General features: G+C 38.5%; 23 protein-coding genes, 5 long non-coding RNA genes, 2 other non-coding genes and 2 pseudogenes across 47 annotated transcripts; 15 read left to right on the top strand and 17 right to left on the bottom strand.

Moving 5' to 3' along the window:
• Positions 1-6,669: 6,669 nt before the first annotated feature.
• LOC114826927 (cellulose synthase-like protein H1) lies at positions 6,670-11,730 on the bottom strand. 2 transcript variants are annotated; one of them, XM_029107869.2, is made up of 9 exons: positions 11,315-11,730; positions 10,896-11,229; positions 10,520-10,645; positions 9,102-9,218; positions 8,812-9,024; positions 8,545-8,680; positions 8,294-8,463; positions 7,752-8,102; positions 6,670-7,506 (listed from the first exon to the last, which is right to left on the bottom strand). In XM_029107869.2, the coding sequence occupies exons 1-9, from the start codon at positions 11,569-11,571 to the stop codon at positions 6,961-6,963; spliced, it is 2,250 nt and encodes a 749-aa protein (XP_028963702.1). In that variant the 5' UTR covers positions 11,572-11,730; the 3' UTR covers positions 6,670-6,960. The 2 variants fall into 2 exon arrangements, with proteins under 2 accessions (XP_028963702.1, XP_028963703.1); XM_029107870.2 differs by having other exon boundaries at positions 8,551-8,680.
• An 8,685-nt stretch (positions 11,731-20,415) lies between these two features.
• Positions 20,416-22,276, bottom strand: LOC103404936 (putative pentatricopeptide repeat-containing protein At1g10330). Its single transcript, XM_008343895.4, has one exon. The coding sequence runs from the start codon at positions 22,081-22,083 to the stop codon at positions 20,647-20,649; it is 1,437 nt and encodes a 478-aa protein (XP_008342117.3). The 5' UTR covers positions 22,084-22,276; the 3' UTR covers positions 20,416-20,646.
• Positions 22,277-23,048: 772 nt separating this feature from the next.
• Positions 23,049-24,798, top strand: LOC103425942 (uncharacterized). The gene is made up of 2 exons (XM_029108710.2): positions 23,049-23,201; positions 24,652-24,798. The coding sequence occupies exons 1-2, from the start codon at positions 23,049-23,051 to the stop codon at positions 24,796-24,798; spliced, it is 300 nt and encodes a 99-aa protein (XP_028964543.2).
• LOC139187574 (uncharacterized) lies at positions 23,638-26,559 on the top strand. The gene is made up of 5 exons (XM_070805307.1): positions 23,638-23,748; positions 24,652-24,794; positions 24,897-25,029; positions 25,624-25,815; positions 26,162-26,559. The coding sequence occupies exons 4-5, from the start codon at positions 25,645-25,647 to the stop codon at positions 26,369-26,371; spliced, it is 381 nt and encodes a 126-aa protein (XP_070661408.1). The 5' UTR covers positions 23,638-23,748; positions 24,652-24,794; positions 24,897-25,029; positions 25,624-25,644; the 3' UTR covers positions 26,372-26,559.
• A 22,549-nt stretch (positions 26,560-49,108) lies between these two features.
• On the top strand, positions 49,109-49,867 carry LOC139198552 (uncharacterized). Its single transcript, XM_070827445.1, has 2 exons — positions 49,109-49,425; positions 49,561-49,867. Exons 1-2 carry the CDS (start codon positions 49,109-49,111, stop codon positions 49,865-49,867), a joined length of 624 nt encoding a protein of 207 aa, XP_070683546.1.
• A 25,832-nt stretch (positions 49,868-75,699) lies between these two features.
• LOC103442618 (probable WRKY transcription factor 31) lies at positions 75,700-78,912 on the top strand. The gene is made up of 5 exons (XM_017334154.3): positions 75,700-76,303; positions 76,859-76,957; positions 77,116-77,676; positions 77,778-77,891; positions 78,021-78,912. The coding sequence occupies exons 1-5, from the start codon at positions 75,863-75,865 to the stop codon at positions 78,681-78,683; spliced, it is 1,878 nt and encodes a 625-aa protein (XP_017189643.1). The 5' UTR covers positions 75,700-75,862; the 3' UTR covers positions 78,684-78,912.
• A 3,185-nt stretch (positions 78,913-82,097) lies between these two features.
• Positions 82,098-104,911, top strand: LOC103421679 (aspartic proteinase A1-like). 3 transcript variants are annotated; one of them, XM_029107986.2, is made up of 14 exons: positions 82,098-82,295; positions 82,650-83,018; positions 83,137-83,197; positions 83,420-83,514; positions 83,594-83,706; positions 83,863-84,031; positions 84,143-84,182; positions 84,297-84,361; positions 84,563-84,676; positions 84,860-84,924; positions 85,030-85,186; positions 85,262-85,381; positions 86,067-86,155; positions 86,250-86,555. In XM_029107986.2, exons 2-14 carry the CDS (start codon positions 82,659-82,661, stop codon positions 86,335-86,337), a joined length of 1,536 nt encoding a protein of 511 aa, XP_028963819.1. In that variant the 5' UTR covers positions 82,098-82,295; positions 82,650-82,658; the 3' UTR covers positions 86,338-86,555. The 3 variants fall into 3 exon arrangements, with proteins under 3 accessions (XP_028963819.1, XP_070661683.1, XP_070661682.1); XM_070805582.1 differs by lacking the exons at positions 86,067-86,155; positions 86,250-86,555 and adding an exon at positions 104,861-104,911 and having other exon boundaries at positions 82,113-82,295; positions 85,262-85,307; XM_070805581.1 differs by lacking the exon at positions 85,262-85,381 and having other exon boundaries at positions 82,113-82,295.
• Positions 98,489-99,931, bottom strand: LOC139188304 (uncharacterized). Its single transcript, XR_011571671.1, has 2 exons — positions 99,470-99,931; positions 98,489-98,811 (listed from the first exon to the last, which is right to left on the bottom strand). It is a non-coding gene; the product is annotated as an uncharacterized lncRNA (long non-coding RNA).
• LOC103411270 (uncharacterized) lies at positions 101,875-112,909 on the bottom strand. Its single transcript, XM_029107984.2, has 3 exons — positions 112,655-112,909; positions 103,013-103,316; positions 101,875-102,475 (listed from the first exon to the last, which is right to left on the bottom strand). The coding sequence occupies exons 2-3, from the start codon at positions 103,293-103,295 to the stop codon at positions 102,093-102,095; spliced, it is 666 nt and encodes a 221-aa protein (XP_028963817.1). The 5' UTR covers positions 103,296-103,316; positions 112,655-112,909; the 3' UTR covers positions 101,875-102,092.
• A 4,611-nt stretch (positions 112,910-117,520) lies between these two features.
• Positions 117,521-122,070, top strand: LOC114826950 (dihydrolipoyllysine-residue succinyltransferase component of 2-oxoglutarate dehydrogenase complex 1, mitochondrial-like). Its single transcript, XM_029107983.2, has 15 exons — positions 117,521-117,762; positions 118,014-118,075; positions 118,244-118,321; positions 118,502-118,562; positions 118,680-118,704; positions 119,241-119,311; positions 119,416-119,490; positions 119,689-119,744; positions 119,860-119,904; positions 120,041-120,319; positions 120,413-120,507; positions 120,866-120,956; positions 121,100-121,210; positions 121,345-121,539; positions 121,635-122,070. The coding sequence occupies exons 2-15, from the start codon at positions 118,040-118,042 to the stop codon at positions 121,824-121,826; spliced, it is 1,410 nt and encodes a 469-aa protein (XP_028963816.1). The 5' UTR covers positions 117,521-117,762; positions 118,014-118,039; the 3' UTR covers positions 121,827-122,070.
• Positions 122,071-125,410: 3,340 nt separating this feature from the next.
• LOC114827105 (glycine-rich cell wall structural protein 1-like) lies at positions 125,411-126,586 on the bottom strand. Its single transcript, XM_029108747.1, has one exon. It carries the CDS (start codon positions 126,584-126,586, stop codon positions 125,411-125,413), a length of 1,176 nt encoding a protein of 391 aa, XP_028964580.1.
• Positions 126,587-127,835: 1,249 nt separating this feature from the next.
• Positions 127,836-131,161, bottom strand: LOC114826949 (L-ascorbate oxidase homolog). The gene is made up of 8 exons (XM_029107982.2): positions 130,751-131,161; positions 130,561-130,670; positions 129,760-130,030; positions 129,491-129,593; positions 129,049-129,394; positions 128,565-128,930; positions 128,393-128,471; positions 127,836-128,299 (listed from the first exon to the last, which is right to left on the bottom strand). The coding sequence occupies exons 1-8, from the start codon at positions 130,889-130,891 to the stop codon at positions 128,087-128,089; spliced, it is 1,629 nt and encodes a 542-aa protein (XP_028963815.1). The 5' UTR covers positions 130,892-131,161; the 3' UTR covers positions 127,836-128,086.
• Positions 131,162-139,067: 7,906 nt separating this feature from the next.
• On the top strand, positions 139,068-140,678 carry LOC139198551 (intracellular protein transport protein USO1-like). The gene has a single exon (XM_070827444.1). The coding sequence runs from the start codon at positions 139,068-139,070 to the stop codon at positions 140,676-140,678; it is 1,611 nt and encodes a 536-aa protein (XP_070683545.1).
• Positions 140,679-141,753: 1,075 nt separating this feature from the next.
• On the bottom strand, positions 141,754-147,618 carry LOC139198550 (uncharacterized). The gene is made up of 4 exons (XM_070827443.1): positions 145,129-147,618; positions 143,851-145,077; positions 142,513-143,757; positions 141,754-142,080 (listed from the first exon to the last, which is right to left on the bottom strand). The coding sequence occupies exons 1-4, from the start codon at positions 147,616-147,618 to the stop codon at positions 141,754-141,756; spliced, it is 5,289 nt and encodes a 1,762-aa protein (XP_070683544.1).
• Positions 147,619-149,638: 2,020 nt separating this feature from the next.
• Positions 149,639-150,629, top strand: LOC103442615 (aquaporin SIP1-1-like). The gene has a single exon (XM_008349915.4). It carries the CDS (start codon positions 149,793-149,795, stop codon positions 150,513-150,515), a length of 723 nt encoding a protein of 240 aa, XP_008348137.2. The 5' UTR covers positions 149,639-149,792; the 3' UTR covers positions 150,516-150,629.
• A 1,185-nt stretch (positions 150,630-151,814) lies between these two features.
• Positions 151,815-154,234, bottom strand: LOC103411268 (uncharacterized). Its single transcript, XR_011571670.1, has 3 exons — positions 153,868-154,234; positions 152,547-153,075; positions 151,815-152,295 (listed from the first exon to the last, which is right to left on the bottom strand). It is a non-coding gene; the product is annotated as an uncharacterized lncRNA (long non-coding RNA).
• A 5,765-nt stretch (positions 154,235-159,999) lies between these two features.
• Positions 160,000-162,731, top strand: LOC114826948 (uncharacterized). Its single transcript, XR_003775976.2, has 2 exons — positions 160,000-160,414; positions 161,899-162,731. It is a non-coding gene; the product is annotated as an uncharacterized lncRNA (long non-coding RNA).
• A 5,600-nt stretch (positions 162,732-168,331) lies between these two features.
• LOC103411092 (BAG family molecular chaperone regulator 5, mitochondrial-like) lies at positions 168,332-171,292 on the bottom strand. Its single transcript, XM_029108746.2, has 2 exons — positions 171,266-171,292; positions 168,332-168,865 (listed from the first exon to the last, which is right to left on the bottom strand). Exons 1-2 carry the CDS (start codon positions 171,290-171,292, stop codon positions 168,332-168,334), a joined length of 561 nt encoding a protein of 186 aa, XP_028964579.2.
• Positions 171,293-173,190: 1,898 nt separating this feature from the next.
• Positions 173,191-175,082, top strand: LOC139187431 (probable membrane metalloprotease ARASP2, chloroplastic). Its single transcript, XM_070805051.1, has one exon. The coding sequence runs from the start codon at positions 173,230-173,232 to the stop codon at positions 174,763-174,765; it is 1,536 nt and encodes a 511-aa protein (XP_070661152.1). The 5' UTR covers positions 173,191-173,229; the 3' UTR covers positions 174,766-175,082.
• An 8,640-nt stretch (positions 175,083-183,722) lies between these two features.
• On the top strand, positions 183,723-187,496 carry LOC139188285 (transcription factor MYB101-like). Its single transcript, XM_070805545.1, has 3 exons — positions 183,723-184,221; positions 184,865-185,810; positions 187,177-187,496. Exons 1-3 carry the CDS (start codon positions 183,868-183,870, stop codon positions 187,356-187,358), a joined length of 1,482 nt encoding a protein of 493 aa, XP_070661646.1. The 5' UTR covers positions 183,723-183,867; the 3' UTR covers positions 187,359-187,496.
• A 3,033-nt stretch (positions 187,497-190,529) lies between these two features.
• On the bottom strand, positions 190,530-194,929 carry LOC103446245 (uncharacterized). Of its 10 annotated transcripts, XM_070805071.1 has the most exons (11): positions 194,469-194,879; positions 194,104-194,198; positions 193,668-193,764; positions 193,541-193,582; positions 193,334-193,441; positions 192,422-192,695; positions 191,954-192,192; positions 191,604-191,822; positions 191,391-191,489; positions 191,223-191,303; positions 190,530-191,121 (listed from the first exon to the last, which is right to left on the bottom strand). In XM_070805071.1, the coding sequence occupies exons 6-11, from the start codon at positions 192,693-192,695 to the stop codon at positions 190,645-190,647; spliced, it is 1,389 nt and encodes a 462-aa protein (XP_070661172.1). In that variant the 5' UTR covers positions 193,334-193,441; positions 193,541-193,582; positions 193,668-193,764; positions 194,104-194,198; positions 194,469-194,879; the 3' UTR covers positions 190,530-190,644. The 10 variants fall into 10 exon arrangements, with proteins under 10 accessions (XP_070661172.1, XP_070661169.1, XP_070661170.1 ...); XM_070805068.1 differs by lacking the exon at positions 193,668-193,764 and having other exon boundaries at positions 194,469-194,929; XM_070805069.1 differs by lacking the exon at positions 193,668-193,764 and having other exon boundaries at positions 192,422-192,700; positions 194,469-194,917.
• On the top strand, positions 193,471-193,882 carry LOC139188048 (uncharacterized). The gene is made up of 2 exons (XR_011571186.1): positions 193,471-193,607; positions 193,694-193,882. It is a non-coding gene; the product is annotated as an uncharacterized lncRNA (long non-coding RNA).
• Positions 194,930-204,867: 9,938 nt separating the features above from the next.
• Positions 204,868-208,466, bottom strand: LOC103442925 (2-alkenal reductase (NADP(+)-dependent)-like; annotated as a pseudogene).
• A 9,990-nt stretch (positions 208,467-218,456) lies between these two features.
• Positions 218,457-234,109, bottom strand: LOC103442924 (2-alkenal reductase (NADP(+)-dependent)-like). The gene is made up of 8 exons (XM_070827442.1): positions 233,809-234,109; positions 231,347-231,717; positions 230,703-230,886; positions 230,296-230,462; positions 225,846-225,932; positions 219,544-219,626; positions 219,317-219,443; positions 218,457-218,899 (listed from the first exon to the last, which is right to left on the bottom strand). The coding sequence occupies exons 1-8, from the start codon at positions 234,107-234,109 to the stop codon at positions 218,645-218,647; spliced, it is 1,575 nt and encodes a 524-aa protein (XP_070683543.1). The 3' UTR covers positions 218,457-218,644.
• A 5,607-nt stretch (positions 234,110-239,716) lies between these two features.
• TRNAN-GUU (transfer RNA asparagine (anticodon GUU)) lies at positions 239,717-239,790 on the bottom strand. The gene has a single exon. It is a non-coding gene; the product is annotated as a tRNA-Asn (tRNA).
• A 10,180-nt stretch (positions 239,791-249,970) lies between these two features.
• LOC139188102 (uncharacterized) lies at positions 249,971-250,517 on the top strand. Its single transcript, XR_011571281.1, has 2 exons — positions 249,971-250,161; positions 250,324-250,517. It is a non-coding gene; the product is annotated as an uncharacterized lncRNA (long non-coding RNA).
• MIR171F (microRNA MIR171f) lies at positions 250,012-250,113 on the top strand. The gene has a single exon (NR_129516.1). It is a non-coding gene; the product is annotated as a microRNA MIR171f (primary transcript).
• Positions 250,518-253,785: 3,268 nt separating the features above from the next.
• Positions 253,786-258,137, bottom strand: LOC103442612 (probable beta-1,3-galactosyltransferase 2). 4 transcript variants are annotated; one of them, XM_008381417.3, is made up of 11 exons: positions 257,554-258,137; positions 256,904-257,000; positions 256,703-256,776; positions 256,398-256,606; positions 256,231-256,294; positions 255,666-255,738; positions 255,430-255,550; positions 255,048-255,135; positions 254,812-254,937; positions 254,604-254,713; positions 253,786-254,376 (listed from the first exon to the last, which is right to left on the bottom strand). In XM_008381417.3, the coding sequence occupies exons 1-11, from the start codon at positions 257,664-257,666 to the stop codon at positions 254,225-254,227; spliced, it is 1,227 nt and encodes a 408-aa protein (XP_008379639.1). In that variant the 5' UTR covers positions 257,667-258,137; the 3' UTR covers positions 253,786-254,224. The 4 variants fall into 4 exon arrangements, with proteins under 4 accessions (XP_008379639.1, XP_070661647.1, XP_008379640.1 ...); XM_070805546.1 differs by having other exon boundaries at positions 254,830-254,937; positions 257,554-258,132; XM_008381418.3 differs by having other exon boundaries at positions 256,703-256,767; positions 257,554-258,132.
• Positions 258,138-264,490: 6,353 nt separating this feature from the next.
• On the top strand, positions 264,491-270,258 carry LOC103442609 (protein RRP6-like 3). Of its 2 annotated transcripts, none has more exons than XM_008381415.4 (12): positions 264,491-264,843; positions 264,931-265,193; positions 265,269-265,367; positions 265,518-265,601; positions 265,750-265,836; positions 266,144-266,264; positions 266,757-266,941; positions 267,492-267,530; positions 267,835-268,337; positions 268,417-268,915; positions 269,115-269,776; positions 269,988-270,258. In XM_008381415.4, exons 1-12 carry the CDS (start codon positions 264,609-264,611, stop codon positions 270,058-270,060), a joined length of 2,850 nt encoding a protein of 949 aa, XP_008379637.2. In that variant the 5' UTR covers positions 264,491-264,608; the 3' UTR covers positions 270,061-270,258. The 2 variants fall into 2 exon arrangements, with proteins under 2 accessions (XP_008379637.2, XP_008379638.2); XM_008381416.4 differs by having other exon boundaries at positions 269,959-270,258.
• Positions 270,259-270,496: 238 nt separating this feature from the next.
• LOC103442923 (signal recognition particle subunit SRP54 2 pseudogene) lies at positions 270,497-272,117 on the bottom strand (annotated as a pseudogene).
• A 495-nt stretch (positions 272,118-272,612) lies between these two features.
• LOC103442608 (NEDD8-activating enzyme E1 regulatory subunit AXR1) lies at positions 272,613-278,604 on the bottom strand. 2 transcript variants are annotated; one of them, XR_001790983.3, is made up of 15 exons: positions 278,394-278,604; positions 278,081-278,253; positions 277,821-277,984; positions 277,034-277,144; positions 276,582-276,661; positions 276,202-276,352; positions 276,007-276,100; positions 275,390-275,478; positions 274,709-274,782; positions 274,450-274,612; positions 273,870-273,955; positions 273,502-273,580; positions 273,238-273,418; positions 273,028-273,145; positions 272,613-272,940 (listed from the first exon to the last, which is right to left on the bottom strand). XR_001790983.3 is itself a non-coding variant. In XM_008381414.4 (15 exons), the coding sequence occupies exons 1-14, from the start codon at positions 278,522-278,524 to the stop codon at positions 273,062-273,064; spliced, it is 1,665 nt and encodes a 554-aa protein (XP_008379636.2). In that variant the 5' UTR covers positions 278,525-278,604; the 3' UTR covers positions 272,613-272,940; positions 273,028-273,061. The 2 variants fall into 2 exon arrangements, 1 of the variants encoding a protein (XP_008379636.2); XM_008381414.4 differs by having other exon boundaries at positions 273,502-273,585.
• A 2,391-nt stretch (positions 278,605-280,995) lies between these two features.
• LOC103442607 (uncharacterized) lies at positions 280,996-281,376 on the bottom strand. Its single transcript, XM_008381413.3, has one exon. It carries the CDS (start codon positions 281,374-281,376, stop codon positions 280,996-280,998), a length of 381 nt encoding a protein of 126 aa, XP_008379635.2.
• Between the last annotated feature and the right edge of the window lie 4,119 nt (positions 281,377-285,495).

The raw sequence follows: 285,495 nt of genomic DNA, 5'->3' as shown, positions 1-285,495 counted from the left end.
GTAACTTCTTCATTTCTTAACCAAATTGAGTGATTCAAAAGCCAAAATGTAGTTAGGAATGTGGAGAAGAGATTCATACCAAGTGAGGACCGAGTGGTGACCGGAGTTGCCCAAAAAATGGCCTGAAAGATGGCCAAACGACCACGATTTTGAAGTTTCCAGATTTCTGGAAAATGCCCCTCGAGTTATTTTTCGTGGTAAAACCTTCACCAAAGCCGTTTTAATTACTAACCAAGTAATGTAGACTATGAGGAAGGAAGATCAAAGGAGTCTCGAAGCTTACCTACGTCGGAAAATCCTTGAAAGTCACCGGAGTTCATCGGGGAAGTCAGCACCATGGTTGTCACGGTGGAGGGCCGTGCTTGGCTTGAGGTTCTTGAGGTCTCAAGCCCAGGTGATGGTGGTGATGGTTGTTGTGTGTGTATATGTGTGTTTTTAGAGAAGAGAGGGAAAGCTGTAGAGACAGAGTGCACAAAAGTGATAGGGAAGGGATAAAGAGAAAGTGAAAAGTGAGGGAGAGAGAGAGAAAGTGTTATAAAATAATAAAAGGGATAAGAAAATCCCAAAAGGTGAAGGGGGATATCGGGAATGGGGCGTGTTAAATTAGTATTAGAGCAGGGTTTGTTTCAAAGCATACTTAGGATCTTCGATTTCTGTAGTAGTGTGTCGGTCATGACATCATTTGGATGTCATAACTTCCGGAGTTGTTGTCCTTTGGCACAGTTGTGTAATCCTTATTAGGTTTTGAATAGTCGTATCCTATTGAAGAAGAAGAAAATTCATGTCGAGATTGTGCCTCATCAGTGATGAAATGGATTGTTGGACAACTTTCAACATCGGATCGATACTCTGCAACATGCATTCCCTGGAAATTGCGGGCAAAGTTGAATCTACATAGAAGTTTTTGGGAAACGAAAAAACCTAAGTGGTTTGAATTTGGAACATCTGAATTGGTGATGTCACTCTGCAACATGTGTTTCCCAAGAATGACGGGCAAAGTCATATCTCTTAGATACTACTCGAAACTTTAGAAGTGCATGTTGGAGAAAGCGAGTAAGCGCTAGACGTTTAGTAAGTGGTAGTTGGTGGGATCAAATCAATGTTCTCGGACTTATTCCCACTGAAGAAATTCTTGTGGATCTTTAGAACAAGTCCTTGGCGATTGTTCTATCGATTTCCTTCTTGCTTATTCCAACGACGAAGTCAAGTTCCCCAACCATTAACCGTTAGTTTCACACCAAATTCTTCAAGCATTGACTTCGTTTAAATTAGATAATTTCTTAGGTGACTCCTCGGTAGCAGACTCCATTCTCACCAATTTCCAAACAAAGTTGTGATTCTTATTGTGGTTATAGTTGGACTTGGATGATTAAGATGCAGTTTTATTTGGATAAATAGACTCCTTGAACTTCACCTGGGTTTGGTACTCGGCGGTAAACCCTAGCTCCTTGTCCACGTACTTTTCAGTAGAGGTGAACTTAGCCTCTTACTTGTAGCCCAACTGACCAGTGCTCTTGTCCACTAACAGTTCAGCCTTGTAATTTTCAATGTAATGGCTTGAGATTCCACCATATTCATCATTGTAGGAAGATCGAGCTTTGCTCTGAACTTCTTTAGACTCATTGAGCTTTGGTTTGCTCAAGGGTATCACTTTAAGGTAGACAATCATGCCATTACATGCATGCGCATGCTACTTTGTCTATTTCTTATTCGTCATTCAGTTGATTCAAAGGTTCTATGTTTAATTTTTGATCTTTGAAACAGCTCTCACAAAGTATTTTGAATTACGAAATGTCTTTGGCCTCGTCAAATCTTATTAATAGTTCTTAAGTAATATTGAGTTTAGACCTATTTTCTTTTTTGCTAAGAAACCAGTCAACCATATTGTGATGATTAACCAAAGAATCATAAACAGTGACTTCTATTTTTGCATACTGGATCATGCCAGAACATTACACTGAGGGTGTTAAAAAAAAAACATTTGTTCTCGGCATGGTTTTTGGTTCAAATCCCTATATCTTGTACTCTAGATTTAATGGACTTATTTTGACCCTCAAATTCCTTAGTGTTCTTCAGCCTTCTCGACATGGTTTCTCACTCAATCAGTGAGGAATTCACGATCGATCGATTCGGCGAAAATGTGAGCCCAATTCTTATCGATTCGAACATGAACGTTAGGAGCGTAATCTTCTCACAAGCTTACCATACTTATCAAGAAGAGTTTGATGAATGTTGTAGTGCATGTGGTCAGCCGATTACATCACTATCTTTACGCAAAATTGCATAGTCACCACTCATTAACCTGCTGCAATTCATAAACATCATATCGTACTCTAGTAGTTCTTTTCCAACAATATGTAAATGAGTTCATTTGCCCAAATTTTTGAAGGGTATCTTCCACCCAACCCTAATACATCTTTTATATACCTCTATTGAAACTAAATTCCATCTTGGGTTCTGAGTATGATATCCAAACAAATTATTTAGACCTTGGAAGACTACGATCCGACGTACGAGGCTTTCCCCTACCAGTGATATCGTGTTATTTTTCCTTTGATCAGACATCTATTGTAATAACACTTCTCGATCTTACCTTATGTTGTAATCTGATTTAGAATATGCTCTGAACATGTCATGCATCTTTGTGAATTTATTGTTGATAGTCGAATATTATTTTAAGTATATTAGTATTCGTATGAAATGTATATGTATGTTTCCACATGTTCTTAGAATTTGAATTCATAAATGGCTTGCGTCACCTTCGGGTGTCAACCAGCACGTGACCATCCTAGTGTTCAGAGAATATAAGGATTAGGGCCTGTCACGCACTTTTACAGCCTCAACCCATTTGCTTCCAAATGGATCATCTTTCAAAGTGTCATGTAACATTTGGGCAAACTGAACAAATGTGCACCTTCTTTTGATGCTTGAAACCAAGCAGTAGGCACATCGAATGAAGAATGATCTTTGGATTGTTGGCGTACATGTCGCAGTCCACGTTCAACATAAATGGAGCATTCCGGAGACCCTTGTCTATGTATATAAAACTAATTCAAAAAATTAGTCACTGGTTTAAAATCTTAGATTTTACACTAGCTAATTAAGCCTAAGTACAACAGTAATTTACAAATTTTACAAATGTATTTGAAAAGATAGATGGTAACATTTTCTTAGTCAAGCAAATAATTCTCATCAAAGCGTTTATAGCACCAGCTTTGTAATGATGTGCGTGAATTGGACGCTTCTTCCTGGCTACATAACCAAATGCACCAGACCATGAGAAATTCTCTTTTTGTTCTCCCATATCACCTGTACAAAAATTGATTCAAATAAATGATAGAAAGTTTATTTAGGTTTCACTAATTAAACCTTGAGGAATAGTTGTAGGATGTGAAATGTCGACCACAATATTAGTCGTCAACCAATTGTTTAGCATATATAATCAGAAAATTTGAATAAGAGCTGTTCTTGTCACTTCATAAAAGTCATCACACACACACACACACACACACACACACACAGGGAACTGTTATTAACACTCCAAAAATCTCATTCTACCCTCCTCACAAGTGTATTTTTCTTTCTAATTATAGAAAGTTTGGAGTGCCAAATGAGATTTTAGGAGTGCTAATAACAATTCCCTATATATATATATATATATATTTAACTGTACCAATGAAACTAAATTTAAATTTATTGTGAGGTTTTTTCTTGTAGTATGAATTAAAGAAAAAAAAAACCTTGATTATAGTGGGAAGGTTCCTGCTGTCTATGAGAGCAAAATCCAGTGTCACTAGAAAAATTAAGAGGAGCCAATTTTTGGACAGCATCTTCAATTTTTTGGTAGAGCTTTTTATACTGTTTGGGCCTAAAATAATATTATTGGGCCGAGCTTAGGATTATGCTTGGCCCAGTGTTCTTCGAGAAGTATTATGGGCTGTCGAGCTATCATTAGCCGTCCAATCAGGTCAGCCGAGTCTTATGGTGAGAGTGATTGATTTGGATAAGGACGAAGAAACCGAATCCTGGTACAACAAGGGGTTTCAGTGTTGGAGGTGTTGAGAGTATGGGAATGAATCTGATTCATTATAGAGCTTGGTTCATAAACCTATTGAAACTAGGATTGGCCGAATCCTAGTCATATTAGATTTGGGAGTTTTGGTCTGGGTACATCTCTGGTTCGGTCAGGAGTAGGTTCGCTACTATAAATAAAGAGTCGCATGCAATATTCAAACTCTCTCCAATTCAATACACAAACTGCTATGCGCAAACCCTCGCTCTACGTGAAACCTCTCAACAATCTTGAGATTCATATTTTCTTTTTCCGCCAACACATTTTCAGTTTGGATAAACAGCACTATGAAGGCAACCGACGACACCTTCAATTTGGATAAAGAGCATTGGAGCCGTAGAATCAGCTGACCGAGGAGCACGTTCAGTTTGAATAAACAGCACTACGACCCGACTAGTTATCTAACCAAGTCTTGGTCGAGAAGGATTTCGAATCCTTATTGGCAGAGGACATCTCATTAGCCTTCTCGGTGAAGTGAGATGCGACAGATTACTGGGCTCGGCACATTGAACGCTGAGTTGTTTTATGATTGGATATTCACAAGTAAGTTTTAGAATTCGGCATTCTGACGGCCGAACCACATTTACCATCAAGACATACATCTCATTTGAGTACTTATATCCGTATAATTTGGTGCCAGTTCGGCGTGCTTATACTCTTACGAATATAATCACCGTGACTGCACCCGGTGCCGACGATCTGTGAACTTCGCAAGACCAGTAACCTTGTCTTTAGGCTCTAGAACCCAAAGGCCGAGACGTGTTCCTTCCTCGGCCGCAGTCGCAAGATCAAGAAGTCAGCAATGCGCCCAACGCGACATCAACACATTTTACTCCCTGGCCGAGCTTGGCCGACGAGTTAGCACGCCCTGCACACAATCGAAAGACGTAATTAGCTTATTAATTACTCGACCTGTGCGCCACATAGGCTTGGTAGTTTTTAAGATCAACACATACTCATCCTACAAAATTAAAGATAGATACATCATACATATATACAGATTCAACTAAGCATATACGGCCAAATCCTACCTTCATTTTTTGTCCATTCTTTAAGGAGTCCTCATGGACTATAACTTGACAAAATGGGATTGTCAGAGAAGTATCTGAAATGTGCTCTAACTTGAACAAGGTACTCTTTGCAAAAGGGCACCCAACACTTAGCAAACGCCGAGGCTTCAATGAGAGAATAGAAAGTGAGAGGTGAACACCCATCATCTGATACATACCAAGCTAGCTTGTGAGTCGGATAATCAACGGCTAGAAGAGAGAACACTGTGTTCACAATAATGATGGTGGCTCCAGCTATGTCACAAACAGCTCTTCATTGGGAGTAGGGATGGGCAAATACCCATTGGTTATGGGTAACCGCGGTTACCCGCCCATTTAAATTAAACGGTTACGGTTATGGGTAACCGTTTAGATAAATAAACGGTTATGGGTATAACCGTTTACCTGCGAAATTTAAATGGGCGGTTATGGGTATTAACCACGGTTATAAATGGGTAACCGTTTACCCATTTATTTTATATATGTAAAACTAACACAAACTATATTCTCGATCCAATAATACTTAACACCCAATAAATTAGCAAGGAATTCATCGGTCATTCTCTCAATAACACTACTACAGGAATGATGATTCTCATCATCAAGGAATTGGCCAAATTAATTTAACTTCCTTGTGGGTAACCGTGAAATTGACATAAATGCTTTGATAGAAATGTCTTCTAAACAATTTTTGTAACCCAATAATACTTAGCAAATATTATATTTACCTTCATTGGTAACAAATAAAAATATCGTCCGTAAACTATTATTTCAATTATTGAAATGGTATAAGGACTTAAAAAATTAAAATATGGAAATGTATGATGAATGTACCTATAACGGTGTTAAATTGTCAAAAAAAAAATTATGACAATTTTTTTTTTAATTTTCAAGTTGTTAAAAAACATGTAGATGGGTGAAAAAAGCGTAATGGTAAAAAAAAAAGATAAACGGGTTAAAAAGGATTAATGGGTAAACGGGTATTAAAGGGTTACGGTTAAATGGGTATGCGGTTATGGGTATAGTTAACCATTTATAAACGGTTATGGGTATGGGTATAACCGTTTAGACAATTACCCAACGGGTAAACGGTTATGCGGGTATAAGCATAAACGGTTATGGGTAAATTAACCGCGGTTACCCGCCCGCATAACCATTGCCCATCCCTAATTGGGAGAGATTATTTTTTAAGGCCTCAAAGATTACTCGAGACTCTAAAATGGGTTATATCCACCACTTTTCCAGCCTCAAATAGAGCCACTCATTGAGAATGCTCTAAAAACACCAAAAACAAAGCATACACAACAAAATGAAAGAGTACTGCAAGAGGGGCTTGGGTCTATCCTTGTCCTCATGTGAAGAGGTTCTCTTTTGCAACATTTCACTACATGACAAATTCTTTATGGAATAGTGATTCAGTTTTTAAACACGTGGCAAACATTATTTGGTTTAGAGACGCCACTTAAATTATGAAATGGTTGCAAGAGAAAATATTTCTTCGTGTGGCTCCACCACTAGTCCCAAAGTTAATCACATGGGAATGCTTAATTATATAGTAAACCAGATAAGCATGTGATATCATATATCTTCTAAAGGATGTTTTACCAAGTTGAAAATATAGCATACACTCTACAGAATTAGATACTAAACCCAAGAAAATTTTGGTTTTCGATGGTGAGCGCTAGGGTAGTACTACCACCGTTTATGGTTCAGAAGCATGAGAGTTAGCAACAGTTTCCGCCAATGCGCACTTCAGCAGTTGTAAGCGGTTGATGAGATGTGAGACCCATTTGCATCAACGCCAGACAACTAGTCATAAGTGAGCTTAGGAGCATCACTCTAATTTCTACACAAGGTGTAGAACAGTAGCGTGAAACCAACAGACTTAGATATGGTGGATAGGGGAATTCCATACTTCCCAGTACCAAACAACCCTTTCAAAAATGGCCAGAGGCATAACACCAACCACACACTACTTATAACCTCCAAGGAGCCCGACCCTAGCTCATCTTGATCTTGCGGCCGCAGGCCCAAGAAAGCAGTAGCAAGCGCGGTTAACTGCACCAGCAAAATAGTTGTGGGAGGCACGAAAATTGGAGACTTGTCAAATGTGAATCTGCCAGCTTCAGTGTCTTCAGAGCCTTCATCACTTGAAGTAGATTGATCTTTTCTGGTAACTTCAAAGGCTGTCTCAGATATCCCTAAGAGTTTGAGTATGACACTAATAAATCCAAATAACCAAGCACTCATTACAGTTATTCTTCCCATTCTTTGGTTATTCCACCATGCTCGGATCGATAGACCGGTTTGAAGGTACTCCGATAAAGTGTAAATATGGTAAAGGACGAAGAGAGCTATGGGTATATAGTAGGTTGGTTCTTGGCCCTGCATTACACATTTAGAAATAAAGCGATTAGAAAGAGTAAAAACTCTTGAACAACGATGACTCTAATATCATCAAATTTGTTCACCAAATATTGTAGCAGTGTATATACATATTTTCTTGATATATGAACAATTGAAACATTGCCACCATTTTAGCAAAATAAATTGATAACAACCCGATTAGTAAATATTTTACTTGCATGAACAGTAAAATATTCAAGCGATGTGGTATATATATCACTCACCTTGGGTAAGAAATGTGTGTTGGTGATGATACTATAAGCTGGCAGAGCAGCATAACACAGCTCAGGAATACAACGTAGGCCCCAAGAAAGGACCCAGAAGTAACCCAAGAACATCCTAAATTGGAGATTTCCAAATAGAGTGCCAAATATGGGACAATTTTTACTAAGCAGGATTTCAAGCAAGCCTGTTGCCCATCTCTTCTGCTGGGTCATGGAATCAGGACCACCTGTAGGTGCACATCCTAGAAACGCCGGTGGGTCTGGTGTACAAAAAATAGAATTCCAACCTTTGTTATGGATTGAAAGGCCAGTAAGGATATCTTCTGTTGTTGATCCATACCTCCATCCCACCTTAGCAAGAAAAGGAATTAACAAAGAGAAAAACAAATATGCACAGATAGAGATTGAAAAATGAAATGAAACTCGGAATTGGAAGCGACGCTGCAATTAACCGTAGTAGTACCGACTCCTATCTGAACTTTTTAAATCTCAACTAATGTGACAAAATTTTATTGATACAAAACAATATTTCATCAATGTACCTTTATACCCCAATTGGTGCCATATTCGTACTCACATTCTCCAACTCGGTGTGCAGCCTTAACGGATTTCGAAGACATGTTTACACGTTCTGTATTCCCTTGCAAGGCATCACCAGCTGATTTGGTGAATTCTTCTGAAGTCCCAAAAGTTTTAAGCATTTCTACATTTCCTGCCAAAAAACAGTAAAACTAGGATCGATCATGCATTCATTGAGTTTACACATCAGGTTTAGACATTTAATTTGATTTACCACTACCAATATTAGGGTATCTTTCTCCGGTTTTGGTATCAGTAGGGGATAGACCATAGATAACTTTTCGTCTATGAACACATCCTGTTCCCGCATAAATAGGGCCTTGAATTCCTGCTATTCCATGCCCCACATACTACCATGCATGCATACATGGTAACAGTTATATTATTTAGTTAGCAAATGAAAATCATGTTTATTCTTCATATATAAGCTTTTGATTTATGAACCGTCATAAAATCTGACAAAATTGATTTTTGTGTGTACCTTCCACAAAACTACCATCTGATTCCCGAATGGATCATCCTTGAGTCCGTCATAGAAGATCTGTGGAAACTGAGCAAACGCATTTTTGGTTTCGTTCTCGGATCCGAGCAACGTACACATTGCATGCAACATAATGTTTGGGTTGTTGACAAACATATCGCAGTCTACGTTCAGCATGAAGGGCGCATTGGTCATTAACCCAGAGACTCTAGTCTACAATCAATATATTAGTAATCGATTAATTGATTAACTGGTTAAAATTAAATAATTATTAGATAAACTCATGATACCAAAACATTCATGGCCCCGGCTTTGGAATGATGGGGATGCTTTGGCCGTTTTTCTCTTGATATATAAATCAAATGTGGCGGTCCATCTGAAACATCTTCCTTGTTCTCCCATAGAACCTTCAAAATATAAAATCATCTAATCAATCAGTTTTCTACGCTATCTAATTAGTGTTTTAAAATGCACCCGAGCTCTTTTTCGGTTTTTCTTTTTTGTTTTTGGTTGCAAAGGGAATCAAGCCATCTTAATTCTAACTCATTTCACGACCCACCCTCGCAATTGCTTGTTTCAGATTAGTTTTAATTTGGCAAAGGAAAAATAGCTAGGAAATTCGGTCCATCGAAATTCTTACAGTACGACAAAACTGTAGTATACTGCAGGTGAAGGAGTCACGGGAGTGATACAGTTGTAAATGGTCCTAGCTAGGGTATCTTTGTCTAGTTCTTACCAAGGGCGGAGCTAGGATTTCGTCAAAGGTGGGCTGGCAAAAAACATTACCCTAAAACGATGTGATCAAAGTTTTTTTGTCTACAAAAAGTTACATTGATCAACTTGAAAATAAATTTTTTTAATTAATAAACCAAACAATCTATGACTTTCCATTAATTAATTTCCAGCCGACTTTATAAATAAAAGTAAAAGTAAAAAAAGTGGATCATTGACTCATGATATGATCCAATTGGAGTTTTGATCCTTCAAATAATAATTCATTAGTATTGATCCATAAACTTATCACAATGTAGAGCAATGATTCTTTTGTGTTACTCTGTTACAACTTTAGTCTCTTTTTCGTCCTTTAAAACCCTTTATTTGGACCAAAATTTTAACGATGTTGTTCAAATTAACTATTGCTCTAGTGTGATTAGTTCAAGAACTACTATTCACATATTTTAATTTAGATACCAAAACTCCACTTGGATCAAAATCTAAAAACCAGTACTCTTAACTCCTGTTTCAAAGGAAAATATATAAAATGCAATAAAAGACAATAGATATATCAAATTTATTACTTATGATGCACTACATATATATGATAATAGTGGAACTGGATGGGCTATATATGGTGACAATAGGCTAGAGTAACCTAATTGATGCGCTAATAACCTAACATGGTAGGGATTTTCATAAAACCTACCTAGGCTACAGCCACCATAGCCGTGGGTGTAGCTCCGCCGATGGTTCTTACATCATATAAATAGATATTTTTTGTGTCTGTCTCTGTATTTTTCTGGATAGATATAGTATGTATCACTATATATATATATATATATATATATATATATATATATATATATATTTCATAGTTCATATGCTTTATCTAACATACATTTTTCCAAAAACTGAAAAAGTTGCTTTGAAGAAAAGCCACAGCGCAGAGGATAAAGGAGCAGAAAGTTTCAGAACAATGAGCCGTATATACCTTGATAATTGTTGGGTGATTATTACGTTCTATATTTGAAAAAACTGCAAAGTCTTGGCTAACATCGAATGGAATAGATTTTCCCACCGCATCCTCAATTTTGCGGCTAAGCTGCTCGTACTCATCCTTCAGAACATGAATACAAACAAGTTCATTTGTCATCATCGAGTATATATACATACAATAGACAAAATAACAAAAATAATGTTCTCTTGCCAAACAGTCGAAAGTATAAAATGTTGCTATATATTGTGAATATGAACCACTGATCAAGTTAATTTATTGTTTTCCAGAATATGTGGTTTAGATTCACACAGTTGCAACATATGTAAGTATTTTTCTGGTAATATAAATCAAAATTGAAATTATTGGTCACCTTCAATAATGTCCATTCTTGCTTGAATTCACTCGAGTCATTGCTGGAAAATGTGGCATTATTATTTGAGAAGTATCTAAAAGGAGCTCTAACTTGAACATTGTATTTCTTGCAGAATGGAACCCAAAGCATGGCAAACTTTGATGCTTCCGAAAGCGAGTAGAAGGTGAGGGGAGAACAGCCATCATCAGATACATAGCAAGCTAGCTTGTTTGTTGGGTAGTCCACAGCCAACAGAGACAAAACAGTGTTTATGGTAATAATAGGTGGTTCCAACTTCGAGTCTGCAGTTGTCACAAACATGTCCACCGGAGGGAGTTCATGCTTAGAAACCCTAATTATCAACAAAACTACATTATCAACAAAAAGTTCCATAAATAATTAAGCGATACATAAAATGAGATGATGTGTATAGATACCGTTGTAAGAGGCGGTCAGGGTAGGTTTTATATTCGACAATGTTCCATTTGTTGCTTATGGTGATGACCCAATTTAAGGTGAATGAGAGTTCACACAGGAAAGCAATGAGCCAAGCGAAACCATGGTTGTTGAAAGAGAGAAGACGATGAACGAGGAGTGAAAGGAGGAGGAAGAGGATTATGAACTCAATGACTTTATGCAGAGTGTATCTAAGCTCTATTCTTTCGTGTAGAGGGAGTGAGTTTTGGTTAGCCATTGGAAAAACGTGAAGAAAATTTATGTGGCTTGGTTTATGCAAAGTGTAGAGAGGGTGGTCCAGCAGCCTGGCTCAATGTTAATTGGCAGGCATCTCTACATATTTATACTGGTGTAGCTAGTTGGTTTATGACTTCTGCGGGCTGCTTGTTTTCTGATTATGTGGCGTACGATTATTTTCTAATAATATTGTGTTGAAAGCATATCCACAGTTGATGTATATATCTTTATTTATTAATATTATATATTTTGTGTCTATGACATATCAGCTATGTTGCTTATTCAAATTAAAACACGTAAACAGTAATACCACCGAACCCTAAAAAACTGCTCGCGGTTGCGTGGCCGTGGTTATAAAATTTGTCACAAGGCCGCCATATATATTCATTCCAAGAGTTCTTATGGGAGTCCAATTTTTCAAGATAATTTCAAATACTTGATTTCTGTACGTCCTCGGTCTCCATTTCTTCATCTCTACCATATTACTTGATTTTTTGAACCAGATGACTTCTTATCTGATTCATTCTTTGAAGAGCTCAATTCAAAGAGCCAGATCCTCTTTGGATCTAAAAAATATGAGCCTAAGAATCAAATGCTCCGCATCGTTAAAATTTGATCAAACAGCTACAAACAAGAAGCCCCTCTAAAGTCATAATAATTATAGTCATTGGATTACATTTCAATGATCCAAATTATTTGATCCTTAGGATCAAATTTTTTAGATCCGGAGAGGATCTGGGTTTCAATTCAAATATGACCTTTTCTTTCATTGTAATTTTATTCAATATATTTATGTGTATATTATTACCTTCAAACTTTTGGGCAACCGGAGAACATGACGTAAGGACTGATGTATTTTTTTTTGTCGAAAACGTAAGGACTGATGTCTAACTCTTCCAATACGAAAAATCCAAGATTCAAAACCTTTACAGCACACGTCTTTCGTGTTGGTAGTGTGTGGATGGATTCTAAAGAATTCATCTTTTTGCTTCGCCATCAACTTTTAATAAGGAAAAATTAGTATTCGGTCTCTAGTTCATACTGTTCATTGACTAAGACCTTATTAGTTCTCAAATTTTGATTCAAGTCCCTAGCATTAATGTAATAATAAATTTACATGTTTATTATATAATTTTTTAATATAAAAATTAGTAATTAATTTAGGGTTTAATACTCACACCTCTATTAAACTTCTAATTAATTTTCAATTCAAACATTTCCAAAATAATAAAAAATTAAATTAAATTAAGTTTGTACCTATTAGTTTTTTTATATATATAAAAAGATTCTCAATTTTTTAATCTTAAATGTACCCATTCATATAATTTTTCAATTTTTTTAATCTTAAATGTACCCATTCTCAAATATATCAATTTGTTATATGTAAAATGTACCCTTTTTTTTAATATAAAATCCTTTCAAATTTTTTAATCCATATTTAAACTTATATGGGTACATTCTTTTTCGTTGATTTGAGAATGTAGCCATGTTTTGGTACAATAACTTTTTTTGTTAATTTTGGTTAATGTACCCATACATATATGTACACACACACACACAATATAATAGAGAGTATAATTTATATTTTATTATTTTTAATCCCATAAATTATGGGTTTTATTTAAAATCTCATTAATATAAACAATTACAAATTTCAATTTTTAATTTTTAATTTAAAGAATATAATAACTTACATTATTACATTAATGTCAGGAACCTCAATCAAAAACTAAAAACTAACAAGGTTTCAATCAAAGAATATTGATAGCTAGGGACCGCATCCTAAATAAAGTGTGACTCACAAGTCTCATATTTTATATTTTCTTTTTATTTTTATGAAAAAATTAGTATAAGATATTAACGTAATTTAATCATGATCTTTCAAATAAAAGAGGATAGAAGAAAAGAAGAAGAAGAAGAAGAAAAAAAAAAAAAAAAAAAAAAAAAAAGGCCTTCTCCAACGTTTACTCATGCGAAACTGACAAAATTTACCTCTCAAACAGTTGTCAATACAAATTAGTTCTTTCTTTGAAAGTAGGGACTACCAACTAGGACTAACAAAGGAGGTCCCACCTCTCCTTGTCAAGTGACAGATTGAGATTCTGTTTCATGAGAAGAGATCATCTCCTACCATGATTATCAGATCAAAGTGATTTGAACTTTTCAAATTTTATTCAACGATAAAAAATTATTACAACTTTTAAGAAATCAAATTAGATGAACTATTGGATAAATTTTGAAAAATCCAAATCATTTAATCTGGTAATCTTGTTGAACGAGATCCGGAAAGAACCTCTTCTCCTGTTTCATATTACACCAAAAGGGTGGAGACTGCAAAGTCATTTCTTCTAGAGTCGTTCAAAGGGACAGGTTACGGGAGTGGTCCGTTTCGTGCCAATGGCTCTAAGCAAGCAGGACCAACCATACATGTGTGTGTACATGTATATAAGGTTAATCTCATTTTACTATCATAAGATTTTTTTGTTTTTAACATTTAATACATGAAGGTTTTTTATCTAAAATGGTACATAAAGTCATAATTTTGGAACATTTTTATACATCCGTTAAGTTTATTGTTAAAATCAACCGTTAGGTGGTAACGTTGTGTTCACGTGGACAGTGACTAGGCACCACGTGTAATGAGGGCCCACATAAAAATTAAAAAATAAAATAATAAAATAAAAAAAAAAGTTTCTGGGCGGTTGCGACTCAAATCCCGAAACCCCGAAAGTGTCAGCTCCCAGAAACTGTCACTCACGAGTCCTCCCCCAAACCCACAGCCGCTGCCGACAACCAAGATCCAACAATTTTGCCACCCTCCAACAAAAACTTCAACATCCCACCAATCAAAACCGCCCCACCGAACTCGCAACTCAGTCAACCCTTAGGACGCGTAGCTCAGATCAGCGGTGCTCATGACCATGACCGTCGGAAATCACAGAGGAGCAATACTCAGATTCTTCACCCATTCGCAGCTTTCTTTGACTTCCGAGCCCAACGCATTGCTCAATTCTGAATTTATCACAACTCAATTCAACAAAATTGGAAATTGATTAAAAAAATGGAAATTGAAAGATGGAAGATGGAAATTGATTCAAAAGGTTAGTCTTTTATTATAGATGAACTCCACTTGATTGGCTGTCAGGGTTGTTCCATCTTGGAGGCAAATACAAGGGATCTTGGAGAATGGATATGGCTAGCTTTCATGGCCTTTTCAATTTTCCCCCTGCTGTGCCCGGTGCCCCTGGAATTACGCATTCTATTGAATTTTGATGTATATTTGCTTAATGAAACAATTACAAGATGAAACATATATATAGGGAAGAAAAAGATCATAAGCCTAATTTTGCCTAACTTACCTATCTTGCTTGACTAACCTAACTTGCCTAACTTTGAACAAGAAAGTTGACTAGCCTAATTTCACTAGTCATCCAACACCATTATTCCAACATGTTTATTTCATGCATTTTAACACTCCCCCTCAAGTTGGAGTGTGAATGTCGATGACACCCAACTTGCTAATTAAGACCTCAAATTGTGCCGAGCTTAGTGGTTTGGTGAACAAGTCTGCAGGTTGATTCGAGGTCCGTATGTAAGCTGTTTGCACCATTCCCATTTGAATCTTCTCACGTACTAGGTGACAGTCTATCTCTATATGCTTCGTTCGTTCATGAAACACTGGGTTCGAAGCAATGTGCATGGCAGCTTGATTATCACAAAACATTGTGACTGGTTGTGCATGATTTACTTGCAAGTCCTTCAAAATGTTTCTTAGCCATATAACTTCACAACAAGTAGTAGCCATAGAACGGTATTCTGCCTCTGCACTAGAACGAGATATTGTGCTTTGTTTCTTCGTTTTCCAAGATATCGGTGCTTGTCCAAGGAAGATACAATAACCGGTTATTGACCTTCTAGTGTCTTTACACCGAGCCCAATCAGCATCACAAAAGGCTTGTAATTGTAGTGAACCTGTAGAAGGCAAAAAAATTCCCTGTCCAGGAGATTGTTTGATGTACCTGAGAACCTTATGCACTGCTTCAAGGTGTGGTTGTCGTGGCTTGTCCATGAATTGGCTCAACATATTAACCACATAAGTCAGGTCAGGCCGCGTGATGGTTAAGTAAATCAGCCTCCCTACGAGTCGCCTGTATGAAGAAGGATCATGTAGGAGCGTCCCATCAGTTTGTGTAAGGGACAAGTTTGGTTCCATTGGTAATCGTGAGGGCTTCGCACCAAGGAACCCAGCATCTTCTAGTATCTCCAACGCATATTTGCGTTGGCACAAGGCAATCCCTTGTTTAGATCTTGCAACTTCTATCCCCAAAAAGTATTTGAGTTTTCCCAAATCCTTTAGTTTAAAATGTTGGGAAAGGAAGAGTTTAGTCTCTTCAATTTCTCTCAAATTGTTACCTGCAAGTATCACGTCATCAACATACACAAGTAATGCCATAAAACTGCCTTGACGGTTTCGGACGAATAATGAGTAATCTGACCATGATTGATGAAAACCAGCAGTCTTGAGAGCACTAGACAGCTTGATAAACCATTGTCTCGAGGCCTATTTTAAACCATAAATGGATTTGTGTAATTTGCATACTCGTGTCTCCCCCATTCGTCCGAACCTAGGAGGCAGGGACATATAAACCTCCTCGTATAAGTCACCAAGGCGTTGTTCACATCAAGTTGATGAAGATGCCAGCCTCGTATGGAGGCAATACTCAGGAGGACGCGGACGGTGGTGAGCTTGGCAACTGGAGCAAAAGTTTCCCGATAATCAAGCCCCTCAATTTGACTGTAGCCTTTAGCAACGAGACGAGCTTTGTAGCGTTCAACACTGCCGTCAGGTTTAAGCTTCACCTTATAGATCCATTTGCAACTGATGGGATGTTTGTGAGGTGGTAAGGGCACAAGAGTCCAAGTGCGATTGTCATGAAGGGCAACAATCTCTTTTTGCATGGCGTCACGCCATTTTGGATCCTGAACAGCTTGCGAAAAACTGGTGGGTTCTTTAATAATGGTGAGGGTGGTGAGAAAGGTTTGGTGAGTGGGGGATACATGGTCATAAGATAAATAACGAGATATGGGGTGAGATGTACCTGATGACTGGACCATGCTTGTGGAAGATGTGGGAGCAACACGGGAAGGGAGGGCCACCTCAACATGAAAGTCCTGCAAAAATGTGGAAGTTTTGGTCGGTCGAGTGCTACGACGGAGTGGAGGTGGTTGGTCTGGTGATGGAGTGGTTGGAGGTGGGGAAGAGTGTAGGGTATGTGAAGGTGTTGATAAGGTATCTGGTGGTGGAGTTGTAGTAGGTAAAGGAGATGAGAGTGGTGTGATGTCGGCAAGTGTGGGAGAGGTGATGTTTATTTCTTCGGGTGCAAGGCTTGAGTGCGACTCAATGGGAGAGGTCAAGTCAAACGTGATGGGTAAGGGTGTAATGTTTGATGGAGACGGGGCAGCGGAAGTGGTATGATTTTGGAATGGAAAATGATCTTAAAAAAAAACTACATCCCTAGAAACAAAAGTCTTATTGTGTTTTATATCAAACAATTTATAACCCTTTTGACCATAAGGATACCCAAGAAAAATGCATTGGATTGCACGGGGGTCGAATTTAGAGGGCCTTTGGGCGTGTGTAGAAGCAAAACATAAACTACCAAAAACCTTTAAATGGGAATAGGTAGGTGCTTTGTGAAACAGTTTTTCGTAAGGTGTTTTACCTTGGAGAAGTGGAGTGGGTGTTCTATTGATGAGGTAGGCTGAGGTTAAGATTGCATCCCCCCAAAAACGTTTTGGCAAACAAGCTTGAAAGAGCAAAGCCCGAGCAACATTGAGCAAATGCCGGTGTTTACGTTCGGCAACACCATTTTGTTGTGGTGTGTTGACACAACTAGATTGATGTATGATGCCTTTGAGAGCATAAAATTGCTCAAGCTTAAACTCAGGGCCATTGTCACTTCGTATGATTTGAACTCTGGTATTGAATTGAGTCTCAATCATTTGAATGAATCCGACTAAAATGTCTTTTGTGTCAGATTTATGTTTCATCAAATAAACCCAAGTGCTTCTAGTGTAGTCATCTACGATGGTAAGGAAATACTTGGCACCTGAAATAGAAGCAACTTGATAACCACCCCAAATATCAATATGCAATAATTCAAAACATGATTTGGTAGAAATAGAGCTCAAAGGAAAGGGTGATCTTGTTTGTTTGGCTAATGGGAAAATTAAACATTTTTCCAAATCACAAGCCTTATTGTTAAATAAAGGTAATAACGAAATGACTTTATGAGATGGGTGTCCTAGGCGTTGGTGCCAAAGCTTTGGTGAGACGGTTTGAATATTGTTGCATGTTCCTTTCTTTGATGGGTCGAGGTAGTAAAGTCCATCCCTTTCAGTTCCTGTCCCAATCATCTTCCCCGAGCGAAGGTCCTGAATGACACAAAATTGGGTGAAGAAAATGGTGACATATAAGGAATCATAGGCTAGTTTACTGATAGATATTAAATTCAACCTAAAGAATGGCACACATAGGACATTTTCAAGGATAAGATTATGAGAGAAAACAACTTGTCAAATGTGAGTGACTTTGGCAACGGAACCATTTGGCAGTTCAACTGTATGATTTTCAACAGCTCGTGAGTGTGTAAGGAGACTAGGACTGCAAACTATGTGATCCGTGGCACCACTGTCCAGGATCCAAATACTTTTGGTTCATTTACATGAAAAAGAGAAGGCTTTACCTGAAAGTTCTTCATGACTAGGAAGATTACTGACTTGATTGGCAAATGATGATTTGTTCTTGTTCAACATCTGAAGGATTTGCTTGCAGTCCTCCTGAGAGAACGGGAAATTAGGCACTGTCTCTTGCTTGTTACTTTGTGAAACTTGATTCCCCTTTGAAGAAAAGAGACGATTGGATTCGGTCTCTGTGGCTGCTTTCCGTTTTCGACAGAAATCGAAGGTGTGGCCTTTCCATCCGCAAAAAGTGCACTTGAGATGTGCACGACAATTTTTTGTGATGTGATTGGTTTTATTGCACTTTCCACATCGCATCTCCTTGTCTTCAGGTGTAGGTTCTCACGACAGATTCTTCACTGCAAAGACAGCAGTTTCTAGTTGTGTGCTTTTCCCATTGGAAACCTCTGCCTGGCGTTCATGTCGAAGGACCAACGCATATGCCTTGTTCACCGTAGGCAGTGGTTCGAGAAGAAGAGTATTGCTTCGAACCGTAGCATACGATTCGTTCAGTCCCATAAGGAACTTCATGGTTTTCTGAGTTTCAACATATGAGTTCATCTTATTCTTTGTTCCACAACTGCATGCTGGAATGGAACACAAAGTATCACGTTCATCCCATAAACTTTTAAGTTTAGTGAAGTAAGAACTTACACTCATATTGCTTTGGACGCAATCATGGATCTCGTTCTCAACATGGAACAGCTGAACTATATTCACATGTGAGAACCTTTCCTGCAGATCGGTCCACATTTGTCGAGCATCCTTGTAGTTGATGACACTCCCTGAAATCTCCTTTGACATGGAGCCTAGTAGCCATGTCTTGACCAAGTTGTTGCAGCGATTCCATTGCTATAGCTCCTCAAAATTATCCTCACTTGGTTTGTTGATCGTTCTATCAACAAAACCAAGTTTGTTCTTGACCGTTAAGGCCATACTTATGGATTGAACCCATGTGTTGTAGTTGTCTTCCACCAATGGTTGTGGTACGAGGATTGCACCAGGTTGATCCGAGTGGTGGAGATAAAGCGGGTGGTTGGGATTTTCCCATTTTGAATGAGAGGCCATGCCTAGAATGGTTGACCTCGTGGCTGCTTTAGAGCTGTGTTTTGTGTTTTTTCCCAGATCACAACTCTGATACCATATTGAATTTTGATGTATATTTGCTTAATGAAACAATTACAAGATGAAACATATATATAGGGAAGAAAAAGATCATAAGCCTAATTTTGCCTAACTTACCTATCTTGCTTGACTAACCTAACTTGCCTAACTTTGAACAAGAAAGTTGACTAACCTAATTTCACTAGTCATCCAACACCATTATTCCAACATGTTTATTTCATGCATTTTAACACATTCAGAGGGTGGATTTGGCTAACTTCGAAGCCAGGATGCAAGCAAGGGCAAAACCCACATACACTGCAATTGACGGCGATGAAATCCGCCAGGAGGATTATGAATTAGCGTATTTCGACGGTGAAGAAGAACTGAACGTTGGCTTGGAGGGTGAGGTCGAGTTCGGAGCTGGTGCAGAGGACGAGGTTGGTGAAATCTAGGGCTTGGAGCTTGCGGACGATGATGGAGCCAACGATGCCGTTGTTGCAGCGTGAAATGGTGAAAGAGAGAGAATACATGAAGGGCAGAGAGAGAGGGTAAGGAAGAGAGAGAATTAGTGGGTATACAACCCTGAAGTGTGTGCCGGTTGCAGAGGGAAGAAGGAAGGGAGTTGGGGGAGGTAGAAGACGGATGGTTTTTTTTTTTTTTTTTTTTTTGTTAAATATTGAAGTGGATCCATATTGACAAGTGACGCTAAGTTATTGTCTACGTGGACGCCATGCTATCAATTAACATAAGTTTTAACGGAAAACTTAACGAATGTATGAAACTGTCTCAAAATTAAAACTTGAGGTATGATTATGGGACAAAAAAAATTTAATGTACCAAATGTTGAAAATCACAACACTTCAAGGTATTAAACTAAGATTAACCTCTCTCTATATATATTTTTTCATTGCCCAAAAAAAAACTAATGAAAAGGGATTGAAAATTTTAAATTTTAATGATAAGGACAAAATAAAAAGTAAAGAGAATAGTACTATAATTGACTTTTTAGTGTAAAAATGTAATTTTTCGTTAAAATGAATAGTACCGAGAATTTTTTGTTACCTTTCCAAAAAAAAAACCATATATTTTTTTTTGCTAAAACCATATTGGAATCGCAAAGTAAAACCGTAAACTCCGAAAATCGGAATTTTTTCTACACAACTTTAAATGGCTAAGACACAAATATATAGCTAATTAGAAATTCAAGAAATTATCAGTTTCCCTAATTCTATTTTACTTCAATCATACTGTAGGCCGGAATTTTCAGAATTCCGGCATCCACCATTGTTTTCCTCACAGCTGCAGCAAGATCCCATCTCTCCTTCCCAGCATTAATGTTTGACAAAACCACGTATCGTCCACAGTGTTGTGGCTGCAACTCGAGAAGTTTCTCACCAACTTCATTTCCCAGCTCAGCAGTCCCATGAATCTTACAAGAACCTAAAAGAGCCCCCAATACAGAGGCATCAGGCTCGAAAGGCATGCTTTTAATAACTTCAGTTGCCTCCCAAAACAGCCCCGCTCTGCCCAAGAGGTCAACCACACACCCGTAGTGTTCCATTATCGGCTCAACCCCGAAATCATTTGTCATCGATCTAAACAATTCCAAACCAAACTTCACCAGTTTTCCACGAGCACATGCTGTAAGAACTGCGACAAATGTAACCTCATTAGGCTGCAACCTCTCCATCTTCATGTTTTCAAACAAGTCCAAAGCCTCCTTCTCTTTACCATTCAAAGAAAGTGCAGAAATCATCGCATTCCAAGTACAAACTTCTTTAACTACCACTTGCTGGTACATGTACCCAGCGCTGTTCAAACAGCCAGTCTTCCCGTAAAGATCCACCAATGCAGTCCCTAAAAACGCAGTCAATTCAATCCCATTTCTAATAACATGCCCATGTATTTGCTTCCCCCAATAAATAGATCCCCACCCACCCAAATTAGCACAGGAAGAAAGCACACTAACATAAGTAGCTTCATTTGGCTTCACAAAACAACCCATCACATTCTCATGATTCATCATTATCTGAAAAAATCGAATTCCCTCGCTAAAACACCCATTTCTCCCAAACCCGTTTATAACGCTTGTCCATGAAACCACGTCCCTTTCCGGCATGCTTTCAAATAGCAAAACAGCAGAACCCATATCCCCATTCCTCCCAAACCCATCAATCATCGCATTGCACGCAACCACACATGGTTCAGACATTTCCTCAAACACCTTACGCGCATCGCACAATTTACCAAGCTCGGCATAGAAGCTCACAAACGAGGTCTGTATAAAAGGGTCGCGCAAAACGCCGCGTTTTACGACTTGGGTATGAAGCGGAGAGCCCAGACGGGGCGATGAGGAGGAGGAAGAGGTGGCTGCGGCGGCTTTGATAAGCGGAGGGAATGTGTGGCTGTTGGGAGGGGCTTGGTGGGCAAGCATGTGGATGAAGAGAAGGAGGGTCTTGCGGGGTTGGCCGAAACCGAGATGGGCTCTGATCAAAGTGTTGTAGAGGAGGGTTGGCATCCATTTGGAAGCGGAGGGTTTAGGGTGTTGGTTGTGGAGGAGATGACCGTTGGTGAATAGGCGGGAATGGATCTGTTTGATTTGGTTAGGGTGCTTGAGGAAGCATTGGAGGAGTTGAAGTAGAGACTCGGGTGATGAGTGTGGCATAACACCAATTCATGTGTATCAAAAATTGTGCTTGCTATTTTATCATATTTGTTTTAAAACTAATTATAAAACTGTGTGAGAGGGAGAAAGGAAAGGTGAGAGAGAAACGCTCAGGCGTATGAGAATTGTGTCCTCACACTTTTAGTCTTATATCTTTATTTATGCAAATCATGATGAGTTTTCTTGCCTTAAAAGTAGTACGAAGTGCATGAATAATGATCACATTCCTAATTATTTATTCAATTCATAACAATTTTGATTGTCACAATTTTTCTTTTGTTTGCTAAACAAATTGCATAAGAGAGAATAGAACTTGGAATCTAAAGTGTATGACTAAATATAGTTAACACTAAAAGGTCCAAATCAAAATTGACATTCAAAAGAGACAGTAATTGCACTTGTTAATTTGAAAAGTCAATTCTAATTGGCGTGAATTGACAACCATTACCTTTGCTGCCAAAATTGACAACAACTTCAAATCATTTTCTAATTGATTATTAAATGGTTTTTATTGTTTATTATTATTTTTGTTCTAAAATGATTCATTATAATATAACAATAGTTTAATTTGATATATCGAATAGAAAGCAAAACATTAAAATATGTCAAAGTGTCGCATTCGTAGTCTTATCCAAATTTTATACTTAAAATTCAACATCTCCATTGAAAATTCTTTATCTTTTTTGTTTTCTTCCCTTGTTTTTATATTGAAAGCTGATGTACGATGACTATTTTAAAATGTCAATAACATCTCTCTTCAGCTCCCTTCCCTTTCCTCTTTTTCTTCGTTTGTCATGGGCCAAAAAAATTCTGCTCTTGGGTTAGTCAAATAATCAGCTCGGCCCAAATAACATTGCAAACGATGAAATGACCCCGTGAACGTGTTTTACGCCGTCCTTCCTCCGACAGTTAAGAATATTCCATCGATTAAAATATGCCACGGCATTTTCACTTAACGACCCAAAATGCTAACAACTCTCGCTGCTTCTGGTACTGGTAGTGGTCTGCGATCAGCAGCTTCCCGAGCCTTCTTCTTCTCCAAGGCCCTCCCAAACTCCACTGCCACTTCCTTCTCACCCATCCGGACTCTCTCCCCCTCCGCCCTTTCTCGCTTCTCAGTTCGCGCCATGGCCGCCAGCTCTGCTGCCCCCCTTCAACAAAATCCAAATCCAAAGAGACGACACCCTGAGTATCCGTTCTTTTGTACTCTTTCCATATTTTTTTACTGTTAAATTTCGTTGGACTTTGTGCACTTTTTTTATTTGACAATGGGAAATGCGGTAAAAAAAAAAATTGGATCCCATCCAGATTCATTTTGTGGAGATCCTCATATTTTAATCGTGTATCGTACGGTTAGAAATTATTTGATTTTTTTTATTTAAAATTAAACACAAATAGTATCTAACGAAAACTGACCGCACGATGCACGATGAACGATTAAGTCGTAGGAATTCCTAAAATCCTCACAAAGTGGATCCCTTTCCGGAAAAAAGCACCCCATCAACTATAGGTACTGGGTACAAACATTCGGATCAGGATTCTCTCTTGATTCTTAAAAACTGAGTTTGATGAGCAGGCAATCGTGACCGTTGAAATTTGATCCAACGGCTACAAACAGGGGGGTCAAGAGAGGATCTAATCCCAAACATTCCAAGTGCTTGATTGGTAAAAGAAAAACTCATCATCTATCCATATTTTATGCTTTAATTGATTCGTAGTTTTGAAATTTTTTTGGTGTCCTTCTTTTGTAACAAAGTCGGGTTTTTTTTCTTAATTATTGAGTTTGAAAGTGTTTTTATCTAAAATATAATGTAATGTTATCAAGACGTATGTGAAAATTCCTTACATATATGCATGTATTAGGGAGGAATCGAGATTGCTTTGTGTCAAATTTTCGGATATCTATGTGTTGGAGTAATTGAAACATATCCGTCTATCGGAATATGCGTTTTCCAGTGGATTTCTTTTTTATTATCTTGAATAAACAAACCTTATGCGCAGAGTTGGATTTAGGGGTGGTTTGGGAGTGAGGTGCTTAAAAAAAAGCACCCATGAAAAAAAGTTATGAGGGTTTTAGGTGTTTGGTAAACTGAAAAAAAAAAAGGGCTTATTTTGGAAGCTGCTGTGAGAATAAGCTGAAATCAAAGGAAAAAACTGAAGCTGCTATTTGTAGCTTTGGAAAACTAGCTTTTTTTCAAAGCACACGGAGCTACATTGCTCCTTTAATGAAAAGACCCACTATCAGACTGCTTTTTTTTTTTTTCCAAAAGCACTTTTACAAAAAAGTTTACCAAACACTCTCTGATTTATTTCACAGCCGCTTATTCTCACAGCGCAGCCGCTTATTCTCACAGCAGTTTTTTTTCAAAGCACATCAATACCAAACCAGCCCTTAGTCAAATTGGTTAGAAGAGCGTCCTGTTCAAGTTCGAATTTTCATTTTAGATTAGATTAATTTAGTGTCAACAATCTATTGAATAAAAAAAAAACGAACTTTATGCAAATGGTTGGAAGTAACTCTTACTGAACCTTATTTCTAATTTGTTCTTCTTTGATCATAATGACCAGACATTTGATGCATATGGTGTTGGCAATGATGGTGCTCCTGGGATTGCTGTGCTTCAAGAGTGGTGGGGTGTTGATTTTGAAATTAAGAACCATGCTGTCAAGATTTCTCAACTTGCTCCTGGATTCAAAGCACTTATCCCTGAGTAAATTCGCTGAGCTTACGTTAAGCCTTGCTAATATTGTGTGTGTTTGTTGATTTATTTGCTGCATCTCAATGCTAAGTATCTTCTTGCTTCTTTTTCTAGCTTGTATCGTGGGAAGGTTGGTTTAGACGTTGCAGAAGTGCAACATTTAATGTTTTAAGGTCTTGATTGGCAAGGCGCTGTAAAGGATATCCAAGCTTCTGTTAATTGGCTGAAAGCAAATGGCTCGAAGAAGGTGTGGCACGGTTTACTTCTAGACTTCTAGTTTAATTTTATCACAATTGTCTTAATATCTATGATTTGGGGCTGGTCTGGTCTGAGGGTGTATATGTGTTACGGAAATATGAAACAACGAAGATGGAAAATACATGTATACAAATTTTTTAAGCAATCACTTTCTATCGGTTAACAAACAACGAACATACATTACATAATCTCTCAGCTATGTCAATGATGGGTTGCCATTTTCGTATGATTTCTTTTAAGACATAACCTTAGTATGCGGTAAGTTTTATGCCTAGTTTGTACTGTAAGAGAAATCACCACAGAACAGTTGGGCCACTGTATTTCTCCTTGAACATTTAGGTAAAATTAGTCGGTACTAAATTTCAACTTGACCTTTCTGTTTCTACATATATAGAAACTGTTTTGACTCAATGCGGTTCTTACTAACATGCCATGATCCACAAAATATGGTAAGATTCTGCCATGTTTCTTAAATCAGTCCTCCATCGTGTGTGTAAAATTTATAGTGATATCAATCAGTTACGATATGAATTTTAGAAAGCAAACTCATTTGTTAAATTAACCTATTGTTTAATCAAAATAGGTGGGTGTTGCTGGATTTTGCATGGGTGGTGCTCTCTCAATTGCAAGTTCTGTTTTGCTCCCTGACGGTGATGCTGTTGTTGCGTTTTATAGAGTGCCGCCATCAGAGCTTGCAGACCCTGCTAAAGCTAAGGCTCCTGTTCAGGCTCATTTTGGAGAGCTTGATAGTTTCGTTGGCTTTTCAGATGTGACGGTACCGATTTTTTCTTATGCATCTTTTAGTCTTAATTATTTTAGTTACCTCCTAAAGCTTTTTGGAAGTTGTTTTTTCTGGGCTGAGTTGTTGACGCCTAATGGTTGTGAATTTGGGGCACGTGAGCATAGCATTGTATAGTTGAGACCGCAATAATCTTGGCCATTCATGTGCAATTGTATATGCCGTTGGCAATGCAGGCGTGTGCGCTCTTTATGCGCATAAGACGATTGTGCACCTGATTTGAGTGCTACGATGATTAAATTTCTGAATTACTTTGAGAAATATATCCTTAAACATACTAATGCAGAATTACTTATGTCGACATTTGGATCTTGATTTTCAGCCTGCCAAGTCTTTGGAGGAGAAGCTGAAAGCATCAGGAATCCCTTACGAGGTGCACATTTATCCCGGCAATGCCCATGCATTCATGAATAGGTCTCAAGAAGGTGCGAAGAGGAGGAAGGACATGGGATTGACTGATGAGGATGAAGCGTCATGTCAGTTGGCTTGGCCTCGCTTCCAGTCATGGATGTCTCGCTATTTGTCCGCTTAAGTTTTTGTTAGTGTAGTTTTATATATCTGACACTCCGACGTATGATGCTACTTTCCCGTTCCTACAATACGCAACAGGGTGTCCTATGCAGCCTTATGGACTATAGATAAGGTACCGTACTGGTACACTTGTAAGGTGTAACTACCTAACTTAATGGTTTGGCTCGCAATAATATTTGATCTTAGTGAGTTCTGGTGTCCTTAATGGTTTGGCTGGACTTATGGCCTTCACCATCACAGCTACCACCATCCAACCGCAGCCACCCATCACCATCATCACTACTACCTTCCCATGGCCATATCATCACCACCACCACGTTCTCATTGCATAACCGCTGACACCAACACATCACCACCTCTGCTATCGCCACATTGTCATGACCATTACACACATTGCCGCCGCCGCCTCTCCAACACCATCGATGCCGCCATCACCACTTCGACACCATCGATGCCACCACTATACCTCCACCTTCACCAGTGTTCCGATCCCACCATCAGCACCGACGCCACCACCATCACTAGCACGTGTCAACAACTCGTGTAGATTGATGAATATATATGTCCACATTAAACACGGTACAAAATATGTATACACTTTTAGGATTATCTAAATAACAAATTAAACAAATTTTAGAAAATCGAATTATGTGATTTTAATTTCCATAATTTTGGTGCTCTTAAAATTTCTCATATCCAATCGAAGGTAAATTTTGACTTCTTTCTGTTGTGTGGCACAACATGTATGTGACGGGGTAATGCGTGAGAAGTTGGAAAAATAAACGAAAAGTAGGGCAAAGGTTAGAAAAAAGCATGAGTGAGGTTTGAGCAAGTTGAGCAAAATGTTGAATGTTTGAATTATGGGAGAAGCAGACCCCTTAACTAATGCCTTGGACTCACTGCATACCAACAATCATATCTTAAACAAATGGAATGGAATGGACCACATCATCCATCCTTTTGTCACGAATGGATTTAACATGACTAATTGCAAAGGAAGATTTTCACGCTCCATTTTTAGTTTTTACACACTGTTTAATTTTGATCATTAGTCTCGTTTGATGTATTCAATCTAATAATTATAACTAAAGATGAATATGTGAGAAACTAAAAAGATGTGTGAAATTACTTCCCGTTATAATCTTTTGAAGAGAATGAGAGATGGTGATGGTCTTCACATGTTTCACGTGTCACCACTTGCATATGAATGTATTCACAAATACTTTCCTATGTCCAATAAGCACCATATAATACTGAAAAAATGAACCTTTTTAATATATGGATCTTGATAAAAAAAATCTACTTGAACCAATTAACTTGATTCCTAGCTATATGCAGATAAGAACCTAGACCTTCTTTAGGTCTTATCTTTATTTTTTATTTTTTTAGATAACCGTTTTGGCATTGCTAAACCCTAAACCCTAATTTAGGCATTCCAAGTTCCAACCCTAGCTTTTGGCTCTTTCAATGCCAGGTGTACAAATATTATGAAATACTTACTTTGGAGCTTAGAAGCTAAATGGGGGTGATAAACTCTTTATTTTCAATTAGTTTCAGGTGCTTAATGTCAAGCATACTTGGACATTTGTATCGTGTATAAAATTGACTAACTAAAAAAATTTGATCTTCAAATTATAATCTGACACATGAAAAAATGACCAACTAAAAAAATCACAAATAGATAAATTGTATTCTACACACTTGTTAAATTATAATTTATATGTAAGGAGTAATGACTGGTTACATATAAATCAAGTATTTTCCTTCATGGATCTAGCGTGTTAACAAGTCGTGAATGTGAGCTTGTGATGATGACCAACCAGTTGTCCAAGCCGGGAAATTATTGAGAAAATTAACACTTTTTTTATGCTGTGTCAAGAGCATTTATTTAATTTTATTTTACTAGGTAAGAATCGTGTGTTCTGGTTTTCGCAAAATTATTAACAAAATTAGTTGGATTTATGCCTAGCTAGTCATATATATAACCACAATTTCTTCGCCTTTCAACATCAAAATTAAACCTAAAAATATAATTTTTGTGTACAAATGCTTTGTCAACGACGGATCAAAATTTAACACCTTAATCAAATCTAAAACTTGTGAAATTTCTCATTGCGTGATGAGATGCAAATACAAGAGACTGTATCGCTTCTTAAACCCCCAAAGGATTTCTTCCAAAACCAGGTCATTCATAATAGGGTTGATTGCTTGTTTGTTCAAGCACACAAGTTCTAATCAATTTGAAGGGCAAGATTGATGAAAAAAATGGGGGGACAAGTTTGCTGTTACGTTGACAATAAATGATGGGCTACATAAAAAACTATTGACAATCTTATACTAATACGAAAGAAATGCACTCTCAGAGACTCAGAGATCAGCGGAGATCCATACATGATATTCATACATTAATACGTATAAAGAAAAGTATGCTTTGCGAATTGACTTTTTGTTCATATATATATATATATATATATATATATTAATTAAAGAAAAATATCCAGTCTTTAGTTACTAATTTTCATTGACTGAGATTTTATTAATTTTCAAATTTTGATTGAAGTCCCTATCAGAGCAACTCCAGTGTAGGAGCCCTCCCCCCAGGCCATTCGCTATTTAATCCACTCAGTGAACAGTAACTGCCCTTAATGAATAGTGCATTCCCCTGACAATTGCCTTTTGCATCTCCATCCCTGCACTGAATAGCCCTGGCAATTGGTAATAAAATATTATTATTATTTTATTTATAAAATATTATTATTATTTTATTTATAAATAATACATAATAATTTTATTTGTAATTTCAGATAAGATTTTTAATCGTTCTCATTGCGCCACTGTTTGGGCCCAAAATAATAGTTTGGGCCGAGTATAGAATCATTCTCGGCCCGGAAAGCCTTGCGATAAGAATACCATGGATCGTTCAAGTACGTGGGCCTCCAAACCTAGGTCGGCTAGGTCATAACGGAAGAAGTCGAGTCCTAGTGCAATAAGGAGTCTCGGCAGGACCCGGAAGTGAATCCGGTTCGGTTGAGGACTAGGTTCACAGTCCTAGTGAAAGTAGGACTGGTCGAATTGGTGCTGATCAGGAGAAGAAGACCTAGTCCGAGTAGGTTTTTACTCGACCTTGGGGGGAGCCATTGCTATAAATAAGAGAGGCTGCGCATCATTCAGGCCCCCTGCAAATCAATACAAAACTGCCTCGCGCAAACTCTCAACAACTTGAGATTTTTTTTCTTTCTTTTTCGCTGACACATCTTCCGTTGGCATCAACAGCACTGTGGAAGCAACCGGTGATATCTTAAGTCGGCATAGATAGCTCTGTCACCGTAGAATCAGCCGATCTCGCAGTATCTTCCGTTGGCATCAACATCACTACGGCGAGAACGGTTGATTACCTATCCAAGTCTCGGTCGAGGAGGATTTTCGGATCCTTATTGATTGAGGTCATTTCATTAGCCTTCTCGGCGAAGTGAGGTGTTATGGTATATCGAGCTCGGCGCTTTGCCCGCCGAGTTATTTTATGATTGGATATTCCCAAGTAGGATTTAGAGTTCGGCATTCGGACGGCCGAACCACGTTCACCATTAAAACTTATATTTGCTTTGAGTACTTGTGCCCTTACACTCTGGTGTCGATTTGGCGTGAGTTTACTCTGACGAATAACATGACTGTGACTGAATCCAACGACGACGACTCGTGAACTTCGTAAGAATAGTAACCTTGTCTTCAGGTTCGAGAGCTCCAGAGGTCGAGACGTGTTCCTTTCTCGGCCACAATCGCAAGACGCAGAAGTCAGTCGCGCACCCAACGCAACATCAACAAAATTTACTCCTCGGCCGAGCTCGGCCTACGAGTTGGCACGCCCCGCATTTACTAAAGGACGTAGTTAGCTTATAGATTACTCGGCTTGCGTGCCACGTAGGCTTGGTAGTTTCTAGGGTCAACATTTTGGCACGCCCAGTGGGACCCAGTGCTAGACTACGAAGTTCATGCCAATTGAAACACGATCGGTAAAAAAGAAAACAGCTATGGGAAAGTCGACAGCCGATCTACTAAATCAAAACGCAGGACACCATGTGCCACAAGCGCAGAATCCCATCAGCGCCGTGACACTTGAGTCCACGAGCGCAACTCGCCGAGAAAGGGAAGTTAATCTCGGCGGTCAGGTTCGCAGTCTTGAAATTCCCGACAGGAACACTTGCGTTCTCAATGAAGGAGTAATAGAAGATTGTGACGAAGATGGTGGCGAAGGATCCGATCCACCCACAAGGTCGTTTCTTCGAAAACGGCTTGACGAACAATCCCGGACAGTTGAACAGACATTGAGTCGAGGAATCGATAAGCTTCATGACGTGATACGCAATTCCAGTGAAGCACAAACCAGATTACTCGAGATACTAGTTAGTAAGGTCAGCGATGGTAGAATTTTCGATCTAGCCCAGCATTTGCCGCCGAGGAATAATCTGTTATCAAGTGCACCAGCCGAGCCAATTCCTGCTCGGCTCAGACCGCTTCAATTGGAAAGGGGATGAGGGTCGAATAGTAGGTCAGACGGATCCGACCAGAGAGCGGAAGTAACGCCCGTCGATATGACCGAAGTTCAACGGATGATCGATTCGGCCATGAAGAAAGGGCCGAAGTTCCCTAAGTTTATCCACTCGTATCCAGCTTACGTGGAACAGGTCGAATACCCTAGAGGTTTCAAGATCCCGGATTTTAGCCTTTTTGCCGGAGAATCATCCATATCCTCGTTAGAGCATGTAGCTCGTTTCACCGCACAGTGCGGAGACGTTAATAGTGACTTTCACAAGTTGTGACTTTTCAATTTTTCGTTGACCGGCTCAGCGTTCGCCTAGTATATTAACCTCCCACCGAACTCCGTCCAGAGTTGGGAAGAGTTGGTCGAGAAATTTCATAAGCAGTTTTATCGGCCGGGAATGGAAATGTCAGTATCCTCACTGGCAAGGATGGCTCAGACATCCGACGAGTCACCAATGGATTATCTTACTAGATTCAAATCAGCTAGGAATTGGTGCCGAGTACCTCTCCCCGAAGTTGAATTCGTCAGACTTGCTCTGAACGGTCTTGACGTCGAATACAAAAAGAAATTCTTGGGGGCAAACTTTCGGGATATGTACGAATTGGCCCAGCATGTCGAGCAGTATGATTATTTGCTCCGCGAAGAAAAGATTTCGAAAGCTCCATCTCGGGGGACGATTTACAATAATCCTACTGTCAGTTATGCATCGACCGAGGATGAATGTGTTAGTGTGGATGCAGCTGAGATAGTGATAGATAAGCCATACGTCTGCAAGGCACTGACTCAAGTTGATTCTAAGGAAGTCAAAACCCGCTCGGCTACTGAAGGAGCACTGAAACCGTCGAAAGTTTATACTTTTGATATAACAAAAGCCGATGCAATTTTTGATCAACTATTATCAGCAAGGATCATCAAACTTCGACCTGGGCACAACATTCCCAAGGCCGAAGAGCTTAAAGGGAAGATATATTGCAAATACCACAATTCAAGCAAACACACGACAAACAATTGTGTTGTGTTTCGAGACAACGTCCAAAGCTGGATTGATAATGGCAAACTGAAATTTCCAGAGAAGAAGATGGGTGTTGATACTAACCCGTTCCCCACGGCAACAGTAAATATGGTTGATGCATGCCTACCTAAAGACAAAGGGAAAGGGAAGGCCGAAGATGTTGCAACGCAACGCTTTCGGAATCAGAATTCTCGGCCACGTTTCATGGCCGATTTTCGTTCAAACAAACCGCCTACAGCTTTAACGGGACCCGCTATTGTCAAACCTATGATAGATTATACCACCGATGAAGACAGTGGGACAGCGGTTTTGTGCAGCAAATGTAGAGCCAAGGTCGGTAGTGAGCCAGAGGAGTAGCCCTCTTCGCTTATAACGGAACGACCTACGGCCGCAACCCAGCAGAAGGTTGCCGAAGTAGGCCAATATCAAGGGGTTTTTGATAGGCTCGGTCCCAAAGTGAGGATGGAAGAGGCACCTTCAGTCAGGCGGCGTCTTGATTTTAATGATTCATTTTACGACGAAGACTACTATAAACGTAATTCTAGCAGTTCGGAGTCATCGCGGAGCCAAAAAACTTTCAAACCTCCCAAACCTAGCGATCAACGTTGGTATACATATCATTCTTCGAAAGGCGTTTACATCGCACTGTCCAAATCCCAGAAACGCCGGCACCAAAGGATAGATTGCATGGCCCGCCGACAAGCGGCCCAAGAAACTTCAGCTCCTCAATGGCGGCCGAAAGACACAATTGTTACTGATGATGAACGACCACCTCCAGCTATTATGACAGAGTTGGTTCAAGGAAAACGGCTGGTCAACCGAGATATCGAAACCACGTTCGAAGAGGCTGATAAACGGATCAAACTTCTTCTTCGGCCGGGAGAGATGAAGGCACGCCTTGAGCATTTCAGGCAAGAGGCCGAAAGCAAATTAGCCCCGCCGGCTATACAAGAACCTTTGATTAAAATTCGACAGAATTTACACCCACCGTTCCTCGGGGAGGCTTTGGAGTACATGCGAGAATTCCATAAGAAACATTCGGCCAATGATCTGTATGGCTTGCCGAAGGCATGTCAGGATACAATTGATTTAGTCCTGATTTGTCCTGATGCCGAGCGAATCATTCAGAAGACTTCAGACCCAGGATTGAAAGCAAGATTCCAGCACATACGAGAAGCTCGTGTCCTTGGATTTGAAGTCGACCCATACACTGATATCGATGCAGCCGACCTTCCTTTCTCAATGGAGGACCTTCAGTATTTACGATACCACTTCGAAGTATTTTCGGCTGTTTCTCTCTTCGGCCTTACGACCGATGAAATAGCACGTGTTGCGCGATTGGATGCTTATCTCGACACCAGGGATGCCCGGATACACTACCAAGAGCAGGCTCGGATCTTGACCCCAAGCACACTGTCGACTTCAACCTCACCTGAGGCCATCACGCAGAACCAACCAGCTGCAGAAGCAACAACACAGGATCAAACCCTTGAAGAAGGAACAGAAGAATCTCTTTGTCCAACTCTGACAACAACGGAAGCTGTAGTCACCGACCAGACGAAAGATGAAGTTAATGAGGAGGATCCTAACCCGATGGGCCCATCCGTCTTGGATAACATGGAAATCAGTATGGTCCATGTGTTACCCGCTGCTTTTCAATCCAGCACAGCTCAGCCAAATTTTCTCGATGGTGATGTAGTCGCCGAGGAAGCCGGCCATGTTGATTTCGTATCCGTTGCTGAAGCTAACTCTATAACAAAAGATGACAATATCAAAGCAGCTTTGGCCGAATTATTTCCTCGTTCACCATTGGCCAACCTCCATCATTTAAAGCCATTGTATGTGACGGCCCATATCGAGGGATATCCAGTTTCTAAAGTTTTTGTCGATTGTGGAGCTACCGTCAATATCATGCCTATGAACATCATGAAAGCCTTACGTCGCTCTAATGACGAACTTATTCCGTCAGGAATCACAATGAGTAGTTTCGTCGGCGACAAATCCTAAACATATTGCCGGTCGCATTCACATGACCGTTTTTTTCGTGGTCGATTCTAAAACCGAGTATAATGCACTACTCGGTCGAGATTGGATTCACCAAACCAGCTGTATTCCTTCCTCATTATATCAAGTGCTCGTTTTTTGGGACAGAAAATCGGTCACTATTCACCCGGTCGATAGCCAACCCTTCGAAACCAACATGATCCAAGCACGGTACTATGATGACCACGTCGGCTATATTACTTTGCAAGGCTTCAATGATAAAGGACGGCCGACTCGGATTTCTGTTCAGAAAGCTATCGAGGTTGGCGCCGAGACTGTCCACCAGGATTCGACGAGACTCGGATTAGCTAACTTTCTCCCTGAAGCCGATGTCTGACGCCGAGTTCCTTGCCGAAGGAAATAATGGTCCTGTCTTATCCCTTGACAAAGTTCGAGCCGCCCCGGCCGAGCTCGAAGATCATCAGCCCCAAGTTAAGGACCCCCTGGAAGAGATTAATGTTGGGACGGCCGATGACCCACGGCCTTTGTTTATTAGTGCATTACTTCCCCAACAAATGAAGGACGAACTTCGTGCCTTGCTTACAGAGTTCAAAGATTGTTTTGCTTGGAGCTACCATGAAATGCCCGGCTTGGATCGCACTCTTGTCGAACATGAATTACGTATTAAGCCCGGATGCAAACCTTTCCGGCAACCACCTCGTCGATTCTCGACCGAAGTACAACTCGGCATCAAGGATGAACTGGTTTGACTTTTGAAAGCCGGGTTCATTCAGACAGCTCGATATGTGGAATGGTTGGCGAACATCGTTCCTGTCTTAAAGAAGAATGGTGCACTACGCATCTGCATTGATTTCAGAAATCTGAATCTGGCAACTCCCAAAGATGAGTATACAATACCGATTTCAGATCTATTAATCGATGCCGCGGCGAATCATGCGATCTTATCCTTTATGGATGGACACGCCGGGTACAACCAAATTTTCATTGCTGAAGCCGATGTGCACAAAACTGCTTTCCGCTGCCCGGGGGCACTCGGCACTTACGAATGGGTTGTTATGCCATTCGGCCTAAAAAATGCCGGCGCCACATACCAACGGGCGATGAATACCATATTTCATGACTTAATTGGAACCATCGTCGAAGTCTATATTGACGATGTTGTGATTAAATCCAAACAACGGCGAACTCATGTGGATGATCTCCGACAGGCTTTCCTTCGTATGCGCCAACACAATCTCAAAATGAATCCTGCCAAATGTGCATTCGGTATGTCGGCCGATAATTTTCTCGGTTTCCTGGTACATCACCGTGGGATTGAAGTGGACGAAAATAAAGCACGTGCAATCATCAGTGCTCCATCACCAACTACGAAGAAACAGCTGCAGTCCTTACTCGGCAAGATAAATTTTCTCCGTCGATTTATAGCTAACTCGGTAGGAAAAATGAAAGCGTTTTCCACACTTTTGAAACTTAAGGACTCGGATACATTTGTGTGGACAAGCGAGCATCAGGCGGCGTTTACACAAATGAAAGTCTCCCTCACAACACCACCTGTCCTTGTTCCACCTCGGCGCGGTAAACCCTTCAAACTATATATCTCGGCGGTCGAAGAGTCAATCGGCTGCCTCCTTGCCCAAGACAATGATGCCGGGCGAGAGCAGGCTATTTTTTACCTCAGCCGAAATCTTAATCCACCGGAGATCAATTATTCCACCGTGGAGAAGCTCTGTCTTGCCGTGTTCTTCGCCGCCTCCAAACTCCGGCATTACATGCTTCCGTCGGTCACACAAGTCATTGCCCAGACCGACGTTATCCGGTACATGCTTACCCGGCCAATCGTAAAAGGGAGAATTGGGAAGTGGACGATGGCGTTATCCGAATTTAGCCTACAATACGTGCCTCAGAAAGCTGTCAAAGGCCAAGCATTGGCCGATTTCCTGGCTCACCACCCTTCCCCCTATGGTTTTGGGGACACTGATGTCGAAATCGGCATGGTTGAAACACGCGACAACTATTGGACGATGTATTTTGACGGGTCCAGTACTTCATCCTCGGCCGGCGTTGGAGTTGTCATTCAATCTCCTAATCACGATCGTTGGTATTTTTCGCTTAAGTTGGATTTTGACTGCACCAATAATCAGGCCGAATATGAAGCCTTAATCATCGGCCTTGGCCTTCTTCATGACTTGCGGGCCACCCGTGCCCTCGTCCTCGGCGACTCTGAGCTTGTGATTAACCAACTTAATGGGTCTTTTCGCTGCATGAGTTGTACCCTGGCACCCTACCACATGGTTGCCAGCTATTTGGCCGAGTCCTTCGACGGTATTACGTTCGAACATGTTTCCCGGATCCATAATACCGACGCAGATGAGTTGGCTCAAATTGCCTCTGGTGCACAACTCCTGGGGGGCAAGCTAGGCCGAGAAATACCGGTGTTACGACAATTATACCCAGCCTTGGTCAACCAACAAATCCTCCGGCACGACGATGTAATACGCACTCGAGTCATGTCTTTACCTTTGTTGTTAGATCGACAAGATATTATTGAGGTTTGCACCGTCGAGGCAACACCAGATGATTGGAGAAAGCCCATTATGCAGTACCTTGACAATCCCAATGGAAAACATAGTCGCAAGACACGAGTCCACGCCACGAACTATGTCACGTACCAAAACGAGTTATACCGAAAAGGGGAGGATGGATTGTTACTGTTATGCCTCGGCCCCCAAGAGGGTGCTCGGGCGATCACGGAAGTCCATGAAGGGGTTTGCGGAGCTCATCAATCTGGACGAAAAATGCGATGGTTACTTCGACGGCACGGCTATTTTTGGCCGAGAATACTAAAGGATTGTATCGAGTTTGCACGAGGATGCGTGCAGTGCCAAATCCACGTGCCTATACAAAGGGTCCCGGCCGAATCACTACATTCGGTCATTAAGCCATGGCCGTTTAGGGGATGGGCCATGGACGTAATCGGTAAAATCACGCCATCTTCTGGAGCTGCTAAGCATGCATGGATAATAGTCGCAACTGATTACTTTACTAAGTGGGTCGAAGCAAAATCATATGCCGAGTTAACATCTAAAGAAGTTTGCGACTTCGTGGAGGAACACATTGTGACCCGATTTGGCGTACCGGAAACGATCATAACCGATAATGGAACAATCTTCACAGCCGAAAGGTTTAAAGAGTACACGGTAAATTTGAAAATTCGGTTGGAACAGTCCACACCGTATTATCCACAGGTGAACGGGCAGGCCGAAGCAAGTAATAAAGTGCTGATCGGCATCCTCGAAAAAATAATAAAAGAAAGACCCGACATGTGGCACTTGAAGTTGAATGAGGCATTATGGGCATATCGAACATCGCCCCGATCGGCGACTGCGACAACCCCGTATGCATTAACCTACGGACACGATGCAATGTTACCAGTCGAGTTAAGCATAAATTCGTTGCGATTAACTGAGCAAAGTAGTTTGTTTAGCGCCGAATATAATCAGTCCATGAGACAGGAATTAGAGGATTTGGAAGAAGCACGACTCGACGCTTATAACTTACTGGTGGCACAAAAACGGATTGCCGAGCGAGCCTATAATCAAAAGGTGCGTCAGAAAACATTCGGCGAGGGTAAATTGGTTTGGCAAACGGTGTTACCCGTAGGACTAAAAGATCCTAGGTTCGGCAAGTGGTCGCCAAATTGGGAAGGACCGTTCGTTATACATAAAGTATACGGAAAATGGGCGTATCATCTTAAAGACCGGACCGGTTTGGTTCACAGATTACCAATCAACGGGAAGTTTTTGAAAAAATACTACCCGGTCATGTGGGAAATGCGGGAATAGAAAACCATTTCATTAAGATTGATAAGCATATACAAAATGAGCAAGTCGGTCGGTTTACATTCAAGTACATTCAAGGGGAAGGGGGTAGAAGAGTGCTGAGTAGGGCCTTCAACTCCAACCACCGCACCTCGCCCATGATGACCTCGGCCTGCCGATTCTTCTTGTCCAGCTTCAACCGCTCGACCCGTTTTGTGGTCGCCGCATACTCGGTCAGGCAATCTTTTCCGCCCGACTCGAAGTCCTTAGCAAGATCGGAGGCAATGGCCGACCTACGTTTCGCTAGTTCTGCCATTTGACGGTCAAGCTCGGCCAATGCTTCTCCTTTTACCTTTAGGGTGTCGATTTTCGGACGGATAGTGTCTTGGACGGCCATGGCAGCTTGCAGGTCTTGTTCGGCCTTTAGAGCGGTCTGGAAGATACTAAATGTCTCCCGAACCCTCTCCAAGGCCGACGATGCCCGAACGATAGCATCTCCGCTCAGACGACCGTCAGCTCCGAGGTCGTTCAGACATGCGCCAAGCAGATCAAGACCATTGCGCTCGAGCACTTGCGACGCTGAAAACGACAAGACTTTTCGCAACTGAGACAGAGCGGTTGAATCGGCAGTTTCAGTCGTGGGGGCCGAAGGACCAGACCCGGTAATTGTGCTGGAGAGGAGGGCTTTGAATTCGACCTCCCACGAAGCCTGCACATACAAATTAGGTTAAGCTCAAAAGAAGTCATAACAAGGATAGCAAGAAAGTTACGTTTTTTTAACCTGCCGAGAGGAGACCTCGGCCATGTCTCCAGGATCGTTGCTCGAACCCAAAGAACTCAACGGCCGAGCCCAGTGTCTTAGATTGCTTCTTAGTTCACGCGGCCGATGGAGGTTATCTACATTCGATGGCCACTGAGGCGGCCAAGAAATATAGATAACGCCCTTCGACGCGTAGAATTTTCGGTGAAAAGAGTGTACAGGTACCTGACATTTAGTATGTTCCTCGTTTAGAATTCTAAAGCAGAAAAGTAATCAAGGAAAGACGGTAGAGGGTACTTACGAAGGCCGAAGTAACCTCCTGCGGAGGAATGTGGAAGCCCTGGTCTTGAGGATGAACGGGCGTTTCTGCTGTTGCCTCGGGTTCCTCGGCCGGTCGTTTGCCACGGTCGGCAGCGGAAGGGCCGACTGGGACAGCCGCTTCGGACGCAGGATGGACATCCTGGTCCTGTGGAGGAGCAGGCGTTTCGGTCGCCGCTACTGGTTCCTCGACCGGTCGTTTACCACGGTCGGCCATGGAAGGGCCGATTGAAACAGCCACCTTAGACCCAGGAAGAGGGTGACGGCGGGGATGAGGGCGACTCGCCACTGGAACTTCGTCACTCCCTTCGCTCTCTTCCAGAACGATGACCGAAGGCTTTGGAGGTGCGGGAGAAGTCTTCTCGGTCGCAGGGACTGCCCTTTCTAGGGCAGGCGTAGCCCCGATCGATGGAGCTACGACTGCTGCACCAACCTCAGAAACAGGCCGTACTTGGACTATTTTTGCGGTTGGAGTTGGCTGTTTCTCGACCTGGCCAACGGTGAGAGAAGGGGAAACACTGGGAGTCGTTGCCTCCGTAGTATGACTGGAAACGACGTGGATCTCCCGTGCTCTTTTCTTCACCAACTTTTTGACCCGCTTGGCAGGCCGAGGGAGCTCGACGGTCGGCTCGGCCTCTTGACGAGACCGTTTGCTCGGCAAGACAGGCCCAGCGGTTTTAGCCTTCTTCGAGGCGACCGATTTTTTCTTAGCTGCAGCTGCAGCGACCACTTCCACCTTTTTTAAGGACCGGCTACCTGAGGAAGCAAAAGCAAGTCAGCAAAGCAGATCAGTAGTTCAAAATTGAAAGAAAAAGGTAGAAATAAACCATTACCTTGGGTTTGGGGGGCAGAAGCCTTTTTAGGTCGACCACCGAAGAGTTTGGCGAGAACAGTTTCGACCGGGGCACCAAAGAACTGTTGGGTATATTCTTCCCACCAGGTACCGAAGGTATTAGTGCAAAGAGTTTCTGGAGTGGCCGGTCAAAGGCGGAATTTCTGGCACCGCTCTTGGAACTCCCTATTTGCGTCGCTGCATTCCTTCTCGGAAGAACCAGTTTCGCATCCACGGCTCAGGACGGACCGAGAGGAGAGAAGGGAGACCGAGCAACCTTGGAGGTAGCCAAGCTGCCGAGCAAGGAAGTTTGGGTGATACACTTCCCAACTCGCTCGGCGACCCTCACAGCCGAGAGGAAGGTCGCGGGCAAGCCCGAAGGACCCCCAGGATTGACGAAGGTCAGCCTCTTCGTCTGCGCCCCATGCTGATGTCGGAAGTCTAATCGACGAAGGGTATTCTCGACGATGACAGATCAAGAATTCGTCATCATAAAGGTCATCAAGAGCGAAAAAGTATCTGAACACTTCTTCAGCTTGGTGGGGAGGGGATTGGCCGAAGAGCCAGTTGGGGGCCGAGCGCTTCCTCGGGCGAAAAATCGGCCATCGTTGGCCGAAGAGGGGCAAAATAGACCTGCAACCAGAGCTGGAAAACCCAGAGGGGCCCATTCTGTTGCGGATCGATCTTGTCGAGAGTGACTTCGGCCAAGCAGCGTAAGAGATGTACGAGTATGGCCGGGTTGAGGGCCAAAGTGTGACCACTGGCTAAGGCTTCGGCCACTGGCATATTCTCGACCAGACATATGTTAGATTTGATACAACAAATAAATTTGTTGTACCAATAAAAGAGGAAAGCCTCGTGCTCCCCTTCTCGCAGAGCCTTCTCTCCTCGGCCGGCAAAATGGAGGTAGATGGTGTTGTAGTTGAAAAAGTTCTTGTGAAGCTTGTGGACCTCTTCCTTCAAGGGTGTTTGGCCATCACCGCTCAGCGTCTCAAGGGCCCGCTTGTCGAAGAGCACCTTCAAATTGAGGTTCGACGGGTACCTAGGGAGGGCAGCATCGACTGGAATTCCAGTTGGGGAAGTCCCCAAGATGGCAGTGAGGTCGAGGATGGTGGGGCCAATGGGGCCGAGAGGGAGAACCATGGTGTTAGTAGCCGAACACCAGAAACATGAGGCCGCCAGGAGAAGCTCCTTGTCCAGGATGATATCCATAGACGAAAGGCGAATGGCATTATAAATGCCTAGGGCTTTCCATTGCTCGCCGAAAAGCCTTTCCATTCGTACAACCCAGGTTGCCCAGGCTGCAATGGTCGAGGGCCAGGAGCCCTGAGGCCTCGCCACCTCCCACTTCGACCACTCAAATCCTTGCAGCAAGGATGACAGGCAGTGCTTCTGGAGAAGCCCGGTGATGGTTGGTGGCACCGCCGCCTTAAAGAGAGGACCCAAGATTTGGTGAGAGGTACTCATGTCACACTCCTTAGATGATTTTCTGGCATTGGTCGCACTCCTTAGAAAGCTTGGAGATAAAGGAGGCCATGGCGAATGGTTTGACAAGAAGAGAATTTCCTGGGTTTAAAGATTGAGGAACGAAGACTTGGGGAGAAGAAATATGTGCTGGAGAACAAGGGCAAGAAATTTCGGAGTGATTTTGGAAGCGTAAAGTATGAATAAGGGATTTCAATATTTATAGGATTTTTGGCAGGAAGGGCAATCGTTGAAAATTCAAAACAGAGGGCAAAATCGACCGAAGGAATTGTTGATCATGATGAACATTTGGGAAATGCAGTTGAGAATACCGAAGGTCTCAGGTTTTGGGGGCGCACGATTGCGTGTGACGGCGAAATTAATGGCGGAAGACGTTTCGACGCCTGCACAATGACAAGTGACTCACGGATTGAGGTAGTAGCTCGCGGATTGAGGTAGTGGTTAAGTTCAGCCATAAGATCATGATGGCATGACGGTTCAGGCAGCTGCACGCCTTAGACGACATTTTTGGGGATTGGCCGTGTTGGAAGACGCCACGTGGCGAGTTGGTTAGCAGGACCAAGATCGTGCAATCGTGCTCAATAAATGCACCTCGGAATTAGAGCACTAGGGTTCTGAGGATTACATTCGCTTCTTCAAGGCCGAACCTCGGCCAACGAATTCAGGCCGAGGACCTCAGAAGCGAGGGGGCAATGTTTGGGCCCAAAATAATAGTTTGGGCCGAGTATAGAATCATTCTCGGCCTGGAAAGCCTTGCGACAAGAATACCATGGATCGTTCAAGTACGTGGGCCTCCAAACCTAGGTCGGCTAGGTCATAACGGAAGAAGTCAAGTCCTAGTGCAATAAGGAGTCTCGGCAGGACCCGGAAGTGAATCCGGTTCGGTTGAGGACTAGGTTCACAGTCCCAGTGAAAGTAGGAATGGTCGAATCGGTGCTGATCAGGAGAAGAAGACCTAGTCCGAGTAGGTTTTTACTCGACCTTGGGGGGAGCCATTGCTATAAATAAGAGAGGCTGCGCATCATTAAGGCCCTCTGCAAATCAATACAAAACTGCCCCGCGCAAACTCTCAACAACTTGAGATTTTTTTCTTTCTTTTTCGCTGACACATCTTCCGTTGGCATCAACAGCACTGTGGAAGCAACCGGTGATATCTTAAGTTGGCATAGATAGCTTTGTCACCGTAGAATCAGCCGATCTCGCAGTATCTTCCGTTGGCATCAACAGCACTACGGCGAGTACGGTTGATTACCTATCCAAGTCTCGGTCGAGGAGGATTTCCGGATCCTTATTGATTGAGGTCATTTCATTAGCCTTCTCGGTGAAGTGATGTGTTACGGTATATCGAGCTCGGCGCTTTGCCCGCCGAGTTATTTTATGATTAGATATTCCCAAGTGGGATTTAGAGTTCAGCATTCGGACGGCCGAACCACGTTCACCATTAAAACTTATATTTGCTTTGAGTACTTGTGCCCTTACACTCTGGTGTCGATTCGGCGTGAGTTTACTCTGACGAATAACATCACTATGACTGAATCCGACGACGACGACTCGTGAACTTCGTAAGAATAGTAACCTTGTCTTCAGGCTCGAGAGCCCCAGAGGTCGAGACGTGTTCCTTTCTCGGCCACAATCGCAAGACGCAGAAGTCAGCCGCGCACCCAACGCAACATCAACAAATTTACTCCTCGGCCGAGCTCGGCCGACGAGTTGGCACGCCCCACATTCACCAAATGACGTAGTTAGCTTATAGATTACTCGGCCTGCGCGCCACGTAGGCTTGGTAGTTTCTAGGGTCAACAGCCACGTGTCATTATCCGAAAAGCCAATAGTAATAAATTTTTTGTATTTTTGTATTTATAAAATAATTCAAAAGAATTTTATTTGTTATTTCGGATAAGATTTTTAATCGTTCTCATTGCGCCACGTGTCATTATCCGCAAAGACAATTATTGGTGATGGATTTCCGATAAGATTTTTAATCGTTGTGTCAAGGCACATGTCATTATCTGAAAAGACAATTATTGGTGATGAATTTCTGATAAGATTTTTAACCAATCATGTCGTTCCACGTGTCATAATCTGATTACAATCTTTGAGGATAGATTTCCACCAGATTTTTAACGAATGACGGCATGCCACGTGGCATTATCTACAACCTAATCCTTTCTGAATCCTCCATTTAATCCACCATCCATCCTCATAAATCTCACACCAATTTTCTCAAGATCTCTATTATTATTCATAGTTTCTGCTTCCTTCTTCACCAAAATCCCTATCATTATTCATAGTTTTTGCTTCCTTCTTACAATGTTTTCTTCTTCTTCTTCAAAGATGATATGGGAAATCGATCAAGAAGAGGAATAATTGTTTAACCAATCAGAAGGAATGTTCAATGTTGGGGATTGGGCCCAAAATGAGATGGAAGAGGATGACGAGCGTAGACGAAGAGATGACGAATCAAGAATGGCAGAAGCCTCACAATCCCATCAAGTCGTCCAAGCTGTGGCTCATATCTGCAGGCCCAACCGTGCTGTAAACATTGATAGAAACAGGCAACGACGAGGTCATGAGCTCTTGGATGATTATTTTATCCGTAACAGTGCATTCCCTGATACATACTTCCGATGTCTTTTTAGAATGGAACGACATTTGTTTAACAGAATCATGGGCGCTGTTTGCAACCATGATTCTTACTTTGTGCAAAAGCCGGATGCTTTTGGTGCTATGGGTCTCCTGCCTGAGCAAAAAATTATTGTTGCCTTGCGGATACTTGCATATGGATCAGCTGCAGACTAAGTGGATGAGATAACGAGGATGGGAAAATCAACCATTCTTGAGTCCCTGATGAGGTTTTGTTCGACAATCGAATCTATCTACACCGCAGAGTACCTCCGGAGACCTACTCAGAGCAACTCCACCCATGGAGCCTTCCCCCTGGCAATCCACTATTGAATCCACCCTTTTGAACAGTAACTGCCTTAAATGAATAGTAACTGCCATTAATGAACAGTAATTGCCATTTGCATCTCCACCCTTGGAGCCCTCCCCCCAGGCAATAGGCAATAAAATATTAGTTTTTTTGTTTGTTTAAATAATACAAAATAAAATTATTTGTAATTTCGGATAAGATTTTTTAAATCGTTCTCGTTGCGCCACGTGTCATTTTATAAAAACAAACAATTATTTAGCGATGGATTTCGATAAGATTTTTATCCAATGTCATCGTGCCACGTGTTGTTATTTTTTGAAAATCTATGACGATAGATTTTGATCAGATTTTAACTCGTTCAAAATTGCGCCACATGTCATTATCCGAAAAGATAATTATTGGAAATCGATTTCGATAAGAATTTTATCCAATGTCATCGTGCCACGTGTCGTTATCTTTTGAGAATCTTTGACGATAGATTTTGATCAGATTTTAACTCGTTCAAAATTGCGCCACGTGTCATTATCCGAAAATATAAAATTATTGGAGATCGATTTCGATAAGATTTTTATCCAATACGATCGTGCCATGTGTCATTATCTTTTCAGAATCTTTGAGGATAGATTTTGATTAGATTTTTAACGAATGACGGCATGCCACGTGGCCTCATCTACAATCCGATCCTTTTCTAAATCGTCCATATAATCCACCATCCATTCTCACAAATCTCACACCAATTTTCTCAACATCTCTATCTCATTATTCATAATTTCTGCTTCTTCTTGACCATCCATCCTTACAATGTCTTCTTCTTCATCAAGGATGATGTGGGAAATCGATCAGCAAAAGGAGGAATTGTTTAACCAATCTGAAGGAATGTTCAACCTTCAGATAGCCGAAAATGAGATGGAAGAGGATGATGAGCGTAGAAGGAGAGATGATGAAACAAGAATGGCCAGAGCCTCACATTCCCGTCGAGTCATCCAGACTGTTGCTCAGATATGCAGGCCCAACCGTTCAAGAAACATTGATAGAAGCAGGCAACGACGGGGTGAAGAGCTGTTGGACGATTACTTTGTCCATAATAGTGCATTTCCTGATACGTACTTCAGACGCCGTTTTAGAATGGAACGACATTTGTTCAACAGAATCATGACTGATGTTTGCAACCATGATTCTTACTTTGTGCAAAAGAATGATGCTTGTGGTGTTATGGGTCTTCTGCCTGAGCTAAAAATCACTGCTGCGTTGCGGATGCTTGCGTATGGAGCATCTGCAGACCAAGTGGATGAGATAACGAGGATGGGGAAATCAACCATTCTTGAGGCCCTGATGAGGTTTTGTGGAGCAGTCGAATCTTTGTACACCGCAGAGTACCTCCGAAAACCTACTCACGTGGACTTGCAAAGGCTTCTGAAGAAGGGCGAGATGCGAGGTTTTCCTGGGATGATAGGAAGCATCGATTGTATGCACTGGACGTGGAAAAACTGTCCAAGTGCATGGCAAGGCGCATATGGGGACAGAAAATGATCAAAATCTATCATTTTGGAGACAGTGGCATCTTTTGATACATGGATATGGCACGCCTTTTTCGGGGTTCCGGGGGCTCAAAATGATCTCAACGTCCTTGCTCAATCCCCAGTGTTCAACGACGTCCTGCAAGGAAAGGCACCAAAAGTCACGTACGTCGTCAACAGACGTAGGTACGACGGGGCATACTACCTAGCTGACGGCATTTACCCACGGTGGGAAACATTTGTCAAAACAGTGCCACGCCCGCGAAGTGCAAAGGAAAAACACTTTGCAAGCTGTCAAGAGGGGTGCAGGAAGGATGTGGAGCGTTGTTTTGGTATCCTTCAAGCTCGTTGGGCGATCGTCAGGGGTGTTGCCAGAATGTTCGATGTAGAGTCACTTCGATCCATCATGATGACGTGCGTCATTCTTCACAACATGATTGTGGAAGATGAGTTTGATTATGATGCGGTTGATGAATATGAGCCAGAACCAGACACAATGAACAATTCAAGAACACGGATATATTGTACGCATGATGGCATCGAAGAACCCGTGCAACACGAGCCATTAGAAAGGGATGGACGTTACAATGAAAGGGTCATTCAACGATATACTGCATTTCAAAGGTCATCTATGCACAATGATCGGCAAATTGACTTGATAGAGCACCAGTGGGCATTGAAACAAGCTAAAGATACTTAAGTTTATTTAGTATGTTTGTTTGTATTTGGTGTGTTTATGTAATTTTATTTTGTGTGTTTTTTGTAGTGAGTTTTTTATTATTTCGTATGTTTATGTATTTTTATTTGGTGTGTTTTTTGTAGTGAGTTTTTTATTATTTCGTATGTTTATGTAATTTTAGTTGGTGTGTTTATGTAATTCCAATTGGTGAGTTTTATTTGGTGTGTTTTATAATTTCATTATACGTGAACAATTTGATGAATTAAAGATTCTATTATTAGGATAAATATATTACGAAATTAAATACATGTACTCTCACTTTAAATAAAGTACTAACTTCAATAAAATGGAAACAACATAAATAATAAATTACAACCCAAAGTGATTGGAAAACTATGGGCTCCGATTACAAAAGTACCCTATTCCTCACCACTTAACCAATCTGTGGTGCTAGGATCATCTTGTCTTGTTGTGCTAGGACCATCTTGTCTTGATCTCGCTTCTCTTGCACGCCTCCTTTGCACCACATCCGCTTTCTCCGACTGCAAAAAATATTTAGAATTTGGAGACATCCCTTCTAAATGCGTGTTCATAATATCACGATCTCGTTGTGCAATTCTTTCTTCTCTAAGCAACTCCCTTTCTTGCCTAAGTAGCTCTCTTTCCCTCTGTTCAGCTTGAAATGCTTGTTGAATAGCTGCAGCTTTTACCTCTTCGCTAGCCTTGTCAGCCTCATACTTCGCTAATTCCCGCGCCAACGTCAATTCACCTTGACGAGCAAGTTCTTGCATGTACTTTCCATAATCATTCTTGGAAACACTCCCTTTCCTCTTTGAAGCCTTCTTACCTAGAGGCCTAATTGGATAACGGGTCGACCCCGACGCTTGTTCAGGAATGGGCGTTTCAGGCACTTCTTCTCCATCTTCTTCATCCACATGGGAGCCATGATCGGGTGTAGAGTGTGGATGGGTGCTGTGTACAAAGGTGCTGTGTAGAGGGATGCTGTTCATGCATACTTCTGGACCAACAGGCACAACTTTGAATTTAGGACAATCTTTAACAATATTCCAACATTCCCACCGGGTGAATGATTTGTTTCTTGATTTGATTTTGGCACCATACCATGCTTGTGCTTGAAGTTGCTACAAATGAATAATATTGAAATTATTAGGTAACAAATAAATAATACAAACAAATGAATAATAATGAAATTATTAGGTAACAAATAAATAATACAAACAAATGAATAATAATGAAATTATTAGGTAACAAATAAATAATACAAACAAATAATAATAATGAAATTATTAGGTCACAAATAAATAATACAAACAAATAATAATAATGAAATTAGGTCACAAATAAATATTGCAAACAAATAATAATAATGAAATTATTAGGTAACAAATAAATAATACAAACAAATAATAATAATGAAATTATTAGGTCACAAATAAATAATACAAACAAATAATAATAATGAAATTAGGTCACAAATAAATATTGCAAACAAATAATAATAATGAAATTATTAGGTAACAAATAAATAATACAAACAAATAATAATAATGAAATTATTAGGTCACAAATAAATAATACAAACAAATAATAATAATGAAATTAGGTCACAAATAAATATTGCAAACAAATAAATAATACAAACAATTAGGTAACAAATAAATGAAACAACCAAATAATTATAATCAAATTAGGTAACAAAATTATAATACAAACAAATAATTATAATATATTCTTACCTCATCCGCATAATTTGCCCCACTTCGAACATTATTACTAGCTTGTGTCAAGGCATCTCTCCACGTACTAAAGGAATGGCTAAGTATTTTCCAACGACTGGATATCGATTCTTTGGTTCTTTTCCCACTCATTTGCTCAACAAATTTGGTATGAATTAAACTCCACATTTCTCGCAATTGCATCTCATTACCCGTAAGGGAATTATGAGTAACTTCAACCCAGCTAGTGCACAACGCAACATCTTCAAGAAGCGACCAATTCGAACCTGCATCAGTAGCCATTTTGTGGAAAAAATGTGGATTGAAACTTTGAGAGAAAGATAGGAATTTGATTGAAAGTAGTTGAGAAAATATGAAATTGTGGTGTAAGGTAGATGGAGAAGAAGTGGTATTTATAGAAAAGTAAAAACAATTTTTTACAATTTTTTTTCAGATTTTTTACAATTTTTTCGGATTTTTTACAATTTTTTTTTAAATTTTTATTCAAATAATTAATCTCTGCCGTTGGATTTAAAAATTTTGAATTCCAACACTCCAGATTGTGCCACATGTCACAACAGTAACTTTTCTTAATTTTAAAACTATTTTTTCTTTTTTTTTTAAATTTATAAAGCAGATTAATATCAACAGTTGATCTCAGATCGAACGGTTGATATAAAATCAGCTTTTTTTTTTTTTACCGTTGTAAATCGGATGGTTCTTATTAAAGAACCGTTGGGATCTAACGGCCCATGGGAAGCCACGTGGCTTCCCAACGGTAACTGACGCGCGGGCCATCCCCCTGAAATCATGTCGGGCGACGCGCCCCCACTCGCGAGTGAGGGGCACGCGCCTGACACAAAAAAAATAAAATAAAAGGCCGGACCCAGCCCTTGCGTCAGCGTGACGTCACACGAGCTCGGGGGCCAGGCCTGTCAACTTTCCACGGGCCTCCGACTCGGGCTCCCACCCTCACTCGGGCCCGTCCCCGCTGGAGCTGCACCCACCGGCCTGAGGGCCCTTTCTCCTCGCCTGTGGCCCGAGCAACCAGCATGGCTGGCGTTGCTCTCATATGGACTTGCAAAGGCTTCTGAAGTAATGCGAGATGCGAGGTTTTCCAGGGATGATTCGAAGCATTGATTGTATGCACTGGACTTGGAAAAACTGTCCAAGTGCATGGCAAGGCGCTTATGGGGACAGAAAAGGATCAAAAAGTATCATTTTGGATACGGTGGAATCTTTTGATACATGGATTTGGCACGCTTTTTTCGGGGTTCCGGGAGCTCAAAATGACCTCAACGTCCTTGCCAAATCCCTAATGTTCAACGATGTCTTGCAAGGAAAGGCACCAAAAGTCACGTATGAGGTCAACAGACATATGTACGACGGGCCATACTACCTAACTGATGGCATTTACCCAAGGTGGTCAACATTTGTCAAAATAGTGCCACGTCCGCGAAGTGCAAAGAAAAAACACTTTGCAAGATGTCAAGAGGGGTGCAGGAAGGATGTGGAGTGTTGTTTCGGTATCCTCTAAGCTCGCTGGGCGATCATCAGGGGTGCTGCCAGATTGTTTGATGTAGAGTCGATTCGATCCGTCATGATGACGTGCATCATTCTTCACAACATGATTGTGGAAGATGAGTACGATTATGAAGCCGTTGATGAATATGAGCCAGACATGATGAATAATGCAAGAACACGTATATATTGTGCTCATGACGCCACCGATGAGCCCGTGCAACACGAGCCATTAGAAAGGGATGGACGTTACAATGAAAGGATCATTCAACGATATACTGCACTTCGCCAAATTGACTTGATAGAGCACCAGTGGGAATTGAGGGGTGTTGAAGATACTTAAGTTCATTAGTGTTTGTTTTTATTTGGTGTGTTTATTTTTTTTTATGTGGTGTGTTTTTTTAGTTCATTTAGTGAGTTGAAATGTAATTTTATTTGGTGTTTGTTTTTATTTGGTGTGTTTTTTTGGTGTGTTGATGTTATTTTATTTGGTGTGTTTAAATGTGTTTTGAATAAAGTACTAAATTCAATAAATTGGAAACAACATAAAGTACTAAATTCAATAAATTACCAAATGAAATAAATATACTTTTAGTTTAAATAAAGTACTAATTTCAATAAATTAGAAACAACATAAAGTACTCTATTCAATGAATAAGAAATTACAACCCAAATTGATTGGAAAATTATGGGTTCGTGAATGGATAACCATCACCTAACCAATTTGTGGTGCTAGGATGATCTTCTCTTGTCGTGCTAGGATCATCTCCTCTTGCTCTCGCTTCTCTTGCACGCCTCCTTCGCACCACGTTCGCTTTCTCCGACTTCCAAAAATATTTAGAGTATGGAGACTTCCCTTCTAAAGGCTCCTTCATAATGTCACGATCTCGTTCAGCCATTCTTTATTCTCTTCTATGTTCCCTTTCTTGCCGAAGTAGTTCTCTTTCTCTCTCATCAGCTTCAAATTTTTTCTCAAAAGCTACAGCTTTTGCATCCTCTCTAGCCTTATCAGCCTCAAATTTAGCCATTTCCCGGGGCAAATTCAATTCACCAAGTTCTTCCATATACTTTGCATAATCATTCTTGGAAGCATTACCTTTTCTCTTTGAAGCCTTCTTACCTTGAGGCCTAATTAGAAAACGGGTCGACCCCGACATTTGTTCAACGGGGGGCGTTTCAGGCACTTCTTCATAATCATCTTCATCATGATCATGTGAGGCATGCTCGGGTGTAGAGTGTAGAGGGGTGCTGTTCATGAAAACTTCTGGACCGACATGCACAACTCTAAATTTAGGACAATCTTTGACAATATTCCAACATTCAAACCGGGTGAATGTTTTGTTTTTGCTTTTGGTTTTCACACCATACCAAGCTTGTGCTTGAAGTTCCTACACAATGCGGGAGAATAAATAATTATAATGAGAATATGTAACAAATTAAATAATACAAACAAATAATTATAATGAAAGTAGGTAACAAATAAATAATACAAACAAATAATTATAATGAAAGTAGCTAACAAATAATTATAATGAAAGTAGGTAACAAATAATACAAACAAATAAATATAATGAAAGTAGCTAACAAATAATTATAATGAAAGTAGGTAAACAAATAAATAATACAAACAAATAAATATAATGTGTTAATGCACAAAACCAGAGGTCTTGGAACAACGTAAATCTGACCGTGAATCTGCAAGAAATGTAAATAACACAAGATGTATTGTGGTTCACCCCAAGGTTTGGGCTACATCCACACTAATTATATTTATCTGAGAGTATTTGTGAGGGAGAGAGTGTCAGAGCTTTGCTCTAGATAGGAAAGACTTAAGGTTTGTCAGGGTGACGAGGCCCTAAATATGGTATAAGCAGTAGTCCCCCAAGTCTTCAGTCAAGAAAGTCTTTTGGCTGGAGACTTGAAATTCAGTCCATGTGTGGGCCGAAGTAACTAGATACTCTTTTGAACTGATGCTCGATATGAGGCAGTGCTCAATCTGAAATGACGTTCAACTAGAAGTAGCACACGCTGCGAGGCTGCTCGGCTTGTGGCTTATGCTTCATTGGTTGGCTCGGCTTGCGGCGTTTGAAGGTGAGGGAGTCCCTTTTATAGAATAAGGGCTCGCTCCTCCATACATGAATGATGGGCTATAGTTAATACTCTCTAATGATGGTGAGGGAGTCCCTTTTATAGAATAAGGGCTCGTTTCTCAATACATAAATGATGGGCTAGAGTTGATGCTCGCAGTGAGGGGGTTGCTCAGTAGGCGGCGATGCTCTCTAATGGTGGTGAGGGAGTCCCTTTTATAGAATAAGGGTTTGCTCCTCTATACATAAGTGATGGGTTAGGAGTGATGCTCGCCGCGAGGCGGTTGGTCAGCTGGCGGCGTTGCTCTCTAATGATGGTGAGGGAGTCCCTTTTATAAAATAAGGGCTCGCTCCTCAGTACATGAACAATGTGTGCTCTCTAATGAAAGTGAGGGAGTCCCTTTTATAGAATAAGGGATCGCTCCTCAGTACATAGATAATGGGCTAAGTCCCCCAAGTATTTTCATGAGGCCTAGTTGATGCCCAATATATGGTACATAATGTAGTCCCCCAAGTCTTCGATCAATAGAGTCTGTTGGCTGGAGACTTCAAATTGAATCCATGTATGGGCCGAAGTGGCGGTTGTTCGGATGTGGTATTTGCATACCCTGCACTGAAGCTTTCTAAGTGAAGTTTTGCAAGTAAACCTTTGAAGCTGGAGCTTTTTAAATGAAGCTTTTGAAGTTAGAGCTTTTGTAAATGAAGCTTTTGAAGCTAGAGCTCTGTAAATGAAGCTTTTGAAGCTAGAGCTTTTGTAAATGGAGCTTTTGAAGCTGGAGCTCTGTAAATGAAGCTTTTGAAGCTAGAGCTTTTGTAAATTGAGCTTTTGAAGCTGATTGACATGAGTGATGCTTATGAATGTTTATGTTGATTGACATGAGTGATGCTCATGGATGTTGACATGAGTGATGCTCATGAATGTTGACATGAGTGATGCTCATGAATGTTTATGTATGATTGATATGAGTAATGCTCATGAATGTTTATGTATGATTGACATGAGTAATGCTCATGTGCATGATTGACATGAGTAGTGTTCATGTATAACTTTGAAGTACTGGGTGTACTTTTGATCACCTGGTTGGTGGCATGAAGGGGAGTACGGGTTGTACATTTCATCACCTGGTTGGTGGCATGAATGGCTGGTTGCCAAATGATTTTAGAGTACAGGTTGTACATTTCATCACCTGGTTGGTGGTAATAGCGGTAGGTTGCCGAATAATTGTGGAGTACTGGGCGTACTTTTGATCACCTGGTTGGTGGTAATAGCGGCAAGTTGCGGAATAATTGTGGAGCACTGGGCATACTTTTGATCACCTGGTTGGGGATATTTTGGGCTTATGGGCCTCCGCCCTCTACACAACATTCCAGCCCATTTATTTTGGGCTTTGCCGTTTTTTTTTTCACACTCTGATGGGGTTTATACAGATGTCTCCGAAAGATACGAAAATTAAATTACATCATTCAAAAATAAGGAAAGTAAACCACATCATTCTGGTGGGGTGTTTATTCCTTGCTTTTGCAGTGCGGGTGTTTATTCCTTGCTTTTGTTTGTGTTTTTTCTGCTGCACTCTCTGTCTCTTCATCTGGCAGACAGAAGGAATCATAATAATAGGAAGATCTTTTGCTTTTCTTCTTTTCTCTCCACTGCGTCTCTGTCTTTTGCTTTTGTGCTGTAGCTCACTTGATTGTTTTTCTTTCTGCTTTATTCTTTTACTTTGCTTTGCTTTTGCTTTCCACTTCAATTATTATGTTGCTGGCTCTTGGTGGAGAAAATAGAGGCGGTGGAAAAGAAGTCAAAGTCTTGGAGCAATTGGTCCATTCTACCCCTTATGGCCTCGATGTCCCATCCGCACTCAATGGGCAGAGAAGGTGCAGATATAATAATGCTTCCCTAAAGAGCTAAGCGTGATATTTGTAGGGCTGGCAGTCTCCAAAGTGACGGGACTAGTGCATTGCAAGCATCAAGAGCTGCCTTTGTCACTTCCGCTACATCGGGATTTCTGCTACTGTACGTGAATGCAAGAGTGTCTTGGACAGTGAAGGTTTTGTTGTCAGCCCATGCAATGTAAGCTGCGGCGCCACCAGAAGGGATGGACCAACCAGAAACCAATACCCATCTGTTGCAACTCTGAGAAGCCCATTTCTTTACCCGTAAATCTCCTATCAATTAGGACAATAAACTTGTCATACATAGGGACCCAGAAAATAACATTGATGACGTCAAAAGTTGAGAGGAATGCTGGGGGAATGGTGAAAGAACCGATAGATTTGTCCATCAGCGTGCCTTGCTCAACAAACGTAGTCGACATTTGCACATAAACAGCTAAAAAGACAATTCTGGCGGGAGGGAATCAGATGAATCTTCAATTTTCTCCGATAAAAAATGCGCAGAAAGAGTAAGAATGGGAAGAAAGAAAGAAAACACCAAAAAAAAGTAAGAAGCCTGGTCTTCGGCGATTAAGACGTCGATGGTGACCTAGTTTTGCATCGTAGAGCCCTTTGCGTGTGTCGTCTCTGCTGAGGTGGCGAAGAATGAGAACTTGTCCCACTCTGTCGATTCCCAATAACTCTTCACTCTCTAGATATCCACCTTTGATCAATTTTCCTTCTTCAACTTGACCCTCACGTGATCCCATCTAAAGGGCGCATCTTCCCCTGCTGCCAGAGGAGAACTACTAGTGTGTTTCATCCTCAGGACTCACAGGTGATTCCAATCTTCTTAGTCCCTCAAGGCAGTTATCGCTCTAAATGAACCCAAGAACTTTCTCCACCGATTCTCTTGTTTCAAGGCGATTATCACTCTGGATGAACTTAAGAACTATAGCTCGCTCTCAACCCAACACCGTAGATGGGTACAAACGAAGCGGATCCAGAATCCGATGGTCCCGAGCGGGTAGACCGGTCCGCCGCATGATAGTGTGCTTGTCGGCCTCTACAACCTGGGCTTGCCCGTTGGACTTCAGAAGCAGCCATGGCCTCACGCAGAGCCCCTTCTTCCTCAGCCCGCCGACCACCGATACGCCGAGGTCGGGCATTGTGGGTCGGGTCTGGTCAGAGTCATCCTCAGATGGGGATGTGGGCGACTTGGATGGGTGATGATTGGGATGAGGGGTTCTCATCACTGCAGTTGGGAATTGGGATTTACAGGTCAACCTCTCCTGAATTCCTCTCTGCTTTATTAGAGCTGGGATGAGTTGTTGTGTTCCAAGTTTTGCTACAAAGAATTAAAGATGAAATCAGAGATGGTAGACAAGATTAATATCCCAGACTCAACTGGGGGAGACATTTTACAGTAAGCCCAAAATACGGGAAGGTCGCCGATGAGGTTGTTGTTGTAGAGGTCGATGACGGTGAGGTCGAGGGAGAGAGTGTTTGGTTTTTTGTGACTTGTGTGTAAGAGGATAATAGAGTGAGAGAGAAAAGTTACTGGGTTTCTGAGTTTTTGTGATTTTTGCAGATTCACAATGGTGAGGTTTGATGAAAAAAATGAAAGAGAACCGACATAGTTTTTTGTATCGTTTCCCACAGACGGCGCCAAATGTTGATGCACAAAACCGGAGGTCTTGGAACAACGTAAATCCGACCGTGAATCTGCAAGAAATGTAAATAACACAAGATGTATCGTGGTTCATCCCAATGTTTGGGCTACGTCCACACTAATTATATTTATCTGAGAGATTTGTGAGGGAGAGTGTCAGAGCTTTGCTCTAGATAAGAGAGACTTAGGGTTTGTGAGGGTGAGGAGGCCCTTTTATAGAATAAAGGTTCCTCCCCTAATTACATATTTGCCCATTCCTTTGTTACATAATTACATTTAAGTCCCCCGAATATTTATACTAGGTCTAAATACGAGGCCCTAAATATGGTATAAACATAATGAAAGTAGCTAACAAATAATACAAACAAATAAATAATATATTGTTACCTAATCCGCTAAATTTTCCCCACTTCGAAGATTACCACTAGCTTGTGCCAAGGCGTCTCTCCACGTACTAAACGATTGACTAAGTAATTTCCAACGACTGGACATCGATTCTTTAGTTCTTTGCCCACCCATTTTCTCAAGATAATTGGTATGAATAAGACTCCACATTTCTCGCAACTGCATCTCATTACCCGTAATCGAATCATGAGTAACTTGAACCCAACTAGTACACAACGCAACATCTTCAAGAAGCGTCCGATTCGTACCTGCTTGAGTAGTCATTTGTTGGAAAAAAAAATTGGATTGAAACTTTGAGAGAAAGATAGGAATGTGGTTGAAAGTAGTTGAGAAAATATGAAATTGTGGTGTAGGGTAGAAGATAATGAGAAGGTATTTATAGAAAAGTAAAATCAAAATTTTTTATAATTTTTCATAATTTTTTTTTCGGATTTTACATTTTTTTAAATTTTTATTCACCTAATTAATCTCTGCCGTTGGATTTAAAAAAATTTAAATTCCAACACTCCAGATTGTGCCACGTGTCACAACGGTAACATTTTAGATTTTTAAACAGTTTTTTTTTTAAATTTACAAAGCCTAATAACGTGGACCGTTGATCTTAAATCAAACAGATGAAATTAAATGAGATTTTTAAATGTTTTTTACCGTTGGAAATCCAACGGTCCATAAAATAAGACCGTTTCAATCGAACGGACATGGGGAAGCCACGTGGCTTCCCCAACGGTAACTTTTCTCAACTGATGTCGCGGGCCCCAGCCCTGTTTTTTTGTCGGATGACTCGCGCCCACGCTCGTGTGAAACTCACGCGCCTGATGCAGCCCTCGGGCTATCGGGTTGGCAATCCTCGACGGGCCTGCTCCTCAGGCCTCGCTTGTCGCTCGGGCTTCATAACGCTGGAGGTCATACCCCCAACAATTTGCTATTGTTTGGAGGCCTGGCCCCCTAGCAACCTCCCCCGCTGGATGTGCTCTCATTAATGTGATAATGAATGTACATGTTTATTACATATTTTTTTTAAATAAAAATTAGTAATGGATTTAAGATTTTAATAATCACACCTCTTTTATACTCCTAATTAATTTTCAATTCAAACATTTCCAAAATAAAAAAAATTAAATTAGAATAAGTTTGTACCCATTAGTTTTTTATAAAACAATTCTCAATTTTTTAATCTTAAATGTACTCATTCATATAATTTTCAATTTTTTTCAATCTTAAATGTACTTATTCTTAAATATACGAATTTGTTATATGTAAAATGTACCATTTTTTTCAATATAAAATGTACAAATTTTTCATATAAAATGTAACCAAATTTTTAATATAAAATCCATTCAATTTTTTTAATCCATTTTTAAACTTATAAGGGTACATTCTTTATTGTTGATTTGAGAATGTATCTATGTCAAGTTTAATCGAAGAAATTTACTAATGTTATTAAGTCTAATATCTTCTTTTTTTCTTCTATGTTTTGAAGAATGTACCCATGTTTTGGTACAATAATTGTTTTTTGTTAATTTTGATGAATGTACGCTTCCATTCCCCATTTCAATTTATTCACTTTCTTATAAGATTATGACAGTCCAATGGGAGGTGATCAACCATATGCTTAGCTTATAGCAGTTATAAACTTAACGGGAATTTTTTTTTTGGGGGGGGGGGTGTGGAATGAGGTATTAGGAGAGTCCAAGGGCTTTGCCCCACATCAAAAGGAATCTTGGTGGTGGAATGAGGAGGTACAAACAAAGGTGAAGGCTAAGAAGGAATGTTGTAAAGCCTTATACAAGGATAGGACCGATGAAAATGGTGAAAGGTATAGAAAAGCGAAGCAAGAGGCGAAGAAAGCTGTGAGAGAAGCTAAGTTAGCGGCTTATGACGATATGTATAAGCGACTAGATACCAAAGAAGGAGAGTTGGATATCTATAAACTAGCTAGAGCAAGGGAAAAGAAGACAAGGGACCTAAACCAAGTGAGGTGCATCAAGGATGAGGATGGAAAGGTTCTTGCTACAGAGAACGCGGTTAAAGACAGATGGAAATGTTATTTTTATAATCTTTTCAATAAAGGACATGAAAGGAGTGCTTCTTTAGGGGAGTTGAGTAACTCAGAAGAGTGTAGAAACTACTCTTTTTATCGTAGAATCCGGAAGGAAGAAGTGGTTGTAGCTTTGAAGAAGATGAAGCATAGAAAAGCAGTAGGCCCAGACGATATACCAATCGAAGTGTGGAAAGTTTTGGGAGACACAGGTATAACATGGCTCACTAACCTTTTCAATAGGATTTTGAAAACGAAGAAGATGCCAAATGAGTGGCGAACGAGCACTTTGGTGCCTATCTACAAGAATAAGGGCGATGTACAAAATTGCATGAACTATAGGGGTATTAAGCTAATGAGTCATACAATGAAGCTCTGGGAGAGAGTCATTGAGCATAGATTGAGGCAAGAGACACGGGTTTCGGACAACCAATTCGGGTTCATGCCAGGGCGCTCAACCATGGAGGCAATCTATCTCTTACGAAGATTGATGGAAAGATATAGAGATGGGAAAAAGGATTTACACATGGTCCCAAGAGACATTCTTTGGAGGATTTTAGAGAAGAAAGGAGTACGAGTAGCATATATCCAAGCTATACAGGATATGTATGAAGGAGCAAAGACTGCCGTAAGAACTCATGAAGGACAAACCGAAAGCTTTCCCATAACTGTAGGATTACATCAAGATTCATCCTTAAGTCCTTACCTTTTTGCGTTGGTAATGGATGAGTTAACAGGACATATTCAAGATGATATTCCTTGGTGTATGCTTTTCGCAGACGATATAGTGTTGATAGATGAAACTCAGGAAGGGGTAAATGCAAAGCTTAACCTTTGGAGAGAAGTGTTGGAATCTAAAGGTCTTCGTCTAAGCCGATCAAAGACAGAATATATGGAGTGCAAGTTCAGTGCAAATGGAGGCCAAAACGAGTTAGGGGTGAGGATCGGAGATCAAGAAATACCAAAGAGCGACCGTTTTCGTTACCTAGGATCTATCTTGCAAAAGAACGGAGAATTAGATGGAGATCTCAACCATAGAATACAAGCTGGATGGATGAAGTGGAAGAGTGCATCCGGCGTGTTGTGTGACCGCCGTATGCCACTGAAGCTCAAGGGAAAATTTTATAGGACGGCAATAAGGCCGGCGATGCTGTATGGCACAGAATGTTGGGCGGTGAAGCATCAACACGTACACAAAATGGGTGTAGCGGAGATGAGGATGCTTCGTTGGATGTGTGGGCACACGAGAAAGGATAAGATTAGGAATGAGGATATCCGGGGTAAAGTAGGAGTAGCCGAAATTGAAGGAAAGATGAGAGAAAATCGGTTACGGTGGTTTGGACATGTGCAAAGAAGGCCTACTGACGCTCCGATTAGAAGATGCAACTATGGGACAGAGGTTCAGGGCCGAAGGGGTAGAGGAAGACCTAGGAAAACTTTGGAAGAGACCCTAAGAAAAGACTTAGAGTACTTGGATCTAACGGAGGACATGACACAGGACAGAACATAATGGCGTTCTAAGATTCTACCCCTTATGGCCTCGATGTCCCATCCGCACTCGATGGCAGAGAAGGTGCAGATATAATAATGCTTCCCTAAAGAGCTAAGCGTGATATTTGTAGGGCTGGCAGTCTCCAAAGTGACGTGACTAGTGCATTGCAAGCATCAAGAGCTGCCTTTGTCACTTCCGCTACTTCGTGATTTCTGCTACTGTACGTGAATGCAAGAGTGTCTTGGACAGTGAAGGTTTTGTTGTCAGCCTATGTAATGTAAGCTGCGGCGCCACCAGAAGGGATGAACCAACCAGAAACCAATACCCATATGTTGCAACTCTGAGAAGCCCATTTCTTTACCCGTAAATCTCCTATCAATTAGGACAATAAACTTGTCATACATAGGGACCCAGAAAATAACATTGATGACGTCAAAAGTTGAGAGGAAGGCTGGGGGAATGGTGAAAGAACCGATAGATTTGTCCATCAGCGTGCCTTGCTCAACAAACGTAGTCGACATTTGCACATAAACAGCTAAAAAGACAATTCTGGCGGGAGGGAATCAGATGAATCTTCAATTTTCTCCGATAAAAAATGCGCAGAAAGAGTAAGAATGGGAAGAAAGAAAGAAAACACCAAAAAAAAGTAAGAAGCCTGGTTTTCGGCGATTAAGACGTCGATGGTGACCCAGTTTTGCATCGTAGAGCCCTTTGTGTGTGTCGTCTCTGCTGAAGTGGCGAAGAATGAGAACTTGTCCCACTCTGTCGATTCCCAATAACTCTTCACTCTCTAGATATCCACCTTTGATCAATTTTCCTTCTTCAACTTGACCCTCACGTGATCCCATCTAAAGGGCGCATCTTCCCCTGCTGCCAGAGGAGAACTACTAGTGTGTTTCATCCTCAGGACTCACAGGTGATTCTAATCTTCTTAGTCCCTCAAGGCAGTTATCGCTCTAGATGAACCCAAGAACTTTCTCCACCGATTCTCTTGTTTCAAGGCGATTATCACTCTGGATGAACTTAAGAACTATAGCTCGCTCTCAACCCAGCACCGTAGATAGGTACAAACGAAGCGGATCCAGAATCCGATGGTCCCGAGCGGGTAGACGGGTCCGCCGCATGATAGTGTGCTTGTCGGCCTCTACAACCTAGGCTTGCCCGTTGGACTTCAGAAGCAGCCATGGCCTCACGCAGAGCCCCTTCTTCCTCAGCCCGCTGGCCACCGACACGCCGAGGTCGGGCATTGTGGGTCGGGTCTGGTCAGAGTTATCCTCAGATGGGGATATGGGCGACTTGGATGGGTGATGATTGGGATGAGGGGTTCTCATCACTGCAGTTGGGAATTGGGATTTACAGGTCAACCTCTCCTGAATTCCTCTCTGCTTTGTTAGAGCTGGGATGAGTTGTTGTGTTCCAAGTTTTGCTACAAAGAATTAAAGATGAAATCAGAGATGGTAGACAAGATTAATATCCCAGACTCAACTGGGGGAGACATTTTACAGTAAGCCCAAAATACGGGAAGGTCGCCGATGAGGTTGTTGTTGTAGAGGTCGATGACGGTGAGGTCGAGGGAGAGAGTGTTTGGTTTTTTGTGACTTGTGTGTAAGAGGATAATAGAGTGAGAGAGAAAAGTTACTGGGTTTCTGAGTTTTTGTGATTTTTGCAGATTCACAATGGTGAGGTTTGATGAAAAAAATGAAAGAGAACCGACATAGTTTTTTGTATCGTTTCCCACAGACGGCGCCAAATGTTGATGCACAAAACCGGAGGTCTTGGAACAACGTAAATCCGACCGTGAATCTGCAAGAAATGTAAATAACACAAGATGTATCGTGGTTCATCCCAAGGTTTGGGCTACGTCCACACTGATTATATTTATCTGAGAGATTTGTGAGGGAGAGTGTCAGAGCTTTGCTCTAGATAAGAGAGACTTAGGGTTTGTGAGGGTGAGGAGGCCCTTTTATAGAATAAAGGTTCCTCCCCTAATTACATATTTGCCCATTCCTTTGTTACATAATTACATTTAAGTCCCCCGAATATTTATACTAGGTCTAAATACGAGGCCCTAAATATGGTATAAACATAATGAAAGTAGCTAACAAATAATACAAACAAATAAATAATATATTGTTACCTAATCCGCTAAATTTTCCCCACTTCGAAGATTACCACTAGCTTGTGCCAAGGCGTCTCTCCACGTACTAAACGATTGACTAAGTAATTTCCAACGACTGGACATCGATTCTTTAGTTCTTTGCCCACCCATTTTCTCAAGATAATTGGTATGAATAAGACTCCACATTTCTCGCAACTGCATCTCATTACCCGTAATCGAATCATGAGTAACTTGAACCCAACTAGTACACAACGCAACATCTTCAAGAAGCGTCCGATTCGTACCTGCTTGAGTAGTCATTTGTTGGAAAAAAAAATTGGATTGAAACTTTGAGAGAAAGATAGGAATGTGGTTGAAAGTAGTTGAGAAAATATGAAATTGTGGTGTAGGGTAGAAGATAATGAGAAGGTATTTATAGAAAAGTAAAATCAAAATTTTTTATAATTTTTCATAATTTTTTTTTCGGATTTTACATTTTTTTAAATTTTTATTCACCTAATTAATCTCTGCCGTTGGATTTAAAAAAATTTAAATTCCAACACTCCAGATTGTGCCACGTGTCACAACGGTAACATTTTAGATTTTTAAACAGTTTTTTTTTTAAATTTACAAAGCCTAATAACGTGGACCGTTGATCTTAAATCAAACAGATGAAATTAAATGAGATTTTTAAATGTTTTTTACCGTTGGAAATCCAACGGTCCATAAAATAAGACCGTTTCAATCGAACGGACATGGGGAAGCCACGTGGCTTCCCCAACGGTAACTTTTCTCAACTGATGTCGCGGGCCCCAGCCCTGTTTTTTTGTCGGATGACTCGCGCCCACGCTCGTGTGAAACTCACGCGCCTGATGCAGCCCTCGGGCTATCGGGTTGGCAATCCTCGACGGGCCTGCTCCTCAGGCCTCGCTTGTCGCTCGGGCTTCATAACGCTGGAGGTCATACCCCCAACAATTTGCTATTGTTTGGAGGCCTGGCCCCCTAGCAACCTCCCCCGCTGGATGTGCTCTCATTAATGTGATAATGAATGTACATGTTTATTACATATTTTTTTTAAATAAAAATTAGTAATGGATTTAAGATTTTAATAATCACACCTCTTTTATACTCCTAATTAATTTTCAATTCAAACATTTCCAAAATAAAAAAAATTAAATTAGAATAAGTTTGTACCCATTAGTTTTTTATAAAACAATTCTCAATTTTTTAATCTTAAATGTACTCATTCATATAATTTTCAATTTTTTTCAATCTTAAATGTACTTATTCTTAAATATACGAATTTGTTATATGTAAAATGTACCATTTTTTTCAATATAAAATGTACAAATTTTTCATATAAAATGTAACCAAATTTTTAATATAAAATCCATTCAATTTTTTTAATCCATTTTTAAACTTATAAGGGTACATTCTTTATTGTTGATTTGAGAATGTATCTATGTCAAGTTTAATCGAAGAAATTTACTAATGTTATTAAGTCTAATATCTTCTTTTTTTCTTCTATGTTTTGAAGAATGTACCCATGTTTTGGTACAATAATTGTTTTTTGTTAATTTTGATGAATGTACGCTTCCATTCCCCATTTCAATTTATTCACTTTCTTATAAGATTATGACAGTCCAATGGGAGGTGATCAACCATATGCTTAGCTTATAGCAGTTATAAACTTAACGGGAATTTTTTTTTTGGGGGGGGGGTGTGGAATGAGGTATTAGGAGAGTCCAAGGGCTTTGCCCCACATCAAAAGGAATCTTGGTGGTGGAATGAGGAGGTACAAACAAAGGTGAAGGCTAAGAAGGAATGTTGTAAAGCCTTATACAAGGATAGGACCGATGAAAATGGTGAAAGGTATAGAAAAGCGAAGCAAGAGGCGAAGAAAGCTGTGAGAGAAGCTAAGTTAGCGGCTTATGACGATATGTATAAGCGACTAGATACCAAAGAAGGAGAGTTGGATATCTATAAACTAGCTAGAGCAAGGGAAAAGAAGACAAGGGACCTAAACCAAGTGAGGTGCATCAAGGATGAGGATGGAAAGGTTCTTGCTACAGAGAACGCGGTTAAAGACAGATGGAAATGTTATTTTTATAATCTTTTCAATAAAGGACATGAAAGGAGTGCTTCTTTAGGGGAGTTGAGTAACTCAGAAGAGTGTAGAAACTACTCTTTTTATCGTAGAATCCGGAAGGAAGAAGTGGTTGTAGCTTTGAAGAAGATGAAGCATAGAAAAGCAGTAGGCCCAGACGATATACCAATCGAAGTGTGGAAAGTTTTGGGAGACACAGGTATAACATGGCTCACTAACCTTTTCAATAGGATTTTGAAAACGAAGAAGATGCCAAATGAGTGGCGAACGAGCACTTTGGTGCCTATCTACAAGAATAAGGGCGATGTACAAAATTGCATGAACTATAGGGGTATTAAGCTAATGAGTCATACAATGAAGCTCTGGGAGAGAGTCATTGAGCATAGATTGAGGCAAGAGACACGGGTTTCGGACAACCAATTCGGGTTCATGCCAGGGCGCTCAACCATGGAGGCAATCTATCTCTTACGAAGATTGATGGAAAGATATAGAGATGGGAAAAAGGATTTACACATGGTCCCAAGAGACATTCTTTGGAGGATTTTAGAGAAGAAAGGAGTACGAGTAGCATATATCCAAGCTATACAGGATATGTATGAAGGAGCAAAGACTGCCGTAAGAACTCATGAAGGACAAACCGAAAGCTTTCCCATAACTGTAGGATTACATCAAGATTCATCCTTAAGTCCTTACCTTTTTGCGTTGGTAATGGATGAGTTAACAGGACATATTCAAGATGATATTCCTTGGTGTATGCTTTTCGCAGACGATATAGTGTTGATAGATGAAACTCAGGAAGGGGTAAATGCAAAGCTTAACCTTTGGAGAGAAGTGTTGGAATCTAAAGGTCTTCGTCTAAGCCGATCAAAGACAGAATATATGGAGTGCAAGTTCAGTGCAAATGGAGGCCAAAACGAGTTAGGGGTGAGGATCGGAGATCAAGAAATACCAAAGAGCGACCGTTTTCGTTACCTAGGATCTATCTTGCAAAAGAACGGAGAATTAGATGGAGATCTCAACCATAGAATACAAGCTGGATGGATGAAGTGGAAGAGTGCATCCGGCGTGTTGTGTGACCGCCGTATGCCACTGAAGCTCAAGGGAAAATTTTATAGGACGGCAATAAGGCCGGCGATGCTGTATGGCACAGAATGTTGGGCGGTGAAGCATCAACACGTACACAAAATGGGTGTAGCGGAGATGAGGATGCTTCGTTGGATGTGTGGGCACACGAGAAAGGATAAGATTAGGAATGAGGATATCCGGGGTAAAGTAGGAGTAGCCGAAATTGAAGGAAAGATGAGAGAAAATCGGTTACGGTGGTTTGGACATGTGCAAAGAAGGCCTACTGACGCTCCGATTAGAAGATGCAACTATGGGACAGAGGTTCAGGGCCGAAGGGGTAGAGGAAGACCTAGGAAAACTTTGGAAGAGACCCTAAGAAAAGACTTAGAGTACTTGGATCTAACGGAGGACATGACACAGGACAGAACATAATGGCGTTCTAAGATTCTACCCCTTATGGCCTCGATGTCCCATCCGCACTCGATGGCAGAGAAGGTGCAGATATAATAATGCTTCCCTAAAGAGCTAAGCGTGATATTTGTAGGGCTGGCAGTCTCCAAAGTGACGTGACTAGTGCATTGCAAGCATCAAGAGCTGCCTTTGTCACTTCCGCTACTTCGTGATTTCTGCTACTGTACGTGAATGCAAGAGTGTCTTGGACAGTGAAGGTTTTGTTGTCAGCCTATGTAATGTAAGCTGCGGCGCCACCAGAAGGGATGAACCAACCAGAAACCAATACCCATATGTTGCAACTCTGAGAAGCCCATTTCTTTACCCGTAAATCTCCTATCAATTAGGACAATAAACTTGTCATACATAGGGACCCAGAAAATAACATTGATGACGTCAAAAGTTGAGAGGAAGGCTGGGGGAATGGTGAAAGAACCGATAGATTTGTCCATCAGCGTGCCTTGCTCAACAAACGTAGTCGACATTTGCACATAAACAGCTAAAAAGACAATTCTGGCGGGAGGGAATCAGATGAATCTTCAATTTTCTCCGATAAAAAATGCGCAGAAAGAGTAAGAATGGGAAGAAAGAAAGAAAACACCAAAAAAAAGTAAGAAGCCTGGTTTTCGGCGATTAAGACGTCGATGGTGACCCAGTTTTGCATCGTAGAGCCCTTTGTGTGTGTCGTCTCTGCTGAAGTGGCGAAGAATGAGAACTTGTCCCACTCTGTCGATTCCCAATAACTCTTCACTCTCTAGATATCCACCTTTGATCAATTTTCCTTCTTCAACTTGACCCTCACGTGATCCCATCTAAAGGGCGCATCTTCCCCTGCTGCCAGAGGAGAACTACTAGTGTGTTTCATCCTCAGGACTCACAGGTGATTCTAATCTTCTTAGTCCCTCAAGGCAGTTATCGCTCTAGATGAACCCAAGAACTTTCTCCACCGATTCTCTTGTTTCAAGGCGATTATCACTCTGGATGAACTTAAGAACTATAGCTCGCTCTCAACCCAGCACCGTAGATAGGTACAAACGAAGCGGATCCAGAATCCGATGGTCCCGAGCGGGTAGACGGGTCCGCCGCATGATAGTGTGCTTGTCGGCCTCTACAACCTAGGCTTGCCCGTTGGACTTCAGAAGCAGCCATGGCCTCACGCAGAGCCCCTTCTTCCTCAGCCCGCTGGCCACCGACACGCCGAGGTCGGGCATTGTGGGTCGGGTCTGGTCAGAGTTATCCTCAGATGGGGATATGGGCGACTTGGATGGGTGATGATTGGGATGAGGGGTTCTCATCACTGCAGTTGGGAATTGGGATTTACAGGTCAACCTCTCCTGAATTCCTCTCTGCTTTGTTAGAGCTGGGATGAGTTGTTGTGTTCCAAGTTTTGCTACAAAGAATTAAAGATGAAATCAGAGATGGTAGACAAGATTAATATCCCAGACTCAACTGGGGGAGACATTTTACAGTAAGCCCAAAATACGGGAAGGTCGCCGATGAGGTTGTTGTTGTAGAGGTCGATGACGGTGAGGTCGAGGGAGAGAGTGTTTGGTTTTTTGTGACTTGTGTGTAAGAGGATAATAGAGTGAGAGAGAAAAGTTACTGGGTTTCTGAGTTTTTGTGATTTTTGCAGATTCACAATGGTGAGGTTTGATGAAAAAAATGAAAGAGAACCGACATAGTTTTTTGTATCGTTTCCCACAGACGGCGCCAAATGTTGATGCACAAAACCGGAGGTCTTGGAACAACGTAAATCCGACCGTGAATCTGCAAGAAATGTAAATAACACAAGATGTATCGTGGTTCATCCCAAGGTTTGGGCTACGTCCACACTGATTATATTTATCTGAGAGATTTGTGAGGGAGAGTGTCAGAGCTTTGCTCTAGATAAGAGAGACTTAGGGTTTGTGAGGGTGAGGAGGCCCTTTTATAGAATAAAGGTTCCTCCCCTAATTACATATTTGCCCATTCCTTTGTTACATAATTACATTTAAGTCCCCCGAATATTTATACTAGGTCTAAATACGAGGCCCTAAATATGGTATAAACATAATGAAAGTAGCTAACAAATAATACAAACAAATAAATAATATATTGTTACCTAATCCGCTAAATTTTCCCCACTTCGAAGATTACCACTAGCTTGTGCCAAGGCGTCTCTCCACGTACTAAACGATTGACTAAGTAATTTCCAACGACTGGACATCGATTCTTTAGTTCTTTGCCCACCCATTTTCTCAAGATAATTGGTATGAATAAGACTCCACATTTCTCGCAACTGCATCTCATTACCCGTAATCGAATCATGAGTAACTTGAACCCAACTAGTACACAACGCAACATCTTCAAGAAGCGTCTGATTCGTACCTGCTTGAGTAGTCATTTGTTGGAAAAAAAAATTGGATTGAAACTTTGAGAGAAAGATAGGAATGTGGTTGAAAGTAGTTGAGAAAATATGAAATTGTGGTGTAGGGTAGAAGATAATGAGAAGGTATTTATAGAAAAGTAAAATCAAAATTTTTTATAATTTTTCATAATTTTTTTTTCGGATTTTTACATTTTTTTAAATTTTTATTCACCTAATTAATCTCTGCCGTTGGATTTAAAAAAATTTAAATTCCAACACTCCAGATTGTGCCACGTGTCACAACGGTAACATTTTAGATTTTTAAACAGTTTTTTTTTTAAATTTACAAAGCCTAATAACGTGGACCGTTGATCTTAAATCAAACAGATGAAATTAAATGAGATTTTTAAATGTTTTTTACCGTTGGAAATCCAACGGTCCATAAAATAAGACCGTTTCAATCGAACGGACATGGGGAAGCCACGTGGCTTCCCCAACGGTAACTTTTCTCAACTGATGTCGCGGGCCCCAGCCCTGTTTTTTTGTCGGATGACTCGCGCCCACGCTCGTGTGAAACTCACGCGCCTGATGCAGCCTTCGGGCTATCGGGTTGGCAATCCTTGACGGGCCTGCTCCTCGGGCCTCGCTTGTCGCTCGGGCTTCATAACGCTGGAGGTCATACCCCCAACAATTTGCTACTGTTTGGAGGCCTGGCCCCCGAGCAACCTCCCCCGCTGGATGTGCTCTCATTAATGTGATAATGAATGTACATGTTTATTACATATTTTTTTTAAATAAAAATTAGTAATGGATTTAAGATTTTAATAATCACACCTCTTTTATACTCCTAATTAATTTTCAATTCAAACATTTCCAAAATAAAAAAAATTAAATTAGAATAAGTTTGTACCCATTAGTTTTTTATAAAACAATTCTCAATTTTTTAATCTTAAATGTACTCATTCATATAATTTTCAATTTTTTTCAATCTTAAATGTACTTATTCTTAAATATACGAATTTGTTATATGTAAAATGTACCATTTTTTTCAATATAAAATGTACAAATTTTTCATATAAAATGTAACCAAATTTTTAATATAAAATCCATTCAATTTTTTTAATCCATTTTTAAACTTATAAGGGTACATTCTTTATTGTTGATTTGAGAATGTATCTATGTCAAGTTTAATCGAAGAAATTTACTAATGTTATTAAGTCTAATATCTTTTTTTTTTCTTCTATGTTTTGAAGAATGTACCCATGTTTTGGTACAATAATTGTTTTTTGTTAATTTTGATGAATGTACCCATATTTACGTACACACACACACACACAATATAATAGAGAGTATAATTTATATTTTATTATTTTTAATCCCACAAATTATGGGTTATATTTAAAATCTCATTAATATAAACAGAAACAACTTTCAATTTTTAATTTTTAATTTAAAATTTATAGTAACTTACACTATTACATTAATGTCATGGACTTTCGATCAATAACTAAAAACAAATAATGTTTCAATCAAAAAATATTGATAGTTAGGGACTGCATCCAAAATGTCCCTTAATTAAATTATAAGAAAGAAATTAAAGGAAGAATAAATAGTGTGTCAATTTAAGGCATTGTGCAGATAATTTAATTAACTTTCGAAGTTTTGGAAAATGAAAGCGATCGATGCTTAATAACTTGGCGGGCATAAAAGCATACACGTTGGTACCTCTTTTACAATAACAAATTAAATATATTCTCTAAGAAAATGAAATAATTTTATATTGTTTAATTTATTTAATATATGATATTTGATTTTGGCATATCCCACGCTGCAATTTTATAAGGGTTGTTTAATCTTTGTAAAGGTGGTAGTTGCAGGCATAACTCATTATCAGTCTAAGTCTTCTCTCCAGCAGCCCAGCTAACCCAATTGTTTATGACCTAATTTGTAATATAATGTTGCTAAATATTTTGTTTTTGTTTTATTTTCTGCGTGCTATATATGGTCTGCTAATGTTGAACAAATCCTGTCGGTAGTCAAATATGAAGATATCATAGAAGGAACGTTCATCAAATATTATTTATTGCAGTTTTAGATTCCTCACCATAATTTGTTTCTGCTTTGATTGTTTCTTAAACTCAAGTAGAAATGCACTGTGCAACGGTGGATCCAAACCTAGCATTAAGAAAGAACTTAGTAGTCTGAATACCTAACCCCAGGGTCTTGATCCTTTCTTTCCACTTCACATGGGAAGAGGATAAGACTAGAATAGTAGTTCGACGATCAAATCTTTTATGTGTAGTTTGTTTTGCCTAATTCTTTCATTCATGTTGTTTTCTTTCATTGTACAATTGATTTGATTATTCATCAAATAATATAATACTGATTCTCATAATATAAAATATAAAAGAAATTATGGTCATACCATATCTCATCAGCATGCAGTTATTTCATCAGTAGACATGGTTAATTATGTAGCTGGGATTTAAACTACCTAGAATTTTAACTAATCCAATCTCTTCCTAAATCCTACGAGCCGCAGTCACTGAATTAAGGCCTCTCTCATATGTCATCATTACTTCAATTAAATTCAGATGAAGTAGGTTTGGTTTATGCGATTCGATCGTCATTTTCTTAATTTAAAAGTACTTTGCCTTACCTTATTAACTCGACCTGTTATTTAATCCAGACTGATCAGTTGCTTGTTAATGGACTATAAAGTTTAAAGTTGAAGTAATCAAATTATGTTTAGGGTTTGTCCTGTGTAATTTAAATGGTATTGTGGAGTAGTGGTTGTAGGAGATATGCTGTGACATCAGCAATAGTTGAAACAGTTTAGAAAGACTGACTGTAAGAATATACATATATATATATATATATTATGTATATCTTTAATCCAGCACTAAATATGCATACATGGGATTTCAAATTATGTCCTATATTAAACGACCATCTGAAACAGCAAAAGTAGCTTTAAACAGAAGGTGACCAACAGGAGACAACAAACCAAGTAATTAAAAGCGCTTCTGATTGGCTTTTGGATTTTGAACACAGAAAGAAAAATGCACACAGTACATTAAAAAAGCAGTGGCATGAAGTACTTTTGAGAATCGCAGCAGCCTATAGTAGGGCAACATTGCAATCCACAGTCCACACTTCGGCTTTGTTTTTCAATTCCATAGTTACAATTGTATGTATGTCTCCACGCATTGGCATGCACGTTTTCTTCTATGGCCAGCTAGAATTGTAGCAGTAGTCAACATATATTGAATACGAAGAAAAAGAAAATGGCTTCCATAAGCAATGAGCTCATTTGACCACAAAAGAAAAGAAAGGAAAACGAATGAGCTCATTATACAATCCAGACGCACTTCTAAATTTTTTGGTCTAATGTTGCTACAAACACTTTTGGTTCTCTAAAAGCTTCATAACCATTCTTACAGCAATAAAAAACGAATCCTAATTAAACTCATTTGGAAACAACATTCAGTAGCGTGACTGATCGTGAGCTGCTTCTCTGCTGACTTTGCAAATACTAAAACATAACACAAGCAGGGACAACATTGTACTACTACTACTTTAGAGTGACTAGAAAGAACTCGATCAATTGAATACCGTTTTAGTCCTGTAATATTTGCACAAAATACAACTTTTGATCAAACTTTTTGAACCAGATCTATGATCTACAAAATCTTCATTAGCTCTCTTTGGACAGCTGCCGCTACCTTTTTTCATTGGACCCTATTTGGTTTTCAAACTAAATATAAATTCATATGTAAATTGCTAAAGTAGAACTTTAATTTCAAAGAAGAGCATGGTTTTTCTATTTTGGCCTTGTATGGGAGAAATTCTCTCATGTAGCCAGTGACACCGCATGTTAATTACTATCTAACAAAAGGGTAGTGTGAATTATTTGAATACATTATAACTGTCTATATTATTGGTGGTGTCACTGAGACAATACATTAGTACAAGAGAGTCTCTCTCAAGACTATATATATAAACATTTAGTTAAAAGGGAAATTATTACAAAGTCACATGAGTCACGCCCAACTAGTAATAAGTAGAGATAACATGGAGTTGAATTAATGAAGAGTGTATATAGGATGGGGCATGCAAATTGCAGCTGGTAGAGGAAAAGATGGACGACCCATTTGCTCTTGTTTTTACGACTTCACTTGCCCTTTCAAATAATGCGGCCCCTTCCATTGACTAGAACTGGAAATTTGGAAAGGCAATTGTAACATGCATCATGCAAGAGAGTGGAGAGCAGTAGGCGGACATTATCAATTTGATTTAGTAATTAAACACGTATGATGTTACCTTTTTAAGTTCATTGAAACACATAACAGAACGTTGTTGCACCATGTCTAATGTGTTGTATGGTAAAATATAAGAAAGAATTAATCATGCATTAGTGTTAATTACCTCTTAATCATATAAATATCAAAAGATGTCAAACTAGATTTTGTTTGTTCAAATGGGGTAGTTTGAAATACATGGAAAATGGTATTGTGGTAATATATCAACAAACTAGAGAAAATACCTCTTAATCATGAAAATTTCAAAAGATGGCAAACTAGATTTTGTTTGTTCAAATGGGGTAATTTGAAATTCACGGAAAATGGTATTGTAGTGTCTTCAGCAAACTAGCTAGAGAAAATAATGATTAGTTGGCTAATTAGTAATGTCACACTTTTTTCTAATTATTATAATCAATGAAAATAAAAAAAAATTTATTTTTCTACCTACTACCATATCTTTAACCATGGGCAGTGCCACTTAAGAATCATGATGATCTCAAACCCCTTCTACCCTCCAAGTTGTATATATACACACACACATATCGAATTTAAAATTTTGAATGCAAGAAATAATACTCTTTAAGTTCTTACCTAACTGAGCTACGAGCTTTTACCCTCCCTAATTCTCTCCCTTTTCTCATCAGATCTGCCTCTTCTTCCAAATGCAAGGCCATTGTCTTTAACTTGGTTTCCAATGGTTCTTTATCTCTTATCCCAAAGTTTGGACTTCCCTTTCTTGTAATTGTCGTCCCTAATTTTTTTTTTTAATGATCAATTGCATTTATATCCTTTAGATTAATTTAGAGTGATTTTGAAATGGGTTAGATATTTTTATGGGTCATTTTGATTCCGGTCCCTAATCAACTTAATTGTTAGACTGGAACCTTATTTGTTTAAATATTTTGATCGAGGTCCTTAACATTATTTAAGAGATTTAAGTCATGCATTTATGCATTTAATGTCCCACCAATTATGAAATTTAAACAAATTCAAATAATATTTTTAAAATATAATAAATACTTGAAAATAAATATTAGAATAATATTGTTCTTCACTAAATTATAGCAAAGAAAATAATGTACCCGCATAATTATTAACATATTTAAAAAAAAAACTACTGATATATTTTAAAACATAAAATAAATACATACAATTAGCACGGGTACATTTAGTAAAATTAAAAATAGGTACAAATAAATTAAAAAATATGGGTACAAATACAAATAAAACTTAAAAAATATGGGCACAAAAAGAAATTAATATATGGTCACAAATTAAAAGTGAAAAGAAAATTGGTACAAATTAAAAAAAAAGGTTGCAAATTAAAAATGGGTACAAAATAAAAATAAAAATATATGATAAAAAATTTAGCCATAAATATAAATATACCAAATGTAACATATTGCAAATTAAAAATGGGTACAAAATAAAAATAAAAATATATGATAAAAAATTTAGAAATAAAAACTATTTTATTATTGAAATAATTAATGATGTTTATTAATACCTAAGGACCTTAATAAAAATTTGAAAAGAAATAAGATTTTAATCAGTTGAGTAGCAAAAAGAATGATTTGATTTGATTGTTTGGTCCCTCGTTAATTGTCACATATTGCATCATTGCATCATTCTTAGTTGATTTGATTGTTTGGTCCCTCGTTAATCTAATGACTTGAAAAGCTTAGAACTCGTTCTTACTTGATGTGGAACCATATATTCTTGAACCATGCATCTTTATGAATCAAAACCGGTCATCATGGAGCTACGGTTTCTCCCAAATCAATATATGCTTAATATTGCAAACGACAACCAATCACACAATTTGATTTCAATGGTGTAAGTTGATTTCAATGGTGTAGGTGTATCTTCTACGTACAACCTAGAAACGAGTATCCCATAAGCCATTCATCAATTTACAAAGGAAACTAGAATCATATAGATGAAAAAGTATAAATTGATACGATTTTAAAAGTGTAATGAAAAAAAATTGAAACCTCTGATAATTTGTTTTCTTTTTCCTTTTAATTTTTCTTTGTTAGAGAGCCTTCTTTTCTAGTCTAATTTTCTAGAATTTACTACTTTATCACACGTATATACAAGTCAAATACACACTTGCGTATTCGACAAGGCAAAGATCTTATGCAATAATCTTCACTAATTTGATTTTCTGAAATCGTGTCCATGATTTTTACCACTTAAAACCATTATCATATTGTGTTTTTCAATAACCAAAAACAAGAACAAAACAAAGCCAAAGACTCAAGACTCCTGGACCATTATTTCCAATTTTTAAACTATTATTCCTGTTTTTATTTTTATCATTTTATTATTGGATCAAGTATCCACGGAATAAAACCAAAGGGTTAGGTCCATTTGAGCGGACGGAGTCAACCCGTCAACTTCACCCCGAATGAAGCCACGGTTCGGTGTCAAAACTCTGGTGGTCCAGCAGCCAGTCTGTAGCGTAACTTATGTAAAAACGAATTCTACATTATATGACTTCCGGTCAATTACCGTAATTTATTATCGTTTATATTATATTATTAAACAGAAATGCCGTGAGAATAATGAATCCGTTCAATTGAATTCGATATCCCACACTCGGTTCCGGACCAATCTCATATCAGAACCGTTGACTCAGCGCTTTCCACGAGCGAGAGACGCCGGGCCAGTCGCGGGCCAGTGGGGAGCCTGTGGAGTTTTGGAACGCGTCAATCTCTCTCCTCCATTCTTTGACATCAGAGCCAAATCGGACGGCTGTCCCAGCTCAGGACCGTCATGCATGTGGGGTCCAACTGCCTCCCTCCCTACACCGTACGTCAGTCTGTGAATCGCTACCTGGACTACCGGGCTATGATGTGAATAGGTAATATTATCATCGAGATTAAGAAAAGCTTTAGGTAAGACGACGATTGGCACATCTTAATCATTTTTATTTTTCAGCCGACATTTTTCCATTCCTAAAAATGTACTCCGATGAAGACAAAGGGTTCAGGTGGACATGATTTCTATTTGAGCAAGCTAGGGAGACCAACTATTAGATTAAATTTTGTAAATCATATAACGTGGTTGTTGATAATCGAATTATTATTTAAGTGTTGATTAACATGTTTATTTCTTATTAGTGACATATCACATGATTTACAAATTTGTTTTAAAAAATTGTTCTACATAAAGCATGACGTTTCACGAAAGTTCAAAATCAAAACTTTCCAATCAACTATAGTCTTTGGTATGGTGGTACCTATCTTCAATCAGTTGCAGAAAGTCTTCGTCACATGGAAGTAAGAGTGATATATGATTTATGACTGAAAATGCGATTTCAACTGTTATATAACAATAGCATAGATAACCTCAAAAGAAAAAAAAACAAAACAAAAAAACAACCTAAAGCGTGTACACTTTTGTTATTACTAATAATGACTTCATTTTCCATAATCAATCAAAACTTTCTAACCAACTAGTCTTTTGTATGGTGGTAATTTTGTCTTCAATCAGTTGTAGATAATCTTCGTCATATGGACATAAGAACGATATATATTTGTCATGAGTAAGATACTTAGTCGTGACTAACTCATTTTAATGGCATAGTTTTATTTTTTAATTTGCTAGATAAGTGTAAGAAATATCGGCATAAACATTGTTTTTTTTTTTTAACAAAAACTTTCCATGTCTCATTAGTATTTAATTTTTTTTGGTATGATGATTAATCCCAAAAGTCAAATATTGATAATGAACGAGCCTTTACTCATGTGACCATACATAAAGTGTATTTAGTCATCACTCATGTGATATTTAAAGCGATATCCAAGTAGCTAGTAATGCCTTAAATTTGAATCCCTTTTTTTCTCTTCTTAAAACCTTCCAATTGTAGCATCCCTATCTTATTACTTTCCCCAAACACAACTAAATTAAATTAAAATTAAGAGAAATACTAAGGAGACTTGCTCAAAGTGAGCTCTTCATGAACTCTTTATCATCTGATAGTTTAACGTTAATTTTAGTCCCAACATTTTAAAACATTGTACCAAAAACATAAAGTGATGGAGAATTTATGAAGAGTCTCACTCTTTAGAGAATCTCCTTAACATTTCTCTAAAATTAAAACCCTTCCCTTCCCTTCCCTTCTCCTCCTCATTTCTCTCCAAGTCCAAGTCCAAATCCAAAGTGCAAACACAAAAAATATTAAGAGTAAAAAGCCACACACCTCACCCCATCACACCACACATTCACTTCTAGTACTGCTATAGTCTCTCTCTCTCTCTCCCCCCATTGGGGAGGTCTTCTTCTAAAGTCCAACCCCCCCTTTTATTGCCGAGTCCGTTGCACTCTCTCCCCCTTCACTCACACATTCACTTCCACCTACACACAAACTCTCTCTCTCCACAATTTTTCTTAGGATTTATGGCCAAAGGAAGTGGACTCTCCATTGATTCAGATCCATTTTCCTTCTCTCTCCACCACCCTATAGTCCTCAACTCCTTCCAGGAAGACCAATATAACCACCACCTCCCACCACTCTTCACCACCAAAAAACAACTTCACCACCACCACTCATCACTCATGCTCATGGACAACTCGACCGCTATTCACCGCCGATCTCCTCCGCCCCCTCCTCCCACGACTATCCGGTTCGCAGTCAACCTCAACCGCTCCCACGACGACGATGTTCAGCACTCTCCTGACTCACCACCACCCTCCAACGAGCAACGCGAGGTCATCGACGAGCGGGACTTCTTTGCCGATAGCAAGAACCACCTCGATCACGAAAAGTCCGTCGGCTCCGACGACCCTGCCAATAAAATGGACTTACATGGCCCCACAGACATGGAATTCAACGTAAATGTAAGCGACCCTTTTCGCCATTTTGTTCTTGAGGCACGGATCCAGCCTACCCTAGGCATCTGCCCCTTTATCCTCCCTCAGTGCCTAATAACCTCAAAGTGTTTCTCCTTGCTTGTTTCTTAGTCCAAAATCTCCGATTAAACCTTAAAGTTTGACCTCTCGAAAGCTTGGTTGTCATATGAATCGCCTCAGTCGTGAAGCATGAAGAGCTGGGCTACCGAAGAGTGCATCGCACAGCGCATCTGCGTTTCTTGGCCACCGCAGTTTTGGTCCATGCCAATTACAAAAAATAAATAAATATATATTCGTAATATATAAAACTTGTATCATAGAACGAAGAGTACAACTGCACCCAATATCTTCTCTTAGCTCAACCCATTTTAAAATTCTAGGTCCGTGCATGCGAGTTTTTGTTCATTGTATTATTGATTTATAGTTATAGATTTTTTTTTCATTCTACTCCTGGTCATTTATAAAATTTGAACTCATAATCTCTTTCATGAGACGGATTTTTGCTGGTTTTAATTTTGTCTTTGTGTTTTTGTAACTTTGTAGACTGGTTTGAATCTTCTGCTTACAAACACTAGTACTGACCATTCAGTGGCGGAAGATGGTATTCCATCAAACATAGAGGATAAAAGAGCTAAAAGTGAGGTAAAGATGAAAATCTAACTGTTCTTTTTTTTCCTTATAAAGAAACTTCGACGGTACTAGAGATATTTTATTGAATTGTAAAATAACTTACACCTTGATCAATTTTGCTTTACATTTTTTGACCTGTGATTGAATTTTGGTTCTTCGGTTTTTCTCAGCTGGCTGTTCTTCAAGCTGAGCTCGAGCGGTTGAACGTGGAGAATCAACGGTTGAGGGGGATGCTTAATCAGGTGACCACCAATTACAATGCTCTTCAGGTGCATTTGCTGAATTTGACGCAAAGCCAGAAGGCTGATCAGAACAGTAGCGGTGCCGAAGGCCATCGAGTGGCGGTGGAAGAAAAGAAGCTTATGAATGGCAATGGATCATCACTAGTGGTGCCGAGGCAGTTCATCGATCTTGGGTTAGCTGCTAAAAATGGTGACGCTGATGAGCATTCACAGTCTTCGTCTGATGAACGAAGTCGTGGCGAACGGTCTGGATCGCTTGGAGATAATATGAAGGCTGCAGGGCACAGTGATGACCAAGGGATCGGTTTTGATCACGAAAAGAAGGATTTCGGGAGACGAATTGGGAGAGATGAGAGCCCAGATCAGCCGTCACAGAGTTGGAGGCCTAACAAAGTTCCGAGGCTCAGTTCTCCGAAAGAGGTTGATCAAACCGAGGCTACAATGAGGAAGGCTCGGGTCTCGGTTAGAGCTCGATCCGAGGCGCCTATGGTATGTGCTTTTGTACTGAATTGGAGTAGTATTATGAGTGACATTGAATATCTGTTCCAACATCCTTGTTGATTTGCTAAATTTGTTGGGTTTTGATGTAGATCACTGATGGATGTCAATGGCGAAAGTATGGGCAAAAGATGGCAAAAGGAAACCCTTGTCCTCGTGCTTATTATCGATGCACCATGGCTGCTGGTTGCCCGGTTCGAAAACAAGTAAGCTAAGCTCACTTATGGTAACTTTTCTCTTATTAGATATAGGACATGTTAACTTGTCAAACTGTGAATTAGGAACATACAATTTTAGTCGTTGTAGTAATTTGAACTACTATTATGATCAAACAGGTACAAAGATGTGCAGAAGATAGGACAATCCTAATCACTACATATGAAGGCAATCACAACCACCCATTGCCTCCGGCAGCAATGGCAATGGCATCGACTACATCATCCGCGGCGCGGATGTTGCTCTCGGGGGCTATGCCGAGTGCCGACAGCCTAATAGACTCAAACTTCCTCAGCAGGACAATCCTCCCATACTCCTCTAGCATGGCCACCATCTCCGCCTCAGCGCCATTCCCTACCGTTACATTGGACTTAACACAGTCACCGAACCCTTTACAACAATTCCAAAGGCCACCAGGCCAATTCAACATTCCATTCCCAAACCCTAATCAGAATTTCACCAGTGGCCCTGCCTCATTGCTGCCTCAAATTTTTAGTCAGGCGCTATACAACCAGTCTAAATTCTCTGGCCTCCACATGTCACAGGATACAGACCGTGCGGCCGTCCAATTAGGTCACCAATCGCAACCCGGGCAGCAGCAGGGCTCACTGGCCGATCTTACTGCCGCCACCGCTGCCATTGCAGCTGATCCAAACTTCACTGCAGCCCTAGCAGCTGCCATCACCTCTATCATTGGCAATGCTCATCCAAACAACAATGTTGCCAACCCAGCAACCAACTCAAACAACAACAATGCCAATGCCACCAAGCAACAGCAATAGCGATTGCAAAAATAAACTTAGCAATTCTAGTTTTTCAGGGAATTAAAGCATGCTTTATTATTATTAGTTTTCTGTTAGGATTAATTACTTTTGTTTTGGGATGGGAGAAAAAGAAAGTGAAAATATACATGTTTTTTTTTCTTTTATTTTTTTGGGTGGAGGGGATAAATTTACGATAGATATTATTTTCTTTGTCATTTGGAATAATATGTTATTATTTTCTTTGTCATTTGGAATAATATGTTCACATTGTATGTCAATACAAAGTAACATAAAAACGAAGAAAAAAACAAAGAAAGAGGAAAGGATGCAAATTGGTTCTTCCATGTTTGTATGCATACGGAAATGGAGAGATTGATGTTTTGGCACTCTCTCGTCTTATAATTATTTATGCCAATGTTCTATGTTTTCCGATTGACCAGTCAAAACCTAGAAAGAATCACAATTAGTCTGATGTCAGCTATCAGAAGACTTCAGATTCAATTTACATTTAAATAGAGAAACAAATTTTATTTTTAAAAAGTTTAATATCTAATTGTAGTGGCCCAACTTTATTATAAAATTTGTAAATCCGTGCGTAAAATGTTCATATAAATATCTTATCGTTTGTAAAAGAGACAAAACAAAGGTTAGAAGGAGAAGAACAAAGTGAGGATATTGGAAAATGACAATGGAAGGAAGAATAAGAGGGGATTTTATTCTATTTTTGTTGTTGGAGTTATGTGTATAAAAAGTGGAAGTCCTACCAAAACATTTCTCTCCGTGTGTGAGAGCTTTTTCTCTCCGTGAGTGAGAGCAGTAGCCCCGCTAAAACTTTTTCCTCTTGTCGCCGGCCCTAATTCTGATTAGGGTCGGTGGCAGCCCTTCCTCTTCCTATTTGCTTCCTCTTTCTTTTTTTTGGTGTGTTTCCCTGCTTTCCTTCCTTTTTGTTTTCTTTTTACACCCTGATTTTCACAGGTTTATCCTGCTGCCCTCAGATCTCCATCCATCCACATACATGTTCTTATTTTGGCTTCCACCGACTCCATCTCCGTTCCGCTCTGCAATCAATTTTAACCGCAAAGTGATGCGGTCTTCTGAGAAGGTGCATAGAGTTCCGGCGTTCTCACCGGCTCGGGTGGCAACACCACCTCCTTCTCTTTGTTGTCTGCCAGTTCTGGCAGTGTTGTTCGTGGTGATCCCATGGGCTTCTTTGGTTTCTCTTCATTTGTGGCTGCGTTTGGTGAGATGTTCTCTGTTGGAAGGCGAAATTCATCCTTTTTCCTTCTCTGAGGTGTGGGTTCCTAGCGAACGTTGGTGGTGGCGGTTCGTTATCGTCGTGGAGTGCAGTTCCTGTGCTTTTGGCGGTGTCTTTGGAAGGAAAGCTGCTAGGTTTAGCTTCTGTGTTTTGTTGTTTTGGGCTCAAAACTTTGTTTTGGGCTTTTGGGTTACTATTGAGATCCATTCTTTTGCTTGTGTGGTTATTGTATATGGGTCTCAATTTGTGTAATTAGTTGTGTTGTGTTAATAAAGTATCTTGTCCTCTTTCCAAAAAAAAAAAAAAAAAAAAAGTGGAAGTCAAGGGAAGGAGTCAACAAAACCGTCTCGGAGTTATGGGGTTAGTTTGACATGCAAGGAAAGTGAGGAAAGGTAAAGAGAGAGAGACTTTTTTGGTTTTTGTTTGTCACGTTCGGTGCTACCAACTCTTGCCATTTACCTATTTGGCAAAGCTTGTTCTTAAGCTTCACCCTATTGATGACAAGAAAATATACTGCAATCATAAAAGCAAAAATGGATTATTAGTTATACCATCTGATAGTGTATATAAAGGTTATCTCCAACCAAAGAGCTAAATATAGTCCCGTTTAGAATTATAACCCTGCAAGAAATTATTATTAAATAAATAATGTTAAGCCATACTTATATATCATCTTTAACCAAATAGGCTAAACATAGCTCTCTTAATAATTTATTAGTTTAAAGTTTATAGTTTAAATTTATTGATTAATTTAATAAAACTATCGGTGGACATTTTCAAATCTAACTGTTGAATTTGAATAAGTTATTGCATATGAGGAGTTGGCCCCCAAGAAACAGGCTAAGAGTAGGGCTACATTTGGCCAACCTGATGCCTTTTTGGCCAAATAATGGTTTGGTGGATTGCATAGAATTATAGCCCCAGCCCTCAGTTTGGAGATGATTTTTTGGCACATCAGGTCATTTTTTGGCTCTTGGGCTTTTAGCCCTCTCCATTGGAGATGGCCTAAGGTTAAAAAGACGCTTCAAGGTTAAAATTGGAGAAAAATAAAACCAACTATAAATTTATATGTTGTAAAATATAATGTGAATGTTGCACATACGAATGCATGAAGAAGAAAATCAACATGCAACCAAAAAGTGGGCTTTGGTGACGACAACAATTAAAAGCTTTACGTATAAAAGTGTTAGGGAGATGAAATAGTAAAAATAAATGATGACTTTTCACTCATGCCATTATTTCCTACGGGTGCAAGGCTTTCCTATTATAAAGGGACATATGTAATGTAAAGATCGTCCCATCTTTCTATCTACCTATCTCAGCAAACAATTTGTGCCAATTTTATTCTTTCTCTTACACAAGATCAAAAGTAGAAAGTGAATACCAATCTCCCTACCTTCTCTACTTGCATTAATTATCTGATACATTTACGAAAACAAACAATGTGACACATTGCTCCAATTCCACTCCGATCTCTAGCAAATGTTCTCTGTCTCACTTTTGCCTATTTATAACTGTAGTGTTTGTATGAGACTTCAACTTTTTTGGACTTAAAAGCCACCTATAAATTATGGCAGAATATCTAAAAGAAATAAAGTGTGAGAAAATCATTCTCTGTAGTTTGGTTCATGATGCTAGAGGAATACAATCACCAATTTTATTTGGTGATTTCATAAGCTTAACTAAGCACCTCAAGAGACCGTTGAACGGTATGCACTTACATGGGAGCTTCTTTATTTGTAGGGTGTGCAGTGATATTTTTCCTATAAAGGTATTAGGTACGAAATTGTAAGTAGCAAATTCGGTACCAACTTATTATGCACCTTTTAGTATAAATATATCGTTGTACAAAAAACAAGAAAGAATTTTCCATTGTTCTTTTGCATCCCTTAAACACTACTCTCTAAGTGTGACAAAATACCGCAACTAGTTGTGCATTTCTTGTATGTGCTATAACTACCAAGCTTTAACATAAATGCTCTCGCGCACATTATTTTTCACGAGCGATGCTTTGGAGAACACCACTCCCAGCCTTGATACCATATTGGGCCGCCCCAATACTTCATCAAAGTCCAGCAGGATGCTGACTTACTATTCTGGGCCTGTTTATGGGCCTGCGGATTGTGACATCACACAAACGGCGCCACTACCTAAGTTTCAAAACTAGACTGGTAGTTGCGGCCGAAGGTTAACTGCAATTTTCGGTTGGACCGAAAGCCGGCCAATCAAAATACGACACATCACGGTATGTATTGCGCGAAGCAGCGGAACCCGACCCTCTCTTCTCTGGTTCTTTTTACGTCCTCTGGCTTGGGTTTCCTTCTTGCTTCAGTTTTCATCTGATCATTCGCAGTTCGTCGTCGTACTAAAAAAATGTAAGTAATTTAATTTAATTATAATTATAATTTAATGCATCAAAATTAAGTTTCTGATAATTTTTTTTCAGAGCTTTAAGCTTTTGAATCGTTATTTTGGTACATGTTTTGGATTGTTTTCTTCTGATGTTTGCACCTGTATTGCTGATTGAGTTCTAGGGTTACTTAAAATCTGTTTGGTTCCTGAGAAAATATCAGGAAAGGTTAAAAAAATGGAAATGGAATGCAATTTTATGTTTTTTTTAGCGATCAAAGATAGACCATGTTTATGTTTTGTTAGAGCATTTGATTTTCACTACTTGCTTTAGTTAAAAGTGATTTTTGAGCAACAAATTTGCGCACTTTTTGTTGCAGTTGTCGAAAATGGGTACTGAATTTAGAGCTGGTTTGGTCACTTCCTTTCTGTTTCTGCTTCTTTCCCATGTGGTGATTTCCACACCCAATGATGGGTTGGTCAGAATTGGACTGAAAAAGATGAAAATAGATAAAACTTGTCATCTGAGTAGAAGAAGTAATGGAACGCCGGGAGGTACGATTAGGAAGTATCATTTACGCAGTAATCTTGGGGAGTCTGAGGACACTGATATCGTTGCGTTAAAGAACTATATGGATGCTCAGTATTTTGGTGAGATTGGTATTGGAACTCCTGCTCAGAAGTTCACTGTGATATTTGACACCGGAAGTTCTAATCTTTGGGTGCCCTCAGCAAAGTGTTATTTCTCGGTATAGCTCAGAAAGTCTTTTTTTTTCTTTTTTCGTTTTTGTAATTCCTTTTGTATTAGAAATGTTTAGTCAAATGAAGTTTTCTTACAAGTTGGTTGGCTTTCAAATTGAATTGCAGATTGCTTGCTATTTACATCCCAAGTATAAGTCTAGCCAGTCAAGTACATACACTAAGAATGGTACGCTTCCATTCCCCGTTTCAATTTATTCACTTTCTTATAAGATTATGACAGTCCAATGGGAGGTGATCAACCATATGCTTAGCTTATAGCAGTTTTAAACTTAACGGGAATTTTTTTTTTTGGGGGGGGGGGGGGTGTGGGAACTGACACTCTTTAAAGATTGATATAGAGACTGATTGTATGTTTTTTTCGTAAGCCGTGTTTCATATTCCAATGTAGGCAAATCTGCGGCAATCCAGTATGGCACTGGTGCAATTTCAGGTTTCTTCAGCCAGGACCATGTCCAAGTTGGCGATCTTGTTGTCCAGGATCAGGTTTGTTTTCTTGACAGAAAGTAGATTTGGTGATGTTTGGTGTTGTGGACTTTACCTTTGCTATTTTTGTTGGTTATAGGACTTTATTGAGGCAACCAAAGAGCCTGGCATCACGTTCGTGGCTGCTAAGTTTGATGGTATTCTTGGACTTGGTTTCCAAGAGATTTCAGTTGGAGATGCTGTTCCTGTCTGGTAATTCAGTGCCACTTAGTTCGTAAAAATCCCGAATCAGTCGATTCAATTTATAAATTAAAACTAACACTCCAAATTCTGTATTTTACTTGCCTCTCCACAGTTGTAAGTCCTCGTTGCTAATCTGTTTTTACTGTACATTTGCTATTATAACAGGTATAATTTGGTCAATCAAGGTCTTGTTAAAGAACCAGTTTTCTCATTTTGGTTAAATCGCAATACTGAAGGGGAAGAAGGGGGTGAGATTGTCTTTGGTGGGGTTGATTCTAGTCATTTCAAGGGTGAGCATACATATGTTCCCGTGACTCAAAAAGGCTACTGGCAGGTTCGCTATCCAAAATCTTTTCATCTTTTGCAGATTTTTCTACTTGATATATTATTCATATTCTTTCTTTCTTTTTGTTTCATACTTGCTTTTTGTTTCTGTTATTTGCAGTTTGATATGGGTGATGTCTTAATTGGTGGTGAATCATCTGGTACTGATCCGGAACTTGTTTTTGAAACCTGATTATGTCTAGAGTAGATGCTTCCTATGGCCTCGGCCAGCTTGCTTGTTACTGTATTTGAAAGATTGCCATGTCGCTTTCCAGGATATTGTGCAAGTGGTTGTTCAGCAATTGCGGATTCAGGAACCTCCCTATTGGCTGGGCCAACGGTATGCCATGTTGATACTCTTATTTCTTAGTACTCAGTTGCCAATATATCAAGAAGCACGGCACAAGACATACAGATCCAATGCTAAGGCATATCTGTTGCTTATAGGGATCCCAGTTCACCGTGATCTTATCATGCTTATATTCACATTTAGCACTTCTGATTAATGTTATTAACTTATTTTATAATCTTGCTTTTTCAGACTGTTATAACTCAAATCAATCATGCCATCGGAGCCTCTGGTGTTGTAAGCCAGGAATGTAAGATAGTGGTTGAACAGTATGGGAAAACCATTATAGAAATGTTGGTAGCCAAGGTATATAGATTTGAGTTTTACTTAATATTTCTATTGGTGCATTTTAATGAAACTTTCCTGTTCTTTAATCATTTTAATTGATATAAGTAGATAATATTGATTGGTCAGTTTCTCTTTGGTTCTACTTGCCTTAAAATCTCCTTGCAGTAAATTGAATTTTTCTTTTACTGGCATGTTTTATAGGCACAACCCCAAAAGATCTGCTCTCAAATTGGTTTCTGTACTTTTGACGGAACTCGTGGTGTGAGGTTAGATGCAGTTCAACCTATTTTCTGAAAGTTATGATAGAAAGGATGGTGGTAATAATGAGCCAATTAGGTCATCCTGGTTTTAATGTGCCTACGTCTTTACAGCACGGGGATTGAAAGTATGGTGGATCAGAAACAAGAAAAGAAATCTGATGGCGTGCATGATGCTACATGTGTTGCTTGTGAGATGGCAGTGGTGTGGATGCAGAATAAGCTAAGGAAAAATCAGACAGAGGAGCAGATCTTGGATTATGTCAACCAGGTAACTCAACTTCTCATATCATCTCTATGTGAAACGTCCCTTGCAGCATGCTCATTTTGGCATTTGCACTTGCAGCTCTGTGAACGACTTCCCAGTCCCAGTGGAGAATCAGTTGTAGAGTGTGATGCTCTATCTTCATTGCCCAGTGTCTCATTTACCATTGGTGGTAAAGTATTTGACCTTGCTCCAGAACAGGTATGGTGTCGTGACATTACCCTAAATCTTTTCATCTCGTTTGAGCACACGAGTAAACTACTTATCAACTTTATGTACATGCCCTATTGTGAAACGATCTCCAATTTTCCGTCTTTTTTGTACTTATTCTTGAAGCTTCCTGAATCTAATTTCTGGAAATCTAGTATTACACACGAGATTGTGTATTTTTGAGTCTCTACAATCCATATAGGCCCCAAGGATGACCTAAGCAGTTTTCGTAAGCTATTTTCCAATCTAACTTCATTAACCATGAAGCAGTTATACATATAGCTAGGTTGTCAGACTTAAACTTTTACCGGTTTCTGGTTATGCTTCCGAATAGTCTTAGAATTGATTTTATGCATGCAATATGTTGTTTTTGTGGAACTGCGTTAATACACTTACGAAAGACTTATCAACTTCGAGCTGTCATAGTGAGTTCTCTGCTGGAAACTATACTGTAGTACATTTTAGTATTAGTTACTTTTCGCATACATTTATTTTTTTTCGGTACAAAGGATACGATGAATGACATTTAATTATTGCCACAGTAGATATTATGGAAGTTGATAGATTATTATCATTGTTGATAAAACCAGTCTTCGCCCTTTTTGGCCGGTATTCAATTGTTCATTTCGTGTGTTATTTATCACCTAACTAATATCTTAATGTCTGTTGGTATCAGTACGTTCTCAAAGTTGGGGAGGGAGTCGCAGCTCAATGCATCAGCGGATTCATAGCTTTAGACGTCGCACCTCCTCGTGGACCACTGTGGTATTTATCTCTTTGAACTTTTACCTTCTTTCCAGCAATGTCACACAGAAATAGTTTGCAACTAAAAACAATGGTGTATATGCATGTGATGCAGGATTTTGGGAGACGTTTTCATGGGTCGGTATCACACCGTGTTCGACTACGGAAACTTGTCAGTTGGATTTGCAGAAGCAGCAGCTTAAGACGCAGGGCTGATTCTATATTTTCTGCCTGCCTACTTTTGTATATAATCTCTACTGACATCACAAAAAGTTAGATACAATGGAAGTTGTTTATGTGATGGATGATGGACACGATCCTTGGATAATCTTGCATCTGTGAATAAATCAAGACAAGATTTGCTAATTTCTGTACAAGAAAACTTGGTATTGCAATATATACTTGGGGTTGAAATTGACAATTTCGTTTTCTTTAATTTTTTTGCAATACCTAAATTTTATCAAGTGTCCGTTTACCCGAAAGAAAAAAAAAAAAAAAAAAAATTTATCGGATGTCCATGTTTCACACGGGGTGGCCTAAGAGTTGGGAACGAATTTTTGATCCGTATTATAAACGGCACTTCTTAGGTTCGATTCATGATGTTGGTGAATCACACGATAATGGCTAATGAGAATTGAAATGTCTCTATAAGTCTTTTCGGCTTATAAAAAAAATTAAATTGTTGTGGCGAAATCACCGGTTTTTATTAAAGAAAAAAAACTTTTGTCAAGCGTCACAATGACTCCAATGTGACATGAGTCATCTTCAGGCTTCAACCAATATTTGTACACGTGGCTAATTGCAAAACCATTTTATGAAAAGCTGATATCGTTTGTTTGAATTTTGAGCTCACAGATCAAGCAAAAAAAACCTTAGGAAACTTTAACGAAAAACTCTTAATATTGTTCATTTTAACGAAAAATCACATTTTTACAGTAAAAAAATCAATCCTGGTATTATTCACTGTACCCTTTATTTTGTCATTTTCGTTAAAACTCAAAGTTTTCAAATTATCTTCATTAGTTTTTCTAAAAACGTTTCCTTCCTCCACCTTCGATGTTGTTGCTGGTGGTATTCCAGCCCAAAATTGTGTGATTCACTTTGAAATATTACTAGCATATAACTCTACGTGATCGATTTGAAATATTGTCAATGTAGGTCTTAAGTGTATGCAAGTTTTTTTCTAGGAATCACGCTTGCATGCAGTAGCAGTGTTAATGATATACGTGGATAAAAATCATATGCAATTTTATCAATACTACGTTGATAGTTTTTCAAATCAATCAAACACTATTATATAAGAAAATCAAAATATTTAAGTGTCACATGATACTGCTCAATTGACTTGAGATACCGTCACATGATATTTTGAGTTTTACCTACAAATCACAATTATATGTTCTAGAAGCGTTAACGATATGATATCGCTTTCAATTTGGACTCGCCTAAGTACGTGGTTGAAGCAGAAAGAGACCCGATATTGGAAAGCACTTTTAGTCCTCAAAGTCTCTAACTAACAAACTACAAAGTGACATATAAACAAACTTGTTACGTGTGCCGAGTCATTTATGATTTCCATCTGTCCCATCACCCACACAGACAGATAGAACGAAAGCATTTCCTATAACGGCACGTCCAAGCAAGCAAATCCACTATCCATCTTTACTCATTGAAATGCCGGCTACAACAAACCCTAGCTATCATGCTTAACCAAAGCAAACCTTCAGTTAAATTTTCCAACAACCCTAACAACTCACAACATTGTAAAACTCAAATAATTTTAGATGAAGCACAAATTAGGTCAAGGTAAACTGATACCATGACTCGTAATCGAGATCTTGGCATTCTGGAATTGATAAAGACATCGACGTCCATGACTTGGCCTGAGGACTGAGGACTGATGGTGCTCTGAACAAATATGATGTCGTCATAACAGATGATTGTGAATTGAAATTCCTAAATTTTGGAACTTTGGGTATGGCATTACCCCCAAAATACTGATTAGCTCCATGCCATTTGCATGATTAGCTGCGTTTTTGTTACTTCAGCTCACCGGCCTCATGCTTTGCGTTTAAAACGAGCTAAGATAAGTGGGGCTGCGAACTTTATAAGCAAATATTTTTAGGGCAAATAATGGTACAAATCAAGTAGGACCAATGCAGCTCATAGGGTTTCAAGTTTTTGTTTCATCTTATTGCCAAATCAAAAGTGCAAAGCCTTTAATTCAGTACACCCTTTAATTGTTAGAAAAGCTAGCAAAGATGGCGAGCTCACACTCACAATCTTACATGAAACGGGGTAATTGTTAAGAGTATGAGTCTCACATTAGGGAAAGAATGAACTTTGCATGTGCTGATTATAAGTAATTGGACTGCTACTTATATTGTCAATTGATTTTATGGTGAAACCTCAACTTCTTTTATGGTTGCAAAGCAGATTGTCTCACATGTGAAGTCTAACGAGACGTGTTCCATGTCACCCGATTTGTGTTGTCCATATGTTAAACTTGAACATTCGTCACTCGTGAGGGGACGTGTTAAGAGTGCAAGTCCCACATTAAGAAAATAATGAACCTTGCATGTGCTTATAAGTAATTGAACTTCCCTTCATATAACCAATTTATTTTATAGCAAAACTCATATTCCTTGGGTAATCGTTATCATAATGTCTTAGTCTAATAATATGATAATGGTTATCATAATGTCTTAATGTAATAATGTAATAATATGAGAGTATTTGCAAGTTTCTCTTGACATTGTACTGTGCTATTGCACTGAAACACCATACATCCGAACTGCTTTATGCAAGTTGCTCTACAAAGTCACAACTATATAGTTTAATTTACAAGAAAAAGCATTCTGCAATTTGTTTATCCTCTGCCGCAAGGGAGATATAAGCCACCTATCATTAGTGTGCCGAGGACCACAGCCCACACCAACAACTCTTCTTTTTTGTACTTTTCATTTCAATTGCATCAAAGGCACGTAAACCTTGTCACTTCCACATATACAACACACATAAAACGTGCCCTTTAATAACCCTCAACACCTACGTGTTCCATTCCCTATGGTTCATTTTTAGCCTCCAATTGCACGAGTAACGAGTACTGAATGATGAGTTTTTCTTTCATTGAAAATGAACTAGAATCATATACGAAAATGTTATATTGTCATTGCTTCGTTGATTGGAAATTTGTGTCACACATTAGTTAATTCAATATCGAATTCAAATTATATTGTTCATATTCTTAGTCATGTTATAGTTTGAATCCAACTCTGAATATGTACAGCATATTTAGTCAACTCATGTTTAATTATGTAATTTAGTTTTAGCGAGTTTGTCATAATATTGTTCAACATTTGGTTGTGAATCTGTAACACACATTAGTTTAACACATTCTTAGTAATGTTGTTTAGTTTCAATCTACAACGTAAGTATTTTTCTTACAACATAACACTGGTAAGGAAACATTACTCTGGTTGTATATAAACATGACTTATGTATAGTTATCTTACAAGCCACGCATAAAATTTGAGAATTGTTGGTGGGGATACTCACTCTTGGTCCAACTAACTAAACAAGTTTTGGACAGAAATTAGATATTTAGATGGTGGTTAAGTATGTGTGTGAGTGAGACAACAAATAGAAGATTTTTAATTAGGTTTTTGTTGCCATTTTACTTTTATACTCCCAAAACAACTAACCTCACCTGCTTATTTACTGTGGATATTGTTTAGTCAATTGGGACTCACTTTGTTTTCCCCCTTCTTTTGCTTCTGAATTGATTCCTCTCTTTAACTCTTTTGCAAGTTCAAACCACCACCCCACTTTCTAGCTTTTATTGGTCCACCAAGTTTATCTACCATCTTGTGTTTTATTAATTAAAAGGTCGATCAAATATACTATATAATTTAATTTAATTTAACCACCGCAAGGTGGCTTAGTGGTTAGTGATGAATTTCAGGCTCGTATTTCACACAGTTCATCTTGAATTTAATTCCTAGCGCTAGTGAATCATACGATGGTAGTCATGGGAAGGCTGAAATGTCTCTATGAGTTTTTCCGACCTTCGAAAGGCTAGACTGCTTTGGCGAAACCACCAATTGGCCCCACTTTTAAAGAGAAAAACAAAAAAAATATAATACAATTTATAGATATTCATATATACATATTGAAAAATGCTAGGGAAATCATATTTTGTAGATCACACATGATGTGATTGCTAATGGTTGGATACCTTCTTTAATGATTTAAAAAATAAATATATATATATAAAAATAAAATAAAAAAAAATACCATCAGTGTACATCACACGATCTACAAAAATAATTTAAGAAGATCATATATCTAACATCACACATTCATATTTTTTTGGTTGGCATAATAATGTAGTGTGTACGTACGGTGGAAGTTAGAGATCGAAGGACGTTTAATATTTCAATTAATTTTAAAAAAAAAAGTTTAAGAGTAGATGAATTCACATGAGGTGTTTTTTTTGGTAAATGAAACATGAGGTTTGAGAAACAAATCGTAGCACATGCATTAATTAACCCTTCTATATGCTACGTGTGGTTTATTAGTGATTAATATAATTTAATGGTTTCATTCCCTTCATTATTTAATTATAATTAATGGTATGTACCTTCTAATTTACTACCAAGATTATTCTTTTAGTGCCTTGAATGACACTTTTCGTCTATGAATATAACTTCCTTTTATTATTGTTCTTTCTAGAAAGCATGAAAGTGCTTTATTTAGCATGGTAGAAATCATGTTCACACTCATGTCATGGTAGTTTCTTTTGTGGTGTGTAAGTTACATTTGTGAATCATCGTCTTTCCTCTTGGTGTGCCGAGTACACGGCACAGTAGATCAAGATTAATAACACAATTAATTGGAAATTTTAAAAAAATAAAAAATTTCATCCACTTGACTATTTTAGGGGTGATGCTATCCACATATCTATTTTTACCTCTCACACATCCCTTGTTAACTTTTACTCTTTAATTTTCTTCAATTTATTCAATTTATTCAATTCAACTATCAAAATTCGAAAAAGATGTATAGAAGATAAAAATGTTGAGTGACGGCATATCATCAATCATGATAATCCATCGACAAAGGGTCAATGCAACTTTAGATGGGGTATGTCAAACATCTGAAAAATAACTAGTGTCACAAAATTACAATATAAATTTGTGGCGAAAAATTAAGAGACATGTTAAGGAGGCTCTCTTAAAAGTGGAATTCTTTATGAATTATTTGTCATCTCATGTTTTGGAACAATGTTTTAGAACATCATTCATAGATGATCCTTGCAAAAACTTCGACAAATCCAAAACCATTAAGAAATTCATTTGTAGTGAAGAAAGTTGATAAATACGACTCTACAAAGAAATCTTAAACTCATCTTAATCCAACAGTCATATGGTTTCAAACTTGAGTGATTTTTGGTGGACATGCTCTTTGAGAAAAGAAAGATCTAAAAGATATACGGTTCGAATCGTTGAAATACATTACGAAGTGGATTGCACACAAAAAATGTCAAAAGTTATGTAAAAAAAGTAGTATCACATATCCATCCCTATATATTTTTTTTTAGTTAGTGAAGACAATTTAGACAAATTAGACAAATACATAGAATCTGAAGGCATTGTTTTAGATCAGGTAAGGCACATTCTTTGAATTTTGGATGTGCCAGTGATGACTATACAAATTTCAACAAAATATGGGGGTCAAGCATTATAATCTTAAGTCAATCAAATTATGTAGCTTCAATTGAGGAAAAATTTGGGTTATTGATTCCTTAACAGAAAAATTACGAATATTGCCTTTGCACAAATTCCACTAATCCAAGATATCTCGTTCTAAGCTGTGAATCTGTTTAATCGTGGCCAAAGGTAGGATACAATTCCCAACTAGCCATTTTCGAGTATGAAAGAGTAGACAACCATGGTTCACCACTAATTATTCATTTAAAAAAAAAAATCCAAGGTACCAAAAATCATTTTAAAAAGAAAAAGATTATGCAATGGTGGTAGAGTAAAAATTGGTCAATGCCCACATACAAAAAATAATTATTATCTTGTCTTAACCCTCCTTTTAATTATACCAAATTGGCATATTCCTTTTCTCAACAAAAGAAAGACTTCAAATTTGACAAAACTTGTATGTAGAGTGGCAAACCACATGCTTAAATTCAACGATATACCAAAACTAAAAATTGAGAAAGTGAGACTAAAATTCAACCCTGTTTTGGTGGTTCAACGCACCCCCTAACACCTTACCCAATTTTAATTTCACACATCCTTCCAAATTACAGAATCCCATCCCATTAGCATTATCCAATCCAAGCTAACTCTATCCAACCTCTCCCATCTCTTGCACCAAACCAAAACCAAATGTCTACCCCAATTTTCTGGTTCGCAGTTCCACGAGAGAAAGTTTTCAATGTGTTGGGAGCACAGCCAGCATACCAAGTATTATAATATAAGTGGTTTGATACTTGAAAAAAAAATTCTAACCATTTATATTATAACACATAGTGTACTGGACCGTATTTCCGACGTATTGAAAAATTTCTCGCAGTTGCACACTCTTAAACCCCATTGTTGACATGTGTCGGCATCTTGTTTTGCCAAATCACACCCGTATAGGAGACCAATGCCGTCAACCCCATCCAAATTTCGACACGTGGCCGACTTAAGTTAAGGGAATTGTCAACCCTAATGGCGGTAGAGAGAGTGAGAGAGAGACCCAACCAACCAATTAAACTAACCTTCTAAAATATGCCACCTTATATTTGCAAGTGAGTTGGTCCATATATAAAGGCAAAGGCAATAGGCATCTTAACCAACACAAAAGTTTTGTATTTTGTACATTCTATTCTTTGCTCATCACCAAATGGACTGGACAAGAGGCTGCACCATTGGCCAAGGCTCATCAGCCACCGTCTCCTTAGCCACTTCTCGCCACTCCGGCGACAAGTTTGCCGTCAAGTCCGCTGAGATGTCCCATTCCCAGTTCTTGCAAAGGGAGCAGAAAATTTTCTCTGTTTTGAGCAGTCCACATATAGTAAGCTACATGGGGCATGACATTACTAATGAGAACAACAAGCTCGTGTACAATCTTCTCATGGAGTACGTGCCCGGCGGCACGATCATCGATGCAATTCGCAGCCGCGGAGGCCAAGTTGACGAATCAATAATCAGAAACTACACGAGGGGCATGGTGAAAGGGCTAGACTACTTGCATTCACTTGGGTTGGTACATTGTGACATAAAAGGCAGGAACATCTTGGTTGGTGAAGACGGTCCAAAAATTGCAGATTTTGGATGTGCTAGGTGGGCTAATCCGGCAGCAGCTTCCGTTGCCACAATTGGCGGCACGCCAATGTTTATGGCGCCAGAGGTGGCACGCGGAGAAGAGCAGGGGTTCGCGTGCGACGTATGGGCTCTCGGGTGTACAATTATCGAAATGGCTACCGGAGGATCAGCGCCGTGGCCTAACGCAGCTGACCCAGTAACTGTTCTTTATCAAATTGCATACTCTAATGAGCTGCCTGAGATTCCAAGCTTCCTCTCAGATCAAGCAAAGCACTTTTTGGAAAGGTGCTTACGGAGGGACCCAACAGATCGTTGGACGGCTAGTCAGCTTCTAAAGCATTCATTTCTTGGGGAGGAAGAAGAAGAAAAAGTTTTAATTAATTTTTCTAGCAGTACAAAACAAGTTCAAGGATCCACTTCATTTTCTCCAACAAGTATTCTCGATCAAGATGTATGGAATTCTTTTGGGGAATCAGAGAATTCGGGCAGTCTTGATCAAAACCCGAGTTTCGAAAACTCCTCTGATGATCAGAGGATCAGACGGTTGTCATTGTTTTCAGGGGACCCCAAGTGGAGTTGGGATGATGAGACTTGGATCGCAGTTAGAGGGAATGATTGTGATGAAAGCAACAGCATCGAGGATGATGCTGAAGCTGTAGGTAGTGAGGAGGATTTGGATTTAAATTTCTCAGATTGCAATAATCTTAGTTGTAGAATTAATGTGGATATTTTAGAGGCCTGCAAAAATGGTAGGAGAAATAGTAGTAGTGTAGGTTGGAGCAATCTCCTTCTTGAGAGGGACAGACTCGACAGAGACAATTTGTTGCTTCCTTCAGTTTCAAGCTTTTGGTAATCATAAAAATCTTTATTTTTCTGTCTGTTCTTTTGTTTTACTGCTGTTACTTTTAGTCTGGATGGTGTTGAGTGAACATAATAAGCACAACAACCGCACAAAAGACTGTCTTTGTGCTGAAGAGCTCTGACAAGTTCATATTGTCACGCGATATTATCAGCCATTTCACATTATAACAATATCTTAAATATATGTTTGAGATTGCTTTTAGAAAGCGTACATAATTTATAACAGCTAAAAGCGTTTTTAAATGCGTTTGACATAAAAAGTTAAAAGTGTTTATGAGTTATATAAGCGTTTTCTGAAGAAGAACTTGTCGAATGCTTCTTTTGGAAGTAGTTAGATTCTTTTAAAAAATCAATGTGATCCAATTGAAAGTATTTTAAGTATAAGTGCCTATGAACAGAAGTGCTTCCTCCCAAAACAATCACAAATGCGACCTAAGACTATGAAATATCTTTCATGCATATATTATCCACTAACATGGTAAAACTCCCAAAACAGTGTGACAGTCCGATTGAAAAACTTCTTGTGCTGGTGGGCCAGTTTGGGTTAATACAATTCTTGGTAGAAAAGGTGTCTGCTCATCAGTTTCTTCATTTGGTAGGTAAAAGAAGGGTGCCAAATTGGGTGTCTACAGTTCCATTCTGCCAACTGCTGCTCAAGTTTGGTGTGGTTCCTCAAATGCAAGTGGCCTAGGAATTAAAATTTTCAGTCATTACTTACTGTTCTTGGCAACTGTCAGAAAATATGGGCTAGTTTGAGTTGGTATTTGGTAAGGCAGGAACCAACATTTAAAACTGGATCACCAGATTTCTGTTCCCTCTGTTGAAAATAAAAACCTACTGGCAAATTGGCAATCATAATCTTATCTCCTTCAAAGAATATGGAACACCATTTGGGTGGATATAGTCCTTCCAAGTGGAATTGGCCTAAAGTTTTGTTAGTAGCTGGAGAAAGGGTCTAAACAGTCAAGTGCAATCATAACTTTTCGAAATATTTCTCATACAACCGGCTCTTTTTCTCGAATTTTACTCTTAGCAACTCTCAGCCGAGGGCAAAATAATTGCAGGAAATTTTATTTAGACTCAGTTATTTTATCTCTATATCTTACTAGAAAATTTTCTCCACCAAACTTTCAAATTTGTCCTTAAATAATTAAGAATAAGAAAATAAAGGGATATAAACATTGGTGTTTCTATCTCTACATCGAGTGACCCAAAACCTAGCACACCACTACACCCTTCCATTATTTCGGCAAAACCAACCTAAGTGCCGGCAAAATAGTCCCTCGAGGCTGTCGATGAACGTTATATCCTTCCATTCTTTTAAATTTTTGAAATATATTAACACAACGTAAAAATTATAAATCTAACTAGCTTAAAAACCCTATTAAAATCGGAATCTCCTCTTCCTTCCTCAGTAGTAACCAAAGCAAGCTTGAAGATGGTAACCATAAGACCAATTTGTTTTCGTCACAACAATCAGTTTCTGATATTCATTTAAAATCATTTCATCAAAGTTTTAAATGATTGGATTTAGAATATATAACGATAGCCATCTTATTTGAATAATTGCCCGCATGTGACACGAAAAATACATGACGCAGACTTTATATTAGCAACAGTTATATCGAATTCGAAGTATATGTTGGGGATTACAGGTAAATTAACAAAAGTAAGAAGCCATGGCATCGATACAGAGATCTTCTAGTAATGTTCCACTGTAACGTTGCATCTCTCAACCGAGTAGAAAGTTGCAGCATCCACAAGCAACGTTTCGAACGTAGCGTATCCTCTCGCAAATCGAAACTTTCCGGTACCGGAGACCACCGAAACCTCCCTAACCGCCTCGAACTGCTTACTGATCCCTTGTATCTCTAATGTGCTGCCATTGTACTTCTTGTTTGTGAACACAATCGATATCAACACATGAGTGTTGAGTCCGTCCAGCCCGGATGTCACATACAAGCCTTGGCCTCGCCCGACTACGGCTGAGTTTAGATCCGGTGTTGCGGTTAACGGATCATCAGTCACGTAAACTGTTCCGAACTGAGTGAAGGTCCAAAGCTTGCCGGCAATACCTGCAACTGGGATTACTGTGCTATTCGGACCGGCAACGAAGTCATGGAAGAACACGGTCAGTTTGGTTTCTTTGAGCTGACTTCTTGTAGCACCGGCCGAAAAAGCGGCAAAGGTTAGAACCAAGGAAGAAAATATCGGTAATATCGGAAATATCGGTAGTCCGAAAATACGGAAATATCGATGGAAATATCGGTAAAATATCGATATCGATAAAAATTACATGGAAACCACGGAAATTGTAAGAAAAACTTGGAAATTTTTATTGAAACTTTGTAGGATGTTTATTTAGTCAATTATCTATTAGTTTATCACAAAAAATTGGAAAGAAATGCATTGCATGATGGATTTAACATTATCAAGTTGATTATATAGCGAGCTGACAAACATTGTGAGTGTAGAAAATATGTAGTAATTAATGAAAGAAGTCTAAACACACCATAATCATTTATATATAATGAATTAGTACAATATTTTACACTTTATACATTGCATGGTAAGATACATAAGTGACTTAGTACCACATAGAGTTCCTATGAGGTTCAAAATTTTCACTATCTTCATCATCTCTATGTGTATAGTGAGTGTATTGTGAAGAGTAGTTATCCAATTTAATGAATAATAATCCAATTTCATAATAATCCAATTTAATGAATAATAATCCAATTTCATAAAAAAATAATCTTAATATAAAACATGGTGATGAATAATAATCCAATTTGATAATAATCCAATTTAATGAATAATAATCCAATTTGATAATAAAAAAAGGCGATAACAAGCCAATTGGCAAAAATGATTTAAAAAATCTAAATTGTCTAACTGACCGACACTCTTATAGACTCATTATATCACTTTTATAGACTCATCTTACCCTTATAAATTCATTATTTTTCTTGAAATTGATTAGAATCATTAGAAAAACAATTTTTTGCATTTCCATATGCCTAACCAATAAATACAACTTCTACTATTTCCCTGAAATTATATATTTTCACTTTTTCCCTGAAATTGAGTCATTTATCCTAATCTAATCTAGACCCCCAGATTAATTTATATTTTCACTCTTTTTCTGAAATTATATAAATTGTGCAATTGAGTCCTTTATCCTAATCTAATCTGGACCCTTCATCTTGATTCTCACTCTTTGTCACGCTGCCACGTGGCAGCCCACTAACCCTCACCCTATCTCTCTCTCTTTTCCCGAGTCCCTCTCGGACCCCTCACTCTCTCAGAGTTCTCAACTCTATCTCTCTCTCGAACTCTCCCTCCCCTGAACTCTCCATCCCTCTCCTCATGAACTCTCACCCTCCTGAACTCTCCCTCCCTCTCCTCCGTCTCTGGGAAGCACGGCGACGCGCAGAGGAAGCTCGGCTTCCCCGATCGCACCCACACCCAGGCACACCCAAATCCGTCCACCCCGATGCCAGCGCAGCATCTCCACCACCCTCCCTCCCTCTCCTTCCATCTCCTCCGTCTCTGGGAAGCACGGCGACGCGCAGAGGAAGCTCGGCTTCCCCGATCGCACCCACACCCAGGCACACCCAAGTTTTCAGGTGAGATCCGACTAAACCCTATGTTGATTACCTCTTGCATGCGTGAAATCTGAAGTTTATATGTGAAATTGATGTTAAAAATCGTGTTTTTGCAAGGTTCCAAAAAATGTCGCGATATTTCCAAAATATCGCGATATTATCGATATTATCGATAATATCGCGATATTTTGACGAAAATCACACGGATACCTATTTAAATATCCATTCCCCGAAAAATCGATATTATCGGCGATATTTCGCCGATAATATCGATATTTAAATCTATGGTTAGAACTAATAGCAACTTTGCTATGAAGTTCAATGCCATTGGAGTAGGCTAGGAAGATGAAGGTGTGAGCTGATAAGAGAGGACACATGGCAAGTTTGTAGGTATATCTGCCATGTCAGAAAAGACAGCTGGGATTTGTTGAAGAGTGGTTATTTTAGATAAGATTTGGTTGGATTGGATCTGTTAAGATTTGGTTAGATTGGATAAAAGATTTTCTAGTCGTTAAGTCGGTTGGTGGCCTTTATATGTTAGCTTTCTGAAAAGACTTATTGTATCGAACCTTTACATTGAATGAATATTCATCCTTTGAGTGCACTACTCTCTCTCTCTCTGAGTTCTTCTTCCTTGCTTCATTTTTCCTGCTTTCTTGATCAAACTTTAGTAGATTTACAGTAGTTAATATGGTATCAAGAGCCAGCGATTCTTCTGTGGTGTCCGATTTTTTGATTGGTTTTCTGAGGCTCGTCGGTACTTTGGGTATCTGAAATTTCAGTCGGCGACAGCACTTTGGGCATCTGGAAGTTGAGTTGGTGCATTTGGATTTCTCGAATTGCCTTGCTCGGTTTCTCAATTCAGGTTATATGCTTCAATTCCCTGTAAGTGTATGATTTTTTTTTTTTAGTCTTTGAAGAAGTAGATTGTTTTGTTTTGAGGCACGAAGCCATCACGGTTTATTTGGGGCACAAAGCCATTACTGTGTGTTTGCGGCACGAAGCCATCTGCGATCAAGATTGTTTGTTTGGGCATGAAGCCATCTGAGAAATTTTTTTGTTGTTCTTGTATCTTTGAAAGTTGAAATTGTTCTTTTTCTACTTGTGCTCTTGCAATATGCATAGTTTGTGTAGCAATGGCGTCTAATACTGTTCGAATTGAAGGTCTTTTGGGTATGCTTACAATCAAGTTGATGTTAGAGTATGAGTGTGATTCATACGGTTTGGTAATAATCCTTATTGTCTCAGATTGCTATAGAAAAATCTTAATATGTTTATGAGAGTTAATTCGACTTTGGTTTGGATTGAAACTCTATGTCGATAAGCTTAAGAATAGAACTTGTACAAGGATTTTGTCTTGTATTCCTTGTAGGATTGTAATAGGGCAATCTATATTTAGTATAAAAACATAAGCCACTACTCTCACAAAACATACACTCAATATTGAACTAAGACCTATTGTTAGTTTGAGTACTTTTGGTTTTGCAAGAGGGGAGAAGGTGCACTGTTTAGAAGTTTGATTTGGCTTCTACTGTTTTTACGGTCTTACAATACAACCACCACATTACGGCATTCACCACAACAAGGATCAGACAATGGAGGAGTTGTTCTACCATCATGAGCATAATGAGCTTTTGAAGTCGGTCCAAGAATGGATAAAAGAAACGGCAGAGTCATGCTCAACCGTAGCGGTGCTAGTGGCCACTATGGATTTTGCGATCGCCTACGCTATCCTACGGGTTAGTTTGTTATTGTGTTTATCGAATTGTGATTTTAATACTTGTATAAATTTGTGGTTCATGAGCTTAATCTCTTAACTTATAAATTGGATAAGTTTAGTCTTACAGTTGAATGATAAGAATTTTTCGAAATGGGTTTATCAGTTCAAGTCTGTTATGAAAGGGTATAAGATGTTTGATCATTTTGATGGCACTACAGGTTGTCCTCCTAAATTTGTGATTAATACAGAGCATGGGGTTACTAGTGTAATTTTGTAAGATTAGGAGAGCGTTTCAGATTGAGACAGTTGGTATAGGCTTTGCATGATTAAACAAGATGGGCACATTTCTCAAGCCTCAAGGTTGACCTACAAATTATAATTACAAACCAAAGCATTTGCTACAAAAAAGAACATGAACTGCAGGTACATTGCATACATAGGCCTCATTTGGCAGCTCGGACTGTACTGATTATTTCAGTCGGATAGGATAATTTGTCATCGGATAGTACTGACTATTTAGTTGAGCGTACTAACTATTTAATCGGGCATTTGGTGCAGTACCAGATTAAAAACTCAATTCATCAAAGATTATCATGTTCATTTACTTCCTCAAAAGGAGATTGAAGAACATTTATGGCACTGAGGGTTCACAATTTAAAACTAGCAAGAGAGATGGAAAAAGAGCCAGCTTGATTTTGTTTTCAGCAACCCGACTAATTAATACTGACGATTTGGAGTGTATAAGTTATCCGGCGTACGTCGTATAAAATAAGCCGGACCGCATAAATAATCCGGTGCTAATACGGAATGGCACTAAATACCGGATAATATTAAATAGTACTATCCGGTGCGTTATCTGGCATGCCAAACACGCCCATATTATAACAAATGGACATAATATTCTAGTAGTGCTTTATTGTAACAAGGCACCGTAGTACATCGTATGAATTTGGAACGTCCAAAAAAACTGTTTCAAATGTAGCATATCCCCTAACAAATCAAAACTTTCTGGTACCTGAAACCACCGATAGTTCTCTAACCTCCTCAAATTGCTTACTAATTCCTTGTATCTCCAGAGTGCTGCCATTGTACTCCTTGTTTGTGAACACAATCGATATCAATACAAGGGCATTCCGTCCGTCCAATCCAGACGTCATAGTCAACCCTTGAGCCCTGCCAACGGAGGCTGAGTTTCTGTCCAAGTCTTCCGTTATTAGGTCATCAACGACGTAAATTGTGGCAAATTGGGTGTAGCTCCAAAGCTTGCCGGAAGACCTACAAGTGGAATGTCTCTTGCATTTGGACCGGCAGTGATGTCTTGAAGGTAGAGGGAGAGTTGGGTTTCTTTGGACTTGGGAGTGGCTCGAACTGGAAGTGGAAATGGAGCCATGGCTAGAACCATGACTAGTATTATGGATTGAGCACTGAGCTTTGGTATGAACTTTAATGCCATTGGTTGATGCATTGGAGCTAATTGAGAAACGAAGAACAAGCAATTTAGCTTTAGAAATAGCTTTGTGATCTTCAGTTTCATACGGTTAGGGTTTCAATTTATAATTTGAACAAAGGAGCAATTATTTAACTTCTCATTTGTATGCAAAATAATTTGTTTACAATATATGTATTATTTGCATGCTAGTGTATTATTTGTTGCAAGTTTTTCATAGTTTGTATCAACTCCCATTGGCCTTGTGGTTTTTTTTTTCAATTGGGACCTTTTGGCTCACCCTTTGTACTTGCTTGCCTGCTTTTGGCTTCTTTGAATCTACGATCTTTCGAATAAAAAATAAATAAATAAAAGTGGTACCTGAGATTTGTATAACTCATCACTTTGGTCCCTAACATTTCAAATCAATAAAAGTGGTCCTGAAGGCAATGAAGGGTCTGTTTGGTGGGCTGGTTGGGATGAATTATGACCAGTTGAAATAGACTTAAGTCTAGTCAGTTGTTTGTTGTGTCAAAATAAAAATAGATTAAACATGGTAGGATATGATGTGTTATGAATTTACTATAAAGTGAGTTATCTAACTCATCCTCACACACTGGTTACAATCGCATTGCAAGGCAACCGCGTTCAATCTTCCTCTCCTCCCTATAAACTTGAGTCTACTCAGTTGTTTGATTTTTTTCTGATTGTTTTGGTTGGATTGGAACGACCGTAATTGGGAAAGAGAGAGGAGGAGGAGTGAGGGTGAAGTGAGAGAGGGAGTGGGAGAACGCTCATCCTTTTCTTCCGTTTGCGGCACCGGAAAGCAATCTTTATTGAATAAAAACGAGAATTAACAAAATTCTTGCATCATTTGATTACATTTTATATATAACTATAGGTACGAATTTATAACTGCAGTCATATTCTTTTCTGCTTCGACCTCAAATCTACACTACCCACCTCATAGAGCTAGATATTGACAAAGATGACAGATAATTACTAAGTAACCACTCCCTTACGTGTTCTTTTTTCCATCAGTGTGGGATGCGCTTTGTTCAATCGATGTTAACTGACTGCGGAGATTTTGGTTGTCTGCCAGCAAGCGGTCGTATTCCATAAGAAGTCCTTCAGATTGCTTTCTTAGGGCCTCTACCTCACTTCCCGCCGCCTCTGCCTTCTTCTCTTTCGTCTCATATTCAGATTCCAGAGTCTTGATCTTTGTCCTCAATGTCTCATTCTCTTGTACTATGGTCTTAAGTTGCTTTGAACTTCCGTTTTTCTCCTCTTGAGAACTTTGGTTTTGTCTTTTCACAGCCTCCATGGCCTTCCTGAGGAATCGAAGTTCTCGTATATAATGGTGCAATCTATCTATCATCAGAGAAAGAAACAGAAAAAATCCTGCATTCGATACGATTGAAAGTCAGTTTTGAAGGATATGAATGGTTATCAAGCAAATCAAAGAAATCATTAGAATTGTAAATAACTTGAGCAAAACGATATTCTAATGACCTCTGCATCAGATGACCAAAGTTCTGCCTAACAGAAAGGAAGGGGAAGTAAGGTAGCATATCTAAAATGTTAAGAAAATATAGGGAAACAAGAAGGCAAGAAAATCTGATGTTCGAGACCTAACTCAACTTCATAACAGGTTGAGCTAATATGTTTCATGCTCAAGCTGATGAAAGTCCAACACTAAGGGCAAAGCAGAAGAACGTTCAGCTGCTTCAAAAGGTAGCTATCAACTTGCCCTACGTAAATCAAACCATTTCCTTCTAATTCCATCACATATGAGCTCAACGATTAACAGGCACAATTCATAACGAGTACACCTAACTCCAGTAACTCGAATAGAAAGTACAAGATGTAAGTCTAGATAACAGTAGATAAGCCTGATACCAATTTTTGAAAACAAGCTTAAGAGATCAAGAAGAATACCCATAAGAGAAATTTCGAGCATTTTCACGGACATGAGAACCTCGTCCGTAGGGTTGAGCACGCCAGATTCAATGGTTCGGTTCTTGATGTCAACCAGATTGTAGACGTCGGCCATCAGAACAGCAAATACAGTCCCAGCGACCGTCTTCACCATCACCGGGCCCTTCCCTTGCTTCATCTTATCCAAGGCGAGAATCACTAGCTTTCTCAGAGGGTTCTTGAACAAGAAGGCCAAAATCAGCAGCATTTCGCTGAAAATCACCGTGTACAGCAGCTGCAACATCTTTACTCCAAACTCCGAGAACTGAAGCAATGAACAAATTGAGGTGTTCTCAGTAAAATCAGTTTGTTTCACTGACCGTAATTATACGAATAAGGAATACTAATGATAACAGCAGACAACTTTTAAGCTATGTATTTGTTCAATAAAACTCCGCCTATGTCTTACATGGCCGGTCCCAAGCCCGGATAAAGGAGGAGGGGGAGGGCGTCAGGTAGTCGACAGCCGGCACTCCATGATCACGTCGAATCCTTATGAAAATGAATCCAGAACAAAATCGCGCTAAAGCTAGGGCGTCACCCGTAAGTGGCGCGCTGTGTGGCCCGAGCACAGTGATAAGTGAGCAAGGGTCGCTGTATCTCCATCGGCATCCGGATGCAGTGTTAAATGAGCAAGGGGGCCATAGAAACTTCTTTTCGAACGACTCCACTCAAAGTTGTTTGGGAGCATATGCTCCTATCAACTTTACCCGGGACACACAAAAGAAGTACTTTGATCCTATTAGACAGGGGAGGGTGAAGAAGCTAGGACAGAAGGGTAGAGTTCAAGAGAGCAAAATGCGTTTAGGAACGTGGAATATAGGAACCTTAACGGGAAAATCTATGGAAGTAGTGGAAGTTATGGTGAGGAGAAGGATAAATATTATGTGCCTACAAGAAACTAAGTGGGTTGGTAGTAAGGCAAAGGATCTAGAAAACTCAGGGTTTAAACTTTGGTATTCGGGCACAAATAGAACGAGAAACGGTGTTGGCATCATCGTGGACAAGACCTTGGTACAAGATGTTGTAGATGTCAAGAGGGTAGGAGATAGAATCATGGCAATCAAGATTGTAATAGGACAAGAACTTATCAATGTGATTAGTGCGTACGCACCTCAAGTAGGGTTGGATACGAGTTCGAAGGAGAAATTTTGGGAAGATCTTGGAGACTTGGTGCAAGGAATTGCTCAGACGGAGAAGTTATTTATAGGAGGAGATTTAAATGGACACGTGGGCAGGGAGACAGGCAACTATGGAGGTTTTCATGGTGGCCATGGTTTTGGGGAGAGAAACGAGGATGGGGAAGCTATCTTGGATTTTGCAATGGCATATGATCTCTTCTTAGCCAACACCTTCTTTAAGAAGAGAGAAGAACATGTGATCACCTACAAGAGTGGGTCGTCAAAAACACAAATAGATTTTCTTCTAATGAGGAAAGGGGATCGTATAACTTGTAAGGATTGCAAAGTTATACCAGGAGAGAGCGTGGCTAATCAACATCGCTTGTTGGTGATGGATGTACATATCAAAAGAGTAAGACAAAAGAACAATACTTGGAAGTGCCCAAGGACTAGATGGTGGAATCTAAAAGAAGAAAAACAAGTCATTTTCAAAGAGAAGGTAATCACCCAATGTGTGTGGGATAGAGAGGGGGAAGCTAGCCAAATGTGGGATTCCATGGCTAGTTGTATCCGAAAAGTAGCAAAAGAGGTATTAGGAGAGTCCAAGGGCTTTGCCCCACACCAAAAGGAATCTTGGTGGTGGAATGAGGAGGTACAAACAAAGGTGAAGGCTAAGAAGGAATGTTGTAAAGCCTTATACAAGGAGAGGACCGATGAAAATGGTGAAAGGTATAGAAAAGCGAAGCAAGAGGCGAAGAAAGCTGTCGGAGAAGCTAAGTTAGCGGCTTACGACGATATGTATAAACGACTAGATACCAAAGAAGGAGAGTTGGATATCTATAAACTATCTAGAGCAAGGGAAAAGAAGACAAGGGACCTAAACCAAGTGAGGTGCATCAAGGATGAGGATGGAAAGGTTCTTGCTACAGAGAACGCGGTTAAAGACAGATGGAGAGGTTATTTTCATAATCTTTTCAATGAAGGACATGAAATGAGTGATTCTTTAGGGGAGTTGAGTAACTCAGAAGAGTGTAGAAACTACTCTTTTTATCGTCGAATCCGGAAGGAAGAAGTGGTTGTAGCTTTGAAGAAGATGAAACATAAAAAAGCAATAGGCCCAGACGATATACCAATCGAAGTGTGGAAACTTTTGGGAGAGACAGGTATAACATGGCTCACTGACCTTTTCAATAGGATTTTGAAAACGAAGAAGATGCCAAATGAGTGGCGAACGAGCACTTTGGTGCCTATCTACAAGAATAAGGGTGACGTACAAAATTGCATGAACTATAGGGGTATTAAGCTAATGAGTCATACAATGAAGCTCTGGGAGAGAGTCATTGAGCATAGATTGAGGCAAGAGACGGGTTTCGGACAACCAATTCGGGTTCATGCCAGGGCGCTCAACCATGGAGGCAATCTATCTCTTACGAAGATTGATGGAAAGATATAGAGATGGGAAAAAGGATTTACACATGGTCTTTATAGATTTGGAAAAAGCGTATGATAGGGTCCCAAGAGACATTCTTTGGAGGATTTTAGAGAAGAAAGGAGTACGAGTAGCATATATCCAAGCTATAAAGGATATGTATGAAGGAGCAAAGACTGCCGTAAGAACTCATGAAGGACAAACCGAAAGCTTTCCCATAACTGTAGGATTACATCAAGGCTCATCCTTAAGTCCTTACCTTTTTGCGTTGGTAATGGATGAGTTAACAGGACATATTCAAGATGATATTCCTTGGTGTATGCTTTTCGCAGACGATATAGTGTTGATAGATGAAACTCAGGAAGGGGTAAATGCAAAGCTTAACCTTTGGAGAGAAGTGTTGGAATCTAAAGGTCTTCGCCTAAGCCGATCAAAGACAGAATATATGGAGTGCAAGTTCAGTGCAAATGGAGGCCAAAACGAGTTAGGAGTGAGGATCGGAGATCAAGAAATACCAAAGAGCGACCGTTTTCGTTACCTAGGATCTATCTTGCAAAAGAACGGAGAATTAGATGGAGATCTCAACCATAGAATACAAGCTGGATGGATGAAGTGGAAGAGTGCATCCGGCGTGTTGTGTGACCGCCGTATGCCACTGAAGCTCAAGGGAAAATTTTATAAGACGGCAATAAGGCCGGCGATGCTGTATGGCACAGAATGTTGGGCGGTGAAACATCAACACGTACACAAAATGGGTGTAGCGGAGATGAGGATGCTTCGTTGGATGTGTGGGCACACGAGAAAGGATAAGATTAGGAATGAGGATATCCGGGGTAAAGTAGGAGTAGCCGAAATTGAAGGAAAGATGAGAGAAAATCGGTTACGGTGGTTTGGACATGTGCAAAGAAGGCCTACTGACGCTCCGATTAGAAGATGCGACTATGGGACAGAGGTTCAGGGCCGAAGGGGTAGAGGAAGACCTAGGAAAACTTTGGAAGAGACTCTAAGAAAAGACTTAGAGTACTTGGATCTAACGAAGGACATGACACAGGATCGAGCACAATGGCGTTCTAAGATTCATATAGCCGATCCCACTCAGTGACTTGGATTTTCCAAGTCTCCAACCGAGAAGTTTTCCTCACTCGGGAAATTAAGGGAACACTACCCCAACCTACATGCTCCACTCAGAAAGCTTCAACATACAAGCTTCAACATACAAGCTTCAACAAAAGAAAATTCAAAGAACTTAGCGAAGAAGGCTTTGGTGTATTTAACACAATACGTTGAAATGAAGGAAAGCTTATTTATTGATATTCCCGATAAGCTACAAATATGTACATATACATGAGTCAAAATAAACACACAAGAGGAAGCCTTCACAAAGGTTGCTTAGGAGAAGTCTCAGCAGTCGGTAGAGCCCCAGAAAGAGAAGGCACCGGAGGGGGATCATTTGGAGCCTCAGTACTGGACAGAACCCTAGAAGGAGGAGGCATCAGAGGTTGATCATTTGGAGCTTCATTACGCGGTACAGCCCCAGAAGACGAAGGCAATAAATGCCTTTGGAACAAACCCACAAATCTCTGATGATCAAGTAAAACCTGACCATCAGTTTCCTTCATCTGGTCAAGCTTCCTCTTCATGTTTGTAGCATAGTCATGTGCGAGCCGGTGCAACTGTTTATTCTCATGCTTGAGCCCTCTAATCTCCTGTTTGAGACTCATCACTTCAGCCGCCAATGATTCAACTTGGCGGGTTCGAGCAAATAGGCGTTGGGCCATATTAGACACAGAACCTGCACACTGAACACTGAGAGCCAGCGAATCCTTAACAGCTAACTCATCAGACCGTTTGGAAAGTAGTCTGTTATCTTTGGGAGTGAGAAGGTTCCTGGCCACCACCGCAGCGGTCATATCATTCTTCATCACGGAATCCCCAACGGTAAGAGGACCAGTAGGGGAGACGAAGGATGGGCGCCATATGTTGTCTGGAGAAGGCGGGGCTGCCTCTTCAACAAGGTTCAAGTCAAAACGACGGTCGGAGGGGCCAGACATTTTCAAAGGTGTTGAAGAGAGAAGAGGTCGGACAAATCAAGATCTTAGAAGTGCAAGAATGAAGCTTCTACTGGTGGAGATTCAAGTGTGCTTTGGAACTTAATGCCAGCCCCTATAAAAATCTGCACTCGACGGAGCTTCAGAAATCGAAGAGGCGCCTGCTCAGAAATCGAAGAGGCGTTTGCTTTCTCAAAAGTTGGGCTACTTAGAGATCACGAGGGTTGATCTCAGAAATCGAAGAGGTGTTTGCTTTCTCAAAAGTTGGGCTGCTCAAAGACCACGAAGGCCGATCTCAGAAATCGAAGAGGCGCTCGCTTTCTCAAAAGCTGGGCTCCCCAGAGACCACGAGGGCCGATCTCAGAAATCGAAGAGGCACCTACTTTTCCAACCTTGTCAGCACCTGTCACACGCACACTCAGCTTTGCGGAAATTATGGGCATTCTGTCAAAGACTTCTGGGGAAGTAGAAAACACATGAATCTTACTGTTCAATCACCAATTTCCCACACGCAACAATAGCTCATGGGTACCACAGATAACTTTGCCAAAGTTCTCTGCCAAAGTTGAGCACGTGAAGCTTGCAGCTCCCACTACATCGCTCTGACCAAGAAGGGTAAAAGAATAGCAAAGAAACAGCACTAACAAAGTTTAGACCCATAAATTTTGAAGGTCTAGCTACCATATTATTACCCACAAGGGTAAAGGAACAGTACCACTGCTGGATAATTGGAAAGTCCCTGTGTGTCAACCTCTGTGCTTCGTGGCAAGGTAGACTAGCAAACATGCCCAACCTTTACTCACATTCGAGAAAACACTCCCAATAAGATTGCTTGCTCCAAAATCGAAGATGCACCGTCCTCTGAATCTAAAGAGCCAGACTCCCAACATGACTATTTTCTTAAAAATCGAAGAGAGGGTAAAGGAACAGTACCATTGCTGGATAATTGGAAAGTCCCTGTGTGTCAACCTCTGTGCTTCGTGGCAAGGTAGACTAGCAAACATGCCCAACCTTTACTCACATTCGAGAAAACACTCCCAACAAGATTGCTTGCTCCAAAATCAAAGAGGCACCGCTCTCCGAATCTCGAGAGCCAGACTCCCAACATGATTACTTTCTCAAAAATCGAAGAGACACTGCTCCCCGAATCTCGAGAGCCAGACCCCCAGCATGATTGCTTTCTCAAAAATCGATGAGGCATCGTTCTCCGAATCAATCGAAGAGGCGCTCGCTTTCTCAAAAGCTGGGCTGCTCATAGACCACGAGGGCCGATCTCAGAAATCAAAGAGGCACCTACTTTTCTAGCCTTGTCAGCACCTGTCACACACACACTCAGCTTTGCAGAAATTATGGGCATTCTGTCGAAGACTTCTGGTGAAGTAGAAAGCACATGAATCTTACTGTTCAATCACTCACTTCCCACACGCAATAATAACTCATGGGTACCACAGATAACTTTGCCAAAGTTCTCTGCCAAAGTTGAGCACGTGAAGCTTGCAGCTCCCACTACATCGCTCTGACCAAGAAAGGTAAAAGAATAACAAAGAAACAGCACTAACAAAGTTTAGACACATAAATTTTGAAGGTCTAGCTACCATATTATTACCCACAAGGGTAAAGGAACAGTACCACTGCTGGATAATTGGAAAGTCCCTGTGTGTCAACCTCTGTGCTTCGTGGCAAGGTAGACTAGCAAACATGCCCAACCTTTACTCACATTCGAGAAAACACTCCCAACAAAATTGCTTGCTCCAAAATCGAAGAGGCACCGTCCTCTGAATCTAAAGAGCCAGACTCCCAACATGACTACTTTCTCAAAATCGAAGAGAGGGTAAAGGAACAGTACCATTGCTGGATAATTGGAAAGTCCCTGTGTGTCAACCTTTGTGCTTCGTGGCAAGGTAGACTAGCAAACATGCCCAACCTTTACTCACATTCGAGACAACACTCCCAACAAGATTGCTTGCTCCAAAATCGAAGAGGCACCGCCCTCCGAATCTCGAGAGCCAGACTCCCAACATGATTACTTCCTCAAAAATCGAAGAGACACTGCTCTCCGAATCTCGAGAGTCAGACCCCCAGCATGATTGCTTTCTCAAAAATCGAAGAGGCATCGTTCTCCGAATCTCGAGAGCCATATACCACAGACCACTTTTTCAAAGTGCTCTGACAGAGTTAAAACATGTGAAACTGGCAGCTCCCACTACTGTGCTATGACCAAGCAGGGTAAAGGAATAGCATTACTACTTGTTGTTAGGGAGACTCCTATATATGTCGACCTCCATCCCCAACGGACAGGCAGACTTGCAAAAATGCTCAACCCTTCATCATATCTGAGAGGGCACTCCCAACGAAGCCTTTCGAAATATTCAGCTTTCTTTCCCCCCGATAATACCTCTGCAAACAAGCTATACTAGAGCAAGAATATCTCATATCATCAGGGTTAAAAGCAAGAGTATCCCATATCATGCTTTTTCCCTGTCTTTTCTTTTGGCCTTGTTTTTACCTGCAAGACAAAGAGAAAGAGAGCAATCAGTCAGCACTTGGAATCAAGCTTCCAGCCAGAAACTGACTGCCTGGAACCCCTTACCTGATTACTTACCTGGCATTGCTCTCGAGTACTCATCTTCAACATCTTATGTTTCCAGGGAAGATTCCGCATCTGCTTGAGGAACAGATAGGGCAAGTGTGAAGGATACAAGGAAGCATGTGGAGACAAGCGTAACAGCACACGTGCCGATACATCCATTACTCTGTCAAAAGCAAAAGTATCCCATATCAGCAGGGTGGAACGTACTCTAGATTTGATGGACTTGTTTTGACCCTCAAATTCTTCAGTCGGCCTTATACTCTGGAGGAAACCAAAAAACCCTCCAGCTCAGTTCAAGAATAAGCATGTGGAACGTTACTTCTTCAAAAGCAAAAGTATCTCATATCATCTCTTCTCATTTTTCTTCTCTTTATCCTTCATGCTGCTGCAAGATGGGGAGAAGGTGAACAATCAGTCGGAGCTCTGATTGCTTACCTTGTCTGTCACCTCTTTCAGCAGACCCCCTAGCTCGGCGACTTGGGGGACTCCTACTACATGGTTTGTATCGCGCTTGACCAAGCCTGAAACTACAAGTAAGCTTCAAGTGAAATTGATATATTACCTTGTGCATCTCCACCAGTTAAAGATACCACCCCTGGATGGAGGAAGAGTACTTCCAGAGAAGATGCCACATCTACCTATGAGACAGATAAGGCAAGTCAAGACGACACCACACTCCGATACTTAGAAGTTTCGTGATTACGAGATCATTCTCCCACAATATTTCCTAATGTCATTTGTACTAAATCATTCACTTGTACTCACTAAAGGAGAGCTTGAACCTATGTACTTGTGTAAACCCTTCACAATTAATGAGAACTCTTCTATTCCGTGGACGTAGCCAATCTGGGTGAACCACGTACATCTTGTGTTTGTTTTCCTATCTCTATCCATTTATATACTTATCCACACTAATGACCGGAGCAATCTAGCGAAGATCACAAAAAGCGACCGTTTTCGCTACCTAGGATCTATCTTGCAAGAGAACGGAGAATTAGATGGAGATCTCAACCATAGAATACGAGTTGGATGGAAAGAGTGCATCCGGCGTGTTGTGTGACCGTCGTAGGCCACTGAAGCTCAAGGGAAAATTTTATAGGACGGCAATAAGGCCAGCGATGTTGTATGGCACAGAATGTTGGGTGGTGAAGCATCAACACGTACACAAAATGGGTGTAGCGGAGATGAGGATGCTTCGTGGGATGTGTGGCCACATGAGAAAGGATAAGATTGGGAATGAGGATATCCGAGGTAAAGTAGGAGTAGCCGAAATTGTAGGAAAGATGAGAGAAAATCGGCTCCGGTGATTTGGACATGTGCAAAGAAGGCCGTCTGACGCTCCGGTTCGAAGATGTGACTACGGGACAGAGGTTCAGGGCCGAAGGGGTAGAGGAAGACCTAGGAAAACTTTGGAAGAGACTCTAAGAAAAGACTTAGAGTACTTGGATCTAACGGAGGACATGACACAAAATCGAGCGCAATGGCGTTCTAGGATTCATATAGCCGACCCCACTTAGTGGGAAAAGGCTTTGTTGTTGTTGTTGTATTTGTTCAATAAAAACAAGGTTTTATAGCCAAAATGGTCTATATGAGATTGTCATAACTCCTCACTTTGGTCCTTGAGATTTAAAATCGATAAAATAGTTCCTGAGATTGTCTAATGTCAATCATTTTGATCCTTCTAGAAAAAAATTCATTAAATTGAAGAAACCACCAGTACAAGGAGAGGGGTTGATTTGACAAAAATACCCTAAATTAACGGAGATTTGAAGAACCAAAATGACTGATGATGGATAATCTCAGGACCACTACTATCGATTTTAAATATCGGAGACCAAACTGAGTAGTTATGCCAATCTCAGGTCCATTTTGGATAAAAAGCAAAAAAACAATACTACCGACTCATTTAATCAACTCATTCGGTGTATTTTCAGATATCGTAAGATATTTATACATATTTATACATATGCATTTTTCCATATAAAATACTGAAGCATTTCAATAAAAACCGATTGCAAACTGAATGATGATGGAACTCCGAATGATTTACAAATTTGCATAAATTTATGCTTAAAATGTCATGAATTTATCTAATATTACCCTTCATTCTACAGATTTAACGCAAACACGGAAACTGAGTGCTAAATTTACAGAAAATTCACCAGAAACTATAGCAAAAATAAGAAATTAACATTTTAATTTATCAACAACGTTGCTTTCCTTCACAAATTAGATGAATTAGATGAATTTGCTAAATAAATTCACAAATAAAATCAAAATGAATAACGAACACCATAGATCAAGGATAAACAAATACAGAAATAAGCAGATTCAGAGATGAATAAGTCTAGAAGCAAAAATCAGAGATCAAGTAAAGGAAAGCAACAGAAGAAATAAAAAACTGCGAAGACTTACCAAGATGTAAAGAGAGAGTGCAGGGGAGAGTGGATGAATGTGAGAGTATGGGTGGGAGAGTAAATGGGAGACTAGTTTTTTTTTTTTCTTTTTGAATGGTAGCTGGAGAGTACAGAGAGAGTGAAATATCAGGAAGAAAGCGAACCGCTTCAACTATAGACAAATATCGGTTTAGTAGGTTTGAGAGTAGGTTCAAACCTACTAAAGTTGACCATGGCAACTACAATACCAGAGAAATGCTAAAAATACTCTTTCAAAAGCGGAACTCTTGTCACTTAATACTACAGTAGTTGTATTCATCTTCATTTGTAAATAAGAGGTCTTAGGGTTGATTCTCGTTAAAGACGAATTTGAACAACATTATTGCTAGTCTATTGTAAGGCTAAGCACATCCATCTCCTTAGTGTAGATAATATCATTTGCTCAAAAACAAAAAAAAAACAAGCGGAACTCTCAAGGGGTTGCCACATTACTTTTTGGCACCATTCACTTGCTAAGGTTATAAAACATTGTGTCAAAAATATGAGACGGCGAAGAATTCATAGAGTCTCCTTGGTATTATATGTTTGAATTTCGATGACGAGGAGTTCAAACTAATTTATCCACACGATTCTTAGGCAAGTAGGCCGGAAGAAGTGGGTATGATACTAATATATTTAACTCATATAGGAATCATATTTTTACAATGGCCAGAAAATTTGAGTGTTATACTAATTTATTGGACTCATAAGTTCAATATATTATATTTGTAAGTTCAATTATCAATATATCATACTCATGGATAAATTTTTAGTATGCCAGAAACACGTTCCGGTAAATCAAATGTGAGAATACAATTAGTTAGAAACTTGAAAAATAAAATTTTCAATCAATTATATTATTACATTTAATTTACCACACTAAAAAAAAATCATAAAAGGGTGTGGGTTAATCTGTCCTTTTGCATTTTGGGCCTGGGAGGTTTTTTCGTGCTCGGGTTTCGATCAAGTTCAAACTTATTCAGATTGGGCTTTGGATTTTTCAATTTTATGGTGTCCAATCATTTTCCTTTAGGTCAACTTATATTGCAGGATTTCTAAAGGATTAGTGTTTTAAAAATCGGCTTAAACGCTACATGATGGTCAGTTTTCGGATTAAACTCATGTCGGAAGACAAATCAGAGAAGAGATTAGACGGGGCGACGTCTAAATGGTCTCGGTGGGGCGCTGAAAAGCAAAGTCGGTCTGGGCGTGGTTGAACGTCGGAGAAGTGAGATTATAAATTTGAATTTTTCTTCTCTGTTTCAATCTGCAGGAGGAGAAATTTTTCAATGTAACTGTCACACGAGGTGGTACACCACATGTCTTTATATAAATGGTGAGTTATGTTTGTTAAAAGGTTAATAACTTAAAAATTAAAATTTTCTACTACTTGCATAAAAACACATAATATGTCATTCGTATTCCCGTCACAATTAAAAATTTCTCGTGAAGGAGGAGGAGCCTCATTGTTCCACGAAGAAGACGATGCATAGATCCTCGTTTCTCTCTCCCACGTGACAAAGTAACATTTTGGTCTTATTATGTAATTGTAATCCTATGAGGGTCCGCCACCTAGCACTAGCGTCCCATTAACAAAAGGCCTATGAATTGGGAGGTGATGAATATATATGCCGACACAAAATTAGGAGGTGTGGTGCCGGATGTCTTACTTCGGTTGACATTTCTCCAGGCCAATGCTTTTTTATTCGCGGTGTAACCCCATTAATTTTTTTCTAAAATTTATTATAAATTCGTAAGGTTTTTGAGATCAAATTACTAAGATATTTAAACGAATATTTTAATAATTTTGTATTTTGTATGTTAAATAATAAACCCAAATTCTTATAGTTTTTTAAGTGTAAATATGCTCTTATTTATATAATATATAAATAATTTTATTTCAATCCGCTTAGTTTGTTTAGGGCCCGGCTAGGCGCCTACACTAGGCTCTAGCTAGTTAGCTAACTACTGTTTAGTGATTTTTAGAACCTTGTAAAGAATTGAACCAAATAACACTAACATCCTGTTAAAATTCAATCCTACCAATTTGCATCCACACAAAAATTTAACCAAATGGCGTTTCAAACATTAAAAGTTGGAATCACATAGCATATATAAGGATGAGGTTAATTACACTAACACCCCCTTAGGTTTATCGTGTTTGCACAAAACCCCATCACGTTTGAAACATAACACTAACACCCCTTGAGGTTCTAATTTTGTTTCACATAATCTCTTTAGGGCTGACGTCACCTTAAAATATTATCTTAAAGACAAATTTTGTCCTTATATTTAATTACTTTAAAAATAAAAACAATCTTTTTAAAAAACAATATAGGGTTTAGGGCCTCTCCTCCTCATTCACCACAACATAATGGAAATTCTTAACATGTTTCACCTCCTCCCTAGCCGTCCTCACAAGAAGCTACTCCTTCGTCTCGGTTTTTCAATCAATCAGCCTCTCCACAAGCTTGGCCTCACCCTCCGCCATAAAAAAAAACATGAAAACCGCCAAATTAATCTTCCTCACGAAATGCAAGTTGTCATTGGAAACCTTGAACTTTTTTGCCGAATTCCAGAGAAGATCTTGGTTCATAGTAGAGGAAGAAAGATAACAATATTTCTATAATTTTCTTGTTATTTTTTAATTATAATGAGGGAAAATTTGTTCTAAAGAGGTTATGTGAAAGTGAACTAAAACCTCAAGGGGTGTTAGTAATATGTTTCAAACGTGAGGAGGTTGTCACGCCCCAATTACGACATACTTCCAGGATCAACACCAAGTCATATCCACAAAGGATACTAAATACGAAAACAGGGTAATAACCATATTACATATATTAAAGTCACTCACCTAGAGTCCGCGCTTCAACTTTCTAGCACGAATATCAAGGCATCCACGTCTGATCGTCGCCTGGGCATAAGCTTAGTTCAGTCGGGAAGCACCTGAAAACGTCCTCCAAATGGTCTGGTGGCCGGAAACTTTCGAGCCTCGTCGCTCCTTCGTCAAAGGTCCAATGACCATGATTATTGTTGGGTTTTACTCCTGCAAGGAAAGGTTACCAAACCCAGGTGGTGCGCCACCGTGATTGTTGCAGGAAATGGACGTAACGGCTCTAGGGTTTTGGCGAGTTCGCGAGGTCTCTCGTGCTTCGTTTGTCAAACATGGTAATTCACAGGTGGAATTAAGTTGAGGGCTCGACTAGGTTTGAAGTGAGGAGTAATTTGACACAGGCCTCGTCGTTAACGGTGACCGAAATGAGGAATTATGGTCGGGTTGGGTCGGCGGGTCGAAGGGGGTCCAAGTTCCTCTCCTTCTCATTCTCCCTATTTTCCCCTCATTTTCTCTTTTCCCATTGATCCTCTCATTTTCTCTATTTCCTGATTTCCTCCCATCTTTCTCCTTTTCTTCTTCTCCTATCCATCCATCTCTCCCATTTCCCTTCTCATCCCACCATTTGGCCACACATGTGGCACCATCTGATTGTTCCAGAAAATCTGGAGTCTTCTAGATGAGGGTTAAAACTACAAAAATGTCCCTAACTTTAAACGTTAATAACTCTTTCGTATTAACTCCGTTTCATGAACAGTTTGTGCCTACACGTTCATGAGATCGAGCTCTATTTGAAAATATAAATTGTGATCTCAAAAGCTCTACAGATTTTAGATAATTAATTTCCAAACTTCAAACTTCATAACTAGTTTAATTAACATCTAGGGTTTCGTGATTGTTGCAGGAAATAGATATAACGACTCTAGGGTTTCGGCGAGTTCGCGAGGTTCTCATGCTTCGTTTGTCAAACATGGTAATCCACAGGTGGAATTAAGGTGAAGGCTCGACTAGGTTCGAAGTGAGGAGTAATTTGACACAGGCCCCGTCGTTAACAGTGACCGAAATAAGGAATTGTGGCCGGGTTGGGTCGGCGGGTCGAAGGGGGTCCAAGTTCCTCTCCTTCTCCTTATTTTCCCCTCATTTTCTCTTTTCCCATTGATCCTCTCATTTTCTCTATTTCCTGATTGGCCTATCTTCCTCCCCACTTTCTCATTTTCTTCTTCTCCTATCCGTCCATCTCTCTCATTTCCCTTCTCATCCCACCATCTTGCCACACACGTGGCACCGTCTGATTGTTCTAGAAAATCTGGAGTCTTCTAGATGAGGGCCAAAATTACAAAACTATCCTTAACTTTAAATGTTAATAACTTTTTCGTTATAAGTCCATTTCATGAACGGTTTGCGCCTACGCGTTCATGAGATCGAGCTCTATTCGAAAATATAAATTGTGACATTGAAAGGTCTACGGATTTTAGATAATTAATTTCCAAACTTCAAACTTCGTAACTAGTTTAATTAACATCTAAATTCAAATAAATTAATATAAATTCTCGAAAAATAATATAAAATCTCAATAATACAAATACGTAGATTATAACAGAGAAATCCAGGAACGGGATTTCACAGGAGTTTTGTGAAAACACAATAAAACTAAGGGGGTGTTAGTGTAATTAACCCTATAAGGATGTGAATAAGAGAATTCAATTGATTTTGGATTGACATGGATGAGTACCTCAACCTAATCAATAAAAGATATTGATATCAAATTAAATTCAGACGAATTTTAACTTAATTCTAACACGCCTAATTATGTAACCACAGTAAGTGGCCCAATGGTAAGGGCATGAATTCTGACTCCCAAAATACAAAAAAAATCAAGAGGTCTCATGTTCAAATCTCCAAACCGGCAAATCTACTTGACTGTGGCTAGGAGAAGTTTAAAAATTACAACATTACTATTTTAAAGTAGTAAAGAAAATGTACCCTACAAAAGGAAAAGATCTCATAAGATTAGATTTTATATTATTTTTAATTTTAATCCTTCTAAAGAAATTAGAAGGATGGAAGCGCACGTTAGATGGTCGGCGTGAAAGCAGGAGCAGCCGCTAGAAGCTCATACCATTCTCCTCCGCTTGGAATTTCCACGTTCCCTCCCTCTCCGTCCTCCTTCTCCTCCTTCTCCTCCTTCTTCTTCTTCTTCCTTTTCGTTTCTGTATTTCCAGCATTTGGATCGCCACTCCGCTCTCAGCTTCCAGGTAAACGCTTCCCTCCTCAATTTTTGCATCTATCGAAAACCAAAACAATTGTAATTTTGACTTCGTAATTTTCTGAATTTCTTTTTTTTTCTACGAAGAATTTGATCAAAATTCCCATAATTTTGGATTTTAGGTATAGACGATGATATTCATCTCACGTAGTTTAATCTTTACATTTTCAAATTATTATTATGGTTGCGGTTTTCAGTTACTACTGGTGCTGATTTGGTTGGAAATTTCGATTCTTTCAGGTCAGGTTCTGAAGAGTTGAAGAGCAATGATTTGGGGGACTATTCGCCGTAAAGTAGCTTCGGTATTCGATCAAACTTTCGCTGTTGTTTTGCAATCAGTTGATATATTTTTTATCCTCAATGTGCATGCTTTGTGTAGTTTTAGTTTTGGGATTCTTTGTTCTATGTTTCAAGTAATTGTTAAAGAATGTTGTAGTTTGGTAGTTGCTTATGTCTGTTTGAATGGACAGTCTCAGGTGCTGGGACAAGCGTGGAAGGTTAGGCATGGAGTGTCCGCCCCAAGCTGTTACCGAGCTGTACCAAAAGAGGTACTGAGAAATTGAGCTTCTGTTTCTCTTTCGCTTATTATTTCGTTACTGAATATAGGGTCTTTGATGAGGTATTTGGATTTGCAACCGGTTGCAATTCCATGTAACATTATTTCCTTTGATATTAGTATTTGTCTGTAGTTTTTTGGAATATAATTTAATAGCTTTTATCCACAACAGGCTTTGTTAATTGGGAAAGGATATGAGTGCGTTCAGAGTGCAAGCTACCACATTGTTTTAGGTAATTTTAGATTTTATAAGCTGAATCATGTTTGTTAAGGCTGCTTTTACCTGTGTGTTTCTTTTCCTTTTTTCTTTGTGGTGGTGTTATTGACCTTTTCGAATTCCTACTTTCCAGGCAATTGTGTTCCAGCGCTAAGCAGGTTGAGCTCTGATCTTTTATTTCAGCGATAAACTTAGTCCTCTGCCCTTCTATTTCACAATATGTCTACATAACATGCGATCATAGATATTGTTTAAATCCACCTCCTCTAATAGGTTCTTCAAAATTTGATTATCGTTTTCAAATACTCTCTTCATAATTATGTAACCACAATTCTCTTTCCCTATATATTTCAGTCTGCTGTTTTATTTTACCTTTTTCTTTTTGCTCACCAATTCCATCTATAGAAATAGCAAGAGAGAGAGAGAGAGAGGTTCTGCAATTTTTTTTTTTTGGTTGAATTTTAAGGTGCATTGTGAGTTAGCAAGAATGTACCTCAAAAGGCTTACCTTTTTCCACTAGCAATGAGATTGTTTGGTGTGTGTTACAGACGTACAATTGACATCCTTAATCTTGGATGAGAATCAGAATGTTTGGCCCAAGCCTAAACCAAATGACTGAAGTGCAATAAACTTCGTTTGATATTACACACTCAGTTTTATTTCTCTTATGGTGTTTATTTGTTCTTGGTTGCAGGGAAGCTACTTCTCTATGTCAAACAGAGTCTTTTATCCGATTGAGCAATAGACCATTTTCCTCAGACAGTGGTATTTAATGAATATATTGGTCTTGACATATTTACATGCTTTTGGGTCTGTTGTCTGTATAAAATATGCAAGTAATTAAACTTTTTAACTGTTGAATTATGCAGGAGACTTGGTAGAAGCTGTTGTTCCTTTCATGGGTGAATCTATTACTGATGGAACTTTGGCAACATTCCTAAAGAGTATGTTACTGAAGATGCCTTGTGATACTTTAATCCATAAGTTATTTATTTCTTCTCTGTCTGCATTTAATTCACCTAACGTGATTTCTTTTGAGACTCATGCTGATGATAGCTGATGTGGAGAACTTTTGTGCGTGTGTAGTGTAGTGTATGCATAAGTTGAATTCTTTGAGAGTCATGTGTATGATTCATGTGCAGAACCCGGTGACAGAGTCGCAGTTGACGAGCCTATTGCCCAAATTGAAACGGATAAGGTAATTTTTCAAACAAACTTTTCCTGTTTGATAACTTTTCCATTCTTAAGTGCTGACATGCATTTTCACTAAATCTACGTGTTGACTTATATATAATTTTTTTGTTTACAACTAGGTGACAATTGATGTAGTTAGTCCTGAAGCTGGTGTCATTAAAGAGGTAATATTCAAGCAACATCACAATATAAATTATAAATTCCTTGTGAGATCATTACTAATCACGACCTACAATCATGCATTCTGGTTTTAGTATACTAATCTTTTTATTTTTACCTTGAACATGTTCTTGTTAGTAGTTTGTGGCTAAGGAAGGCGAGACTGTGGAGCCAGGTGTAAAGATTGCAATCATTTCCAAATCTGGTGAAGGTATAGAACAAGTTGCGCCATCAGAGCAGGCTGATGCTCAGCCAGAACCTACTAAACCGAAGGAAAGTGCAGAAAAGCAAGTCCCCAAAGCGGAACCTGCCCCTGTCAAGGATGCACAACCCAAAACTAAGGCACCTTCTCCACCACCACCACCGCCTAAACACACAGCTTCAGAACTCCGGCTTCCTCCCAAGGATAGGGAAAGACGAGTAAGTTCAGGATTCTTTGTTTATCTAAGAAAAACGATTTTTTCTTAGATGAGAAAGGAATTTAATAGGTATAAATTGTTTTCTCATGTATAGGTTCCTATGACAAGACTAAGGAAGCGGGTGGCAATACGCTTGAAAGATTCTCAGAATACATTTGCTCTCTTAACCACATTTAATGAGATTGATATGTAAGCTCATGCCTCCTTTCAAAATATGGTTTCACCATGTCTCCTCACAAAATATCCTTTATCTTTCCTTTCAAATCTTCTCTGCAATGGACTTTCAGGTTTAACCATTTATGCAAGCTTAGAATGTTGAGATTTTAGTCTAGTATTTTTACTTGAAGTTTTACCTACAATGAAATCACTTGTGTAAGTGTTCAGTTGAGTGCGAAGGATGAGAGTCATCTACCACAATGGCTCTCTTGTTCTGTCTTTACTTTGAAAGTGGACAAATTTGCCCCCCAAAATCTTCAATTCTTTTATGACAATGTTATGTAGTGGCTCTCTTTGATTCCCATCTAATGATCGGTAAAATATAATGCAGGACTAACTTGATGAAGCTCCGTTCAGACTATAAGGACACCTTTTTGGAAAAGCATGGTGTGAAATTGGGATTTATGTCCGGCTTTGTTAAAGTATGTGTTGTTGCATAAATTACTGTCATTTATCGCCAAATGAAAATTGGAAGTGCAAAGTACTATTAAATTATTGTGAAATTGTAGTACTATACTTTTTGTGCGTGTGGGCCGTTCTTAAGTTATACGTTAATTTGTTTCAGGCTGCTGTTAGCGCACTTGAGCAGTTGCCAATTGTCAATGCTGTTATTGATGGTGATGATATCATATACAGAGATTACATTGATATCAGCATAGCTGTTGGGACACCGAAGGTATGCTAGTATTACGTTTGATACTTAACACACATGAGCATTAGTTATGAGTTATTTCTGGTCATTCATAGTTTGGCACGATGAATTCCAGTGTCGCATGTGAACTAACCACGTTCGAATTCTTTTTATTGAAGGGCCTTGTTGTTCCGGTTGTCCGTGATGCTGGTAGTATGAACTTTGCTCAGATAGAGAAGGAAATCAATACCCTGGCTAAGAAAGCAGCTGATGGTTCTATATCAATTGATGAAATGGCTGGAGGCACATTCACAATATCAAACGGAGGTGTATATGGAAGCCTTCTAAGCACACCAATCATCAATCCTCCACAGGTATTGCTCTGTACTCGTTTTTCTTTTTCCGGAAAACCTTCGTAGCAATACTCTCTCAGACAAGTTTATTTGTTGATTTGTTTTTCCTTTTGCAGTCAGCAATTTTGGGTATGCACTCAATAGTGAACCGTCCCATGGTCGTTGGGGGGAACGTTGTACCAAGGCCGATGATGTACATTGCATTGACATACGATCATCGTCTCATTGATGGAAGAGAGGCTGTTTTCTTCTTGCGCCGCATTAAAGATGTCGTGGAAGACCCTCGCAGGCTTCTCCTTGATGTGTAAAGAAGTCGGTGTCCCTGAACCCCGATTTTGAACTATATGTGGAACGCAATATATCCCACCGTATATCTGCATTCTGAAGTCGATATGGTTGGCAAGTGTGTTTTGTCCAATGCCTTTTTTTTTAAATTAGAGTTGGAATACTCTGCAGGACAGGTTGATCGAAAAGTACATTTTTCCTTTCAGCCCAGTTACTACGGCTTTTCGTTCACTGAGGATTTTAAATAAAAACACTCAGTTTACTCTACTTCTCAAGGGTGTATTTTGACGATCGTTAGCCTTTAATTATTTATCCTCAAGAAATATATGATCCAGTTTCTCGTGTTGTTCTAGGGATCTTTTTTATTTCCAGCATACAAACAACCACCTCGGGATAGCTTAGTGGTCGAGGACAAATTTCAAGTCTGTACTTCACACGGCACGTCCTATGTTTGAGTCTTGCGCTGGTGAATCACACAATAGTGATGCTTCTGAGTCTTCTGACGCCCGAAAAGATGTACTGCGAGGCTTGATCCTATTTTATTTTTGAAGAAAAACTTCCAGCATACAAACCAATAACATATTTGATGGTAAAAAAAACAATTACAGCCGAAAAGGAGAAAACTTGAACAGAGAAACAGGCAAGACAAGGATTTTACTATTGCATTTCCCAAAAATGGACCGTAACCAATGTATAATAACTGAAACTCTAACATCAGTTCTACCAAATGTTTCCATTTCTATTCCAGTAAACTGCAAGCGAATTGTCGAAAATTCTCCGCTTCATCTTCCGATGGTCCTATAGAACGAAAAGAAGGCGTTTGAAGCGCCAGAGCGTCTGTTAACTTTGCCAGAGCGTCTGAAGCGCCACCGATGGTCCTATAGAACGAAAAGAAGGCATTTGAGATAGCTTGTATGACCATTAGTTAATTTACAAAGAGAAGAACAGACAGCAAACGAATCAAACCTACCCCTCCAACACTAATTCCTTTTTCTCCTGCAGCTTTAGAATCCTCTCCTCGATAGTGTTCTCAATCACAAATCTTAAAAACTGTGACAGAACATTGTTCACCTGCGAATGCAACTGTCATATTAAGAACAACACCTCCGGCTTTCAAGCTCATCAAGAAAATCCTGCATTCTGGATCCTCGGTAAATCTCTCTATAGCATTATCCCTTGCAGGCATAGTCATGGTTCCGACCAACTGAACACAATTGATATCAGACCGCAACAATTTCTTTAAATTAATATCGGTAATCTAAATCTGTTGATGCGCAAATGGAAAATCGTTGTATATTATTCAGTTTTACCTTTTGCAAGGAGTGGTTAATGATATCCAAGAACGAAGTGAACTGGCTGAAAACAATTCCTTTTGCAGAGCCATCCTTTTCAACCATGGACCTGATTTCTTCCCTCTAGAGCCATATAGAGGAAATTCAAAAGGCACGAGGAAGTTAAGAAAGATGATAAGCACGCTACATGTGTACCTGTGCTAAGTAAATCAATATGATTGACATATTCGACAATCAAGAAAATATCAAATGCACAAACGAAGAAGGAAAGTGCGATCTTCATGACAAATTCCACAGATTTTCCCATTTATATTAAGGTTGCTTCCATTTCTCAGTGCAGCAGATGCAGAATACACCACAAGGTAAGGATGATTAACGGCCTGTAGAGAGTAAACGAAAAAATTAGTGCACATTACTAATGGACCAAATAGAACTTTGTTGATGAAAAAACAATAAGCAACAGAAAGGGAAAAAGTCAAAAAAAAAACTTACAATTCGAGGAGGTAGGGCAAGATCAGCAGCCCTGTCCTTTTTAGTTCGTCGCATGATAATGTTCTTTAGAATTTTATCGGTGTCGCCACATACTTGCAAGGATCACGGATTACAATACATGTAAGCACATCTATTTCTGTAAAGAAATCAACAAAAAAAATTACCAGATTGGAAACTCACTTTATTCCACCAACGAAAATGTCTAACTGAATTATGAGGGCAATTCGAACATAGTGCTGCGGAACTGCAGGTTCCAGTTACATTAGAAAAATGTCTTCTGTGACATTGGTTGTGGATGCTTTCTCCTTTGTTGCTTAGACTGCTTCTCAGTTCAAAAAGCGTTAGGCCACAAAAATATTTCAAGTGAGTTGACATTTTCTTCTCATAATACAACTTTCCACAATATCGGCACTTCTGTTTGGGAGGCATCACATTCTTCCTGTAGTCAGCCTCAACAATGGAGTATGCAGTAATCAGTGGCGGATCTAGGAATTTAAACTCGGGGGGTCCCAATAATAATGGTCAAAAAATTTATAGACAAAAACAACATTGAAAATTTAAATATAATACATTTCATTCAAAAATCATATGCAAAACAATATTACAAATTATAAAATCATAATTCAAGCGTCTATTATGAGGTTTCATAAGTTATTAGGGAGTACCTAAGTTATTGATTATCTAATATGGACCACTAAATTTAAAACACCGGTCAAATAAAACTCTCTCCAAACTCCCACTATCTTTCTAACCATGCACACCATTTTTCTCTTTTACTAGTTTCCAAACATCCATTTTCTCTCTCACTAAGAACACAGCTGCCATACCTCCATCAACCGCCTCCCTCCCCATTCTCTCGAAGCCATGGCAGCTCCACCCCCAAATTTCACCAACCCATGATAGATCATATCCATCTTACTAACCTTATGCAGGAAATTTCACCCATAAGAAAAATTACTAAGGTGTTTGAAATAATTTGGGGAAATTTGGGCTTATGTACTGCCCTGCCAGACGATAGAGAAAGGTTGGAGGAGAAGTGGGTGGCACTGATGGATGAGACCATGGCAGAAGCAAGGAGGAGAGAGGATGGAAGGGTCCCTATTTTCTTTCTTCTCCGTGCGCGGTCATCTTCTCCGAAAAGAAGACAGCCACTGCAACTTGCAACATGCAACCTACAACCTGCACAGACCTCATGCTCAAGTACGAGGGGTCCCCGAAAAAATTCTAGCAGCGATTTATGATCGCCGACGGGTCATGGGACCTCCCAGGTCCCTATGTGGATCCGTCCTTGTTAGTAATGACAAAATCATAAACCTAAACCTTTGTACTTCCTTTTGAAGTAAACTGCTCTAATTCACTCACCCATTGACTCACAGCAACGACAGGGCAAACCACAAGGGTGGCTTTGATTCCTTTCAATTTATTTTTGAACACTACTTGGTTGCTGAAAGAAGAACAGCAATTATTGCTACCGAACGTCAATCATGGATAGGTATATATGAAACATTTAATTCCAAAGTGTAGAAATAATGTTTGAGATTGTAAGAAATCCTTGCATCAAATTATGTTGATATAAGTATTTGATGGCTAATGATGTTTAATGTGTGATAAGAAGACAAATTAAATCAACTTAAGGGCAAGTTGTGGATTGATTACAATAACAATTCAGGAGATTAAACTCACGGCAATGTGCCTAAATATTTCTAGTAATTAATAAGATTGCTGCTCCCATTTCAATTTCAATGCTGCTTCCTCTTAATTTGAAGCTCTTCTGCTGAATTTCAAATATGCTGCTGGTGTCATCAGCCATGCAGAACCTGCTTTTAATTTCCACCACCTCCACTGGATCCACTTCCAGACCCTTGGCCACTACCGGCGCCAGCTCCCACACCTATGCCAACCCCAATTCCAATTCCAAATCCTCCACCACTGCCACCGCCCCCACCAGCACCTCCTCCACTTCCTAGGCCGCCACCAACTCCACCTCCGCCTCCTACACCACCACCAGCACCAAAACCACCTCCATGACCTGAACCTCCACCGAGACCACCACCTCCTCCTCCTCCTGCACCTCCTCCACCACCAACACCTCCGCCAGCTCCACCTCCGACACCACCTCCTGCGCCAAAACCGCCTCCATGGCCTGATCCTCCACCAACACCACGGCCACCCCCACCACCTCCACCTCCACCTCCCCCACCACCAACGCCCCCTCCAGCTCCACCTCCTACACCACCTCCTGCACCAAAACCGCCTCCATGGCCTGAACCTCCACCAACACCACCGCCACCACCTCCTCCTGCTCCTCCTCCACCACCAACGCCCCCTCCAGCTCCACCTCCTACTCCACCACCGGCACCAAACCCGCCTCCTTGGCCTGAACCTCCACCAACACCACCACCTCCTCCTGAACCACCTCCGCCGCCTCCTCCAAGACCACCACCTCCTCCAACACCTCCACCTACACCACCTCCAGCTCCAAAACCTCCACCATGCCCAGAACCGCCACCAACTCCGCCACCGCCTCCTCCACCAGCTCCACCACCACCACCACCTCCAATCCCACCACCAACTCCACCACCTACACCCCCTCCAGCTCCAAAACCTCCACCATGACCTGACCCACCTCCAAGACCACCTCCTCCACCACCACCAGCGCCTCCACCACCGCCAATACCACCACCGCCTCCAACACCACCTCCAACTCCTCCTCCAGCTCCACCACCTATACCACCACCAGCCCCTGCTCCTCCACCACCACCAAAGCCTCCTCCTCCTCCTCCGGCTCTGCCTCCAAAGCCACCGCCCCTAGGTCCCCTACCGCGATTCCCTCGACCAAACCGACCACCACTTCTCCGACCCAATTGGCAATCATCATCATCACCGCGAAATCTAGTTTTGTCAACTTTCTCATCACCTAGAGTGGTGACTGCACTCAGCTGGAGGACAATGTACAGAACAACAAGACTCAAAGACAGCCATTTTCGAGAGACAACCATGGCTTCTCTCCTCTTCTGTAAAATGCTCGATTAAATTTTCAGGTAGATTGCTGAGGAGGTTGTTATCTTCTTCCTTCAAAAGACGATTGTTTTATAGGCATGGGGTCTTTGGCCAATAATACAGTACGTACAGCTACACTGAACAGCCTTTAATGGGTGCATGTTCATGGCACGCGTTGGCACAGTTGGGAAACCTGGAGGACCATTAAATGCCAAATGAAGGAGGAAGTCAAAACTCAAAAGGCTAATTTGGATATATATCACTTCAGTTTTGCATTGACCATTTGACTTGTATGCACATCCACTTCTTTTAGTTTTTTCTCGCACCGTCATGTTATGTGCGAAAGTTAAATAACAATGTGTAATTAGTCAAATATCTTATTACATAGAGGCTTAAATGAAAACACAATAAAACAAAGATCTTCGTAATTTAGTACCTTAATATCATTTCTTTAAAAAACTAGTCTTTCAAATATTATTGTAGCAGTTATTCATCTAATTTGATCAAGAGTTGGGACCTAATTAGTATTCTGTTTGGATTTTGTCGATTCTTTCACACATTTGATTTTTCTTTATTCCACTTAAAGAACATGTATGCTTTAAAGTTTAAAGAAAGTTAGACATGATAAGTAGGCCAAACACTTCCTAACCAATTTTATGTGAGCTCTGCAATTCTGCATTTGCAGACTGCAGGGCCATACACATTGAAGCCGGTCAACTTCACCGACGCCCGACCATTAATATTACTCTTTGCCAAATTAAATCACCCACCTTCCTCTTTTCAATTTGCAAAAACAAGTGGGAAGTGGTTGTAGCCGGTGACTGTTCATGCAGGATTGTCAAGTTTTCGGGAACAAGTTGGGCCAGGAAGTGCGAGGCATTGCGAGTATATCCATTTCATCGTTAATTGGTTTTGAGTTGGATTAATTTCATCGGTTGCTAATTGGTTTTGTGTCGAATGGTTTACTAGCTACTGAGTGATTTGATACGCAAGTATATAATTTAAATTTCATTCAAGAACTGGTATGATAAGCCTTTGTTAACAGATTGGACGCTATTATTTATTTGATGTAAGAAAACCGATACTGGAGGATGGAGGAGTCGAATACATAAGCTCGGATGCACAAGTTAATGTTATTAACCAACCTAGCTATGAGCTACGAGTAATATGTAAAAAGTTATGCTCTCTAGTGTTCATCACATTCGTGATTAGTTTCTATCTTCAGGTTGAAATTAGTGATCGAAAAAAAAAAAAAAAATCCTTTGTGATTAAAATACGTTAAACAAAGAATACATGATGGATAACAATCTATCTTTAAAAATTAGATCCAAAAAGTTTGATTTGGATCACACAGAGAAGACACAAACTAACAAAGGGTGACGAAAATGGCTCAAGTTAAGCCCTACATCTTTGATTTGCAGACAATATCCTCTCCTGTAGTTCACATCTATGAACCTGACAATGCTTACAGTTTTCACCTTTCGAAAATGCAGGTTTGCTTAAAGAGGCCGGGTTCTGCGCCCCAATGCACGACCACATAGAAGAGCATTCCTTGGGATCGGATATTCATCCCTCCATGAATTCGCAGGCGAGTAGACACGAAAATAGAACTGCTGGCCTAAGTACTGCCGTGCCCAGTTCTCGGACCTTATGTTCCACATTCCCACATTGTCCAATGGCATGTAGATTGCAGTCCATGAGTTGGGATACACCTGTTCATAGAAAGAACAGACATTAAAATCGATCACGAAGACATAACTGTAAGTCGCGCATATGATTTTACAAAACTGGATTTATCAATGTACCTGAACGGTGGAGCGAGATATAGTGTCTCTCAAATTGTATCTCAATCTGCTTGCAGGGGTCCACTGTCCACCATCCATCCTGCCCATATCGAAATCACCACAGTAAAGATACGTGTTATTGAATTTCTCGCAGTCGAAAAAACGTTTGAACTTCTGGGGCAGAGAAACTTACCCTACAACAAAGAAATTATGGCCATCAATGTGCCATGACTGCACAGTATCCTCTGGATTCTCAAACACAAGTTCAGCAAAGCCACGGAAATCAGCATTCATGACAGAAGTCTGAAGATAAGCACCGCCGCCAGTGGGGTTGTCTTGGATGCTTCCAAGGGAAAACACCCCTGAGATCTTGAAGTAGTCAGCAAGTTTAAGTGGTGTGTCCGGTTGGATGAATGAAACGCTGTTCACAGCATATCTCTGCTTGCCATTGATAATTGGAGCAGAGTTTGTGAGCCTGATTGTGCGGGTGGTGTTGATCAATCCGTAATGATAAGAGCCTTGGGGGTTAGGCCTCGGACCACTCGCTGTCAAATTCCGTCTGGTTTTATACACGTAAAGGGCATGAGATATAGAAATATTCTACAATTCTTTTAGGTTGCAAAAGTTCAAAAAGCATGAGATATAGAAACATTCAACAATTCTTTGAAGTTAGTTACCTGAGAGATCGGGCTTGTTCAAGAGACCAGTCAATCTGAGTTGTTGGGCCACCGGGTGGAGGACCAGAAACACTTCCTGCAGAGTTACTGTAGTGGAGAATGGAGGTTGCACTGAGCACTTGTGACGTGAAACGCGAAGAGCCAACAATGTAGTAATCTTGTGGCGGTTGATCAGCTGTAACCAATACAGAATAGGACTGACCCAAATGAATATCAAGAGAACTGTAAGTGTTTTGAAGAGAGTGGGTGCCTTCCACCTCTACTAACAACATCTTGTGCCCCTGGATTCTGAAATTAATGGAAGTTGTAAGCCCCACATTCGATATCCGCAATCTGTATGTCTTGCCTGCCAAGCAAGTATAACATCAAAATGTCGTGACTCGTGAGAACGAAAATAATGACAGAAATGGTGATCAAAATGCTGCTTGTATTCATTAATTACCTTGATCAACTGTAAATGTAAACCCATTGGATCCACGGCCATTAATGAGGAGTCCGTCGGGGATGGGAAGATTATTTCCACCATCTAAAATTGCTTTCAAATCCTGTAAGGATTCAAAACAATCCCATCAAACAACAACACATCACATTCCTAAATTTTCTACTAGGTATTCGCTAACGATAGTAAATCACGAGTAACGCTACAAGGACCACACTTTTACACCACATTATGTAGCGAGCGAGCAACTGCAAATGTTATATGCTACTTACAGTGTGATTTTTACTGAACCAGTCTCCGGCGAGTATGGTAAAATCTCCAGCAGGAGGAGGGAAAGGTACTGGAATACGTGGGCGGCTGTCAATTTTGATACCACCGAACCCTCCTGCAGCCTTGTGGAGGCCAAGGGAAGGGAAGTAGAAGTAACTGCCAATCTGATCCTTGACTTGAAGAACATATGTGAAGTTATGTCCCGGCGGGATGGGGCAATTCGTGCCAAACACCCCATCCTGCCATGAGTTCCTTCTCTGCTGTACTCCATTCCTGAACAAGAGTTGCAGGACTTGTTAGTTAGTCGAACAAGGAATTCTGCTAATGAAATAGTTACTTAGAGAACAGGAAAGAAGAAAAATTCGACAGAAGACCCCAGAGACTGTCGATTGAGAAGTAGTAAATCTTTCAAGAAAAAAATTCGCAAAAACGTCAGACATTGCTGAATTGAACAGCTGGAAGTGCGCTAAAGAATCCGAGTTTAAGGATTGGATCTAAGAGATTGATGTACAACAGAATGACCAATCATTTTCCATGTTACTCACTTTTTGCCAAGTGAACAAAGTGACTGAAAGTGCCCATCCAAATAGGCAACAAATTTAATACCATTTCTTTTCTAAAAGCGGATATTCTAAACTGTTTTAAAAGAGAGATTCAAACTTAGTGCCACTAGAATGACATTACTGAGCGACCAACTAGCCTAACTGACGTCTCATTTCTAAGTGTTTCCATTGGGAAAAGTAAATACACAATCCACATATGTTAAGGAAAAAATAAAACGAAACAGAAGAATGATGACTAACCAAGAGATGAGAAAAGGTTCATCCAAGCTATTGAAAACGCTGATGATGAGGTTGTCATTGGTGACAGACTCGATCTGCGGCCCTGGAAACTGCCCATTTATCAATATCCCCTGCATTTCCATTCAAAACTCATTTTATTAGCACCAAAAATTCCCACAACAGAGGGGAGAGAGAGCAATGATAAGGTTACCTGCTGTTTAACTCCAAGGGGGTAGATATCACCATAGGTGACATTCCAGTTGTAGAACCTGTAGGGATCTTCACCACTTGTGCAGATCACAGTAAGCAGGGCAACCAATATCACGCAACAAGCGCTTTTGTACACTCCCATCTCTCTCTCTCTATCTCTCTCTCCAACCCAATATTCTTATTTGGATGTTTGAGAGAAACCAATGGAGAAATGGGACTGAGATGCAAAATAAAACCCTCCCAGAAGATAAAGATTCAAGCTTTAAATCTCTCTCTCTGTAAAGCTCCCCTTAACCTCCTGTGCTTTTTTTTCTTTCTGCTTTTGCTTTTTCTTTGAGCACCTTTGAGAGGGTTAGAGTGCTTTTGTCTGCGAGATGAGATCTCCCTCCCTCGGCTGTTTGCTGGTTATTTTTAGTAAGCCAACAGACTTTGCAGTCACTAGTCACTGATCAGTCCACAGTCCTGTGCCTAGGGTGGCGCGAAAGAGAAATTTTTTATTCTTTACGAAACACACGTAGTACACTAAATAGTTTACATGTCATTATATATGTAGAATCAAGTTTTATTTTTGAAGTTTGCGATTTTTTTAATACAAGCATCTCATAATTAGTATTAAAAATAGGAATGTGCTATCTACACATATTTTTTATTTTTTACATACATTTTGTTAATTTATATCCGTTGATCTTCTTTAATTCATCTAATCTGACGACCGAAAATTAAAAGAATGTGTGAGAAATAAAAATAAGTGTGTGGATATCACACCCCTTAAAAATAAATAGACGTGACACACTAAAAATCTCTTGGCGTGAAGAAATTCAAAATTTTAGGACATTTAACAAATCATTTTTTTATTTATTTGGTAAAATAAAAAGAGCTTGATTAGGGTATTGGGATTATCGTAGAGATGCAGAAAGAAAGTCATTTGCTTGGTTGATTGCTTTCTGTTTAAGCGTGATTGGTGAAATCTAACATAAAATTTGGGAAATTGATGACGATTACAAATTCCCTTTGCTGAAATAGAAAAATTAACAGAGCTGACTCAATTGACATGGACATCTGTGTACAAATAATACGATTGACAAGTAAAATATTGCATTTGGACGACGAACTCAACTTAAAGTTGTATATTATAGAGGCATTTGAGATATTTTCTCGTGTTAAAATTTGTGTCAATTTTTCTATTTTAGCACAAGTGGTTTGTAATTGTCGTATAACATCCAATTTTCTTAAAACATTCCCTGTTTGGAGGAAACATTATTTACACTTGAGATGATAATGTAATAGTATTTCAAATCAATTACGTATTATTTTTAATTTGACTGATTTCTTTCTAATTTAATAATTACACATTTGATTGACTTTAAATACCCAAACAATTACATTTATGTGTAGATAAGTTCTTATCATCTGCACGCACGAATAACATGTCTTGTTGAAGATAAAAAAAAAAAAAAGAGATATTGACTAAAAAAATCATTGTGGTATGTTAGATTGGCATGAGCCTTGTCGGTGATAGTTCTGACTAAACATATATATATATATATATATATATATATATATATATATATTTGGTGAAGTGACTAAACATATTTAATTAATAGCTAAACAAGGAAATTAGATTTAATTATGCTTTTTAATGGGCCACAAATCTTACTGACTATGGAAGACTTTGGTTCCAAAGAGTAATAATTTAATATAACACCAAGCTTGACCACATAGTTCTTTTTTTTTTCTTTTGGGTAAGAATATTTTCAATTATTGACATAAATAAATAAAGTGGATAGGGGTGGGCACGGGCCGGGCCGGGCCTATTTTTGAAGGGACCGGACCGGACCCGGAATAAAGGGAGACGGGCCGGGCCGAGCCGGGCATTGCAAATATTAAAATAGGAACCGGACCTTACCCGGCCCGGTTTAAACGGGCCGGTTCGGTCCGGGTCCACGGGTAATTTTTTTTTTTTTTTTTTTTTGCTGTTTAAAGCACAGATTGAAATAAAAAAAAAACCACAAATTGCTGCAGTACTGCACAGATTGTAATTGCACAAATTTGCAATCTGTGCAAATTTACAATTGCACATATTCAATACATCCAAAATAACATTATAGCGTCCAACATCTAAAGATCGAATCAACATACAAAATATTCAAAACCTACTTAATCCAAGACATCCAAATTCCAAAGTCCAAAAATCAAATAATTCAAAACATAAACATGACAGTTTCAATAAATTCCAAATGAACATAGGAAACCACATCCAATTCCAAATTTCCAACATCCAAGTTCCAACATCATTCCTCATTGAATCTGTAAGGAAAAATAAAATATAAACTTGATATTATTAACGTCCATCATCATATTATCCTCATTGAATCATTGAAAAGTAGAGCATATTCATTTAAGTTTAAAATATTACCGCAATTCCTTTTCCTTTATTCATTTGAGTTGTTTGAAGAGCTTCAATTTCAGCATCACTTGATGAGATGGTTGAGCTTGTAGATATAACATTAGCATTTGCTTTTCTTCTTTTATATTCTACAACAACAAACAAAAGGATGTTAATCGTAAACAAATTAATATAAAGTTATAGACCAAACTATACAAAACAAAAGAATTACCTTCTTCACACTCTTGATAAAATTCAAGCTCCGCCGGACTTGCTTCATACTCAATGCTGCTAATTGGTTCACTTCTTAACCAGTTTTGGAGGCACATCAATGACTCCACTGTTTGAGGAAGGAGAGATGATCTAAAGGGGTCAATTACTCTCTTTCCTCCACTAAATGCACTCTCACTAGCAACTGTCGACACTTGAATTGGCAACACATCTTTCGCTATCAAAGCAAGTGTGGGATATGTGCTCCTCCCTTTCGACTTCCACCATTTCAAAACGTCAAAAAATGAACCATGTTGTACTTTCTCTACAGTGTCGAGGAGATACCTATCCACCTCATGTGCAAGTGCAATATCCTCAGTGTCTTCTAGTTCTTTCTCCCAATCATCCATCATTTGACTAAATATCATTGGATTTTCTGTTAGCACACTAGATGATGGTTTTACCCTTGAACAAGTAGTATCACCAACAACTAAATCTCCTCCTCTACCCTTTTGTTGTGTTTGTGAACCGAAAGCTTGGTAAGCATATTCATCACACATCGCCTTCAACAATGTCTTCACTTCATTACTTTTCTTTTGAATCTCTTCTTCGGGAATGTGTAATTGCTTTCTACACAAGTGCATGTAGTGCCTTAATTTGAACCTTGGGTCTAAAATAAGGGAAACTACAAATATTTGATTAAGGGACTCAATTGAACCAAAATACTTTCGATATTTGGCTCTCATACTCATTGCCATGTCACGTAGCACCACCTCTACACTTCCTCCAGTTTGCATATATTCAGGCAAAAAAAGCTTTTCAATCTCTCTCTCCACAGCAATGACATCATGAACAGCTGTATTAGATGTCGGATAATTACTTGCACTAACTTTTAAAGTTATAAGATAGAAGACCTTCAAAAATTGCACAAATATTTCTGCACTATCCCAATCTTTGTCCTTCGGTGGCCCAACCCTCCCTTTACCCGCCACTTCTTCTCCTTCATCATTAAGCACATTTTCCCCGAAATAGGTGGAGTATATATTGGCTTCATCATCGTCGAACATCCTTTCAAATGCTTTTTTAAACTTCAAGCACGATTCTAGCATCATGTATGTGCTATTCCACCTAGTAGGTACATCCATAACAACTAGACCCCGACCATCCAACTTCTCATTCTCCACACATTTCTTGAAATAACTAAACCTTCGAGGACTTGATCTCACAAACCGCACGGCATTTCTAAGAGCATCAACACTTGTATCTAATCTTTTCAACCCATCTTTCACTACCAAGTTGATAATATGGGCTAAGCACCTCACATGCATAAACTTGCCATTCATAACAATTTTGCTATTAGGCCATTTCTGCATTTTACGAACAATATACTCAATTGCCACCTTATTAGCCGATGCATTGTCAACTGAGATACACATAACCTTCTCAATCCCCCACAGAATCAAAACACATAGCTAAGCTCATCACACAACACATAAATACACAGCAGGGAGTTAAACACAACACAAAATGCATTAACAGTAATGGGCAACATAAGAAAAACAGACAAATACTTAATGTGTTATACCACCATCTTACCAATAGAGTAGCTTCAAGTCTTCTAATCGCGATAGGGTGTGAGATCAATGTTGAAAGGTTGCTTCCCCTTGCTTACCCTCTAAGAATTAACAACAAAACAGAATATCCAGGTCAATATCCAGTAATAAAATGAAAAATCATATTATTAAGAACGAAAAAATCAAAATGAAAAATCATTTTTCTTCTTTATTTTTCACTCTCTAGCCTTGTGAGAGAAAAGCCAGGGAAGGTTTTGGGATGCTAGACTATACCCTATAAAATATGTCTTAATAAGTACTTCTGAATTGCATTTTACACAGATTCTAAATACACAGCAGGTTCCTTGTCAGCCAGCAACATGAGTGTCTGGCTTCAAAAACAGAAAATCGAGAATGTATATGAATCTACCATTGCCAGCCAGCCAGCCAGCCAGCAAGTTCCTTGTCCAATCTGTTCCTGATCCTTCCTAGTAAACCCATTGCCAGCCAGCAAGTTCCTTGCTAGTTGAAACACTTAGAAAATCAACTATAAATGACTGGAACTTATAAGAAGCAGATCCTACATCTGTGCGTTATGATGTGATACAGACACCATATGTGGAAAATGGATCATGGTGACCTCCTCGTCATCATCAATCTAAAAGAACAGAAAATTTAGTACAATTTCTGTTTCTTCTGTAGGTACAAACATGAACATCCCAATAGATTGAGCATAGATTACATACATGATACATCCCAATAGATCAAAGTTCAACTAAAAAGTTACAAACATCAGAGGTTAAAGAACCTATAAAAAAATTTAAAAAAAAAAAGAAAAAAAAAAGAAGTTAAAGAATTCACCTGAACTGGCAAGTTGGCAACGGCGGTGGAGTGTTAGTGATCGCAAGGGCGGTGATGTCGTCGGGAAGGAGAGAAAGAGAATCGAGAAGATGGGTGGTGCGGGTTCCTGGGTTCTCTAGGTCTAGGGTGAGATGTCGTCGAGGAGAATAATCGAGAAGCAGATCAGCTCTGGTGGTCGTCAGGGCTCAGACTCACGACGGCGGTGATGTCGGAGGTGGGCAAGGAGATGACTGACGAGGAGTGACGGTGTGGAATGGAGAGGCAAGGAGAGGGGACGAGGTCAGACGGAGAGGTCGAGGACTCTTGACTCAAGAGAGAGACTCGATCAGATTTAGATACTAGGGTAAAAACCAACGGTCACGATAGGAAGGTAGGTTTATTTTCAATCTGGGCTGTCCATTTCAATTACAAACGGGCCGGTCCGGGGCCCCGTTTTTCTATACATCTGGAACCGGCCCGACCCTAAAATGACATTGCCCCCTGCCCGCCCCGCCCCGTTTCCCCTCTTAAAAAACAGAACCCGCCCCGTACCCGCCAATACCCGCCCCTACCCGCCCCTACCCGCGGGCCCATGGCCCGTTTGCCCACCCCTAAAAGTGGATCCATGACATTATTTTTTTTTAACTACCCTTTTGACACACAGTTTTATAGGGTTCGCTCCGTAATGTATTTTAACAATTCGAACCGTATATATTTTAGGACATTATTCATATATCATCCTTACAAAAAAAATTAGACGAAACTAAAACCATTTAGACATTTATTTGTAGTAAAGAAAACCGTCAAATACAGTTCTACCAAAAAAAAAAAAAACCGTAAACACTTAATCCAACGTTCATATAGTTCCAGATTTGAGTTTTTTTTTTTTTTTTGAGATATCGATATTTTTATATTAAGGGAAGTGGGGTTCGGCTCAGCCACACAATAGGTAGCCTAATTTGGTATCGAATTCGTCATCCATGAGATTCGAACCTAAGACCTCTTACTTCTAAGTGAAGAGGAATATCACGAGACCGTAGTATTGAGTGGCCAAATTTGGGTGATTTTTTGTAAACATAATCTTTGAAGAAAACCTAAAAATACATTACAAAATCAACGCCACAAAATATGTGTTAAAAGTTGTGTGAAAAAGTGATGTCACGATTCCATTCTATAAATAATTAAATAAAAATGGGACAAAAAAAGAAAGTCGAGAAATTTTGAAACTTGGTGGCCCAAATAATTGAGTGGCCAGAGATGGATATACAAGCTCAAGTTGGATGGAATTGTTGCTAGGAAGGCCAAACAACGACGAATTGAACAAACTTAGGCAAATGACAACGATGTTCAACCGACGTTTTGGTTTTACATCAAATTTATACTCGAATACATCAAATTTATAATCACTGGATTTTCTCATGATCTATGATGACGAAAATATTACTAGGTTAAGAATTAGGTTATTTTACGGGTTTTCTAATTAGTAACGAAAGAAATGGGAGAACTATGCATAAAATATTTTGCTAATATGCACCAATGGTGTACATGATAAGATAGATTTATACAATGAGAATACTGATTAAAGGACAGAGGTTTATAGCCGTTATATCAATGAGGAGTGATTTCTCACATTCTTTTCTCTTTTTACACACATGTTGATGTCTGTTTCAGATTAGACAAACTAAAAGATAATCGAGAGATAAATAAACAGAATGTACAGAAAGAGAAAAATGCATATGAAAGTCACTTTTCTATATCAATGGTGTGGATGCAAATTTTCACCTCTTCGATCTTGGACGATTTTGCACCTACAAAACAACTAGCACCTTAGGTTAAGGCCAAAAGCCTCACGCGCCCACGATGAATGGGGGGGGCTTTGGCCGAAGAACCTCCGATGCCAAAGTTAGAAATTTAGAGAGAAATAGTGTTTATAGTGTTTTGGAATTTTTGCAAGAGGTTTGGAATGAATTTTTGGTGAGAATAGGAGCCTATTTATAGGATTAGGCTTCCCCATTTTCACCAAGGAAGGGCCGGCCACACCCTTTCCTTTTCTTAGTGAATTTGTGGTTTTTATTAGCCCCTTTATTGGCTAATAAAATAGAAATGAATGGGGTCTTAAATGATTAGCTTTATTTGAGTAATAAAGTGGAGGAAATAAAAAAAAGGTAGGGAAAAGATGGGAGGGAATATGGCCGGCTACTATGGGATTTTTAGGTTTTATTTTAGGTTTAATTAGCCAATTAATTGGCTAATTAAATATGAAAGGAAATGTTTTAGTGCTTTATGGTATTGATTGGTTAATAAAAGGGAAGAAATGATGGAAAAGGTAGAAAAAAGGGTGATGTATTAGGTTTTGAAAAGGATAGCCGGCCCTATACTATTTTTTAGGTTTGAATGGATGTTTCAAATTGATATTTAAGGGATGATTTTAGGAGATATGGGAAGAATATATTATTTAGATAATTAATTAACTAAATAATATATTAGGGAAATTAAGTTTTGGAAATAATTACCTAAAATAAGATAATTTGGAATTGGTTACCTCTTATGGAGCATTTTTGAATTAGTTGAGGATGATTATCCACTACTTGCGCGTAGGAATCCCGGTATGCCTAAAGGGTATTTTTGTCCTCTTTTGTTCAAAAAATCCACGTGTCGCCTAGTGAATATTTTTGGCTCCACAAATGCCCCCACACCTGTTGTGCTGTTTGCAGAAAAGGGCAATAGGTGTAGAGATTTTCTTGCTTTAGGAAACTTTGAACTGTTTCTTATTTTGTTGTTGATTCTTTCTTTCAATAGGAAATTAAATCCTTCTAGGAAAAGGAAATAAATTTCCCCAAAGCTTATTTAAGTCCACCTTAAGTGGATTGTTAAATCAACTTTTAGAGTGAAACTTATTCATCCTTACAAGAGAAAAAGAGAGCTTAGAGGATATTTGTTCCCCCTCCTCTAACAATCTTCTACGTCTTGCCCGTGTAAAGGATCGCTCTTCGTTGCTTCCAGGTAAGAAAAAATTATTTTTCTTGTCTTCTTGATTTTCTGGAATCTTTGGATCTTGACTCTTGGCTTGATGGGAATCAGAGACTTGTTATAGGTTGATCTGGTGAACCATGGCATGGTAATGCCATGAAAATATATATATTTTTTCTTGCTGGGCGTTGAAGCAAGCCAGGCCGTGGGGCCTGGCAGGTTTGCTGGTCCTGCGGCTTTAAGCCTAATTCCTTTTTTTTTTTTTTTTTTTTTTTTTGCTGCCGAGAGCTGTTTCTTTTTTTTTTTTTTTTTTTTTTTTAGATTCGGAATTTGGCTCAACTCCTAGGGTTTCTCCAGATATGAAAAAAGTGCATGTCGCTCTGGGTATTCCTTCCGAGTATCGTGAGTGGCGTTGGCTGCTTAGTCCTCTTCGTAGGGAAAGAGGTGGACTACCCCCAGAAGAAGAAATAAAACGGATCAAGGCAGACGCGATGGCTCGTCATATCACTGTGGTGGAGCCTACTACCAATGAAGGTGGGAAAAAGAAACATTCCCCGCCTGTTCAAGAAATGCCTGCTGAGAAGAAAACGAAGACTGCTCGTGGGGATTCTCCGGCTGCTCCCAAGATTGTGATTGACCTGACTTCTTCTAAGGGCGAGAAAGAACGAACTGCTACATTTGTGCCAGTAACGCCTATTGCTTCGAAGGCTGCTAGCTCGATTGCTGAAAAAATTGCTCAGCGTAAAAGTTCTTCCGTGCCTTTGGTACCGAAGTTTGTGCCAAAACGTCCGTCCGGGACTAAACCTGACTTACCCTTGAAGAGACTTGCTACTATGAAGAGTGATAAGGTGCCCATGTCTGCTAAAGTGGCGCCGAATACTGCTTCTTCCGCTGCTGCAACCATCTCGTCTGCTGATAAGAATGAAACTGCTCGCTCAAGCAGGCTTGAAGAATCTGCCAAGGCCGTTTCTGGGGAGGCTGCTAAGATTTGTGCTCTTTTGAAACCAGATCTTCTTGAAGACATGGATGTATGCGCCCAGTTTGTTGATGGCGTCAAAGAGATTGTTGGTCCAAGTCTTTTTGCAAAGCATACACCTGAGTATAGGAAGACTGCTCTGCTAGCCATGATGCAGAAAACAACAATTCTGGCAGCCGAGTCTATGTTCCTTGACCAAGAGGACACCAAGGCTGCTAAAGAGATGGCAAGAACTATGGCTGCCGAAGCTTATTCCTCGGTCGAAAAAATCAAAAAATTGGAATCTGAGCTTGCTGCTTTGAAGGAATCTCATACTTCTGACCCCACTTCTCTGCAGCTTGAGGCCGCTCACCAGGAGATCATGGATTTGAAGACTAGGTTTGATGCGGTCCAAACAAAGAATGAAAGTGCAGAGAAGGAAATCGAGCGTTACATACCTCAGATTCGAGATCTTGAACGCTCCATATCTGAACTTCGCTCCGCTGCTTATGCAAAGGATGAAGAATTGATTGCTACTTACAACCAAGCGATCCACTTCAAAGAGGTTGCTGACAGGCTTGAGCCTCAAGTGTCGGAACTTCAAGGTGTTTTGAAGACCAACGACAATCTGAAGAAGGAAATTGAGGAGTTGCAGCGAGTTCGTGCTTGCCTGCTTGAGGAGAATGAGCAGTTGAAGAGTGAGAAAGATGGTTTCGAGGCTTCGCTTATTCAGAACCAATCCGATTTCTACAAGCTGGGCTATGTAGATCATCTCTATGGGCGGCCGTCTGACTTTGAGTTTTCCGGTAAAGACTTCGAGACCTTCTCTATTTCCCCAGAAGACTTGCTCGATTTTACCTTTGAGTCTTCTATCGGTGAAATAGCTGGAGGAGTTGATACCCAGGCTGGAGCAGTCGAGGGTAAAGGCTCGGAGGATGCTGCTGCTGAGAACACCAAGGCTGCTGAAGGTGTAACAACCGAGCAGTTGGGAGATGTCCAAACTACTGAAGAGTAGTCTTCTAGGTAGCTTTTAGGGTTTCCTTTTCTTTCCTTTGTTGCTTTTGCTTGAACTCCTTTGGTATTTGCTTGTTGTTTATCAATTTTGCTATAAAATTTAATAAACTCGCTTCTTTTGCTTTTCCCATTTTTTTTTTTAAACCTTTAGACCTTATAAGCCAGTGGCAGGCGTGCTACTTTTCTATAAGTAGACAGGCCCACATAGCCTATGCAACCGTAGGTGTTGATGTAGAACTTTTGCAAAGTTATTAACCATAGGGTTGGCAGCCGGATGCCTTACTTACAGAAGCAGACGAATCCGCGTAACCACTTGGCTATTCAACCTTGGATCTTTCCAATTCCGTAGGCTGTGTAGCAAGTATCACAACACTTTAGGATTTGGTGTAAGTTATTCTGCGTCTGACAGAGGTGAAGCTTATCAACTACGTAGCATGTCGGTAGTGGACAAAATCTTCGTGTGTGCACGCTAACTTGTTTAACCTTTCACAATAATGTGCGGTTGCATAAGTCTAGCGTGGTTCTACTGCTCGAAGGGCAAGCCGTAGGCAGTCTTCTGGAAATCCGTAGGCTACCTTAGTGCACTCGGTAGCAGCTTTAGGTTTCCAGGGTAGCCGCCCATTGGGTGTGCTGCATAATGTGCCCCCTCCGTCTCTAGGGCCCGGTTCCCTGCGGATTAAGCCGATAGACCCATAATCCTTCAACTAGCTAAGCCTTGAAACAGACCATTGTGGCCACTTCTAGGAATCCCGGCGCAAGCCATCATGCACCTAGTTATTCTAGGGCAGCCAAGCTCATCCACGTCTGGATATTCGGAGTGTTGAGTTTATCCTCCTTCCTTGGAGAGCACAGTTGGTCCCTTGGGGGGTGTAATTTTCTTTTGAAGTGCAGAAAGAAATAAGTTGTTGTAGACATATATTAAAGCCAAATTACAAATTACTTTTGAATTCTTTATTGAAAAATAAAATGAGCAAATAACTTGGTTGCAAAAACTGCATGATGATTGGATAGTCATCGGTTTACGAGGTGGTGCCCGTTAAGATGCTCGAGTCTTCGGGTCTTGATATAGTGTGAAGTCACACATGGTATTTCCTCAAATTGTAGGCGTTCCATTGCTTCTCGATTTCTTTATCATTCATGGTAGCAAGAGTATAACTGCCTTTGCCGCCGACTCTGTTGATCTTGTAAGGACCTTCCCAGATGGGGTCCATTTTTTTCGAGCCTTCTCTGCGAGCAGTGATGAAAGCTTTTCTTAGGACTAGGTCTCCGGGTTGGAACTGCCGGATCTTGGCCCTTTTGTTGTAGCTGGAAATGAGCTGCTGCTGGTAGGCTGCGATGCGGGTGATGGTTTGTTCGCGCCTTTCTTCTGCCAGATCTAAATCTGTGGCCATTTCTTTACTGTTCTGCTCAACGTTTGGCAATAGAGTGTTGATGCTTGGCACGATGATGTTGGGAGGTATGATTGCTTCCGAACCAAACGCCAAAGAGAAAGGGGTTTCACCGGTTGCTCGTCTTTTGGTGGTGCGATATGCCCATAAACATCCTGGAAGCTCATCTGGCCATTTTCCCTTTTTATCGGTGAGGGATTTCTTGAGACAGTCGAGGATCGTCTTGTTGGATGCTTCGGCCTGCCCATTGCCTTGAGGATATCTTGGTGTGGACATGTGTTGTTTGATGCCGTATTTTTGGAAGAACTTTGCCAAATCTTTTCCCACAAATTGAGGACCGTTGTCAGTGACGATGGATTGAGGGATGCCAAATCGGCAAATGATGTTCCTCCATATAAAGCGCTCTATGTCCGTCTGAGTCGTGGTTGTCATGGGTTCTGCTTCTACCCATTTGGTGAAATAGTCGGTTGCCACGATCATCATGCATCTGCCCCCCGTAGCAGGCGGCATAGGCCCTACCAGGTCGATTGCCCACTGCATGAATGGCCAATGACTCGTTTGCGGGTGTAACTCACTAGCGGGTAGTGCTGGTACTGGTTTGTAGCGTTGGCAACGGTCGCATTTTTGTACTAACTCCTTAGCATCTTGGTGCATGGTAGGCCAGTAATAGCCTGTGTTAAGAGCCTTTTGGGCTAAGGATCGACCTCCAGAGTGATTCCCACAAACGCCTTCGTGGATTGAGCTTAGAACCTTCAAGTCATCGGGAGGTGCCAGGCAGCGGAGATGTGGTCCGGTGTAGGATCTTCGGACGAGAATGCCATTCCACATATAGTAGCGTGCCGACTTAATTTGGAGCTTCCTTGACTCCAATCTTTCTGTGGGTAATGTGTCGTTGACCAAGTAGTCTATAATTGGACTTTGCCAAGTGGGAGTTACACTAACCTGTGACACTTCGGCTATCGACTCCATCTCTATGCTTGGCTTGTCTAGATATTCCACCGGAATGGAGCGTTTGAATTGGTGGTCAAGGGCGGAGCCTAAACCAGCTAGTGCATCTGCATGTGCATTGTCTGCCCGCGGAACTTGAGTGAGAGTGTAAGTCTGAAATGCTTCAAGCTGCTGGCGTACTTTTTCTAGGTATTGTGCCATCCTTGGGTGTTTTGCCGTGTATTCCCCAGTAGCCTGGCTGGTGATTAGTTGGGAATCAGAATGAATTGCGAGTTTCTTCACCGCTAAGTCTTTTGCCATTCGGAGACCCGCTAGTAGAGCCTCGTACTCTGCTTCGTTATTGGATGCTTTGAAACCTAGGGTGATCGCCTGCTCGAGCATTGAGCCATCTGGAGTAACAAGAACTACACCTGCTCCCGAGCCTTTATAGTTGGATGCACCATCGACATGCAAGTTCCAGAAATCTTTGTTGGATGGAGTAAGTGTGGCTAAGGTACTCTCTGCTGCTTCTGGGGCGCCGTTGGGCCGCACTGTTGCGTTGCCTAGGCTAGGTGTGAATTCTGCCACGAAATCTGCCAAGGCTTGGGCCTTTATTGCTGTGCGAGGTTGGAAAACTAAACCATATTGGCCAAGTTCCAATGCCCATTTCATCACTCGTTGAGAAGCGTCCGGACCATGTAATATTGATCGTAAGGGATATTGAGTCATAACAATGACTGTATGAGCTTGAAAGTAGGGTCTGAGCTTCCGAGCCGCAACAACTAACGCCAAAATTAATTTTTCAATCTTCGGATATCTTGTTTCCGCATCGAGAAGAGCTTTAGAAGTGTAGAATACCGGCAGTTGGGCCCCCAGCTCTTCTCGTATGAGAGCAGAGCTCACTGCTACCTCGGAAACTGCCAAATAAATATATAAATCCTCCGCTGCTTCCGGCTTGGATAGTAAGGGAGGTGATGTGAGATAACTCTTCAAGTCTTGGAAAGCTTTTTCGCATTCTTCATCCCATTTGTTTCTTTGTGCCCTCCTGATAGCTTTGAAAAAGGGTTTGCATCGATCGGTGGATCGTGAGAGGAAGCGATTGAGGGCGGCTGCTCGTCCGGTCAAGCTTTGGATCTCCTTCAAGGTAGTTGGAGATTTCATCTCTATGATTGCTTGGATTTGCTTGGGATGTGCTTCAATTCCTCGTTGGGTTACTAAGTACCCTAGGAATCGACCTGAAGATACTCCAAACGTGCACTTGGTGGGGTTGAGCTTCATCTTGTACCTTCTAAGGATATTGAAAGCTTCTGCTAAATTGCGAATGTGATCTGATCGCTGCTTGCCCTTTACCATGATATCGTCGACATAGACCTCCATGGTTACCCCAATTTGCTTTTTGAACATCATATTTACTAGCCTTTGGTAAGTGGCTCCCGCGTTCTTGAGGCCAAAAGGCATGACCTTGTAGCAGTAAGTGCCTCGCTCTATCACAAACGCAGTTTTCTCCTTATCGGGCTCATGCATGGCTATTTGGTTGTAGCCGGAGTATGCGTCTAAGAAACTAAGTAACTGGTTTCCAGAGGTTGAATCTACTAATAGATCAATCCGGGGGACAGGATAATGGTCTTTTGGGCATGCCTTGTTGAGGTCAGTGTAGTCTACGCAAACCCTCCATTTGCCCTTCTCCTTCTTCATGACTAGTACGACATTAGCAAGCCATGCCGAGTGTGCTACCTCTTCTATGAAACCGGCCTCCAATAGTTTGTCGATTTCTGCCTCGATGATCGCTACTCGTTCGGGAGTGAAATGTCTTCTTTTTTGAATTACCGGTTTGGCAGTTGGATCGACGTGCAGCTTGTGGCAGGCCACTTTGGGATCAATACCAGGCATGTCGGATGGTGACCATGCGAAGATATCTCGGTTTTTCCTAAGGAAAATTGTGAGTTCTTCCTTCTCGTCTGGGCTTAATCGTGAGCCAATTTTAGCCGTCTTTTCCGGCTGCTGGGGATCAAGAATGATGTCCTCGGCGTCCTCTTCGGGTTTCCATCCTATCTTGTCTGCTTGGGCGCCATCTTCTCGATCCACCTGCTGTAATTGCTATTTGGCAATTTCTTTACCCTTTTGGACTTCGGTAACCTTTACGGGGGTAAAGGTCTTCTTCTTTGTTTCTTTTAACATTTGCACAGTGCATCGTCGGGATGAAGCCTGGTCAGACTTGATCTCTCCGACTCCTCCTCCCGGGATGCGGAATCGGATTTTTTGATACTTAACGGAAGTGACAGCATCCAGCTTGATCAACCAAGGTCTCCCAAGAATCCCATTGTAGGGAGATGGGTCGCTTACAATCGTGAATGTTTGCTTTGAGACGACTGGCGGTGTTTTTACGTCAAGTATGATATGACCGATGGCAGTTGAGGTGTGTCCGTTGAATCCAGTAAGTACCTCTGCCCGGCGTATGATTGTACTTTCCAGGCCCATCTTCTGAATGACTGAAAGTTGAAGTAGGTTGACCGCACTTCCATTGTCAACCATCATCCTGTCGACTATAGCATGGGCTAGTTGGACAGATACTACTAATGCATCGTCGTGTGGGAAGTCGACTCCTTCTGCATCCTGCTCTGTGAAGCCAATGATAGGTCCAGGTTGGGTATCGACTGCATGAACTTGTGAGATTAGTAAAGCCTGCTGGATCTTCCTCTTTTTGGAGTTATTAGTAGCCCCTAAGTGCTCGGACTCAGCGAAAATGCCATTGATTCGAATCGTCTTAGTTGGTGGCTCCTCATCTCCGTCTGCATTCCTTTTTGGCTGCTCAGCTGGCTTGTCCAAATATCTATCGACTTTGCCTTCTTTCACGAGTTTCTCTAGGTAGTTCTTCCAAGTGTAGCAATCGTTGGTTGTGTGACCGGGACCTCGGTGGAATGCGCAGTACTTAGTATGGTCCAACTTGGAAGTATCTCCTTTTGACTGCCTCGGCAACTTGAACCATGGTTCATTCTTGACGTCTTGAAGGATTTGATGAATCGGAATTGAGAACTTAGAATAGTTGTTGGTCATCGGGCCTTCTTTGGTCGTGGGTCGGTCCCTGCGCTTGAACTCCTGCCTGCCCTTGTTGGGTTGTTTTTCATCCTTCTTTTGAGCAGTTGCCAACTCTTTTCGAGGTTGTTCGGGAGCCTTTTCTGCTTGTCGAGCCTCGTCCCAAAGCGCATGCTTTTCTGCCAGAGCAAAGGAATCTGCTAGAGTTAGGTCTTCTTTCATGATCATTTCTCCAAACAGTGGGTGGTCTGCTGGTAGTCCTTTTTGGAAGGCTGCACTTGCTATCGAGTTGTCGCATCCGACGATCTTCGCCTTCTCTGCTTTGAATCTCTTCACGTAATCGCGAAGCGACTCTTTTGGGTTTTTCTTTACGTTGAACAGGTGATCGGACTTCTTCTTGATCGATCGATAAGATGAGTATTCTTTGGTGAAGACCAAGGAAAGATCATCAAAATTCTGGATGGATCGTGCCGGCAAGGTATGAAACCAATCTTGTGCCTCGCCTTGTAAAGTAGTGGCGAATATTTTGCACATAAGGGCGTCATTATTCCGATAAAGGACCATCGCATTTCGGTAATGCTTCAAGTGTCTTTCGGGATCCCCATCTCCTTTGAAAGATGTGAAGTGTGGCATGCTAAACTTGCGCGGAGGCTCTGCCTGCTCGATCTCATCCGCGAAAGGTGACCTGCTCATGTTGGTCATATCTCGCCTTAGTGCCTCATCAACCATTTCGTTGCGCCGAAAATCACGCATCCGTTCATTGAAAAGCCTTTCTACCTCTTCTTGGATTTGCTTTTGTTGGGGTAGCGGAGCTTTTGGCTGCCCTTGGTCTTTTTCTACCGGTCTAGGCTGCTCTTCTTCTCGCTCGGCTCGTCTACGCTGTGGCTGCAATGGATGAGATAGATTCCTAGCAGGCGAGGGATTTCTTTGCAGGCTACCGGTTGAACTAAAGCCAGATTGAACGATCGTTTCCTTCCGTTTGTCAGGCTGCCTGCTCCGATGTGATGTGGAGGATACTCCTTGTGAGCCTAATCGCGAATGAATGCTTTGCCTGGAAGGTTGCCCATGTTGATTATCAAAGCGTGGCCCCAACCGTGAATGTATACTTGCTCGTGGGCCTAACCGAGAGTGCACGCTCCTCCGCGCGCTAAGACGGGAGTATACGCTATTTCGGGGGCCCAATCGAGAGTGTGCATTGTCTGAATGCTCCACTTGTGATGGGTTGAATGGCTGCTTTCCAGGACGCTGTTTAAAAGGCTCCTTGTCTACCCTTGTTCTACTCCGGGAAACTTCATCGTGAGCGCGATGCATCTCAGTGCGTTGTAAAAGTTGATTCACCAAGGTGGTTTGTTGTGCAAGGGCGCTCGTCAATTCTATGACTTGTCGGGACAAGTTTTGTTCACCATTCGGATTGGAAGAACTTGGATGGAATGCACCTCCTTGAACAATGAAAGGGTGGTTGACTCCAAGTGCGAGATTTGAGTTGGGGAATGTCAAATCTGCAGAGAAATGTGGTGAAAACGCCTCAGCCTCGATGATTGGTCCGGATGGTTGAGATTGTCTCGGGCGGACTTGGGCAGCTTGGGAAACCATGAAAACAGGCTAGGCTGCGGGGGCAGGTTGGATCACTGGGGTAGGCTGGATCGTTGGAGCAGGCTGGGCTACAAGAGCAGGCTGGATCACGGGAGCAGGCTGCTCAATGCGCGGTGCATGTGAATGCGATGCTTGGGCTTTGGTCCACGTAAACTTGGATGGCACGACTCGGGCCGTGGTGAAGGCTCCATGGACCTCGCCACGAGTGGCTACCGAAGTAGCCACCGTGGTGGTTCCCATGGCGGCCGTGGTGAAGGCACCATGGACCTCGCCGCGGGTGGCTACCGAGGTAGCCATCACGGTGGTTCCCATGGTGGAAGCTCGTGGTGATGATGCCGCTCCCCTTCTTGTCGCATTTTGCCTCATGGATCTCCGTAGTCCCATTTCTTGAATACTAGAATTTTTACTTGCGGAATTTTCTAAATTTCTAGTCATTATATTTTTCTTATACGTTTTATCAAAGAACCTTTGCAAGTAGAAAATTCTAATAATAAGAACGTATGAAAAATATTCAAATAGACTAGAAAATAAAGAAAAAACCTTTTTGTACGAGAGTCTTCTACGAGTATGGATTACAACTCTCAATGAAAGCACCAATTTGTGGATGCAAATTTTCACCTCTTCGATCTTGGACGATTTTGCACCTACAAAACAACTAGCACCTTAGGTTAAGGCCAAAAGCCTCACGCGCCCACGATGAATGGGGGGGGCTTTGGCCGAAGAACCTCCGATGCCAAAGTTAGAAATTTAGAGAGAAATAGTGTTTAGAGTGTTTTGGAATTTTTGCAAGAGGTTTGGAATGAATTTTTGGTGAGAATAGGAGCCTATTTATAGGATTAGGCTTCCCCATTTTCACCAAGGAAGGGCCGGCCACACCCTTTCCTTTTCTTAGTGAATTTGTGGTTTTTATTAGCCCCTTTATTGGCTAATAAAATAGAAATGAATGGGGTCTTAAATGATTAGCTTTATTTGAGTAATAAAGTGGAGGAAATAAAAAAAAGGTAGGGAAAAGATGGGAGGGAATATGGCCGGCTACTATGGGATTTTTAGGTTTTATTTTAGGTTTAATTAGCCAATTAATTGGCTAATTAAATATGAAAGGAAATGTTTTAGTGCTTTATGGTATTGATTGGTTAATAAAAGGGAAGAAATGATGGAAAAGGTAGAAAAAAGGGTGATGTATTAGGTTTTGAAAAGGATAGCCGGCCCTATACTATTTTTTAGGTTTGAATGGATGTTTCAAATTGATATTTAAGGGATGATTTTAGGAGATATGGGAAGAATATATTATTTAGATAATTAATTAACTAAATAATATATTAGGGAAATTAAGTTTTGGAAATAATTACCTAAAATAAGATAATTTGGAATTGGTTACCTCTTATGGAGCATTTTTGAATTAGTTGAGGATGATTATCCACTACTTGCGCGTAGGAATCCCGGTATGCCTCAAGGGTATTTTTGTCCTCTTTTGTTCAAAAAATCCACGTGTCGCCTAGTGAATATTTTTTGCTCCACAAATGGGTTCACTTATTTTACCAGGCATCCAAGAGCATCATAGCATCACTATCGTCACTGTAGCAAGTATTCTTTTCATATTAATTATCAATCGATAATCCTTATTAAATCAAAGTGAATTACGTAAAAGACTTTCTGTACTTGACTGTAGAAAAAGTGTATATATTACTCTAGTTAATTCGGCTAAGCTGCGATTTAAATCTAATCACGTATCTTAATTTTTTTAATCCCATAAAGAGGAAAGATTCCCTTCACATTTTCCTAAGGTTGCACAGTTTCATCAAAGATTCATATTCTTTTTCTCTGCATACGTCCACAATTCTGTCAACATCCAAACATTTGGGTCAATTATTTATATGCTGTCTAAACCACCTCACCCTTAATTTAAAAACGTTAACGTTGTGCTCGTGTATTCCAATAATTTTGGTAAGTAGGCAAGTGGTTGGTGTAAGATGCCCACAAGTGCTGTCTAACTAGGCTCTACCAATCCAATCAATCTGATTTAAACGTAAGTGCTTTGTTAGGTTTAATCGACGGCTGACATTTATAGTTCACATGTTGTTCTCCCGCATCGGTGGAACACACCACCAATATATACAGGTAAAAAACAAAACAGATTCAACAGAGAAAAATCAGTGGAGCAAAAGAAAGATAAGATGGGGGTGATCAAGGCAGCTGCAGGAGATGCAATTTTGACATCTATGTGGGTGTTCAGTGCACCCAGCATGGGGGTTTTCACATCCATCATTGCTTCGTTTCTTGGTATCCAAGCTAGGTCTTTGGTAGGTCTTTTCATCACCACAATAATTTCGACACTTGTGGTTTTAATATTCAGCTTGATTGGCAAGTTGTTGGGCGGTGCCAGTTTCAACCCCTCCACCACCGTCAGTTTCTACACCGCCGGCCTCAATCCCGGAACTTCCCTCCTCTCCATGGCTGTTCGGTTCCCGGCTCAGGCGGCGGGCGGAGTAGGCGGTGCCAAGGCAATTTTGCAGGTGATGCCAAAAAAGTACAAGCACATGCTTAAAGGGCCTTCTTTGAAAGTGGATTTGTATACTGGTGTTATAGCTGAGGGGGTGATGACTTGTGTTCTTTGCTTTGCCTTGCTTGTGATTATAATGAGAGGGCCTAGAAATCCAATTGTGAACATATGGATGATTTCGGTCACGACGCTCGGATTGGTGGTTGCCGGAAATGGGTACACGGGGCCTTCCATGAACCCGGCCAATGCTTTTGGGTGGGCTTATGTGAACAATTGGCACAACAGTTGGGAGCTTTTCTTGGTTTATTGGATTGGCCCCTTTGTTGGAGCAACTGTAGCAGCTTCGGCTTTTAGGGTTTTGTTTCCCCCACCGGTACCAAAGGAAAAGAAAGCTTGAAGAAGAAAAGAACTTTAGGTTAATGCATATATTCGATTCAATAGCAAGATAGCTGGCTTGCTGTTTGTGATTCTCTTCCCTTTCTCCTATGAATGAATGATTTAAAATTGTGAATTTTAAGACTCAGGTTTTGGGCTTTAATGATTATGAAGGCAGTCAAATTGGAGAAATTTTTAGTTGTGATGGGAACACAGATGGTACACCACGTGTTTTTATGCAAGTGGTGGAAAATTTTAATTTTTAAGTTATTAACATTTTAACACACATAACTCACTATTTATATAGGGACACGTGGTGTATCACCTCGTGTGATGACACTGAAAAATCTCTCGTCAAATTGGTCGTGATTTCAGCATTGCTTTTTTGGTCATCTGCATTTCAAACGGAATGAGCACAAGCAAATCTTTCACTAATTCCCAACTATATCATCAGAAACTAGAACTCAAAGACTAATAGAAACCACAAAGACAAAACATTTGATTCACGACATTAATAAATAGGCAATTGGCTAAAATGGTCAAAAGATCTCGTGTATTTCACCTTTGTGTTTAGAAGAGTTGTAAACAAAAACACTTCCCTTTTATTTGAAGGCATCAGGAAAGAAACAATCCCTTTTCCTTTCTCCTCTTTTTATTTCATAAAATTTCTCCATATCTGCAACTTGTCTAGAAAGAAACACTGCAGAACTCAAAAAGCCATCAACTCCCACTTAAAAGAAAGAAAACAGAGTTATACACATTTAACCTCCAAATCAAAGAGTTTCTATAAGAATGGAAGCACAGAATTATGCATGATCAACTTGAATTTCTTCTGGATTTCCTTCAGAAGAAGCGATTCGGGATCCCTTCGCTTTGCATCCCTTTGCGTCGTTTTTGGGCCTATTGAACCAAACTACACATCAGAAACGTTTCTGATTGATAAATCCTCTACAGACATACAGAATTTGATTCATGGCATTAATAAATTTAAAAGGATTTGTGGTACAAATACAATGCTGCAGCATGCTTCCCTTCAATCTCATCGACAGAAGTAGAATGGAGGGTTTCATTTTCCGCCTTCCCTGTTGTTTGTACCCAAATTTCCGAAAAGAGGGAAACACCTATATGACATGAAACTTATTTCCGGGCTGCCGAGCATGGACTAACCAAAGTGATTTCTCATTCTCAAAGCCCGTTTTCCCACGAACCAAACTTAGGCTAAACATTACACAAAGTTGAACTCCCAAATGTTCATCAGTTGAACTTTTAACACCCTAAATTTTATATAGTTTAACATACAAAAAGTTAGGAAGTTCAGAACTCAAAAGGAAAACCATCTAGCTCGCTTCATTAAATATTGGAAATTATAGGAAATACAAAATCTGCAAATTAAAGCATAAAATCAAACAGATTATTGTCGTTCACAAAAGCAAATAAAATGGAAAACTACAAACCAGGACTGCCACCATTGTTTTATCAAAGTTTAGGAAAAATAAAAGGGGCAGACTGATCAAGTGCACTATTACACATGAACAGAAAAGACTTGAAGTTGCTTAAAGGGGAACTCTTCAGTAGAACAATCTAGAAACTCCCGGGAGTTGGAGAGATCCTAGTGTTCCATACCAGAAGATCCATGTGGCATTGATCATGACCGTCAATCATCATCAACAAAAAGAACAGATCATCGTCATCAGCGTGGACCTTTTTGGAGGAAGGGGTGTAACCATCTGGCTTGAACTTGCCCGATCATGAGTGCTTACCATCTGCCCTTCATCCAATTCAACACGTGATTCTTCCAAAGCCTATTTTATTAACAAAATAGAACGCCAAATAATTAATTAATCCATGGAAAAAATCCAAATTATTAACTACTTAAACTATGGTGTTTTTATTCCAGCGGTATTCTATTTAATCTAATCTAAACTGGGGATAAATTAATTTAAATTTGGGTGCAGTTGAGGGAGTACATTATTTTAGAGCGCTTGACTATATGCGCACGAATGCGGTACTTAAACTACGCTGTAATATTAGAATTGGGCAAGAACTATCTTACCTGGCAAATGTGGTACCAAAGAGTGAAGGGAAAAACAAGCCAAGGTGCAGATAGGCTCTCTAGCTTGAGAAAACTCTCATTGAATTGGGGGAGCTTTGACTTTTGTTTGACTTCGACGTCTCCTATCTTTAGCCCACACTCTGTGGCCTTATTTACCTCCTCCGGCCACCACGTCCCTTCTCTTTCATCATGACAGAACAGGAGTAGTGGCACAATAATATTGCATGGCTTGAATTCTGCAGTCGACAGAAATTCTTGAGGAAAATGCAAAGTAACTGCGGCCACCTCCATGGCTTGAACTCGAAGGCATTTCCAATAATATTGGTGCAGTATTTCTTGGCAGCCCATGATTGCTATTTGCCGGTTCCATTTCATCAGTAAGCTGCCAATTACACCATCCAAGCCTTGAAATGAAGCCACATTCAAGCCCTCGTCAACAAGAACTCTGCTACCAGAAATCGGGTTTGATATATCGAACGGGCCAACCATTCTGTGCAAATTCAATCACACTGTGACATCCTCAGCTCCACTGAACAAACCAGATATGCATAGTAATCACATAGTCAAATTTCTACGAGCCTTTGGAACAATGTATCTTATACATACTATACAATGAATGGCGAAAAGGAACAAATATTATATATGTGTATTATTAAATCTTATAACCGGAATTAGACTATTGTTCAGAGTATCAATTCCACGTCAGGAAAAGAAGAGATCTTATATGTACTTATAAATAATTGGGTGGAACCTTAACTTCTACATGGTAATACAGCAGGTTGTGCGGCGTGTGAAGCCCATCGGCCACACGTGATCCATATCAATCAATTTGTGTTGTCTACGTGTTAGGCTTGAAAATTCACAACACGGAAAGGAGCATGTTGAGAGCATCAATCCCACATCAGGGAAATAATGAACCTTGCACATACATATAAGTAATTGGACTACTTTCCGTGCCAATTGATTTTTATAATGAAGCTTAACTTTCTTCAACTATAATTGAGTTTTGTTTCAAGAAAATACGAAGAATGATTTTCAGAACCCTTAATGATCAATGTCCTCCAATAATATTTATATAACAAAACTAAGAAAACACTATTTTTCTAATCAAAGTAACATTCCCCTGATTGGTTGTTCAAAATTCTCCTCCTCCATTGGAGCAATCCGAATACGAGACCAAATAAAACACAAGAGAAAATAACAAAAATCCAGATATATAGATTGTGCACTGACGCCTAACGGACAAAAACCAATATGTAAATCACACATGTGTGTGTGTGTGTAGAGAGAGAGAGAGAGAGAGAGAAGAGAGGAGACCTACCATGGAGCTCAAGGAAAGAGGTTGAAGAAAAAGAAGGAGAGGAAGTTACAAGCAGCAGCAGTTTGAGAGCGAGAAGCTTCAGCAAAGGCCATGATCATATGTACCATGACTATGATATTAAACCCTCTCTGCTTTTGTGATGGCTTATCTGACCATGAACAAGGTTTAAATAGTATCAGCACAAAAAAAAGTAGGTTATGTTTTCAGATTCATTGAACCTAGCCTGAATGGAGCTTGACCTTTAGCTCTCACTACTTTACACATGAGCATAAGGAATATTTATGGACACGCTGATGTTCCTTATAATGTTTCAGGACCCCCTTACCTATACTATAATTTAAGAGTATAATTTCTGTCAACCTCTTGTGAAGAATGAAAATTATGTCTTAATATATATATATATATATATATATATATATATATATATATAATATAAGCATAGCACGTATGCATGATTACTAACATATATAATAACAAAAAGATCATATAATGTATCAGATGATCAACATCACTTACTTACTACGTAATTTAATTGTATTTAAATGACGTAATTTAATTGTATTTAGATGACGCACTTGTCAAATAATCAAAAATATATTCTCAAACATGTAAACAAATAATTTTAACTACTTTAATTAAAAGTCATTGTATTGCGTTATTCTGATAATATTAAAATGTGAGAATTTGAGAACAATACTCTTGAGACATCGCGAGAATAGGTTTAAAAACTTGAGCTATATGCAAAGTTATTGCCGTACATGTGAGGAATATGAAGATTTGATTCCCATTATAATTGTTAAACTTTTCTATTCAAAAAGGAAGGAAAGGGTTTGTATATGGGACCCTTCTTTTCTTTTTTTTTAAACTGGGACCCTTCATTCTTTTTTTTTCTCCTTTTTTTTTTAAACTGGGACCCTTCATTCTTTTGCAAGAGACTGTACCTGCCCACAAGGATAGTCTCCATTCCAAGAGGATTGTGACACTGTCATATTGGCATATACTAGTTTAAAAAAGAAATTTCCAAGAAAAAGGACAAGGCCACATGAGAGCAATTCCACCCCTAAGGACTTTCCGCCAGCACCCAGCGTATTTATCCACTCAAATGAACAGTAATAGACTGGAGTGAACAGTAATAGGCCAAGGCATCTTCATCCCTAAAAAAATGCGTTGGTACCCAGCGCATTTATTTGGTGTGTTTTTTTTTTTTAAGTTTATTTTGGATAAGATTTTTAACCAATTTCAGATAAAATTTCAAATAAACTTAAAAAAAAAATACACACTAAAATAAAATTACATACTCATCAAATAAACTATAAAAAAAAAACACACTAAAATGAAATTACATAAACTCATCAAATACACTTTATTCTTCAACCACAAGTTTTTTGGTATTTTTTTTTTCACACAAAAAGTATATGAAAGCTTTGGTAGAAAGTGTAGAAAATATTGAAATGTGGTGTAAGGTAGAAGATGAGAGTTAGGTATTTATAGAAAAAATAAATAAATTTTTTTTTTAAATTTTATGTATTTTTTAATATTTTTTCTGTATGTTTTAATAAATGTTAATTAGTTAATTAACGTGGACCGTTGATCTGTGATCGAACGGTATATTTTAAAAGTAAAATTTAATTTTTTTTTACCATTGGAAATCCAACGGTCTAGAAAAACTAGCCGTTGGAAATCCAACGGATATAAGCATGCCACGTCGCTGATGGGATCCGGAGCACAAGTGGGCTGACAGCCCTGTCGGCTACTCGCGGCAGCGCCTGCGTGAAGCGCACGCGCCAGGCAAACTGCCCAGCTTCTTGCTCAGTCTGTTTTGGGCTGGGCTCTTGCCCAGCTCGGGCTGGGTACCAGTCAAATTGAGGGGTGGACTTGGTTGACAGGGTGCTGGCCCTGTTTTTCTCCTGGGTCTTGGGCAAATTCCACTCCAGTGGAATTGCTCTGACAGAATCTGAATTAGGGTTAGGATGTATGGCTGTTTGTGGCTCGAGGATGTCCCTCATGGTTCTCTCAGCCCATTTTTTGGTTGGATTTGTCCTTTTTTTTTCGAAATATTTTTTTTTGTTGAGACTTAAAACTCGATAGATAATATTTACGCATCTCATGATCTATCTCTTGAAAATAACATCTTTTTACTGTATAAATTTTATAATTGGAACCATCAAATCCTTAGTCTTCATTCATGTGTAAAAAATGAGTTATATGGCTCCCATCCATGAGCACATCTAAGAACTCTTCAAAGTGGTAAAAATATAATCACCACTTGAGCTTTGGAGAGGATGTGAACAAACCCAATTGGCCATGTGTTTTGTGAAGGCTGCTGCCTCACATCAATCATGGAATGGGCACCCAACGGCAAAAGCTAAAGGCACTCGACTTTTTCTTCCTTTCTTTTGCTTTTTTTTTTTTTTTTTTTTTCACTTTTCAGTTCAATTTCTATTGATGGAATAATCACTGATGTAATTACCTCTACAAGGGTGGAGGAGAATCTACCAAAGATTGAGACGACACATCATATGCATAATTTTGTTTCTTTTTATTTAGTAAATCCCACATCACAAAACATACCCATAATTTGGTGGTTTTCTTTTTAGTTTTTTAGAGGAAATTTTATTGATATAAAAAAAATTTACACTTAGTTACGGGGAACATAAACATTATCTTTCAAAATGCAAGAAAAACAAAATACAGGAAATTAAAGAGAGATACATAAACCTTACCCCTCTTGAAAAAGAAAATACAACAAAAATGAGGGGCATAAATCTTACCCCTCTTGAAAAATAGAATACAAGAAAAATAGGGGTACATAGGATCAAACCTCTCTAAAATAAAACCGAAAAGGTAAAAACTTGCATAAACCTTACCTCTCTTGAAAAAGAAAATACAAAAAAAATGAGAGGGCATACATCTTACCCCTCTTGAAAAATAGAATACAAGAAAAATAGGGGTACATAGGATCAAACCTCTCTAAAATAAAACCCAAAATGTAAGAACTTGCAAGACAAGTTGCAAAAAATAAAAAAATAAAAAAAATAAATCGAAAAGAATTAGGTAAAAAAGAAAACATCACATCAAAAAAGGGAGACAAAACTGCAAGCGGGCATGCCCAAAAAATATGAATGCAAACCCATATTGGTTAGTTAACAAGTGCGTGGGTGTGGTCTTTAGTTTGCCGAACTTAGTCACATGGATTTGTGAATCGATGTTGGGGCAATAATGTCTTAGAGGACATCTCTTCTAGCATTCGAAAAAGAAGTACTACCAAATCGAAAACTAGTTGGGTTGTGTATTGCGGAAGTTGATGCCCCATGGTGCATGTATATAGTCAATGCACGCTATATATTGAAATGCTAATTAAGAGTATTGAGGCCTTGAAGATGGGCCTTGGGTCAGACTAACCATTCATTCTTTCATTCTCACTGCCAAGACACATACCAAACCCCAAAGCAGTCCAATCTATGCCGTGCAATCCAAAAAAGTAGTCCAGTTTTAGTCCACTCCAACGCGCCATAACGCCCACTGTACATAAATGCAGCAGATCAGCAGATGTAAACTCCTAAAACATTTGGTTAAGTTATTGATTTGCTCAGTTATTTTTGGGAGATTGCCATCGGGACACATTGTAGCGCGGGGTATCTAACTTAGGGAGGTGTATTCAGTTGGAATTTTCTTGGGTTGCAACCAACATTTGCCGTAGAAAATCAATTAATCACTAATTAACTGTACAAATATCAGTAAACATTCCAATTTCTTCTTATAAATAATCCCCCTTGAAAACGGATCCGTAGTTAATTTGTACACTCGATCAACAAATTCTTTGAGATTTTAGTTTGCCGAGCCTAGTAATGTGGACTTCTAATAGAGGGAATAAAGGTATTGAGGAACCTGAAAAACCTTAGGGCATGTGCCTTAGGAATATTATATGCAGAGTTAGCCCCTTGGGTTTGAGGGTGTGCACGAGAGTGAAAGTGGAAACTACACCTACAACTCTAATTGGGCCCTTGCCTGGCTTGCTGGGCGGCATTGGCTTTCTAGAGCAAAGGCTGTAGCAATGCATATAATTGCGTAACATGACTTAGTATCTTCAATTGCTCTAGTCTTGACAAACCCTCATTATTTTACATGTGTTTATAAGTAATTAGAATACTCCTCATATTTGGTTTTATGGTGAAGCCTCAACTTTCTTCAAATAGATCAATGATTTGCTTGGACAAGTGCACTGCGGCAGCAAATTACAAGTCTTAAATTCGAGCTCCAATTTGGGTCATGTGATGTTGTTTCAAAGAGAATGACATGGCAAGTGCAATTCTCTATGCGGTGACATATATGACCTTTTTAATCCGAATTTCAACGTTTACTAGGTTAAAACACCATTATAAGTTTTAATGATAATTTTGGTATTTTGATATTATCGTATTCTGTTTTCTATTAGGATTCCTAGCAAGTCTAGGGTTGAGGTAGACTTTAAATGGTGTTAGGGTCATATCCTTCATATTATTCAATCTTAAATTTTGAGAATTTTCTAATGCTTTCTAATGGTTTCTTATTTTCTATTTTGATTCTCATATAAGTTCCTTAGATTGCATGATAAGAACACAATATCGGAGTTTACTGGTTTAATCTGTCCCAAGATATGCTGTAACAAATAACTCAAGAAGCTGAATTGGGTACATATATACAGAACAAAGTTAATTAACCTAATTTGCGTAGTCTGCTTAAACTACCCTAACAATGTCTGTATGCTCTCTATAACAGCATTACCAAACCATATATATATATATATATATATCTAGGTAGTTTGATCATGTTGCTGTCTAGCTAACCAGTTGGATACAATGATGCTAAGTGCATGGAATTTTGTGCTCTCCGGCAACATTTTCCATAATATATATATTGGGGTTGTACCTACTCACCTACCTCCAGAAATCATCACATACTTGGATTTAGCTTTAAGACTTTAATTGGGTAAGTGGGAACCAAGTCCTTGGAAAAGTTGGTCCAATATTTGAGTAGTCGCTAACAAATAATTATGGAAGGCAGATCCCTTTTCATCAAATCCACCTAGTTTGAGATCTGGGCCATTGAAATTTGATCAAACAGCTATAAACAAGGAACCCTTTTAAAAGTAATTGTAATAATTAGATCAAAATCCAACGGCCTGGATCCCAGATTAGGTGGATTTGGTGGAAAGGGATCCGGATATGATCCCTTTCCAATAATTATAATCTCTTAATTGCATTTTGATTGGTTAATTTGGGGAAGAGATCCCCACCGGATCTCTGCCCGTCAATTTGTATATATGCTTCTAGATCATCCCATAGAGTTCTTTTCAGCTTAATTGGGATTCCACGGCGAGTGCATCAGTAGACTTGGCCAGCCCTCTTCCCTCTTGGCCAAAACCAGAACAAAAAATAAATAGTAAAAGAAAAATCAGAATCAATGGTAGAAGGGCAACTTCAAACTACCCTCTACTTGACAATGGTTTCTCTTTCTCTTGTAACCATGAACACTATGTGACAAACATTTTATTGGATGGGTAATACACTTTTTAAGCATGGAGCAACATCTATCAAATATGTGATGCCATTAGACTATGTCTTAGTTGCAAGAAAGTTTTTCTCCTCCTTTACATCAAATGTGTGATGCTGACTTGTTTGTAAGTCCTTTTAAAATGACCAAAAATGTTTTTGGTGAATGGGTTCTTGGATTCTATAAGGACTTGAAGTGCATTCTGGAAGAAGCACCAATTATATGCTTCTACCAGCTGGAAGCACTTCAAGTGTTTTTTCAAGATTCATTTGCATAAATCACTTTCATCAAAAAAATGTTTTCAATTATTTTAAAAGTACTTCCAAACACACTTGCAAGAAAGTATTTTTCCTACTTGACATCTAATACTTAGCTGTAATTGAGAGTATATCTCTTGTGAATATAGCACTCATCACCTAAATGAGTGCCATATTTACTTGACAAATTATATTTCGGTTATATGCAAGAATCTCTCCTATTTGAGAACAAACAATGAATAGCCCTACGTGGAGTCCCTGACTAGTTAAGGGATAAGCAGAATAAAAATTCGGGATATGTATGAGTCAAAATATGGCCAAATTGGCATACGTACATAAACACAAAAAATCGTTTCGAGTTGGAACAAGTGGGTTTTATGAGCCTTCGGCTTTTGCTTCCCTTTAGGCAGCAGGTGATGTGGGCGAGATGCCAAAAGCTAGCTAATAAGTCAAAATAGAAGAAAGGAGATAAATGCATCAAACTGATTTTTGTCTATAAAAGCATCTTTTGAGAGAGAGAGAGAGAGCTGCAGTTGGGTTTTTCAGCAGTTACCGAGGAAGAAAGAGGCAAAAGTCTGGTTCAATTTCAGGTTTTGATGGAGAAAGTTGTGAATTCATAACGAAGGTATTGACGCGCCTCAATTTGAACGTGTGGCTGATATTGGAGACTTAACCATGCGATTCTGATTGAGCCGCGTCAATATCTCCTCTTGCATCTCTCTCCATCTATCCGTTCAACTCAACATCATCTATTCATGGTATGTTGTTGATCTAAATTATCCCCCTTCCTTCTTTGATTCCTAGTCTCATCTGTTTCTCTCTGGGTTTTATTAGAAACCTCTGAATGATTTAAGCGCTAATTTTTCTTTTAATTGTTGCTATATATATTCTTTAATTGGTATATTCTTTAATTGTTGCTATATACACACACTAGATTTAATTCTACATGCATGCTTCCTATTAGATCCATATACTTTCTCTGTATATCCAATCAATTAGGCAAAGAAAATTGAAATGATTATACCATACATGCATATATAATCAGCTCATCCCCGCTCGCTAGGGTTTGCTCCTGACTGATACCATATGTGTGTGTGAGAGAGAGAGAGAGAGAGAGAGAGAGAGAGAGAGAGAGAGAATTATTTGGAAATTGTAAAGGTGATGAAAAAAAAGCATGATGATGTAGGTGATTGTCATTCAAGAGAGTAGGTAGAAAATTAAGGACAGATACTCAGGTCGGGCCATGCCCTTCTCTCCCACTATATCATTGTATATTAAATTATCTTACGAAATATTGAAAGATCCATCCAACCTTTTCAAAACTCAAAAACAAATAAAAGAAGAGAGCACGTTCATACTTTAACACAGATGAGATATTCAAATTAGTAGCTTATGCATATGTTAAATAAAATAAATCTGGCAGGAACCTTCTAATTATTAAAAAAATACAAAAGTCATGGTCTAAATGTTCCAATTGTGTTGTGAGTACCGCATTACACTAAAGCAGGAGCAATGCTTCAAAATTGTATAATTTTTTAAGATCGTGTAATCAACTCATCATACACGCATGGTCCCTGTGCTTAGTTTTGTATATTATCCAACACACAAACGCATATATGAAACCAATGCTTCAAAATTGTAGAAATATTTAATTTGGGAAAATTGACTAGTTAGCCACTTGGCTTATTTTTAAGCATGTTTGTTAGAGCTTTTGATATTTTGTCTTAATGTTTTCTAGTGAGATAAGGATTATGGTCCTTTCATATTTTCTATTTTGATTAGGTTGCTTTCCTGTTTATTTCTGAATTATGGGCATGCTCACTTAAAAGAAATGAGACAAGGAAGGAACGGGAGAACTTAAAAATAGGGGAAGTAAGGAAAGAGAATCAAATCAACTAGGAGAAATCAATTTTTAGGTATTTGACTACGGATTTCAAAAGAAAACATACACTTTTTCTGATTCACATGTGTTAGTAAACATATGAAATTAAAGTTAAGAAGTTAAATGATTCTCATACTTATTTTTTTGTAAACGCTAGAAACTAAGGAACGAAAATGCATTCAATTCCTATTCCTTGTAACTAAAAATGCACTAGGTTTTTATATCATGTTGTAACTCAGTAGAATTAAGTTTGATAAGGAGTATTCTTTTCACGTTATGTAGTCGATTTGGAATAACATTATGAGTTCGTAATCAGTTTGTTCTTTTTCTAATTCTTTGATTTTCTGTTGCTTTCTGTAGCATGTTCGAACCTATTTTGCAGGACCAGCATGTATAAAGTGTACCAAACTTTGGCTGTTACCATTGACTCGAACACATAAGATAGAACAGTTCACACTTGTATATACCTTGAGTTCTAAACCAATTTCGTTTTCACTAGAGGAATATAACTGATCTAAAATTTCAAATGAAATTACAGAAAAATCTAAAAACGTTAAAAGTGAAAGAGACTTGGGGAGAGAGAAAACAGACATATGCATGCAGGACTGTCAATGAAAGAATCGTTTTAATTCGATATGGTCCAAGGGCTTCAGGAATCTCAGATCCAGAACCTAGCTGGTGAAGTGGGAACCATAACTGCAATGTGAGTAGGTCCTACGATCCTTTTCTTTCACTTGGCTTTGCATTAAAAATTTCCACCATCCCTGTCGATTACCAAGTACTAATTAACTTCTAGCTCTACCTAGAAGGTTTCTCCAACGGCTGGTCTAAGGAATCAACGTGTGTAGTGTTGTAGACTCATGGAGATATATCATCGATGGAAAAAGCAAATCTCTCACAAAACGTCCAATCGAATAGTTATACGTGTGGTTTATGGAAAGAAACTTTCATTTAGCCGATCATATATGTTTCCTTGTTTATATAACATATATCAAAAAAAAAGAAAAAGAAAAAAGAGTGTGTTGTGATTTACTTGTTTGTATATGTAATTGTATGTGTATGATCTTTATCTTTAAGTAATGAATGAAAGAAAGAGTGTACATATGAGTTTTCTCAATTTGTTACCAGACAAATTGGTTGGAAAACCTAACCTTTTTATTTACTTGTTTATAATATTTTGAGAAATTATTGTCTGTTGAGTTTTCGTGCTTTTACTATGATCACATCAGATGTGTACGTGTAATAAAATGTGTTGGAGGCTAATTTCATGTTTATGGAAGGACTAATTTACTTTCGCTGTTTCTTTTCATGTGGTCTTTCTCAATTTACCATATATCGATAACTACCGACATACTCACCATATTATTGATACAATATAATATGGTGATACAATATCTTATACTTCGATTCGATTGCATAGTTGTAAAAATTTTACTGGTAGATATCTACATAAAAAAGAAACGGTTCGGTTTAATACCATTATTAAAACCGGATCAAACTAAACCACTGAAAATTGATTTGGTTCGGTCGGTTTAAAGCCTATTGAATACATTAATAAAAAAGGGTCAATATTTGAACAGTTTTAATTTTCTAAACATCCACATAAGAATAAAAAAACATATGAAATTTTAATTATTAATGGTCATTACAACTAATAATATGTGTACGGTAAAACCTCTAAATAACCTATAATTAGTTGACATTATAAAACAAATAAATTAATAATTAAAAGATACATCATTAATTGGTCCAGATTGGTTTTGTTAACGCTCAAAACTGGTGAGGTCAACAAAAATCAGGATGGTCGTGTGTCGGCCCTTGGTGGGTTCAAGGTTTGCAAGTAATATGGAATTGACAACATAATTTAAGTGGTTCACTCCTCAAAATTGGGCTGCATACATAAGTCTCTTGAATATATTGAATATAGAGTTACAAACAACGTTTGGCTCAACACAATATATTTTCTCTCTCAATTCATTCAACCCCTTCTAAGGAGTACTTGTGCTCTTTCTATAGGCTCTTAATGAGCCTCAGGTCCCTGGGCTCAAGTCTTTCACGACCTTTGCATTTGCGCAAGCCCACTTGCATGCTTTCATGGGACAACGCATATCAAGCACCATGCTCGGCTCTAGAGTTGGTGGAAACCCGCACCCAAGCGCCCTACCTATTAGCCTTTATGTCCTATCATTGGGTTTTGCTCTCTTGGTTAGCCGCCATGTGGCCTGGAATTGATGTTTGAATAGGCCAACCTTTTGTTTTTGAGACCTTGTACCATAAAGTTGTCAGTGCATCAACTTGCATCTCGGCGGTCAGAAAGTACCATGCTCGGCCTAGTTGCTAATAGGCAATTTGGAAAGAACCCTGAGTTAATAGGTTTTGGTCGATTTCAAAACTATCAAAACCAAACCAAATCAAAAGTAAAATCGGTTCAGTTCGGTTTTTAAATTGTCTTACTTTTTTCTTGGTCAAAACTAAACCAAACCGACCAATATAATTCGAATTGGCCTGTTTGGCACTCCTTCCTAGATATCATCTTATTATGTGATATGATCCAAAATTTTGACCTACTTTTCAATTCATCATTATAAAACTTTTACTATAGCCTCTTGATATGTAGAACAATTTACATGATATGAGTACACAAGCATGTGGTGTCCCTTCTCAATAAAACAAAAATATGTGGACTAAAACTTAAACATATTTTTATCTTTATTTCATTGATGGTGTACCTATGTCATACAATCATTCTTCTTGATATGCCTTCAAACGATCATTTTCATTTTTAACCCTAACCATCATTTTCATTTTTAACCCTCTAATCACTAATATTGAAACAAAAGGCACTGTGAACTAGTGGTACTTTCACTTTACATGTATCCATAAACCTTTATAATGAAAAGAAAAGAAAAAGCAAAGATTTGAAGAGTCAATACTAGGAGAAGTAATGAGTATGACAATTGTGTCACATGACCTGCCCACCCAAGACACACAGACAAGACTCTAGCATTTAGATCTCACATGGGCACACTTTGATAGACCTTAATGAAGGGTCTCCTATGGGCGTGTCTTGGACAGAAAGATGCCGCAATGCAACTACTCGTATCCGGGACCTTCTCCCCAAATCAAGGAACTTAGGTCATGTTACTTAAATAAGATGATATCACGTCTTCATTTGCTTTTCATATAGAATTTTACACATAAACATTTTAAAGTATCAAAATATAGTATCAATAATATGAACTAAATATCGGCGGTAAAAAATTGGGTAGTTGGACATGAAAAATGAAAAAATTATCTCCCCAGTAGCAGTAATGTTTGGCCATGTATTGATGTCAGAGAAACATCATCAATAGCATTAGTTGCTGGTAGAAGGGCCCTTCGTGAAGAAGATACAAGCCAGGGATTTGGATCCTCTCCAAGGTAATTGGTCGGATCCTTTTGATCAGTATTTGTGGACCGTTAAAATTTTATTCAACGGTTACAATTATTATAATTTTTATAGGGTCTCATGTTTATAGCCGTTAGATAAAAATTTAACGGTTCACGAACACTGATCAAAATGATTCCGACCATTTACCTCGGAGAGGATCCAAATCCACGAGCCATATATGGGGCTGTTTGCAAGGACCCATGTCCATCTTTTAATTATCGATGATTTGGTACTTTTCTCTGCCCCATTTGCCCCGAGTCCCGCTTGGCAGATACGTTGGGATTTGGGCGAAAACCATGGCCATCTTTACTAATTTTTTAACCTTTTTAATTTTAATTTTTCACTTTCAGCAGGGTCCTTAATAATTTGTGTGACAATTTTCAAAGGAATAATACTTGATTACTTAAAAATGAGTAAGAATTCATACTTAATTTTTTTTAATGTTTTAATCATAGAGCTTTGTGCTTGTGATCAAAATCATTCATATTATGAATCACACTGTAAAGATCATCTTTGCAAAAAAATTTAAAAAAAAAAGAAGAAAAAAACTAAGGTCGTTTAGTCAATCTATTGTAGCAAATACATAGACAATGTGTAATGCTTTTACTAATACCGTGTATTTGTTTTTAAACAATTTGATGATTAAACGATCTTAGTTTTAATTATTTTTTGCAGAGTCGGTTTTTATAGGGTGATTTATAATATGAACGGATCTGATTATAAAACATGAGGTTCTATAAATTGTCAACAAATAATTTTGAAAATTTTTGAGTAGGAGTCCCTACTCATTTTTAAGTAGCCAAATATTGTTATTTTCAAAGTGCCATTTGTAAAGCCAAACAGTAGTTTCTTCCTTTCGGAATGCTAACTTTTGCAAGCAAAAATCCTTTTGTTGTAGCCGTCTTGTTAGTCTTGTTCATTCCAAACAAAACATCTTCTACTTTTTTTAATCTTTTGCTAGATTTTGTGTTTGATCCATCAAGTTGGTCAATAAATTGGTAATGATGACCTACCTAGATAATTAATTAAGAATACTTATACTTTTATTTATGTAGTTTACACATTTTTGTGATTATTATCATGATATTATAATGTAGAAGTAGAACGCATCTTGATTCTATACATATAATGAATCATTTTTATTACTTGAAAATTATAGTGTGACACATATACAGATGTCGTAATTCTAAATTTATTACATACTCATAGATTGTCACATCCCGGCCCGGGGCGGATCACTTCCCGGGCCCGTTCCACCACCGTAGCACGATATTTTCCGCTTTGGGCTTACCATTCCCTCACGGTTTTGTTTTTGGGAACTCACGAGCAACTTTCCAGTGGGTCACCAATCCTGGGAGTACTCTGGCCTTCTTCTCACTTAACTTTGGAGTTTCTACGGAACCCGAAGCCAGTGAGCTCCCAAAAGGCCTCATGCTAGGTAGGGATGAGAATATACATTTAAGGATCACTCCGCTGGGCGATGTGAGATGTTACATAGATCATCCTTGCAAAAATTCAATTTAATCCGAAACAATTTGTCTATTTAATTATTACGATGAAATTTCATTGTCTCTTATAGAATAATGTGTTCGTCAATTTATTTGAACTCAATTAAATGTCTCACATATTTCCAAATTGGCTAATATTTTGTAAGAATGATCTACGAGGTCCAACTTAAAAAATAAACGATTTGAATTGTTGAAGTTCGTTGTGATATAATTCCCACAACTAATTCTTATTTAAAAAATAAAAATGAAGATTCCTTTTCTTAAGGGCCTCCGTCAAACCAATATATGAAGGAGACATGATCTTAAACCCTCATGCCATCAAACCTCAAGTGGGCCAAATAAGCCATGGGGAGTCAACTTAGGGCTGGTTTGGTATTGCTGTGCTTTGAAAAAAAGCTGCTGTGAGAATAAGCGGCTGTGCTGTGAGAATAAGCGGCTGTGAAATAAATCAGTAGAGTGTTTGGTAAACTTTTTTGTAAAAGTGCTTTTGGAAGAAAAAAAACAGTCTAATAGTGGGTCTTTTCATTAAAGAAGCGCTGTAGCTCCGTGTGCTTTGAAAAAAAACCAGTTTTCCAAAGCTGCAAATAGCAGCTTTAGCTTTTTCCTTTGATTTCAGCTTATTCTCACAGCAGCTTCCAAAATAAGCCTTTTTTTTTCAGTTTACCAAACACCTAAAACCCTCACAGCTTTTTTTCATGGGTGCTTTTTTTTTAAGCACCCCACTCCCAAATTAGGTCTTAGTTTTAGGGTCCGCTACCATCAAATGAAACTTATCATAAAATAAATAGGGTCATTTAATCAAGATGATTCCTGAAATTGAAAATCAATCAATGTAGTTCTTGAAAATAGCTGTTGCAATTCAATATAATCATTTTGTCACAATTTTGTTAAAAATTCTATTAAGTGCTAATGTGATGTGGCATATAAATATGTCCCATAAATTTAATTAAATATTATTATGTGAATAAAAAATATTTAAATAATAAAAACAAAAATTATTTTTTTATAATTAAAATCTAAAAAAAAAAAAAAAGAAGGAATCATTGAACACTGTTCATCGGCAGCAGGTCTGCTGTTCCTAAGTTTTATGTCTCCTTCTACCTCTGCTTCTTCATTAGCGACACAGTACTGGCTCGTCGAATTCAATGCAATCTGTTCCGTTGCAATTGCTCGCCCAGAAAGAAGAAAAATTAGGGTTGAGAATGGGGATGATCGCATAAAGGATGAGAAATTAAACCTCATCAAGGCACTCAATTTGCCTAAAAAGGCAGCAGGATTGGTTCGGAGTGAACACCCATCAATCAAAGTGTTTGGCGGTGGAAGTTGGAGGCGAGGCGGGTTGCGATTCGGTAAACAAAGGAGAGAATGAGAGAGAGACCTGAAATAAGGACAACTGGGTTTGTTGAGGCTGCTTTGAAGCTCTCCATTTTTTTTACTGATTAGGTGGTGAGTCTTCCTTTTTTTTTTTAATTATAAAAATAAAAATTGTTTTTTATTTAAATATTTTTAGTTCACATATAATATTTAATTAAAGGGCAAAAGACTATTTACTACCCTCATGTTTCATAGTTTTCAACATTTAGTACATCAATTTTTTTTCGTCCCAGAGTCATACCTAAAGTGTAAATTTTGGGACAGTTTTATACATCCGTTAGTCAAACTGTTAATTCTCCCATTAAGTGATGACGTGGTGCCCATGTGGACAATGATTGGGTGCCACGTGTTATTAAAAATATTAAATTATTATTATTATTAAATTAAATTTATTAAAAAAAAAAAAAAAAAAAACCCTGTCGTCTTCCCCACCCCAACCCCCTCCCTGTCTTCTAAATATTAAAATTTAAAAAAAAAAAAACTAGAAAAACCCCATATACTGAGCGCAAAACCTCTCCATCTCTTCCCATCTTTTGTCCCTGCACGCCTCATCCTTCATCTCCGCAAGGACGTCGTCCCAGTTCCTCCCAAACCCACCGTCTCTGCCACCCCATAAGCCATCCACGTCTTCTGATACGATTGCGTCCACGATCCGACGGCTCACCTTTCTCCTCGCTTCCCTCACCGCGAGGTCCGAGTCCAGCTTCAACAGCAGCCACATCAGGGACTCGTTCATCCTTAGCTTCTCGCGCTTGCTTGTCCTGACGGAATCAACAGTTTCTTGCCGTTGGATTAGGCGCTGGAACTCATCGGCCTCAGAGTGGACGGCTACGATTGTTTTGAAGTGGGTGCGGATGAGGTGGGCCCGGTAGGCCGATTGAATTTTGATGGCTGCGGTGGATTGCGGTAAGTGAAGGGTGATGGGAATTAGGGCATTCGAGGACTGGATGGGAATTTCGGTGGTGGCAGGAGGGGTCTGCAACTGCGAGAGGGTTTCATCATCTTTGGCTAAGCCCTGGTGAATTTGAGTGAGTGAAAAAGGGTGGGGGTGTGTAGAGAAGGAAATAGGGTGGGTGCGGAGGGAGGGAGGGAGGGTCGCGGGTGGGGGGGGGTGGGGGTGTTCTGGGTTTCTGGTTTTGTGGTGGGGGACGCGGGTGGGGTGGGGTGGGGTGGGGGAGGGGTTATCATTTCTGGGTTGCAGGGAAGAAGATGAAGATGGGGGATATGGGTTTGGGGGTTGCGGGGAGAATAGAGGATTTTGGGAGTTGCAGAAGGATGGGGGGGAAGGAGGGGAGACAAAGGAAAGGTTTTTCTAGTTTTTTTTAATTTTTTTAATTTTAATATTTAGAAGATTTAGGTTTTTTTTTTTAAAAAAAATAAAAAATTATTTTTTTGCTACGTGGTAGCCACATCAGCACAAATGTGGCAGCCACGTCAACATTTAACAGACTAATGGATGGAAAATCTAACGGAGGTGTTATTTTGAAATAAAATGGTACTGGAGGTATGAAAGTGAAATGTTTTAAAGTTGTTGTATGAGGTTGTAATAGACCACAAACCTGAGGGGCTACTATGTAATTTACCCATAATTTAATATTTTTAATGACACGTGGCGCCTAGTCATTGTCCACATGAGCGCCACGCCATCACTTAACGGGAGAATTAACAGTTTGACTAACGGATGTATGAAACTGTCCCAAAATTTACACTTTAGGTATGACTTTGGGACGAAAAAAAAATTGATGTACTAAATGTTGAAAACCATGAAACATGAGGGTAGTAAACAGTCTTTTGCCCTTAATTAAATTTATGGGATCCATGTATATGTCACATCATCACATAATATAATTTTTGATGGAATTATGACGAAATAATTACATTGATTTGCGACACTTAATTTTAGGGATCATTTTGACGGAGTGGCCCAGTGAGTTAATTTCAAGAACCATTTGTGCTAAAAATCCAAATAAATATGATAAACGAAGGGCAATGGCAGGTAACAGGTTACAACATTTTCCTATTGACTTTAGGTGTATTTTTGCCCACTATTCTCAAGTGGTGATAATTTTTAGCAACTTACTTACTAGTTACTACTATTAGATAAATTTAAATGTCGAGATATATGTAAATCAAATGTCCCCAGTTTCTCAAGAGAAAGCCTTGAAATTGGACTGTCCAACAGAAACCCAAGATCTTAAAGTTGTAAATTATAAAACCCCACATGAAAATTAATTAAACCAACATTTAATTTGCTAAACCGATTGTCGTGGCAGCATATGAGCTTAAGGCCTGGGGATTCTCATTGATTCAAATATATGCAATTACAAGTTTGACTTTTTTACAATTAGAAGAGATTAGTGGGATTTGAGACCATCACATTTTGATAGCAGATGACTTGGTCATGGTGGAAGTAGATGAGGGAGTTGGGAGATGGAGGGCTACATCGATGAAGAATACAGAGGAGAGGGTTACGAGTGGTGGGACCTGGATAAACAAAAGTGGAGTGGTGGGACCCTTTTTAATTGGTTACCTTCTCAAAAAGATCGACTCTGGATCTTTGTGTCGAGACTCTGCGGACCGAGATATTTTCACCGTTCAAAAGATAGAGAGATACAGACAGTTCAAGTTTTTTTAGTTTTTATGAATTGAGCCAGTGAGATGAGCTAATACGAACTGTATGATTAAAGTTGAGTGGTCTAAATCTCTTGATCGGTGAGGTTGAGACAAAGAAATCTGGAGTGGGTTTTAATTCGGTTACCTCCTACCATTTTTTAACTTCCAATTTTAATTTAAAAAAAATAAACAGTAGTATCTAATCTACATAACACTAACTAGTTTTTAGGGTAGTATGTCTGCCTCTTTTCACTGAAGTTCAATTGCTCGACAAATTTAAAATATTGTCTTGCAAAATAAAAAAACTTTAGTTTTATGCATTGATATGTCTATATCTCTAATTACTCTCTTATAATCAAATAGTTTAGCGTTTAATATCCTCGACTGTGAATCAAGTATTTCATATAATTAGAGAAAGATTTTACACATGACAAATGCATAAGGGTAATTTTATTTGAACTCATATAACCTCTCTTTACACGCAATTTATTATATACACCCATCTTATTTTTAATCAAACTATTAATATCTCTTTAAACCCTAATTTACTATCTAGACTACCCTCACAAATCTAATTCAATATGTAAATTTAGTTTTCTCTTCTCACATTCTCTCCTCCAACAAGCCCGTCGTCTTCCCTTTTAATTCTTCATGATTTAATAGAAATCGAAATTAATAAGAATTGGTGAGAATTAATTTATCGTTTAGGTTTACAGGAGAATGACATAAAGCCACCCTTTATGCTATTACCATGTTGGAAAAGCTTGATCTTCTGAGGCTAAGTAAAGGAGTGCGTGATTACCATGTTGGAAAAGCTTGATAACACCATTTTTGGTCACTTTCTGATGCTTTTATGAGCAATTTGGTTATGGAACGGGAAGATTGAGCAGTCCAACTTGACTTATGAGTCATTATAGCTATTAGACTAGTTAGTTTCTCGTAGGTTTTAACTCCTACTGCCGTAGGACCAACGATTATCTGTAGAAGTCGTGGAAATGCAACCGAAGTTAGCTGTTTAAATCTGGTGCTGCTGCGATAAGGCTACGAGATTGATTCATCCATAATGAAGCCATCCACTTCACATTTTTTGCCAACCACAACCAGCTCTTAGTTGAAATGAGTTCATTCGTTTATATATAGAACGAACTAGGGCATGTTAAAACTACTTATTTGCCCCACTAGGCTTCAAAGGTGGAAGAGGGTTCATTCGTTTATATAAATCAATTCATACCTTAGTTGGAGGATTCAAAACTCCAGGTCACCATCCATTCGCAGAAAAGAACTTGCTCTTTTCTTACAATTTTAGCCAAATAGAACGTTAGAAAAGAATTGCATGATGGTAAATGTTTAATTATTGAGTGTGTGTTTATTGATCAATTTTAGTTTTATTATTAGTTTTCATTTTGTACATTATGCTAATTATACAATAGAGTAAAAAAGACAATTCACATTTAAAATTTAAATAGGATGTAGAAAGAGGTTACACGAGTTTAATCAAATTGGATCACACATCCTTCTTTCTAGGGGCTTTTTGATATAAGTGCCTGAATTTTCAACTCTATAGACTAAACGTTTTTTGGTTTTAGAGATTTAATTAAACATTTTTCCTACAAATTTGGAGTCTCATCTATCATAAATATCCTTTATTTGTACCAAAATTACAGATCTTACCACTGCCTAAATTCTTCACGTCAGGGAAAAAAATTGCAGAGATATTGAAACAAATTCCTACACTCTAGCTCCTTTGATTCCCTCTAAAGATAATTATAGAGAAAAAAATGATTATATACAATTTATTAAGGAATAAAATACCCTGCCGTTTGATTTATTTATTTATTTTCCTTTCAATGAAGAAATAAAATATCATTTAAGATATTTGTAGTAATCCATATATAATTTTTTGTAGTACTTCATATAAGAAAATAACATCGAGAATAATCCAAACGTACCAATAAAAAATAAATGCATGAAAACAAACCTACTAAAACCGGAAATAAATGTACTAGTAAACAACGTTGAACAACAAAAGTAAATGTACCAATCAACGATATGTATAATGTTAATCGTACTCATATGATACTAAATGGTACAATCCATAATGTATACAAAAACAATCGTAACAAAATCGTGAAAAAAAACCTATCAATCAACGAGAACAAAACTAAATGTAGTGGAAGCTAAAACTAAACGTACCAAAAGCTAAAACTAAACGTACCAATCAACGATATGTACACCCAAAAATTAAAAATAAACGTACCAATCAATACAAAACGAATATATGATAACCAACAATAAATATACCATTATCACTAATCAACAATATGTACAAATTCAAACGTATACAAAATAATTATCTAACAAAAAGTATACTAAATAATAAACAAACAAAAAAATCTAAGCGTCCATCATTTCAATTTTAGGATAAAAAAATGTTTTGAACGAAAACAAAAATTAAAAGAGATAATTGGATAAATATGTTGAGGAAAAAAACCAGAATTATCTCCTAAAAAAGAGTCCACAACTCCTAAAATACATGAATAAAAAAATGGCCGGATAAAACAAAATAGAAATACTGATGTGGCCTGCCAAAGCATGTTGATCAAAATTCTAAAAGGTATGGATGTTTAATAAAAGAAATTTAAATTTTAAGCGTTTAAATCTAATTAACCCTTCTTTTTTATGGAGCACAAGGGCCGAAGGCCCATCTAAAAAGCACAGAAACTTCGACCCAAAAACAAAAAAAATTGCAGAGAGAACGCCACCCGAATGCTGAAAAATAAGAGGGAGGGAAGACAAATGAGTGAGTTGAGTTCCCCTCCACAAAACCCAAAAAAGGCAGGAGATTATGAATTATCCAATCCCTCCTCCATCACAAAACCAAACCTCACCTTTTTAACAGCCCCTATCAGAAAACCACCGAAAAAAAGAACCATGATCGTTAACCTCTCAGCTTCTCTACCCTCCTCTTCTTCGTTCTCTCTCATCAAGTTGTCCAATTCCAAATCCTCCATCTCAGGTTTTCCATCAAAACCCAAAACCCACCTTCCAAAACCTCCGTCTTCTTCCATTTGCTACTCTTTCTCTTCTCCAGACGTCGGTTTTCAGTGCAAGGATCGATTTTTCATCGAAAATGGCAGGTACCCACGTGGGAAAAGGTTCAAGTTTAGGACTTGTGCGATTCCTGGGTTCGACCATGGCAACTTTGAGAGTGCTCAGTCGGTTTTGGAGGCGGCTTCTGTGCTAACGGCCATAATTGTTGTTCACGAGAGTGGTCACTTCCTTGCTGCTTATCTCCAAGGCATCCATGTAAGTAAATTTGCAGTTGGTTTTGGTCCAATTTTAGCTAAATTCAATGCAAACAATGTGGAGTATTCTCTTAGAGCTTTTCCCTTAGGTGGTTTTGTGGGGTTTCCAGATAATGATCCAGATAGTGACATTCCAGTTGATGATAAGAATCTGCTTAAAAACAGGCCAATATTGGATAGAATAATTGTGGTTTCAGCTGGTGTGGTTGCCAATATTATTTTTGCCTATCTTATAATCTTTACTCAAGTGTTGTCTGTTGGTTTGCCTGTACAAGAGGCCTATCCTGGGGTGCTTGTGCCCGAGGTTCGCCCCTTCTCCGCTGCTTCCCGAGATGGGTTGCTTGCCGGCGATGTGATCCTTAAGGTTAACGGAAATGAATTGCCAAGAGGAGGTCCTAATGGTGTGTCAGAGATTGTTGATGTGATTAAGCAGAATCCCAAAAGAAATGTGGTTCTTAAGGTTGCGAGGGGACAGCAGGATTTTGAAATTGGGATCACCCCGGATGAGAATTATGATGGAACAGGCAAAATCGGAGTGCAACTATCGCCAAATGTGAAGTTTACGAAAGTTAAACCCAAAAGTGTTTCAGAAGCTTTTAATTATACTGGGAGAGAATTTTGGGGCTTGTCATTTAATGTTTTAGATAGTTTAAAGCAGACTGTTCTTAACTTCTCGCAGACAGCTAGCAAGGTTTCAGGTCCAGTTGCAATCATAGCTGTAGGGGCAGAAGTTGCAAGGTCGAATATTGATGGACTCTATCAGTTCGCAGCCTTGCTTAATCTCAACCTTGCAGTAATCAACCTTCTTCCGTTACCTGCTTTAGACGGTGGTACCTTGGCTTTCATCCTCATAGAGGCTGCCAGGGGTGGGAGAAAGCTCCCTCTAGAAGTAGAGCAGGGGATTATGTCATCAGGGATAACTCTTGTTATTTTCCTAGGATTGTTCCTTATTGTTAAGGACACGCTTAACCTCGATTTTATCAAGGACATGTTGTAATTGCTTACAAAATCTTAGAAGTTTGAATGAAACTTGGGTTTCGGGAAAGCCCTGTGGCACTGGCATTAAATCATCTGATGTGTGAAGAAGGAAACAAACCAAGAACTTTGGGGATGCTTGACATATATGGTTACTTTGATTCCACAATGTGTAGGAGGTACTTCTGGCATCTTCTCTTTTCAAGTTGTTTCACAAAATGTGGTTCTTTATGGTCCTGTAAATAATAGTTTTTTTTTTTAATAAATCCCGTTGGCAACATTGTCTAACATTTTTGTTTTGACTCATGATAGTCCATGAATATAACTGTTAATACTCAAGTTCTGTGGCAAATATTTGGTAATTGAGGTTGTGCTTATCCGAAAATGTGTGTGTAATACAGAGGAGTCATCACTGGTGTTTGATTGCTGCAATACATAAAAAAAAAAAGGTCATGAATCTTACGAACACGCTCTTTGTGTACGAAATGAAACACCCTGAAGTAATGAGTCCGGCTTTGTTAGATTTGACGGATTCAAGACCTCTATTGGGACTTAGCTTTGTCAAAAGCAAGTAGAGTCATAGCATTTTTACCAGGTGTGGTTTGCACTTCTGTTGTATTGTGTTGGAATTTAATCACAAGTGGCAGCAACTTGAATTCACGATGCAGAAGGAGGTTTCTCGTATTCCGGAGAATCAGTGTAGTAAGGTTTTCTGTTTCCAGCACAATGAGTCGAAAGAATTGCGGAATTGTCTTGGAATAGAGATTTAGTACAGACCAATAGATACTTTCAGACTTCATGTTGGAGTTAGCTATGCTGAGTTGGTCTTTGAAAGTCAATTTTCCTTATTTGAATGCAAAAGGCACCAATTAATTTCAGGATCATATGGTGTACTCTGGTACCACTTTGGTCTTCAGATCACTCCTTGAGTCGTATCTAAGTTGAAAAACTTCCATCTCGTGGGTTGTATCATGCCACCCTGCTCTATCTAATAAGAGAGAGAGAGAGAGGGGGTGGCATACATCCGTTTCATAGAATTTACATTTCGTATCTGGGTCATAGTTTTAAAGGCTTCTAGATACCTTTTCACAGAGCTTTCTGGCGCATTTTGATGTGGGACTATAAAGTATTGTTGAGATTAGGCTAAAGTTGTTAGGAATCCAATACAAATATTAGAAGGAGGGATTTAGAACATTCTAGAGCATTGCATTTGAGAGAATTTTCAAATGACTCCATGATATGTCTCATTTTGTTTGGGGCTTTTATAGTGCATGTGTAGCTAGCTTGTAGTGCTTGGGTGGTTTCATTGATAATGTTATAGGGATTTGGATCTCATCTAGATCTAAATTGCGGGGATCATAGGGATCCTCACATTCTAACCGTTTATCGTAAATTGTGCAGTCAGAAATTATTTTAAATTTTTTTATTTAAAATTAAACACAAATAGTATCTAGCGAAAATTAGCCGCACGATGTACGATGAATAGCTAAGATGTGAGGATCCCTAGGATCCCCACAAAGAGAATCCAAAGAGGATCCTCATCCATGTTATAGTAGTGGTTTTCAACTATTATATTTAAAGTTCCTTGGTACTATTAAAAGATATAGTTCATATTCGACTTTGTTCTTGATAAGCCTGAAAGTCATTTTTGGGCCACAATCTTTTTTACTCCATTGTTGTCTCGTGATTGGAATGTTCAAATTCAACCTAGTATACAATTTTTTTTTTCGAAATCCAATGTATATTTTGTTATATTCAAATAAAAAAAAATCTACATAAGTCATAAGGTTTGAAGTTAGATTGGGTCCTTGTAGTTGTAGGCTTGTTTAATTTAAATTTGATTTCACATCCTTTCTTGTATGTTTAATTTAATTTTGTACAAAGTAATAAGTAAAAAAAGAATTGGATTTGCAACTTATGCAATGTCTACAAGAAAAGAATACTGGTATTTCATGAAATTTTATACAAAGTATTTTATGGGACTCATTGCATGTTAAATTTGTAACTTATGCATTGCATGTTGCCTATAGCATTCAACAATACTCATTGCATGTTGTTCACTAAAATGCTTGTTAATAATTATTGTGGACGTTGTCTTCACTTGATTGGAAAATATGTATCAACAAGTTTGTAAAGTATAGTAAAATTCAAACTTAAATATTATATAAGAGTCATTAAAAATATCATATAAACTAGACGAATCTTCGACATCTAACATGCATTAAAAATATTAGTTGTATAAATATGACATTGATACGATGTTTGACGTAACTAGTGATAATTACATATATAAATTTGATTGAGTAACAATTATAAATGTAACTAAGTAACAATTACAAGTGAAATTAAGCAATAATTACAATAGCCTAAATCATGGATCTACAAATTTTGAACTTCAAAACTAAGATAAATAATTTCATTGTTTACTAGTGTGATCAAATTTCACCTAATACTTACAAATTTTAGGGAAAAGAAATTTCTTATAAATTGGACTCACAACTCATTTACAAATTTCTAGAACAATCAGCATTCCATTTAGATTCTTCCATCACAACTTCAAACAAAACAATTCATTTTAGTAATCAGCATTTCATTTAAATAATAAATTCATTTTGGTCAATTTTGATATCATTTACTAAAATGAATATAGTTTTAATCAATTAATTTTAATTCATTTTAAATAAACAAAACAATTCATTTTAGTAGTAATAAATTAATATGGTCATAGATGAATTGATTCATAAAAAAACATCATATTTTATTCTTGGTTGATATAGTTTCATACTGCCACTTAAAACTACAGTTTAATGATACTCTTTTTTACTTGTAAGTGAGGTTTTAGGTTCGATTCTCGCCAATGATGAATTTGAACCATATTATTGTTAGCCTAATGTGAGATTTAGCCCACCCCTCCTAATATAAATAATATCATTTGTTTAAATTTTTTTTTTTCATACCAAACAAAGCCCATAGCTAAATATAACAAAATACGATTATACTTCTATAACTTTGAGGATGAAATTCAAGGGACAAATAATTGTGATTGACTCAGTTGAGTTTCTCTCAACATTGTTTACTTATATTCCAAATAAGTACTGAACTTTGCAGAAACAATATTTCCTAAAAACGCTAAGTTCAAGTATAATTAATACAGTCAAAATGCAAATAAGTTTTCAAGGAAAGGCATTAAATTTTTATTGAAAAAAAATTCAGATCCTTGATGGAAATAAAGGGAGTGAATATAAAGTAATAAAAAAGATATAAAATAAAAAAGGCTAAATAGTCAAAATGGTTCCTGAGATTTGTATGAAATCCCGTTCCTGGATTTCACTGTTATAATTTACGTATTTGTATTATTGAGATTTTATATTATTTCTCGAGAATTTATTTTAAATTGTTTGGATTTAGATTTTAATTAAACTAGTTATGAATAGTGAAGTTTGAAAAATAATTATTTAAAATTCGTTGACCTTTTGAGATCACAAGTAACGTTTTCGAATAGGTCTTGAAGTCACAAGCGCATAGGCGAAAGCCGTTTGTGAGTCCGAGTTATAACGGTATAGTTACGGACGTTTGAAGTTGTGAACTATAGATTGTGGGAATTATTTAATTCCCACATGTAGGTTAAAAGTTAAGTGAGTTTAAAAAGTGGAAGGTTTCTGAAAAAAAGGGGAAGAAGGAGGGGTCTGATTTTTTGACCCGTTTTGGGACGTTTTCGACCCATTAAAACCACAAACTTGACCCTATTGTATCTCCTTCATCCGATCTCCGTTTTGGGTGATCATGGTGTCCATGGAAAGCTCTTGATGAGCCATACAACTCTGTAATGTTAGATTTTCCATTTTCTTATCCATTTTTCCAGAGGCAGCAAAGTCCCGTGGGTTTTTCGAGAGTTTTGTCATTTTTTCCGTCGATTCCGGCAACCATTTCCCTCAAGTGAGGTATGAAACTTCATCTAGTCTTCATAATCTTCGAGTTGGTATGCTTGGTTTGTGCTTTCGTATTCGTTTTAGAGTTGGATGTTTAGAACCCTAGAAACCCGGTTTTCCCGAAGAATTTGGATGATTTCCGGTTATAATTTGTTGTTGGTCTAGTTGTGAATAATGTCTCCCTTGTTGAGCTCTAGTTACCACGTGAATTTGAGCCTCTTGGGTTAAGGTTGAAAAATTGGGTTTTCAAACCCTTCACCATGGCTACCATTGCATGTGGTGGTGCGTGGGACCGTCCACGAGTATTGTCTAAGTACCAAATACCTTCTAGTGACCCTGTGAACCTATGTCTAGCTTGGTTTCCCGAAATTCAATTGTTGGTGTGATGTGGAGAAATGTGAATGACTAATATGTGATATTGGTGATTACTTTGTTTTCATAACTACTATCCTGTGTGGATATGAGATGGTTTTATAATTATGTTTCCTATAAAATTGGTAATTTTTATAGTTAGCCATTGATGTAGTTTTATGGTGTGATTTGATGTGCATATTGGAAATATGGTTTGTATTGTATGATTGGATTGATGTGATGAAATGCGAGGGCTAGTAGTGGACCATTAACCCATTGTTATGGGGTTTGTTACTTCGAAACATGTTTCAACCCTCGTGTCATTATTTTATTCTTGTTTCATTGAGTCTTTGTACCTTGGGTAACTTGATCCATGTCTTGTTTCATTGATTGGTATTACACATTTTACTCCGCGATTCCGTTGAGTGATGGTCTGAAATCCCTTCTGCTCGGCGATTCCGTTGAGAGATGGTCTGGGATCGTGTTCACCTTGGGGTTACTGAATTTGGATTGAGATAGCGTTAGAGATGTAGACTTCGGCCGAACTGTGTTGCTCTAACCCTACTTTTCATTGTGTTGTATGAGATTATGATTGTGAGCTGTTGTGATTTGTTTCAGACGAACCATTGGATGTCTGGATGACTCATTCGGAGTTACAAAGGTTTGGTATTGATTCCTTATGAATGATTTATATTCAAGAGATGTAAACTGTGATTAATGGTTGGCTTTATCATTATTATCATATCCTTGTATTATTGTCACTCACTCGAGCTTTGCAGCTTATCTAAATTCTTGATGTCGATCCACCATTCCCATGGTGTAGGCACTGATTGTATAGATATCAGTTCTTAAAAGATTACAAGAGGTCACTTGGTATTTTGGTTGGATTCTGTTGAGTGGTCTGGAATCCCTACGCTTGCTCATTTCCATAAAGGTAGTCCGACCTTAGAGTCGAGTGAATATGAATTGTTCACAGTAGACATTGTGTATAAATTAGACTTATCATGTTAGTACTTGGAATCCAGATGGGGAATTATGTAGGGATCCTTTATTAAAATTTGTGAATTGATATGGGACCTTATTGATTGAATAACATAGTAATTATAGATATCATGCATCTTTGATTTTTAGGATTGATTAAGTAGAATGATTGCGGAATGATGTGGGATATGATTGTTATTATTATGATTAGTCTCGTTGCTCAAAGTGGCTTGAGAATAATATTGTGCTTTGTTGGTTCTTGGATACGTTACATGTGATATGGATATTAACTTATTTTTCTTTTACTAATATCGTATGTGAATATGTCTTGGTCTTATAAATGGGATTTGTATTGAAATGTTATTTTATATATTAGACATAGACTATGTTGTTAAACATGACTTGGCTTGTGTACTGATGACGGTTGGGATATATTTGAGTTTAATTATCTTTTAGTACTGTGATTGATGTGTATGATTATTTTTATGATAAGGTTATCCTAGAATCCTATTAGAAGTATGTTGTAGCACCTATATGCTTGTGTGACGTATTAGTGATGGCCTTGAGAAGTTGATGGTGTAGATGACTATGTTGGAACTCATAGGGGTTGAGATGTGGATAAGTTGTGTGTTGAAGTTATTGCACCATGTAGCAAAGGTATATGGATGGTCTTGCTTGGTATATCCACGATGGGGGACCTTACGTATTCAGGGGTGATCATGCCTGGTATATCCGCGTTGGGTGATCACCGCCTGCACGATTATGTTGAAACATAATGATGTATATGATGGATGAAATAGAAAGCTTGATTATCATGTGGATTATTATGTAGCTTGAATTGAATAATTCATGCTTGTCAAGTCCAAATGTTTGATTGAGGAATGTTATGCCTTTTTGGCTTGAATGAATCGTGTTATATGTCGAGTTATAGAGAAGTTGAACTACGAATGACTTGATCCCTGTTGAGGGTACGTAGGCAGTCTAACGAAGATGTTAGATGCAGCCATAAAGTATACGAAAAATTATTGTGCATCTGGATCTTGAATTATACTTTGTATATTTTCAGGAGGCGGGGTATGTTAGATATACGGGCATTTGGTGACGTCACGTGTCGATCCTGGATGTATGTCGAGATTGGGGCGTGACAATTTGCATAACTCATCATTTTGGTTCCTAACATTTCAAATCGATAAAAGTGGTCCTTGAGATTGTCCACCATCCATCATTTTGGTCATTCCGTTAAAAACTCCGTTAAGTGTCCCAGAGCTATTGGCCGGAAGTTTGGACAATTTTCAAAGCTTTGTAACTCAACCGTTTCTTAACCAAATGCGACCCATAATATATCAAAATGAAGATAGAAAAGTGTAGAATAAGATTATACCTATTTGGAAGCCCAATGACTGCCGGAGATAGCCGGTAAATAGCCTCAAAGTTGACTTGTCCGAAGGAAAACTGGAAAACTCGCCGGAAACTGGGTAAACTTTAAACGTTCATAACTTCTTCAATACTCAACGAAATCAAGTGATTCAAAAACTAAAATCATACTTCTCGATGAGACTAAGAGAATAGTATATTTTTAAATGGATAAATCGCCATGAGTTGGCCAGAAAACGGCTTAAAATTGGCTAACTCGAGACCAAGATAGCAACTTTCAAGCCGTTTTCCGGCAAAAACATGGCGAGTTAGCCATAAAAAAGGTACCATTCTCTTTATCTCATTGAGAAGTATGATTTTTGTTTTTGAATCACTTGATTTCGTTGAGTATTGAAGAAGTTATGAGTATTTAAAGTTTACCCAATTTACGGCGAGTTTTCCAGTTTCCCTCGGACCAGTCAACTTTGAGGCTATTTTCCGGCCATCTCCGGCATACATTGGGATTCTAAATAGGTATAATCTTATTCTACACTTTCTATCTTCATTTTTATATATTATGGGTCGAATTTGGTTAATAAACGATTGAGTTACGAAGCTTTGAAAATTGCCCAAACTTCCGGCCAAGAGCTCCAGGACACTTAACAGAGTTTTTAACGGAAGGACCAAAATGATGGATGGTGGATAATCTCAGGGACCACTTTTATCGATTTGAAATGTTAAGGACCAAAGTGATGAGTTATGCAAATCTCAGGGACCATTTTGGCTATTTAGCCAATAAAAAAGAGAATGCAACGTTCATTTTGATAGAAATACACAATTTCCCCTGGGGTGCCCAAGTAGCAAGAAAGGAGGGTGAAAATGACTAGATTTAGTTTCAGTGTGTAACTGCCACTTAGTACTACAGTTTAGTGATGTTCTTATTCATTTGTAAGTAAGAGGTCTTAGGTTCGATTATTGCCAAGACGAATTTGAACCACATTATTGCTAGTCCATTGTGAGGCTTAGTCTACTCCCCCGTCTGTTAGTGTAGATAATATCGTTTGTTAAAAAAAAAGTTTCAATGCATAAATAAAATTTCGCTTTTAAGCATATTTGTTCGCAAACATATGATGATAGACTCTTAAGATATGATGCGAGTCAAGTAAGTACTACCTAATTAACTTTGATTGATAAAGAAAACTATTTGTATCATATTGTAAAAAGTCATAGACTCACTTAGCAAATAAAGCTTAAGCAAGCACTATAAGCTAATTGGTGGTGAATTTTCATATTTTCTCTCTATGTAATTTATGTAACTGAGTCAGAAAAAGAGAATTGGTGATAACTTTGTTTTTGTTCTCGTTCTTTTTCTTTCAAATAAAAATGCTGAAATATATTTAAATATAGAAAGAGAAATTCTCAAGGAATAAATTTAAAACATCGAGGCAAATCCTTTTCTTGGTAAGTTTGATGAGATTTTTTTATTTATATAATAACATACTACAAGAACTAATAATACACTAGTCTACAGCGAACGTAACCCTAATAATAACTTTTAGTACTGATTGGATAAGAATGCTCAGAAAAGTCGTCCCTCTTTTAATTCCATGTGTCGCTTTAATCTTAGAAGGGTGAGAGATTCTTTTGTAATTAACTCTCAATGGGCCCCACATAAACTCTAAACTTTTGAGAGGTCCGACGAGCAATGCGATTTGTAAATGTGGTCAAATTAGTTTAGTATATATGGTATACTTCAAATGTATTTCTTAAAATGTATCTTTGAAGTTTGACCGCGGAAGAAAAACAGGTGAAATGAACATGAATTGAATTTACAATGCTTGGGTTATTTTGATATATAGAAAGAAAAAAAAAAAAAAAAAAAAAAGGAGAAGGGCAAATGTCCAAAATGGTGTTCTAGAGTGAAAGAGGGGAAGAGTGTGTTGTAATAGCAACGAAGGGTGGACATAAAAAACGCGTCCATGGACGTACCACTTAGCATGCAACCCGGACCGAAATGGAAGCTCATACCTCTAAATAAATCCCCCCTCTTTCACACACACTCACCATCCCCACCAAAGCCCCAAACTTCAGAGACCCTCCTTTCTCCTATCATCCTCTCCCTTTCTCTCTCTCTCAATCTCTCTCTAGCTCTCTCGCCTTTTTCTCTCTAATCTGAAATCCATGTCTGAAACGAAAACATAGCTAGAATAGAGACAAGATCTTAGCTCTAGCTTCTTGTATCTGTCTTTCTCTCTTTAAATTCCGATTCTCTCCCCTATTCTTTCTTGCATTTCTGGGAGAGGAGAGAGAAGATCAACCCTTCCAAACCTTCATATCCCTCTCTCTCTTTCTCTCTATCCCAATTTAAAGTAACATTTTCAAGCATCCCATAAATAAAGAAATCACATTGAACAAAACCAAACTCAAAGAATTAAGAAAGAAACATAGGTGGCCGATAACTTCACATATAACTAATAGAGAGCTAGGTAGGTGTAGGCGTAAAAGCCTTCATGATAATCAACAACAGCGGAGTTATGGACAGAGTTTATGAGACGGCGGTAGGAGCTCAGAGAGGCGGCTCCCACCACCACCACCACCATCACCAGCGGGGCCTCAAGAAGGGGCCCTGGACGGGAGCAGAGGACGCGATTTTGGTAGAGTACGTGAAGAAGCACGGAGAGGGAAACTGGAACGCGGTGCAGAAGAATTCAGGGCTTGCTAGATGCGGTAAGAGCTGCAGGCTCAGATGGGCAAACCATCTGAGGCCTAATCTCAAGAAAGGTTCGCTCTCGCCTGAGGAGGAGAGACTCATCATCGAGCTTCACGCTAAGTTCGGCAACAAATGGGCTCGCATGGCTTCTCAGGTTAATTTTGTTGTTCATTCATTTGTTTTTGGTTTTCTTGGTTTTTTATTTTTTATTTTTTATTTTTATATTTTATATTTTATTTGCTCTCCATGGAATAAATTTTTTTCTTTCTTTTTTCTTGTCCCTTGGACTATACCTTTTTGTGTGATTTTTTTTTTTCATTTTTGATCCGGATTGTGCCCCGAGTTGCTTTCATTCCCTCTTTTTTGGTCTTCTTCGACTATCTGTCTAAAATATACAGAAACCTAGTGGAGGATTCGCTTCCTTATTCTAATTGTTATCAAGTTATAAAATTCTAAATTTCTGAGTAAGTCAGAGACGATCAGAGTTTGCAACTCATTTTTGTAACAATATTTTGTGTTGTACAAATCTTAGTTTCTGAGTTTTTCTAGCTCAAATCTTTTTTTTTTTATTAATAATGAATCCGTTGTTCTTGTTTATGACAAAAATTTAATGTGTTCTTATTATATATATGGTGCTGATCTCATTTTTTGACAAGATTCCCCATTTCTCTTAATTTTCTTTTGGACCCACCTATTTGATAATCTTCTTTTTTTAATTTTCAATTTGTTTGACTTTCTCTTTCTCAGAAACTCATGTTCGTCTGTTACTTTTTTTTTTGCATATGATCTATCATCAGTTACCCGGCAGGACTGACAATGAAATAAAGAATTACTGGAATACTAGAATGAAGCGTCGCCAGAGAGCCGGTTTACCAGTTTACCCTCATGACCTTCAACAAGAAGCAGCGGCTGCAGCCTTCCACCACCAACACCAACTTAGACATTCTTCTTCGTCTCCTGCTTCTTCATTCTCATCACTCTTCTCTTCCTCTCACCCTCGGAAACCTAACAGTTTCTGTCCCTCGCAGCTTTCTCTTTACGACCACATCACAAGTACTTTCTCCTCCACATCAGACCACCAAAACCCTAATAACAATTACTTTCTTCAAAACCACCACCACAATTCTTCTTCTCTTTACTCCAATCCCATGACTCAATTCCATGGAAATGGTGGCTTTGCTATGCCTTTGTCCCCCGTTTCTCCATTCGGGTCTTCAGCTCTCTTCAACCAGAGCAACATTCCAAACCAAACCCTAATAGGTCAGTACAATTCTCATGGAGGGTTTGGTGGTTACAATAATCTTAGTCTGAGCTCCATGATCATGGGGCCTCCTACTTATGACCCAACCCCTTTGGTTCAAGGGTCCAATCCAGAGCTCCCTTCCAACCAAACACCGCTGAGTATTAATGGCGGCAGCGAGGGTCAGATGGGGGGCTCAGGCTATACCGCTAATGAAGATCACTATGAAATTGCACCAGTGCCGTCCCAAGGGAATAGTGGCCTTTTGGATGATGTTTTGGTGGAGGCTCAGAATATATCGAATAAGAAAGCAAAGAGTGGCGACAGCTGTTCGTCAGGGTGGTCCGGTCAAGAGAAAGGTCTTATGGTGGAAGAGGAGGAGGAGGAAGAGTCTGCTGAGGAGGAAGCCGAAGACACCGTGCAGGTCGAATCAACTTTGAAGAATAGCGGCGAGAATAGTGCTGAAAATCAGAGGGGTGGCAGCTCCTCTCTGTCATCAATTGGTAAATACTAAAACTTTTGCATGTCTTTTGTGTTTTAGTGTAATTAATAATTTAGAAAACTTCATTTTAATCCCTAAAAAAGATGAGTTTTAGATTATAACCATATGTAAGATTAAAATCCAATTTTAGTCCCTAGCACATTTAATCATATAATTTATTAGTTGTATTTTGATGTTTTATTTTATCTTTTTATTTTTAGTTTAATGTATTAATTACATTTAAATTTAATTTTTATTTCATTCATCATAATATATTTTAATGTCTACATTTAGGTAACTAATTTTTTTATAATATATATTCCGATAACAATTTTGTATGGTCTTCATTTAGGTACATTAATACATTTGAATATTTTGGTATATCTATCGGTACAAACATGTAGTTACATTGATTCAATATAAGGCATTTCGTTACGTACACTTTGATACACACATTTGAGTATTGACTTTTAGGTACATTAATTCAATTATTCTTTCGGTAACTATATTTAGATACATACATTTTGGTATTGATATTTAGGTACATACATTTTCGGTATTGACATTTAGGTTCGTACATTTTGGTACATACATTTTGGTATTGACATTTAGGTACATTATAATATATTTTGGTACAATCATGTAGGTACAAATATTTTGGTACAAAAAAGTCAATTTTATATATTTTGGCACAATCATTTCTGTACACTTATGTATCTATATATTTTTGTATCACAATTTTTTTTTAATATTTTCTCATTTACGTTCATTTCTAATTAAAAAATTAAATATGTGCATATTAATAAAATTAAAATTTAATATGAGAGATTAAATAAAAATACACATTAAATAAGAAAAATTGAATATAAATTTTGATAAAAGTACACTCAAGGGATTAAATTGAATATTTAATCTAGCATCAGGTTTTTTTTAAATTTTAATCTTTTGCAAGGACTAATGTTCAAAAACCCCTTAATAATTTAACAGTGTTATCAAAATTGTTCACCAAATTGAATAGAATAGTACGCATGTTATGGTAATTTAACACTGTTATCAAATTTGTTCACCAAATTGAATAGAATACTATGCATGTTATGGTAATTTTATCTTGTTAGTCTAATGTAATGCTTATGTTGCAAACATTGAATTTGTACAATCCATTTATAAACCGACTTAATCAATACTTTAAATCAATATACGATATGACAATATAAGCATTTTATGTTGTTAGACAATCTAGTGGGTTCAAATTTTAACTGAAATACTAACTGTTTGGAGAACAAAATTTAGTAAACAAATTTGACGAATGTACGTAGCAAGTCAATATTTTTTGTATCATTTGATACCAATATATAATATACTATCTAAACTTGTGGTTTGTTGCACAGGCATGATACAAAATGAGGATCCATTAGAGGAGATGGATGATGACTTGTTGAGCCTGCTAAACTTTCCCTCCACAATGCCTGCAGTGTCTGAGTCATGGTACGCGCAGGGATGCATGTCTAACCGGGCATCGATGTCAGGCGTGAGTACTAGTGACAATGTGAGTCTAGAGATAGCAAAATGAACCGTTGACGCCATCGGTCAAGACCAGCACTGCGGCAGCATCTGAAGTTAAGCGCTCCCTAGGATCTTTATCCTGGAACGACATGGACGACATATGCTAGAATTGAAAGCTCCATGTTGAGAACATCTGCTTCAACAGACTAGAGATAGTGAGAATGTCCATACGAGTACTGATGAGGACTAGAGCTTAGTGTGCATATGGTTAATATGCTAGAGAGTTTTACCAGCTAGTGAATCCGTCTCGCAGGGATTTATCTTTTTAGCTCGCTAGAGTTTTCATAATTAGGGCTAGTTATTCTAGCAGTAAGGAAGACGAAAATTGTCTTAGGGTTAATGAACCTTCTCTTCTATTTTAGTTCAGCGTTTATGTTGAAGTCTAGTAATTAAACTCAAAAACATAAAAAAAATGTTGCTTATGTTATGCGTGTGTTGTATATATCATCAGTGTTTAACTTAATTGGAATTTTAGTTAGCTTTAATGGCACCAGCTCTTCATGAGATAGAACCATTTTATGGATTCTTGTTAATTTTATTTTGTTTTATGTTTTTCTTTCATAATTATCGGGTGTTTTTCAATGAATTTCTTAATTTCCATAATATGAGAAAATGCTAGCTGTTTGGATTAAACGAACCCAGTGGAGAAGTTGTATACATCAAAATAGGAACTCAACCAACCCAACTTGTACTCTAAAAAGAAGCTTTTGAGTTTTAAGTTTCTGCGGCCCTCACATTTTTCTGACGCTTTTTCATCTATTTGGGGCGTTTTCTTATCTACACATAAATCTAACTTTTATCCTAGTTTTCGGACACACGCAATGCCAAAATTGAAGGCTTGTAATGTAGTAAATCCAAACTCCAAGTGACAAGTAGACAACTTTATCACGAACATCACAGAAAATTTGCCAAATTATAAACATAGAGGTGTGCTTTGTAGCCATTGGGCGCCAAGTCATCTTTTGATCTCAAGTTGGGAAAAGGATTCTCTTGAGCATATGCTCAGGATCCTGCTGAGCAGGACACGAGGACCGTTGGATGAAAATCCAACGGTTACAATTATTATAACTTTAAAGGGATCTACCTTTTTATAGCCGTTGGATTTTCATCCAATGGTCCTTGTATCCTGCTCAGCAGGATCCTGAGCGTATGCTCAGGAGAGAATCCTTTTCCCTCAAGTTGGACAAGATAGGCGTATTTTAGCAAAAAGAAAAAAAAAACGAAAAAAGAAGGGTTCACGCATACCCTCTTTTCCCTATTCATCGCCTACTTCCCTCACTGATGTTGTAATAAAAAAAGTATAGAAAATGTGAGAGCAAACTCAGGAGATGCTGCTTTTGAATTGGAGTGACAATATATGCACGCAATCATTTTTCACGTTCTATCCCAATTGCTTTTCCACTTCATAAATTGGTAATGATCATTAGCACAAAATAAACATAAAAAAAAAAAAAAAACTTGAACAAGCTTCAAGACAACAAAAAAGGCAATATTAAACTTCAACTTGTTTTACTAATTGGCCATTTGACCACAGTAGGACCAGTGAGTGAGTAAAGGGAAGAAAAATTGGTCAATGGGGGAAACAATATATGTGTCTCTGACTCTCTTGTATCGGTTACTAGTTTTGCTTGACCATTTTCAGTTTTTGGTTCAAATGTACGTACCAGATCAATTGTTGAGTTCGATAAAAGAACAAAATATACGTACTTATCAGTGTTCCAAGTACCAAGTGGTGTGCGTTTCGTAGTTGACTTAAATATATTATTTCATGTATCTTATATATTAACTATAGGAGGTATTTTGTAAGTGACGAATTGTCATGATGGATAAAGTCTTTTTTCATGAGCGCACTGTGTTTAGGATTCAAACAATTTCCTCTCATAGTATTTCTAACACATGAGTTTAATTTTTATAAATTACAATAGGCCGGAAAAATTGTGTTCCAATTCTTGAGTGTAATGTGTCTTGCTAGTTTTGATTCCTTTACTACAAGGTAATCAAACTCACACCCCACTACAGAAATAATGTTATAACAATTAAACTCAAACGACTTAATTCTCTTGTAAATGGGAATCAAACTCACGTATACCACTCTGGAAGTACGTCTTTTGTAGTGGTTCACATTTAGGTTGGTTCCTATAAACATAAGGAAAATGATAAACATACACAATTTTCAGCTTCTTACACAACCATGGTTAATCATGATCATTGATTCTATTTGATTTATTCAATCTAATGGTTATAAATAAAGAAGGGCGTGAGAAGCCAAAAAGGGTGTGTGAAAATCACTTCTCTAAACAAAAATTAAATACCTTGAGGTTAATTCTTATTATAACATTATTGCTACACTAATGTGAGTTTGATAGAGTAGAGTTTTATGTATTCATTGAAAGGCCAATTTTTTTTTTCCTATACTATGATTGATTATTCCCCTACTGTGGAAGGCCTCTAGAGTATAATGATTGATTATTCCCCAACTGTGGAAGGCCTCCAGACTATAATGTAGTAGTTTATGTTAATCCAAAGTTAACCAACTCATACAATTTCTTGCAACATCCTTTATAAGATGGTGAGGACCGGTGGCTAGCTTGCCGGGATTGTGGGGGCATAATAGTGGCCTAAGGGAATGGGGGTAAGGCATGAATGTTCACTACCACTAGTTAAAAAAACACTTTGCGTGACGTAGGTCCTTCGTCGCGCAAAGTCATAAAAACGTCACGCAAGTTTTTGCACGACGAACCTTCGTCACGCACCACACGTCGCGCCAAGCCTGTGAAAGCAGGGTTTGCGTGACGAAGAAGTTGCATGCGTCGCGCAAAGCCACTTTGCGTGACGCACTTACCTACGTCGCGCAAAGTAGCTTTGCGTAACGTACATCTACGTCACGCAAAGCTACTTTGCGTGACGACGAAGAAGTTGCCTGCGTCGCTCAAAGCTACTTTGCGCGACGTATATGCGTCACGCAAAGATATTTGCGCGACGTAGGAAACTTCTTCGTCGTCACGCAAACTTTTTTTTGGACAAAAAAATTGCATGACGTAGGATTTTGCGTCACGCAAAGGCACTTTGCGTGACCTATGCAACTTCTTCGTCACGCAAACTTTTTTTTTTTGGGGACAAAAAAAGCTTTGATATAATTTTTAATAAATACTGTAATTCAATTCTAAAAAATAAATAATAAACCAATAAAAAGTATTTAATTATAAACTACATAAAAATATACATACAACATGTCCGAACAAAAAAAGAAAAAACTACAATAAGTAGTCTTCTAGGTTTGATACATCAAACTACTAGGTATCAGTTGGATGAAATGGCTGGGAAGTCGAAGGTGGAACAAGATCAGGTGATGGCATCTGGATTTGAAGACCGGATATCGCTAAGGCCTGTAGAATCATATTCATCTTGTCGTCATGGGTCCTAACCTGAGCCTTCATCTGCTCGTTCTCGGCCCTCAACTGCTCGTTCTGAACCTTCATCTGCTCATTCTGGGCTACAAGCTGACCTTTTAAGGTTGTCACTTCCTCCTTCAGAGCATTGACCTCTCCTGTGGTCGATCTGGAAGAGGAGGCACCCGTTTCACGAACACGCGCCTTCCCCATGCCCCGAACAACTTTGCCATGACGACGACCGAACTTCTGATTCAGGACCTCAGTCATGATCTCAAAACCTGCATCATCGGATACAGTGACGTCCTCAATCGGGGTATCCGGGGGAAGTTGCGATGTTGCTTCTTGGAGAACAACATCACGCTTTTCCACCATAGAAGCCTGTAATAATAAAGAAAAAACATATAATGTTTAATAACAAAATATAAATATTATTTGAACGATTCATAAATATAAGAATAATAACAATTACATATACTTACATAAAGCTGCTCACTGGTCTCATCGCCAGGTTGAACGTAAACGTCATTGAACACGTCGATCTCTGGGAACTTAGAACCCTCCTGAAGAAAAAAAAAACATTAAGAAAATTTTATTAATCAATAATAAAAAATAAATTGTATAAAATTTCAAAAGTAATATACTTTTACCTCACGTCGTGCCTCAAGCCTATACGAAAAGGGTTTCGAACCGGAATGGTGGAGAAGTGTCTTTGACTCCCGAGCAATCTTGCCAGCAATAGATTTCTTCTGTGAAACACATAATATAGATGTTAGTGTGACGATTTAAAAGCAATTATTTTAAAATGCTTAAAAAAATAACTAAAACATTAATGAATTATTATTAAAATATTATGTACATACCACAAATTTTGGGTCCGTAAAATGGTTGCAAAGCCACTCCCAATCCTCTCGCCGGTCCGCCAACTCGGATGGGCAACCCTGTAGGCGAGCAGTCTCCACATCACCCCATATCTTAAAATGCGCATGAAGATCGCTCTTCCAATTTTTGTACCGGTTTGCAAAGGTCTCATCTAAGTAGGTGATGACCTCGGGGGATATGTCCTTAAAATCAAAATTGACCTACAAATATGAAAAACAACAAAATAATAGTAAGAAATTTAATAATATTAAGATAGTACACTTTGGCTTATAATATTTGTAAACATAATTGAAAAAAAAAATGACAAAAGGCTAAAAATTAATATACTAACCGACAACTTGTCTCGCACCAGTATCTTCGTCTCCTCGGGAATTTCTGCCCAAGATTTCCATTGCATAGGACAACAATTTTTAATAACATAACCACAGCTAGTAACGACGATACTATGTTGCTGTGAGGTAGCCGCTCCACGATGTCGCGAGTCATATGCAATCTTGATCAAGGAGGCGGACAGACGTACCATTTGTGCCGCCTTCAGCATTCGATTAGGCCCCCTGGTGTTTTTTTTAGCTGCCCAAAAAAACTATGGTGAAAACCCTAAGCTTAAATTTCTACAAAAAATTCTGCAAAACCTCCCCTAACAATATATCATTTCCCAAAACCTTAAAAAAGTAAAATAACAGTAATTCACAACCCGTAACAGATTTTCACAATCCAGCAGATTTTCACAATCATAAAAATAATAATTTTAAAATGAAAAAAAAATACAACATAATGAGAATTAGAAAAAAAAAACTACCTGGAGGGGAGCCCCCATCCTCGACTCTGGATGACGAGGAACTGTGAATAGAAGACTCTGAATCACGGCGGCGCCGGTGAGGCCGCCGTGCATTGAGAAACTGAACGGACACTGATGACGTCGATGATAATGGCACCTGGGATGTCGTAGCAGTAGCCTCAATGAAAGGTGTAGGCTCCCCAATCAATGGAGCACTCACGGCCGGAGCAGTAGATGGTGATAATGCGGGAGGCGCATTGGTCACACTCCTACGACGAGTGATCAACCGCGACATCTACACTTTTTGAACCATAAAAATATAACATTAGAAACTAATCCTTTCTTGCATTTGAAACTAGAAGAAAAAGGCAAGAAAACTGAACAAATAAACCATGTGTGAAAAAATTGCAAGACTGCTCACTACATGTGCTCTAGTCATCCCGGAGATGACAGCAGGAGACACAATGATTTTAACAAACATATAACGCAACCTTCCACCTGATTCCAGGCAGAAGAATAACAAAATTATGTTAACAACCAACTAGGCAGTAATCACCGAAAACATATCCAAATACACTAGTACTCTCTATTCATTCTTCCATTTAACAGCATGCCATTTCAGCAGTTTAAACAAAACTTGACATATGCCCGATCAGCAATTTAGCACTTGTCAAGCAACTTTCGTAATAAACTTAGCTGAGTTACGCTTATATACAAAATAACAAGCTAGTGAATATGCAAACAACAATGTAACACCTGTAATCCCACCCCACCCACCCCTGACCAAACCTCACTTAATTTAGAAGACCAAGAGACACATACAATTTAATTGCAATTTAGTAATTGTGGTAAGTTTAATCCCAACTAGTTTTCCTTGTAACTTCGCCGCAAAAATGAATTACGTTTTTATATAAGTGAAAAATAAAAACAAACCTGAAAGGTTTCCCTGATTAATGAATACTCCAAGCCATGCTCTCTTTCAACAGCGCATGATATTCTTCTTCTTAAGCCATCTACGCGGATGAGGTACAAATCTAGGTACTAAAGAAAAGAAGCTCAATGAACAAAGATATTAAAAAATATTGTCACATGTTTAGATACAAAGACAGAAAGACAAATCAATTATAAGAACATATGTACCTCATCAAGGGTTAAAGTGCATAGCAGAGACTTCTCAAAGACCTGAGGACGAGCAACAATTTAAAAGGTACTCTACACATTTTTCAAGAAATCATAATGGAATTGTATTTCTATTGGTTCATTTTACGTTTATTCATTTTTGGTTTGGTAAAGGCATCCACTGGAGTTGTATTGAAAATTGAGTCTTCACTGGAGAATATTCTGGCTGAGACTGGAGACCAAGTCTAATGAGAAGCAAAGCCCAATAGTAAGTTACCTATTGGCTCTACAGTTTGATGTACTAGTTCCTTAACACACGAAACATATCAAGAGTTAAATTTTTGGCATTTCTGTAAATTCAAAGCTGAATAGTGCCCATTCATCCCTCACTGTAAACCAAAACCCTCGCCCTCCTTTTCTTACATATATCATATTAAGGGAAATTTTGAAAAGAAAAGGCAATTACATAACAGCAACGTCAGGAATACCATATTAAAACCATTCAAAGAAGGAAACCCCACAAGTAGGTGAGGCTGCTGAGAAACTGCTGTTTACAATTAGGTGAGGGACAGTGATAGGCTCACCCTCAAGCTAATTTATACGGAGCAGCAAAGAACGTCAAGCCGGAACCGTCTGCAGGAACCGTCAAGCCTTGGAGATTTTGACAAGCAGGAACCGTCTGCACACAGAGGGAGAAAAACACCACACAAGAACGTCAAGCCTTCGAATGTTGGAGACTCAATTGCTATTTCAACCAAACCAACATTTGCATAAATTAATCAGTAAAACCCATCTCATAAAATCAGAGATATTGAGAGTTATTGGAGACTAAACAAAACCCATCTCATAATCATAAATTAATCAGTCAAGCCTTCGAATGTTGAAGCCTTCGAGATTTGCATCAGCTAAATTCAGTAACCAGACCAACATTTGCATCAGAAACCCTTACCTTGAATTTGAGACTTGATTCACGTCGGCTTCGAGATTCGTGTGGCTGCGGTACTGGGTTCAAGATTTGGGGATCAAGGCGAAAATGAGAGATAGAGGAGATGAGGACTACGGGAAGAGTAGATGAGGATTATGGAAAGGGGAGATAGAGTGACGGGGAAGATAGAGCGAGAGGGCGAGAGGGAAAGATAGAGCGAGAGGGAGATACGGGAAAGGGGAAAGGGGAAAGATGAAGCATTTGCGGATCCACAATTAAGAAATTTTCTTTTGCTGCAACTAATTGGGATGAAGGATTATGCGGGGAAAGATGAAGATAATGCGAAAGGGGAAGAGTAGATGAGGGAAAGATATAGCGAGAGGGAGATACGGGAAAGGGGAAAGATGAAGGATTATGCGAAAGGGTAGGGGAGATACGGGAAAGAAAGAGCGAAAGGGAAGAAATAGGTCAACGGGTTCAGCGCCAAAAATTTTCATTATTCACCTATTTTTCATTATTCACCGCCAAAATTATCAAGTTTGCGTGACGTAGGTATACAATTTGACGTCGCGCAAAGTTGTTTTGCGCGACGATTACATTAAAGCGTCACGCAAGTTATTTTTATTTTTAAAAAATTATTAAAAATTTTACTGAAAATGTGATTTTACTCCATTCAAGTTCAATTCTTTTTTTTACTTAAACCCCACAATAATATATTTTTCTAACAAAAATCCATAATAATTTTTTAACATATATATCATTCAATCTCTTAAGTGTTATAACTACAAAATAAATAAATTAAAATCTACATAGTAAATATATATACCACTGAACTTGAAAGGAAACGCACTGTACGAAAATATTTTGAACGATCCAACCGTCAAACTTGTTTGAATATGATTCGAGATCGCGTATGCCAAAAATGGCAACAAACGAACATGCAAATATCAAGTAACGGGGACAAAATATTTCGACGGTTATAAACGAAAAATCACGATTTAACGGTACATTTAACTCCGATTTTGATGATTTTTTACAGATACATTCCTTGACCCTTTATGAATACAATGAACATATTCGATCGTCAATTTAAAGTATTTACACAAGTGGATACCACAAAATATTAAGTTATACTTAATGAAAATATAATTAAACTTTAAGTGTTAGTAAACCAATTGTTTTGATAGGAAACGCATTGTACGAAATTAATTTCAACGATCCAACCGTCAAACATGTTTTTATATGCTTCAAGATCTCATACGCCAAGAATGGCAAAAAACGAACATGCAGAGATCAAGCAACAAGACAAAATATTTCGACGGTTATAAACGAAAAATCACGATTTAGCGGTACATTTAACTCCGATTTTGATGAATTTTTACAGATACACTCCTTGACCCTTTATGAATACAATGAACATATTCGATCGTCAATTTAAAGTATTTACACAAGCGGATACCACAAAATATGAAGTTATACTTAATGAAAATATAATTAAACTCTAAGTGTAGTAAATCAATTGTTTTGATGGGAAACGCATTGTACGAAATTAATTTCAACGATCCAACCGTCAAACATGTTTTTATATGCTTCAAGATCTCATACGCCAAGAATGGCAAAAAACGAACATGCAGAGATCAAGTAACATGACAAAATATTTCGACGGTTATAAACGAAAAATCACGATTTAGCGGTACATTTAACTCCGATTTTGATGAATTTTTACAGATACACTCCTTGACCCTTTATGAATACAATGAACATATTCGATCGTCAATTTAAAGTATTTACACAAGCGGATACCACAAAATATGAAGTTATACTTAATGAAAATATAATTAAACTCTATGTGTTAGTAAATCAATTGTTTTGATGGGAAACGCATTGTACGAAATTAATTTCAACGATCAAACTGTCAAACATGTTTTTATATGCTTCAAGATCTCATACGCCAAGAATGGAGAATGTTTTGAAGAGAGATGGGGGAGGGAGGTAACTGATTAAATGAAGTAAGAAAAGGTCGTTGACTTTGCGCGACGCCACCTACGTCACGCAAAACAGCTTTGCGTGACGTAGGTCAACCTCCGTCACGCTAAGCTGGTTTGCTTGACGTAGGTGGCCTTGCGTCGCGCAAAGTCAATGAAAAAAACGGTAAAGCAATCTGTATTTGGCGCCAAAATCTTGCGGGACGCACAAAACGTCGCACAAACGGCCTTTGCGTGACGGCAAGTTGCGCGACGTCGGTCTTGGTCGCGCAAAACAAGTTTGCGCGACGTAGGTTCAGTTAAGTCGCGCAAAACACCTTTGTGTGACGTCGGTCTTCGTCGCGCAAACTTCCGTCGCGCAAAGTCCGTTTGCGCGACGCTTTGTGTTTGACGTCACGCAAACATACTTTGCGCGACGAATTTGGCTGCGTCGCGCAAGTTTTCGTCGCGCAAAGTGTTTTTTCTACTAGTGTACGTTGGCACATTGTGATGCCTGGGGGTTTTTGGGGGCATAGAGATTGCATGAGCAAAAGATTGGTGGCATTGATATACTTGTCCGGGTAACTCATGCACAACGTAAAGCAGTTTCCACACCACCCCGTTTCTAGCCATTGAAAACTTATAATTTGTAGACACCTTTGAATCCTCCTCCTTTTTGATTAATTTGGCGTTAATTAATGGATGGTGGTTTATATCATTTTAAAGAACAATTAAAATATTTTTTTTTCTTTTTTAGACATTAAATATATGATGAATTATATGTAAGTCTACTTTGGTCAGTTTAGTAATGTTAAAAATACCTCAACAAATTGAGTGATGCTATTTGGACATATTTGTTGGTTAATTCTCTCCAATGCTGGTGGGATCCAAATATATATAGGAAAATGTTCACCCGCCCAACTCTCATACACTCTTGTTAATTTTTGGACATTGATCTTCAATAATTCATTCAATTCGATGGCCGGAAATTAAAAGAGATGTGTGAGAAGGAAATGATTGTGGTGTTGGAGTGACACATTAGCAATACCATATACACATCAGCCAAGCCATGTCAGCAGAGTTTGTTAGAGTTGTTAGAGGTTGTTAAAAGTTAGTTAACATTGTAGCTTGTGGCTTACGACTCATCTGAGCTATAAAAAGCTGATTGTATCTCATTTGTAACTACTGAGAAAATAATCGAAGATTGAGATTCTATATCCTTCATTGAGTGAACATCTTTCTCTCTCTCTACATTTCTTTAGCTTTAGTAATTCATTTCAGTTTTCTGGTTTGGTTATCATGGTATCAATCGCCCAGACAATCCTTGGTGCCATTTTCTTCCGTTGAAGATTAAAGACTGGAGATTTCTTTGGGGAGCCCATATCCGAGTTTCTTCATTTGGGTTTCGATTCAAGATTGTCGCTTTCTCAGGTTATGTTCTTGGAATTTTATGCATTGCAAGTGTTTGATAAATTGCCACAGTGAAAAGTTTTCTAAGTTTTTTTTGTGTGATTGTTTGAGGCCAAAGTCATTCTTGCTCAGTTGTTGAAGGATTTTGAGATCAATGTCAGTCTTTCTTAGGATTGTGTTGAAGTTTGATGAAGTTTGTATTGATTAAGGCCGATGCCGAGAGTAATAAGATTTTCAGGAAGAAAGAATTATCAGAAGTATGTTGTTTAGAGGCCAATGCCAAAAGAAGTGAGAATTTTCTTGAAGAATAAAATTGTAAGTGAATCAACAGTTTTCTTAAAGATTGTTTATTGTGAAGATTGTGAATTGAAGACTGGTTATTGTAAAGATTGTTGTTGTGAAGTTTGTTTACTGTAAGTTTGCTTTTCTGAAGATTGTTTATTGTGAAAATTGATTAGTTGCAGTCCTTGATTCGATATAGGGTCTAATAATGTCAAGATTGAAAGATTGCTAGGAATGATAACTATGAAACTTCAAGATGACAATTTTGTCAAGTGGAGTTATCAATTCCAATAGGCTATCAGAGGTTATGATTTGTTTGAGTTCTTTAATGGAGAATCTCAATGTCCACCAAAGTTTTGCATCACTCTTGAATGTGGTGTCACTAAGGAACTTACTACTGCCTACAAAGAATGGGTAAAAAATGATTTAGCTCTATTAAGCTTACTGATTGCAACACTTTTTTTTTTATGAGGCCATGGATTATGTCATTGGTTGTAAGACATCACAAGAAGAATATGAGTGTCTTCAAGAGAGGTTTGCATATGTTTTGATGGTGTGAGTGAATCAATTGAACACATAATTTCATACTGCACAGAAAGGGGCTGATTATGTGGATAAGTTTTTACTCAGATTGAAAGGGATAAGAAATCAGTTAGTGTCGATGGTAAAAAGATAACAGATAATGATTTTATGACTGTTGTTTTGTTCGATTTACCAACAAATTTTGAAGTCATTAAAACATTATTGCTGGCAAGAGATACATCAATTTCTCTTCTCTGAAAGATTTTAGAGCACAACTTCTTGGCGTTGAAGCAAATATTGATTCCAAGATTACAAGTATGCCAAATACAATGTCAGCTATGTGTGTTCAAGGTGAGCTTTCTAATTACAGAGATATCAAGGAAGCTATCAATGGTATAAACAAGGAGAAAGTTTTAATACTCAAAGATCTCAAGGAGAAGTAAATTTTGATGGAGGAACTGATTATGCTGGAAATGGTGGAAGTGTGTTCATCCACAATAGAGAAACAATTACAACAACATGAGGTATTCTGGAAGTAACAACATCAATTTCAGGTCATATTCTAACTTTGGAGATAAGACAGGGAATTCTAATTATGAAAGTGGTACTGGTTCAAATAGTAAAGGTTCTCAGAATAGTTTTGGTTGGAATGGTTCAAATGGTTTATTTTTTGGAAATGGTTCAAGAAAATAAATTGGTTGGCAGGGCAATACAAACTATAGGTCATCAGTTTCACCAGATTGTCAAATATGCTCTAGAAAATGGCACACTACCCCTAACTGCTATTACAGAAGTACTCATCATCAGAATCAATTATTTAGGAATGGTAATGTGTGTCAAATTTGTGGAAAAAGAGGCCACATAGCATTTGAATGTTATCATAGAAACAACTACTCATATCAAGGCAACCCTCCACCACCTCTATCATTTGCTGGTATGATTGCTCAAGGATCAAATGGTATTGGTTCCAATCCAAATGTGCATGAATTCTCTGCAATTGATACATGGGTAGTGAACACAGGGGCCACTCACCACATGACAGCTAATCTTGATATCATCAATCAAGATGTTTTTTACAATGGTGATGCTAAGATCACTGTTGGTAATGATGAAGGTTTGCAAGTTCAACATATTGGATCTTCAATTATAAGAACACCATCTAATGCACTAATTCTGCATAATGTTTTGCATGTTCTGAAAATAACTATGAACATGTTGTAAGTTAAAAAGTTATGCAGAGATAATGATTGTTGGTTTGTGTATGATGATTTGATCTACTTTACACAAGGCAAGGCAACAAGAATGATTTTGTACCAAGGAACGAGTGATGATAGTGAGCTGTTCAAGATACCAATCAGTGTATTTTCTCATTCATTTGATGCAGAGTTAGGAAAGTGTGCTGCATTCATAGGGAAGTAAGTAAAGACTTTAGTATGGCATAGAAGATTGGGACACCCTTTAAAAGAAGTATTGAGTTCAATGATGCAGAGTGCATAATTACCAGTTAGTATAAATTCATCTCTTTCTATATATTCTGCTTGTATTCAAGGCAAGATGAGTAAACTTCCATTTCATGTAAAACAAGAGAGATCAAAATTTATGTTTTAGAAGATACATTCAGATGTCTGGGTCCTTCATCTCAGAAATCCGTAGAAAGTTATAGGTATTACATCAGGTTTATAGATGATTTCTCTAGGTTTGTATGAATTTACCATATGATGAATAAATCAGACACATTTTACATATTTATCAAATTTCAAAGTTTTGTGTTTAATTAGTTCAATGCCACTATTAAATGTCTCCAATCTGATGGTGGAGGGGAATACATGAGTAATATATTTAAGAGCTTTTTGGCAGATAAAGGAATTACTCATCAAGTGTCTTTTCCTCATACCCTTCAACAAAATGGAATTGCTGAGAAGAAACATAGACACTTAGTTGAGACAACTTTGACTTTCATACAGAAGCACAAATTCCTACATCCTTTTGGTATCACTCTTGTTCACAAGCAACTTTCTTAATTAACATAATGCCTTGTAGAATTTTAGATATGAAGTCTCCTTATCAGGTTCTTTTTGGACTAAATCCTAAGATTTATAATCTCAAGATCTTTGGAACTGCTATTTATACATTACTCAGGCTCTTTAATGCTAATAGACTGCAACCCATAGCCATTCAATGTGTGTTTATGGGTTTTGCTTTGGGGTATAATGGGGTCATTAGTTATGATATTAAATCCAGAAAGTTTATTGTGTCCATGCATATACTACATAATGAAGATACGTATCATTTTCAGCATCTGTGTAAGTCAGTTTTAAGAAGTATAGAAGACCATAAGACAACAACACAGTTTCATGTTATAATCACTTAGCTGACACACTTGGAAATTCAACAAGCAATAGATATAGAATTCACAGGAAATTTATGCAATGGCTAATGTTGATTCAAAAAATACATCAATGACAAATGATTATACTTCTAATTCAAATGGTAATGAAGGGTTATCAGTTCACAACAGTGTGATTTAAGTGGTAATGCATAATCTCCAAAGTTACAATGACATCCCCATTCATCCCATCATCACTTTGGTATATCATCAATGTTGCATATCCATTCATCCACACAACTTGAGGTAATACTTCATGTCTCTACACAAACTGATTTACCTGCAGACAATGAGTCAATCACACATTCTATGACCACTAGATTGAAGAGTGGCACATTACCTAGAAAGAATTATGCAACTTTACTTGTCTCATGTCCTGAATTGCATTCTCTACAATTAACTGAGGATGAACCATTTGTTAGGGGTTTTTCATTCTTATCTGAGATTGTTGATGCTTCAAAGCCTTCATCATTCAGAAAAGTTATGACATGCCCCGATCCCGATATTCCCCGAATACAAGGATAGGCACATGCTGGTCGACACCCGAGGGTGACCACAGCCATTTATTGATTTCAAAAGCTGAAAATAAAGGATAGATAAGACTTATAAATATAAAATATAATGAATATGCATTTAAGGAACGTGTTCAGAGCATACAACTAACTAGAACACTAAAAGAAATAATATAAAATTGAATGAAACAAAGGATGGATTATACACCGAGATGACTCGAAGATGCAGATGCGGAAGTGCCTGGATGTCGGGATTATATGCCTTGATTCTAAGTTCTGAAGGGGGCGCAAAACAAACATGACTGGACCAAGTTGATATATATATATATATATAATAAAACAATTATCAACATACTAACCCCCAGGTTTTATGAAAACACATATATATCATGATAAACATAGGTTTTCCGAAACCTAGCATGCCGTGCAGGGTTTCAAATAATAACTTGTATATATAATAATCACTAGTAAATGTTCGATAACTTTCCAGGCCCCATGCCGGCTCCCCGTCTCTGAGCAAACAATCAAAGGAAAATTACCCCCAAGCCCCATGCCGGCTCCCCGTTCCTGTGCTAATAGCCAAAGGAAAAACACTTTAGGCCATATGCCAACACCATAACCATCACCCGGAACGGACCGAAATCTATCCCTTCATATCGTCATCCATCAAATATTCTATAAGAACACGTGTTATAGGAAAAATAGTAATATTTCAATCTAGCCTTAGTAAGCATATTATCTCATTAAACGGTTCATAAAACATAATCATTAATTCATGCTTTTCATTTATGCGTTTCTACTATTAAAACATGTATTTTAGAAGGGGTCCACTCACAGATACTTCGCCGCTGAAGAGCCACGCAAACTAGCGAAGACGAAAACGCCATAATAATTGCTCCTAAGCACATAAAGGGTCCAATTAATAAAACTCTATTATAACAATTGAATTTGGGAAAACAGACGTCAAAAACGGATTCAGGATGTTGAATTACCCAAAGAGAGTCCCGGGTAACTTTCGTAAAAGTCAACAGAATATTCCCTAACAGAGTATTCTCTATAAAGGGTTTGGGCCGGTTAGGGTTTAGGGTTTGAAAGGTTAAAGGGTTTAGGTTAAACTTTTAAAAGGGTTGGTCTCTAAAGGGTTTGGGCCACAATGGGTTTTGGGGTTACTGGGGTTAAAGCCCTGCCCACAGAAAGGATTGGGTTGCACCTAGGCCCGGGTTTTAAAGGAATGGCCCAAAGGGCCTTTAGTTTGAAAAAGAATAAATTAATTAATTAAAAAAAACTAAAAAGGGTTGGGTTGGTGCTTAAAGGGCCTAAGGCCCATGGTGTTTTGAGAAAAGGCCCAAGGGCCTGGCTTATTAGCATTGAGGTCGCCGGACCTAATCGAAGGAGAAGGCCGGAATTCGGCCGGAAATTAGACAAACTTTGAACACTCATAACTTTGTCAATACTCAACGAAATCGAGCGATTCAAAAATGAAAATTATAGTTCTCGAATAGATGAAGAGAATGATATCTTGCATGACATCAAACTTGTCGTGGTTTTGCAGGAAAATGCCTCGAAAGCCGCAGAGGTCGACGGAAACTGGGTAAGATTCAAATGAGTATAACTTCTTCAATACTCAATGAAATTGGGTGAAACAAAAAGGAAAGTTATAATACTCAGCAAGACGAAGAGATTGATACCTTGCACGTCGACCAAATCATGGTGGTCACGAGTATTTGCTGGAATCTGGGTTTAGTTCTCCAAGGTGGTTTTCCTGTGTCATAACGTCCCCAAGACAATACCTATTTTTATTAAAACTACCAGAACGTTGAAAAGGAAGAATGAGTGATGGTATTTCGAGCCTCATTTATTCAAGAATAGTAAAACTCGCCCGTGTGGGTGTGCTAAGCATGTTTGGGTGGTCTTTGTGTTTCACAGAGGAAGAGGGAGAGAAGAAAGGCCCAACGATGGTGGTGCTGCCGTCGTGTTTTTGTATGCTTGTGTGTGTGCACGATCGACGGTGAGAAGGGAAGAATGAGGTCGAGAGAGAAGTGCAGAGAGTTTCGGGGAGAGAAAGAGAGAGAGCTATAGAATGAGTTATAAAAATCAGAAAAACAAAGAAAAGGGGAAAGGAACCGGGGGACAAATCAGGGGGTGGGCCCCCTTAGGCTCACTAATTAAGACAAAAAATCCATTTTTAAATAAAAACCCAAAACTACCTTTAAAATCGGGGGTGGGGTGTAACAAGCTACAACATTGCCACCACGGCATACATCAATGCAAGATGAATATGACTCACATAGAGCACAGGGAACTTAGACTTTGGTACCATCTCTAGAAAATAGGGCAATTGTTGGGAGTAAATGGGTGTACAAGGTTAAAAAGAATCCAGATGGGAGTATTTCAAGATATAAAGCAAGACTAGTAGCTCAAGGATTCTCACATGAGCATGGTATTGATTATTAGACACTTTCAGTCTTGTGGTAAGGCATACAACTGTTAGAATGATTCTAGCCTTAGCTGCAATAAATTATTGGGTATCTTAGACAACTTGACATCAAGAATGAATTTATGCATGTTGATTTGCAAGAAGAGGTGTTTATGAAACAACCTCAGGGTTTTGTTGATGCATCGCATCCTACATATGAGTGCAAGTTAATCAAATCCTTGTATGGTCTGAAGCAAGCCCCACGGGCATGGAATTCCAAGTTCACTAGTTATTTGGTAGCTTTACAGTTTGTTGCTTCACCTTCTGATACAAGTTTATTTGTCAAAGCAGATGATACAAATATGATAATCCTATTGCTTTATTGATATGACATCATACTTACAGGATCAAACTTTTCAAAACTTCAACAAGTTATTCAAGAATTGTCTTATGTGTTTGAGCGAAACTTATCTATTTCTTAGGATTGTAGGTTCACTACATATCTAATGGAAATATTCTTATGAATCAGTCTAAATACATTAAAGATTTGATTCACAAAGTAGGTATGGATTCCTGCAAACCCACAACAATTCCATGTAAACCACATTGACAATTACTTGATGTAGAAGGCACTATTTTGATAGATCCAACATTGTATAGGAGTCTAGTTAGTTCATTGCAGTATTTGACTTTAACAAGGCCATATATTGCGTATGCAGTTAACTCAGTATGTTAGTTTATGTCTACACCAACAGAATCACACTTTGCATCTGTCAAGAGAATACTGAGATATCTTCACGACACAATTCAAATGTGTCAACAAGTATGTTAATTTCGTGTGTGCAAACAATTTTATTAAAACTAATTAGCACAAACGCCTTTAAATTCTTAAAAAGTTCACAATTAATTCTGGAGACTTCAATTTCCCAAACAAAAAATCTTTTTCATGAAGCATTAATAATGCCCTTAACATAGATTTACTTCAACTCAATAAAATCACTTGGCTTGGATTACTACTTTCCCAACATTAGAGCTGGTGAAAAGGGATCCTAGGCTCTCCAATAATATTTCAATTCCATGGAAGATTTTGAGCTTAGAATAACCAATCTTGCCTTGCTTTACGTGGCTCTCCATCTCGGTTGCAAAATCTCCATAACGATGCAGGTATGAACCCACCAAGAACCCTTGCATATTCACCTCCTTTCCGATTAAATTCAGCAGATTCCTCACCCCCTCTCTCTCAGTCCAAACCTGAACAAATTAAATAGATGAGCTTTGCAGTTGAGAAACGGACGAACATGTGTGTGTGTGTATATATATATATTTCCAATAACATGTCTTTTTATGTATATGACAGTTATACGTATGAAGAAGACAAAGGTTAGTAATTGTAATGGTATTAAATTACCTTATTGTAGCCAGATATCATGCCACAAAGAGGGATCTTTGCATGCTTGTTGACATGGTTAAGAGCAGCCTCAAGCATTTCACCGCCAACATTGTCAAGGTAGACATCAATTCCATTAGGGAAATACCTGCAAATTATAAGGAAACCTTTCACATGAGTCTTCATGTACGCTTCATCAAAATCATCACATAAAGGCTAATTTATCTAAATATTAGTATTGATTACTTGCTTAAAGCAGCATCAAAATCCGTCTCTGTGTGGTAGTTAAAAGCATCATCATATCCAAATTCCTCCTTGATTAGCCTCACCTAAAAATCACAAATTATCAACAATATTGGAAATAGCAAATTAATCTATCAGAGAGATAGAAGTCTGTGGTGTAAAATTTCAGAGGTTTACATCAGTGTATTTGAATGCATCATCATATCAAATATCTTATAAGATATTTCATGAGATTATTATTTAATTGATCAGCATTCTAATAAATAAAAAGAATCCATGTTCTACTAAGAATTTGCTGTACCAATTATGATCGAATGTATAAATTCCTAATAATATGGGGACAAACAGAAATTCCAAAGAGTGAACCCTAATAAAAATATTTTCAATGAAAAAATGAACAATGATAACGATTTCGTTTCAATCTTAACTGCTAATAATTTGTCTTTCGCTTAATTTGTCACGTCGCTCTTTAGTGGATTATGCAAGCAATTTTTATTTATTTTCTAGTTCTTACATCGTCAACTCAAATTCCATACTTTATGTCATCTTTACATCGTCAACTCAAATTCCATACTTTATGTCATCTTCATATATATTTGTTTGTCATGTCGCGCTTCATTGGGTCATTGTAAATATCAATGCAACTTATAGTTTAGTTTTTTTATTGATATATTATTTCTTTATATATTACTGCAATATTACTGCCTTAAGCTATATTAAGGAGAGGGTAGGAGAGTTTAAATTCGAAATGCATTAGGTTGAAAAAGAGTAGGTGCCCTATTCATCAAGACAATCTCTCATTTACAATTCTTTTTATTAAGCCAGAGGGTAGTTTGAATACTTCATACTTGACCTCATTCCTAGACGACTTAAAACTTTGGAGATGAATATACGATCTTGAGATAAAATCGAAATAGCGAAACTATTCGAAATAGCCCTTTTAACTTTTGATGGTAAAATAAAATCAAGCAGATCAATTTGATTTTATTATTATTATTTTTTAACAAACGATATTGTCTACATAAAGAGAAGGGGGTGGCTTAGCTTCACAATGAGCTAATAATAATTTGGTTCAAATTCGTCTTTGGCGAAAATCGAATCTAAGACCTCTCACTTATAAGTGAAGAGAAATACCACTAGATCATAGTACTAAGTGGCAAGCAGATCAAATTTTATTTACCAAACATTATACTATAATGTCTTAGTTGTTCAACTTAACTAAATGGTCTATATTTTAAATTATCATTCATAGATCATTCTTGTAAAAGATTAAAATTTGACAAATTTAAAATCATTTAGACATCCAATTACATTGAAGAAAATAACAAATACAGTTCTCCAAAGAAACATTAAATGACTACTATTAAATTGGACAGTCATATGGGTTTGGAGTTGGATATTTTTGGTATAGATTATCTTAGAGGAAAGACCTTAATGATAGACAATTTAGATCCTTGAAATACGAGATTTGCCCTACAAGAGATGCCTCAAATAAGCTCAACGAAAAATTAATATATGAATATATATATATATAACAAAACAAAAAAGGGAAAAAGTAGCCGGCAGCGTACGAGTTTTCTGTAAAGAGTTGAGCAGTAGGAGACAGATATGAGTATATTTTACCAACTTCTTAAGAAGGTTTAGTTAGATGCCATTTTCAGTCAGGACGATACATGGGACGAGAAACCACCATAGCATTGATTGAGGATGAATAAACTTGTGTTGGAATGAAAACTATATATCGATTGTATCTGGGATGTTTTGAAAAATACTCTAATTTACCACTATTATTGTTCGAACTGAATGAAACGCCACTTAAGCAATTAACTAGTTATTCACTTCTAAACAATGCAACAGTGGTATTTCATTCACTTTGAACTAGTTACAGATTAGAGCATTTTCTAAAATTTAATCTACTTACCTTCTCATCTGATCCGGTGCTTCCGATGACCCTGCATCCTCTTAGCTTGGCCAACTGTCCAGCATACATTCCAACAGCCCCAGCAGCAGCTGAAATGAACACATTGGATCCTGGTTTTGGGTCTGCCAGCAACTCAATTCCCACCCATGCTGCAAACCCCGGCACCCCTATATTTTATCATCCACAGTGGATTAGCCATGACACAAGTAATTTTCGTTTGAATTATTTTGAAGTAAAAGAAAGTACGATCACGGAACTCTAATTTGAGCTTCTTGATCATCCAGTGAGCACTGAAAAATTATAGAACGTCCAGTTTATAGTGCAGGAGGCTAAAATAGGAGTGTCGTTGCCTCTACCATAGCTAGGGAAAATGCAAAAGGAGAGAGATTGGGAAAGAAAATTGTTACCTAACAAGCTGATATATTCAGGCAAGGGAATCCCACTATTTGTATGGATCTTCCTTGCTATCAACTGGGATGGTACCGCACAATATTCAGCAACAGATGTGAATGCACTGACGACTATGTCACTTCAGCATAGTTACCATCTTTTGACCGAATTACCCTTCCAACCCCAAATGCTGTAATTACCTGCATGCATAAATTATAATCTTAAACTGTAATTTTGATATCAATGTTTAAGCATGCTTGCATGCCCATGTTACATGCATGTGCGATTGAATATATTATGGTATGCTTGCACGAACCTGGTCAAGGTTGAACTGAGGGATGCATAGCCCATCTTCCCGGCCAGTGATGCTGCTCCGTAAATATGGCTCGATGGAGATGAAGAGGGTCTCAAGAATGACATGTTGTTCGGGAATGGAATCAGGGGATAGTGAGAGTGTGACCGTACGGAGTTTGAGATGATCAGAAGTTGGAACGCCTTCAGCTGCATAAGCAGCCAAGTACCATTCTCTGCTTTCCACTTCTGCCATCTCTCTCTCTCTCTCTCTCTCTCTCTCTCTCTCTCTCTCTCTCTCTCTCTCTCTCTCTCTCTCTCTCTCTCTCTCTAGCCTAGCTTATTCACCTTGTATACTGATTTTGTTTCTTCTTAGTGCCGGCCTCTTCCTTTTTAATTTGTATAGCATGATATGTGTTGATGCAGAAAATCAGAGGGGTTTTGGAACAATGTAAATCCGACCGTGAATCTGCAAGAAAGTAAATAACACAAGATGTATCGTGGTTCACCCCAATGTTTGGGCTACGTCCACACTGATATTGTATTTCTCTAAGATGTTGAAGAGGGAGAGAGAGAGCTTCTGAGGGTGAGAGAGCTCTTCTCCATCTGAGAGGTTTGAGGGGATAAGGAGGCTTAAGGATTGGCCTCTCCCATTATGAGGGTGAGGAGTCCCTTTTATAGAATAAGGGCTCCTCACTTATTACATATTTGCCCATTCCTTTATTACATAATTACATTTTGAGTCCCCCGAGTATTTATACGAGATCTAAATACGGAGGCCCTAATTATGGTACAAACAGTAGTCCCTCAAATCTTCAGTCAAGAGAGTCTTTTGGCTGGAGACTTGAAATTCAGTCCATGTGTGGGCCGAAGTAACTAGATGTCGTCTAGAACTGATTCTCGATATGAGGCGGTGCCCAATCTGAAATGATGCTCAACGAGAAGTAGCACATGTTGCGAGGCTGCTCTGCTTGTGGCTTATGTTGCCTTGGTTGGCTCGGCTTGTGGTGTTGAAGGTGAGGGAGTCCCTTTTATAGAATAAAGGCTTGCTCCTCAATACATAAATGATGAGCTAGAGTTGATGCTAGCGGTGAGGCGGTTGCTCAGTAGGCGGCGATGCTCTCTAATGATGGTGAGGGAGTCTCTTTTATAGAGTAAGGGCTCGCTCTTCAATACATAAGTGATGGGCTAGAGTTGAAGCTTGCGGCGAGGCGGTTGCTCAGCAGGCGGCGATGCTCTCTAATGATGGTGAGGGAGTCCCTTTTATAGAATAAGGGCTCGCTCCTCAATACATAAGTGATGGGCTAGAGTTAAGGCTCGCGGCGAGGCGGTTGCCCAGCAGGCAGCGATGCTCTCTAATGATGATGAGGGAGTCTCTTTTATAAAATAAGGGATTGCTCATCAGTACATGAAGAATGGATGCTCTCTAATGAAAGTGAGGGAGTCTCTTTTATAGAATAAGGGTTCGCTCTTCAATACATAAATAATGGGCTAAGTCCCCCAAGTATTTTTCATAAGGCCCAGTTGAGGCCCAATATATGGTACATAATGTAGTCCCCCAAGTCTTTGATCAATAGATTCTGTTGGTTGGAGACTTCAAATTAAATCCATGTATGGGCCGAAGTGGCGGTTGTTCAGATGCGGTATTTGTATACCTTGCACTGAAGCTTTATAGGTGAAGCTTTGCAAGTGAAGCTTTGAAGCTAGAGCTCTGTAAATGAAGCTTTTGAAGCTAGAGCTTTTGTAAATGAAGCTTTTGAAGCTAGAGCTCTGTAAATAAAGCTTTCGAAGCTAGATCTTTTGTAAATGAATCTTGTTGATGCACAAAACCGGAGGTCTTGGAACAACGTAAATCCGACCGTGAATCTGCAAGAAACGGAAATAACACAAGATGTATCATGGTTCACCCCAAGGTTTAGGCTACGTCCACATTGATTATGTATTTATTTGAGAGGTGAGGGGAGTGAGGGAACTCTGTAATGTGAGAGGTTTGGGAGGATGAAGGAGCCTTAAGAAATGGCCTCCCCTAATTGTGAGGGTGAGGGGTCCTTTTATAGAATAAGGACTCCTCACTTATTACATATTTGCCCCTTCCTTTATTATATAATTACATTTAAGTCCCTCGAGTATTTGTACGAGATCTAAATACGGAGGCCCTAAATATGGTATAAACAGTAGTCCCCAAGTCTTCAGTCAAGAGAGTCTTTTGGCTGGAGACTTAAAATTCAGTCCATGTGTGGGCCGAAGTAACTAGATGTTGTCTTGAACTAATGTTCGATATGAGGCAATGCTCAATCTGAAATGATGCTCCACTAGAAGTAGCACACGTTGCGAGGCTACTCGGATCGTGGCTTATGTTGCCTTGGTTGGCTCGGCTTGTGGCGTTTGAAGGTGAGGGAGTCCCTTGCTCCTCAATACATGAATGATGGGCTAGAGTTGATGCTCGCGGTGAGGCGGTTGCTCAGTAAGCGGCGATGCTCTCTAATGATGGTGATGGAGTCCCTTTTATAGAATAAGGGCTCGCTCCTCAATACATGAATAATATACTAGAGTTGATGCTCTCTAATGATGGTGAGGGAGTCCATTTTATAGAACAAGGGCTCACTCCTCAATACATAAATATGGGCTAGAGTTGATGCTCTCTAATGGTGGTGAGGGAGTCCCTTTTATAGAATAAGGGCTCGCTCCTCAATACATGAATGATGGGTTAGAGTCCCTCAAGTATTTTTCATGAGGCCCAGTTGAGGCTCAATATATGGTGTATAGTGTAGTCCCCCAAGTCTTCGGTCAATAGAGTCTGTTGGCTAGAGACTTCAAATTGAATCTATGTATGGGCCGAAGCGGCGGTTGTTTCGAGGCAGTACTTGTATACCCTGTACTGAAGCTTTGTAGGTGAAGCTTTGCAAGTGAAGCTTTGAAGCTAGAGCTATGTAAATGAAGCTTTCGAAGCTGGAGCTTTTGTAAATGAAGTTTTTGAAGCTAGAGCTCTGTAAATGAAGCTTTTGAAGCTGATTGACATGAGTGATGCTCACGAATGTTTATGTTGTTTGACATGAGTGATGCTCATGGATGTTGTCATGAGTGATGCTCATGAATGTTAACATAAGTGATGTTCATGAATGTTGACATGAATGATGGTCATGAATGTTTATGTATGATTGTCATGAGTGATGCTCATGAATGTTTATGTATGAATGACATGAGTAATGCTAATGTATAATTTGGAGTACTGGGCGTACTTTTGATCACCTGGTTGGTGGCATGAATGAGAGTACGGGTTGTACATTTCATCACCTGGTTGGTGACATAAATGGCTAGTTGCCAAATGATTTTAAAGTACGGGTTGTACATTTCATCACCTGGTTGGTGGCATGAATGACTAGTTGCCAAATGATATTGGAGTACAGGTTGTACATTTTATCACCTGGTTGGTGGTAATAGCGACAGGTTGCCGAATAATTTTGGAGTACTGGGCGTACTTTTGGTCACTTGGTTGGTGATAATAAAGGTAGGTTGCCGAATAATTATGGAGTATTGAGCGTACTTTTGGTCACCTGGTTGGTGCTATTTTGGGCTTATGGGCCTTTGCCATCCACAACATGCCAGCCCATTTATTTTGGGCTTTGTAGTTTTTTTTTTTTTTTTTTACCTTCTGATGGGGTTTATACAGATGTCTCTGAAAGATTAAAAAAAAATTACATCATTCAAAAATACTGCTGTAGAAGGTGGGTATGGCAGATGGTTGGATAATGGGATAGTATCTGCATAATTGAAGGTTGGGTAGTGGTATGGCAGATGGTTGCAGAAGCTTTTGCTTTTACTTTTTCTTTTCCTTTTCTCCCCGCTCCTTCTCTGTCTACCCATGTTGCTTTTGCCTTGCTTGAAACGACGAATATGAATCATTGATGACAGCTTGTACCTCTATATTTTGCTTTTTTCGTTCTTTTTTCCATCTTTATGTTTCATCATATCAAAAAGCATTAACTACCTTTATTTCTTTCTCTCTCTGCGTACAGTGAGTATCTTTCTCTACAATATCTCTTGATCTGATCCCATCATGTCCTGTTTAGCCATTTCTCTTCAACCCGCCAATGGATCTAACATCCTGCTCCAAACCCGAGAATGGTTCCCGTCTGCCCGGGCCCTCGTCGTCGTCTTGGCATGAATGTGAACATACCAATATCAGCCTCCCGCATGAACGCCTCTGCCGCTTCTATTCTTTTGTTTCTTTATGAGGATCTTCACAATCACCAGCGGCATCTGCTGCGTTTTCTGCTGGTTTTCAAGCTGAACTGAGTTGGCTGGTCATGTTCTTCCGTACTAAATAACATGATGAGCCTCTGCTGTACTACCACTAGCACAGGGTCGCAATTAACAGAACTAATGAGTTGCAGTGAAACTTTGAGGTCGTTGAGCTCTAAAAAATTCTTCTTCATCAACACCAACGTCCCTCTGATCTTCTTGTCGTCATCTTTTGGGTGATGATCAACGGTAATGTTCTGGGATGGCTTGGCAATTGATGAAACCACAGTTGAAGGTTGAGATTATGCCACATCAGTCATGCACAAGAAACCAGCAGGGAGTTGTTTTATTGGAGCAGTTGTTTGAAGCAACCCAGGTCTGCCATTGACAGACGTGGCACGGTCTGGATTGGTGGTTTTTGCTGCTGCTGCAACAACTGAGTTCAAGGGACTGAGATGCTTAAGATGAACATGAAGCATCTTTGCTTTTTGTACCGTTCCCTACTACATCAACAGCAAGCAAACTGCATCATTTTCCCTCCGTGACTTCACCGTCCGCAGTGACCTCGACAAGATCGTTCGGATCAACAATCCTGATAATGTGGTAAGATGAAGGCGATGGACAGAGTGGGGTTGGCGGGGTCATAGGTCTAGTGGAGGAAGGCGCGGGTGTGATAAGTAAAAGAAGGATGAACGGTAGAAATGTGGCGGGGGAGATGACGGCCTGCGCTACCTCCTTACGGGGGCGGAACTGCCACGTGGCTCTGTTGACCCACCTGCGTGTTCATAGACAACGACGACGGGGGTCCGTACATCGGATGGCTAGACGGTGCTGATGACGTGGTGATAAGGTAATTCGGCGTTTGACCGGAACAGGAGCTGTAGTCATAGTCCATTTATCTCACTGGAATATTTCTCTCGCAGATTTAAGGAAGAAGAAAATTGAGAAATGAGGCTCTATTGTTGTCGCGGTGAGAGGTGAGGAAGCAAATGACATACCACAGAGCAGTTGCGGGACTTGTTGGAGAGGATTGGACCGTCGATAAGATCCAAAGGGGGAGATCGATCGTCATCCTCGGACATTTGAGATGAGGATGATTAAAGGATTGATGGGTTCTCCCTCATAAAGCCTTTCCTTCTCATTCCCCTCTCCTTTCTCTCTTAACAGACTCTGAAACTAGGATGGTGATCTGAGTTTTTGAAGCTGATTCACGGAGGAGGTTGTGGTGAGGTTTCACGATGGTGAGATGAAAAATTGAAAGAGAACCAACATAGCTTTTCGTGTTGATTCCCACAGACGGCGCCAAATGTTGATGCATAAAACCGGAGGTCTTGGAACAACGTAAATCCAACCGTGAATTTGCAAGAAATGTAAATAACACAAGATGTATCGTGGTTCACCCCAAGGTTTGGGCTATGTCCACATTGATTATGTATTTATCTGAGAGGTGAGGGGAGTGAGGGAGCTCTGTAATGTGAGAGCTTTGGGAGGATGAAGGAGCCTTAAGAAATGGCCTCCCTAATTGTGAGGGTGAGGGGTCCTTTTATAGAATAAGGACTCATCACTTATTACATATTTGCCCATTCCTTTATTCCATAATTACATTTAAGTCCCGCGAGTATTTGTACGAGATCTAAATACGGAGGCCCTAAATATGGTATAAACAAAGCTTTTGAAGCTAGAGCTCTATAAATAAAGTTTTCGAAGCTAGAACTTTTGTAAATGAAGCTTTTGAAGCTAGAGCTCTGTAAATGAAGCTTTCGAAGCTAGATGGACATGAGTGATGCTCATGAATGTTTATGTTGATTGACATGAGTGATGCTTATGGATGTTGACATGAGTGATGCTTATTGATGTTGACATGAGTGATGCTCATGAGTGATGCTCATGAATGTTTATGTATGATTGACATGAGTGGTGCTCATGTATAATTTTGGAGTACTGGACATACTTTTGATCACCTGGTTGGTGATAATAGCGGCAGGGTGCCGAATAATTTTGGAAGTACTGGGCGTACTTTTGATCACCTGGATGGTGATAATAGCGGCATGGTGCCGAATAAATTTGGAGCCAGAGGGCCTGGCTCTTTTGGTCATACGGGCCTTCACCCTCCATATGACATTGCAGCCCATTATTTTGGGCTTGCCTTTTTTTTCTTTTTTTTTTTGTTTTGTTTTGTTTTTTGATTACCTTCTAATGGGGTTTATACAAATGTCTCCGAAAGATAAGGAAAATAAATTACATCATTCAAAAATAAATCTGATCCTCTGCTTAATGGGTCACGCCCATAATTCCCTTTTCTGCATGCCATCACCACCGCAATTATGTCTGCTTTTTTTATTTTCTTTTGCTTTCTGCTTTTCTTGATCTCCCTGCTCCTTCTATGTCCACCCATGTTGCTTTGTAAGGTATCTTTTGCTTGCAAACCCACTTGTTTTTCTTTGATAGCCTGGTCGTGTCCATCCATTCTCACTCCCCCTTTTTCTTTTCTGTAAAGGAAAAGAGACTTTGGGGAATCTGTGAAAGAAAAGAGAGAGCTTTTTTGGTGCTTTGAAGACATTCTTTTCTGTAAAGGAAAAAAGAGACATTCTTTTCTGTTACTTTTGGCGCTGCAGCTAATGGCGTGAATGAAGATGACGGGCCATGAACAAGAAGAGGGTGCCCCCGTGCAGGCGGTGTCCTAGAGGTCGGCAGTGAGACGGGGGAGTTCACATGAGTTTTTTTTTTAGTGCGAAAACGGTGGCGTTGGGGTCGACGGCGACGGCGAGGTGGGTGCCGAGGCTGGTGTCGACGAACACCGTGGCCTCCACCGCCTTGGAGACCAAACTCCCAGAACCAAAAAGCTGAGAGATCTATCGGTTTTCACTACGCGTGGGAATCGTTGTAGCTCCGCTGGATTAGCACCCATTGTAGGGTTAGGAGACGGGCCAGGAGCATGAGACGGAACGGGAGTATAATGTTGGGCAGATACTGGAGCTCAACACGCTTCGACATGGCCTCTGCTCTAAGGGTCATTCTGTTGTTGCAATAGGAAATTCATGTACTTGTTGTACGAAGAAGGCGACGCTCCAACCATGAGCTGAGAGGCAGCAGCCAATCTCTGTTGCTGGGCTTTCAACCGCAACATCTCCTCATGCTGTTCGAAACCATCGAGATTACTGGGAAACCCCACAATAGCACCAGGAGCGTCTAGGGAATCAGCAAAATCGCAATGCACAAACTTGTAATTGCTTCCATTCTTGCAAAACCCTCTAGCAAAGTAAAGACACTGCTTGAACCCAACTCCCAAAGCAGGGTCCTCCGACCCAATACAAGCATCGCTGGCCGAATAGCTCCTTTTGTGGAAATGGGTGTCGCCATTGTTAACCGAATAAACCCAATCAGGAACCCTAGGACCTAATTCGAGCATGGGATCAATGGAATCGCCCGGCCTCGAAGAGGTGAAGGACACCGCATAAGCATGGACCGCCGACCACGTGGAGAGCCACCACTGCACCTATGCATGATTTATGTTTCTTTCTATTTCTCTTCCTTATTCTTCAAGGGATTTGAGTAAATTTTTTGAACTTTCAAATGGGTTTTCTGAAATCTGAAATGGGTTCTGCTTAAAATTGAAGAGAAATGATTGGAGTGGGAGTGAGAGATGTGGTGGCTTCGTGGGTTTTCTGGGAAAGCTTTGGGTTGTTGGGTTTTTGCAGATTCATGGTGAAGGTGAAAAAATGAAAGATAACTGACACAACTTTTAGTATCGTTTCCCACAAACGGCGCCAAATGTTGATGCACAAAACCGGAGGGGTCTTGGAACAACGTAAATCCGACCGTGAATCTGCAAGAAAGTAAATAACACAAGATGTATCGTGGTTCACCCTAATGTTTGGGCTACGTCCACACTAATATTGTATTTCTCTGAGATGTTAAAGAGGGAGAGAGAGCTCTTCTCCATCTGAGAGGTTTGAGGGGATGAGAAGGCTTAAGGATTGGCCTCTCCCATTATGAGGGTGAGGAGTCCTTTTTATAGAATAAGGGCTCCTCACTTATTACATATTTGCCCCTTACTTTATTACATAATTACATTTGAGTCCTCCGAGTATTTATATGAGATCTAAATACGAAGGCCCTAAGTATGGTACAAACAATATGTATAATGCAAGTACCTAACTTCTAATATATTTAATAATATCTTTAATTAGACAAAAAAATGATTAGGCAATATATTTATTATATTCAACAAAACGAAGTTGATAATTGAACCTTTTAAGGAGAAAAACTTGTGTGGGACTTGACTTGCAACTAGTCAATGCTGAGTGGCTCTACTATCCTTCTCAGCTTGTCCCACTCATTTTCTTGCATTTCCTCAGAAATATATGCACCAATAGGAAGAAAACAAAAAGAATTCACTTTAGAACCAAAGAAACCATCAATCGTGTTGTGAATTAGAAAATCAATCACCCTAAAAAAATCATCGCCTACATACATTTTGAATGAACCAATAGAATCATGTAAGCATCCTTCTCTTCTTATGGAGTTTGAAATTTCTGTACAACAAATTATGAGGAAATTTTCATTTGAAAATGGTTGATTCAATTTGTATCATCTTTGCTGGACATTAGATATTCGTGTATTAATCAAGTCAAGTTCATATGATAAAACCAGCTACTAAATTGAAAAAAAAAAACAGGCAAAATTAGTTGATTTCTAGTTTCCATGATATGAAAAGTTTGAGAAACTGCGCTCTTATTTTTTTCCAGATTTTTCAAAGAAAAGCAAGGGGAAGAGGAGACAATACGTGACTGGGAAGAAAATCTGACAAGAAAGAGGAGAGGAGGAATTGAGAAAAAACAAAGGGAGGTGTAATGATTCAGTAGAAAATTCTATTATGAAAAAGTTACATATAAAATTATAATAAATATTATAGATAATGCTTACTACTGTTTTGAGTGGATGGTAGTGCTACTAAACATTGTCTAGTGACAAGCCAAATTCCACGCAAGTTTTTCTTCTTAAGACGAGTTTTTAAGGAAAATTTGAATATTTTGATTGCAGGTGTCAATTGAAAATATTTAGTTTTAATTTTTGGTGGAGATTTAGGGAAGAAGAAGAATCAGACGAAATTGGAAAAATTAGAGAAGGGGGTTTACTGATTGTGAGGAGCAGGATTGACACGGTGGTTGTATGGGATGGGTGGTGGTGATGGAGAAAGGAGGAGATGGAGATGGAGGCCCTTTGCTGAGTTACGTGGGATAAGAGAGGGTGGGCCATTTTGCCATTGTATTCATTTACATTTTTATTTAAATTGTTTTTTATATATATTTAAATATTTTTATATGCCACATCATCAAAATATGTGAGCTATACATATGTCACGTCATCACTTAATGGTCAAATTGACAATTTGACTAATGGATGTATAAAATTACAAGTAAATATAAGTTTGTGTATGAAATTGAAATATTTTAAAAATATTGTATGAGGTTGTAGATGCACCTAAACCTAAGATAGTAAAATATAATTTACCCTTAAATATATATAAGTCTGCTTTGGTCAGTTTAGTAATGTTAAGGATACCTCAATAAAATGGGTAATGCTATTTGGACATATTTGTTTGTTCTCATTAATACGGTGGGATCCAAATACATGCAGGATAGTGTTATTTGTTTTTATTGACAAGGGGATTAGTTGGTGGTTTCGTAATGGCAATCCATCATTCTAAAGGTCAGAAAGACTTTCGAAGACATTTCATCATTCCCTTGACCACTATCATGCGATTCACTAACACCAGGAATCAAACATAGCACGTACTGTGTGGAATACAGGTCTGGAATTCGTACTCAACCACTAGGCTACCCGTGGTGGTTATATAGGATAATGTTATTCACACATCCATTTTTGTCTCTGACACACTCTTATTAATTTTTGACCCGTTAATCTTCTTTAATTTATTCGATTCGATGGTAAAAAATTAAGAGGAGTGTGTAAGAAATAAAAATAGGCATGTGGATAGCAATAACCTATACATAATGGTAGAGTCCACCTATATTAGAAAATGTGTCAATAAATATGTTAATTTTGTGTGCAAATAATTTTATTGAAACAAATTAGTACAAACGCTTTTAAATTCTTAAGAAGTTGCCAATTCTGGAGACTTCAATTTCCCAAACCAAAAACCATGTCCTATTTAGATCGTTTTCATGAAGCATTAATGCCTTAACATAGATTTACTTCAACCCAATAAAATCACTTGACTTGGATTACAACTTTTCCAACATTAGAGCTGGTGAAGAGGGACCCCAAACTTTCCAAGAATGTCTCAATTCCATGGAAGATTTTGAGCTTAGAATAACCAATCTTGCCTTGCTTTAGGTGGCTCTCCATCTCGGTTGCAAAATCTCCAAGACGATGCAGGTATGAACCCACCATGAACCCTTGCATATTCACCTCCTTTCCGATTAAATTCAACAGATTCCTCACCCCCTCTCTCTCAGTCCAAACCTGCACAAAATAGAGATGAGCTTTGCAGTTGAGAAACGGACGAACATGTGTACGTATCTAGATCCATAAATTTCCAATAACGTCTTTTTATGCATGTGCAATTGGGTCATCCTCACACACAATTAAAGTATATGTATCTTAATGGAGATAAAGAGATTCTCTTTTTTTTTCCCCTTTTTTTATTATAAAAATGGGGATTAGCTGTGAGACTCACACCACATCGAACTTTAACAATCCAAACTTTCTATTTTTCAAGTTGCACCTCATAGATCATCCTTACAAAATATTAGCCAAATCAGAAATATTTGAGACATCTAATTGAGTTCAAAGAAATTGACTAACACTTTGTTATAAGAAAAACATTAAAATTTTATCATAATAATTAAATAGATAAAGGGTAGTAATGGTATTAATTACCTTATTGTAGCCAGATATCATGCCACAAAGAGGGACCTTGGCATGCTTGTTGACATGGTTGAGAGCAGCCTCAAGCATTTCACCGCCAACATTGTCAAGGTAGACATCGATTCCATTAGGGAAATACCTGCAAATTATAAGGAAACCCTTCACATGAGTCTTCATGTACACTTCGTCAAAATCATCATAATCCTAATTTTACTAAATGATAGTATTAATTTAATTACTTGCTTAAAGCAGCATCAAAATCTGTGTCTGTGTGGTAGTTAAAAGCATCATCATATCCAAATTCCTCCTTGATTAGCCTCACCTAAGAACCACAAAATATCAGCAATATTGGAAATAGCAAATTAATCTATCAAGAGTTATAGAAGTCTATGTGCTAAATTTCAGAGATTTATTTACATCATTGTGTTTGAAGGCATCATCATATCAAATACTATATAAGATAGTTCATGAGATTATTATTTAATTCGTCAGCATTCTATAAATAAAAAGAATCCATGTTCTACAATTCTACTAAGAATTTTCTGTACTTATTAAGATCAATTGTATAAATCCTAATAATATGGCGACAAGCAGAAATTTCAAAGAGTGAACCCTAATAGAAATATTTTCAATGAAAAAATGAATGATAATCATGAATACGTCACAATCTTAACTGTTAATTTTTCGTTCGCTTAATTTATCATGTCTCGCTTTAGTGGATTATGAACGCAATTTATTTATTTATTTTCTAGTTGATACATCGTCGACTCCAATTCCATACTTTACATCATCTTCATAATTCATATATATTTGTTTGTCATGTCGCGCTTTATTGGATCATTTAAATATCAATGCAACTTATAGTGGTGCACGGAAATGTAGTACTCCTGCCACGACTGTTAATGGTGCAGAATGCAGACTAACGCTAGACTACACAATATTATAGCCTAATGGGGCCTGAAACAAGTATAATGTTCATTTTATATAATTGAACTGTCTATATTTTAATTCATCATTTATCAATTGATTTTGCAAAATATTAGACAAATATAAAAGCATTAAAACATCCAATTACAATGAATAAAATACACGAATATGGTTCTCCTAAAAAACACTAAAATGACTATTAAATTAAATGGTCATATGATTTCAGATTTGAGTAATTTGTGGTAGATATTCTTTTGAAAGAAAACCTTAATCATAGACAATTAAATCTTTAAAATACATTAGAGTTTGGACTCTACCAGAAATCTCTCAAATAAGCTCAACGAAAAATGAATATATATATATATATATATATATATATATAAAATAAAAAGGGGAAACACAGCCAGCCACACACACGAGCGTACGAGTTTCTGTAAATAGTTGAGCAGTAGGCGACAGGCATGAGTATATTTCATCAACTTCTTAAGATCGTTAGTTAGATGCGTTGATGTGTAATAGTTAGGTGACCAAAATTAAATAATTGACCATAAAATAACAACAAACCAATTTTCTTTCCTTTATTTACATGGAGTGTTGTTTGTTCACTATCATAAACTAACGTATAAAGTTAACTCATTTTCGGTCAGGGACAATACATGGGACGAGAAACCACCACAGCATTGAGAATGATATTGGTGCAGATAAATAAACTTCTAAGACTTTTTTTATTAGCACCCCACATAATGTTGAATACATTCCATATTAAAATTTAATATTAAGTGGCTTATGTAACCTACTATGCAATGACAATTTCGACCTTATGAGGTTTAAAGAAAATAAAAAAAAATTAAATACACCCCAAGTTACTTTTAACATATTATTTATCTTCTTCAACTATCAAAACCCCTCTCACCCTCCACTCCATTGTTGAATAAAATTTTAACTATTGAAACTATAAACACGATGATTGAGAAAAAAAATTAATGAATGGAACACGATATCAATATTTCAGAATTTTCACATGAGGTAAAATTTCATATTTGTCATTGTTTTAAGTATTCAATGACATCGGTAATTATTTAAGCCTGTTTTTGCTTTCCATACTACCCAACAACTCCTTTTCCGTTCTTATTCATCTTCTGGGGCTTACTTTTGATCTGTTAGGTTCTTCTCAATTGCCATTTTTTAGCAGAAATCCTTTTTTTGTTAGCAAAAGGCTTAAAGAGACAGAGAAAAGGAGATTGGATGCCATGACCCAATGAAATTCAAGCTCAACAAACCGGATTGTAGACTTCTCTTTTTAGAGAATGTTAGGGTTTTAATCCTACGTCAATTTAATTTATAAAATTGAAAATGAGTATTATAAGATTTGAAGAATATGGGATGTATAGAAAATGTGGGGTGTATATGGAAAATATTAGGTGTATGAGAATGTGGGGTGTAAGGGTATTATGAGAAAGTATGTTGAGTGTATTAAGATAATTTTTAATTAAAAACGTAAATGTGAGGTGTATTAAGTATGAGAAGTTTAATCAACAATACGTGGGGTGTTAATAAAATAAGCCAACTTCTAATGGAATGAAACCTAAATAGAATCTATTGTTTCTAGAATATTTTGTAAAATACTCTAATTTACCACTATTTGTATCATACTTGACCAATCTCGAAACTACTGAGCACCGATCAACGTTATACCGTCAATGACGCATAAGAGTTTCCCTCCAACCAGGAGGCCAATCACAGCGCGACACGTGTCGACATCAGAAGTCAATCATAGCGCGACACGTGTCAACATCAGAAGCCAATCACAACACGACACGTGTCAATGTCAGAATGAAACTAGAAACTCTCTTCTATAAATAGAAATCATTCTCTCACAATATTTCCGAATGTCATTTGTACTAAATCATTCACTTGTACTCACTAAAGGAGAGCTTGAACCTATGTACTTGTGTAAACCCTTCACAATTAATGAGAATTCCTCTACTCCGTGGACGTAGCCAATCTGGGTGAACCATGTACATCTTGTGTTTGCTTCCCTGTCTTTATCCATTTACATACTTATCCACACTAGTGACCGGAGCAATCTAGCGAAGGTCACAAACTTAACATTTTCTGTTGTACCAAAGTCCTCACTGATTTTGTGCATCAACAACCACTATTATTGTTCAAACTGAATGAAATGCCACTTAAGCAACTAACTAATTATTCACTTCTAAACAATGCAACTATGATATACCATCTCATCCCATAATTTATTTATTTATTTAAAATTTTGAGAAAAACGATTTCAAGGGTATTTTAGTCATTTTAACTTTTGCTTTGGCATTTGGAGGTGGATTTAGAATAGATGGATAGAGTTCGATCCCATGAGCATTTAGAGAAAAACCGTTCACAAGTCAGACTTGAAACAAAGAAGTTTTAAGCAGTGTTTAAAATTTCTTGGATACGGTCTATCTTTCCATGGAAATATCCAAAATATTAGAGAATGATATGGAAATTGGAGGTGAAGTCTAAACTTCACCTCATATTGGAGAAACTTTTAAGTTTAGACCAAAATCGACAGATATCGTCGATATTTTTTACACATCTGTTAAATATTGGAGAAACTCTTATATTTCTTCCAAACCAATGTTTGACAATCCCCAAAGTTTCATTTTAAATTTTCATCATTTCCATTGAAAGCAACCGATATCAATATCGATATTTGATATATTCGTCAATATTTCCACAAATTTGCATATCGATATTTCCACAGGTAACGGTGTTTTAAACACTAGCTTTAAGTGTAGGGCAATTTGGTAATTTAGGCTTATTATAATAATAAGTTTTTATAAGAGGATCTACCAAAATTAAACGGCTTCCGTTTTTAGAAACCTGACCCAGCAGCACTAGAACCCCAATCACGACCTAATCGATAGCACCGACCCGTTTCTTAAGTCGTTTCAAATGCGAATTCTGGCCAACTCATGAAAAATTAGACTATGCCACCACCACTATCTTGAAGCTCATAATTCACTCTACAAAATTCATCCAAGAACCATCTGTTTAACCACCATACGTGGCGGTGTGAGGCCACAAAAATCGATGAAAACCTACTGGTTTCGACGACCTTTACCCATATTTCAACGAATCTGTAAAACGGTGACTGACGCTATCACCTGGGCTTTGTAGCCCTTCATCCCAAGAGGAAAACCCGACCAACCCCGACATTGTTAGACCACCATAGGCGATGAATCGATGTTGTGAAGTTTTATGCACCCTCCGCCTTTACTTGTGAAATCGATCGTCTTACGTCCATTTTTAGACTTTGCCATAAGTATAAAAGTTCCTCTTATTAAGCTTTATATTCCTGTAAAATTGGTGTTATTTGGAGGTGGTCAGAAAACTGGGTTTCTGTTTGCCAAAAACCACCGCGTGCGGTGGCGCATGTGGAAAAATATGAAAACATGAATTTTGGACATTGAGACATTCTCGATGTCCTGAGCTCATAACCAAGGTCTGTTTGTTGAAATTTGATAGGATAATTCGATTATTTGATTTTTGGGATAATTATACCGCCGTATGATTTTCGTAATTGATGGCAATCCGACGGTTAGATCGTCTTGAAACTAGAATCAAAAGTTGTTGAGGCTCAATTGAGCTTAGTTGGCTCATCATGATGACGTGTTAGTGTATCTCAATTTACATGCAAGTAGCACTGTTCCTCGTTGTGCGTGTCAGTTTCATAAGTTTGCCTAGTGGAGAGTTATGTACGTATTAGGTTCTATAGGAGCATTGTTGGCCCATCAAGGACACATAACGTTCAATGACGTGCACATGGTTTTGCGTGACGATTCAATTGTATTGATTCTTGAAGTGCGTTAAGCTCCAAATGAGTTGACTTTATTATTATGTGAGGAGTATTTTGCATATGAAATTCCCTCGTTATATACTCTGGGCGTATAACATGGACTTACAAATGTTATTACCCAATCATCGATCTGCTTTGTGAAATGATAGATACCTAGTGTACTTTCTTTCTCATTTCATGTGTGGATATTAAATCCCTAGTTTGTTACCTTTCTTTCTAATTCCATGAATGGTTCTGGAATCCTGCTTGATTGTCACTAGTTTCCATGAGTGATTCTAGAACACTACTTCTGTTTGGTTTCATGAAGGGTTCTAGAACCTTATATCATGTCAGATTCCATGAACGGTTCTGGAATTTTACTCCGGTATCTTGAGAGGTTCAGGAACCCTATGCATAGTTTCTATATGGTTCCATGAGATGTTTTGGAACCTTACTTTGTGTGTCCTTGTTATCCAGTTCCTTGAGAGGTTTTGGAACGCCAAACTTTGTGATCTTTATGGCTCTAGCCCTATGATTTTATTGTATATGTGAAATTGTTTATTGAGTGTCTCTGTGAATTAATCATGAAAAGGGTGGTTGGATGCCTATGTGGATTCAATCGAGAAATTATGAGTGATGCCACCTATCAAAATCAGAACAGACCAATTAACATATCTGCTTATCATCACTGGCATAACCATAAAAAAGATCGTTAAAAAAGCATGAGTCGTTATTAAAACATTATAAAGTTGATGATTACCACTAAGAATTTGATCGCTAGGTCGTGCTAATTTCATACAAATCAGTATTGAGAAGTATGTACCTATCACTCCAGCAATAACACTGAAGTGGAAATATAGTCCATGTATCCTTGTGTTTAGTGGAGAACAACCATCGTGTCATAAAATTGAGATTTTTTCATTTCTTTCCTTGTTAGAGATGGGCCTTTAGGGAGTGGAAAATTTCGTCCCCGGATTTCACTATTTAAAACTACGTATTTTGTATTCTTAGTTTCAACATGTTTATAATTACGGCGTATAGTTTTTTTTCAATAAGTAAAAGGATGAAAACGCCTTTAATGAACTAAACGGACTTTTCAATGACGTATTTAATTCCTATATCTTTTGTCACTTTTATTTACATATTTGGATAGAGCTCAATCTCACAAGTGTGTCTCTAAACAAAGCTATAATGAATGAGATATAAACGAGCAAAGACATAGGCGAAATGGCCATTTGACCATTATCTGGAAGGCTCCAGATTGGCTAGAGCACTGATTTGGTACCACGTGTGTGGCTAGGATGGAGAGATGAGGAGATAAATGAGGAAAATGAGGGAGAGACGAGCCAATCAGGAGGGAAGGAAAATATGGGAAATAAGGGAAAGAGAGAGGAGGGAATCGGTCGACCCGGTTCCTTCCCTTCAACCTGCGACGCGACCCGACGGAATCCATGATTCCCGACACCTTTCATGGCAATTTTCCGGTGAATTGAAGCTGTCACGCCCCGATCCCGATGTCCTCGGGACATCGAGATGGCCACGTGTTAGCCGACACCCGAAGGTGACGCAAGCCATTTATAAATGCAAATGCTGAGAACATGTGAAATATGCACGTAGAATTGTAACAAGATAAAAGGATGTGACTATTCATGCAGTAGTACAGTACTATCGAAATAACAATATTCAACTACCAACAATGAATTGTTATGATAATGCATGACATGTTCGGAGCTACACTAATACAGAGTACAAGCACAAGGTAAGATAGGGAAGTGTTATTACAATAGATGCCAAGGCATAGAGAAATAGCACTATGTCATTGGTAGGGGAATGCCTTGTAGCTTGGGTCATATTCCTGGTACCTAGGTCCTGAGGGGGCACAAAACAAACATGAATAGACCAAGTTGATATATATAATACTGAAACAATTATCAACATACTAACCCCCAAAGTTTTATGAAAACATAGATAGCATAGTATGTAATAGGTTTTCCGAAAACCCTAGCATGCCATAAAACTTGTCATAAATCATATTTCGTATAAAGTGTGCTAACTAGTTGTATCGGTGTTGTCCGAATGCATATAGAACTCTTTCTTCATAAACTTCCCTCATAAGTATCAATCGCTCGCAGACTCTTACATCACCCACTCAAAGGCATATATATAGTATCAATCGCTCGAAGGCTCCTACAGCACCCACTCGAAGGCATATATAGGTCCACTGGCTACGCGTAAAACCATTGAATATAGTCTTTCCAAACACACACACACATATATATATATATATATATATATATTTCAAAAGCATATTCATAGTATAAAGTCATCCATCATCTATACTATAAAGAAGTGTGTGAAAACATGTTCTAAATAGTATATCGCCATACATCAGATATCCTACAAAGAACATGGGTTCGATAGAAAATATGGTATTCCAAAATAAGCTCAGTATAGCATGATAATCAATTTCTCATAAAACGTTCACAAAACGTATTCAGTAAGTCATGCTTTTCATGTATGCATTTCTACTATTAAAACATGCATTTTAGAAAGGGTCCACTCACAGTACTCCGCCGTCAAAAAGCTGCACAAACTAGCGAAGGTTGAACGCCACAATATATGCACCTAAGCACATAAAGGGTACAATTTGATAAACTCTACTCAAACGATTTAATTTGGAAAAAAACGGAGGTTAGAAACGGGTCCAGGACGTCGAAATTAGCCTAGAAGGGTTCCGGATGAAACCCAAAAAGTCAACAATCAGCGTTGATCAGGTCCGGGTCGGTCAAAGTCAACGGGTCCACCCAAATCAAACCGGGTCAAACCAATTTAGGGTTGGACTGGGTCAAGGGTTTGGGCTTGGGTCTAAAACCGGGTTGGGCCTTAGGGTTTTAGGCTTTAAGGTTTAACGGACATAGGCTTGAAAGCTCGGCCTAAGGTTAGGGTTTTGGGTATTGGGGTTTAAAGGGTTGGGCTTAGGGGGTTTAGAGTCAACGAGCCTAAGGCCCAACTTCTAATTTGCCCAAGAGCCTAAGTCAAAAGGGGTTTTGGGGTGAGCTGGCTCAACAGCCTGGGCTCAAATGTAATTGCCCGAAGGCTTGATTTCACCTGAGAGATCGCCAGAGCTTCCCCAGCTCTGGTCGACGGCAAAACGCTGATCTACCATCCAATCTACTATGCAAATGAAGGTATAAGAGAGGGGAAGAGACTGGTTACCGTAGTTTCACCGAGAAAAAACCAGAAATGGCAGGGATCTGGGTTGGGTGCCCTCGGGGTCGCCGGGGTTCCTATGCACATCGTCGTGCTTCCCAGAGATGGTGGAAAGTGAGGGAGAGTTTAGGAGGGTGGTGGAGATACTACGTCGTCGTTGGGTGAACGGATTTAGGTGTGCTTGGGTGTGGGTGCGATCGGCGAGGGAAATATGAAAGTGAGAGAGTGAAAGTCAAGCTGAGAGAGTGAGAGATCCAAGAGAGAGATAGTGGTGAGTTAGGGGTTGCCACGTGGCAGCATGAGGGAGAATGAAATCCAGATAAAATGTCCGGATTAGATTAGGATAATGGACCAAATTGAAAAATTACATAACTTTTAGGGAAAATGTGAAAATACATATAAAAATGGGGGTAGGATTTCACAGAAGCTACTTACCCCCTGGAATCAACCTAGCATCCTTTCCCCTTCCATTTCCACTCAAAAACCAACAAATTTGGCCTTGATTTTGCGAAAAATGGATATGAGGGTTCTTGGCAGGGATTCACCAAACCGGAAGCTAACTCCATCAACCACCATCACCAATAGACTCCCTTTAACCTCAGGCACAAAACCCAAGCAGTGGTTGAGGCGTTGGAGTTTGTCTTGGGGTCGAATCGAGAACATCCATTCTTAGGGTTTCTAACGGATCGAGGGCATTTTCAGGTGCTTCCCAGTCGAATTAGACTTCGGCCCAAGTATGAAAGTTCTTCCCCTTGTTGTGTTCAACAATTCTATAAAATTTGATAATTGTTTGGGGTTAAGTGAATTTTCCGGCAAGTTGGGGTGGCCGGCCTTTGCATGGCCCGAGGGCCCACTTAACCCTTCTTGGCTAAATTTAATACCCCGATTCCATATGTGACATCCGATTAACGAAATCCCATCGTTCGAACATAGTTTTGTTAGGGTCCGCCACTTGATCATTATAACCATCGATGATCCAATTGTTGGATCGTCACCAAATTTTAATGCGTTATAGTACGTAATATTTGAGGACCTTAGGAAATTACAGATCGAAAATCCGACATATGGATCTTCCCGAATTGAACTTCTAAGTTTGTAAAACCAAACGTTGACTGCCTCTTAATTTTAGCAATTGACGGAGATCCAATCGTTGGGCTATTATGATATTGTTCTAGAAGATTAATGAGACTCTTGGGAAGTTATGAATCAGAAATTCGTGGGCGGATGTTTCATATTGAATTATATAGGGTTGTGGACCCCACGATTGACTGAGAGTTGACTTTTGGTCCACCTGTTTCAAACTGTCTTAAATACTAATATTAGCAATACTAAAGACTAAGTGAAGTATAGTGGGTCAACATTGGTTAGTGAGTAACTTTAATATATGTGATATGGTTATTATCCTAGTTTCGTATTTAATATCCTTTGTGGATATGAATTGGTTTTATAAATGTGTTTTCTATTAAAATGTGATTTTTAATATTATGAAATGTGATTTGACTTGTGCATTGGGAATATTTGTGAAATGTGATTTGAAATGCATGTTGGATTGTTTGTTAAATGTGAGAGCTAGTAGTGGACTATTAACCCATTGTCATGGGGATTTGTTTGCTTCGATATTGTTTCATTTCTTGCTTCGTTGACCCGTTCTAAATTTAGTACTTGTACTTTGTTTCATTTCGCTAAGCCTTTGTAAATTGAGCACATGATTCATGTTTTATTTCTTTGAGCCATTGTTATGTTTCTTGGACTTCCGCTCAGTTCCGTTGAGTGATCCAAAACAGGGTTCTGCTGGGGTTCCGTTGAGTGGTTTGGTTCCCTGCTCCGTCTGGATTTCGTTGAGTGGTCCTTCATCATATACTAATTTGGATTTCATTGAGTGGTCCGAAATCGTATCTATTTGGATTCCGTTGAGAGGTCCAAAATCCCTTCTACTCCGCGATTTCATTGAGTGGTCCGGAATCCCACTTTGTATTTTGGTTTCATTGAGCGGTCTGGAACCCGATGTTATTGGATTTCGTTGAGTGGTCCGAAATCACATTCTTCAAAGATGTAGGCTTCGGTCGAACTGTGTCGCTCTAGCCTTGCATTTTGGTGTATTGTATGAGTTATTAATTGATGTGATTGTGGAATGGTGTTGGAAAGCATATGTGTGTGTGAATGGCAAGATGACAACTCTTGTTTGGCTTATGGTTGATGTGTAGTGTGGTACTCTATGTTTTATGCTAGAAAGTGTTTTACAAAAAGTTCAGAGTTTAACAAATGGTGAACTTCGAATGGTTTGATCCCGTCAGAGAGTACATAGGCAGTCTAACAAAGAGGTTAGATGCAGCCATAGAGTAAACGAAAAATCACTATGCAATTCAAAGCTTGAGTTGTGCTTTGTCCGTATCTCGGAAGTGGGGTATGTTAAATATACGGGTACTTAGTGACGTCGTGTGTCGATCTTGGATGTACATCAGGTTCGGGGCGTAACAGGGAGCGAGGCCTTTTTATTATTGTCCTACCACCAAAGGCAGTTGGTATTAAATTGCCACTATAAAGGATAGCACAATGTTGTTTTTAAAACACCTATGTTGTATTATTGTCACTCACACAAGGTTCGCAACTCATCCGTCCTTTTGCTTTGCCCGATGTGCCACTCCCACGACGTAGAGTTGTTTTGTAGGGTAATAGGTAGCGGCTATAGAAGAGGTTTTCGAAGGGTGTAGCTATTCAATGCACTCGATAATGGTGTTTGTTTCCTTTTGTTGTAATTTCGTTTTCGCTGATTACCTGATGTATATTATGTATAAGTCTCAGTTGACTCCATTTATTATTATACTGCTACTTTATGTTGCCACATATCGATCTTAAGCATATCTTGGGATCAGAGCATGATTTTCTTTTCTTAAATCTTGGGATCATAGCGTGATAGAAATAGGGGTATTTCTTTTCTTTTTATAATCAGAGAATCAGTGATATTTCATTCACTTTGAATTAGTGACAGATTTGAGCATTTTCTAAAATTTAAACTACTTACCTTCTCATCTGATCCGGTGCTTCCGATGACCGTGCATCCTCTGAGCTTGGCCAACTGTCCAGCATACATTGCAACAGCCCCAGCAGCAGCTGAAATGAACACATTGGATCCTGGTTTTGGGTCTGCCAGCAACTCAATTCCCACCCATGCTGCAAACCCCGGCAACCCTATATTTCATCATCAACCTAATTAGCCGTGATAGAATTAATTTTCATTTGTGAATTATTTTGAAGTAAAAGAAATAATACGAAACCGCACTCTGATTTGAGCTTCTTGATAATCCAGTAACCGCTGAAAAATTATAGAATGTCCGGTTTATAGTGCAGAGGCTAAAATAGGAGTGTTGTTGCATCTACCATAGCTAGGGAAAATGCAAAAGGAAAGAAATTGGGAAAGAAAATTGTTACCTAACGAACTGATATATTCAGGCAAGGGGATCCCATTATTTGGATCGATCCTTCTTGCTACGAACTGGGATGGTACCACACAATATTCAGCAAAATGTGTGAATGGACTGACGACTATGTCACCTTCAACATGGTTACTATCTTTTGACCGAATTACCCTTCCAACCCCAAATCCTGCAATTACCTGCATAAATAAATTTTAATCTTAAACTGTAAATTTGTTATCAATGTTTAAGCAAGCTTGCATGTTCAGCTTTTATGCTCAAACAGAAGTAAATTCTAATAAAGTATTAAATATCAATACGTAAGCAAAATCGGATAAACAAGAATCTCAAAATAAGAACAAGGGACATTAATGTGATTCGGCGTAAAGCCTACATCCACAGGTGAATCCTAATCCTAATGAGAATCCTAATCCTAGTTAAAAGTAAATCTAAATTCTAATCAAATAAGTAATTAACAAAATTTCAACATCAAACAAGAAATCCAACCAAGAAGTCAGATCCAAACTTAAATAAGACACTCAAACGAAATAGGTAACACAAACCTAATTCATGCATCATTTTAATTTTGAGTTGTAAATCACAACATTGCAGCACATGTTACAAGTGTGATTGAATGTACTCTGGTATATATGCACGAACCTCGTCAAGGTTGAACTGGGGGTTGTATAGCCCATCTTCCCGGCCAGTAATTCTGCTGCGTAAATATGGCTCGACGGAAATGAAGAGGGTCTCAAGAATGACATGTTGTTCGGGAATGGAATCAGGGGATAGTGAGAGTGTGACCGTACGGAGTTTGAGATGATCAGAAGTTGGAACACCTTCAGCTGCATAAGCAGCCAAGTACCATTCTCTGCTTTCAACTTCTTCTATCTCTCTCTCTCTCTCTCTCTCTCTCTCTCTCTCTCTCTCTCTCTCTCTCTCTCTCTCTCTCTCTCGCCTAGCTTCCTCACCTCGTACTGGAGTTTGTTTCTTCTTACAAATACCGGTCTCTTCCTTTTTTGTGATCGTGTCTGTTCATTGTATATCGTGCGATCAGTTTTCATTAGGTATTATTTATATTTAATTTTAAATTTTAAATAATTTCTAATCGCATGATGTACAATAAACGAACACAACTACAGAATTTTTTGGATCCCAAAAAAAAAATCCAGCGATAATTTAGGAGAAAAAGTACTCAAAGACAATAAAAAAAGTTGATGGAGACAAAAGTTTGAAAAGGAAAGGAGTGGAAACTGTGGGTTTGAAATCTTGTATTGGTTGGTTTGTTGATTTGTTGGAAAAGAAGTGGAAGACAATTTTTTTTATTTTTTTTTTAGGGAAAGGAAACTTTTATAAAAATGCACAAAAGTCAGCGCAAATACATCAGACCAAAGGGCAAGCGAAGCTTAATAGGAAAACCTCTGGAAAACCATACCTGGAAATAGACCTGGCATTTTTCACCTGATCCGTTAACCCGATTCGATCCGATCTGTTAAAATTAGTATTCGGGTGAGTGATAAACGGGTCGGGTGGTTAACGGGTCAACACGTTAAATAACGGGTCATTTTAGGTGAACCCGCGAAACCCGTTAAGACCCATTACTGAGGACTTTTGTGTAATTTCAATAGTCCTAATAGAAAACCTCAGGTTCCTCACGTCTCTCTCTCTCTCACCGTCGCATGCTCTCTGAGACATAACCTATTTGCTATCTTTCTTAGTTATTCCAGAAGTTTCAGCAGCTTTTATTTATTCGATTAATTGTTTGTTCAATTCAATTTATTTTCCTGTTCATAACATGTTTGTTGTTTTGTGCAAAGTCTGAATCTTGCTATCTGTTTCTGGGAATTTTCTCAATTGCCCAATTGGGTCAAGTTCTTCATAACCCAAATTCTATTTTTCACTTCACTTTCAATTCTCCATAGAATTAGTTCCAAAATCTCAAATCCCAGTTGGCTTTCTTTAAAATTTGAAAAGTCTGACTTGGGACTGTTGAAAAGTTGAAACTTTATGGATACCCTTCTTGAAAGATATGATGTTTCCATGGAATTTGATTAAAATTTGGCTACTGACTTTGTCAAACTTGTGAATTCAAACCTTCCTAGAAGTTTCATTAAAATATGCAGTATGAAGATGTCTCTACAGTTTTTTTTTTTTTTTTTTGGATGAAATGTAAAAAAATAATAATGATAAGGTTAACGGGTTGGATTCGGATGATCCGTTAGCCTAACTGGTCGAGTTTAACCCGATCCAAACTCAATAAACCTGACCCGTTTACAGGTCTACCTGGAAAGACCCATGAGGAAATTCCAAGGAGGGAGTGAGAGGCTGAGCAAGCCAAAAGTGGCCACCATAAAAATCATTAGGCAACTAGAGACTCTAAATTCAAGATTTCAGTAAGCCACGAGGACCCACATCAGTCCAGAAATCGAATCCTTGTTCGTGGAGACTATGGGCTGGTTTGGTATTGCTGTGCTTTGAAAAAAAGCTGCTGTGAAAATAAGCGGCTGTGCTGTGAGAATAAGCGGCTGTGAAATAAATCAGCAGAGCGTTTGGTAAACCTTTTTGTAAAAGTGCTTTTAGAAAAAAAAAAAAGCAGTCTGATAGTGGGTCTTTTCATTAAAGGAGCACTGTAGCCCCGTGTGCTTTGAAAAAAAGCCAGTTTTCCAAAGCTGCAAATAGTAGCTTCAGCTTTTTCCTTTGATTTCAGCTTATTCTCACAGCAGCTTCCAAAATAAGCCCTTTTTTTTCAGTTTACCAAACACCTAAAACCCTAACAGCTTTTTTTCATAGGTGCTTTTTTTTTAAGCACCTCACTCCCAAACTAGGTCTATATCTTGCAGCTCGATATGCAGCTCCATTCGCCTCCCTGGGAATTGCAATTAGGACCAGATGATGATTCACGGTTAGATCTCTAACCTCCTCCACGAAATTTCCTTCTGGTGCGAAGCAGGTATCATCTTAGGTAATTAGGCGAATGGCATTCTGTGAATCGGATTCAACAATAAGAGGAAGCCATCTCGCATCAATGGCGAATTCAATACCCACTTTTAAGGCTTAGATTTCCGTAGCCAAGATAGATACTAGGCAAGGGCTGGGCATTGCAATAACGCATTGAAAGACACCATTCCAATCGCGGATCACAGCTCTCACACCCTTTTTACCTCCTCTTGTATCTACCGCACCATCCACATTTAGCTTGAACCATCCTTCTAGCAGGGGACGCCAAACATTACTCTGAGCTTGTAAAGGAGCGCTCCTATGTCGAGAGAGATTGATCTCACAGTATTCCTTGACATAGTCCTTTACACGCTGAATTAGCACCTCAAATTCCAACCTTTGGGACCCAAAAACAAGTTGGTTCCTACCGTTCCACAGCCACCAAATCCCAGCAACAAACAGAGGAATTAGTTGCGTTGGGATCATGATCACTCATATATTTCATGCATTTATACTATCAATTTCTAAAGTCTTTGTGATGTTTTTGTGTTAAAATGGTTGCATTTTACCTTATCTTGTATTAGTGTGCCGTTAAATTTGCTTTAGGATCAATTTCAAGCAAAATGGAGAAAAGGAAATAATAAAAACAAACAAAGAAATGGAAGTGGAGCTTGTCTCCACGGGTGGTGTTTTGAAAAATCATTGCCTTATTGTTTAAGGCAACAGACAGCAAGAAAGAAAGATAAAGGAGATGGCACACGGAAGTGGAACAAAAAATGGGAAAGAAAGAGAAGAAAAAAATAAAAATAAAAAAAGAATAAAAGCAAGAGGGGGACACGGCAAGTGGAGAAAAAAGAAAGAGACATGGCACTTTGTGCTTTGCCTTGCCAATCCCACTACCGAAGTGGAAATTTGACTTGTCTTCCATTGGGCTTTTGTGAAGTGGAACAAAAAATGGGAAAGAAAGAGAAGAAAAAAATAAAAATAAAAAAAGAATAAAAGCAAGAGGGGGACACGGCAAGTGGAGAAAAAAGAAAGAGACATGGCACTTTGTGCTTTGCCTTGCCAATCCCACTACCGAAGTGGAAATTTGACTTGTCTTCCATTGGGCTTTTGTGGCTGTGGAAAAAAAAAAGCATATAGCTGATTTTGGTTGAAAGGACAGAAGACAGAGAGAAGAGAGGGGAGAGCCCGGCAGAAAGAAAGAAAAGAATAACACAGCAGAGAAGAAGAAAGGAGCATGGCAGAGAGGAAGTCAGGAGCAGAGGAGAGCAAAGGAATGGAGAGCTAGTCTTGTAAAAAAGGGTTGTCTCTTTCTTTGATTCTTCATGGATAATTTCTTATGTATTCAAATAATTATATGTAACTAATTTCTTTTCGCTAGAGTGAGGCCATGAGCCGCAACATGAATACGTAGATTTATCTTTCAATTGCTTAAGTGTTGTTACATGCTTGCTTTGATATTTTCAATCACTGAATTAAACTATCTATGTACCTTGATGCTTGATCACCATTAGGATGCTTAGAAAAGTTATCGGATGCAATTTTGAACGAATGTCACGTTAAAATTGGTTGTGCTTCTTGTGATTGAGGATTGTACTCTCCTAAGGTAAATATCATGCTCTTAGGGATTACATGGTTTAACAAAATGATTTTCACCAAGATTAATGAATCACTCATGTTTATATTTAATCCAAATGTCATGGATAAGTTGCATGTTTTGATATGCGTTTTAGCTTGAATGTCATAAGTAAAACATACACAAGGAAAATCCAACCTTCAAAGTATGTGTGTTTTCAATTATTTAAGCAATTGGAATAGCTATGTAGGAGTGTTGTTGGTAAAGGTTGAACTCTAGCATATTGTCAATCTATTTTTCTTCAATCATTTATTTTATCTTGAATTTCCTCATTTACTTGTTTTGTTTAGTTGAATCACTATTCCTATAAGCCAATTCCCATTTTAGATATTTGTTTAAGTCACATCCAGTAGTATTTAGTTTCGTCAAATTAGTGTAGTTCTAAAGTTAAATAAGTTAAATACACAAAAACTCGTAAATTGTTTATATCAGTCCCTAAGGAGATCGACCTTGCTTGAGTCATTCTATACTACAAACATTTGTTCTCTTGCAAGAATTTTCTATGGTTTAACCCTTTTACAAGTGGTAAAATCGCTATCAGATCATGCTCCAAGCATTCCGTAACCACCCCGCTACATCAGTACTCTAGAAGTTCCATGCCGATTTGGAGATCCCTAGCTTAGTCCAAAACCGATTACAGAAGTTACAATCTCTGAAAACATAGAGCACATATTCAATTGCATCATGGTAGCGAGGGTATACCGCACCATCCACGATTCGGCAACGAAGTAAGTTTTGACGTGAAGGAATGCAATCATTCACAACACGCCAAAGGAGGTGTGACACTTCGGATGGGCTTTCATTTTCCAGATTTGTTTCCATAGGGGATCGGGTGTAGATCGAGTACTACCACTCGAGGAAACTCCATCAATCAGATCCCTATACTCTTGAGCTACCCAATATCCACTTTTCACCGAATAGCGTCCATTTGAATTAAAATGTCAAATCCGTTGGTTGTTTCTATCTCCAAGTAAGGGATGGATAAAATTGCTTCAGCCTCCTCCCATTCAAAATGGTTGTAGACTTTTTCCACATCCCAATACCCACCTTCCAATATCAAAGAGTTCACAAATGAATTAAGTGGTAGAGTAGGTTGTGAATGCACCCTAAATAACCTCTCATTTGGAACCCACGCATCATCATAGACACGAACTGACCGGCCGTTACCAATGCACCAACGAGATTCGTGGTGCAACAACTCTCTACCCCATAACAAAGATCGCCATGTGTAGGAGGGGTACGATCCCATTTGTGCTTCCATGAAGTTGGACTCTTTAAAATACCTAGCTTTGAGCATCTTTGCAATGAAGGAATTAGGAAATTCCAGTAGCCGCCAACCTTGCTTACCCAATAGGGCCTGATTAAAATATGAGATTTCCTGAAATCCAAGACCCCCAACACTTTTAATTTTGCACAAATGCTTCCAAGTTTTCCAGTGAATTCCACGACCATTATTGTTGGCCTACCAATATTGAGCAAAAATGCTTTCAATCTCATCGCAGCTGGATAAAGGAAGCTTGAAGACACTCATGGTATAGGATGGAATTGCTTGGCATACTACTTTAATCAATACCTTCTTACCGGCTTTGGATAGCAATTTCCCTTCCCACCCATTTATTTTCTTCCAAATTCGGTCCTACGAAGATCGGAACATTTTCTTTTTATCTCTTCCCGCAACCGTTGGTAACCCCAGGTACCTTTCGTGGCAAGGAACAATTGGGACTCCAAATGCTTGATGGAGCTGAGTTTTTGTTTAAAGACCCGTGGAAGAGCTAAAGCAAACAGCAGACTTTGCAAAAGTAATACTTTGTCCCGATGCATTTTCATAAATCAGGAAAATTCTCCTTAGTTCATTCACTTCCTTCAGTGAAGCATCGCAAAATATTAGGCTATCATTCGCAAAAAAGAGGTGATTAATCGATGGAGCCCCCGCCGCAATGGAAATACCATGGATCAGGCAATTCTCCTTTGCCCGTTGTAGAAGGGAAGAAAAACCCTATGAAACAATTAAGAACAGATACAGGGATATTGGGTCACCTTGCCTGATTCCCCGAGATGAGATTATGGTGCTGTGAGGTCTGCCATTCATAAGGATAGAATACGATACCGAAGTAACGCAATTCATAACTAGAGCTACAAAACGGGAGGGAAACTCCATTTTATACATCATTTTCTCCAAGTACGCCCACTCAACACGGTCGTAGGCCTTGGCCATATCAAGTTTCAGAGCTAGCTTCTTCCTTCCACATTTTCTCCTCCGTTTCAGGCAGTGGATAGTCTCAAATGCAGCAAGTACATTATCAAGAATCATTCTATTTGGAATGAAAGCACTTTGATATTCAGAGATGACATGAGGGAGAACCTTTTTCATTCGCATTGCTAGAGTCTTGGAGATGATTTTATAAATGACATTACATAGACTTATGGGGCGGAATTCTGAGACCCTCTTCGGGAGGTTAATCTTGGGGATCAATGCGATAAGGGTCTTATTCAAAGATCCCAACTCGCCATTTCCGTTCAGGACTGACAAGCAAACATTACAGACATCATCGCCAACTATATTCCAGTATTTTTTATAGAAGAGCACCGGCATTCCATCCGGCCCCGGGGATTTGACCGGCCCAATGTCTTTCACTGCCACCTCGATTTCGTTCCTTGTAAAGGGTAAAGTCAAACCTTGACGCAGACTAGGGGGAACTCTATGTCTTACGGCATCAAAGATTTCATCGTGCAGAAAAGTTGATGAAGACAATAAGAAAAGTTGATGGAGACAAAAGTTTGATAGGGAAAGTAGTGGAAACTGTCGATTGAATTTTGAGTTTTTGAACTTTAATCCTTGAACAAAATTAAAAGTTTAATAAATTTTAGTATTAGATTAATTATTTATTTTAGTCCGTTTATTTAATTTAAATTCATATTATAGTTTTGTTTTAATATTTAATGGATAGATTCATCAGCAAAGAAAAAAAACAAACAAATCAGTAAAGGAAATTAGATAAATAACATTAATTACTAAAGGAAAATAATAATTACTGATGGAGTTGTAAAATTCTAGTTCACAGCTGCTAGAAAGGTTTCGTCTTTCGCCAAGCTTCGAGTATCTCTACCCTGAAAGTTTGAAACAAAAGGATTAAAAAGAAATAAAAAAAGGAAAATAAAAAAATCTTTGACAGAAAAAAGGGAGAAGAAAATTAAGTCCTAAGTTGAAAAACATATAAAAATATTTGTTGTATTCAACCAAAGGAAGTTGACAATTGAAACCTTTTTTTTATGTTAATCTACTTCCCAAAGTAGAAAAACATATAAAAATATTTGTTGTATTCAACAAAAGGAAGTTGACTATTGAACCTTTTTATATGTTAATCTAGGGATAGGCTCGGTTCGGTTCGGTTCGGTCAAGTTCCACCCTCAAATTAGAGTTGGATTCGAAAATTTTCAATGGTTTGGTTTGGTGCAGAGCGGTTCTGCTTAAATTTATTATTGAAACCGTGTGGTTTGGTTCATGACAGTTTCAATTCGATTCATGCTGGTTTACAGTTCTAACCAAAATCATATATATATTTTTTTTCAAATTTTCTACTTCCAATACCAAACACATATTTCAACATAAATTCAATCAAATTTGAGTTCGCACTACTAGATTTACAAATTTGTGACCTGAAGATAGAAAGTGTAAATATAAATCAAAAGATAAAAAGCTTCAAATTAAGACCAAAATGTAAATCTTAAACTAAAACAAAAGTGTACATAATACATAATATACTGAAAAAGAATGAAGAAAATTAAAGTAAGGGGAGAGAAGTGATAAAACAACAAAGGAGGGGAGAGAAGTGAAGAAAAATGTCTTATAGATATAAAAAATTATTAATAAAACAATAATTTATATTGTCACTTAGTACTACGATCTAGTTGCATTTCTCTTCACTTGTAAGTGAGAGGTCTTAGGTTCGATTCTTGCCAAAAGCGAATTTAAACTACATAATTGCTAACTCATTGTGAAGTTCAGCTCATCCCCTCCCTTTTAGTGTAAATAATATCGTTTGTTCAAAATAAAATAAAATAATTTATATTAAAAGCAGCTCAATGTGGTTCCTCCGATTCTTAATATTTCCAAATCGAAACTGTAACTGCTTTGAGACGATTCAGTTTGATTTTATTTATCAAGGTTCAATTCGGCTTTTCCGTTCGGTGTCCACTTCTTTTTTCCGAATGAAAATTAAACAAGTAAAAATATATTAAAAACAAAAATAAAAATAAAATAAGCAAAAATATTTTAAATTCCAAATCGAAACTGTAACTGCTTTGAGACGATTCAGTTTGATTTTATTTATCAAGGTTCAATTCGGCTTTTCCGTTCGGTGTCCACTTCTTTTTTCCGAATGAAAATTAAACAAGTAAAAATATATTAAAAACAAAAATAAAAATAAAATAAGTAAAAATATTTTAAAAATAGGCGCTAGAAGGAGGGTTCGAACCTCCGACCTTGTGGTTAACAGCCACACGCTCTAACCAGCTGAGCTATTCCAGCTTGCTGAAACTTTAGGTGTTCAACTCTTAATAAACAAGTAAAACCAAAGCAAAACTTACTACAAGTAGTCTATGATGCTGATTAAGTACAATTGGCGTAATCCCAATCCAACCGTTTATTTGATTTACCATTAGTGTATCACTACAAAGATACGATGCATTGCATAAATTAAGTTATCATCCCTCTTTATTCTATTGCATTGATTAAAATCTTATTTCTTTTTAATTTTTTTTTTTATCAAAGTTTCTTGTTTTTAATGAACGTCATTATTTTTCAAGTATAAATTATTTACATATCAACATAATTAAATTTTATTTCTAAAATATAGTGTTAGAAACATTACATTTGGTATATTTATATTTATGATTAAACTTTGTATCATATATTTCTATTTTTTGCTTGTACCATTTTTAATTGGCATCCTTTTTTTAATTTGTACCAATTTTCTTTTTAGTTTTAATTTGTACCCATATATTAATTTCATTTTGTGCCTATATTTTTAAAATTTTTATTTATACTCATAATTTATTTATAATGTACCCATTTTTCTTTATAAATGTACCACTTGGTTATATGTAAAAAATACCAATTTTTTAATGTAAAATGTGTTAACTACATTGTAAAAGATAAAGAATTGGTATAGAGGAAGAGGAAGATGATAGAGAGAAACAAAAGAGATTCTAGAGAGAGAAATAGGATTCGTAAGTACTAACTAAAATGAAGATTACACACATTGTTTTTATAAGAGAAATCTTAACTACTTTAACCAAATACTAACAACCTTACTAACTATATTACTAACTATATTACTAACTGTATTACTGACTTGTACCCTTAATAAAATGTACCCCTTTTTTTAATGTAAAATATATTTATTTTTTATTTATAATGTATACATATTTATAATAAAGTTTTTTTAGCCAAAATGGTCCCTGATATTTGTATAACACATCACTTTGGTCCCTGAGATTGAAAATCAATAAAAATGGTCCCTAAGATTGTCCACCATCTATTATTTTGGTCCTTCCGTTAAGTATCCCGGAGCTCTTGGCCGGAAGTTTGGGCAATTTTCAAAGCTTCATAATTCAATTGTTTCTTAACCAAATGAAGATAGGAAAGTGCAAAACAAGATTATACCTATTTGGAAGCCCAATGGTTGCCTGAGATGGGCAGAAAATACCCTGAAAGGTAACTGGTTTGCGGGAAAACTGGAAAACTCACTGAAAATTGGGTAAACTTTAAATGTTCATAACTTCTTCAATACTCAACAAAATCAAGTGATTCAAAAATAAAAATCATACTTCTTAACAAGACGAAGAGAATGGTACCCTTTTTTTTTATGGCTAATTTGCCGTTGTTTGGTCGAAAAATGGCTCAAAAGTGGCTAACTCGAGACCAAAATAGCCACTTTCGATCCGTTTTTCGGCCAAACCATGGCGAGTTAGCCTTCGAGAAAGGTACCATTCTCTTCATCTCTTCAAGAAGTATGATTTTAGTTTTGAATCACTTGATTTTGTTGAGTATTGAAGAAGTTACGAATGTTTAAAGTTTACCCAGTTACCGGCGAGTTTTCCAGTTTTCCCATGGACCAGTCACCTTTTAGGCTATTTTCCGGCCATCTCTGACATCCATTGGGCTTCCAAATAAGTATGTTCTTAATCTACACTTTCCTATCTTCATTTTGATATATTGTGGGTCAAATTTGGTTAAGAAACAATTGAATTACGAAGTTTTGAAAATTGCCCAAACTTCCGGCCAAGAGCTCCAAGACACTTAACGGAGTTTTTAACGTAATGACCAAAATAATGGATGGTGGACAATCTCAGGGACCAAAGTGATGTGTTACGCAAATCTCAATTATCATTTTGGCTAAAAAGCCTTATAATAAAATGTACCTTTTTTCAAAATTTTTGAACACTATGGCCTCATTTGGCAGCTCAGACTGTATTGATTATTTCAGTCGAATAGAATAATCTGTCATCGGACTATACTGACTAAATTAGTCGATAGGATAATCTGTCATTGGACTGTACTAACTAAATTAGTCAAACGTTTGGTGCAGTATCGTACTAATAACCGTATTATTTATAATGTATTTGGTACCATACTGGATAAGAGATCGGATTATATTATTTTTACTAAAAAAAATTGAAAACTAATGAAAAAAAAAGGAAATTTTCTTTTGATAAAAATTCACAACAACCAAATGCATCAAATTAAAAAATAAAATAAAAATAATCTTGTTTGTCATTTTGAACTTTGATATTGTATTTTCTATTTGTCCTTTATTTAAACCAAATTATAAAATAAAAAATAAAATAAAAATAAAATAAAACAAATAAAAAATCCTTTCTTCCCCAGATCTTCTCCACCACACAGCCCCCAAACACCATCACTCCCTTCTCTTTACCAGTTCAAGCAAATCTTCCCCCTCTATACAGAAGAAGCAGATTGTCGGCGCTGGCATCGACGGATTTGTTAAGCTTACAGAAGAAAAGAGATGGAGGCAGAGGCCTATAGAACGTGAGAGCTCTTCGGAGTTGATGATATGAACTGGAGATTCCTAGTGACTCTATAATACCTTATTTCCCAAATTTAATGCACAGTTTTATTTTCAATCTATCGAGAGGTTACATTCGATTGCCGATATCATCGTAGGTGAATGCAGGCAATTCTGGTGCTCCAACGACGTGGGTTTCAATCAAATCTAGTTCAAATCCAGGATCGATGGCACGCGAACCTGTGCAGGTCCCGCGACAAGGAACTGAAGTGAATTTGCTGAACGATGCAAGAGAGCCAGACCGATAGAGCGAGGACACAGACCCGACTAATAATACATAGGTTTCTGGAAGGATAAATGAGCAGGCATACACCGTATAAAAGATGTGGGCCCAATTTAAGTAATATGGGTAATATTTAGTACATAGTTGCACCAAACATCTGGGTCCGTATTAATTATCATATCTGATTCCTTATACGGGCTGTCAAACGAAGCCTATGGGTGCATTCGTTTGACATTTATTATTTCAAAGTTATATTGTTACCTGTTTTTATCTATTTATTCAATCAAATTTTTTTAGTATTTTCTTTTTTATTGTAATCATTTTTAATTTATATGCCATATAATATGGGATTTTAAATCTCACAACATGTCAAGTAATTAATATCAAACATATGGAAATACATATTAACAGCAATAATGAGGTGTACAAAGTCAATGAACTTTGATCAAAAATTAAATACCATTAAGGTTTTAGTCAAAGAATGTTAGTGGCTAAGAATCAGATTCAAAATCTTCCTAATTTATAATAATACATATAAGAAGAAGAAATGGAAATTTGAATTAACCCGTTTTATATAATCACCCAAAATAAATTCTCCTCTCGTCTAAAACCCCCGTTCCCAGTCCCCACAAGTTCACACATCGATCTCCTGTTTGCCATCCACATACATCAAGGGCACTTCTCGCCCCCTATTTTCCTGTATGTGATTGAGTTTGTATTTTTGTTTGTGGGGATAATGTAGTTTTCTACTGCAAGAGCCAGTCTTTATTTTACTTGAGTGGTTGCAAATTTGTCATCTCATTTGTAGGTTTTACATAACTCTTACTCTAGAAAAATTCGCTTTACCACTGATTATATACAGTAATATGTTTTTTTTTTTTTTGGAAACTATACAGTAATATGTATAATCATGTGATCTGTCCATGTTCTGGGCTACATGGACAATAAAACCCTATGATCTTATTTTCATGACTTTAATTTCCATTTACCATAATGCTTTTTTGGTTTTTTTCATATTAAATTAATTCCACCTAGACTTTTACCATTATGTATCAAAGTGGCCATTTTTATTAGGGTAATGTTAAGGAGACTAAAATTTAGACAAAATTTTGCAAACTAACACTATGTTTGGATGAAGAAATTTAAGATTACTAAGAAATTTTAAAATAACAGAAATTGAATTGACAGGATTTTATTTTCTAGAATTTGTGAATTTTCTTGTTTGGTTAAACTAAAAGAACAATGAAATTGAATACAGAATTTGTTATATTTAAGCTCTCAATCATAGAAATTGGGAAATGACAGCTATTTACATGGAATTTAAACTTGGGAATTGGAGGTCCCAAATCCCAAGTTTTTTTTCCACACGGAAATTCTAAATTTCTATGTTTATGAATCCAAACAAGGGAATTAGTGCATGTCAATTTACAAATTCTGATTTTTATCAAAATTCCAAGTTTATTTCCCTCGTCCAAACATAATGTAAATGAAATTGGAGTTGATGATTGGATTGTGACTTAGCGCAAACGTGTTCAATCTTATTGGTGACACATCATTTAGTTTGCAATTTTTGTCTACAAATTTAGTTTCCCTAACATTACCCTTTTTATTATGTCCTGTAATATTTATCAAAATTCTTCCATACTTTCCTCTAAAAAAATAATAATTATGATAGTTGGTACTAAGTATACATGACATATTACAAAGGGTTGTTTCTTGAGTTATGAATGAAAAGTTGCGACAGGAGTATGGAGTTCGTTGGAAGTTGTAAGCTGGGTTGGAGATTTAAGCTCAGGAAGTCATGGCTGCGATGAACCCGCGCCTGAACCACAATACGAATACTATCAAGAACCAGAACAATATTATCAAGAACCAGCTGAACCGTACCAAGAACAAGAGCACGAACAAGAACAAGAACAAGAACAAGAACAAGAACAAGAACAAGAACAAGAGCAAGAAGAGAATGATGAGCAGCCTGCTGGAGAAGATCAGAAAGAGGAAGGTAGGAGCAGCAGCAACGACAAGAAGCATATATGAAAAACGCGGCCGCAGCAGCTGCATTAGGACTTGGGAAAGCCAAGGTGGGTGCTGAGAAGGCCAAGGAAAAGATCAAGGGTAAAATCAATTGGATCAACGATAAGTGTCACCGCAAAGACAAGGTCTCCAAGTGACCCAATTCGCTAGCTTGATGAAGTGAAATTAATTATTAGTTTTCCATTTTGTAAAAATGATAAGATCTAGGATTAAATTCATTTTCTTTGAAGTTTGAATCATTGTTAGATATGACATTGGTATTGTTTAGATTTGTTTAATATTCTGATTTGTTCTCGTCCATCTTTATTTTCCGATTTAACCACAAGTTATTTACTCGACTTTCTCAATATCTAAAAATGGCATGAATCTCTCACAAGTTAACACTCACGATTCACGTATATAATCATTAATAAACTTCCAATTTTGATTAGTAGAAATGTTGGCACAACAGTTGGTATCTTAAAAATTCTAATAAAGACATACTTTTAGAGCACCTTCCATCACTTTTTTTTTTTGGATAAAAACGATAGACTTTCATTTCATAGAGCATACAAAATAGGAGCAAATGCTTTTTTTAACGGTAAATAGGAGCAGATGCTCAATCCATTACAGAAAGGACATCCTCAAGGAGGACATCAGATAAAAAAACCCGGAGGGGAATCTAACCAAAGAAAAGGACTAGCATTTTTAAGTGCATAGCGGGTTAGGAGATGGATCACACCATTGGCTTGACGATGAACATAGGTATAAGAAGCCCTCAGTGATCGATCTCAACAAGATTTTAGAATATACGACATGTTAATGGAAGGATCCCGCAAAGCTAAGATAATCTGAAGCGATATAAACCTAATGTTATTTTCTATGTCTAACTCACAATGTAATTATACGAGAGGTTTTTTCAAGTACCTGATACACAAACTAGCCACTTCACGTGTCATTATATAAGAGTGAGCATTTATGTTTTTGTGTTCCTCCACTCGTATTTTGACACATAGAGTATCGGCTTGTGTACCGGATACTTAGAAACATCTCTCGTATTTATCTACTTTGTATGTTGATGGTTAAAACCGATTCAAATATATAATGTCATTTTATTCGGTCCTTCATAAATTAGTTTTACCAATTAATATGAAATTTAAGAACCCTAACTTTAATGGGAGATATAAAATGCTCTTCTTTTTTTTTTTTTTCTTGCCGAAAAACTCTCTAATTAATGGAAAAATGTAAATTATTCATCTTCGACCTAATATGTAAATAAAAACCTAAATTCACATTCTTTTTTACATCTTTAGGTGATAGGCACCGCTAATCTAAGAGAGAAAATTAAATGATATCTCGAATTTACATCTTTCTCATTAAGTAGAACTTTCATTCACATTTCCCGAAAATTTAAAATGGAATGTAAATGTGATTTTTACATCTCAAATTTGAATTTTCCCTTCTAAAAAGTTTGAGCCAAACTCACAAATCGGAAAATTTTGAGTCTAATATAAGTGAGCTTAATATATGAGTCTCATGAGTTTGGTTTATATAACTCTGATACAGAGGGGAGTGGCCGCTTCTCCTCGTCGTTCCGTTCAATCTGCAAATCCATCTAAGCAACCACACAAATAGATACGCAACAAAATTATAACCTAGTTTGAATCTACAAAATTCAAATTATAAATGAACCCTAATTTCCAATTACAAATTTGTACCGAAGAAGATAAATTGCAATCGAAATAAATTGCACCGAAGAAGATAAAGTGAAAGACAGAAGAAGAAGGTTTGAATCTCAACTCTATCAATTAGAGTGAGAGTTGATGATGTGTCTAATCTATGCATTGAGGCTTAAACCTGTAAGGGTTGCACTGGTGCCTTGAATTAGATTACATATTGCAAAGGAAAGGCTTACGCAGCAAATTTGGGATCTACATACGCACACATAAATATATTCATCCAGTCACAACCATCTTGCATCTTGAAATAAAAATTATCATCTACTTAATAGAATATAAAAGGTCATTAATCCAAAACCGGAAAACGTGTCTCAGTAAGCACCAAACTTCTCGACTGAAAGATAATTTACATCACTTGTAACTTCTTTTATTTTTTGAATCTTCAGAATGTCCCGAATGTGTTCTCACCGCTGTACCCCATGTAAAGAAAGCCATCTTCATCCTTATTTTCCTCATAAATTGCAGACATTATAGCCGCTGCAACAAAATCAAACAAGAAGTATTGATAAAGTTGATTATACAATAGTAACCTACCATACATATCTGCGAAGGGGGAAAATTGTACTAATCATATACTTTTACCTCAAGCAATCTCATAACAACCAAAACTGTATTCATAATAATCGGATGCATTTCCAGCAATATTTGCTTTGCTAATTACACTTACATAATTACATTACACCTAACAATTGCTATACTGAGACAACGATCTACGTCACATTGTTCTTGAACTCCAACTTCTCCATCGTCATAGATGATGATAATGTATGTTAAGACAGAAATATTACACATTGAGATAGGATCAGTTTCGTTTATATTTGTCAATCGTTTCTTGTCACAATTTGGATCTTATAATAATGACAATACACATCTCACCTGCATCTTATCAAAGTCCATATACTCATTTGGAACATTTCATAATCGGACTCATTCACACTCCAAATGACATAAACCCATTACGAGAAATATATAAGGAAAGAAAAATAAGTAAACAATTTAGTTTTTCTTTTCTTTTTTTTCAGAAACCTTGGCAATACAGAAAAAAAAGGGGATAAAAATACATGAAAAAGAAAGGAAGACATAATAAACCTTATTCCTCTAGAAACAAAACCAAAAAAGATACAAGGAAAAGAGTGGGGGGGGAGGAAATGAAACTTAACCCCTCTAAAAAGTTCAACAAAAAAAAAGGCCCTCTAAAAGGTCTAAACCTGCAAAACAAGTTGAACGACACCACTAGAAAAAAATAAGAAAGTTAGACAAACTTGTATGTCATAATGCATGTTAATTTGAAAACAAAAGCTAGGCAAAATAACATAATCGAAAAACAAAGCAGCACAAATTGGTTATCAAAATAAATTCTACCAAATTTCAAGACTTTATTGGGATTCTTTCGGAGTTTTAATCTTGACTTAATCTCAATTCCTCCTCTTACCATACAGGCCCTCAACTATCGTATCACAACAAATGGATGTGGAATATGATGTTTAACGGCATCAAGACATTGTCACTTAATCACAATATCTCAATCTTAAAATGACAGCACATGACATATTTCACATTTTTTAACGCTTCTCGTCGCATCTTATGAAAACTCACATATCAATTAAAGTACAATGTCATCCACACTCTAATCGACATAACCCCGTAACAAGAAACAAGCAAAACATATATAATACGTATTATATTTTTTTTCTTTTTCCGTGATGTTAGAGATAAAGAGATGATAAAAAGATAAGGAATATAGAACCAGTTATATACATAATCCCCATTCAAGTTTAGCAAGTGCAACAACGTATAACATTCTCATCAATCTTCTGGTGTTCAAGTCTCATTAGTCAATATTAATTTATTTCTTTTAATAAACCTGACAGGTCCAAATCAAAAGATTATTTGTGTGGTAGTATGACACATTAGACGCGTCAATTGTTATATTACGTGATTATATTTCGGTTTTGTACAATAACTTTTCGTCCAACTCGTCTCATCAATCTTTTGGCAAGTCTTTGCTTCCAAAATTACCCATAAAACTTATGTAAATTGTGGACAACTTCTTTCCATCTCTGACCTCTCACCTACACAATATAGCAAAACGAGGTCTGATGCTAACCGAGTACCTTATCATCAAGTACTGGGTTTCCATTTCCAAACGCCAAAGCCGAACAGTCCTTCACCAAAATGAGGGCACGAATTGACAATTAGAATTAGGGTTTCAAATTTCAACCTCCAATGCTGCAACCTAAACGTAAAACGTATGGCATCATTGGCATGTCACATGTATATAGGACAACTCTACTACCTAGCTAGTGCCTACAAAGTTAATCAATGGCCACATATTGTAGAGGGAGGTGGATTGTCTCCCCTCTCATTTCTATACTATTTTCATCCCCTCCTGTTTGTGTGGTCACTGTTAAGCTACGTTAATATTTTATATTGATTTTTTTATAAAAATAATAAAACAAAAAATAATAAGAATATAAAATGTTGACGTGGCTTAACCGTGACCATACAAAACAAGAAAGGATGAGAAGAATATGGAAATAGAATGGCAGACAATTCACCACCATTGTAGAGACCTCTAAAAACACTCAAAGAAAAATATGCGGTGGTAGCGGTGAAAGAGTTTTTGAATTGAATAAGAAAAAACCTACGAGGCAGAAATCAAACCAAACCAAACCAAATCAAACCAAACCATTTCAAAAGAAAACAAAGGTTCTATCTGTTCGATACAAAATAACATAAATGCGGATTGAACAGAACGAACATCTCTTCTTCCCCTACTCCATCATCCATAAATGCTCACATTAAAAGCCCCAGGTTTGTGTCCGTGAACCTGTTTTTATTTTTTATTTTTTGCTTTCTTTTTCTTCAAAGATTCTTGTACCTTGTTCAAAATTAATATTCCCAACTTCCTTTGTTGCAAGGTGGTTGGAAATTTTAATGCAACTTCTTCAATGCTACCACCACCAGTAACTAGTAGCCATCTCTCTTTGTTGGGCATTACCTTCTTAAAGAGACATACATTCATCTGTCTCTCTCTCTCTCTCTCTAACTCTTTCTGCTCAGATCTGCCTTATTAATATGTTTAAGTTGTTCTCTCCGCCCATTGCCCCATTTCCAAATTGCCTCCTTTCTTCTCCTTTCAAATATCTCTGTCAGTTCTTGTTCCAAGCTCGTATCAATTTCCACAACCCAAATTTTGTTCTTTATTTGTTTTATTTCAACAACTCCGCCGTGTAAGTTTATCTTACATTGTCGGTCCCAAGCCCGGATAAAGAAGGAGGGGGAGGGCGTCAGGTAGTCGACAGCCGGCACTCCATGATTACGTCGAATCCTTATGAAAATGAATTTGTTTTATTTCAACACAAATTTAACACTTTATTTTGTTGGTTTTGTAATGCATAATGTAAGTTCATATCGTTTTTGCTTCCAATCTTTTTCTTGGGGAAGTGATTTTTGCATTCGTTTCTTGTTCTATACTCAGCCCTTTTTTCAACGTAACTGAAACAAGGTGAAGAGTGCATAAGGAGAAAACAGAAGTGTGAAAATCATTACCCTTTCGTTTTCACTTTGTGTTTTGTTTTGTTTTGTTTTGTGTAAAGATGAAAAGGGTATGTTTGTATTGTAGCCTATTTTGTGAACAGATTCATGGAATGGAAGCCAAAGAAAGAGATGGATTGGATTTGTATCAGTTTGAACGGGATATTGGTCCGGTTCAATAAGAAAACAGTGCTCTAAAAGTGCTTGAGCTCTGCTTTTTGATTGAGCCGTGCCAATATCACGTGCCACTGTTCCTTTTTATCATATATTCCACCGTTTGCCCTAATCCCAATTTAAAGGTATACACTTTATCATTTCTATTTTGTTTGTTTTTTTTCAGTATTCATCTTGACATAAATTAGGGTTATTCTTGAACTTTGTTTAATAAAAGCTTCTCCAAGTTCTTAGCTTGTTAATACACTATAAGAGGCTGTACTTTCTTTGGAAATTCCCCAATGCAGGAGAACTGTTGAGATGGTCATGGAATGTTAGTGGTCGGTCGAATGGTTGTGTTGTGTCGATTGATCAGCTAGTCACATTCTCCAAGATTTATACTGCATTTGAAGAAGAGGGTTGTTATTTGCGTTCTAAAAATGTAATCCTACACTATTTTGTATGTTTTTACAAAATTAGACTACAGAATGATGTTTTTAAAGTGCTGACAACAGTTCCTTAAGAAAAAAAACAACACTTTCTTTCATTGCTAATATTTTTCTCACTGGCTTACTGGCCTGCAGCAACTCTTAGAAATTTGAATGCTGGTATTAGAACAATGACCACTTTATTGTATGTAGGCAAATTTTGGTGGGTTCCTCACGTACCTTTAACCAAAAGAATTCAATTACAAATAAAGGGCAACTCTAATCCAACAATGCTCTTAGTTTTGTGATGATCGAGGGAGATGGGAACGTTTATCGTGCACAGTCATTCAATTGTATTTTGATATAATGAATTTTGGATGAGTTGCCATTTTCTCCATAAGTCAATGTGCATGAGAAAACCTACACACACACACACACACACACACACATACCCCTTAAAACCAATGTCTTGGATTGGCTTTGTATGTTCATAGTTAGGTTAATTGAAATCTTGTGTGCTAGATGTTACATTTTACTAGTTTTGTATACATGATGCCATTTTTGTTATGCATATGGCATTTAATTCAACACATTATTCTGCATCCCATGTGCAAGAAAATGCATATTGCCATAGATGATTCCTGGTGTGGCAGTAAAATAAAGGCATATTTGCTGTTCTGTCTCGTTGTGGTAAAGTTCTCTATGTACTTTTACTCTTGTTGTAAAGTTTTCTTTGTTTTTTTGTATGTAGGCATAACTAGCTGTAATTTTGGACAACGTCCTAGTAGTTTCTAACTTTCTAATGAAGAAAAGAACTGTACTTTTTGCCTTCTGTTTTGTTAGTTTGGAACACAATTGGTTTTGGTTATAGAAAAACTCTTGTACTGTAAAAATAATTATATTATGCTCTGATGTATGATATGTACTAGAGGACTGATGGGCTTGATATCCAGCCAAAAACCCAACAACCAAGAATCTGACGATCGCGAATCCCGTTGCATGTGCATATTAGAAAAATCGATGTCCGGCCAAAAATCCAACAACCAAGAAAATTCCTATTGTAAAATCCTGGCAAGGGTGATTGCTAATTCTAGTAATGATGCAGATGAAGTCGTTTTCATTTTTCTATCTTTTTCTTAATTAGGCCATCTCCAATCGAAAGAGGGTTAGATAGCTCGTTTTAGCCATTTGGCCCTTCAAAAAATTAATATTTTAATGAACAGTGCATGGGTATATTTCTTACCATCTCCAACCCAAGGCCAAAGGGCTATAAGGCCAAACATAGCCCTGTGACAAAAAATTATTCCAACCAAGAGTCAAAGGGTCATAGAGCCAAACATAATTTATTATTTAAATTTAAAAACTACAACTAAAATTTAAAAACTATAACAACTTAAATTTAAAGTCCATAATCAACATCATCTTCATCATCTGCCATTGTAGGAGTATAGTCGGAGATAAACAACTACCGCCGGGCCATAATTTCCCTCTTTTTCCTATCAAAATAGGTCTTACTCATTAGAGTGTAATCCGAAGTGTTCCTTTGCATATTTCTATCATCCATCTCTTCTTGTATTTGTTTGGCCCGTTCTTCATGCCTACGGTTCCTTTCTTCCGCGGCAAAGGCATTTTGCTTCGCCATTAATCGCAATGAGGCTGCCACTTCCTGTTGAGCGGCGTAATCATCCTTTGCCTACCCTTTTCCTTCAACCTTCAGGCCTTGTTTTGTCCCATAGCCCTAGGCATGGAACCTTCACCCGAAGATGGATTTTCTACCTTTGTTTCTTGAATGATAGGAGATCCATCTTCATCCCCATCTACAACTGAGAATGCAGTTCTGAACACCAGCATAGGACCTACTCTATGTTGAGATGGATTTTCAAATAACACTCACCCTTTACAACATGAAATATAAAGGGTTTTAAGCTGCCCTCCATATACAATTTCTCCGCTTGGTATACCTAAAAAAATATAATTACAAAAATTAAAGGATATTAATTTATGAAATTAAATGTAATATAATTAAATATAATTACAAAAATTAAAGGAAATTAATTTATGAAATTAAATGTAATATAATTAAATATAATTACAAAAATTAAAGGAAATTAATTTATGAAATTGAATGTAATATAATTAAATATTTAAAATAAATTGAGAAAACACTTATTTCGTCGTAGTAATTGGCGCCGCTTTCATGTCTACTTGCAGCTACTAACACTGCTTGATGCCATTTATTCAAACGTGGATGAAGATGTTTCTTCCATCTTGAAGAACAACTCTTGTGATTTCAGGTATTCGGTGGAGTGGTGCTTTCGTAGAACTCATAGTATTTTTTGGACACACGAGTCCAAACACCTTCACTTGTTTGAGAAGTCCCCCTCACACTATCTTCCGAGACCCATCTATAAGCCCTGCAAAGAGCTTCATCTTCTTTTCGGGTCCAAGCCCTACCTTTCATTGTAGATGAGGCCATTTGAAAATTATTGAAAAAATTGAAGGAAATATTATTTGAAGAGATAAGAAAATATGAGAATTGAAATGGTGTAGGAATGGTGAAAATTATGTGTCAAATGGTGTAGGAATGGCTTACGTATTTATAGGAAAAAAAAGAATTTTTTAAAATTCGAAAAAAAAATTTGGCCGAAAAAAAAAATAAATTCAAATCCAACAGTAACTAACGTCAGCTAGCCGTTGTGTTTGAAATTATGGCCCGGCCCGGGGCTGGCTAGCTGGCTGGGTTAGGCCAGTCAGTTGGCCCTTTGGCCCTTTTTTGTCCCATGGGGTCCACGAGCCCTTTAACCTAACCCTTGGTTGGAAACGGTTTTCAAACTATTTTTGACCATCTAGCCCTCTAAACCCTTCAGTTGGAGATGGCCTTAGCATCCAAAGAAAGATTGATCTTTTTGACTTTATAGAAAAAGAAAATTAGAAGCATCAATTTGACCATAGAAGATAGGCATGAGAGCGACATTTCAAGGGTGTGGCAACTTGCAAAGAGACTGCCGGACTAATTAGTCCTTCGTGTGTCCTGTTCGATTTTGTTTTGGACGTCTGATTTTTTTATGTAAATACGAATTAGAGAAGGGGTTTAGTCCCGGCTTGATCATGTGATGAGAAAGATAGAGAGACATTACAACAATTGCAAGTAGCATTTTGCCCAGAACAAAGAGACACACTAGGGTGTCACAAGAGATGTATATTCCTACCGTGTGAGTGCTCTACCTCACACGGCGATATACATATTGCCGTAGGCGACATGCAAGAGACTTCCAAAAACAAGAGGCGGTGGAGCCACGGATGGTGTCAGATGAGTCACAAGATAACTGGGAAAGACATCAATGCAAAGTAATATGTATGTTAATATTCATATACCAAGGGGAAACAAGATTGTACAAGAAAGGCTGTAAAAGCTCCCACAAAGATTTGCATATTTATTGTTGCATTTGTTACTGTAGGCATAGAAGAAGAACTGTAACTTACAGTTTGGCTCTTCAAGCCTCTCAGAATTGTATGGGTTGGGGACCCCTCAATTTTCAATTTAGCAGCTGCTTTGTGGCCAATATCCTCTACTAAAATGGAGATGGTCCACACAGCAACCTCTCTCTCTCTCTCTCTCTCTCACACACACACACACACACACACACTCTCTCTCTAAACTCTATTTTTTGGTGTTGTAATTCTCTATACTCAATACAGGAGGAAAATGAACTAAGAAAAAACACCTGCCTTTATACTTAAGCTCGAAAATCTTCCCTAGGTTGGAAGATGTTCGAGCTGCCTATTCGAATCTAGCACTCCACAAGGCGTTTTCGCCTTCCCCGCACCGGCGGTGGACTTCCTTGATTCTCTCGGCTGACTTACAAATCCCACTGCAGCTCCAATCAAATGAAGCAACACAGATGTTGCCCGCCTGCGCCTTCCACTCACAATCTGCAGCAAACAAGTCTGCATTAGAATTAACGAACCCTAGAATGTAACAAATAGGCCACTCTTATTTTTCACAAATTAACCAAATAGTTGTTTACCCTCTAGAAAATGAGCAGATAATAGCATTAGCATGTATATTTTTTACTGCTTTTTCATATAAATCTGCACAAACTAAGCCATTTTGTTTTCAATCATTACTACCATGGTAATTTTGAACGAGGAAGACTTACCGGGTGGGGTGCCGCAACATAGTCTCCGATCATCAATATGCTGTACATCGAGTCCAATAAACCAAGATCCCAATGAGACATCCTCATTAGCGTACTTGTGTAGGACATGCCTGACAGATGCATACAAATGAGCACCACAAGTGCAAGAAGAGAAAAACAAACTTATATGTATTTCAAAATCCATCCTCACATAAAGTCGGAAACTTACTGGTTTATTGATACATACGTAGCCAAATCTTTTGATATCGCATACAGCTGTCCTGTAGCATGACGGAAGTACTTGTTTCCTGGCTCACCAAATTTCCAATACTCAGGTTCATGGTATCTCACTCCCCTGTATGATCAAATATTCAAGAACTCAAAATCAGTTTACTTTCTCAAAAACTATCTGAACACAAAAGGAAAAACAAGAAATAAAAGAAACAATTATAAGTACTGGCTTACTTTTGTGCTAGAACAGGACCAGATTTCATGCATCCAATGTACAGGCGCTTTTTCTTTCGGTGTCTGACTAGTGTTTCTCCTAGCGTCGCTGCAGAAAATTGAAAAGATGGGCTCAGTGAGACTAATAAATTTTGCTCTGCCAAATCGCAACATGCAAGTTGGCCATCCAGTAAGATCTTGTAAGCTTAAACGAACATAAGAGGCTTTCACAAACGGTGAAGAACCCAAGTAGTTTGAAATAGGCTACCGATTTTGTAAAGCTTGTATTGTATCCTTATGTTTCTCAAATGGAAAAGAAACCTAGTTCTTTCACTTTTATGTCATCGTGCACAACGGTATCGTATGAAAAATGTTGATCATTGTAAAGTAAATCTTAAATTACCAATATTTACGTGGACATCATCGTCAACTTTGACATAAAAATCTGCATCCCACGTAGCAACAGCAGTAGCAAAATAAATCTTTGTCTTGGCTGACAATTCGAGGTACCCTTCAACATGGTCCTGCGAAAGAGGCATAGAGATGAACATGTTATGCTCAAGACTCAAGTGAGCTGCAAGCATACACATGTGGAACGAAGAGGACAATAACAACACAAGAACGACTAAAAGACATTACCAGCCTCAGGATATCTCCATGCTTTCTGTCCTCTGCTTCAACAGCTCTATCTAGAATACCTCCTGACGCGGCACTAGACAAGGAACGGAAATAACTTGTAAATTATCCCATGACCTAGGAATTTTAAGTGCAAATTAAGTTGAACCTAGCAAGGCATCTAGATTATGGAGGCTTGAAAGTTCTTTTACCTGGAGAGAAAGAAATAGAGAATGTACCGTCACTCCGTACGTGTACAAGTACAACCCACAAACACTGATCTTAGACTCTTAAGAAATTTTTTTTTTTTTTCGTGATTACATGGATACCTTTCAATTACCTACACTAGCATTTCATGCTTTTTATGAAATAAGGGTTTTCAACGACACGGAGTTGTGATAAATTGTAAATGGGGGAAACATAGTCTTGGCTTCCATCAGCTATAACTGAATGGGAACCAATGCATGAACTGCAGCCTACCAGATCAATGACTTAAACTACATCTGTGACGAATTATATTCTAGCAGACCACAATAGATAAGCCTTCCTATTTAACGTTAACTAGCAAGAACAAAGTTTAAATACTCACCTATGACCAATGACAAAGCGAATGATGATGCCCTTCTCTTCCTCCAGCCTCTTTCGTTTCTCGCCTATAATTCATGTTTTGCACAAGCAAGAGTAATTAGACAACGGATGTGAAAAAAAATCCAACAGAAAACAACAACGAAGACATTACAGAATCAATTTATGTACCTTGTGGCATCCACGTAGCACGAACTGAATCTCTTCTTTTCCGGCTGCTAAAAGCAGTATTAATTCCAACAACCATCAGATACCTTCTCTTCCCAGTTGAATCAGTCTTCGAGTCACCTGATAAAGGAGAGCCACTACGTATCGACTCCTGTGTTGCCCTTGCTGCAGCTAACTCCATCTCTAAATTTGAAATAGTCTTATCTAATGTCCTATTTCAACACACAACATAAAGTTTTTGATCAGAAAACTTAGAAATCAACCAAAATCGCGAAACATTATGTTCTTGTCCGAAAATCATAACTTACTGTATAGCATTATGAGTCTTATAAACCTCCCCAAAAATGTCTTTATCTTCGCGCTTCACCTCCTTCTGATTCAACTAAAAGAACCAGATCAGTAAACATAAAAGAAAACTTCAGATGAGGAACCTGATATACAAATTTTAATACATTAGCGAATAACAAATCTCGCGATGATACGAAATTAAGTTAGAGATGAAACATTACAGATTTCGGATTGCAACCCTCTGAAACTAAATTTAATTTTTCTTCTTCCATAGCTGTTCTTCGTGTGATACCTTTACTTTCTGGTACAGTCCACATTCTGCAAACGCCACATAAATTTCCATAAAAACTTCATGACATCTCAACCAAAAGTTTCATCATTAAACTTGACCAAAATGTTTCCAAAGAAATTCATGCATGTTCAATCAAATTCAGAAAATAATTAACCATATAAAAGCCTGGAATTTCAGAATCATCCAACTAATTAAAACAAAAATAACAAATTTATCAAATATAAAAGGAAACTAAATTTCACAATACACAGGCCGTCGGATTGAAGGATTGAAGGATTGAAGGATTGAAGAAAGATCAATGGACAAAAACGGACAAGGCTTTGTGGAAGGTAAAACGGGATTTGTGAATAGCACTACCCATCAAATCCAGCATCAAAACCAATAACGACCATTTGTTCATGATCTAAAAATAGAAAATTTTCTAATAAAACTTTCCAATTGAGTTACCACTCTAGGAAACTGGCTCGAACCCACTACAGAAACAAGTACAAAGAAGTGGTTGATTGAATCATTTCCAACAATTCAAACAAAGTGAATTTAAAAAATAAATAAACAAAAATTGTTCATAAGAAACAGTACCTATTGGTGAAGAGCATTCCGGCACAGAAGCAGCTTAAACAGAGAAAAAAGGTCCATTTCTGAGAAATAAAACTTCTAGATGATGATGGGCCTCCTCTGCTTTTCCAAGACATCTTCTTCTTCTTCTTCCCCAATTCTCCTCTGCTTCCAAAACAATCAGCTTTCTGAAGCAAAACCCATGAAAGAATGTGGAAGAAGAAGAAGAAGCACTTTTTCGAAAGTGAGCTTTTTTGAGGTACAAGATTTGAGGGCAGAATATGGAAGAAAGTAGAGTGCTCTGTTTATCAACTTGTCATTTGTATTGTTCCTTTCTTTATCCTTTTGCTCTCCTCTCTTCTAGTTTCTCTCTCTCTCTCTCTCTCTCTCTAGTTTCTCTCTATCTAGAAACTCCACTTCGCAGGCAAGGGACGTTGAACAGAAGGGAGACTAAATGACCAACAGTACCTGTCAGACTAAATGACCCTAAACCTAAATTACCAAACAGTACCTGTCAGACTAAATGACCTGAGTGATAGTTACAGTATTACCCTTCAACATGTGTTTTCTTTATCTCTCAATTTTGCTTGAGTTCTTATTAATAGTTTATTCCTCTTCCAACTACACACATATATTGGGTGGGAGTAGGGCCATGCAGACTGTCGACATGTTCTTATCACTGGTTGTCACATGGGAAAATGTGGGTTTTGGTTCACACTTCACTTTGTGAGACGTGTATGATGGTTTCTTTTGAACTAGATGAGAGCCTTTTTTCTATGAACTTTCTAAAGATTTGCAATTGTAGGTAGCTAGGTAATGAATGATATTTTGTGGGCGTATTATGTTATCAAATTAAAAAAGATTTGTAATTTACGTAATTAAAAGTATTTGTTTCAGTATTTTAGGTCTTAGGTTTGGTTCTTCTATCTCATTAAAGTTTTGCTTTATTGTTTGGGTACAATATTTGAACCATAGGTGACTGTTTGGTACAATGTTTGAACCATAGTTGGATAATTGTGTAGCTAATATAATCTAGAGTAATGGTGTTACTAACGTCAACGCGTGCATGATTGACTCCCAACTAATGTACAGACTACACGTATGCTTGGACGACTTTACTAGCATAATTCAAGAATCGATAAAACTTGCGATCCCCTATGGGGGAATGCCGAATGCACCTATCCCACCTTTTGCAAATAACTATCTTTTTTGTCTAAAATCTATAACCAAAACCATTCAATTTCTTAATCTTCATTTGAAAATCATATCTACAAAAATAAATAAATAAATAAATAAGAAATCGTTTAGTCATTCAAATATATCAAATAAATAGATGGTTCATCATAAATATGTTATTTGGTATTCACACCATCGATTTGTTCCATACATTTCAAATTACTAAATGATCTTCGATTCAGATGTTTTTTAGTAGGAATGATCTTCAAACCAAGATTAAGTAGTGAACGTTTCAATTATAAAATTCATACGATTAATATACGTTATTCAAAATAAGTTATGTGCATTCCCTTGTAGGAAGACACAAGTATTATTCTTCAAGAAGTATAGTGTTACAAGCATCCTACCTAGTGATCCTTAGTAGAGTTGACCATGGACGTTACCCATAATACAGTCAAGTAGACAAATACGTACATAGAGAGATAGGGCGAACATTTGATTCCATTTCTTTGCTTAGGACTCGCAACTCGCAAGAGCACGTCGACATGTTTAGAGAGTTTATCACAAAAATGTTAAACAAGTAATTAACAACAGTTCTTATATTTAAGCCCCCACTTGTGGTGCTTATAAATCGTTTACGACGTTTGAACAACTAAATAATGCACAATATATGATAGTAATACATTCCACATGTTTAGAGAGTTTATTACAAAAATGTTTGCGTATCATCTAATATCACAAGAAGAACTTCTAGCTCATGAAAATTCAACAAAATCCACATCGAAGATGTAAAAGGAGAACCCCTACCTCTTAAAACCATTGCATCTAATGCTATTTTTACTGTTTTTAAAGGAAAGGGCATATGAATAAATGTATTATACTCACTATTCTTAAAATTCCCGCTTACCCCGCCTAACCCACCTAGGCGCCCCTTTAGACATAAAATATATAACTTTCATTTTGCATTTTTTTTAATAAATTGTAAGAGACTTGTCCAATACTAAGATGAACACGCATGATATGATTGTCTACCAAGTTTTCAATATGTTCTAATACTTTATAATCTATATGTCATTCTATTTTACAATTTATATATCATAATACAATTATGTTTTTTTTAAGTATACATGTAATTAAATGTTATATAATAAATTTAATTAAAACTTGGTTATAGTATATATTGTTTTGAGAATTGGCCTTAGGGACCTTGATTACCTTTAGTAGATAATTACTCTTAATTAATCCACCAAATTATGCATTTTCTAACTCTCTCAACGTATGTGATCTTTACAAGAAATGGGGCCTGCAACACATAATTCTAAACTCATAACTTTTCAAAGGAAATGACCACGAACTATGGATATCATTGGTTGGAATTTTGCACGAAAGTACTTCATCGAGCAAAAGATTAGTCGACGTAACAAACGATTTAGCCGACAGGAAATCAAATTAGTCTGGAAAGTCATTTTTTCTTGTAGTTTAGTACTACAAGTCTACATCAACATATTACACCCCTAATTAAGCTACAGACTAATCCATGCTTAGACTTTATGCAAAACAAATATAAACACAATTATAGTAAGATGATGTTTCTAGTGTTATTGAACTATATATATAACTAATTAGGATTAAATCTAATAACATAAAAGTTATCACACCATTTTGATTAAGTGCATAGCAAACCACAAACATTTCTCAAATTTAATTAACAGATTAAAAGTTATTGAAGGTAAGAATTCAATACTACGTATCATTCAATGATATATTAAATTTGATTTCCACAACTATTTAAATATTTCATATTTAATTTCATCCATTCATTTCTCGTATCATCCAATATTACGTAATATTGAAGAAAATTATATAACGAGAAAAAAAAAACTTTTGGGGGGATATTTGAAACAAATAAAAAAGCCTCTTTACTCGTGGTTCATGAATCATGATTTGAGATTTGTGAGGGTTTTTATTTTATAATCCTATTAGGAAGAGACACTTAACAAATATGAGAATCTCCCAAGCTGATGATGAGAACCTGGTTTGTACACATAAAGGGAAGCCAAAGGCAACAAGCTGGGCTGGAAAGGTTGCCAAGTGCACGTGATCAGATCTAAGCACCCTGTTACGTGGCACGATATGATTAGTAGGACCTTAACCATGTCGATTAATCATGTGACTTGTGGTGCTCCAACTCACGTGGAAACTGCAAAAGTCTGCATGGCACTAGGGCCACGTGTCACGTGGTATTATTGAGTACTTGCACGTTAAGTTTTACGATTCCTTGGCCACTAAAGAGGGCCGGACATCCTCTCTGCTTCTTTCAGGAGGGCAAATTAACTTAATTAAGTAGCTGGGTTTAAATTTAATTAATGTGTTGGGATAATGATTCTTGGATTTGCCCTCAAATTATAATTTGCACTTGGATTCAATTATTTTTTAATTACTGGAAATTGAGAGCTAAGTTTCAATTTAGTTGGAAGTCTCCATATTGGACGGTTTGGACCATTTATTTAATAAGCTCATCAGAACCTAGAACTTAGTAAGTTTAGATAAACTCGAAGTTCTAAAAATATTCATCTATTACTTCCATAAACAGTGAATCAACCATATGCTAATAAGCCAAGTTTTATTATTCTCTTAAAAAAAAATAAGAGCGCCAATATTTTTTTTGTTTTTGGCATTTTGGATAAGATTTGGACTTAAAGTTCAACATTCGTTTTCTTTTTGGGTGAACATGCAAGGAGCAAAATCCAAACATAACAAGAAGGATTTGAACTTGCAAACTTAAGAAATCATGTATCCATCATCTGAACTTTTAGCAAATTCATACATATCAAGAATATACTAATTTGGACTTGCAAAGATATTTATCGATCATCTTCTAAAGTAGTCCGTAAACCATTAAAAGATTCACGATTTTAATAGCCTAAATTGTGAATAAAACCAAACTTAAAAAATCATGTATAAAAATTGCAAATTAAGAAAGAAAATAAGGTGCGTTGTTGAAATCGGTTGGAAGATGTTTGCTTCGAAAAGGATTCCCCGTCGCTTTACAGCAGCACTACTACTGTTCATATATTCTCTCTAACTCTAAGCAACCCAAAGCTGCCATTACACAAGCTTGGTTGGTGCTGATGCATCCCATTTACCAAATGCAACAGAACTACACAAGCCTTTATCATGAAGCCAAAGGGTATTTCTGTACCAAATTATAGTTTCTGCCATTTTTGCCAATTTGCAAAGGAAGCTAAGCTATAGCATTATTTTATATGTTCTCTAGCTATATCATTATGGGATGACCTTTTTCGTACAAGTGAAGGTACTTTGTTGAATTCTTGGAGATGTGCCATTTAGGTTGCTTATGATAAGAGTATGATTGCCATTGTCTATGGCTTTAAGCAAAATCTGATTAGCTTTTACATCAAATGAGGGAAACAAGATTTTGTTTACCACCTCAAAAGAGCTAAAAATAAAGGAAAAGGTTCGTCATTCCAAGATGTTGGTTGCTAGTTTGATTTAATTTGTGAGCGTGATATATATTGTTCACGTATATGAATAACATGACAGGCTCGTGAGGAAGGGTTAAAGTTTGATATACATGGTTGACATATTTTTTAGCAACTTAAACTATCTTTCAGAGTCATTATTATATGTCTAACCTGGTATTTTGATCTGGTTGGAATTAACATGGTATCTCTCTTAAATCTAGTTGGAAATGCATATAAAGAATGATGTAACCTCAATCGTCTTAAACTTTTCCACGTCATACTCAAGATTCAAACCGAATTTTAATTTCATCATCTCTAACCCTAATTGTTGTTGTTTCACAGTTTCTAGCATTCCATACAATTTAAAAATAAATCATTTTCTAGTTCATTCAAATTTTAGACATGTAAAGTTTTTCTGACTTCCATTTTCATAATAGGAATGCTTAGACTAGATCCTCACGCACGTATGATTCTAACCACAAATGCATATGAGCTCTATTATAGAGTCAACAATAAAAAAATTATTCACACGCCAACACATTATAAAGTCTTTAGTTTCAAAAAGTCTCCACTGCCGGCAAGAAAAATATAATAATACAATTTTTACCAAAAAAAAAAAAAAAAAAAACAAAGATAGTGCAATCTTAGTCATGAGGATTCTCTCCGGATCCTGTTTGTAAGGATCTTGGAGATTCTCAAATCGTATCCATTCATCGTACATCGTGCAGCAAAAAATTATTTTAAATACTTTATTTAAAATTAAAATATGAATAGTACCTGATGAAAACTAATCGCACGATGTACGATGAACGGATAACATTTGAGGATCCGGAGAGGATCCTCATTCCAATCTTAGTAGTTGTGCTTTCATTATTAAATACACCAACTTTAGCTGAAATGGAGTTGTTAGCTCTCATTTCATATGTATCATCCAAACCATACTACAAGCTACAAATTCTCCTTCATCCATTTCAAAATGTCAATTCCCCTCCATCCTTCTCTCTCTCTCTCTCTCTCTCTCTCTCTCTCTCTCTCTCTCTCTCTCTCTCTCTCTCTCTCTCTCTCTCTCATACGCAGCCGGCCGGGCCATGAAGGCATGTATGTCCCTTCTAAATTGAGCCATCGTCTTCTATCCACTGCTTTCTATCTGCAGGCCCATACAAAAACATGTGCCATCTGCATGTAATCAATTCCCTTTATTCCCTCCCAACCCTTGTTGACAGTTTGCTTTTGGTTTTGGTATCTTCGAGAATTAGAATTGCAAAATAGTGTAAATAAAACAACAATATAATGTCATGCAATATAGGAAGGCAAGAGTGCACAAATTACTTATAACATGGTGTATATTTCTTATGTGTTAAAAACTATAACATGAGTTGACGATTCGGTTGACATATCTCACCTAATATCATCTAAATTTTTACGATAGGTGGTTAAGATGAGAACAATATTAGTATTATTGGTATCATGTTAGGCTGATAAAGTTCATCATGATTGTATTTTGCTTGTTATCCTTGAACCCTAAATCTGTGTTTTTATACAATAGACATCTATATATATGTTTTTTTTTTCGGTTGAAAACATCTATATATATGTTTATATAAACAATTTAAGATAGAATGAATCGAAGGAAAAAAAAAAAACAAATTACTGCCCTTGTGTATACGTTAAGTGCTTATAGAAGGTTGTGTGATATAGTTGTTTATATATGAATCCTAACACTTTTAGATCTGCAACACGAGAGATTCTACATTAATCTCTCGAGTCCCAATACCCCACATTTTAAATTTCCCAAATTTATTACTCAATTATTGTTTAAAATATCGGTTTTGGTAATATCAATATACAAATTTGTGAAAATTCGATGGATTTATCGACATAGATATCGGTTGCTTTCCATGTAAATAATGAAAATTTGCTTAAAAACGTGGAAATTTGAAATGAAATTTTGGAAAATGTCATATGGCATTTTTATAGATATTTAACCGAGATGTCAAAAGATCGATGACATTCCCCTTTCCATATCTTCACTAATTTTTCTGATATCATCGAAGAAATTTCAAACACGGCTCTCAACTGTCTTTTTCAAACTTATTGCATCATAATCAATAAATTGTACCGAAAAATAATTTTAAATTTTAACAGACCAATAAAATGCAATAAACCCTAATAGAGACTCAGTACACATAAACCATACGACCCAATGGACCATTGTCGGATGCAATGAAGCCCGATGGCGGAAGAACGACTCGTCGTATTACTCAAAAGGTGCGGACTGCCTCGCAAATAAACGGTCTGTCGTTGGGTTCTTTAAATGTGCCACGTAAGCCCCCCTCTCCAACCGCTCCGCCGCAAACCGCAATCGTCTTCCTTCTTCTGCTTCCATCGAGCTAAACAGAAAGCTCCAGAAACACAAAAATGGAGGCGAAAGGAAGAAACCTCAAGATTGCAGTAGTCGCCCTCGCTTCTCTGACAGCTCTCTCCGTCTTCTTCTTTGCGCGGCACCGGAGACGCCGCCGGAACGCAAACTGCCCCCTAAGTCGATGTTATTTACGAGCCGATCACCTCAAGCTGCAGTACGGATTCAAGCGAGTTTTAGCTGACAATTCCTACTCTCCCTTCAAGCATCTGAACTTGAATGGTTCTCCGGAAGGTATATAACTTTGGTTTCACTCATAATTTTATTGATTTTGTTTTTTAATTTTCGGAAACTTTAGTGAAATTTGAGTTTTGGTGATAGATAAGAACTGGAATTCGCATCCTTATGAGGCTGAAATCACGGGATTGGTGGAAAGTTTTCAGCTTGAGGAGTTTCGAAAATGTATTGGAATTACAGAGAAGAATGTGGGGGGTTTGGAAGAAATGAGTGAGTCGTATGAGTGGGTGGAGACCGAGTCGAAGTTGAAGGAACTCGTTGAGGTTTTGAACAAAGAGAAGGTATTTGCTGTTGATACGGAGCAGCATAGTTTTCGGTCTTTTCTCGGTTTTACAGCTCTAATACAGGTAAATCAGTGGTAAAGGAATTTAATTGGGTGTGAAATTGTGTGTGCATTTCTAATTTTGGTAATATTTGATTAGATTTCTACTGAGAAGGAAGATTACTTGGTGGACACGATTGCTCTGCATGATTGCATAAGCCTTCTACGGCCGGTTTTCGCTGATGCTAGTATTTGTAAGGTAAAAATAGTAATTACTCTTTTGTGCATATGTTACTGATTTGGGTACAAAAGTGTGAGTATGTATTAGTATATTGTAATGTGTAGTATTATGATGGTAGATTGTGATTGGAGTACTGTTGATGATGGGAATTTTATGTGACGTGTGTAGGTGTTCCATGGGGCGGATAGTGATGTTCTCTGGCTGCAAAGGGACTTCCATATTTATGTTGTTAATATGTTTGATACTGCAAAGGTTAGCTGTCTGTATACCGTTATTTTGGATGACATGTTCATTATCTAAACATCAACTGAGAGAGATAGAGAGAGAAAGAGAACGATGATTTAGCAACTCTCTGGTATCTGTTTTGAACTCATTTTCGTATTTTATTATTACACTGCAGGCTTGTGAAGTTTTGTCAAAGCCGCAGAAGTCACTGGCATATTTGCTTGAATCTTACTGTGGAGTAGTCACTAACAAGTTGTTACAGGTTTGGCCTCGAGGCTTTTTTATTCATGTTCTTTCTGTTTGCCGTTATCTTATAACGAGCTACTAATTGGTCAACATGGCTTCTGATTTCATGATTCTTTTTAATACATAAAGCAAATATTTAACATTTCTTTAGGCTTGAGTATTTAAATGACACTTTCATATATTTAGTAATAACCCATGTTCTGACCAACATTTTCACATTGGTTTTGAAATGCTATGGAGATTTCTGAATAAGGGTTTTAGATGTAACCATTCTCACGGTAGACCTGACATTGCTTCGTATTGTTTCTCATATTGGTTTGTAGCGTGAAGACTGGAGACAGCGCCCCTTGTCAATTGAAATGGTACAATATGCTCGTACAGATGCGCACTATCTACTCTATATTGCACGCAGTTTAATTGCTGAGCTGGAAATGCTGGATAACGGTACACCTTCCTTCTTTGTGTAACAGCTGCTTTTCAGACCTTTGACGTTTCACTTGTTGGAATGGTCAGATAAGAAAAATTAAAGATGATACATGAATCATTGTATGTCCACGTGCACGCTTCTGTGAATGTTATTCTGCGGAGAGGTCATAACTTAAATTACAGAATGTGATGAAAGTTTTAATTCTTAAGTAAAAGAAGGACATTGTATGATGTGTGGACGTTTGTGAACATTTCTATCTGGAGAATTGGAAACCTTGATTAGAAAAATTCATAGGATTGGTATGACTGTGTGACATGATAAAGTTTATTATTTGTGATGATAATTTTCTACTAATCTTATTTAGCATGAGCTAAACTAAAACACACTGCATGTGTTATGTGGTACTTAACTCTTGCTTAGCCATGATTTCAAGTTGATAGCATTTTAAGACTATGTTGTCTCTTTCTAATAGTCATAGCATCAAAAGTCTAAATATCTCACTGTATCAGAAAACAACGGTCCCAATGACAAATTACATTTTGTTCTCGAGGCTAGTCGGCGTTCAAACTCGATATGTTTGCAACTGTACACTAAAGAGATAGAAGCTTCTCCTGGAGAGTCTGCTGCTTCATCAATTTTTAGCCGTCATTTGAACGGCCAAGGAGGGATTTCATCAGTTTCTCCTGAAGTCCAGGTTTGCTTCTTTTGATGTTCTTGACTTTTGAGGCGGTTGCAAGTGTTGCATATATTCAATAAATTATATTAATGCAAGGGTGCACTGGAATCTGGTTTCCCCCAAGTCTTTGCATTGCCCATAGTGAGCTTTATCTTTCATGGGGGCAGGGTTGGATTGACTGTTTGGGGTGTCTTGGGTGATTTTAGGATTCAGTCACTAACCCTTTATTAGGCTGGCACGTTAGGTTTGTTAAAAGGACCAAGAAAGCTTTCTGGATCATGGTCTGGTTGTGTCTATTTTGGGCATTTGGGTTGAGAAGAACTTTAGGATTTTTTAAGTGGTCAACCATTCATCTTAGAATTGAGAGGACAGCCCTTGAGGCGGTTCCATGGTTTGGTCTACTATGGTGCTGCCAGCCTCTTTGGTTAATTTGTTAGAATTTATCTTCTCCTACCTTTTCTTTCTAGGTTCTTGGACGCTTCTTGTATTCTTCTGTTGCACTTTCTGTTAACGTGTGTTACTAATTAGAATAAGTATGCTTTATGCAAAACTTTGTATTTTGTTTCAGGATGCTGTGAACAGATTATGTGCATGGAGAGATTTGATGGTTAGTTCCTTTTCCAAAAATTTGCCACAAAGGATGATGCTGAAAGTGTGTGTATATATATATGTATTTCTTTTTTTTGAAATTTTCTAAAAATGACATTACAGTACGAAGTTATGAATCTGCTCTCAATTAACTTATCTCGTGCTACTTAGACACATATCATTCTTGTTTCCATGTTTTCAATTGTACATTGGGTTTTATGGTCATAATAGTTTTTTATTTGATCTTGTAACGTTGCACCTGAGTGCACTGAGATCACATTCTAGATACTTAAGCAATCACTTGGCATTTGCTTCCTTTCCAGGCTCGTGTACACGATGAGAGCTTAAGATATGTAATATCAGATCAGGCTATTGTTGCCCTTGCAGACAAAGCTCCAACGAACCCTGCAGACATATTAACCACCATTGCTGAAGCTGATTGCAATGCAGATTCAAGTTTTGGTTCTGGCCTCTCATCTCCATCCCCTGTCGTTTACAGTCATTTGGATGACTTTCGTCATCTGCTCCATAACAAAATAGGCAACCCTGATAATTTATTTTCTAAGATTCTTCAAAACTGCCTGGGTCCAAATGGGAGTTGCCCACTGTCCATCTTCAATTATGCTTTACTGGTAGAGTGTAATATGAAAGTGCCACTAACTTCTAGAAAAAATGGGTCGAGAAATTCAAAGCAAGTTGCTCGAAAGTCGTCTCGGCAGCTATTTGTTCAAAAATTTTCTTGTAAAGCTCCAGTTTATCATAATTGCAGGATCTATGCAGATGATGGCCGGTTGCTTTGTTACTGTGACCGCAGGAAGCTTGAATGGTTAGCAATCATATCTCAAAAAAAACATTTTACCATAAAATGTGTTGAATTTGATATGGTCAATGTTGTATTCTTACAGGTATCTTCGGCAGGATTTGGCAAAACTTGTTGATGAAAATCCACCTGCAATTATGCTTCTTTTTGAGCCCAAAGGCCGTCCAGAAGATGAAGGCAATGATTTTTACATTCAAAGTAAGAAAAATATATGTGTTAGCTGTGGCGAAAGAAATCATTACTTACGCTACCGAATAATTCCCTCATGCTACAGAATGCACTTCCCTGAACATTTGAAAAGCCACCGTTCTCATGATATTGTCCTACTATGTGTGGACTGTCATGAAATTGCTCATGCCTCTGCTGAGAAGTATAAAAAACATATCGCTGCAGAATTTGGGATTCCACTTTTTGTTCGCAGAGTGGTTGACTCAGAACAATCTCAGGCTACATCTGAAGCATCTGTTCCAGAAACAACTTCTGAGGAACCAGGTGTATCTCCTTTACAATTGCGCATTGCTGCTATGGCTCTTCTGCGCCATGGACCAAGAATGCCATCCAGCCGCCGTGAAGAACTGACAGAGGTACATGAGCATATATTAAGCCCTTGATTTTGAGAAAATGATCACAATGGTATTGACTTTTGTAATGATTTTACGTTAGTTTTGACATCAAACGTTTTACTACTGTTGGTGTGTGATTTTAGCATCAGCGGTTTGTAGTATTGTTGGTTTGTTAGTTTAGGAGCTTATGTGTGTGAATTCAATCTTAATCGCTTTGCAGATAGTAATGAGGTATTATGGAGGGAGGCAAATATCTGAGGAAGATTTAGAAAACGCTTTGTTGGTTGGCATGAGTCCCAACGAGAGAAGACAATTTGAGAAGAAGAAAGGACTTTCTTTAAAGCATTCTAAGGGGATTATTCAACCAGATGCAGAGCAGGAGAGAACTACAATTACCATGTACACATCTGCCATTGTGAACGCATCGGAAGTTGATCCTCTACTTGATTCATGCACCACTGAAGCAGAAGCATATACCGGAACAGAAAATGGAGATGCTTTCATGCTGAAGGATGCTGATTTGGGGACTGAAGAAGAAGCTTTTGCTGTTGTTGAAAAGAACATGAACTCAGATATAAGTGGAGTTGCTGATAGTCAGTTTATATCTGTTGTAAATGCTGATGGTGACGGTGATGGTGAGAGAGATACACCGAACGGATCAGTTGATTTTAGTCATGCCGGATATGGTGCAACTTCCCACCGTAAACGTAGATCAAAAATGTCACTTTTAGGACATGGTCCACATGGCAAGCAAGTTGTGGATCATCTGCTAAAGGAATATGGTGAAGATGGCGTTTCTCAATTTTGTCAAAGGTGGAGACAAGTATTCGTTGAATCTCTTCATCCTCGTTTTTTACCTGCCGGCTGGGATATAACGCACAGGTACATTCTTGTAGTGCTAAGTATATCACATATGGAAATTAGCGCTGGCATGCCGCTTTGGATGCATGTCAGCGGCACCATCACATCGTCGTCGTCATCTCTCCCTCTGCTTTTTGTCCATGCTTCATGCCATTTGTTTATAATTATGTTTAGCTGCTGAAATTCTGTTCATTTGTGCCAAGGGGTTGATAATCGGCACTGTTTTTTCCAGTGGTAGGAGGGACTTCGGCGAATTTAGCGTCTACAATCCTCTCAAGAAGGCTTCTGCTGCTGAATGTTTATGAATCGACAGACCGGTTGCAAGACGAGCCAAAATTATGAGGATTTTGTTCGTCCCTCGATCCTCCTGTCAACCTCCATTCCAAAAGCTGCCTTGTAACCTATTTGTTTATCTTCTAATTTTTTACTTTTGGATTACGAATTTCGCCATCATTTAGCAAACATTCGCTACAATCTCTCTTTAGATCGAACTCATTGGAATATTTCGTATTGGTGTGGTTTTTTTTTTTTTTTTGGAATTTTGAGTTTTAAGAGTTTCGAATATGATTAGTTTCGAACACTAAAAATGCGGGATTTTCATTCAACACTAAAAATGTGGGAATAAATTAGTTTCGAACTCGTTATTTATAAGATTCGAATCTTTCGAATCTTGTATACAAGTGAAGAGGAATATCGGTAGACCGACCGTTAAGTCCCGTGTAACTGATTAATTAGTGGGAATATCTAAAGGAGGCAATGCAACACCCTAATAAACAAAGAGAAAGGCACAAATGTTCATCGGTTATTAGTCTAATTAATTAAAAGCCACAACACCACAAAAATCCATTCCAATTTTTACCAAAACGGTACTAGTTATAACCTCCCCAGATTCATCAAGCTTCTCAAACCACCCATGCCCCCAACCTGGTTGAGCAGCTGCGGATTACCACTCATATTCCGGGTTACCGCTCGCATGTCGCCGCTGTTCAAACTCCGGAGCAGCGCTCTCCCCTTGCTAAAATTCTTGCTAACAGCTTTGCACGCTTCAATCAGCTCTTCTACCTGTCTAACTTCATGACCAGAACCCCTTGCTATCCGTTGTCTCCGCAACTCGCTTACCTTTAGGTTCGGGCTGTCCAACTCTTGAGCAGTCATTGAATCCATCATGACCAAGAACTGCTTCATCTGGTTCTGATTTTCCTGATCATCGCCGAGTCCTGCAGGAAATAACCGGCTCGTACATTCTGCAGGGAGCATCGAAGCGAGCTGGTTAGGTGTGCCGAGTTTTAGCTTGGTCTGAAACAACACTTGCATGGTCCTTATCGTAAATCCGCCCTGTAAAATATTTTCCAATATGTCTTCGTGTTGATCCATCGGAACAGCTTCGCGAATCTTGTTCGCAAGTCCAGGCAAGTCCCCCATGCCTAACAGACGCCGGACAAAGGGTTTCACATCGAAGGCTTCCAACTGATCCGTGTGCTCTCCTGTTCCGATAAATATAACAGGACTCTTTGTCGCTGCAACAGCACTGAGTGTACCGCCGCCCTTTGCGTGACCGTCCATTTTCGTTACAATAACAGCTCCAACCGCAACGCTTTGCTTAAACGCTTGAGCTTGATGAAATGCAGATTGTCCGATACTTGCATCCATAACAAACACAACAAGGTCGGGACTGATTGCTTCGGAAAGTTGACGCATCTCTTCGGAAAGAGCAGCTTCTTGCTTGTGCCTCCCACTAGTATCAACAATTATGAGATCAAAACTATTGCTCTGATCGTTTTTTAACCTCTCCACACCTTCGACCGCAATTTTCACAGGGTCCGTCTCTGTGTAACTTCCATAAAACGGAACCTTAGCCTTGGCGGCGTTTTGCTTGAGCTGATCGAAAGCGCCAGCTCGGAATGTGTCTGCACAAACTAAGGCAGGTTTCCAGCCTTTGTTCTTATGATAATACGCGTATTTTGTACACGTTGTGGTTTTTCCAGACCCTTGTAAACCAACAAACATTACAACTTGGCTCGGTTTCTTCCCTTTTTTCGGCACAAGCTGATCGGGTTTCCCCGATGGATCCTGCAGCATTTGGCAGAGTTGATCGAACACGGCTTGCTGAATGATCTTGCGCTTGTTGTGACCGGCAGCGAGATCGGACAGATTGACATTCTTTTTAACGTTGATCTGCATGTCGCGAACGAGACTGAATTGGACGTCGGACTGTAGCAGAGCGCGACTGATTTCGTTGAGGCAGTCGTTCAGGACCTTCTCGTCGACCACCGTCGCATTGATCATCTGCTGGAGGGCACGGGATATGCTCCCTCCTAATTCCGCCAACACCATTGTTGACTGTTTGATTGATCGGTTTGGCTTGGTTGTGAATTTTGAAAGTTGAAGATCAAGGTAGCGTAGAGTTCAAGTTTTCGATGAGTTCGTTTTGTGTTTTAAGAGTTCTATTTATTTATAGTTTGTAAGTTTCTTGGTGTTCAAGTAATCTCCTTTTTCTATTATAGTTGGAAGAGATACTCTCGTGTCACTAATCCACTACGGGGCAACCTACCAGGACTATTATCTAGTAACTTGTGAGAATCCCTCTTCTAATGGAATTAAGTTTAGACTGGATTTTCCTATTTTGTGTAGGAGTTTAATCTGTTTTCTTCTCCAAACTGTAAATTATTTCGATCATTTTAAACCTAGTCGGGACAATATGCGACCACAGCGTATTTTTTATTACAATTTCGTTCACTTGATTAGTATAGAGAAATAATTACACATGCATTTGATAAGCCACATAAAATTTAAATACTTTCGATTCCAGCAAATTTTCGCACGTTGATTTTCCATTGATAACTTAAAAGATGATCGGTTCAGATTAAACAAAATATTATAAATCCAGTCGAGTGATTAAAGCTGTATTTGGGCATAATTTAATAACAATTCCATTTAATAACGAATTGACAAGTCAATTGTTATAGATTGTCTCACTCTCTCCCTCTCTCCCTCCCTCTCTCTCACACTTACCCTTTATTTTTTACTGCCTCTCACCTATCCAGGATAATGGAACGAGAAACAGAACTACAAAATCACGTTTCACTGCAAACTGCCCAATCTCAACTACAGAAACGAAGCCTCCGATCAATAGCGCGTATCGGTGTAAGATCAAACTTGTTCCGACTCCAATCATAAAAGGTCATCTGCAAATGGAAACCAAAACCGAGTATAGCTCGATGTAATAGAAGCTATAAATGCTAGATATGGGATGTTTACAGGTGAAAACTTACCGTCGTTTTATATCATTTCGGGCTTTGGAGCCCGCTACAGAGACAACAATTGAGACTTATGATCAATGCCGTTGAAGACAAAAGTTCCGGACAAGGGCACAAACTGTCTTGTTATAAGCTGTCAGTAACAGTGTCAGAAAAGTACATGTCAGTTTAAGTAGCGGTATGATATCACTAACCTACACAGGACGCAGAGCTGGAAACACAAACCTTAATCACTTCCTGAGATGCAATTCCTCCAATGAAAGCAGCGACTGCGTGGAGCTCGGCAGCACCAAATCGACACATCTCATTGATAAGGTCCTCAGTTAATGTTACGCCATTGCAGCCCACGTCATTAAGCAGGCCAACAGCGGTAGTCTTCAATCGAGATATGTCCTCATCCATTAAACTACGGGGAAAGTGAACATGCAAAATCAGTACAATATTACAAATTTGTACCGTAATATGTTCATAAACAGTATCAGGTGTTACCCGTCAAATTGCCCAGGAAAACTGTTGTAATTGGCAGCAAATCGATCGACAGCTCTAAGCAAAACATAAAACACACTGGCTACGCTGTCATGAAAATCAAAGGGCAACGGTGAACTTCAAGCAAGACAAAACCATAGTTATATGTAATCATTTTTCCTTTGCCACTTCTACTTGACAATTAGCAAACGTTCTAAACCGGATAAGCATAGCACAGCATCCAAGTATCGGTTCCTTTAATTGACTACAAAATTAACTAAAAGGATTCTGAAATATTTATTGTTCAGATCTTCAAGAATATATTGTCCCATGAAATAAATAATTCTACAAACGATATAACTAGAAGCCAAAGTAACAAAATCGTAATGTACCTGTAATCCTCATCTGTTAGATACTTCTGCAACTCTGGTACGGTTGGAGAATTGAACTCATCTTCAACTAGGCGATACCTGCAAACCTACAAAGTAAAGATTAGTGTTCAATTGAAGTCAGCTAGGCAAAAATCAAGAGGCTTAAGTAAAATGATTCTGAAAGACTACAAGATCAAGCCCTAATATGCACACTGCATCCTTAGGTAAAAGACATTTCTGCTGGAGAGATGCCTCAGATCTAACATCCAACGGTTTGCAAACCTTATGGTCTAAAATGAATCCACAAATGAGGAACAGTCATCACAGAACGACATTTCATCACTGAATAACTATTAAAAATCCTAAAATAGTTGCAATAAAATAAATTACAAAGAGTAAGCCCATGGAAGACAGAATCAAATAGATTCCTTACCCAAAAAACAAAAGTTTAAAAAAGGTGAAAATATATTTTAAAAAGGTAGGTGAAATTAAAATCTTATGAATATTTCTCGATCCACATTTACAATTAAACGAAATACTTGCAGCACTGGTGAAGCGATATAGGTAAGTCACACAATAAATTGGAACTCAAAACGCTTACTTTGAGTTTTCTTGCATTCTTGCATAAACTTTTTATGGTTGTCTTTGAGATGCTGTTTGGATCTCTACCAATTTTTTTCAGAATAGTCCTAACCCTTTGCTCAATAACGAGATAATCAGCCTCAGCCTTGGCTTGGTAGAGTTTCTGTAAAGATATATAGTGCCTACAAGAGGGTAGATAGAACTCTTGCATCAACAATTATTATTTTTAAACCATAACAAAAGAAAGACTAGAATTATTGGGAAGATCGGTCACTAACTCTGTCGAAGATGTCATGTCTGGTATTGATCCTTCGAGGGGTGCCTCGCCGCCACCTTCATTTTCTATGAATTCCTGCAAAGTGAAGATTTCTGATTATACTATTTGAAAAATTGACAATGGAATGGATCTGGATCTGGATAGACAAGCTAATTATAAGCATGTGATTTTCTCAATTAAAAATATTGGCAAGCTACACACATGTCCATTGTAAGATGGCTAAAATCTCTAATAACGGAAGCTAAAATGTCTAGTCGAGCAATTCCTGCGTTGACCATTCAAGGAAGAAAAGCTCGGCATGAGAACTCTGAAAACATGTTCCCTTCGATCATGTTGGGTATTTCACATAAAATCCGCCAATCTACCATTAAAATGTAGGAACAGGGTTCAAAGCTATGACTTCAAAATGCGCATGATTGGCGTTAAATTGCCTAAAAATTACACTAACTATCGGTAAACAGTTTTATAATCAGAGTTTTAGCCTCGAAACTTCTAGGCCCGATCTGTTGTTTTCCGGAGAAAAACAGAGGGCCTGTGTACCAAATCAGGAAAAGAGGAATCTATTTGAAACTCTAGAAGATATGCATTATGGTGATAAACACTTTATTCTGAGCACTCTCAGTTTAACACAAAAAAAAAGTTAAACATGCTATATCCAGAGGTCATGGAAAAAGTCACAAACCTTCAACGCTGCCACCATCACCCAAAAATCAGACGAGCTGGAATCTATTTCCACACAGCTATCTTCAATTACCTGTTGCAAGTCAGAACCTAAGACAAAATGAGAAGAAAAAAAAAGAATTAACCACTTGTACAGTCGGACTGATATTCAAACATCAATATTCGAGGCTGAACCACAGTATGATCTGAACCTCCAAAGAAGTATAGTGCAATACGCAAAGTTTACAAAGATGTATGAGTATTCTAGCAAATATGGATGATTTTATATTTTCTTTCCAGATTACTTATATTATGTTAATGATAGGGGGAAGGTGGATAAACTCTCTTTGTTCCGAAACAATGCCAAGCCAACCCCAACTCCATTGGAGTGAGAGTAGGATATAACAGTTTACCAAGCATGCCTGCCACACTGGCATCCATGCATGTACTCAAACCAAGTTCAATTTGCAGCAGTCATTAGCAAAAACATTAAAATATTTCATTAACATGAAGAAACATTCAAACTGCAAAACGTAAGTGACGACTATTTTGCCTATCTTGGAAATTTATACATACAATAGCATCTTCTGCAGAAATATACTGGAAAACTACAACCAAGCTTGAAAATAATACACTTACTAATTCCTCGTGGAGTAAAGACTTTGAAAGAGGCCTCAATGGCTTCTTTATAGTTATCTTCATCTAGTGCAGTCATCCTGGCTTTAATAAGCTCCTAAGCAATTCAAGAGCACAAGGAAATAAACAAATGTATTTACTAGAAAGCAATTGAGAAAATAAAAATGAACAGAAAATGTATGAATCAAGCATGTAAACCTTGAACTCTTTTTTCTCTTCCCTAGTTGATGGAAGTTTACCATCATGATTTTTTTCCCACTCCTCTGCCATCTTGACAAGAATGAGGACGTATGGCGTGTGCTTGTGGGCAACAGGATCTGACACGTCCAGATCAATAGTTTCCGCGTACCTATTGTCAATAAATAATAGATTCAATATCTAGAAAATAAACAAAAGGAATTACGCATATATTATTGAACACGGACATATAGGCTAAGAAATCAGAATACTAGTCATCAGCTCATGTAGGCAAAAGCAAATTAGCATAAAATACACATGCAAATACTTAGTTATCCGAAATCCGAATAAGTAATTCTGAAAATGCCTCAGATGAAAATATGAAAAATAGAATTTCATACCTTTTAAGCTCCGGCCATGGATTATTTAAACGAAGGTCATCCAGAAAATGTTCAGGTTTTGACTCAATCACAGTATGCTCCTGCCCCAAAAAAACGTAGAGAAAATGGAGAACATAGTAATACTCAGATTCAAAGAAAAATATTACAAACATAACTCTGTGAGATCCATTTTTCACCTTGCCATCTAGATATTTATAAAATTATAGGTTTGGATAACAAAACCATGTCCCTATAAGCAAGCATATTCCGCTTCTTTATGATGTAATTAATCAGAGAAACACCTATCATCATTACACTATCAAGCTTCAAACTAGGACACGGCTATAGATTATCATATCTCATCCCTCATTACTCTCACCAATTGGAGGATAAAAACTCAAATGCTCACATTCTGGAATAGTAATTCCAAGATAGAGAGAACAGCTTTTACAAAAATCTAAAAACAGCATTACCTTCAAACTGATACGGACAAGCCCAGTTAGGCCATAAGAGCGAGCAAAGATCAGTATCACATTTGCCTCCCTGCAGATTCTATCAAGCTTTACCATTGAACTTTCCCCTAGCTGATGGTTCAAATTAGAAAATCAGGGATATTGCTATTAACAAGTGCGACAAAAGGAATCGAAAACACAAATAATCCCAATAGAAACTAAAGACCTAGACCTGGGGAAAGTATATAACCAAATTATCTTTACAAGTGTACCGACATCACATGTTCATTATTCAAAAAAAAAAAAAAAAAAAAAAAAGGAGGCTTTTTAGCCAAAATGGCCCCTGAGATTTGCATAACGCATCATTTTGGTTCCTGAGATTTGAAATCAACAGAAGTAGTCCCTAAATTTGTCCACAATCAATCATTTTTGTCATTCCATGAAAAATCTCCATTAAATAAGGCTAAAATGACAAAAATACTCTTAATTTTTGTCTAATCATTTGACTCATTGTTTATTAAATTGAGAGTAATTTGTCATTTTGATCCATATTTAATATAATTTTTCATGGAATGACCAAAACGATTGATGGTGGATAAACTCAAGGACCACCTTTATTGATTTCAAATCTCAAGGACCAAAGTGATGAGTTATGCAAATCTTATGAACCATTTTGACTAAAAAGCCTAAAAAAACAATGTAATGAGAATGTAGGAATGTAAGGAGAAAACTTGGTAATCAAGCTGTCATACAAAAATATGTAAGCATACTATATGCAATACATTGGCGATAAGTAGAGAGCCCATACCTGAGTAGCCACAACCAAGGTAAACTGAGAAAAGAACGATGGGTTAGTCTCAATCAAAACCTCCGGATACTCTTCGATAAACTTCGCCTTCACGGCATCATTCAACTCCTGAAGAAACTGGCAAACGCATTTCGCTTTCGATTTCCCAACGCTCGATTCATCAACTACCAAAATGCATAAAACACTCAAAAAACAGTAATCAAACACGAAAACAACGATTCAAAACATACCCATTTGACCAAAACAAAAATTAAACATACCCATGAAGTTATTTCCGAGGTCACCCGGTTCGACTTTAGATCCATCGATGACGGTGATGCTTCCAACCCCGCCAAGAACAAGGTTCTTCAGGGTCTCGGAGCCGGTGGGGCCACAATTCAGTAGGCATACGCTGGCCTTCTCTAGGGCTGTCTGCCCTTGCTCGCCCCAGATTCTGCAATTTCAAATGGGTGTAAACAAACAGAGGATTAAACCTTTAGCGAAAAGGATTGAACGAGTTGAGAGTGGGATTTTGGAGAATTAGGGGAATGGTGGAGGGAAAAACGGGGAAAGGGGAAGAGAGAGATAGAGTACCTGAGCTGGCGATCGTATTTGGTTTTGGGTTCAGCCATTGATGCTCGTTTGTTTGCTCTCTGTCGACTACAGAAAATTCGCTTAGCAGTTACGCAGAGCCTGACACAGTGGTGGCGAGGGTGTGTTAGCATGATACGGTGTCGTTAGCATTTCCATTTTATTTTATTTTTTTGTAGTGGTTGGGAGGGAAACGAGGGAACGTTTGCTAATGGTAGTGAAGTTAAAAATATGAAATCATACATAAAAGCGAAGTTAAATATGAATGAGTGTGAAGATCGTCTCAAAAATCTTCTTTTCGTACAGCTTGAGAAAATTTTAAATTATGTCTATATATAGAATCATAATATCAAATAGATACATAAAATTATCAAAATCATATATTATTGATTTAAGTATAACTCTCAAATGATTCAAAATAAACCCTTTAGCGATGGGCCTAGCAAAATAAAATTTTGGATAGGATCCTATAGGATCTTCCCCTTTCAAAACCGAACGTTAAAGTTTCCTCTCATCCAGCTCAAGTAATTACACCAAATAAAGATAAAGAGAGGGGAGTTCCAACAAGATTTATAATATGAATGCCTTTTATACTTTGTAGAGATATAAGGTGCCATTATAGGATTTCATTTTTGAATACCATGACCCAAATGAACTCCTGCTTCCATCATCTCTTCCAAATTGATGTTCCAATATCCTGCAGGGGGAAGGTACTCCCTCCTCACCCAATGCCTTGGTTCGAGTCCCTCCCAAGGCGTTTAATGGTGCTAAACCTACGTATCATAGAGAAATGCTAAGGAGACTCTTAAAGTGAGATTTTTCATGGACTCTCTGACACCTCACAATGTAACGTCAATTCTCGTGCCAACATTATAAAACATTGTGAAAAAAACATGAGATGTCAAAGCGTCCAAAAAAAGTCTCACTTCTGACAGAGTCTCTTTAACATTTCTCAGGTATCATATGTGCAGTTATAGGAGTGTTTGGCGCGGCTCATGAAATATGCTCTTTCAGTGGTTCAACACTCGGACAATAGCTCATGAAGTATAAACATGAGCAATGTCAGAGGACAAGGACTACATCAATGGATTTGTATCCAAGAACGAATTAACAGAGACGAAGAGGAATTACTTCTCGAAACTGCATCCAATAACCTTGCTGCAACTCTGCTGAGTGGAACCGATGAAAACGAGTAAGTAAAAATCATACAGTATGGCTCCGGTCTTCAAGAAGCACCGGAAAATAGATCAGTTATCTCGGACAATTCCTTGACAGGACGACAGGATGCAATCTAAATGATACTGAGAAAGAACATGGAAGCAAAAGTGATCACTACCACGAGTATAGGCAAGAATAGCAGCAGTTAAAAAGTCACCGATGTATACGAGTTAACCTCGAAGCCCTCTTTCTTCATCAGCAGATTCGGCACTACCCTAAATCGAATGCAACAATAACTCCACTTACGGCATGAACAAGATACACAAATTAAGACGTCAACAATCACAATGTGGAACCTCAGCCGTAAACAAAATGAGTTCCGAACATCAAACAGTTAAAGCGTTTCTTGTGTGGCACCAAGATCAGAAACCAAATCACTACATTATTGCGTCTTTGAGTTGAATGATCTGCACTAAAAAGTTAGTAGAGTTAATGAGTCAATACAAGTAGCGTTGCATCCAAGGAAGCCGAAAACTCTCTAGAGTTGATGATACATTTGGAAATTAACTACAACTACAAACACGAAATAAAGGGAAGGCATTGATGGGAAGAGATTTCAACACTCTTTTCGTCTCCAATCTTTCTCCCCTTGCAGTGACCATATCAGAACATAACCTATTCACTACAGGACTTGCATCAATTGCGCAGACAAAAAAAACACATGAGCTACTACCAAAGATGCAAACCACAACGCCAAGTAGAAACGCGGATTCATGTAAATGACCATCAATCATACCAAAGAAGCCGTCTTTCCTTATCACACTGCCGATTTAGATTTGTGTTGAGACCAGACCCCATCTAAGGAAAACAGGACACATAATTTACACACATTAATCAATTTACCGCGCAAACAAGATGGACCGTTAGCAGCCAAACACGACAATTCAGGTAATTTCAGCACAACATTGTGAACCCATCACAATTTAATGACAACTCCAAATGAGTGCAAAACGTCAAACAGTTAAAGCCATCCGGCGGAGTACAACCATACCAAAGAAGCCATATCACTACTACCTACTTAGAATTATCCCAGGACGAAAACCCATCTAAGGAAAATAGGACACATAATTCACACACAATAACTCGATTTGCGGCTTAAGCAGTCAAAACACCGCAATTCGGGTAAACTCATCACAACATTATGAAGCCATCACAATTGAATGACAACCCAATGAACGCAAAACATCAAACAGTTAAAGCGCATCGCAATTCAACACCCAAATCATAAATCAACACTCGAAAAGCAATTGTTTCGGAACTTTTCAGTAAATTTTATTAATAATCTCAGCTGTATCTAAGCAATTGTCCACCAAAGTACCACATAAATTACAAATTAAAAAGCCTCATCTACAATAATGGTTCAACTGAACATTCTACAATTTCCAATTCAATGTGCAGCAAGAATGTCCGTACTAAACAGATCGATTATCGGATCGGGAGAGTCGTGAACCGGGCTCGAGGGACTGAGGAACATAACCGACTTGGACGCCGCAAGCTTCTTCCGCTGGGGACATCTGGGGCCGTAGATCCGACCCGAGAAGCAAGGGAATCCCTCCATCACGTTGGCCTGGGGAAGACCCGCGTCGGGGCCCGGAGATAACGGCGGCGATACACAGATCTGAGAGAGCCAGTTGAGCTGGTGCGATCTGGCCCTGCTGATTCGGGAGTCTCGGATTTGGGCGAGCGCGCCGGGCTTTAGGTATTTGAGAAATGGCTCGGCCGACCGGTTGGGGGAGGACCGGCGGTGGAGTCTAGATCGGCGTTTCATGGCTGAGAGAGAGAGAGAGAGAGAGAGAGAGAGAGAGAAATGTATGATTTGGTGGTGGTTTGGAGAGATAGGGAGGGTTAGGTTTAGGGGCCTTTTAAGGTTTGGGAGTGGGAGCAGCGAGAGGCGGGAAGAAGTGGAGGGAGAGAACGCTGCCGGGGTTTCAAAACCAAAGATTTGAGGCGCGGAAACTTCAACAGTAGGGTTTTATTTTTTTATTCATTTTATTTTTGGCGTGGTACTGTGGTGTGGTCTCTTTTTGCAATCTCCGTCATCCTGTCATCTTATATTTTTGGTACAATGTTTTATAATTTTGTTACGGATTATGCCAAAAAAACATGACGTTGCTAAAAGTTCATGGAGTATCTCACTTTTGAAATAATCTCTTTAATATTTCTTCTACATGTTACAACTTGTATGAAAGAAACTGTTCCTGAAGATGTCAAAGAAATAGAGTAACAACAACAACAACAAAACTTTTTTCTCACTAAGTGAGGTCGGCTATATGAATCATAGAACGCCATTGCGTTTGGTTCAGTGTCATGTCCTCCGTTAGATCCAAGTACTCTAAATCTTTTCTTAGAGTCTCTTCCAAAGTTTTCCTAGGTCTTCCTCTACCCCTTTGGCCCTGGACCTCTGTCTCGTAGTCACATATTCTAACCGGAGCGTCAGTATGCCTTATTTGCACATGTCCAAACCACCGTAACCGATTTTCTCTCATTTTTCCTTCAATTTTGGCTACTCCTACTTTACCTCGAATATTTTCATTCCTAATCTTATCATTTCTCGTATGCCCACACATCCAACGAAGCATCCTCATCTCTGCTACACTCATTTTATGTACGTGTTGATACTTCACCGCCCAACATTCCATACCATACAGCATCGCCAACCTTATTGTCGTCCTATAACATTTTCCCTTGAGTTTCAGTGGCATATGGCGGTCACACAATACGCCGGATGCACTTTTCCACTTCATCCATTCAGCTTGTATTCTATGGTTGAGGTCTAATTCTCTATTCTTTTGCAAGATAGATCCTAGGTAGTGAAAGCGGTCGCTCTTTGGTGCTTCCTGATCTCCGATCCTCACCCCTAACTAATTTTGGTCTCCATTTGCACTAAACTTGCACTCCATATATTATATCTTTGATCGGTTTAAGCAAAGACCTTTAGATTTCAACACTTCTCTCCAAAGGTTATGCTCTGCATTTACCCCTTCCTAAGTTTCATTTATCAACACTATATCGTCTACGAAAAGCATACACCAAGGAATATCATCTTGAATATGTCCCGTTAACTTATCCATTACAAATGCAAAAAGGTAAGGACTTAAGGATGAGCCTTGATGTAACCCTATAATTATGGGGAAGCTTTCGGTTTGTTCTTTATGAGTTTTTACGACAGTCTTTGCTTCATCATACATATCATTTATAGCTTGAATATATGCTACTCGTATTCATCTCTTCTCTAAAATCCTCCAAAGAATGTCTCTTGGGATCCTATCATAAGCTTTTTCCAAATCTATAAAGACCATGTGTAAATCATTTTTCTTATCTATATATCTTTCCATCAATCTTCGTAAGAGATAGATTGCCTCCATAATTGAATGCCCTAGCATGAACCCGAATTGGTTGTCCAAAACTCGTGTCTCTTGCCTCAATCTATGCTCAATGACTCTCTTTTAGAGCTTCATTGTATGACCCATCAGTTTAATACCCCTATAGTTCATGCAATTTTGTACGTCGCCCTTATTCTTGTAGATAAGCACCAAAGTGCTATTTCGCCACTCATTTGGCATCTTCTTCATTTTCAAAATCATATTGAAAAGGCATGTGAGCCATGCTATACTCGTCTCTCCCAAGACTTTCCACACTTCGATCGGTATATCATCTGGGCCCACTGCTTTTCTATGTTTCATCTTTTTCCAAGCTACAACCACTTATTCCTTCCTGATTCGGCAGTAAAATGAATAGTTTATACGCTCTTCTAAGTTACTCAACTCCCCCAAAGAAGTACTCATTTCATGTCCTTCATTGAAAAGATTATGAAAATAACATCTTCATCTGTCTTTGACCGCGTTCTCTGTAGCAAGAACATTTCCATCCTCATCCTTGATGCACCTCACTTGGTTTAGGTCTCTTGTCTTCTTTTCCCTTACTCTAGCTAGTTTATAGATATCTAACTTTCCTTCTTTGGTATCTAGTCGCTTATACATATCGTCATAAGCCGCTAACTTAGCTTCTATCATAGCTTTCTTCACCTCCTGCTTCGCTATTATATACCTTTCACCATTTTCATCGGTCTTATCCTTGTATAAGGCTTTACAACATTCCTTATTAGCCTTCACCTTTGTTTGTACCTCCTCATTCCACCACCAAGATTCCTTTTGGTGTAGAACAAAGCCCTTGGACTCTTTTAATACCTTTTTTGCTACTTTTTGGATACAACTAGCCATGGAATCCCACATTCGGCTAGCTTCCCCCTCTCTATCCCACACGCATTGAGGGATTACTTTCTCTTGGAAAATAGCTTGTTTTTCTCCTTTTAGATTCCATCATCTAGTCATTGGGCATTTCCAGGTCTTGTTCTTTTTTCTCTCTCTTTTGATATGTACATCCATCACCAACAAGCAATGTTGATTAGTCAAGCTCTCTCCCGGTATAACTTTGCAATCCTTAGAAGTTATACGATCCTTTTTTCTCATTAGAAGAAAATATATTTGTGTTTTTGTCGACCCACTTTTGTAGGTGATCACATGTTATTCTTTATTCTTAAAAAAATTGTTGGCTAAGAAGAGATCATATGCCATTGCAAAATCCAAGATGGCTTCCCCGTCCTCGTTTCTCTCTCCAAATCCATGGCCACCATGAAAACCTCTATAGTTGCATGTCTCCTTGCCTATGTGTCCATTTAAATCTCATCCTATAAATGCATTCTCCGTTTGAACACTTCCTTGCACCAAGTCTCCAAGATCTTCCCAAAATTTATCCTTCAAACTCATATCCAACCCTACTTAAGGTGCGTACGCACTAATCACATTGATGAGTTCTTGTCCTATCACATTCTTGATTGTCATAATTCTATCTCCTACTCTCTTGACATCTACAACATCTTGTGTCAAGGTCTTGTCCACGATGATGCCAACACTGTTTCGCGTTCTATTTGTGCCCGAATACCAAAGTTTAAAACCTGAGTTTTCTAGATTCTTTGCCTTAAGACCAACCCGCTTAGTTTCTTGTAGGCACATAATACTTATCCTCACCATAACTTACACTACTTTTATAGATTTTCCCGTTAAGGTTCATATATTCCACGTTCCTAAACGCATTCTACTCTCTTGAACTCTACCATTTTGTCCTAGCTTCTTCACCTTCCCCCGTCTAATAAGATCAAAGTACTTCTTTTGTGTGTTTTGTGTAAAGTCCTGCTTATGCTTTCAAACAACTTTGAGTGGAGTTGTAACATCCCACATCGCCCAGGGGAGTGGATCATGTAAGTCTTATATGTATTTTCTCATCTCTACCTAGCACGAGGCCTTTTGGGAGCTTACTGGCTTCGGGTTCCGTAGGAACTCCGAAGTTAATCTAGAAGGGGGCCAAAACACTCTCAGTATGGGTGACCCACTGGGAAGTTGCTCATGAGTTCCTAGAAACAAAACCGTGAGGGCGTAGTTGGGGCCCAAAGTGGACAATATCGTGCTACGGTGGTGGAGTGGGCCCGAGAAGTGAATCACCCTAGGTCGGGATGTGACAATTTGGTATCAGAGCCAATCATTGCCCGGAAGTGTGCCGACGAGGACATCGGGCCCCTAAGTGGGGTAGATTGTAACATCTCACATCGCCCAGGGGAGTGGATCATGTAAGCCTTATATGTATATTCTCATTTCTACCTAGCACGATGCCTTTTGGGAGCTCACTGGCTTTGGGTTCCGTAGGAACTCCGAAGTTAAGCAAAAAGGGGGTCAGAGCACTCCTAGGATGAGTGACTCACTGGGAAATTGCTCGTGAATTCCCATAAACAAAACCGTGAGGGCGTGGTCGGGGCCCAAAGCGGACAATATCGTGCTACAGTTGTGGAGCGGGCCCGGGAAGTGATTCGCCCCAGGCGGGGATGTGACAGGAG

This window comes from Malus domestica, chromosome 09 (genome assembly GCF_042453785.1).
Source record: "Malus domestica chromosome 09, GDT2T_hap1".
Classification (NCBI taxonomy): Eukaryota; Viridiplantae; Streptophyta; class Magnoliopsida; order Rosales; family Rosaceae; genus Malus; species Malus domestica.
The sequence above is the reverse complement of the archived record's forward strand: the minus strand, read 5'-3'. Positions and strand labels throughout refer to the sequence as shown.

What these genes read in the sequence shown, in the direction of transcription:
- LOC114826927 (XM_029107869.2), bottom strand. Translation starts at nt 11,571, where the DNA reads ATGGCTAACCAAAACTCACTCCCTCTACACGAAAGAATAGAGCTTAGA. An exon ending in AGATGGTAGTTTTGTGGAAG is followed by an intron (nt 8,681 to 8,811) that starts GTACACACAAAA and finishes CATGCATGGTAG; the next exon opens with TATGTGGGGCATGGAATAGC. An exon ending in ACACACATTTCTTACCCAAG is followed by an intron (nt 7,507 to 7,751) that starts GTGAGTGATATA and finishes TGTGTAATGCAG; the next exon opens with GGCCAAGAACCAACCTACTA.
- LOC103404936 (XM_008343895.4), bottom strand. Translation starts at nt 22,083, where the DNA reads ATGCCACACTCATCACCCGAGTCTCTACTTCAACTCCTCCAATGCTTC.
- LOC103425942 (XM_029108710.2), top strand. Translation starts at nt 23,049, where the DNA reads ATGCTAACAACTCTCGCTGCTTCTGGTACTGGTAGTGGTCTGCGATCA. An exon ending in CCGCCCTTTCTCGCTTCTCA is followed by an intron (nt 23,202 to 24,651) that starts GTTCGCGCCATG and finishes CATAATGACCAG; the next exon opens with ACATTTGATGCATATGGTGT.
- LOC139187574 (XM_070805307.1), top strand. Translation starts at nt 25,645, where the DNA reads ATGGGTGGTGCTCTCTCAATTGCAAGTTCTGTTTTGCTCCCTGACGGT. An exon ending in TTGGCTTTTCAGATGTGACG is followed by an intron (nt 25,816 to 26,161) that starts GTACCGATTTTT and finishes CTTGATTTTCAG; the next exon opens with CCTGCCAAGTCTTTGGAGGA.
- LOC139198552 (XM_070827445.1), top strand. Translation starts at nt 49,109, where the DNA reads ATGCGAGGTTTTCCAGGGATGATTCGAAGCATTGATTGTATGCACTGG. An exon ending in ACTGATGGCATTTACCCAAG is followed by an intron (nt 49,426 to 49,560) that starts GTGGTCAACATT and finishes GGCGATCATCAG; the next exon opens with GGGTGCTGCCAGATTGTTTG.
- LOC103442618 (XM_017334154.3), top strand. Translation starts at nt 75,863, where the DNA reads ATGGCCAAAGGAAGTGGACTCTCCATTGATTCAGATCCATTTTCCTTC. An exon ending in ATAAAAGAGCTAAAAGTGAG is followed by an intron (nt 76,958 to 77,115) that starts GTAAAGATGAAA and finishes GGTTTTTCTCAG; the next exon opens with CTGGCTGTTCTTCAAGCTGA. An exon ending in CTCGATCCGAGGCGCCTATG is followed by an intron (nt 77,677 to 77,777) that starts GTATGTGCTTTT and finishes GTTTTGATGTAG; the next exon opens with ATCACTGATGGATGTCAATG.
- LOC103421679 (XM_029107986.2), top strand. Translation starts at nt 82,659, where the DNA reads ATGGGTACTGAATTTAGAGCTGGTTTGGTCACTTCCTTTCTGTTTCTG. An exon ending in AAGTACATACACTAAGAATG is followed by an intron (nt 83,198 to 83,419) that starts GTACGCTTCCAT and finishes ATTCCAATGTAG; the next exon opens with GCAAATCTGCGGCAATCCAG. An exon ending in GGAGATGCTGTTCCTGTCTG is followed by an intron (nt 83,707 to 83,862) that starts GTAATTCAGTGC and finishes CTATTATAACAG; the next exon opens with GTATAATTTGGTCAATCAAG.
- LOC103411270 (XM_029107984.2), bottom strand. Translation starts at nt 103,295, where the DNA reads ATGTTGCAGCTGCTGTACACGGTGATTTTCAGCGAAATGCTGCTGATT. An exon ending in GCTCGAAATTTCTCTTATGG is followed by an intron (nt 102,476 to 103,012) that starts GTATTCTTCTTG and finishes TATCGAATGCAG; the next exon opens with GATTTTTTCTGTTTCTTTCT.
- LOC114826950 (XM_029107983.2), top strand. Translation starts at nt 118,040, where the DNA reads ATGATTTGGGGGACTATTCGCCGTAAAGTAGCTTCG. An exon ending in TTATGTCCGGCTTTGTTAAA is followed by an intron (nt 120,957 to 121,099) that starts GTATGTGTTGTT and finishes AATTTGTTTCAG; the next exon opens with GCTGCTGTTAGCGCACTTGA. An exon ending in CAATCATCAATCCTCCACAG is followed by an intron (nt 121,540 to 121,634) that starts GTATTGCTCTGT and finishes TTCCTTTTGCAG; the next exon opens with TCAGCAATTTTGGGTATGCA.
- LOC114827105 (XM_029108747.1), bottom strand. Translation starts at nt 126,586, where the DNA reads ATGGTTGTCTCTCGAAAATGGCTGTCTTTGAGTCTTGTTGTTCTGTAC.
- LOC114826949 (XM_029107982.2), bottom strand. Translation starts at nt 130,891, where the DNA reads ATGGGAGTGTACAAAAGCGCTTGTTGCGTGATATTGGTTGCCCTGCTT. An exon ending in CCCTTGGAGTTAAACAGCAG is followed by an intron (nt 130,671 to 130,750) that starts GTAACCTTATCA and finishes ATGGAAATGCAG; the next exon opens with GGGATATTGATAAATGGGCA. An exon ending in TATCTCGCTCCACCGTTCAG is followed by an intron (nt 128,300 to 128,392) that starts GTACATTGATAA and finishes TTCTATGAACAG; the next exon opens with GTGTATCCCAACTCATGGAC.
- LOC139198551 (XM_070827444.1), top strand. Translation starts at nt 139,068, where the DNA reads ATGAAAAAAGTGCATGTCGCTCTGGGTATTCCTTCCGAGTATCGTGAG.
- LOC139198550 (XM_070827443.1), bottom strand. Translation starts at nt 147,618, where the DNA reads ATGGTTTCCCAAGCTGCCCAAGTCCGCCCGAGACAATCTCAACCATCC. An exon ending in AGACCTTTACCCCCGTAAAG is followed by an intron (nt 145,078 to 145,128) that starts GTTACCGAAGTC and finishes CAATTACAGCAG; the next exon opens with GTGGATCGAGAAGATGGCGC. An exon ending in AGCTGGGGGCCCAACTGCCG is followed by an intron (nt 143,758 to 143,850) that starts GTATTCTACACT and finishes GCGGCTCGGAAG; the next exon opens with CTCAGACCCTACTTTCAAGC.
- LOC103442615 (XM_008349915.4), top strand. Translation starts at nt 149,793, where the DNA reads ATGGGGGTGATCAAGGCAGCTGCAGGAGATGCAATTTTGACATCTATG.
- LOC103411092 (XM_029108746.2), bottom strand. Translation starts at nt 171,292, where the DNA reads ATGGTGTTATCAAGCTTTTCCAACATG. An exon ending in TATCAAGCTTTTCCAACATG is followed by an intron (nt 168,866 to 171,265) that starts GTAATCACGCAC and finishes CAAATTCACCAG; the next exon opens with GGCTTAGCCAAAGATGATGA.
- LOC139187431 (XM_070805051.1), top strand. Translation starts at nt 173,230, where the DNA reads ATGCTGAAAAATAAGAGGGAGGGAAGACAAATGAGTGAGTTGAGTTCC.
- LOC139188285 (XM_070805545.1), top strand. Translation starts at nt 183,868, where the DNA reads ATGATAATCAACAACAGCGGAGTTATGGACAGAGTTTATGAGACGGCG. An exon ending in GGGCTCGCATGGCTTCTCAG is followed by an intron (nt 184,222 to 184,864) that starts GTTAATTTTGTT and finishes ATCTATCATCAG; the next exon opens with TTACCCGGCAGGACTGACAA. An exon ending in CTCCTCTCTGTCATCAATTG is followed by an intron (nt 185,811 to 187,176) that starts GTAAATACTAAA and finishes TTTGTTGCACAG; the next exon opens with GCATGATACAAAATGAGGAT.
- LOC103446245 (XM_029107979.2), bottom strand. An exon ending in GCACTTTAACCCTTGATGAG is followed by an intron (nt 193,442 to 193,540) that starts GTACATATGTTC and finishes TCTTTTCTTTAG; the next exon opens with TACCTAGATTTGTACCTCAT. An exon ending in TAATCAGGGAAACCTTTCAG is followed by an intron (nt 192,696 to 193,333) that starts GTTTGTTTTTAT and finishes CAAAAAGTGTAG; the next exon opens with ATGTCGCGGTTGATCACTCG.
- LOC103442924 (XM_070827442.1), bottom strand. Translation starts at nt 234,109, where the DNA reads ATGATCCCAACGCAACTAATTCCTCTGTTTGTTGCTGGGATTTGGTGG. An exon ending in GCACCGGATCAGATGAGAAG is followed by an intron (nt 225,933 to 230,295) that starts GTAAGTAGTTTA and finishes GTGCCCCCTCAG; the next exon opens with GACCTAGGTACCAGGAATAT. An exon ending in TTTGATGCTGCTTTAAGCAA is followed by an intron (nt 219,444 to 219,543) that starts GTAATTAAATTA and finishes TATAATTTGCAG; the next exon opens with GTATTTCCCTAATGGAATCG.
- LOC103442612 (XM_008381417.3), bottom strand. Translation starts at nt 257,666, where the DNA reads ATGTCTTGGAAAAGCAGAGGAGGCCCATCATCATCTAGAAGTTTTATT. An exon ending in GGAATGCTCTTCACCAATAG is followed by an intron (nt 257,001 to 257,553) that starts GTACTGTTTCTT and finishes TGGCGTTTGCAG; the next exon opens with AATGTGGACTGTACCAGAAA. An exon ending in TGCTACGTGGATGCCACAAG is followed by an intron (nt 256,295 to 256,397) that starts GTACATAAATTG and finishes CATGAATTATAG; the next exon opens with GCGAGAAACGAAAGAGGCTG.
- LOC103442609 (XM_008381415.4), top strand. Translation starts at nt 264,609, where the DNA reads ATGGAGGCGAAAGGAAGAAACCTCAAGATTGCAGTAGTCGCCCTCGCT. An exon ending in ATATGTTTGATACTGCAAAG is followed by an intron (nt 265,602 to 265,749) that starts GTTAGCTGTCTG and finishes ATTACACTGCAG; the next exon opens with GCTTGTGAAGTTTTGTCAAA. An exon ending in GACCGCAGGAAGCTTGAATG is followed by an intron (nt 268,338 to 268,416) that starts GTTAGCAATCAT and finishes GTATTCTTACAG; the next exon opens with GTATCTTCGGCAGGATTTGG.
- LOC103442608 (XM_008381414.4), bottom strand. Translation starts at nt 278,524, where the DNA reads ATGCTAACACACCCTCGCCACCACTGTGTCAGGCTCTGCGTAACTGCT. An exon ending in AAGAGAAAAAAGAGTTCAAG is followed by an intron (nt 276,101 to 276,201) that starts GTTTACATGCTT and finishes TGAATTGCTTAG; the next exon opens with GAGCTTATTAAAGCCAGGAT. An exon ending in GACATGACATCTTCGACAGA is followed by an intron (nt 274,613 to 274,708) that starts GTTAGTGACCGA and finishes ACCCTCTTGTAG; the next exon opens with GCACTATATATCTTTACAGA.
- LOC103442607 (XM_008381413.3), bottom strand. Translation starts at nt 281,376, where the DNA reads ATGAAACGCCGATCTAGACTCCACCGCCGGTCCTCCCCCAACCGGTCG.